We start from the raw sequence: 237,423 nt of genomic DNA, 5'->3' as shown, positions 1-237,423 counted from the left end.
GTATGCCCTATTCCTGAATACTGCGTGCAAATCTGGTCACCTCATCTCAAAAGAGATATATTAGACTTGGGAAAAGTACAGCGATGGGCAACCCAAATGACTAGAAGAACAGGAGTACTTGTGGCACCTTAGAGACTAAAGAGAATAAATAACAAATTTATTTGAGCATAAGCTTTTGTGAGCTCACTTCATCATGAGGAAAATCCACCGTTTATTTCTGTTTCAGAGTAGCAGCCGTGTTAGTCTGTATTTGCAAAAAGAATAGGAGTACTTGTGGCACCTTAGAGACTAACCAATTTATTTGAGCATGAGCTTTTGTGAGCTACAGCTCACTTCATCGGCTGCATTCAGTGGAAAATACAGTGGGGAGATCTATATACACAGAGAACATGAAACAATGGGTGTTACCGTACACACTGTAACCAGAGTGATCACTTAAGGTGAGCTATTACCATCAGGAGAGCGGGGGGAGGATGGGGGGGGGACCTTTTGTAGTGATAATCAAAGTGGGCCATTTCCAGCAGTTGACAAGAACGTCTGAGGAACTGTGGGGGTAGGGGTGGGGGGAATAAACATTGGGAAATAGTTTTACTTTGTGTAATGACCCATCCACTCCCAGTCTTTATTCAAGCCTAAGTTAATTGTATCCAGTTTGCAAATTAATTCCAATTCAGCAGTCTCTCGTTGGAGTCTGTTTTTGAAGTTTTTTTGTTGAAGAATTGCAACTTTTAGGTCTCTAAACGAGTGACCAGAGAGATTGAAGTGTTCTCCGACTGGTTTCTGAATGTTATAATTCTTGACATCTGATTTGTGTCCATTTATTCTTTTACGTAGAGACTGTCCAGTTTGACCAATGTACATGGCAGAGGGCATTGCTGGCACATGATGGCATATATCACATTGGTAGATGTGCAGGTGAATGAGCCTCTGATAGTGTGGCTGATGTGATTAGGCCCTATGATGGTGTCCCCTGAATAGATATGTGGGCACAGTTGGCAACGGGCTTTGTTGCAAGGATAGGTTCCTGGGTTAGTGGTTCTGTTGTGTGGTGTGTGGTTGTTGGTGAGTATTTGCTTCAGGTTGGGGGGCTGTCTGTAAGCAAGGACTGGTCTGGCTCCCAAGATCTGTGAGAGTGATGGGTCATCTTCAGGATAGGTTGTAGATCCTTGATGATGCGTTGGAGAGGTTTTAGTTGGGGGCTGAAGGTGATGGCTAGTGGCGTTCTGTTATTTTCTTTGTTGGGCCTGTCCTGTAGTAGGTGACTTCTGGGTACTCTTCTGGCTCTGTCAATCTGTTTCTTCACTTCAGCAGGTGGGTACTGTAGTTGTAAGAATGCTTGACAGAGATCTTGTAGGTGTTTGTCTCTGTCTGAGGGGTTGGAGTAAATGCGGTTGTATCGTAGAGCTTGGCTGTAGACGGTGGCTCGTGTGGTGTGGTCTGGATGAAAGCTGGAGGCATGCAGGTAGGAATAGCGGTCAGTAGGTTTCCGGTATAGGGTGGTGTTTATGTGACCATTGCTTATTAGCACTGTAGTGTCCAGGAAGTGGATCTCTTGTGTGGACGAGTCCAGGCTGAGGTTGATGGTGGGATGGAAATTGTTGAAATCATGGTGGAATTCCTCCAGGGCTTCGTTTCCATGGGTCCAGATGATGAAGATGTCATCAATGTAGCGCAAGTAGAGTAGGGGCGTTAGGGGACGAGAGCTGAGGAAGTGTTGTTCTAAGTCAGCCATAAAAACGTTGGCATACTGTGGGGCCATGCGGGTACCCATGGCAATGCCGCTGGTTTGAAGGTATACATTGTCCCCAAATGTGAAATAGTTATGGGTGAGGACAAAGTCACAAAGTTCAGCCACCAATTGACTAGGGGTATGGAACTGCTTCTGTATGAGGAGGGGTTAAAAAGACTGGGGCAGCTGGCTCAGGCTCACAGGGCTGTTGGGATATAAAATTGCAGTGTAGACGTTCAAGTCCAGGGGCGTGGAAGGTCTCAAAGCCCAGGCGCCAGCCCCAGCCCAAACATCTACACTGCTACTCTTAGCCCCCAGCCTGAGCTCTGCAAGCCCCGGTCAGCTGACCGGCTCTGAGATTCAGTGCCGTGGATTTTTTTACCACAGTGAAGACACACCCTGCATAAGGCCAGAATTATCTTTAGCAGAACGGGGCCTGTTGTGCCATCCAGTTATACTGGTCCATCTTGTGTAACACTCACTGACCGAATACACAGCAAGCAGAAGTCCGACATACATACTATCACCCTTCTCTCCTACGTTAGAAAATCTTTTCTTACTTTGGCAGTGCTGCCAGGATATAATTATGAACCTAATAGAAAATGACACAGTATTAATCCAAAGTTAGTTCACTTACATGTACTTATGACTGAGTTTAATGATTTTTTTCTTTGGCAGAATGACAAGAATCAAAGCCCTCTGATAGAAGTGGATGGGAACAGATTGAGAAGGATGCCTTATTTCCTGTGTTCTGTTGTATATCTATGAGGGTTTTGCCCCTGCCTGTCTCGATCTGAGAATACAAAGGGCTCTCCTGGGCTAGCTTAGTGCATCACACTTCTGGGAATTGTCCGAACAGCAGGTGAGGGAAATTTATAATTTCAGAGACATAAGCAGGCTGACAGCAAGCCCTTACATATACAATCTCGTCACATTTTCCCACATAGCAGCAGCAGCCTTATATTCTCAGTGGAAATTGATTTATCTGAGCTAAAAGAAAACAAGAAAGAACAGAAGTAAAGTCTCCAGGAGAAAGGACAGTATATGTGTCTCCTGAGGCCCCGGGCAGTCTGCACCAAACTGAACACAATGGCACCCTCAAAGATATTTAGGCCCCTAACTCCCACTATGCCTGCCCGTCTTTGGTAGACCTCAGATTTAAAGATGCAGCACACAGAAAGCTAAAGGTACATGGGGCAGTTACATTGCTCAAATACACCATGATTATTACGTATCTGTCATGTGAGCAAAGATACTTCCAAAGCAAGACTATTTGTTATTTCAAATAGGTGAGAAGATATTAAAAAAAGAGATCTAATATATCAGGAGTGCTCTAGCTACGGTCTCTCTCTCCAGGTGTCTTCTTGCATATAGCGATTCTGCAGCAAAATCCATCTTCTCTTTTAGTTAGGGCTCATCTCCACAGGGGAGCTGACTGGCAGAACTGCAGGGGTATAACTGTATGGCTCTAGCTATGCCGGTATAAGAGGAGTAATTAAACTGGAATAAAAACCATTTTTATTCTGGAATAGTCTCCCCGTGGGCAGATATACTGGCAAAGACATAGCCGTCTAATTATACTGCTGCAGTTCTGCTGGTCAGTTTCCCCAGGCAGACTAGCCCTCAGAGCGGCAATTAACATCATTCCTTTGCCATGGGTATAACAGTTTGGTCAGGTCTACAGAAGCAAAGCTAAAATATGTTCTATCACGTGGTTAGGACACAGCTGTGTTCCCGGCCGCTTAGACAAGGACTTGGTGACATGCTTTGTGGCACTGGAGAATGAGGGGAAACAGCCCAAGGGAGGAAATTTGGAGTGCATTGTGAATAAAGCGAGGGAAACCTGTTCTTTCTGAAATTCAGCCCAAGGACGTTTCACCAGCTGTATATATGCATAGGGTGACCAGATGTCCTGCAGGTGTCCCGACTTTTTCTTTAAAACGGGCAAATTGTCCCCTATTTTCTGTCCCCACCCTCATCAGTAGTGGCAGGTCCTGCTGCTGGCCAGGTCCCTGCTCTCCAGCCGCTCACTGCCAGCGGTGAGGGAGCGGGGATCCAGTGGCCGACAATGGGGGTGGGTGTGCAAGGCTAGTGGCAGGCCGAAGATGCTGCGTGCCAGGCCGGCCGCTCCCCAGGCCGGTCCATCAGCACAGCCTCTGCGGTGTTCCAGCTCTTGGTCAGCGGGGGCCTGCCTCCCATCCCATTTCCAGCCTGCGCTGACTGCGTACTGACTGCAGAGGCGGGTGTGTGTGGGCAGGCGCCAGGCGGCGGCCCCGTTACGTGTCGTCGCTGACTTATGAGGAGAGGCTGAGGGACCTGGGATTGTTTAGGCTGCGGAAGAGAAGAATGAGGGGGGATTTGATAGCTGCTTTCAACTACCTGAGAGGTGGTTCCAGAGAGGATGGTTCTAGACTGTTCTCAGTGGTAGAAGAGGACAGGACAAGGAGTAATGGTCTCAAGTTGCAGTGGGGGAGGTCTAGGTTGGATATTAGGAAAAACTTTTACACTAGGAGGGTGATGAAGCATGGGATGGGTTCCCTAGGGAGGGGGTGGGATCTCTTTCCTTAGAGGTTTTTAAGGCCTGGCTTGACAAAGCCCTGGCTGGGGTGATTTAGTTGGGGTTGGTCCTGCTTTGAGCAGGAGTTGGACTAGATGACCTCTGGAGGACTCTTCCAACCCTGATATTTTATGATTCTGTTACCCATCCATCGGCCCTTTACGTGCTTCCCCTCTCGCTGTCCTCTCCCTTCTGTGCCCCTTCATGCCCCCAGCCCCGCTGCTCCTCCATATCTGCCCCCCTCCCCCCCATCCAGTGGGGTGCATCCCGCTCCCAGCACTGTGTGGAGAAGCAGCCCCTGGTCAGAGCACTCAGCTCACCAACAGCCTGGCCAGGAGGCTCCTTCCTTACCCCAGTGCCTCTGGCTGGGCTGGTGCCTTGGGAAAGCCCAAGACCCTCTGAGCCGGGGTGCTGGCCAGGAGGAGCCGAGCCCTGCATATGCCAAAGCCCTGTACAGCATTGGCATGGGGAAGCCTCTCTGCCCCTCAGCTAAGCTAAGCTCTGGAGTGGTGGGGGGAGGGGGAGAAGCGATTTCCAGCCTGTTTGTGCCCCGATCCAGCAGGCTTCACAACAGACCCCCAGCAGGGGCTTAGCACCCTCTTCCCCAGTCCCCCTGCCCCTGCCCTGGGTCCTGCCCCAGCAAGCGAGGGGCTGCTCCATCCCCTAGGCACCCTCCCCTGCTGAGCCACTTCTCTGGCTGCGTTCACTGAAGCCCCTGCAGTCGGGTTCCCTGGGCCGTGGTACACAATGCGTCCTTAGGGCTTAACCCCTTCCTGCCCGCGCTGTAGCCCGGGGCACAGGAGGCAGCTCGGTTATGTTGGTGGCCGGCAGCAGCCTGGAAGTGTTAGCAGATCCTGTCCTTTTCCCTCCTGCACAGCGCCAAAAGGCTTCTGCTGGCCACATTCTGGTGTGAACCCTGGCAGTGATCCTGCATGCTCCCTCCCATGTGTTGCCTCGGGGAGATGCAGCCCCAGGTACCAGGAGAGGCGGGTCCGTCCTGGGGGCCCAGCCAGGTATGGAGGGCAGAGAGCGCCAGGCAAGGAGGGTCGGGTCGGTCACTCAGTCACCCTCCAGTGTGAGAAAGGGGTACGGGAGTGTGTATGTAACCTCGTCCCCTGTGTGTCACCCCCTCCCTGTGTGAACCCTAAAACCTTAAAAAGAACAGGAGGACTTGTGGCACCTTAGAGACTAACAAATTTATTAGAGCATAAGCTTTCGTGAGCTACAGCTGCTCATGAAAGCTTATGCTCTAATAAATTTGTTAGTCTCTAAGGTGCCACAAGTCCTCCTGTTCTTTTTACGGATACAGACTAACACAGCTGCTACTCTGAACCCTAAAACCTTAAAGGTAAGAAGGTAAATAAAAAGAATCCAACTGCACAGTATTTCTTTATAACAGGGGCTCAGTCACCTTGATGTTAATTTGAATGTTTGGACTGCATAGGTCTGATTGATTGCCACTGAATTCACTTGAATACGAGCAATTTTACCAGGTGTCCTGTACTCAGCATAGGGAAATATGGTCACCCTATATATGCAGGAGGGACTTAGCTCCACCTTCCTCTCCAACAATTGGCAGACCCTTGCCTGTGGGTGGGGCTTGTTCTATAAATTGAGGGTCTTCCATTTTGGCTTTGAAATTTCCTTCAGAAGCAAAGGCAGTTCGTTCTGGGTGCAGGGCAGCAGCTCCGTCTGGGGGCTGTGTTTGTTCTGTGCGCAGTGCCCAGCACAGGGAGGTCCTGGTCTGTGACTGGGGCTTGTAAGTGCTTTGCTAATAGGAATCACAACACATGAAAGGGAAGAGGAGACCAAGGAACAGACTGGGCCACGGAGCTGGGACAGGCATGTGCCCCCTCGGTGCAGCCTGCCCGCTCTTTAGTCAGAAAGGGGGACAGAGGGGGAGGCTCAATAAACCCCAGAGGAATAGCAGAGGCCCCAGGGCAGCAGGCGGCAGCGTGGCTGTGGATTTGAGGGGACAGGATCCCATCTCAGAGAGATGGGGAGGGAGGGTGTGTTACAGAGAACAGCCTGGACCAGAGAGTTTGGCTCTGACATTAAACTGCTCCCATGTTTGCGATGTCTTGGTGCTGGGGCTTTGATGCAGGTCCAGCTGCTGTGGGGAAAAGACAATGGGGGCAGGTGGTGAAATCCCATGTTGATCTATGGCTCAGGTGACACGTTTATAAACTGTATGAATGTGCCCCTCTTGTGACTGGTGTAATCCAAGCTGGTGCCAGCGTGTGTGTTGTCCCCTTTTCCTGGCTGGTTGCCTACAGGATAACAGCCTACTGCTGCCGCCTGCTGATGGGGCTACTTGTTTAACTCAAGTGACAGAAATGTGTGCTGCAGTGTTGAAGGCCTCAGGTTGAAACCCAGCTGAGCGCCCATGGGTTGGGTCGATTGCATGGGCAGGGAAATGGAGACTACTCCTAGCTTGGATATTGATTCCCTGTGTGTCTTTGGGAAAGTCAGTTAACAGTTCTGTGCCTCAGTTTCCCCCTCTGTCAAGGAATGAAGATTCCTTGTCCTGTCCCTGGGATGTTGTGGGTCCCGTCATGTCTGGGCACTGGAAAGCAGAGAGAGATGAACGTGCAAAGCTGTATGTGCTGACTTCCCACTGAAATAGCATCTTCCCCTATTAAACACACAACACCGGACAGTGCAGGCAGGGAGCCAGGAGGTGAGACCTCACCCAGCCTTCCCTTCCCTAGCTTCTGTGACATGGGTAATGCCAAGACCTGGCTCTCGCAGAGAACTTTTCACCGGGAGATCTCGAAGCACGTCCCAAGCTCTCAGGCGTTTATCCTCCCCCGCCCCCTGAGGCAGGGCAGTGCCAGGAGCCCCCTCCTGTGGGTGGGGAATTGCCCAGCAGGCCTGAGAGGTGCAACTTCAAAGCTATTTTTCGGGGGCGGGTGCAAACCCCTAGCCTGGCTCCTGCCGGTCACGCAGGGAACCTGGGGCAGGGCAGGGAATGGGACCCCGCTGGCCCAAGGCCAGGGACCCAGGAGTCCGGGAAAGGCGCCCCTCCCTGCCGCAGCTAAGCAGTGGAGCGGCTGCCTGGCAGGGCGTGGAAGGCGGCGCGGCGCCCGCCCGCTGGGGGCCGGCTGGAGCGATGGGGCGCAGGAGAGGAGCGCACGGCCGGCCACGGAGCGCGGCGCGGGCAGCTCCTGAATAATTGACCGGCTGCTCCCAGCGCCCCCGCCGCGCTCCTCGGCGCCGGCCAGGGGAGGAGAGGCGGGCGTGCAGGCTGCGCTCCGGCGGCGCGGGGGCTCGCCCAGGGCGCACCATGGCGCTGCTCGTGCGCCTCAAGGCGGTGACCGAGCTGCGGGGCAAGGGGGACCGGCTCGCCAAGGCGGCGTTCAGAGGTAGGGGGGAGCCGCTGGGGAGGAAAAGTTCTCCGCGGGGCTGGGGGCTGCTGGGGGCAGGGGAGAGGCTGGGGCCGCTGGGCTCGGGGTCCCGTGTGGCCCGGGGCTGAGCTGGGCTCTGTGGCCGGGGCTAGTGGTCCCCCCCCCATGAGGACGCTGCAGATTCAGCCCCCTTTGGCTGCCTTCTCGTGCCCCCCCGTCCAACAGCCCCAGGGTATTTCCACAGCGAGAGCCAGAGTCACCTGCCCCATGGGCTCCGGGCATTGGGCCATCTGCCCTGCCTGTGGATCACCCCGCACAGCTTGGCGCGTGGTCGTGGTGGCCCGGTGGCCAGCGGCCCCGGCTGGGAGCGGGCCCCCCCCCCAGTCTCGTCCCAGCTCTTCCAGCTTCTGTGTCCCCCATCTGCGAAATGGGGACCGCCACCAGCTCCGAGACAGGTGGTGGAGAGACCCACCTTCGGGGTCTGTGCTCAGAGGAGGGTGCGGAGTCACCCAGGGGGCCTGGCATGTGAGCTCCATGTGCCCTCCATTCACGCCACAGCAAAGGGGGTGCGCGAGCCAGTAAAGTTTGGAACCTGCTGGTGTGGCCCTATGGACCACTGCCATCTTCCTAGGGCAGGGGTCAGATCTAATGCTCAGGCCACAGCAGCTCCCTTGCCCTGGAGGGGCTAACACAATGCCAAAGACGGGCAGAGTGTCGGATCCTGACCCACGACTGTGCCTCGCTTGACTTCTGTCCTTATTGTCACATCAGGTCGCCTTCCAGTCTGTAACCCCGAGTCTCTCGCTAGTTTCTCGAAGGGGGTTGTGCACCGATTAATGGTGTGAGGTGTTTCGATAGCACCTTCCAACCCCAGGGACCCCTCGGCATCGTACCCACAGTGGGGCACCCAGCCGCTGAAGCGTAACCCCCTTTGGGGTAGGAGAGCAGCCACCGCACAGAGAGCAGGTTTGCCAGAGAAACCCAGGACAAACTCCTGTTCTGGCAAAATAGGCCGTGGAACCGGGATGACAAAAAGGCAGCAAACCGCGTGGAAATGGGTGGAAGTGCCGGACTTTGGAAAGGGCCAGCGCTGAGTCAGGTCGGCCAGGATTTGACCCAGTCGCTTCATGGAGTCTTAAGGTTTTAAACCAGGTAGTCTGATCACGGCACAGCCCCTCCCCACCCCACACAAAAGTTAATGGCTCAGGGTTATGAAATTGGCTGAATGTGTTGTGGATCCTCGATCCTGCCGGGAATCTGACTTTATCCAGGGCTGCTGCTTTTATTCCCACAACAGTGCTTTCTCCTGGCCTCATTCATAGTCGCTCTTTCGCCCGCTAGGAATTCTATCCTCCGGAAGGAGATGCACAAAACCCTTCATGGGGAGCGCTGAATTCGTCTAGGGGAGCATATTACCAGCAGCACTGGACTGGCACCCCGCTCTGGGCCCAGAGGACGGCTCACGTAGTAGCCGGCAGCCTTGTGGAGGCAAGGGGAAGGGGATTCTAACTGTAACGATGGATAACGGCGTAAGCGAGGAGCACTACTCCGCTCCGTTGTAACTCCAGCAGGGAACAGCGCAAAGAAATATCGAGTGCTGCCTTCTGCACAGCGGCGGTGTGGTGGCTAGATTACAGGACTGGGGGTCGGGAATCCTGGGGTTTTCTGTCCCAGTGCAGCTCGAGCAGTGCAGCTATAGTGTAGACGGGGCACCGGCGTTTTCAGCACCATGTCGTTTAACCAGGCCCGCGACAGCAGTTCCAGGCCCCAGGGCAGAACAGTCAGTGGGGCCCCCACTCACGCACAAGCCGCGCTCGCACGGACGCGGTCTGCCTGCCGTTTGGGCGGTGCCGTACCTGCACTGGCTGGTGCCCAGCAAGCTGCCAGCTGCGCTTCTGGGCGCGCTTTTCCAGCACGGCCAGGGCTTCCATGTGCCCGCCCGGTAGGGTGCCAACTGGCTAATCGCGCAAACCCAAAGACCCTTGCCCAGCTTACTGCCCTGCCCCTTCCCTGCGGCCACAGCCCTGTCCCGCCCCTTCTCTGAGGCCCCGCCCTCTGTTCACTCCACCCCCCGCCCCCCGTTGCTTGCTCTCCCCCACCCTCACTCACTTTCACCAGGCTGGGGCAGGGGGTTGGGGTGCGTGAGGGAGTGAGGGGTGCAGGCTCTGGGAGGGAGTTTGGGTGTGGGAGGGGGTCGAGCTCTGGGAGGGAGTTTGGGTGTGGGGGGGGTTGGGCTCTGGGAGGGAGTTTGGGTGCAGGAGGGGGTGAGGGGTGCAGGCTCTGGAGGAGGGAGTTTGGGTGTGGGAGGGGGCTCGGGCTCTGGGAGGGAGTTTGGGTGTGGGAAGATGAGAGGGGTGCAGGCTCTGGGGGGGGAGTTTGGGTGCGGGAGGAGGTGAGGGGTCGGGCTCTGGGAGTGGGTTTGGGTGCGGGAGGCAGTGCGGGCTCTAGGCTGGGTCAGGGGGGTGGGGTGCAGGAGGTGGTCAGGGTTCGGCGCTTTCCTTGGGCGGCTCCCGAAAGCTCACCCTCCCCAGCTCTGCCACTGCCCCTCAGTCTTGACCCACATGCCCCCATTATCCCAGCCCTGGGCGCAGCCCCCCAGCTCTGCCTGTACCCCTGAATCCTGATCCACAGCCCCCTGCTATCCCAGGCCTGCCCTCCATGGCTCTGCCAATGGCCCTTGATTCTGATCTGCAGTCCCCCTGCTCATCCTATCCTGCTCAATCCCTTACTCCCAGCTCTGCCGACTATCCTCTTCCAGGGTGTCTCTGTGTCTGCTGGATTCATCCCAGCAGTGCAGTCTCTCTGGTGTCACTCACTCAGCTGCGTGCCGATAGACAGGAGCTCCAGCCGGGTATCACGGAGCGAGCTTTGTGGTTGTACTTCCATTCAGACCTGGCTGTGAAGTGCCAGGACCCCAGGGGTTTCCGTGCAGGACTGGGTGTGATTTTGGCATGCAGTGTTGTCAGCAGTCAGAGGCCCATTGTTTATTGGGGGCCAGGCGCTGGTGCGAACATAACAGGGGTCACCAGCGTATAGCAGGGCTCCTCCTTCCGCCTGGCCAAAGAATGCAAAATCCTCGTGACTGAACGTCTCCGTGCGGTGCTCTTGGGCTGCGTCTACACTCCACGCGAGGGGTGCGATTCCCCCGCTCGCACGCACATACTCGCAGTCGCTGTCGTGGAGCTAGGTGAGTGTAAAGGCAGCGTAGCTGCGGTCGCCCGGCGATTGGCCGCGGAGCCATGGCTTAGCCATGCTGAGCACAAACCCGCCCGACACCGGTGGGTACGTGATCGACACGGCTAAGCCATGCCACCGCCGCTGCCATGGCTACACCCCTATTCACATTGGCACTCGCTCAGTGAGAGGGCATGCCAGCCTGTGCACACGGGTAGGGGAATCCCACCCCGCGCTCGTAGTGTAGATGTAGCCTGGGAGTATCAGTGACTGCCAGAGCCAGGGGTGACCAGATCCAGACAGGACTGAATCATGAGTCAGGCCCCCTGAGCCTGGTTTAGTTCATGCCATTTTTAAAAATAATCAATAGGGGAGTTCTTCCGCTTTGCCTTCTGAGCTTCTAGGTCACGGACAGGTCACGTTTTGAAACTTCACCTCTTTTTTTTAACTGAACGCTGAGATTCTCGCTTCATCGGGGGCCTCCAGGAGCCTGGGGCTTTAAGAAAAACGCCAGGGATCGCGAGACTTGCAATAAAATCGCGAGGCTGGCAACGCTGCACAGACCCCTGCCAGCGCACTACACGGATGCAATAACTTCCATTCGGTGCTTAGCTCCATTGTGAATCCCCAGGAGTGAATCCCCCTGAGTGGTGAGAACAGCAGCCCCTTTGCTCGTCTCTCCAGCGAAGGGCTCAAAGCTCTTTACAAGCTCTAATGGCCAGACCACCACCTCATATTAAGAAGGGTCCTCTGGGACGTCGCCATGGGACACCTTATGCACGGCCCGCTTGGCATGCACTCTCACAAGCTAAGGGGATGGAGGCTGTACAAGTGCCTAGATAGATCAACACAAAGTAACTACACAGGCCACCAGGTCCCCCTTGTACCCTTTGTGCAGAGGAATACAGCGCCCCCAGATTGCGGGAGTCCCAATCCTCCAGTAGATGTCACCAGAAACGCCACAAATGGAATTTCCTTCCTGAATTACTGCTGCACGGAACAGGGACCAAAGTTATTGCTGTTCTTCACACCAAGCTGCTTCAGAAATGACCTTTGGACCCATGGAGCGCTCCATCTGACTAATCTGTCTTCCGCCCTAGCTAGGGATTTGTTCATCACAGTGGTGTCCGGACACCTACGGTAGGTGTCAGCAGTCCTTAGTAATCTTCAGGAACACAGAAGTACTCCTATTAGATCAAACCCATGGCCACACACGTGGCCAAAATGGCTCATGTTTTGCACAGAGGCAGCCCTGGGGACTGATCTTGGGACCTTGGCCTCAAGAAGACAATGCCAAGGTTTTTAACCTAAATAAGTGGGCTGGTTTTCTGAGAGGCTGAGTGAGCACCGGCAGCTGTCTGGTGATTGTGGAACCTCAGTGCCTCTGAAAGTTCATTTCTTTACATACCCAGCTTGGACAATCTTGGCCAAAGCCTCTGTCCCTTGCACTCATCTCTGCCAATTGTGCTAATCCTGAGTCTTGTGACCCCTTGAGTCAGTAGAGGGCAACGTGATTATGCAACAGCAGGCTGGTGGGTAGTGCTGGTCAAAAAACATCCAAGCCGGTGAGCATTTTTCCAGAGATAATTTTGATTTTTTTGTTGAAAAACTGAAAGAAAAAAAATTCTCTTTCATAATGAAACCTTGGAAATTGCAGAGGAAAGTGGACACTTTCCACAGAAACTTTCATTTGGTTCACAACCCAATTTTCCATCAAAGACAAGGTTAGACGGACAACTTTCTACCAGGTCTCGTATTTCCCGCCCCCCCAGAAAAGTTAAAAAGAAAGCGTGCTCTTTTGTTCACAGTTTTCGGCATCTTTCCATTTTTCAATCAGGTGAAAATTTTCAATTAGGTTTTAATTGAAATTTTTCATGCTTCTCCCCCCGCCTGCCGCCCTCCAGGGAAAGAGCGAGGAGCAGAAAAAGAGGAAACAAACATTGGTTTAGGCACCAGTAGAGGAGGACAGCGCCACACCGAGCAGGCATGGCTTACATACGTCCCCCAGCTGAGGAAGCACATCCCGAGCTTCAGAGACTTCCCGGTTGATCTCCCAGATGAGCTGCCACTTGTAACACTGACTGACCCCGGTCGGTGGCCGGTGGGATTGAACCTGGGACCTCTGAGGTTTAACACATGAACCTCCACTCCATAAGCTAAAAGACACCTCTCCATTAGCCCAGGCTGTAGCAGGCTCATCGATTTCTAGCTGATCTAGGTGCCATAAGAGGAGGACTGAGCACAGCCAGCAGGCATTGTGCCTTCCTCTGAAGTAGCTGGTGCTGGCCGCTGGGAAACGCAGACTGCATTGAAGTCACCCAGCGACACAGCACTTCTGGGCAGCTGCAATCGGCTGGTACCTCGCACTCTACGAGTGGCTTTCTTCTTCTTCAGGGGTTGATGATAAAGGCACGTGCATTGGCTCCTGCAATGCAGGGAGCCCTCCCTTTTCCATCCCATAGAGCCCCCCCGGTGGTCGCTTATTTTTATTCCAGAGACGCTAACCAAGATCAGCTCCCCCTTCCCTTGGGTGACTCTCTCCTACCCTCCCCACCTACTGGTCTACTGGCATTTATATCTCCCTACACTGTCAGGCTGGTGTAACGAGGCTGGTTCTGGTGGGACCCATCTGAGAGTGCCAATTCAGGACAAATTGCTTTAAGCAGGGCAGTTACAGCCCAAGGCTGGGGTTTTTCCACCTCTAAGGCAAACCAAACCAGCCAAACAGAGCAGACTTTTGTCTCACCCCACTGGCTAGCCACAAGTCACACAAGCAATTCCCTTAGACACTCCAGTTTCCCAGTATTCCCAACAGTGCCACTCATGGGGACAAATGGTTATGAAAAGCAATACCCCAGTAAAAGAGAAAAGGTTCTCTCAATCCCAAAGGACCAAGCCCCAGACCCAGGTCAATAAACAAATCAGATCTTACCCACAAATCACGCTGTTGACAATCCTTTAGAATCTAAAATCTAAAGGTTTATTCATAAAAGGAAAAGATAGAGATGAGAGCTAGAGTTGGTTGAATGGAATCAATGACACATAGCAATGGCAGAGTGCTTGGTTCAGGCCTGTAGCAGGGATGGAATAAGCTGCAGGTTCAGATCAAGTCTCTGGAGAACATCCCCAGCTGGGAGGGGTCATTCAGTCCTTGGTTCAAAGCTTCAGGGTAGCCAAGTCCCTCCAGAGGTCGGAAGCAGGATTGAAGACCAGATGGAGGAGCTGCAGTAGCTTTTTATAGTCTCTTGCCATGTGGCGTCTATTTCTGTGTCCCAGGGACAAGCTGCCCCTCACATGGCCTGGAAACACCTCAGAGTTTGGTCCCTAGGCAGGTCCCTGCACACCTGGCTGAGTCCCCAGGCGTGTCTGCCTTCTCTCAGTGGGTCAGTTGTGTCGCTGATGGTCCTTAATGGGCTAGGCTGATCTATACGGTCCCAGATTATGTCAATAACGTCACAGCTAGTTCAGACAGGCAAGCCATCAAGCCAGGAACCTGGCTGGAAGTTGAAGCTAGACAATGTCAGGCTAAAATAAGCCATCCACTTGTGACCGGGAGGGTAATTAACCGTCGGAACAAGTTCCCAAGGCTCGTGGTGGATTCTCCATTGCTGGCCAATGTTTCAATCAAGATTGGATGGTTTTCCTAGAAGAGATGCTCTAGGAATTATTTGGGGGAAGGTCTGTGGCCGGTGTTATCCTGGAGGTCAGACTAGGTGATCACAAGGGTCCTGTCTGGCCTTGGGATCTATGAATCTTGTGCCTTTGGCTCCATGCATGTCAATGGGGCTATTGAGAAATGACCAGGCAGCCTGACCCCCCAAGGCAATTCAAGGGGTTCACTCTGCAGATCAGGCAGAACCCCCAACCACAGCATGGTCCAGGCCTCCCAGCGTGAGGCAGGTGGTCTTTGTTCACTCTGTTCTGGGGGAGCACTGGGGCACAGCAGTTCAAGGCTGCTGAGAAATATGGAGAGAGCCTCTGGTGGCTGAAATCTGCATTTCCCAGGTCGAGCGTAACCCCGTCTCTGTGGAGCACCGATGGCTTTCGTGGCGTCTCCCCATTCATCGGCTCGGAGGGGACCAATATTTAGTTATTGCTGTTTGCAGTAGGTGATGAATAGCCCTTCCCCCCCCATTCCCACTCCCCGGCAGGACTAATGTGAGCATCAAAGCAGCTCGGGAAGGAAAGGAACAGACCTAGTAGGACCTCTCTAGCAATTTTATTCTGTCCCCCTCCCATTGTCATTTCAACTGCAGGGTCATTCTTCATTCCTCACCTATTAATGTGCTGTGACCGGTGCTGGGTCCTACCCCAGAGGTGGCTGCATTAGCCCATTCTGGATGGGCTTTTCAGGATGAGAGAGAAGGGTGTTATTCAGTGTCAATAGCTTTATTGGCATGGTCTGGAACACAGCATAGGAACAAGGAAGTGCCAGACTGGGTCAGACCCAGGGTCCATCTAGCTCCATGTCCTGTCTCTGACAGTGGCCAGCGCCAGATGTGTCAGAGGAATAAGAAAGAATCCCACAGTCAGAAGTTATGAAAGAACCTGTCGGGGTGGGGGGGGGGTCTTGGTTAGAGGTCAGTTTATTCCCTAAGCAGGAAGGTTTATGGCCTTTCCTAACTCTTGATTATGTTTCAGTATTTCCTAGAATATCACTGGACATGCTCATTATCCATCTTTTATTGAGTCCTGGTTAGCTGTTGGCCTCTGTGTTGTCTAGTGGCAATGAGTTCCACCGGCTAATTGTGCATTGTGTGAAAAAAATATTTTCTCCCACCAGCTTTGAATTTGCCACCCTGGTATTTCAGCAGATGTCCCCTTGTTCTTCTGTTATGTGACACAAGCATGGCCCAAATCGATACACCAGCACGTCAGGGCTGAATTTTGCCCTCGGTTGTTCATTTCAGCATCTGGCTCTGATGGGGGTGCATGAGGAGAGTTTATCATTGATATCTATCTGTCAAGGTGCTTATCTGGCCACCATTACTATGGTACCCAAGCACCCCACAATCTTTAATGTATCAATCCTCACACCACCCTTGCCAGGGTCCCCATGTGACTGATGAGAAACCACGGCACAAAAACTAAGTGACTTGCCCAGGGGAGTCTGTGGTAAGGCAGGGAATTGAACGTGGATATCCCAAGTCTCTGGCTGGTGCCCTGACCCCGGCCCAGCCTTCCTCTGGAGGCAGAAGCTGTTCACCGAACGTATTTATTCCTGGCCTTTCATTTCTCCTTCACTAAGAGGAAACTTGAGAGAGCCTCTCTCTCTCGGCTGCCTCTCAGACTGGCCTGCTGCTGCTTTGCTTCTCCCTAAGACAGGTCTATTTTTAGCACCTTCTCTCCCCCAGATGCCTCTCCTCCGCCTGAGTGGTGCAGGCACCCACACAGGCTGTCCTAACGGGTGCGTTAGGAGCTAGCTGTGGTTCGGACGGCCTCACTGGTGCCTCCCTACTTCCCCCTCCTCAGCTGTTCCCTGGCCGCTTTAAATGAGTTCTCAGCCAGGGTGGAGAAAGGGAGCATTTCTCGCTGCTGGAGAGCTCAGGAATACCACATCAATAGACCCTCAAACCTAGAAACCCAGAGGGATATCCCTATTTGTATCACCCCAGCACCTAGCGGCCACAGCTGTGCTCAGTACCTTGTGCTAGGCGCTGTACAGACACCGAGTGAGAGACAGTCCCTGCCCCAGAGAGCTTTTCCAGTTTAAATAGACAAGACAGCCACAGGACAGGAGGGGAAACAGGCACTGAGAGGGGAAGTGACTTGCCAAGGGGCATAAAGTGGGTCAGAGGGGATTAGAATCAGATCCCCCACCCTACCCATAGGGCCACTCCTCTTATGAGTGTGCATTCATCCTGGCTCCAGATGCTAAATGATCCCCCGTCTAGGGATGTCTAGGCACGCAACAGAGGGGTGAATTTCACTCAGAACCGATCAACGCCCAAAAGGTCTCTCCCATCTCTAATTTTTATGCTCCTCCAAGCTGCTTTTCAGTGGACAATTCTTCCTCCACATCCCTCTCATGGGGTGGCTGGCCCCAGGAGCCAGGAACTGCCATGATGCACCACCTCTCCCCACTCTGAGACAAGACCATGGTACCTCATGGGAGATGTAGTCCGACCAGAGAGCCCTGCCTCTAGGGGAGAATGGGAGTGTGAGGAATCTGAATTACAACTCCCATGAGGCACCACAGCATTTCCAAGTAGAAATATTGCGGGTTTTGCCTGATATTTTTCAGTATTTGAATTTTTGTCAAAAAAACAAAATTTTCCATGGCTGGAGGGGGACCCATTTTTTGACCAGTTCTAGCTTCCTGCCTTTGTTGCTCCAAGTCTCTGGGTAATTCCCTTCCTTTACAGCTTCATAGAATCATAGATTAGGCTTGGAAGAGACCTCAGGAGGTCATCTAGTCCAACCCCCTGCTCAAAGCAGGACCAACTCCAACTAAATCATACTTTCCTTGAAAATATGTACCGGCTGTCTGGGCTCTTGCATTCCTCCACCTTCCCCTCCTGAGTTACCCTCCAGGAGAACGGGACTGAAATCAACAAGATGAAATTGATTAAAAACAATTTCAAAGTACTTCACTTAGGAAGGAAAAATCAAATGCACAACTACAAAATGGGGAATAACAGTTGTACTGCTGAAAAGGATCCCGATGGGATAGTGGATCACAAATTGAATATGAGCCAACAACGTGGTGCAGTTCGAAAAAGGCTAATATCCTTCTGGATCTATTGATAGGAGTGTCGTATTTAAGACATGGGAGGTAATTGTCCTGCTCTTCTCTCAGCTGGAGTCTTGTGTCCAATTCTGGGCACCACACTTGAGTAAAGATGTGGACAAATTGAAGAGAGATCAACAAAAACTGATCAAAGATTTAGAAAACCAGACCTGTGAGGAAAGGTTAAAGAAAACTGGGCGTGGTAAACTGAGGGGTGACCTGATAATAGTCTTCAAATCTGTTCAGGGCTGCTCTAAAGAGGTTTGTGATCAGTTGTTCTCCATGCCCACGGAAGGTAGGAGAAGAAGTAATGGGCTTAGTCTTCAGCAAGAGAGATTTAGGTTAGATATTAGGAAAAACTCTCTAGCTCTGAGGGGAGTTAAACTGGAACAGGCTTCCAAGGGAGGTTGTGGAATTCCCGTCATGGGAGGTTTTTGAGAACAGGCTGGACAAACAACTGTCAGGGATGGTCCAGGTTTACTTGGTCCTGCCTCCGCGCAGGGGGCTGGACTCGATGACTTCTTGAGGTCCCTTCCAGCCCTGCGTTGCTGTGACTCTGTATCCCTCTGTGCTGTTAAGAAGTTTGTGCCACTGTTGTCAAATTTATTGATGGAGACAATAACCAGGAATGTGTCACTTTCTTGCTGCCTTGGCTAATTCCTCAAAAACTCAGTAAACTGCTCGCAGCCTTGCAATGTATCTCTCTTTCAAACTGCAGGCCCCGTGGGGTGGGGACCTGGCCTGTTGTCCTGTTGTGTAAAACACTTACAGTGCTAGAGAAATGATAACTGGTAGGAAACACTCAGATGGAAAACACCAGCGCTGAAAATTCAGCAAGAGGCACTCTTCTCTCTGAGTTGGTACTGAGCCAATGCCTCAGGGCGGCGCTAGGGGGCGCTGTTCTCACTGGAGCTACTGCCTTCGACGAGCGGTGAACACAATTGTCCCATGTTTTCCTTATGCTCCTCCCATCTGATTGTATCCGCCTGTTGTCAGTCTCAGACTTTGACTGTACGCTCTTCGGGGCAGGGACCATTTTTGTTGCTGTAACTTTACACCACACCTTGCGCAACGGGGCTCTGATCCATTGCTCAGGCTCCTAGACTTTCTTGCAAGACTACTAACAACGAGCCGTCAAGATCCCGCCACCCGTGGCCATTAGAGATCCCAGGGCACTTTCCTGGGACCAGGCCTGTGTTATTCACAGCGTCTCGAAATAATTCCATTCATGCCCTTTGTAGTTTCAGTACCCATCACGTTCTGTCCCGAACGATGTGCGTACCATTGCTGTGAGCTGTTTGCAGGCTACCCGGTTCTGCTCCAGAAGTGGCTGCATTTCAGTGGTGGCGAAGCAGTGATCCCTGAACGCAGCTCACAGCCGGTTGTAATTTTGCTTTAGGTTCAGCACGAAAAGTGCTATGCAAATGCCAGTCATTATTATTACTTCTCTCTCATTGTTACAGCCAGCTGAGTGTCGCAGGTGTGGGTTGTTTTGTTTAGCTTCTCTTGCTGGCAGCTGGCATTTGCCCACTCCCATCTCCCCAGCAATGCTGCCCGTGGGTGTGCAGCAGAGCTTTGTGTGGTGGTGTGCTCCTTCAGCTGTAGGATTCTATGACTGCAAGAAAGAAGTTAAGTCAGAAATCAGGCCAGCAGGTGGCAGGTTTCAATGTGCATTTGAGCAGGAGGATTGCGCTGAATTGCTGCTTGACTTTAGTTCAAGTAAGGGATAAAAAGTCACAAATCTGTAGAATCCTCCACAAAGGAGCCAGGACAGAGGGAATTGTTTAGGCATAAAGGGATAAAATAAGCAAAAGGCAAGTATAGAGTGAATATTCTTCCATCCAGGGATCTCTGCACGCTCCCAAGCATTCATTTGTCCTCACAAACTCCCTGCCAGGCAGATCTGTACTGTCTGTACAGATCACAGTGTCTGTTTTACGCATGGGGAAACTGAGTCACGGAGACAATGTGCCATGCCTCCGGTCACCCAGCAAATCAGGGGCAGACACTAGTGACAGTAGTCAGTTTGTCCCGAGTTCTATCCATGAGCTGGGATCTCACCCTGCCACATCTGGGAGCATCCCTTCGCTGTGATGTCTGTCAGGCGGTCCAGCAGTCTCTCTACTATAGGTGTGGTGGCAGTCCCATTATTTAACACTTTCAAATCTAGCCTGAGGACACATTGTAGGGGCCAGCCCTGACCTGGGGACCGGCAGGGTCTCTTCCCTTAATGGGTCTGGGTTTCTGGAGAGGTTTTTAGATACTGGGGCAGGTTGTTCTCAGTCTCATCCTTGGTGTTGCTGGGACATTCCGGAGAGCCCGCATACGTGCAACACATCTGGGGACTTGTTCCAATAGTCTCCCTGTCCTGCGGATGCAGTTACTGAGGGAAAGCCGAGAGCCCCAGCCCTTGCAGCCAGGAACGTGGGTGCGGGCCCTTGTGCCCCGTGTATGACACAGTGGAAAACAGTGGGGTGGCTAAGGATGGGTCTGAGAGTGCGAGCGACCATGCAAATGCCCGGGTTCAGTCTCCGAACAGACCTGGCCTGAACTGGAAGTTCTCAGAAGCCTGAGCAGACTTGGGCTGAGCTGGGCGGTGGTTCTTGGCGGCGTTACCGTTGTGTGGCTCCCAGGATGTGAGCGAGACAAGGTGCGTGAGGTGATATCTTATATTGGACCAACTTCTGCTGGTGGAAGGGACATGCTGTCGAGCCGCACAGAGCTCTTCCTCAGGTCTGGGGAAAGTAACCTGAGTGTCACAGCTAAGTACAAGGTGGGACGGACTGTTAAGCATAAGGAGTTAACACATGTTGTAAGAAACCATACCAAATGAAGTGGGCAATTAACACTTGTGCAGTCATGGCACAAGGGAAGGTTAGTAGGATTGTTGTAATAAGTCATAAAACCAGAATCTCTACCTAGGCTTGGTCTACACTACAGACTTGTACACACTACAGCCTTGCTTCCTATTACACTGACCTAACAACTCCACCTCCACCGGGGGCATAGAGCTTACGTTGCCATAGTCAGGGTGATGCAGTAGTTTGTGGAGACACTGTGATCCTTACATCAGTGGTCCGCTGTCATTCTTCTCAATTTCACGGCTTGGCTGGAGCCATGAAATTGACAAGAAATCCAGCTCCCAGAACCCGAGCTGGGCTGCTTCTGGATCTCCACTCTAACCGGGCTGCCACCAAGGCTCCTGACTTGGGCTGCCAGCTGGACTCCGGGACGCCAGGCATATGGCAGCCGACTGGACTCCGGGTGCGGATCTCCCCACCGGAAGAGAGAAGCTCCGGACGGCTTCCCCGCCACTCCTGGCTGGGAGCCAGGAGGCATGGAGTCCCAGGGGACAGCTGGGCTCCTGGTGAGGAGCTGCATGGAGTTGAGAGCCCTGGCTGTCAGCCCCCCACACTGCCCCTCTTCTGTCATGTTTCTGGTGAGGACACGCGCCACCGACAAAAGGAGGGCAGTGTGGACATCAGCCACCTCGGCAATGACTGCAATGGCTGTAAGTTGACCTAGCCTAGGTCGATTTAAGATTGCAGCGCACACGTCCTTAGTCCGGGATTTTTGGTGTCTAGCAGAGTTACAGATTTGAGCTCCCAGGTTTGTCTTTTGAAGGCATTGTGCAGGTTTCCTTTGAGGACGAGGACTGAGAGGCTGGGTATAGGATGGGCACTTTGTGAAACGTGTTCACCTCCAGGTGATAAGGTGGTCTTGTCTTTTATCATTTTTCTGGGTGAGTTTATTGGAGAGCCTAGCGATTGTCTGGTTTCACCCACATAGTTGTTGGGGCATTTAGTGCAGTGGATGAGGTACCCCACATGTTGGACTGTAACGGTTCCCACTTAGGGAGCATGGCCTAGTGGTCACGGCTGCAACTCCCGACTGCCAAGGGGATTGTGGGGAGGGGAGCCTGGGCCCTCCCACCGCACCGGGATCCAACCCAGGGCCCTTTGGGCTACCCGTAGTCTGGCAACCAAGGCTGTCCTCCCTGGGCCTCCTCCTCTCGTCCATCCCCCTTGGGTTCAGCTTAGTCCAAGGCCTTCACCTGGTGTGGAAGCCCAAACCACAAGAGGGGGTAACAAAGTCCAAGGTCCAGAGGATACTTCCCTCTCTGGTTGTCTCCGGGGTGGGTCCCCCCTTCCCTCAGGAAGGGCCCCTTTGGGCATCTGTGTCAGAGTCTTGGGTTTCCCTCTGCTCTGCTGGGGCAGCGGGCTGCAGGTCTCCTCACCTCCAGCTCTGCCCCTGTCAGGGTTCCCTCCCCACGCTGAACTCTGGGGTACAGATGTGGGGACCCGCAGGAAAGACCCCCTAAGCTTATTTCTACCAGCTTAGGTTAGAAACTTCCCCAAGGCACAAATTCCTTTCCTTGTCCTTGGTTGGGTACTGCTGCCACCACCAAGTGAGTTAGACAAAGATTCAGGGAAAGGACTACTTGGAATCATGGAATCATAGAATATCAGGGTTGGAAGGGACCTCAGGAGGTCATCTAGTCCAACCCCCTGCTCAAAGCAGGACCAAGCCCCAACTAAATCATCCCAGCCAGGACTTTATGAAGCCGGGCCTTAAAAACTTCTAAGGAAGGAGATTCCACCACCTCCCTAGGTAACCCATTCCAGTGTTTCACCACCCTCCTAGTGAAAAAGTTTTTCCTAATATCCAACCTAAACCTCCCCCACTGCAACTTGAGACCATTACTCCTTGTTCTGTCATCTGCCACCACTGAGAACAGTCTAGATCCATCCTCTTTGGAACTCCCTTCAGGTAGTTGAAAGCAGCTATCAAATCCCCCCTCATTCTTCTCTTCTGCAGACTAAATAATCCCAGTTCGCTCAGCCTCTCCTCATAAGTCATGTGTTCCAGTCCCCTAATCATTTTTGTTGCCCTCAACTGGACGCTTTCCAATTTTTCAACATCCTTCTTGTAGTGTGGGGCCCAAAACTGGACACAGTACTCCAGGTGAGGCCTCACCAATGCTGAATAGAGGGGGACGATCACGTCCCTCGATCTGCTGGCAATGCCCCTATGTATACATCCCAAAATGCCATTGGCCTTCTTGGCAACGAGGGCACACTGTTGACTCATATCCAGCTTCTCGTCCACTGTCACCCCTAGGTCCTTTTCTGCAGAACTGCTGCCGAGCCATTCGGTCCCTAGTCTGTAGCGGTGCATGGGATTCTTCTGTCCTAAGTGCAGGACTCTGCACTTGTCCTTGTTGAACCTCGTCAGATTTCTTTTGGAGTTCCTCTTCCTGAAAATATCCCCCCAAGCTCCTTCACCCCCTTTCCTGGGTAGTCTTGAGAGTAATATACCAACCAAATAGGTAAACCAGATTCTTAAAAAACAGAACTTTATTATAGAGAAAAAAAGTAAAAGAAGCACCTCTGTAAAATCAGGATGGAAGGTAACTTTACAGGGTAATCAGATTCAAAACACAGAGGATTCCCCTCTAGGCAAAACTTTAAAGTTACAAAAAACAGGGAGAAACCTCCCTCATAGCACAGGGAAAATTCACAAGCTAAAAACAAAAGATAATCTAACGTGCCTTGCCTTATTACTTACTTTTTTTGCAATATGGAGACTCATTTTAGGATGGTTTATAGGAGAAGGAGTTTTCTGACCTGATGCTTCTCTGCTTCCCCAGAGAACACACAAACAAAGAGCACAACCAAAGCCTCCCCCCTCCCCGATTTGAAAGTATCTTCTTTCCCCATTGGTTCTTTTGGTCAGGTGCCAACCAGGTTATTTGTGCTTCTTAACCCCTTAACAGGTAAGGAGGAATTCTAGGCTACCCTTAGCTGTATGGTTATGACAGCCCCCAAATGAGCTCGTTCCCTGCCTTTTAATTGCCCCAGCAAATGGAGCATTTGCTGCAGGTGGGGTGGGGCAGGGCTGGATGAGCCCAAAAGAATCCCTTAACCCCTTGTTGCCTAGGATGAGGTTTGTACACCCCATCACAAGGACCCATGGATCTTGAAAGGTGTGTTGTGCTGGGTGTTGATCATTGTAGCGATGGAGATGTGTCTGCTGGTTTTGCATCTGTTGTTCTGGCAGGATCTGGTGCTGCTTTGAGTTGGTGTGCCCTGGTCTATGGGGAGCTTGTTTCTGATGATGAGCGTGGAGAGGTTGGGGGTTGTCTGAAGGCCAGAAGAGCCCCCCACCCACCCACCCACTCACATCAGGAATAGGCTCCTGTGTGCCGGGTGCTGTCCAAGCACAGTGGTAGATGTGGTGACTGCCCAGAAGAGCATGAATACGGAAAGCCTAGGGGTCGAACCCCCACTGGCGATCGGTGGTGTCTGTACACACAGCCGCTTTACACTCCTGGAGGACAGGCGGCTGTTTAGTTAGAAAAGATGCTATTTATTACGTTTCCCTGGAGTTTAAAACGATGTCACAGGGGAAACGATTCATGAAACAAAGACTTAAACGAAAGTCTCAAGTTTTGTGCAAGCCGAAAGCACTGCAGAGTTTCCCTTAGAAAGAGAACCCAGAAATCCAGAGTCTCAGTCCCCGGCCATAATTGCCTCATTTTGTAAACTCATATCAGCGTTCAGTCAGAAAGGGGAAGGTAATGAGGGCAGAATATCACATGCTGGAACCTGGATCCTTGTCATAACAGCTCACTATTTCGTACAATAAATATTAATAAATATGTGGGGCTGGCACATTTTAACTCTCCGTGCCCCAAAGTTACCCCCACAAAGCTCTGAGCATGTTATTGCAGATGCTCAGATGTCCTGGGAATTTTGGACCCTGGAGAAATACATACATGGTTCTGCCCTGCTGGAAACATGTCAGTATTTAATAACCCAGAAGCATTATTGCCTTTGAGACAGAGAGGGTTCGTCTGGATTCAGTGCCTTAAAATTAGCATTTTAATCACTTCTCTTTCTGCAGCATTGCACAGTGGATATTAAATAACAATATTGGTTCGGCAAAGTCAGAAAGATTATTGAAACCAGAGCAGCCGAAAGCACAATGCGAACCCTTTGATCCAATGGTGGATTGATTTATGTATTTCACGCCGGCAGTAAAGGAAAAAACCATTTCAAAAGATTCCCCTTGCCCATCCCGAGGGGTTATCCGGCACATTGGTCTGCATCCTCCCAGCCGGCGATTTGCTTTCAGACCTGTCGTAATCTCCACTGACAGAGAGAAGCTAAACCTCTCAAATTCTCTGTGTTTATTTTGAATGAGTGAATGAAATTCACGAGACCTGATCAAACAACTGGAAGACAAGCAGCAGGAGCAGCTTCCGGGAGGTGGTGGGAGGGAAGCGCCTTCTCGGTTGTTTAAAGGCATGCTTTCTGCGGACATTAGGACGTGGAATTTTACATCATCATTCCCTGGACCTGTTTGGATCGTTGGTTTACTGAGCAGTAAAGCAGGAAGAGTGAGATGGGGGGCCATAGGCGAGAGCAGTGTTTCAGCGTTTAATTGTAAGAGCTGCACAAACCATTATTCCCTGGGATGGCCTAAACTCACCCAGTTTCAAGGTTTGTTATAAACTCAGAGTGGGTTGGTCAAATGATTCCCTAAGGTTCATGAGCACCGCAAGAAGAGATTGACCCCAAGCCAAGCCCCTGGGGCTGAATGCCCCTGAGCCAGGAGGTAGGAAATCCAAACCCAAACTCTCCCGAAGTTTTAGATGTCCAGATTAGACCCCCAGTGCAGTAAATAGGAGCGATAAAAATTCAGCTGCAAACTCTCTGGTTTGAATCTCGATCCAGAGTCTGGGTCTGTCGCAGGGGTGTTGAAACACTTTTTCCGGGTGGGGCTGAGAGCCATTGAACCAAACTGTAAACCCTGGTTATGATGGACACCACTTCCAGCCAAGGGGTGCGGAAGCACCCAGCACCTCTTGTTCCAGCACCCCCGGTCTGTCATCCCTCATGGTAAAGAAGAGGTGGGACTTATACAGATGGTACATATACAGCCCGCCTGCTCGCTCAGCGTACACGTACCCCCGGACAGAGGGCGTGCGCGCACACCGCCCGCTCGCTCAGCGTACGCGTCCCCCCGGACAGAGGGCGTACGCGCACACCGCCCGCTCGCTCAGCGTACGCGTACCCCCGGACAGAGGGCGTGCGCGCACACCGCCCGCTCGCTCAGCGTACACATAACCCCCGGACAGAGGGCGTACGCGCACACCGCCCGCTCGCTCAGCGTACGCGTACCCCCCGGACAGAGGGCGTGCGCGCACACCGCCCGCTCGCTCAGCGTACGCGTACCCCCCGGACAGAGGGCGTGCGCGCACACCGCCCGCTCGCTCAGCGTACGCGTACCCCCGGACAGAGGGCGTGCACGCACACCGCCCGCTCGCTCAGCGTACACGTACCCCCGGACAGAGGGCGTGCGCGCACACCGCCCGCTCGCTCAGCGTACGCGTACCCCCGGACAGAGGGCGTGCGCGCACACCGCCCGCTCGCTCAGCGTACACATAACCCCCGGACAGAGGGCGTGCGCGCACACCGCCCGCTCGCTCAGCGTACGCGTACCCCCGGACAGAGGGCGTGCGCGCACACCGCCCGCTCGCTCAGCGTACGCGTACCCCCGGACAGAGGGCGTGCGCGCACACCGCCTGCTCGCTCAGCGTACGCGTACCCCCGGACAGAGGGCGTGCGCGCACACCGCCCGCTCGCTCAGCGTACGCGTACCCCCGGCTGGTAGATACACTGGAGGGGAGGGATAGGATACAGAAGGACCTAGACAAATTGGAGGATTGGGCCAAAAGAAATCTGATGAGGTTCAATAAGGATAAGTGCAGGGTCCTGCACTTAGGACGGAAGAACCCAATGCACAGCTACAGACTAGGGACCGAATGGCTAGGCAGCAGTTCTGCGGAAAAGGACCTAGGGGTGACAGTGGACGAGAAGCTGGATATGAGTCAGCAGTGTGCCCTTGTTGCCAAGAAGGCCAATGGCATTTCGGGATGTATAAGTAGGGGCATAGCGAGCAGATCGAGGGACGTGATCGTTCCCCTCTATTCGACATTGGTGAGGCCTCATCTGGAGTACTGTGTCCAGTTTTGGGCCCCACACTTCAAGAAGGATGTGGATAAATTGGAGAGAGTCCAGCGAAGGGCAACAAAAATGATTAGGGGTCTGGAACACATGAGTTATGAGGAGAGGCTGAGGGAGCTGGGATTGTTTAGCCTGCAGAAGAGAAGAATGAGGGGGGATTTGATAGCTGTTTTCAACTACCTAAAAGGGGGTTCCAAAGAGGATGGCTCTAGACTGTTCTCAATGGTATCAGATGACAGAACGAGGAGTAATGGTCTCAAGCTGCAGTGGGGGAGGTTTAGGTTGGATATTACGCTGAGCGAGCGGGCGGTGTGCGCGTACGCCCTCTGTCCGGGGGTACGCGTACGCTGAGCGAGCGGGCGGTGTGCGCGTACCGCCCGCTCGCTCAGCGTACGCGTACCCCCCGGACGGAGGGCGTGCGCGCACACCGCCCGCTCGCTCAGCGTATGCGTACCCCCGGACAGAGGGCGTACGCGCACACCGCCCGCTCGCTCAGCGTACGCGTCCCCCCAGACAGAGGGCGTACGCGCACACCGCCCGCTCGCTCAGCGTACGCGTACCCCCGGACAGAGGGCGTACACACACCGCCTGCTCGCTCAGCGTACACATAACCCCCGGACAGAGGGCGTACGCGCACACCGCCCGCTCGCTCAGCGTACGCGTACCCCCGGACAGAGGGCGTACGCGCACACCGCCCGCTCGCTCAGCGTACGCGTAACCCCCGGACAGAGGGCGTACGCGCACACCGCCCGCTCGCTCAGCGTACACATAACCCCCGGACAGAGGGCGTACGCGCACACCGCCCGCTCGCTCAGCGTACGCGTACCCCCGGACAGAGGGCGTACGCGCACACCGCCCGCTCGCTCAGCGTACACATAACCCCCGGACAGAGGGCGTACGCGCGCACCGCCTGCTCGCTCAGGGTAGAACATGCACTCGTGTTCATGCCTGCACATGTTCCACCCTCTCACGGTCAGAGGCCACGCGCACCACTGCAGACTCGCACCTGTCGCATCCATACGTTCTCTCCTGCTCTCAGACACAGGTCCCTTCGCACTCCCGCAGCACAGTGCTGTTAACAGGTCCTCTTGGGTTCAGGACAGCTCCTTCCGTTCCCCCCAGACACCCTCTCCTCCCGCTAACAGTGTCCCTCTCACAGTCCCCTCGGGCTTTGAAGTAACGAAGCTCTTTTCCTCTCTGCTTTGCGCAGGTCTCTCCTTCTACACCCGAGTACTTGAAAACTGCAAGGATGAGGCCAGGTTTGACGAGGTAAGAGACGAGCCCGTCTTCAGGCCAATTGACTTCTCACCGTTCGGTTTGCAGGGATGGGTTGGGGTCTTTTTTTAAATAATTCTCTTCCTGTTCAAACGTTAACACCCTCTGAAATGTATTTCCCCCCTTACTATAATGCATTCAGAACAAATATTAAGCCATAAAGCTGTAACCATGGTATCAAGTTCATAGTTGTGTACAGATACAGAGCACTTTCGCTGACTCACCCTCACGTCAAGTCCCTGGGTAGAGATGCAGAGCTCTCTTTGCTGACCTACTCTGACGGCAGACCAGGTGGATCCTATCAGCTCCATCCCAAGAGTGTAAGTGGGCTTGATTTGTCTATCTGAGGCACAGATGATTAGGATGGAGCTCTGCAGAGAAAACAAATCTAGTTACAGTTGATAAGCTTAAATTGATGTATGTCTTTTGGTTGTGGCCAGTTGTTTCTCTGGCCCAAGGGTTCTCCCCTAGCGGGTGTCATAGGTGGCCTACAGTTCAACATGCTCAGAGGTTTCTGAGATAGTGGCTGCAATGCATTCGGTGTACTGATGACTCCCAGACCTTTCTTATATTTACCCAGCGTTATAGCCATGTCGGTCCCAGGACCCTCGAGAAAGAAGGCGGGTGAGGTAATATCTGTTATTGGACCAGCTTCTCTTGGTGAAAGAGACAAGCTTTCGAGCCTATACAAGAAGAGCTCTGGGGAGCTCAAAAGCTTGTCTCTTTCACCCTCAGAAGTCGGTCCAATAAGACACACCCGCCATTCCAGTGGAAATGGATCCCAAAGAGGTTTTCATGTTTCGGTCTGATCAGTGTTGGTGCATCTGGGGAATGATTCTTTAAAGAAAAAATCCCCACTGTTTGCACTGAAATGGCATGAAAACTATTGCTATCGGTACTGGATTTTGCAAACCTTTCTGGACATGCAGCTTGCCATTCCTAGACTTTAATTGCATAAAAGGGAAAAAATTCCAAGTTTAAGATTTTCAGAGCAAATGCCTCAGGCCCCAGCTTGCTGCTCTCCATCACAACAGGGCCTGTTTTCACATGCTCACACAACCCCACGCAACATTATAAGGCAGTGTTTATTTCTTTTGGCCTGAAAGTCCAGATTTATTGACCTCAGACTCTCAGCGCGGCACTTGGAAAGGATGTGAAAGAGCAATTGGATTTCAGAGGGTTTGTGGTTTTGAAATGTAGCTTTCTCTTAAATGCTCGTGACAGAAATATTCGGAGTACAATGACATAAGATCACAGATAAGCATGGACTAAAGATAGCACCAGTATGTCGCACTGAAAAAGAAAATGTGTATTAAAAAGAGAGTGGGTGTTTCCTTTGATTTCTACTGTATCTTTTACAGAAGATAAACTGTACAAGTGGGTTGGGAGCGACACCTTGAAACTCTTTATCCTTTTAAAGCATTTCAGTTCATCTGTGACGGTCGGGTTTTATTTCAGAGACGGTCACAATCCAAGTGACAGTAACTGCTCTTCGGGGACTTAGAGTGTTGCTTCACTGAGTCTGTACCTTTCACTGCAGCTCTGCTGGAGAAGTGAAATGTTTATTGTTGTTTAAGGATGTGCGTTTCCATAGTACCTGCGAACCCGAGTCATGGACCAGGGCCCCACTGTGGTAGGTGCTGTACAAACCCCGAACAAAGAGCTGGTCCCTGCTCTAAGAAGCTTACAACCGAAGTATATGACAAGAGACAACAGATGAAGACAGACAGACGGGGGGATGACCAGGAAACAAAGTGACTCTATGGGTGGTAGTGATCTCAGGACACCAGCTGCTTCACGGTTGTGTAGTTTTGTCCAGGCAGCAAGGCAAAGGAGAGTTGGAAGGAGGAGGATGTAGGTTGGTGGATGGCTATGGGGAGCGCCTCCCAGCGTGAGGGGCAGGCAGCAGGGGAGAGACAGCACCTGGAAATGTAACGAGTGGGTGCTGGGCGTTGATAGTGAAGGAGAGAGGACGGGAAGGGTGGGTTAGACAGAGAAGGGCCTTCAAAGAGAAGCCCAGCAGCTTGATGCGCTCGGGAAGGGGGAGCCATCGGAGGGGTGCGAAGGGAGGGCTGCAATGTAGGCTCTTCCCTTGAAATGCCCCTGCCGGAGAAGGAGGATGCTCTGGGGCTTAACACTCTCTGGACTAGGACGTGAGAGCTAATCCTGGCTCTGATCCACACACGTTAAGGCAAGTCCCTCAGGTATGTCTACGCTGCAAGAAAAACCCCCGCGGCACCAAGTCCCAGACTCTGTGTGGGGAGGATCCCAGAGGCCGGGCTCCAGCATGAGCTTGACCATCCACACTGCAATTTTTAGCCCTGCGGCCCAAGCCCCAGGAGCCCAAGTCAGCGGACCTGGGCCAGTCACGGGTATTTCGCTGCAGTGTAGACGTGCCTCGGTCTCGCAGAGCCTCAGTTTCCCTGTGTAAAATGGGGATAACAGGACTTCCCTCCTGCTCAGGCCTGGGGTGAGGCTAAACCCATCCATTGAGGTTTCAGCTGCCCTGGTGCTATAGTGGGGAGCAGCACAGAAAAGCCTCTCAGTGATCATCGGGGTGCAGAGCTGGCCGTGACCCCATGGTTCAGGCTGTATTATCCATTTCCCTGGGTTCATACTTAGCACTTACCGTGTGCTTTACAAAGACGGGTAGGTATGGCTCGGGCTTTCCAAAGGATCTGCTCTAGCCCAACCGGACGCTCTGGCCTTTACGCAGGACTCAGCGGGGAAGATTCTCCAGCCGGTCTGCTCCCGGAGGTCAGCCTAGATGCTCCGCAGAGTCCCCTCTGGCCTTGAAATCGGTATCTGAAAAAGGAGGCCAGTCACTTGTTCAAGCCCATCCCATCAGCAAGTGGCCCTCTGGGCTGTGGCAGGTTGGCGCTGCCCGCTCTGAAGGCTGCGTGGTGCTCTCTTCATGGCTGCTGTTACCCACACTAGCTGGATTCAAAGGAGAACCCGTGAGTGTTTGCTGGACACCCTGTAACTTAGTGTCAGGCTGAACGGAGAGTCAGTGCTACTGACCCACCCTGACAACCAGACCAGCTGGTCTCATTAGCACCAGGCAGGAAGAAGCAAGATGGAGCTAGGAGGTGCCTCAGACAGGTACTGTAATCATCCCACTCAGAAGGGAGCTAGGAGGCGAAGGGTTATGTTTATAGGTATGGCACAATCCTGTCTTAGGGCTTTGGTACTTGATGGATAGAGGGAAATCCCAGGGAGGGAGGAGGTGGAGGGGTGAGTTTAGACAACATGCATTGTGCATGGGCCGTGTTGGGTTGAGTGGGGAACCCCAATCACAGCCCCCTTGCGGGGGCCGCAGAGAAGGAATTGCAACCAGCGACCCATGTCACTTAGCACCTACTTACTCCTTTCACTTAACGGTTCTCAAGCTGTGGACCCAGGGTTGCGGGGGACCAAATCCTGGTGGTGTCCTCTTCCCTTGGAGCGAGAGGCTCACCCAAGAGCCCGCCCATCCCATCCACCCTTCTTGTGATCCCAAAATGGTACATGCTAAGCCTAGTGGGTTGCCATGGCAACTGGCATGTGATGCTTAGGTAAAAGGCAGAAGAAAATATTTCAGACCTGCCTAGAGAGAATCTCTCACATGAAGTGGGCTGCAGAAGGGAATGAAATAATCCAGGGTCCCTGAGCACGGAAGATTGAGCCTACCACATGCCCGTGCGGTGAGCTAATCCCCACATTTCAGATTGAGGTGCAGAGCATGGTTAAGTGATTTGCCCAAGGTCACGCAGGGAGTCAGTGGCAGGACTGGGACAAGAACTGAGTAGTTACTAGGTAACAACCCCTGCTTGTAATCGTCAGGCAACACTCCCTCTTTGGTCAGGTGGATCTGTGGTAGCCACCCTCTCCCTTTCCAAGTCTAGGGGAGATGCTCAGAGGGCAGCCCCTTCACAGGCAGGGGCTGGCTGGTTTAACAAAATGAAGTCACTACGGTAGAAGGGGATGAAGTCCAAAAATACCACTCTTAAAGCAGAATCATTGTGGGGAAGCCATTCGGATTAATGGGATGCAAATTTCCGTGGATCTGAAATGAGGCCATTTATTACAATGCTGATAATGTGCATTAATGGAGCAGCCCTCATCCCCAAATGTTCTGCAAATGAAATACAGGGATCCTTTCCCCCACCACAGAGATGCTGCCCCCTCTGAGGTGGGACAGGGCAGCTGTCCAACAGTGCACAACAGTACTTATTAGTTTCATATAGGGCCATAGGTGTGCATGGCGCTGTACAGACCCACCCCGAGTGCCAAACCTCAGCTCTGAGACTCTTCTGATCTCAAATAGATTATAAGACAGCAAAGGATAGAAATAGGCAAGAGTCAGGAATGGGCTGTGGAAGGCCAAGGACCCTAAAGGAGAAAGATGGCGAGAAAAGCTTATTGTCATGTATGGTGTAATATCCCTCCACAATGTGTGTCATGGCCCCATCTAGCAGTTAGTCCATATAGGGGATAATGGCCTACTACTGTTATCAGCTAATGGACTTAACCCTTTGGTTCCAGTTCTGATGGTGCTGGAATTCAAATCCTCTGACGATCTGTGCCAGGCCAGGGGTGGGGGGATGTTACATACACATCTAGTTATTTCCTTTGATTGTAATAGTGTGGGCAGAAGGTGTCTGGAGGGGAGGCTGGGGGGAAGGTACCGACGGGAAGCTAGCGGAAAGAAGTGAGTTTGGAGGAGGAATCCCACTGCATAGCGGTTTAGGCCAGGAAGAGAAGAACAACACCGTTCCCAATAGAAATGACAGGACGAGAGTTCGGAGGTAAATTGCAATGTCCCAAAATGGAATTTAGCCGGGGCGCTAGCGTGTAACCCCTCAGCTCCTGGATACAGACTCATGGGATCCTGAATGACGACATGACTTTAGGACGGTCTTGGACTCAGCCCATCAAAGATGCCTCCCACATCACAGCGCCCCCTAGCAGCACCCTTGGGCATTGGCTCACTGACTCAGAAGGAGGAGCGCCATCTAGTGTCTAACACCGCTTACAGCAGCACCACGGGTGCTCCTGGGAGGTCGCCCATCCAAGTGCCGACCAGGCTGGCGGAGGTCACGCTCCAAGGTGAGAAGATTGTGGAGCCCCTCGCTCAGGAGAAGCGGAGAATGGTACAAAAAGGGTGTCACTCGGAGAGTGTCTACACACACAGTTTGCATCCATTTAACCTAAATTGGTGCGGACCCCTGTGTGGACGCTCTCATATTGGTGTCAGACTGGTTGTATCTGCTTAGCTTGTGCCTGTGAATTTGTCAATTTTAAATCGGTTTAACGTTGCACCAGTGTAACTCAATCACACCTGTAATTAAACTGGAGTGATTCTGCATGCGGACCGGGCCTTGGACTTGTGCTTGGCTCCTCTGCTAGGATGATGATGGGAGCAATAGAAATCCATACGGGGACACAGAAGACGCTTGAGGCAGGGCGTTCCTGAAGGAAAGAGACACTTGCAGGAGGAAGCGTAGCTGGGAACTGGCGGGGGGACCGTGTGAATAGCACAGCTGTGGCTTAGCTCTGCCCTGCCTTCCGTCTCCAAGTGAGCTCTCTCCTTGAGCCCTTCCTCTCCCTCGTTATTTATTCAGATCCGTCCATCATGGACTGCCGATGGAGGAGGAGAAAGAGCAGGGCTTGGGGGACTTTCACGCATGCACATAAAGAGCCTGAGCCACGTAATCCGCCAGCTCCACACACACACTCATCCTCCAGCTACGGCGTGTGGGTGATGCTCTAGGGACTTGGCATATGCAGGATCGGGGGCAGAGGGATTTCAAGCAGTCCGGGGGCATGGATACATCCTCTGGAGCTGCTCACTGGGGGACAAGCGCTGTGTCGTTTGGTAGCTGAGTAGGATCAGCTGCAGGGACGGGAGGACTTCTCTAGGGCTCAAGGAGGCATCAGGGAGTTCGGATCTCCTGTCTGGAGCAGAGTCCTACCCCACCATGACTGGAAACCTTCCCGTGTCGGCGGTGTGTGTGTCCCCCGTGTCGCTGGCCTCCCTTCCCTAGATCTGGTCCAGAATGCCAGGCTGGGGACAATCAGAGTCCCCAGCGCGTCCCCGCAGGGTGAGAGGAGGCAGGAGGGTAGTGGTGGAAGAGAGGGCGGGAGGGTCCAAGAGCTGGGAGGTGAGTAGGTCTCTAGGGAGCTGAATCATCAGCAGGACTTGGCTGCCGTGCCCTGTGGGGAGAGGGAGCGGGAGGAACTGAGGTACAGGGTGGCCCCCCCCACTGGCTTACGGTTAAATAGTTTGCTGGGAGGGAGCGATTACCTGGGGAGACTGAGAAACAGGTGGTAAATGGCTGCACCAGGCCTAGTGGCATGGGGCATTTGCTGGTCCACAGAGCCCCCGGAATGACTCTTCCCCAGCAGGCTCTCACAGAAGGGCTGGGAGCAGGGCTGGGGTTTCAGACCCACTGGATGGGCTCTCCCCACCTGCCTGGTTTTGGGTGTTATTAGCCACTGCAGTGGCGCCCGGTCTCTGACAAGGACAGCATGGCCCGGAGCCGCTGACCTCTGACCGTGTGACAGGCTTCGGTGCCCAGCGGCGCCGGGTCCCGCTGCTAGTCCTCTTTGAGCACTGGCCACGGAGCACAGTGTGGCCAGCCGCCACCCTGCTCTGACCTGGCCGGCCCCAGCAGCCCGAGGGTGCTGCAGTACAGAGGATGGACGTGCTTGTGGAAGAGTCTGTCTGTCCGTCTGTGTGCATGGGAGCTGGGGTCTCACGTCAGCAGGTTCAGGGGGTTTCTCTGGCCTTCTGGCGCCCCTGTGCACAGGGGTGAATTTCACCCTTCCAACCTCGGTTAGGTGCAAGGACCAGATCTGAAGTAACCTGTCTTCCTACAGGTCGGGGATCGAAAATCTCTGGCTCTACAGCATCCGGTTGCCCCTCTGCTCTGTTACCCCAGTGGTTTACTCCAGCCTAGCTTTTAACGTCTCTCCCGTTCTGGGAGAACGATCCCACAGCCTGGCAGCTCCCATCCCGAGGAAGTTGTCCCTGGTGTTCATCCATGTGCTCATGATGGCCCTGAGGCCGGAAAGTGCTGTGTATGCTGGCCCCAATCCAGCACAGCACGTGTCGCATGTGCTTAGCCTTTAAGCACATGCTAGGCCCAGTGGCTTCTTAAGCTAAGCGGGTATTGAAGGGCTTTTCTGGACCAGGGCTGGGCTGCAAGGTTGTCCCAACAGCCCGGGCTCTAACCCCTTGGATCACACAAACCTCCCCGCTCCACGATGTTCACACCTTCCAGGTTACCCTCTCTCCCCCTGTCCCTGCTGGAGCTGTCATTCAGCCCAGCTAGATGAATCATAGAATCATAGAATATCAGGGTTGGAAGGGACCTCAGGAGGTCATCTAGTCCAACCCCCTGCTCAAAAGCAGGATCCATACCCAATTAAATCATCCCAGCCAGGGCTTTATCAAGCCTGACCTTAAAAACTTCTAAGGAAGGAGATTCCACCACCTCCCTAGGCAACGCATTCCAGTGTTTCACCACCCTCCTAGTGAAAAAGTTTTTCCTAATATCCAACCTAAACCTCCCCCACTGCAACTTGAGACCATGAATTCAGCAGCTCATCAGTTGATCCCTCCAGCCCCATGATCACTGGTACACAGCGACAGCTCTGTGGTCCAGATAGACCTGCAGAGATCCCAGGGCTCTCTGATTGCCCAGCCGGTACTAGGCATAAATAGCCACCCAGAATGGTTTGCGTTGGGTTGGGTCTGCCTCCTTTCTAGGTTAGCCTGGGAAGCCCTGCTTTGAAAGAACCCACAAAGCTCTGTCCAGCCATGGAAAAGCCAGGAGATGGCACCATGGGAGAGGATAAAAATTCCCCCCTTCGAGTCATCGAGCCAGACTGCTCCTCCTTCTGGTGAGGTAACCGTACACCAGCCCAGATGAGGAATTTTATAAAGAGCAGCTACATCAGGGCTCTCCTGAATAGGCCACTCCTGCAAGAACCATCAGTGTTGAGAGACGCGTGGGACCAGGAGTCAGGAACGCCTGGGGTCTGACATCGGCTCACTCTGCCTCTACCCCGAATTCGGAAAAGTTGCTCTGTGCCTTTTCCCCATCTGTCAAACAGGGATAATCATACTTAACTGTAGAGCTGATCAAAAATCAGACTTTCTGTCCCACTGGAAATTCCAATATTTCCATGTTTGGTTTTGTCCCAAATTGTTCTTTGCACGGAATGAAAAATTTTGATTCAATGTTTTGGCTCAGTTCAGGGTTAAACTGTGTCTGCCTGAACCATCACAAAGCCTCCTGGGAGCTGTAGTTCAGGTATCTCCTGCCCTCTTTCTTCCCATGAGCTGGACTATATCTCCCATGATGCACTATAGCCTCCCTGATGCATCATGGGAGATGTAGTCCAGTCAGGAAGCCCAGGCCCTCAGTGTGAATAGGGGAAGGAGATGCCTGAACTAAAACTCCCATAAGGCACCGTGGCAGCTCAGCCACAGATTAAGGTTGAACAGACCCAACACAAAACAAAACAGTTGATTTCAGTTTTCCCCAACAGAAAAATTTCAGTAAAATTGTCATTTTTTTGCAGAAAATTTCAGCGTTGGGAGAGTCACAAACCATTTTGACAGAGAATTCTCAGCTTTACTTTATTGCGGGCTACTGGACTGAGTAGGGATTCTGAAGCCAGTTGGTAAAGCACGTAACCCTTTCTGTGCCTTGACTTCCACCACTGCAGAAATGGGGTTGATGGTCCCTCCTCATCTTTACAAATCGCTTTGTGACCTGCAGAGGAAAAGTGCTGTACAAAGTGTTTGTTATTATTCCTACCGCACGCTGGGAGGATTATTTTAACGCCAAGCACTTTGAGACTGCAAAGCACTGAAGCACTGCTTACATTCCATCTGTCTATTGTAGGTAAAATTTCATGGCCACCATTACCTTAGTTTCTGAGCACTTCACACTCTTTCATTTAATTCTTGATTTAGTCCTAAGTGGAGCACAGGATCTGGTCCAAGAGGTGAATATAGCTGGACCGCTTGGTAATAGTGACCATAATATAATTAAATTTAATATCCCTGTGGCAGGAAAAACACCACAGCGGCCCAGCGCTGAAGCATTTAATTTCAGAAAGGGAAACTACACAAAAATGAGGTTAGTTAAATAGAAATTAAAGGGAACAGCGCCAAAAGTGAAATCTCTGCAAGCTGCGTGGAAACTTTTTAAAGACACCATAATAGAGGCTCAACTTCAATGTATGCCCCAATTTAAAAAACATCGTAAGAGAACCGAAAAAGAGCCACCCTGGCTAAACAACAAAGTAAAAGAAGCAGTGAGAGGCAAAAAGGCATCCTTTAAAAAGTGGAAGTTAAAAGAGGATGGCTCTAGACTGTTCTCAATGGTAGCAGATGACAGAACGAGGAGTAATGGTCTCAAGTTGCAGTGGGGGAGGTTTAGACTTATCACACTGGGCTGTGTATGTACTGGCGAATGAATGTCATTCTGAGCTGGCTAATGTCATAGGCAGTCATTATCCTGCTTTGTATGTCACATCAAACAATGGGTAGAGGAGAAAATGCTCTCCTGACCTGTCTACACGTCTCATTAGCGCTGCAAGGCTTGGCAGGGATTTGGAGGGGGAAGCTATTCCTGGCACATAGAAAATGAATCCGTACTGCCAGGGAAGCCAAAGGAAACTTGCTATTGGCAATAGTGAATGAAGAGCAGTTGGGTCTAGCAGCCTGAGCCAGCTCACACCCTTGCAGCCTGCAGTGCAGGGGAGGAGAACGTTATGTAAGGGTTGTAGCACAGAAGGTCTATGTAACATCTCAGATACCCTGCCAGGGACCACTGACAAGGAGCACACACGAAGCATGATTTCCTGTTCCAGGCAGCGCCTTCCCTTCCTGATGCTCACCACTGTACTCTCCCCCAGTACAAAACCAATCTGTCCTCAAGCTCTTGTGTTCTGCCAGGCCCGGGGCTCGCCGTTCCCGTGCACTGTCCTGGGGGCCCTCTGATTTCATCCCATCTGGCTCCCGCAACGTATGTAGCTCCGCCTCTGTAAGCATCGCTGCAATACCCTCTCCCACGCCAAAGAGGACTGTTACAGGGGGCGCTCAGTACTTGGAAGGAAAATCTCTGGGCATGCTGTTTGTGCACCAGCTGGTCCTCTCCCCGCTGTATAAGCCTGGGACTGATTCTCCAGCCTGGTGCTGGAGGGGTGAGGCACGTTTAATGACAAGGCCGTTCCTTGGCACTGGCCTGTCCCCGGGGCCGGTCAGTACGGCGAGAACACTGTCACCCGGGATGACAAACCGGCTTTCCCGTCAGCCGCCTGCGTGGAAGGGGAGAGTGTTAATGGCTGGCGTCCCTTCTGCCTTTGGTCGCGGCTGGAGAAGGGCCCAGCGCCCAGTTCAGCAACCAGGCTGTGTGCTCAGCCGACCTCCGCTGGGCAGCTCTCCCGTCATGCTCAGCGCCGGATGGGGGCGAGCTGGGGCACTGCAGCGAGGAAGGGCAGCTGGGTGGGAAGGCGTTGGGTTCAGGAACTAAGAGAGACTGGGCGTTTATAGAGGAGATGCATATGCCAAGAGAGGAGAGGGAGGCTGGGATGTTGGATCAGGTACTTGGGAAACATGCTGCTTGCTTGTGTAACCCACACACTTCCTGGATGTGGCACTTCCAGCTAGTGGCATGAAGACCACTTAGAGAGAGAGAGATTGAGTCTGCTACAGCCTTAGCTAAGGCCATGTGGCTTTTAGCTCATGCACTAGAGGCTCATGCATTTAGCTCCAGAGGTCCCAGGTTTGATCCTGCCTGCTGACGACCGGGGTCTGTCAGCGTTACACTTGCTTGGTCTCGTGAGTAGCATTTAAGTGTAACCCTCACTATAAGAGGGAAAGATAGATGCTGGCTAGCGCCAAGTCCAGGCCAGGCAGTCACGGCTGCCGCGTTCCACACGTGGCTCTGCCGATGGCCTCAGTCCTGACTTAAAACTTCTGGGAAATGAACTGCAAGGGCCAAGTGCAGCAAAAACCCCAAGGTCGTGGCTGAGATGGCAGATCCACTCACTGAACGAGCCAAGCCTTCGAGTCCCTCTCTGACTTCTAGGATTCTCTGAACATTCAAGGCATGACTTTGGGTGGGGGCAAACCAGCCTCTTGTTTCAGCGTATCTGGCACTATCTGCCTTCTTTTCAAACCTCCATATGCAGCGCTGATTATTTATGAACCAGACACCCAAAAAATGAAATAGCAAGGACCCTGCATAGAACAAAGCTGGAAAGTTCTTTGCCATCCAGCACCCGTAGCTTAGTCTCTTCCCCCTAGAGCGTCAGCATTTGCATCCTGCGTCTCACGTAAAGTCCGGTGCATTAAGATGAGAGAATGATGCTCAGCATTTCAGCTCAGAGCCCAGGATGATTAACAAGTAAAGATAATTGCATTCAGTCTGCAAGACACTAAAGGGTCCGGATGCCCCCCTTGAACGAGGACAGCTAATCAGGAATTAATTTGTCCTGCTACTTCTTAAAATCCCCCTCAAATTCACTCCCAGCCTGTACTTCGGTTGCTCTGAAGTTTTATATTTTGTTGTTGCTATTCATTTCTTAATAAATTATGCAAAACCTGTGTCTCTTTGAAGCTCAGGAAAGATAAGCCTCTGGGTCTTCCTGTGTGTAAACAGGGCTGCTTTGGTCTATCCAATGCGACTGGCAGAGGGGAAGACTGCTGTGGTTAAAGCCCTAGATTTAGACTCTGGAGCTCTGGGTCACCTTGGGCTATCTCTGTGCCTCAGTTTCCCCTTGGTAAAATTGGGATAATAAGCCTTTCCTCCCACCCTTTGACTGTCTTGTCTAGTCAGATTAGCTCTGTGTGGCATGTCTCTTGTATGTACAGTGCCTAGCATGTCTGGGCCTGTAACGTAAATAATAACAGAAGAGCACCCATCGATATAACAGCAGTTTACAACTTGAGAAGACCTCGTGGGTCATTCAGTCCACTCCGTAGCCTGGGCAGGAAGAGTCACTGCAGTAGCATTATCTGCCACACCTCTCGATCAGAAGAGAACATTCTTCAGGGTTAGGGTGTGTTTAGACTCACTTGGATCTAAAATTCTCTGTAGGAAGGGATGCTTGAGAGGTTTGCGTTCAGGCAGAGAGTCCTTCGATTAAAGGGGCCGTAGGAATGCAGCGTGATTAGACAGCTTTGCTTTCGTGTAGCACCTTTTCTTTGCAGTCCATCTGTCTCTCTCCTGAAAGCATTTCACAAACTTTAAGTGAGTCCCACAATCCGCCTGGTACAGATGGGTACACTGAGTGCAGGGAAGTGAAGTAACATGCCCAAGGGGGCACAGCAAGTCAGGGAAAGAAATGGGAAAGGGGAACCTGACTGTTCTCTTGTGGCCTCTGCTCTGATGTTTGCATAGGCCTGGGACGGGACATAATGCTTTTCAAATGTATGGAGAGGTGAAAGCCTTTCCCTGAGGAGCTTAATCTGCAAAGAGACAAGACTTTCTGGAGAGCCAGGCAGAGCTTGGCTGCCAAGCCAGGAGACGGAGGAGTTTGCACCCATCCATTGGGTCTCTTCAGAGGCTGCAGTGAGCAGTGGATAAAGAGGCTTTGGCAAATATGGCCGTCCAACACTAAGGGCTAGTTAGGACTACATGCTCACCTCAGGGAATAGGAACCTTTCCTCCCCACACACGCCTGTCTCTGTGTGGGTTAATCAGATCTTGGGTCCAGGCACCTGTGAGAGCTGTGTGCCAGCTGGGATAGGTGGGCGGGGACAGGAGGAGCCTTGGCTCCGCCCCCTCGTTTGCTAGTCACTGCAGGGATCTGGAGTACATGCTGGTGAAAGCCAGCGGCACTACCCTGTATGGCACAAAGGGGGCAGCAGAGGGGAAATTATGTCTCCCTAAGCCCCAGTTCCTGCTCTGGGATGCTCCTGGGGTGGAGAAGCCGTGGACTGTCCCATACTGTGGGCTGTGTCCTAGAACTGCAGCCTAACTCTAAACGTCTAGGATTGCATAGCATTTGTGAACACTAATTCCAACTAGCAGGAAATCTGCTCAGAGCAGGAGGCCATGACCTCGCGTTCCGTGTTGCTTAATCGGCTGATGGAAAAACGGAAGTCAAACGGGATGCAGGCCATCACTGGCTGGGGACCCTCCTCCTGGTTGCTGGGGAAACTGAGGCTGCCTAGGGCAGTACGGAATGGTGCAATGCTTGGCTACCTATCATGTGAAGAGCTGTGGTGCATTGAAATCTGTAAAAATTACACACTGTCACTTTAAATCCTAAGAGTTTCTGGTCCTACTTGCAGGCTAGGGGGCTCTGTAGGGAAAGGTGCAATCATAGAATCGTAGAATATCAGGGTTGGAAGGGACCTCAGGAGGTCATCTTTCCATGTGTAAAGTGTGGCCAGCTGGAGTCCTCATCTCACCCCAAAGCCTCGCCAGGTGGGAGAGGGTCCGATTCCCCCTGTCCTGTTCTGGGGTTTGACTTTAGAAATCAGAGAGTGACGGGGCTAGAACCCCGACCTCAGCCAGGCGCTATGGAATCACTGTGGGGAGCTCATGTGGCGTGAGGATTAATGAGGCAATAGATGAGGGTCAGACAAAGGGCACATTAGGGTTAAAAATAGGGTCAATCAGAGCTGGGGAGGGGGCAACATGGGAATAGCAGAGACAGGGACACTGCAGGTCAAGATTGAGGGCATCAAAACAGAGCTTCAGGGGGAGCCCAGCACTGGGGGAAAAGGGCTGGGGGCTGCGGGTCAGGATTGAGGGGCACTGGTGTTACCCGGGGTTCTTCCAACCCAAAGCTCTTGGTAATGTTTATTCTGTGCGAGGTGGGGTCAGGAAATAAATCGGGGAGACACGGCCATCCTGGCACAAACAGGACAACCCAAGAGGGCTTTCACTTAAAGCTAAACTTTGCTTAGTCTCGAGCACTTACACACACGTCCGCAACAGGTTAGTAAAACAGCCCCAGCCCTTGATAATTACCGAAGCTGAGTGTGGCTCTCGAGTGGCACAGGGGCAGGCACTGCCAGTGGGGAACACAAGATGCATCCAGAGGGAGAGTCCAGGCCTGAAGAGTCCCGCAACCTCAAACTTTCCCCCCTTATTTATACATTAGTAATAGAATGACGTGTCCCTTAAAGCAAACTTGTTAAGTAAGCAGTTTCAATGGTCAAGTGAGAGGTTCCTTCTGATTATCGATTAACCAGGGGTGGGTTTTTTCAGAGTTTGCAGCCTTGAGGCCCCAATAGACATTCCTGGGGCACATCCTGCTCTTCTAAGATGCATGTATCAGCCACTTCAACACGATTCTTATCAGGAAGGACAGGGGTCAAGCTGCCCTCTCTGTTGCACCCAAAAAAAACCCCTCCCCTCCTGCCTTGGTTAAGCTAAGCCTGCTGACTTGGCTAATTTACAGCCTGCTGACTTGGCTGCTTTTAGCAATAAGCCATAGTGGTTTCAGGCACTTTACCGGTTTGCCAAAGTCTCCCCATCCATTGACAGAGCGGTGTGCCGGAAGTCCGGAACAAGGGGGCCAGTGGAGCAGGATGAGGGGAGGGGAGGTTACTCACTGCCCGCGGGCCCCCATGCCTGGCTATTCCCAGTCTCATCACCCCCTTCATTTCCACCAGCCCCCCAGAATGTCTAGGAAGGGAAAGAAAGGAATGAAGCTGCCTGCTGGGAACCTCCCCTCCAGGCGTTTTTGCTTTGATTCATTTTGTGCAATTGACTAACTAATGAGAATACAAACAATTTCTGCTGATGGAGAGCTAATAAACCAGACAGTCACCTTTAATGGGGCTCCCACAGAGCGTCCTCGTCTGGCATTTCAGATGGATGAAGGGACGGGCTCCTGCAGAGCCAAGGTTTGTGCAGATCTGGGGCTGTGCTATCACTGAGATGCTGATTAGCAACTTCCTTGCTACAGATGAAATTAAATGTGATGAGATTGAAGTGGTGGGGGTGGAATCATTTGCTTTCCCCTCCTCTGCTGGGATGAGTATTTCGTCTTCCTTCGCTCTAACTATACCGAGAGCAGGCCTGGCCACCGTGGCATTTCAGACACCGTGGGGCTGCACCGCATCTGTTTTCTTCGTGTACAATCTGCATTTGGGCTGGAATGAGACAGGTGTGGCAGATAACGGGATGGCTTTGCCATCCGGCCTATCTGACCCAGCTTCGGTTTCTCACCCTGCCGGGCAGAATCCTACAGCTGGACGGTTAAAACACGGCCCCAGAAACACTTGAACTCCCTGTGAATTGTCTTCAGAGCAGGGAGAGCAACACATACTTATTATGTATTATTTGGATTGAGGTAGCATCTAGGAGCCCCAGGCAAGGGCCAGGACCCCACTGTGCCAGGCACTGTACAAATACAGAAGAAAACTCCAGGGTCTGCCCCAAAGAGCTAACAGTCTAAGTATAAGACAAGAGACAATAGCAGGACACACAGTGGATACAAGTTTTTACCTCCTAGGAATGTAGTTGCTAGATTAGATCAGACCTGGGGCCCATCTGGCCAAGTTTCCTGGCTCTGGCTGGCCAGCACCAGAGGGCTGTTCAGCTTGGAAAAGAGACAACTAAGGGGGGCTATGATAGACATCTATACTATCGTGAATGGTCTGGGAAACATGACTAGAGAAGTGTTATTTACCCTTTCCCACAATAGAGAAACCAGGGGTCACCTGATTAAACTAACAGGCAGCAGGTTTAGTGCAAACACTCAGTCGTCCTTTTTCACTCAACTCCCAGGCAACCTGTGGAACTCATTGCCAGCGGATGTTGTGAAGGCCAAAGATATAACTGGGTTCAAAAAAGAACTGGATAATTTTACGGAGGGTAGATTCATCGATGGCTATTAGCCAAAGCGGTCAGGGATGTAACCCCAGGCTTGAGGCAACCCTAAATCTCTCACTGCCAGAAGCCGGGAGTGGAAGGTGCATGGATCACCCCTAACTGCTGTTTTGTACACCCCTCCTGAAGCTCTGGTATGGGCCATGGCCAGAGTTACTGCAGGCCCAATCCTGCCTGAGTCTGAACCTCCTCAGCTCTCCCTGGCTTTGCCTGGTGGTGCAGAAACTCAGCGCCCTGCAGGGGCCCGTCGCTCCTCACCCCTCGCCCTTGTACGAGGAAGCAGCGTTTCCTGCGGGTGCCGACTCTCTCTCCTGTGCTCCCCGCCCCGAACCCTGGGGCATACTGTGCTGGCCCTGCTGAGCGGCCAGGACTGGTGGCCATTAGCTGCCTGAGCAGATCCAAGCAGCCTGGTTCTGTTCACGCATCCACAGCTTCCTTTGGGCCCCCTGCTCCCTCGGCCTCCTGGTTGCCAGGCAACCCTGACGGTCCTTTATGGAGGCTTGTGGGGAGCTGGGGAGCTGCTGGTTGTTACACGGCTGCTGGAAAATGCACGTGCTGCTAGCACCAAGGGGACCAAAACTCAGCGCCGCCCCCTGTGCCCATAAACTGCCCCAGGGCAAGGACAGAGGGGAATGCTCGAGCTTATCGCGATCCTAGCCAAAGCTAGGGAGCTGGCACGGGCAGAGAAGTCTAACCTAGGCCATGTCTTCACGGCAGGGTTAACGCCTCTCAGGCGAGCCAAGCTCACGTGAGAGGGGCTGCGGTGCGAAATCACACTGGGCCTTGCCCGTGTGATGGTGTTAGCCAACTCCAGTGAAAAGCACCCACCATGCTTGGGCTCAGGGGTTTTGGGTGTGGACGGGGTTCAACGCCAGCCTGGCCCCTAACTCAGCTTTGCGGTGAAGGCAGGCCTAGCGTGTTTGGAGCTGGAAGGCTCTGGGCTTGCTGTATGCAATGCAGCTGCTGACGATGTCTGTGAGCCTGCAGTGCCCACAGCTCATTATGCGGCCGGTTGGGTGGAGAGAGGGGAGTGTATGCCCGGGATCAGGGAGACTTTCCAGTGCAGGAAGGTTGCATGGCTCAATACTAAGGCCCGACCAAATTCGCCGTCCATTTTGGTAAATTTCACAGTCATAGGGTTTTAAAAATGGTTAATTTCATGATTTCTGATATTTAAATCTGAAAAGTCATGGTGTTGTAACTGTAGGGGTCCTGGCCCAAAAGGAGGTTGTGCGGGGGAGGGGGAACGGGTTTGCAAGTTTATCAGAGGGGAGTCATGGAGTTGCCACCCTCACTTCGGGGCTGCTGCTGGCGGGGCGCTGCCTTCAGAGCTGGGTGGCCAGAGAGCGGAGGCTGCTGCCAGCAGCAGAGCAGAAGCGAGGGTGGCATGGTCTGGTATTGCCACTCTTATTTCTGCGCTGCTAGCGGGATGTTGCCTTCAGAGCTGGGGGCCCGGCCAACAGCCACTGCTCTCCGGCCGCCCAGCTCTGAAGGCAAACGTAAGGGTGGACTAACATGCCCCGCCTACAATAACCTTGTGACCGCCCTGAAGCCCCCTTTTGGGTCAGGAGCCCCAGTTTGAGAAACGCTGGTCTCCCCCGTGAAATCTGTATAGCACAGGGTAAAAGCACACAAATGACCAGATGTCACGGGGGACACCGGATTTCATGGTCCGTGAATTTGATAGGGCCCTACTCAATGCCAAGGGCTTGTCTACATGGGGAAATTGACTGGCAGAGCTATACCAGAATAAGCATTTCCTCTCGAGTGACTCCAGAATAAAAGTGATTTGATTCCAGACTGGAGTGTCCACACTCTCACACAGGGACTATTCTGGCATAGCCTTACTGGAATGGGGGTCCCTTCCCAGCCTTTGGGAATTGTTAAAGCTACAGAAGGTTACAGAGACTTTCTCTTTGTAAAAACCTTTCCATGTGGCTTAGGCACGGTAACGAGCACTAAGGCAATTAAACAACAGAGCAAAACTGCTCCCACCTGCACCTTCTTCTAATCGCTGTTGGGTTCTTTCTGCCATCAAAGAGGAAGCTGCTGCAGTGACCTTCCGCTTCACCCAAGCTCTGCATCCGAATTCACCCTCAGTTTGAACTATTTCCCAAAGCCTGCAAAGGGAGATGAATGCCTTGATGCCAAGGAGGGCTGCTAAGGAAAACAGCCAATTACACTTTCTAACCACCCCATTGTTACCTGCTGCTGCTGAGAGGTTTAACACTCCCCAGCTCTCCGTGAAAGGTGTTAAAGGGCCAAAGGGCCAAGGGAGCTTCTGGAGGGGTGCCAGGAACATTTGCACAAGCACCAGGTTTGCTGGTGGGTCTGTTGTGCAGATAAGTAGTTTGCACATTTTGTCGGGGCAGGGCAGAGGGTCTCTGTTCCTTTAAAAAGGGGTGAAAGTGAAATTGATCACCTTGGATGTGAGTGCAGGGCAGCTTGTGAGTTCAGCTGTAGGGAAGGCAGTGTGGGCATGGGGCTGGGGGGGGCAGACCCAGCTGGATATGAGGGCACGGATCCCCTGTGGGTGAAATTCACCCTTGGGTGGAGCGCCAGCACGTGGCCTAGTTGTGACTGTTGGAATAAGTCCCACTTCAGCCCACGGGGCCATGTGCTGGGGTGAATTTCACCTTGGGGACAAGTTGCTTCTCCTTCCGTAAAATGGGAGTAATAGTCAAAGGTAATAGTCAAAGGCTGTGCTGATTCATTGGTATTTCCAAGGCTCTCTGGTGATGCCAAGTGCCAGGCATTAGCTAACAGGCCTCCCGGACTCGATATGTGTGTGCATCAGTCCGAAGGGGCCTTGTTCTGCCCCACTGGCATTTTAAACCATTAACTTTAAAAAAGGGGGAGAAAATCAATAAAGCATGGAAGAAATCACTTCTGTGAGAGCCTCACCAATCGGAATGAGACAGTTTGGGAGAAAAATGGAGCCTGGTGTTTTAGTAGCTTTGCCAGGCGTGGGAGCCCAATTACCCACCTCCTCCAGAAGTTCTCCAACCTGTTTGCTGTGCAGGCTCTTCCCAGAGCAGACAAGGTACCAGACAAAAGGCTTTTGCTCCCTCTCTCTTCATTGCTTTTGGGGAGTTTTGTGCTGGGCGGAGGTCCCAGATCGACAGCCTTGGGAGACGCAGCTCTCTGTTGGTTCACAGAGAGTTGCATCCGAGAGTGCTGAAGGAATTGGCGGCTGTGATTGCAGAGCCATTGGCCATTATCTTTGAAAACTCGTGGCGAACCGGGGAAGTCCCGGATGACTGGAAAAAGGCTAATGTAGTGCCAATCTTTAAAAAAGGGAAGAAGGAGGATCCTGGGAACTACAGGCCAGTCAGCCTCACCTCAGTCCCTGGAAAAATCATGGAGCAGGTCCTCAAAGAATCAATCCTGAAGCACTTGCATGAGAGGAAGGTGATCAGGAACAGCCAGCATGGATTCACCAAGGGAAGGTCATGCCTGACTAATCTAATCGCCTTTTATGATGAGATTACTGGTTCTGTGGATGAAGGGAAAGCAGTGGATGTATTGTTTCTTGACTTTAGCAAAGCTTTTGACACGGTCTCCCACAGTATTCTTGTCAGCAAGTTAAGGAAGTATGGGCTGGATGAATGGACTATAAGGTGGGTAGAAAGCTGGCTAGATTGTCAGGCTCAACGGGTAGTGATCAATGGCTCCATGTCTAGTTGGCAGCCGGTATCAAGTGGAGTGCCCCAAGGGTCGGTCCTGGGGCCGGTTTTGTTCAATATCTTCATAAATGATCTGGAGGATGGTGTGGATTGCACTCTCAGCAAATTTGCGGATGATACTAAACTGGGAGGAGTGGTAGATACGCTGGAGGGGAGGGATAGGATACAGAAGGACCTAGACAAATTGGAGGATTGGGCCAAAAGAAATCTGATGAGGTTCAATAAGGATAAGTGCAGGGTCCTGCACTTAGGACGGAAGAACCCCATGCACAGCTACAGACTAGGGACCGAATGGCTAGGCAGCAGTTCTGCGGAAAAGGACCTAGGGGTGACAGTGGACGAGAAGCTGGATATGAGTCAGCAGTGTGCCCTTGTTGCCAAGAAGGCCAATGGCATTTTGGGATGTATAAGTAGGGGCATAGCGAGCAGATCGAGGGACGTGATCGTTCCCCTCTATTCGCCATTGGTGAGGCCTCATCTGGAGTACTGTGTCCAGTTTTGGGCCCCACACTACAAGAAGGATGTGGATAAATTGGAGAGAGTCCAGCGAAGGGCAACAAAAATGATTAGGGGTCTAGAACACATGAGTTATGAGGAGAGGCTGAGGGAGCTGGGATTGTTTAGCCTGCAGAAGAGAAGAATGAGGGGGGATTTGATAGCTGCTTTCAACTACCTGAAAGGGGGTTCCAAAGAGGATGGCTCTAGACTGTTCTCAATGGTAGCAGATGACAGAACGAGGAGTAATGGTCTCAAGTTGCAGTGGGGGAGGTTTAGATTGGATATTAGGAAAAACTTTTTCACTAAGAGGGTGGTGAAACACTGGAATGCGTTACCTAGGGAGGTGGTAGAATCTCCTTCCTTAGAGGTTTTTAAGGTCAGGCTTGACAAAGCCCTGGCTGGGATGATTTAACTGGGAATTGGTCCTGCTTCGAGCAGGGGGTTGGACTAGATGACCTTCTGGGGTCCCTTCCAACCCTGATATTCTATGATTCTATGATTCTACAGGAGATGGGCATGGATTGACAGTGGCGTTTGAGTTCAGTGTAGGGCTAAAGAATAATAGTGGCTGGTAGCAACAGTAGGCTAGAGGATCAAACGTTATCCCCTAGAGGATCAAACGTTAAAGGGGGATGCAGGACACATCCTATGTTGCATGCACACACAAACACCCTGCTCTCTGCCAGCATCCCTCACTCCTACTCCTAGGAAATCCATGTGATGGGTTTTCCTGGGGTGCATCTGGAACTGGTATACTGCTGAGCCCTCTGGCTTAGAAACCTGGGCACTCTCTCACACTGTGATATTGTGACAAGCTGCAAACCTCTCCAGATACTGCACACACACAGCCATCCACAGGCAGGGACATGCCCAGCTGAGTTACATGAATGCTTCTCCTAGCCAATCATGAACCAACAATAGAGAGACTCCAGCCAGTTCCCCCCAGCTCCCCAGCCTAGGACCCCAGAGCTGTACTGTCTTGCCCTGGTCAGAGGCCTGACCAGTGTAAGTTTATTACCCAGTCCACCCCTCCCTCAATGTGGATTTTGTACACCCCTCTCCCTCAGCTTTTGTACACTGAGCAGAGGTTCCCCCGGCACTTCAAGCAAAACACACTGTTTTAGGCAAAATATAAGACAGGTTTATTAACTAAAGAAAGATAGATTTTAAGGGATTATAGGTGGAAGGCATAATGGATAGAGATGGTTACCAAAGAAAATAAAAATAAGTGCACAATCTAAGTTCTATAAACTAAACAGGATTTGAAGCAAGCAATGTCTCACCCTGATAGATTGTACAAGTAGGTTATAGATCTTCAGTACACAGGCTGGAACTTTCCTCCAGCCTGGGACCACTTCCTCAGTTCAAGATCTTTGCCCTCCAGACAGGTTTCCAGGTGTTGAGTTGTGAGGGGAGTGAGGCTAAATAATGGTGCCATTTCTCTTTTATGGTTTCTTCCAGCTTGCTGGAAAGAGCCTTTGCTATGATGTGAGTTAAGCAGTCTCCCTTGTCTACGTGCCCCCTCTGAGAAGTCTCCATTGTATACAGATCCTGGGATAGCCTTGGGAGGGTGGATTCCCTTTAATGGGCCATCAGCATGTCTGGCTGCCCCATGGTTGTACCTGAAAGGCTGGTTGTGGGTGTTCCCAACCTCACAACATGTCTCAGTAACACACACAGAGCAAAACTTCATAACTTCCCATCCAGTGACAGCACACACAATCCAACAGGATAGTAATGTTCAGCAGATCAAGACCTTTAAAATGCTTCCTCACAAGGCATCCTTTGTACAAAACCTGTCATACTGACATGACAGTGGTGAATATGGCAGTTCCAGGGTGTTGCTTTGATGCACAGGGTGCCACAACCCGTCTAGCAACAGAGGGAAGTTCAGGCTCCTTGGCCCGTGCAGCTGTTGACCTCTCTGCTGGGACTGCTGACAGAGAGGCCCATTAGTTCTATGTGTACAGTGGAACTGGACCAAGCTCCACTAAACTCATGTCAAATAAGTGACTAATCACCTGCCGGACATGGACAGGTTGCTCTCACTAACAGTGTGGCCCAGTGGGTGGAGGGCATTGGACTGGAAGTCCAGACACCTGGGTTCTATTCTCAGCTATGTCACAGAATCATAGAAGATCAGGGTTGGAAGGGACCTCAGGAGGTCATCTAGTCCCACCCCCTGCTCAGCTGACCTGCTGTGAGACCGTGTCCAAGCATGTCTCAGTTGCCCATTGGTAAAATGGAATCATGACATTTCCTGTCAGGTGTAAAACTCTAGAAGTTGTACCAATGAGATCTGGATAAAGCTATATGCAGGCTTGCTTCTAGGGGCTGGTGAGTGGGCTGGTTGCCCTCGGTTCCTTCTTGTGGGGGGCACCATACCAGTGTTCCGCTTGGATTTTCCCTTATTCCACTCTGAATCGCCATCCAGTTTTACTCTGCTGTTTGGCTTGCTTGTTTTTTGCTCTGCTGATTGGCTGGTCCTTTTTCTTTGCTCCACTTTGATTGGTCAGCCATGGTTTTGTTCCACTCTAATTGGGCAGCCTTTCTTCTATTTCCACCACTGATTAGCTTGTTGAGGATGACGCCAAAAGTATTTTCCACCTGTAAGAGCTAGTATAGCTAGGATCACTGTGATGTGGGCCAGCTCTGAACCACCTGACCCTGCAGGCCAAAGGGTTTTGTGTCCCCAGTCCTGATCCTTTAACCCAACCAGTCCCCTCTGCTTTTTCCTTGGCAAAGCTAGATGGAAGCAATTTGTCAATTTGTATTTGGTAAAAATCCTCTCTGGCTGCCAGGCACCACAGAGCAGTCTGGATACAGTCAGAAGCACAGTGTGGTTAGCCTGGCATTAAAGACACACTGGCTCACCAGGTGACAGTGAAGCATGATCTAGCAAAGGGGATGTCTTATTAAACTGTGCTAATGGAACAGTTCTGTCCTGGGGGACAGATTGTGACTGATGTGAATCTATTGCAATTAAAATATAATTTCCTATGAGATCATAAAAGCATGGAACTGTTTTGATTACGAGATTTCATTATTTTATGAAATATGTCTTATTTGTATAGTGCCAGAGGTGGGGATGGTTCGTTGCAGACTTCAGAGGGCAATGCACCTGCTCCAAAGAGAGCCAGGGTAGAGAGAGAGAATGGACTTGTCTTCACTCACCCGCTAAATCGGCACCACTGCAATCGATGTGGCAGCATCAATTTAGTGCATCTGGTGAAGACATGCTATGTCGACAGGAGCACACTCTCTCGTCAATGTAATTAATCCACCTCAAAGAGAAATGGAAGCTATGACGGCAGGAGAGCGTTTCCTGCTGAAATAGCACGGTGTAGACACCGGGGTAAGGCAGTGTAAGTTACGTCGCCCAAAGGAGCGATTTTTTCACACCCCCAGAGCAACGTAACTTACATTGATGTAAGCAGTAGTGTAGACCTGGCCAATGCAATAGGTAAAGCCATGGGCACATAGGAACTGCCAGACGAGACCAGAGTCGCAGTCCATCTAGTCCAGTACCCTGTCTCCTGGCCAGCACAAGGTTTAATCTCCTTTCCAAATGTTTTGTTATCACTAATGGTAACAAATCTGAATATTCTTGTTAGCCACTGTGACAAAGTTCCTTCTCTACCTTGGTGGGTCTTGTGCTTATTGGCAGATTTGCTCGCCTTGGAGCTTCACAGCAGCCCTCAGCTTGGCCATTTTTCTGAACCCACAGTCCAGGTCGACTCCTCCTGTGTCTGACCACGAGTTGGGAGGTTTGGGGGGAACCCGGGCCCGCCCTCTACTCCGGGTTCCAGCCCAGGGCCCTGTGGGATGCAGCTGTCTAGAGTGCCTCCTGGAACAGCTGGGCAACAGCTACAACTCCCTGGGCTACTTCCCCATGGCCTCCTCCCAACACCTTCCTTATCCTCACCATAGGACCTTCCTCCTGGTGTCTGATAATGCTTGTACTCCTCAGTCCTCCAACAGTCCGCGTTCTCACTCTCAGCTCCTCGCGCCTCTTGCTCCCAGCTCCTCACATGCACACCACAGACTGAAGTGAGCTCCTTTTTAAAACCCAGGTGCCCTGATTAGCCTGCCTTAATTGATTCTAGCAGCTTCTTGATTGGCTGCAGATGTTCTAATCAGCCTGTCTTAATTGTCTCCAGAAGGTTGCTGATTGTTCTGGAACCTTCCCTGTTACCTTACCCAGGGAAAAGGGAACTGCTTAGCCTGGGGCTAATATATCTGCCTTCTATTACTCTCCTATAGCCATCTGGGCCGACCCTGTCACACCACATAAACCTCCAATCACTCTTTGAATCTTGCTAAGTTCTTGGCCTCAACGACTTTCGGTGGCAGTGAGTTCCACCATCTAAATATCAACTTTTAAAGTTTATTTCTCTGTGCAGTCTCTTTTTCCTGACTTGCGTCCGTGGTGGCAGAACACGAATGTTTCCCCAAAAGCTTTAATGCTCATCTCCCCATAGAAATAGAAGGGACATTGCTGGTGAGGTCTCTTTTCAGAATTTTTAAAAATAATTGTCGCTTCCTGATTATAACCACCTCTTGGAAGCTTGGAAAATGGAATGTTTCTTTATCATGTGGACAAGCAAACAGGTTTGTTATTGTAGGGTTGGTCATGAGGGTTGGGCATTGTATGCTGGTATATTAGCGTTGGGTTGCTCAGGACTGAATGATTTTGGAAGGAAAAAACCTTCCACATTGCAACTTTTGTTTTGAAAAAAAGAAATGAAGCGAATGACACATCCCTTGCAAATTGGTCTAAGGGGCTTATGCAGCTCCAACTCTGGCCTTTCAGACCTCGGCAGTGTCCATTTGCATCAGTGTGAATTACAAAGCCTGTGGCTTCTATCCCTCTGACTAGCTCTTACATCCTCGCTGGAGCAGGTTTTCCTGCTTGTGCAGAACAGGCATGAGTTCCAGCAGCAGCCTGTCAGCCTGTCTCCTAATGATCGGCTTCTCCGTCCTGTGATTTCCCCTGCAGCGATGTCTTAATGCCAGCAGCCACTCATTCGGCTTTGCTAAGGTCAGACGTGCTCTTTCCTCCTGGCCCCTGCCTTCAGCAATGTTAGGGGGCTTATTCCTTCACCCACTTCCTTCCCTGGTCCTTCTCGCATGAACAGAGAGCAACAATACCCGAAGTTCAAAGGTGCAAACAATTCGATGTTTATTGGGGTGAACTTCCAGCAAGCATGATTCCAGTTTCCTTCCTTAGTATCCTCCTTCCCAGCTCTGACACACAGAGCCTTACACCTGTGTCCCTGTTCCCGATTCCTGCCCTTAGCAAAACATGATTCCAATTTCCCCACCCCCATTTCCTGTTCCCATCTCCCCCCTTAGCAAAACATGATTCCCATTTCCCCACCCCCATTCCCTGTTCCCATTTCCCCCTTTAGCAAAACATGATTCCAATTTCCCCACCCCCATTCCCTGTTCCCATCTCCCCCACCCACACACCCACACACACACCCATTCCCTCAGTTCCTGATTGACTGCAGACTATATAGTTAAACTTGAGTTCAGCTTAGCTATACCTTAACCAATCATTTTCCTGAAATTTAACTAACCAATCCTAACATATTGTAACATGATTATTTAACCAAGTATATCCCACCACCTTAATTAGTTTACACCCAGCAAAATTAATTATACAGCAGACAGAAACAATCACAGAACCAGACAGAGATTATACAGACAAACAATAGCAAAGTGGGAACTATAATGACAAAATAATACAGAAGTGAGGATTTCACATCCCAGTTCTTGATAAGTGAGTTCTTGCCAGACAGGATGCTATCAAACTAAGTTTCCTTTTACATCTTCTAGGCACTTCCCTTTCTCTGGAGGCGATAGGCATTATCAGGACAGGATTGTATCCTAACAGCCCAATAGCACCTTCTTTCAATGTGACTAGTTTGGAATGTGAGGATGTGACCATTTGCTTCCCAGCTTATGGCTGCCTCTGCTGCTTAGCCAAAGGCCTTAATCTAAGAACAGGACCTCAGACTGTCACAGTAAGAGAAGGCCCTTTCAAAATTGCTGTCTGCCAGCGTTTCTTTCTTTTATACCTCTATAACTAGCTAAGTGATAAGAATACACCTAAATTCTTAGAGTACAGGCCTTTACCGACTGGCCTGAATATCTATATCCTAACAAGGAATATTTCATATCTAACCATACAGCTGTGATCGCTAGGCCCTTCACCTGCAGCCATTTCACACCGGGTTGTGATCTTCTCCGGATAGGGCCTGTTCAAAGTTTGGATGGGAGGGAAGCCTTTAGGAACACACATCCTTGCTTCTGATTCAATAGGGGGTGCTCTTCCTTCTGAGTCAATACTAAACCAAAGCCCCAGATGAGTGCTGTGCTTCTGCCTTTTTTCACATGAGACTTAAATCCGAGGTCCTGGCCAATGTTGATAATTAAAAGTTCCCTGATACTTTTTGCAAGGTTGGGGCATTATTTCTTACATCCTGCTGAAATGCCAATTCTCTGCCTCCCTAAATCCCCTTCTGTCATACCATTCTTTGTTTCTTCCCCTAAACTGTCCTATAGTGTTGCTGTGAGGTATTAAACAGCTGCTGTGTTCTTCCCCAGAAGTGGTCGCATTTGAAAGGCGGGGTTAGTGATCTCAGTAAATGTTTGCTGAGCACTTCGAATCTTTGGATGAAATGCACTACATAAATGCCAGCCAGTATTATCCTAGGCTCCTTCGCTTCAGAGTCACTGTACTACCGGGCACATTGCTGTTGGCTCTTAGCCCTTTAAGAGGCATGTCGGGCAGTGGATAGAACATAAGTTTGGGGACTACTGAATTCTAATTCCAGCTGTGCCACTGACTTGCAATGTCAATGTAGGCAAATCTGTGCACCGCAGTTTACCCAACTGATTTAAAGGCTAGGAGCTATTTTCCTACCCTCCAGGCGTTTTGTGAGGCTGAATAGACCAAGGATGGAGGTCTCTCAGGGCTACCCATAGCTCAGACAATGTGAGCCCCAAACTCTTGCCCTGTTACCTCACTTCCTGCAGACTCAGCAGCTGCGTTAAGAAAATCAAACCCTTTTTGCAAAGAGAAGCGGTTCTGAGAGTGCAGCTCAAGTCCCTTGGTGCCGTGCAACAGAACTAGCAATGAGGAGAGTAACATAAATTTGCAATGAGATTATGCAAGACATTTCAGAGCCCAAGGCACTTGCTTTCAGCACATTTAAAGCTGTTGGCTTTTCGTAGGAAAATACAAATATAGCTGATCTACACAGACACTTTCTTATGGCTGTTTCTGTTCATCCTTCTGAATGTTTGTTATGTTCCCTCAGCATTTCCCCCCTGTTAGACTGTAAGCTTCTTGGAGCCGGGTCTGTATTTTCCTCTGTTTGCCACAATGGGGCCCCGATCCTGACTGCAGCCCCTTGGCTTGCATGCAATGCACCTACCAGTAATATGTCTTGGGTTTAGAAACAGCCTCGCAGTTTTGCTCTTGCCTGTAGGAAGAGGAGCTTCCTTTGGAGTAGCTGAAAACTGAGCAGCGGTTTCCATACTCAGACCTTCTTCGGCTTGTTTTAAGGGCAGGAATGAAAGAAACACACATTTGCCATTTACAAGTGAATCTACCCTGGCTGCTTGTAGTTTCAGGACCAAGGACAGCTATTTCAGGGTGTCTCCAGAGATGTGAAAAGGACACCATCACGTTCTGAGATGACATGGCTAAAGTTCTGATGGTAGAGCGCTCTTCAATCTGGCAGACAAAGGCAGACCTGGATCCAGTGGCTGGAAGCTGAAACCAGACAAATTCAAAGAAGAAATAAGCCCCATGTTTTTAACATTGAGAGTAATTAACCATCGGTCAATTCACCTAGGGATTTGCTAGATTCTCCATCTCTTGAAGTCTTTCAATCAATTTTGGGTGTCTCTTTCTAAAGGATATACTCTAGCTCAACCATAAGATATGGGCTTGATTCAGAAACCACTGGGTGAAATCCTCAGGCCTGGGTTCTACATGAGGTCAGACCCGCTGATCATAAGGGCCCAGTCTGGCTCTAAAAAAATCGGTGATTTTAAACCATAATTCTCTGAAATGTTTCCCTTACTGTTGTTGTGATGACTGTAACTGAAAGAAAATGAATGTCCCTCTGGTTTGTTCAGTTTCTTTACTTTCTGCATTTGATGACACAGTATAAATCATCAGCTGCATTTATTATTCTCACGGTAGCACTCACAGAGTGCTAGGCACGTTCCAGATGAGGCATTTGCCGCTCCAAAGAGCACCTCGTCAAAGGACAAACAGACAAGTAAACAGCGCTTGGGGGAAGGGGAACAAACAAATAGAGAACTGTTTACAGGTTGACCCAATTCACTGTAGACAGCATGGGAGATGTGATCCTTTAAGTAGCACTTAAATGTGGCCAGGGTGGGGCCCTACCGATGAGTTCAGAGTGGACTGACCATGCATAGAGAAGCCATGCAGAAGAAAGCTTGACAGCAACAGTGGGAGATGCTGGCAAATGGGCAGGTGACGGTTTCAAAGTTGGCAGAGCACAGGTGACAAGATCAAGCAGGGAGGGGCACAGCATTGAAGGTGATGACAAGGAGTGTAAATTTGATGGGATTCCTAGACTCATAGTCCAGAAGGAACCATTGTGATCATCTAGTCTGAGCTCCTGTCTAACACAGGCCGGAGAACTTCCCCCAAATAACTCCCAGAGCAGAGCTTATTGTCTGTGATGGAAAATCCACCATGACCCTGGGTAAACTGTTCCAATGGTTAATTACCCTCACTCTTAAAACTTGATGACTTATTTCCTGTCTGAATTTGTTTAGCTTCAACTTCCAGCCACTGGGTCATGTCACACTATCCTCTACTAGATTGAATAGCCCATTGTTAAATATTTGTTCCCCTTATAGACTGTGATCAAGTCACCCCTTAACTTTCTCTCTGCTAAGCTAAATAGATTAAGTTCTTTGAGTCTATCACCACAAGGCAGGTTTTCTAATCTTGTAATCATTCTCGTGGCTCTTCGCTGACCCCTCTCCAATTTATCAACATCTTGCTTGAATTGTGAGCACCAGCACTGGACAAAGGGTTCCAGCAATGGTCGCACCAGTGCCAAATACAGAGGTCAAATAACCTCTCTGCTCCTACTCGAGTTTCCCCTATTTATACGTCCCAGGATCACATTAACTCTTTCAGCCACAGCATCACACTGGGAGCTTGTGTTCAGTTGATTATCCACCAGGACCCCCAAATCTTTTTCAGTTCCTGCTTTCCAGGGTAGAGTCCCCCAGCCTGTAAGTATGGTCTACATTCTTTGTTCCTAGAAGAGTACATTTAGCCACATTAAAATGCATAGTTTGCTTGCCCAGTTTACCAAGCGATCCAGCTCGTTCTCTATCAGCGTCCGGTCCTCTTCATTATTCACCACTCCCCAGTCTTTGTGTCATCTGCCAACTTCATCAGTGAAGATTGTGTTTTCTTCCAGGTCCCTGATAAAACCGTTAAATAGCATAGGGCCGAGAACTGATTCCTGTGAGTCCCAAATGGAAACACATCAGCTTCATGATGACTTCCCATTTACAGTTACATTTTGAGACCTATCAGCTAGCCAGTTTTTAATCCAGTTAATGTGCGTCATGTTCATTGGGTATCATTCTACTGTGTTAATCAAAATGTCATGTGGTCTCAAGTCAAGCGCCTTACAGAAGTCTTAATATATTCTGTCAGCCCTACGGCCTTTGTCAACCAAAGTTGTAATCTCATAAAAAATCAAGTTAGTTTGACAGGATCTGTCTTCCATAAACCCATGTCTAGTTGCATTAATTACATTAGCTTTCTTTCGTTCTTTATTCATCAAGTCCCATATTAGCTGCTCCATTATCTTGCCTGGGGTTGATGTCAGGGTCACACACCTGGTTCATCCTATTTACCCTTTTTAAAAAGTGGCACAACATTAGCTTTTTTCTAGCCTCCTAGAACTTCCCCAGTACTCCAAGACTTATTGAAATCAACATTAACAGTCCAGCAAACTTCTCAGCTAGCTCTCTTAAAACTCTTGGAATCAAGTCATCTGGACCTGCTGATTTAAAAACCTCTAACTTTAATAACTCCTGTTTAGCATCCTCCAGAAATACTAGTGGAATGAAAAGAGTGTTATCACCATATGATGAGGCTGTATCATCTGTTTTTTCCTCAGATACAAAACAGAAGTATTTATTGAACACTTCTGCCTTTTCTGCATTATTATTGATAATTCTACCATTTCCATCTGGGACCAGTACCATTGTCAGGATTCTTTTTGTTCCTAGTATATTTGAGAAACTACTTATTGTCCTTAACTCTGTTGGCCATAGATTTCGCTTTGTGTCCCTTTGCATCCCTTATCAATTTTCTACAATTCTTAACTTCTGATTTATATTCATTACTATCAACTTCCCCTTTCTTCCCTTTGTTATATATTACTTTTAAATATTTTTATATCTGCCTTTACTTCCCCTCTAAACCAAGCCAGTTTTTTAACCGGCACACCCTTCTTCCTCAGTTGTGGGATTGTGGCTTTTTGGACATCTAAGAAGGAGTTCTTACATGATTCCCAATTATTCATACTTTTCAGATTAAATTCTGCCTCTCGGCTCTTTTGGCTCATAATTTTTTTCAGCTTTGTGAAATTAAAGCAGCAAGTGTATCTATTACTGCCCTGGACTTTATTCTGCTTCCACATTATCAATGTGATCAAGTCATGACCACTGGGACCTAAGCTACCACTAATTTTAGTTCTGTAATCAGGTCCTCTCTCTCTGGTAAAAGAAAGCCTCATAAAGAATTTCCCATGTTGGCTACAACATTTTTTGAGTAAGGAAAGCGACATCTGAAGTGTTCAGAAATTCCAAGGATGCTCTTTTATACTGGCAGCATGAGACCTCCAGCATGTGTCTTCCAAACTGAAGTCCCCCATGATCCCACAGCCTTTCTACCTACCATTTTAAATAGGTGTCCAAGGGGCCTGTCATCCGGTTCCATCATTTGCTTTGGTGGTGTGTAACAGACACCAATGAATATCCCATCTTGTGCTTTATCTGTTAGGACAGTGATCCTTAAGCATTCAGGATCATTTTTGTGTGAGTTATCAGTGACTCGGAAACAGGTAACACTATTTCTGACATAGAGTGCCCCTCCGCCATCCCTTTTGCCCACCCGACCCTTCCTGGATAGGTTAGAACCATTGATTCTGGCATTCCAATCTTGCGACTCATCCCACCAGGTTTCAGTAATACCAGTTAGATCAAACGTATGCTCATAGATGAGCGATTCCCTAACACACAGGGACCCGACGGAGGGATTCCAATAGAAGAGTAATGCCATGACATTGATGGGGGAGGAAGCTCACTGAAACAGCTGCACTTGGTGTGGACTGGAGCGGAGGCCATGTGTCTCTGGGAGGCGAGAGAGGGCAGGACGGAAAGCCTCCCCTGTGTAAGTTAGTTACAGTCTGATGCTGAGCCCATGGGCATCTCCCATCGATTTCTGTGAGCTTTGGTCACTGTGTTTCCTGTGTGGTTTGTGTGGGTCTTTCACACAGCACCTGAGTGAGGTGAGCAAAGCGCTTCTCAAAGCAGGAACATGCAAGTCAACCCCACAAAAGCTGGCAGGGGAAGAGGAAGGACCTGAAACCGTTTTAACTCTTTCTTTCAATTGTTTCAATTTCAAGCTGACACAGTCTCTGCAAGGCCAGCATCTTCCAACTTCAGTGCCTATAGCAAGGCAGTTAAATCCAGAGCCGAAACAAAACAAAGGCGCAGCTTGTCGGTTTCAAAGTAGTGGAGGTTTTAAAGATGTATCTCTTTGCCTGTGCTCCGCACAACACTTCAGATGATTCAACATTAAATCTTAAAAATATAAACGTCCTTCTCACCATTGGTTCTGTTTCTGTACCTTTGGGGAGGGGGGGGACAGTGAGAGACGGGCTTGTCAGTTTCTCTTTACGAGGTAGAGAAATTGAGGCACAAAGAGGGTAAATGATTTGCCGCTGGTAGGTCACTGGCAGGTTCCCAGATTCCTGTTCTCACCACCAGATCACACTGCCGACCCTTGCACCCCTCTTCCCCCAGTTTTGTGTAAATTCCTCTAGTCATTAAGTAGCAGCAGCTGGCTGTGGTGATCCTGCTGCATTTGGGGGTTCTGCTTCACACCCCAAGTTTTCCCAGGCAGTCCAGGAACTGTGAGCATGCAGCAGAGATCCAAGTCCACGCAGGGACTGCCATAAAATCCAACACGGGTTGTAGAATCCCAGCTCTCTACCCAGGTACTCATATGGCTCTCAGCAGCCTGGTATCTGTACACACAGATGAGCTTCCTGGATAAAGCTGCCTGCATATTCTCTTCCCATTTTGCTGAAGTCTGTAGTGGGGTTTACAGATCCTTTTTTTTTGACCTGAGGAGATGAATGACTCAAGAAAACGGCAGTGGAAAATGAGAAAAGTCACCAGTGCAAATAAGATCTAATCTGCATTTTGATTTAGTCTCTCTTCAGCCAATTAAAGGAAATGCTTTGACTTGCTCTCCCATATGGCAGAGACAGCATGCGAACTTTTCCATCTCTTTCTCGGTGCAGAAATAGAGAAGGAAACCTCTGTAGCACACGTGTTGTAGTCTCCTCGTATAGTCTGCCGGGGGCTATTGCTGTGCTTCCTTGACAGGAAACCTGGCTGGGCACCGTAACCGATCTTGTCATTGTTTTCCTCAAATAATCCAAAACCCCCAAATTGATCAATTTCAGCCAATTCCCCCTTCTCCCCAGTCATCAGCCAAAATGTTTCAGTATTCAGATTTCAACTACAAATGTGGACAGACTGACTTCTTGTTGGTTTACACTGCAATTTTCAGGGGGGTGGGGGGGAATTCCAGTCACCTCTATTTGTAACATTGTCACGGTGCTCTCAGAAATCAGACGCATCCAAAAACCCCTCCATCAGCGATCCTTCCCTGCAGCTATGGGCTCAGCTCAAGCATCCTTGAACCTGGGGGACACCAGGGTCCAGAGGTTGGGTACATCTGTAATTTCCCTCGTGAGACACAGTGGCACCTTGCAAGCCTGCAAGTTGTAAGGTGCTAAACTTGGTCCTTCGCCTGTGTGGCTCAGCTGGAAGAACTCTGCTTTGGCTGTAGATGTATTCTGGTTAGTCTGTGCTTTCAGCTTTTTGCTGGGTCTCAGAACCTCTTGTTTCTGTTTGAGCTTTAGTGCAAATAAGGAGCCGCTAATGTCCGTGTTGTGGTTTGTTCTCTTTCTCAGGCAGGGGTGGGCCAATGGCATGGTCTAGCATTTGCCAAGGATAAGGAGAGTGGTGCAGATGGCCAAGTTAAGGCTTCATTAGAGCGACAGGAGGCCCAAAGCAGCAGGGAAGGAGGAGAGGAGTCAAGCAGAACCCAGCCGGCTTGTCCCCAGAATGCAGGCTGGTTATGGAAGGAAGGTTCTTGCTCTCAGCGTGAGAAACACTGGGAGGTTCTGGGCCTGGAAAAGCAGCAAATGGTCAGGCTCTGTAAAAGTAACAGTGAAACCTGGCACTTGCATAGAGCCTTTCCTAGGGAAGAAGTTGGCAAATGATTTCTACAAGAAGGAATCGTTTCAGCTAGCTATGAAATGCAGCTGTCTCTGGGGTGGAATGCAGCAGCAATGTCCGGCTACAGTGCAGAACAGGAAGGGAAGTCCCATATCGAGCTGACACTGCAGGTAGGGAGTGGGACAGAAGAACTCAGACTGGGTTTTAGCAATAGGACACTACCAGGCGCTTGTGGAAAGTGTTATGGGGACACCAGTGACCACAACTCTGCACTTTAAATCCCATTGGAAAGGCAGCAGCATAGCGCCTCCTGGGACTGTGAGAGGGAATTGGGTCAGTACTGGCCACCGACTGAGTTACCATTTTTTACTGCCCTGTTTGGTTTGCCTTGGAGATCTGCTTCCCAGTCATGGCACAGGCCCGAGCTGTGAAGAGATGGCAGGTTTGCAGGCCAAGGTTGCGTGATTTTAGCATAACCGAACATACAGTAAGCAATGGGAGCTTGGGACTGCTAGTCACATCCCTTTGCTTCAGGTTGGGGGGCTGGCTGTTTATTTGGTTCCAGCTAATTACAGACTGGTCAGGTCTCATCCTGGGATAAACTAAATAGATTGAGCTTCTCTGAGCCTCTCATTAGAACTCATAATTTCCAGACCTCACACCATTCTTGTAGCTCTTTCTGAACACTTTCCAATTTTTCAACATCACCAGAACGGGACCCAGTCTCCCGTATTGGTCTCACTACAAACACTGTATACAGAGATAATAACATCTCTTTACTCCGACTTGATATGTCCCTGTTTATACTCCCCCAGCTCACGTGTGCACCCTTCCCTGTAGCACAGCACTGGAAGTTCATGTTCAATTGAAGCAAGAAGGAGTCCGGTGGCACCTTAAAGACGAACAGATTTATTTGAGCATAAGCTTTCGTGGGTAAAAAAGCCCACTTCTTCAGATGCATGGAATGAAAATTACAGATACAGGCATAAATATACTGGCACATGAAGAGAAGGGAGTTACCTTTCAAGTGGAGAACCAGTGCTAACAAGGCAATTCAGTCAGGGTGGATGTGGTCCACTCCCAATAGCTGATGAGGAGGTGTCCATACCAAGAGAGGCAAAATTGCTTTTGTAGGGAGCCAGCCACTCCCAGTCCCTATTCAAGCCCAAATTAATGGTGTTAAGTCTGCAAATGAATTGTAGCTCTGCAGTTTCTCTTTGAAGTCGGTTTTTGAAGTTTTTGTGTTGAAGGATGGCTACTTTTAAATCTGTTATTGAATGGCCAGGGAGATGGAAGTGCTCTCCTACTGGCTTTTGTATGTTACCATTCCTGATGTCTGATTTGTGTCCATTTATCCTTTTACATAGAGACTGTCAGGTTTGGCCAATGTACATGGCAGAGGGGCATTGCTGGCACATGATGGCGTATATCACATTGGTGGATGTGCAGGTGAATGAGCCCCCAATGGTGTGGCTGATGTGGTTGGGTCCTATGATGGTGTCGCTAGACTAGATATGGGGACAGAGTAGGCTACGGGGTTTGCTACAGGGATTGGTTCCTGGGTTCATGTTTCTGTGGTGTGGGGCGTAGTTGCTGGTGAGTATTTGTTTCAGGTTAAGGGGCTGTCTGTAAGCAAGGACTGGCCTGCCTCCCAAGGTCTGTGAGTGTGAGGGATTGTTTTCCAAAATACGTTGTAGATCGTGGATGATCTGCTAGAGAGCTTTTAGCTGGGGGCTGTATGTGAGAGGGTGGAGATGGATGGCAGGAGAGAGATCACTTGATCATTACCTGTTAGGTTCACTCCCTCTGGGGCACCTGGCATTGGCCACTGTTGGTAGACAGGATACTGGGCTGGATATACCTTTGGTCTGAACCAGTATGGCCGTTCTTATGTTCTTATGTGATGGCCAGTGGTGTTCTGTTATTTTCCTTGTTGGGCCCGTCCTGTAGTAGGTGATTTCTGGATACCTGTCTCGCTCTGTCGATCTGTTTCCTCACTTCCCCAGGTGGGTATTGTAGTTTTAAGAATGCTTGATAAATATCTTGTAGGTGTTTGTCTCTGTCTGAGGGATTGGAGCAAATGTGGTTGTATCTTAGGGCTTGGCTGTAGACAGTGGATTGCGTGATGTGTCCTGGATGGAAGCTGGAGGCATGTAGGTAGGTATAGCGGTCAGTAGGTTTCCGGTATAGGGTGGTGTTTATGTGACCGTCACTTATTTGCAGTGTAGTGTCCAGGAAGTGGATCTCTTGTGTGGACTGGTCCAGAGTGAGGTTGATGGTGGGTTGGAAATTGCTGAAATCCAGGTGGAATTCCTCCAGGGCCTCCTTCCCATGGGTCCATATGATGAGGTTTCAAAGCTGTATTCAGTCAGTGTTCACTGGTAAACTTTTGAAAGAACAACCCTAATGTTTTGTTCAAAGTTACGAACATTTCAGAGTTTCCCGAGGTGTTCGTAACTCTGAGGTTCTTCTGCAATACAAAGCAGCTGGAGCAGGGCCAACAATCTAGTGACTCTCCTGTGTGTGTGTTTGTCTGTGTGTCTGTGTCTGTGTCTATAAAATATTCAAGCCCATAGGGGTATCATTTCCAAATTCAGCCAAACTCTTTATGATGGGGATACATTCCCAGGCAGTGAAAAAGAATTACCTAGAAATACAAATCCTGTACAAATTAAATGCTCTTTCACTGCACCAGTTCCTCTCACTTAGCTGGAATCACAACCCAATTTTTTCCTTTCCTCCATTTGGCAATAACAGCTCCGCAGGAAATTTTACAAAACTTGCTGTGTGTATTAGAGTGAGTGTCGGTTAGGGGAAATAGACCCATCAGGCCATTTCTGCTTTGGCTGTGTCTCCAGGAGCTTCCAAACACTGGATAATGTCTTGATAACCCCCCACCCCCGCCTTTCACCCCTTTGAACATAATTATCTTTGTGTTGCTCCAGTAAAGCCGGAGATCTGCAGGGATTTTTCAGCAGCTCGGGATATTGCCTTCGCACTCAGCATTGTTCTGACTCGCTCGCTCCGGCTGCCTTCCTCTGATGCATTGTTTGCAGTTCAGTAATAAGGTTTCCTCAGCTCCCAGTGGGCATGAGAGGGTAATGTCTTGGACAATCGGATAACGTTTTTTACTTCCTTGTGTGAACTGTCCCAGCAGGCTGATTGCTTGGCTTGCAAAAAAACAATAAAAATAGAATTTGTTTGCCCGAAGCTGGGAACGGATGACAGGGGATGGATCACTTGGTGATTCCCCATTCTGGTCATTCCCTCTGGGGCACCTGGCACTGGCCACCGTCGGACAGGACGTTGGGCTAGATGGACCCTTGGTCTGACCCACTATGGCCGTTCTTATGTTCTTGTGCTAGTCCGAGCACCGACAATGAAACCTTATCAGCGCTAGGCCTGTGTTTTCACTGCGGCTCCTGTTGAAAGAGCCCCTCATTCGCGTCCTCATGGGGACTGCAAGTGGATACCCCTTTTGGCCTGTCTGTCTTGGGTCACTCTCCCCCATTAAACTTTCTTGGAAATGCAGTGACATTATCTAGGAGAAAATAAAGCCATTTTCTTTGCCAGGAACAGGTAAAGACGACCTAGGGGCTGCCAGAGAGGGTGTGTGGCCCAATGGGCAGGATGTCTGGTCTGGTGTCCTAGAGACCTGGGTTCAGTGCCTCACTTTGCCACTTACTTGCCATGTGACTTTGGCTGTAAGAACATAGGAGCTGCTATAGTGGGTCAGACCAAAGGTCCATCTGGCCCAGTGTCCTGTCTTCTGACAATGACCAGTAGCACAGCTTCTGGGGGAGTGTAAAGAACAGGGAAATTTTGGAAGGATACACCTCTGCCTTCCCCTCCCAGCAATTGGTAGTCAGAGGTGTAGGGTGATCTCAAGCAGGGGATTGCATCCCTGCCCATTCTGGCAAATAGCCATTGGAGAACCTGTGCTCCATGATCTTATCTAATTCTTTTTTGAACCCGGTTATACTTTTGGCCTTCACAGCTTCCCCTGGCAATGAGTTCCACAGGTTGACCGTGCGTTGTGTGAAGAAATAATGCCTTTTGTTTGCTGTAAATCTCCCACCTATTAATTTCATTGGGTGACCCCTGGTTTTTGTGCTGTAGGAAACAGCACAGAACGCTTCTCTCCTCACTTTCGCCACATCACTCATGCTTTTATGGACAATTCCATTATCGCCCCTTAGTCGTCTCTTTTCTAAGCTGAACAACCCTCATCTTTTTAGTCTCTCCTCATCGGAAAGCTGTTCCATACCCTTGATCATTAATGTTGCCCTTCTCTGAACCTTTCCAGTTCCCCTATACTCTTTTTGAGACGGGGCGACCACATCTGCACGCAGTATTTAAGCTGTGGGCACCCCATGGATTTATATAGTGGCAATGTGATATTTTCTGTCTTATTGTTTATCCCTTTCCTAATGGTTCCTCACATTTCCAGGTCATTTCCTGCCTCTGTCTCCACTCACCCTTTGTCTGCCCTTAGTTGTTCAGGGCAGAAACTTTCTATGTACTATGCCAGGCACTGATCTCAGCTGCAGCCTTTGGGAGCGACTGTAACATGGATAATACAATAAAGTAAGTTTTGCTGATTTCCACCAGCTGAGGATCTGATTCCTGTGGGTGCAAAAACCCACCAACGTAACCTCTCCCCTGGAACAAACCCCAGCAGAACCCTAACTTTCTCCTTCCGTTGTTTTCCCGCAGACCTTCCGATGGCCAATCGCCAGCAATATCGATGGCAACGAGATGCTGGAGATCCAGGTGTTCAACTACAGCAAAGTCTTCACCAACAGGTGAGAGCGAGTCCTCCTCTTCCCCTGTGGTGGGGCCAGTCCCATGCCGTGTGGAATAGGCCACCCCCCCCCGGTAGCTGGTGTCATGGTTTTGTTTGGAGGCTGGAGAGATGGGAGGAGGTTACTAGATCTTCCAAGGGGACAAGCAAGCCAAGCCCACCGGAATCTTTACTACCTGAATTTGAAACATGCTGAGTCTATGGGCTGGAAATCAGAGCTAAAATTTGCAGTCATTATACCCACTACGGGGGGAAGGGGAGAGGAAGATCTGCACTCCTACAGGCCACATACTGCTTATACTGAGAGGCAGCTAATAACCATACAAAATAGGGGGGCAGTTTACAATGGTGGTTCTCTACCTGCGTTGGGCTGAAACCCACAGAAGGGCTGTAAAATCACCTTTTGACCCACCCACTTCCCTGAAGTGGGACTTACGTGTTGCCATTCCCATGCCCATGGGAGGAATTCACCCTCGATTACCCTCTGCCCAGCTAATGGGGATCAGACACTGCAGGGATAGGCACTGGCATAAGAAGCAGAATAAAATGGCAATGTTAGACTGAGCCCCCGTTTTACTATCGCTAAGCGTGGGAGGCAGTTGACTGGGCTCCGCCAGCCCAACTTTGGAAACTGTTTTCTAACCTGGATCCCGTTGGTCTGAATCCATCGCTCGTGGGTCCCAGCCTCAGGCATGATCAACGCCCTTCCCCTTCTGGTAGGCTCCGTTACTGGCTTCCAGCCCTTTGCACCCTCGTATCCGATCACTCCCCCTGGTCTCCTTTTCTCCAGCCTGCACAAATTAAATTCCTTTAATCTTTCCTCCTCACTCATCTCTGCTAATCCTTTAACTGGCCTTCCAGTTCTCTGCCTTTGCCAGTTATTGGTGTCCCAGTGATGAAATGCAGGGCCGTCCTCCCGAATGTGGACGTATCTTTAGCACATGGGGAGAGGGGATATTGCCTTTTGGCTCATGCACCAGCAAAGGCCATACTGAATCTGGCCCCTAGCAGTAATTAGCAGCACATACTTTGTGGCATTTAACAACACTGGTCATACTCCCACCTGGTGTGAGCCATCTAGTTCAGCATAAGAGCAAAGGCTTGCTATCTAGCAGGCTTCCAGTGATTGCTTTTCATCTGTAACTGTCCAAGCACAGACTAGGTGTAATGACTCCACCTGGTTGATAAATTGTATTGTCAATTGCTTTGGTTTGTTACGAAATATACTCAAGAGACCAAACAACCAATGGCAGGCACGGCGGTGTCCAATAGAAATTCGATGCTAACCACACTTGTGGTTCTGAATTTTTCTTATTAGCCACATTATAAAAAAGCCACATTAAGCCACATTATAAAAAAGCCACATGCATTAGCCACAATTCAATCGCCTATTAGCCACATGTGGCTAGCGGCGAAGGTATTGGACACCGCTGTGCTATACCGTACCGGTCTCCTGTGCAGTGACGTCGCGTTCACCTTACGCAGACGGGGTGCTCCCAGAGGTACACCTCTAAAGCCATCCTTGTATACCCTCCGTGTTTACCGTGATGCACCCTTAGCTTTGTGCTGGGTACATGCATTCCATATGCTAAGAGGCAGGAAGACACCTCCCTGTGCCTATGTCAGGCTTGTGAGGGTAACTCACTTTCTGTTGCTACAAGGAAACAATCATAGATCCTGCTACTAAAAATTTTCCAATCTCTTAAGTCAAATCTTACTGCAACTATTGCTAGGTATTATGGGATGCTTAGCATAAATGAACAGGATTATAACAAAGGTACAGGCTAATCTGGGCTATATAACTGCTATATTAATACTTAATATTTATGTTTAATGCTTTATATATATTGTTGATTTATATATGCTGGCTAGCATATGTTATATATATACAAAACATATGCTAGCCAGCATATATAAGTCAACAACCTGCCCCGACAGGATATCCACACTGGAGCTAAAAGAGTAATTCCATTAGCCAGTAGCAGCTCTAGGCTGTGATCCTGCAGTGGCCTGGGAACAGGCACACAGCCAGCGTGTTACACAGGTGTGAGCGCATGGTGCGATATTTGGGTTCGGAGCCGGGAGGGAGCTGCTGTTTGGATGATCACTGGGGGTACGTGGATTTGGCCTGCACTAAATGTGTCGGAGGAAAGAGCTAAAGAGATGGGCAGCAGCTCAGCTCCCAGCCCAAACTATACACCAGAAATCAGCACCTGACCCCCAAGCATGAACAAGCCCATGCTGGATGCCTCACCTGTTAGGCAGTGGCCTGTCCAGAGAAGGCCCACGCATGCTTCGCACAGCTCTGCACCACTACTCAGACATCAGCTTTGTTTAAGCATGCAGCCATTCCTGAGTTATACATGAGTCTCCGGTGGGGAAAGCAAAGCCTAGAACAAGGTCATCTACAGATATAGGCACCACAAGCTATCAGTGGGTATCGAACCCAAGACTTTTAGCATAACAAATGCTGCCCTCACTGTGTGAGCTAACAGAGAGCTCTGTTAGATGTGGGAAAGCAACAGGTTGTTGCAGTCCCTGGGGACAGCCACTCACTGGAGACATCTGAACTCATGGGTAGAGCACTGGAGTGGGAGTGAAGAGCCATTGACCTGCTGGGTGACCTTGGGTTCGCCGCCTCCGTCCATGCCTTTGCTTCCGCTCGTGCCCTTTCTCTTGTCTATTTGGGCTGGAAGCTCTTTGCGGCAGGCAGTGGCTGTCACTTCATGTTTGTGCAGCACCCAGCACAGTGGGGCCCGGATCTCAGCCGAGGTTCCTAGGAGCTACTCTCACACAGGCAGGAGTTACAGAAACTAAAGGCCTAAAAGCCAGTGTGTTGCGCAGGGTCTCGCCCCCAGTCTGGGTCTTCGGAGCCACCAGCTGGGAGTGTTGACGCTTGTTTCAAGTGACGATACAGACAGAAAAGGAGTACTTGTGGCACCTTAGAGACTAACCAGTTTATTTGAGCATGAGCTTTCGTGAGCTACAGCTCACTTCATCGGATGCATACCGTGGAAACTGCAGCAGACTTTATATACACACAGAGACCATGAAACAATACCTCCTCCCACCCCACTGTCCTGCTGGTAATAGCTTATCTAAAGTGATCATCAAGTTGGGCCATTTCCAGCACAAATCCAGGTTTTCTCACCCTCCGCCCCCCCCCCACACACACACACAAATTCACTCTCCTGCTGGTAATAGCTCATCCAAAGTGACCACTCTCCCTACAATGTGCATGGTAATCAAGGTGGGCCATGTCCAGCACAAATCCAGGCTTTCTCACCTCCCCCCTCCCCTTTTTTTTTTTCCAGGGACACACACACAAACTCACTCTCCTGCTGGCAATAGCTCATCCAAACTGACCACTCTCCAAGTTTAAATCCAAGTTAAACCAGAACGTCTGGGGGGGGGGGGGTAGGAAAAAACAAGGGGAAATAGGCTACCTTGCATAATGACTTAGCCACTCCCAGTCTCTATTCAAGCCTAAATTAATTGTATCAAATTTGCAAATGAATTCCAATTCAGCCGTCTCTCGCTGGAGTCTGGATTTGAAGTTTTTCTGTTGTAATATCGCAACTTTCATGTCTGTAATCGCGTGACCAAAGAGATTGAAGTGTTCTCCGACTGGTTTATGAATGTTGTAATTCTTGACATCTGATTTGTGTCCATTTATTCTTTTACGTAGAGACTGTCCAGTTTGACCAATGTAAATGGCAGAGGGGCATTGCTGGCACATGATGGCATATATCACATTGGTGGATGTGCAGGTGAACGAGCCTCTGATAGTGTGGCTGATGTGATTAGGCCCTGTGGTGGTGTCCCCTGAATAGATATGTGGGCACAGTTGGCAACGGGCTTTGTTGCAAGGATAAGATACAGACAGATGGTTCCCAGGGCAGGGATGCTGAATATGAATCGCTTTAAAATATCAAACTGGACCTCACTGTGTCTCAGGTTCATTGAGAGTTTTGGACAATCACACGAGAGTTTGAATTGAGCAGAGGCAGTGCTATCCCAGCGGGGGCCCTAAGCAGGAATATTTTGGGTCCCCCTACACAACACATACTAATAATTAATAGTGGGGGCCCTGGAGCTCCTCGAGGCCCTAAGCAATTATGCTGAGCACCGGATCTGTTCAACTGAGCATATTTATTCAGTCACTGTCCTGAGGGCAGAGCCCACCTCACTCTGGGAGCGACTGAAGATGTCCCAGACAGCTCCAACCCCTGTGTGTTGTGGGGCGGGAGGGAGTCACTTGCAAGGCTGATGCAGAGAGGAAGGATGGTACTATGGTAATAAAGGCCAGGTAAGTACCTTAGCCAGAGACATGCTGCCTTTACGACAAGTCTCATTTTCTAGCCGCCTCGAGTACAGTCCCCTCTGAGACCACAGGTACATCCTGGAATGGCCCCCTGATATCGCCACAGCTGCATTGCTAACTTCAGGGCACTGCCTCATTCAAAGCCTCTCTGTGCCTTGATTTCCCCCTCTGTAAAATAGGGGTGATAATACGGGATCTACAGCTCATGAGGATGCTGTGAGAATTAATGACCGTAAAATGCTGTGAGATTCTGCAATGAAAGGGGCCATAAATGGACAAAGTATTGCAATGGACTGACTGTTTGCAATGAACCACAGATATTGGCGTGACCACTTCTGGCACCAGAATTGCCCCCGTACCAAGCAGTAGCCTGTTTCCAGGACTTTGCAGGTCAGCTTTCCCGTTGGAGGAGAAGTCATTTGACATGGAGCCTGGGAATAATCTAAGTGTGATTTGCTTTATTTGCACACATGAACCAATCCTAGAACAGAGGCAATTCCCTTTCCTCCGCATCTCAGCCCACACACCCGTTCTCAGGCAACTGCTCTGTGTCAAAAATTGCCTCCAAGTATGGAGAAAAAAGACTGCCTATCACTGCTTCCTGCAAAGACTCATTGCACAGCTAACAATGCAGCATTTCTTCAAAGACTCAACATTTGCTCGCACGCTAAGGAAAAGAGCTTGTAAGTCTCTGTGAATGTCTATACAAGCCGCTGGAAATGGGGACGAGGAGCCAGCTGAGAGGCCTCTACCACAGGTAGAGGATTTGCTGCTCCATAGGGAAGGAAACAGGATCCACTCCCAGAGCCTGGAGCCAGGAGCTAGAGCTCCAGCACTGACTACCACTTTTCAGCCAGATAGTCTCGTTATTTCACGCTCATTGCTGCTTAGAGACCTGTGAACCAAGCTCGTCCCCTTTCTCCAGAAAAAAGCAAATTGCCAGCTGCACCAGTTGGCTAAAGCATGGTCCTGGATTGACTGCGTTCAGAATAAACAGGGCAAGATCCTCAGAAGGTACAAATTCGTGTAGCTATTTGGACTCCAGCGTAACTTCCCCCATTTACAGCAGCTTTCCTCAGCCTCAGACTCCTCCTGAGGTCACCGTGGGTTTGGCAAAGGACTGTGCAAAAGCCGTTGGCAATGGGCACCCATGAGAAGTTCTGTTGGTCTTACGAAACCCTGGAACTATGCTCAGAGAGTGTGAGGCCAGCAGGGACCTTTGGATCATCTGGTCTGAACTCCTGTGTGCATCACAGGCCTTTAAACTTCACCCAGTTCCCCCGGCATTGAGCCAGTACCTTGTGTTTGGCTAAAGCATCTTCCAGAAAGGTAGCCAGTCTGGACTGGAAGACAACATCAAGAGATGGAGAATCCACCACTCCCCATGGCAGTTTGTTCCAGGGCTTAATCACCCACAAGGTTAAACGTCTGCCTCAGGCCTGCTCTGCCCTTAAAACATAGCTTGACATAGCTACTGTGTACAGGGATGGGAAAAAATTCACACGGGTGAGTGCTGTAGCTCTGTGGACCTAACCGCTAGTGTAGATGCGGCTAGGGTTGACAGACGAATGCTTCCATGGACATAGAATCACAGAATCATAGAAGATCAGGCTTGGAAGAGACCTCTGGAGGTCACATAGTCCAATCCCCTGCTCAGAGCAGGACCAAACCCAACTAAATCATCCCAGCCAGGGCTTTGTCAAGCCTGGGCCTAAAAACCTCTAAGAATGAAGATTCCACCACCTCCCTAGGTAACGCATTCCAGTGCTTCACCATCCTCCTAGTGAAATAGTGTTTCCTAATAGCCAACCTAGACCTCCCCCACTGCAACTTGAGACCATTGTTTTGTCTTCTGTCATCTGCCACCACTGAGAACAGCTCCATCCTCCATGTCCACCTTGGCTCAGGGAGGTGGAGTTCCAACAGTGAAGGAAAGACCTCTTCCATTGCTGTAGTGTGTGTCTACATCTGGAGACTACCGCAGCACAGCTATGGCCCTGTATGCATAGCTATGGGGCTGTAAGAGTGCTCCAGAGTATAGACAAGCCCTTATTTCTAGTCTGAATTTGTCTGGCTTCAGCTTCCAGCCGTTGGTTCTTATTCTATGTTGTTACCTTTATCAACCAAACTTGCAATCGAAGAATGAAATCAGGCTTGTTTGACGGGACTTTTTTTCCCCCCATAAAACCACATCAACTGGCATGAATTATATTCCTCTCCTTTAATACTTTGTTAATCAAATCCCCTATGAACTTTACCATTATTTTCCCTGGGATGGAGCACTCCTGTAGCTCACACGGTAGAGCTCTGTGTTTTGGTATTGATTGTTGCATGGTCCGGCTGCCTTGCTGGTATATCTGTGGGGGGTCCTTAAACAGCCAGGACTTCCCAGCCCAAGGCTGCTGTGCTGGGTGGGGCGAACATACTGACCACGTAACACTGCCGGCCCCCGCACAGGTGTGTTACTATTTGGTTTTTACCCCCATGTTACAGCTGGGGAACTGAGACACGCAGAGATAAAGGGACTTGCCCTGGACTCACACCAGGAGTGTGTGGCAGAGCCAGGAACTGACCCCAGGCCTCCTGAGTCTTAGCCCAATGTCTTAACAGCAGAGCAAGCTTCTATCCCACAAGTGAGCTTTAGCGAAAAGGCCGAAGGGGTTAAATCCTACAGTGGCGGGGGAACGAGGCAATGCAGGGCACAGAGCTTTCTCTCCGTGGTGGGGAAAGCAATCGTTGTTTCTCCTGAATAATTCACAGGTGTTGGTAAGGGATATCTATTGGACTTGTAGATAAAGGCATGACACCCGACGCTGGCTCATGTGAATTATTGAAAGGGCCGCGGCTGAGATGCTGGTGCATGGCTCATTGTGGGGCTTTTGTTCCATCCCAGGGTAGCAATTGCCACACAGCTAATTAGTTTGGAAAACGATCCTTTCCCTGGGCTGGGCATGGGGCCCAGGTGGATTATACCAGCCACTTGTCTGACGGCTCACTGGGAGGGCAGGGAATTGCACCAGGTGGCCTGTCTCTTCAAGAGCCAATGGCAGGACACGCAGTGTCTTCCTGGAGAACCATTTTTAAGGCCCCCCAAAATGTTATGCCAAGCCAGTCAGAGGAAGGATGGGTTGGCAGCACATTGTACATCTGTCCATACAACTGAACAAAGAGCAGGCTAAGGGGTGACTTGATCATAGCCTAGAAGGAGCCACACTGGGAACAGAAATATGACAGCAGAGGCCTCTTCAGTGTAGCAGACAAAGATCTAACATGATTCAATGGCCAGACATTTGAAGCTAGACAGATTCAGACTGGAAACAAGGAGTAAATGTTTAGTAGTGAGGGTGGTTAACCATTGGAACAACTGGCCTCAGGATGGGCAGGATTCTCCATCACTGTCAATTTTAAAATCAAGTTTGGATGTTTTTCTAAATGATTGGCTCTAGTCAGGAGCGGTGGAAGCAGCCTAAAGGTGGCGGGGGGGTCCCACAGGCCCTTCCCCCACACCGTCCCTTCTCCCTGAGCCTCCACCCTGTGCCACACATTCCCCCCAAACTCCCCACTCTTGGGCCACCCCTTCCCCCGAGTCCCTGTCCTGATCTGTTAAAGAGGCTACAAGTTGTGCTGGTTGGAGAAACTCTGATGGAACCATTTTCCCTCCGAATCTGTGGTTCCATCGAAATCAAAATGCTTTGTGAAATCAGGCCGATTTCTGTGGCCAGAATTTTATGCAGGAAAAGAAATGGGCGACCTTTGGTAAGTCACTCCATTGCTCTGTGCCTCAGTTTCCCCATTTATAAAATGGGGCTAATGATACTCGGCCACCTTTGTGCGGTGCAGTGGGATCTAGGAACGGGGAGGGCTCTATCAGAGCTTATTTCCCCCGCTCCACTGTTGGAAGCTGCAGTCCCACCTGCCCCCCTGGCTCCAAGCTGCACTGTGAACATGTCAGCACTGGGAACCAGGTGCAGGGGCGGGCGCAAAGAGCATTCCACCTCCATGCAACTGAGACAGGGCAGGAGACAATAGCTTGGGAAATGAAATGAAAAGTCATCTCTCTGCCAGCTGTGATCCTGGCAGCTCTCCCCGGCTTGCCCAGCCTCAGGCCTGGTCCACGCTTGGATGGGAGACCTCGAAGGAAAACCCAGGATGGGGTGGTTGGGATTCAATGGGGGCCGCTTGTCCCCTTGAGTGAGTGCTTGGGCCAGGGCTCTAGGAGGCGCTGTGCCACTGAAGATGCTTTAATAAAACAGAGGCTCTGACCCCTTGTGGTCGTTAAAGAACCCAGAGCACTTCCTGAGGAACAGAAATGTTTTCTCCGTCCTCTGACCCAATTCTAGCTTGGGTAATTCCAATCTGCCTGCCTAAAATTTCCCAGTGCAGTTCCATTGGGATATAGCATTGCATGGGATAAGTCTTCAATAGGGCTGCCATGCACTGTTTAAACTAGCTCCCATATTCTGCCCCCAGAGGTGGTTGCATTTCAGTGGTGGGAGACAGTATGGCTTGTTGGATAGAGTGCAGCACTGGGGCTCCAGAGACCTTGGGTCTGTTCCTAGCTCTGCCACTGGTCTGCTGGATGACCTTGGGCAAATTACTGCACCTCACTGTACCTCAGTTTTCCCACCTGTGAAATGGGGATCTTAGTACTGATTTCCTTTGAGATCTATTGATGAAAGGAGCTGTGTTTCATTTCAATGGAACAAACTGTCTAGGGAAGTCAGGGAAGTTTGTTGGAGGTTTTCAAAAAGAGGCTGGATAGCCATCTGTGTTGGATGGTTTAAACACAACAAATCCTGCATCTATGGCATGGGGTTAGACTAGATGACCCTTCTAACCCAATGGTTCTATGACTAATTTTTTATTATAGCGTGTGCATGACCCAAACAGCATCTAAAATCTTCCCTTCCTTTGCTAGACTCTTCTGTCGCTCCTCACCTTAAACCTAAGCTTTCTTAACCTGTTGGAAAATATCAGCAGAATCAGGGCATGGGGTGGAAAGTATCTGGTTAGGGTGTTGTCAGGGCTTCATTTGTAATGAAAGAAGTGCTGGGGCTCAAGCAATTTTTTTCATAACGGATGCGGCAAGCCTGGAGGTGCCGGGGCTGTGAACTGCCAAGCCCGGAGGTGCCGGGGCTGTGAACTGCCAAGCCCAGAGGTGCTGGGGCTGTGAACTGACAATCCCGGAGAAGCCGGGGGCTGTGAACTACCAAGCCCAGAGGTGCCGGGGCTGTGAAATGACAAGCCCGGACGAGCCGGGGCTGTGAACTGCCAAGCCCGGAGGTGCCGGGGCTGTGAACTGACAAGCCCAGAGGTGCCGGGGCTGTGAACTGACAAGCCCAGAGGTGCCGGGGCTGTGAACTGCCAAGCCCGGAGGTGCCGGGGCTGTGAACTGACAAGCCCGGAGGTGCCGGGGCTGTGAACTGACAAGCCCGGAGGAGCCGGGGCTGTGAACTGCCAAGCCCGGAGGTGCCGGGGCTGTGAACTGCCAAGCCCGGAGGTGCCGGGGCTGTGAACTGACAAGCCCGGAGGAGCTGGGGCTGTGAACTGACAAGCCCAGAGGTGCCGGGGCTGTGAACTGCCAAGCCCGGAGGTGCCGGGGCTGTGAACTGACAAGCCCGGAGGTGCCGGGGCTGTGAACTGCCAAGCCTAGAGGTGCCGGGGCTCAGCCCTGGCAAGCCCTCGCCCAAATTAAGCCCTGGGTGTTGTGCAGTAATTTGGCTGAATTGAGCGAGCAGCGAGTAAGATGAAACTGGATTCTTTTGGTGCGTTTGCTCGGTCTGTGTAAGATAGTGCATTTCATTTTGCCCCTCTGGTGTCATGTGGCACAGATGCTGACTCCGTGGGTGCTCCATCAGCTCCTCTCCCTCCCCTCCAGTGGTTTCCACCTGCCGGCAGGCCCCACCAATCAGCACCCCCTGCTACCCCCCAGCGCCTCCCGCCCGCCGTGATCAGCTGTTCCATGGCATGCAGGTGGTACTGGCGGGGAAGGGGAAGGAGCGAGGGTGGGGTGCTCGGGGGAAGGGGCGGAATGGGGCAGGAAGAGGGAGGAAAGGGGTGGGACCTTGGGGGAAGGAGGAGTGGGGCTGGGGTCTGGGGCGGAGTCGGGGGGAACACCCCCCCGCACATTAGAAAGTTGGCACCTCTGTCGTGTGGGGTTTGCTCCCTGCTGCGCTGCTCCCTTTGGTCCCGTTAGCCCTGCCGAGTGACTCTGGGGAGGTGGCCATGCTAGATCTGCTCCCCGCAATGTCTCTGGAGTCTCCTCAGCACCACTGAAGGACGGTTTAGTCTGCGGAAGAGAAGAATGAGGGGGGATTTGATAGCTGCTTTCAACTACCTGAAAGGGGGTTCCAAAGAGGATGGAGCTCGGCTGTTCTCAGTGGTAGCTGATGACAGAACGAGGAGTAATGGTCTCAGGTTGCAGTGGGGGAGGTTTAGGTTGGATGTTTGGAAAGACTATTTCATGAGGAGGGTGGTGAAGCATTGGAATGGGTTCCCTAGGGAGGTGGTGGAACCTCCCTCCTTAGAAGTTTTTAAGATCCGGCTTGACAAAGCCCTGGCTGGGATGATTTAGTTGGGGGTTGGTCCTGCTCTGAGCAGGGGGTTGGACTAGATGACCTCCTGGGGTCCCTTCCAACCCTGATCTTCTATGATTCTATGGGGGTGGTTCTATGTGGGTGACGCTTAGTAATTTGGTTCTGCAGAGGCCTGTGCCTTTCTTCCACCTCCTTCCCTGTGGGTTGTCTCCTCTTGAGTCTGGGGTTTGGACACACGTTAAGCTGCAGAGCAAAACACGAGCTTAGTCTTCTGAGGGTTTTAACAGTCCGGGCTAGTTTCGGACGTTGGGTTTGGTGAGCCGGATGGCGCTGGGGGCCAGTGATATACAGGAGGTCAGACTGAGTGATCCGGTATTCTAGGTTACAAAAACTCAGCCACAACATGCAGGTGACTCACTGACACCATGCAGAGCAGTGAAATCCGGGCAATTTCCTTCCCAAGCTGAGAGCGGCTCTGGGATCACTCAAACCTCCCTGAAACTTGGTCTCCATGTGGAGTTTGCCAGGAAAGCTGAAAGCTGCTGCTTTTCATGTGGTGGTTGGATCTCATCGTGCAATAAACCCCAGAGTTTATTGTAGGCACAAGATTTTCCATCTGCAGCTCCACAGAATCAGCGAGGCTGAGGGAGACACAGCTGGATTCTAATCTGCCTCCTGCATCAGCCACCAAGCTGCGACTTGTTATGATTGCAGGCCATGGAGGGCTCGATTCCCCCACTCCAGATGCAAGAGAGGTGAGGGACAAAGCCGGCTGTAGATGCAACTGATCTGAAATGTTACTGTACCATCGCCCTCCCTGTGGGATCGATTTCACATGGATCCCTCACTTTGCCCAGCGCAATTCTACAAGCTTGCGTTGAACATGGCGTTTGCATCAACGGCAGGAAGAGAAACGCATCAGTCAGTAATGTGCAGTGACAACCTGCCACCGCTGATTGTCATGCTCTCCCTCGCTCAGATCCCCATAAACGAGGCGCAGACATCTCCTTGCTGCCAGCCCCAGTGAAAATCAATCCAGTCAGAAATTAGCCGTTTACTCTTACACAGATCCACCCTGGGGAAATCCTGGCTGGGGGGCCTGGAACTAGGTTGATACATGACAGCTTGTCAGAGAGAGAGAGAGAGAGAGAGAGCACGTCCATTTCAGTGCAATTAGTTTTAACTGCTGAACTGAACTGGGTCTTGTTATGCATGAGAAATTTTGACCGCTCAGTGCTGTATTTGGACGGGGTGAACAGAAAGAGGCAGGAGCGGATTTACCATGAAACTAACCATGCGGTGGCACAGGGCCCCCAACGACAGGGGGTCCCCAAAATGCAGGACAAATATCTGACTACCGGCCCCTGAGTCCCGGCCGGTGGCGCAGCAGGGTTCAGGCAGGCAGGCTGCCTGCATGCCGTGGCCGCTGGCCCCACGCTGCTCCCGGAAGCAGCTGGCTGCTGGCATGTCTCTGCGCGCCCCTGGCAGGGGGGGAGGCGGCTCCGCATGCAGGCAGTGCACGGAGACCTGCAGCCCCCCACCCCCAAGGGCCGCACAGAGACGTGCCAGCAGCAGGGCTAAGGCGGCTCCCTGCCCACTCTGCCTCCCTCCCTCCGTGCCACGCCGCTCCCCGAAGTGGCCGGCTTGTCCCTGCGGCCCCAGGGCTGGGGGGTGTCTCTGCGTCCTGCCCCTGCCCTGAGCACCAACTCCGCAGCTCCCATTGGCCAAGAACTGCTGCTAATGGGAGCTGCGGGGGCAGTGTCTGCAGGCAGCAGCGCACGGAGACCCCCTGCCTCCCGCCCCCCACCTAGGAGCCACTGCTGGAGTCGGGGAGGCGGGTGCCGATGCCGCCCCCCTGCCCCCTTCCCACACCCCAACCCCCTGCCCCAGCCCAGAGCCCGCACCCAGCACCCAACTTCCTCCCAGAGCCTGCACCCCTCACCCCTCCTCCCACACCCCAACCCCCTGCCCCAGCCCAGAGCCCGCACCCAGCACCCAAACTTCCTCCCGGAGCCTTCACCCCTCACCCCTCCTCCCACACCCCAACCCCCTGCCCCAGCCCAGAGCCCGCACCCAGCACCCAACTTCCTCCCGGAGCCCAACCCCTGCACTCCCTTCTGTACCCCAACCCTCTGCCCCAATCAAGGTCCCTCACTTTATTTTCATTTACTTCCCATTACTTATAATATAGGAGGAGGATGAAAAAAAAAGAATGACAAATGGGGGGGAGATAAGAGAGAATGTTCTTTTTCGTGGCTGGGTCCTTGGGGGGCCCCCTAAAATGAAGCTGTGCACAGGACCAGGGGGCCCCACTAACTGTCAATCCACCCCTGGAAAGAGGGCGTGTTCGGGGTGCAATCTAACTGGGAGCCATGGAAGTTAAATGCAGAACAGGACAATACAGGTGAACTGCCAGAAACAGTTCCTGATGGTGAGACGTGTTGGACGACATGGAAAACTTCACGTAGAATGAGAATCCGTTTGCCTGTGTAGGACGAGGCGCAGTTGAGATTGACACAGACGCAGTCGAAGGCTCAAGCCAACAGGAAACAGCATCCCATGAGAAGGGGTGAGAGCCCCATGGGTTAAACCTGAGCTGGGCGAAACACTAGGCCATGCTGTACTGGCCAGGGCTGGGAGGAACAGCCAGTGGGCTGGAAGATCTAATAGGCTTTTGGTATCTCTAAGTCCTATGTTTACGGTTGCCGTTTCCTTATAATTACGTTTCACTCTGCATGGTTGAGGCACTCTGAGCTGGTAAATAAATAAATATTCATTTAAACTCTATTAACTGAACCCTAGGGCCGGCTGGTTACTTAGAGAGATTCTTATACCTGTCTCTGTATCTGGGAACAACCCAGGAATCATGGGCCATTCAGGCCCCATTAAAGCAACTTCTCCTGACCAGTCCCTTGAGCATTAGGTCTACAAATACAGCTTTACAGCTTGATAGAGAGCCCAATCAGTGATAACCACCCTTGGGACCATTGATCAATGTACTGTAGGTGGATGTGACACAGAGGATAACAGTCTGCTACTGCTGCCAGTGAATGGAATTACCCCTTGAACTCCAGTGGTAGAGAGTGGTGCTGTGGTTCTGAACGTCCCAGCCCAGGGCGTTCAGAGCTTTATCATCCTGTTACCACCTGCTTTAGCAAAAGAGGAATTTGTTGGTGCTAAACTCTTGCTACCCCAGTCTGTTAGCCAGCCAAACAAACTCCTGTGGACTCTGCCAGTCCAAAGTTAGCCTTGCAGGTTAACCCTTGGCATATTTCAGTTCCCGAGCTCTCCAGAAACGTCTCCTTGTGGCATCCAGCCCCTGTCACTGGATGCCCTCAGAAATACCTAGTCTAGTGTTTCCAAAGAGACCGATCACACGCCAGCCTGGCTCAGCTGGGAATTCACACCTCACTTCAATAAAGAACTTTATTAATAACGACCAGAGCTTTAAGTGATACTAAGCAGAGATAACAGAAACTGAAAATGGAGACTTGTTCATCAACTGTGCCTGGTTACATGGTTTTATACACATTTTTAGCATAAACAGACAACTGTTTAATTAACACCCATACAGCCATAATACAAGGATTGTGATGACCTGTACGACATAAGTTTTCATTTGATATTTTATACGGCATTCTTTATAGATATCACGACAGCGATGTGGTAGGTGCATCGAGTTTGTCAGGCCTGTTACAATGGTAGCAAACCAGTGGCAGGGAGGGGATCTTAGGGGTGCACCCCTTAACTTCAAGTGGTAGAGAGCTGTGCTGTGGTTCCCAAGGCCCTGGGTTCAGACCCTGTCGATGACTCATACGAGATGCAGAGAGTCGAACTCCAGTGTGGTGAGATCTGTGTGGCTTTGAGTTCCCCATTGTGTTGTCCTGAATGCTTCCCCAGCCCTTCCCATTTGAGGATCTCAGAATGCCTCACTATAACTACGCCTCACTTGCGGCTCTGTGACGTGCATTATCTTCCTCATTTTATACTTGGGGGAAACTAAGGCACAGAAAGGCAAAGTGACCTTCCCAAGGGCACACAATGAGTCAGTAGCAGAGGTTTGAATTCCAGGCTCCCGCCTGACTCCCAGGCCTGTGCTCTCACCTCTAGCCCAGGAATTTAATTAAAGTGTCTGCTACAAGTCCCCTTCCTGCACTTTTAATTCTGAGTTAATATTAAGTCTGTCCCCAGAGAAAGGGCTGTCTTGGCAGCCCTGCCCTGTCCTTGCTCGAGGATACATGTGACTTATTTGCAGGGATCTGTGACAAAGAGGCAGGGGGTAAGGAGTAAAATGGGATCCCCCAGCGCCCCTGCTCAGCTCAGACTCGGCCCTACTGGGCATAGACAGGGGCCTGAGGAGACCTCCACTGACCCTACAAAGCAATGGTGTGTTTTCTATGTGCCGTGGTGAGGCTGAAATGCTAAATTAACCCCCAGCAGGCCGGGAACTGGCATTGTCTCACGCACGCCTGGGAGGCGCTAAATACTGCAGTGATGCACGTGGTGTACAAACCCATATAGAATAGCAGGGCTCCCGCGCCCGCAGCGTCTGGCCTGGAGGGGTCTAATGCCCAGTCTGCAGCTCGGACAGCAGCATGGACGCTGTCCGCTCAGCAGCGGCATGAGAACGCGCCACGTGCACCGTTCCAGTCCTGACCTCTCTCCCAGCCAGCAATGAACTCCCTCTTCTTGCACAAAGCCGAGTACAGAAACCTGGCTCGTCTGTCCCATAAGGGCACGTTCCCCCCGACCAGCTTCGTCAGGCCATCCTGGCTGCCCTCCTGCAAGCTCCCAGAAGGCCGAGCGCCTGGCTGTCCGCTAGGTGTGCTGGTTTTGTTTTAATCCGTGAATGGGGATCACTGTCTTTGTTAGCGACGCTGCTTCTTGGTGGAGGAATTCTCTGCCAAGGGCTTGCGACATCTGAGTGTCCCAGCCTAACTCCCCGTAGATCTACTTAACCCTGCTTCACAGGGCAGTGGGGTGACCACCCCTCCTGAATGGGGTGGGGCAGTCCCGAAATATGGCGTTCAAGTCCCAGTCCCGGGCTGAATGACTCTGGGAACATTTGTCCTGGATTCCCTGAGGCGCTGCTCCATGCCTGCCCGAGGCTCAAGGGCTCCACCAGCCTCTTCCTGGTGGGGGGCTCAGGTGGGCCTTAGCCCCTCACCACAAGGCCCTGCCTCCAAACTCCTTCTCTTACCCCTGCTGCCGGGCCATTGTAAGGGCTGCCCAGAGAGCCTGGGCCACTGTGAGGAGCCCCAGACCCTCCACCTACTCTGGGCGGCGTGTCCCGGACCGGGGCGGGACACAGGCCAGGGGCTGCTCTTGGGCAGGTGGTGGGTCCAGGGCTCCCCACAGCGGCTCAGGGTCCCTGGGCAGTTCTTATCACAGCCTGGCTCGGGGGGGTGGGGGCTACTGCATGTGTCCTGCTTTTGCCTTTTAGAAAGGTGGTAACCCTCGTGGGGGGGAACGGGGGGGACTGGATGACCTTTACCTGAGCACTACGACCTGCTTGACTCACTAGCTCATTTTAAACCAGTTCAGTTGCTCGGAGCATTTTCAAGGGGCAGGTTTTATTACTGTTCATTTCATGAACTGTGGCGGAGGGGTAAACCCAAAGCTCGCCAACACATGGCTGTGAAATGCCGAGCACGGGCATCGGGAAAGGGAGGCTAATCATAACAGGCCGTGTGTTAACCAAAGAGAAGGCAGCAGCGAACAATGAATCGTGGAGTCAGGGTCTCTCATGGAGGAGGATGTAAACACAATAATCTTTGCTTACGAAGAGCCGGGTTTAAGTCAACGAGAAAAGGAAACAGCGTTGATTTGCTGGAATCGGTGTATTGGATGTACAGTGAATGACCACTGATGAGAATACCCCTTGCTTAAAAATGGCCTGCAAAAGGGGAAAGCATGTATTTGTGCCTTTTCTTTTGCTTCCTTATGGTGTACAAAGGCAGCATGGACTTTTGCTGACAGGGAAGTGTTCTCTCTGCCAGGGGGGTTTTTTACATTAGAAATTCCAGGTCTGTCTAAGCTACGAAACTCTGTGACAACTGGAGGACCTCTCAGTCGATGACATCACGAGAGCCAAGATGGTGAAAGCCGAGCAATGAAGAAGATTTTTAGTTGGCCTTATTACACCCCCCCCAGCCGTTGTTGTTGTTTTAAAAACACGCATTTAATTGTGTTGACCAGTGACCATGTTGGAGAAAGGAGCTCTTTGAAGGGTCAGCAGCCCTTTGTTTCAGATTTGAGAGCTCAGAATACACAGCGGGGTCGCCCTGAAAACCCAGATTTTACATTCTATGTTTGGGTTTCTAAAGTGTTAAAAAAGAGAGAGAGAAAAGACTTTCATTCTCCTTTATACAAAAAGCACAAGCCCAGTTACCGCCTCTAGATATACTTGCAAAATGAAAAATTATGAAACCTTCAACCTGAAAATGCTTGAGTGATTGAAGTGCTTTGAAACGCAGAGAGCCAAACAGATCAGCGTGCTTATGGACATACACATTTATGTATTGCCAGCTGATTTTTAAAATGGGTGTTGCCCAGGCTCCTGCTGAGATGGTTACAATTTTGTTCACCATCTTGAGATTTTCTTGGGAAAGTCCCTTTTTCCCCTGACCTGGGGCGTCCTGTCCCCTGCATCTTGCAGGCTCTGTGCGAAAAAAGCTCAAGAGATTTCAAAAATCAAGGTTTCCATGTTTCATTTGGGTTTTGCAAATAAGTCCTCGCAGAAGATGGTGTCTTTCTGGATCCCCAGCTTCTGGAGTCATGGAAGTGCAGAAGAATCTCTGCTTTCATTAAATAGAAAAGGTAAATCTCTTGCTCTTGTGGTTGTGCAAAAACAGCCTAGACTCAAAAACCAGAAGGCAAATAAAAAAAGCCCAAAGTGGTTTTTTTTGTTTTATTTTTTAGTGTCATGATTGGGGGAGGGGGGGGGGGCTGACCTGATTTTTTGGATGCTGGGGGGGTTTCAGTACTTAGATCTACATGAAGCACTATCTCAAGTGCTCCATTTCCTCCTGACCCTCAGTCAGTCTGTCTATGACCTGGAGCTTGAATCAGAATGAAACCGTAAATTTTCCCCCCTAGAGCAAGCATAACTGTCAGAGCCTTTTAATTAAAGCTGACTGAGCTGTTTCCCTCAGTAATTATCCCCTTTGCAGCACAGCCACCTTAGTTCCCACATCTGTGCTTCGTTTGCAAAATGCATTACATTATTATTCTGAAACGGCTGGAATAAAGTGTGTGGTAAAATGTATGGGATGAGGCCACTCTGCCAAACAACCTCAGGAGATGAGAAGTTGCTGCAGTGACTTCATTGTTTTAGCAAACCCTTGCAGGAATTCACATTCCGAATAAATGGGGCCGCTCCTGTGCTGACGTTCGTGGACCCTGAGGTCAGAAGGAAGCGCGCTGATCATCTACTAGTCTGACTTCCTGTATAATGTAGGACTTCCCCCAATTAAATCCTGCTTGATTAGAGACTCCTGGCAGGGGTAGCACAGGGGAGTGTCGTTGACTTCAGTGGAGCTGGGCTGCTTTATGTCGGCCCAAGAGTGTGTAGCTGATCCGAAGTCAAGCAGTGTCTTGGATATATTGGGAAGGAATGGCACTACGAGGGATGATTCGTTTTTCATTCATCACAGAGCTTCTTAGAAAGCTTTAAATGTCTTATTAAAAAACCTCAAGTCTTTCTCATTATTGGGGCCAGGAAAGAAGTTTCCCCTGGGGACAGATTATCCTGTTAATGCCCGCTGCGGTTTCGTGTACCTTCCTCTGGAGCACCTTCTGCTGGCTGCTTTTGGAGACGGGATGCCGGGGAAGATGGGCCTGTGGTCTGTTGCAGCCTGCCAGCTCCTATGTTTCTATGGTATTAAGGGTCCCCCAGCCCCCTTGTTGTGTGGCGGATGAGGGTGGTTTGTCTCTCCTAGCTTTCCCTGTCTCGTTGACATCCCCACTCAGTGTGGCTGCAGGAATCGCATTCGACCATCTCACCCCAGCGTGGCCCCAGCCTTGGCTCTGCAGGCACAACCGCATATCCCGTTCCCGCCCTCCCAGAGTGAGCTCCACGGAAACGGGTCAGTGGCGAAGGGACGCTTTTGGAGATGAGCCGCCCCGGCATGTGATGGGCTGGGCCGAGAAGCGCCCTGCGTACACCCAGCTCCCTGAGCAGCAGCTCTTGCTGATGGTGGCCGTGGCTTGCCACTCCACCATTGCTTCAGTTTCCCCAGATTGTTGGTTGGCTTAGGTCTCGAGCAGATCCTTCCCCTTTGGGGGTAAATGAAAGGCCAGTATCCCTTCACAGGGCTCTTCCTCCCCCCACTTCTCCTGAGAGCCCAGACTCTTCCCCGTGCCTGGTAAAGAAAGCCCAAATCAATAGGACCTGCCCTGGGCTTTGGTCCCAGACTCTTTCATCAGGTTTACAATAAATTCCCACCTGGGGCCCACTTACAAGTTAGGTTGATACCGGTAATAGTGTTGCTGTAATAGACTTAGACTTCTGTAAGGCGTTTGACTGGGTACCGGATGACGTTTTGATTAAGAAACCAGAACAGCACAAAATTAACATAGGACACATTAAATGGATTAAAAGCTGGCTAAGTGATAGGCCTCAATTATCATTGTAAACAAGGAATCTTCATCGAGAGGGCTTTTTTCTAGTGTGTCCTGCAGGGATCGGTTCTTGGCCCTAAGCTACTTCATGTTTTTATCAATGATGTGAATGAAAATAAAATCATTGCTGATAACATCTGAATATCCCCCAAAGACTGGGCGAGTGATAAATAATGAAGAGGGCAGGTCACTGATACAGAGTGATCTGGATCATTTGGTAAGCTGCGGGGCAAGCAAACAATATGCATTTTAGTATGGCTAACTGTAAATGTATACATCTAGGACCCAAGAATGTAAGCCATACTTACATGATGGAGGACTTTATCCAGAGAAGCAGTGACTCTGAAAGAGATTTGGGGGTCTTGGTGGATAATCAGCTGAACGCGAGCTCCCAATGTGACATGGTGGCCAACAAGGCTTGGATCCTTGGATGTATAAACAGGAATCTGAAGGAGGATGACCTCTGTATCTGGCCCTGGTGCGACCACTGCTGGAATCCTGTGTCCAATGCTGGTGCCCACAGTTCAAGAAGGATGTTGATAAATTGCAGAGGTTTCAGAGAAGAACCACGATGAGGATTAAAGGATTAGAAAGCCTGTCTTGTAGCGATAGACTCAAGGAGTTCAATTTATTTCTGTTGTCAAAGAGAAGGTTTCGGGGTGACTTGATCACAGTTTAGAAGTGCCTGCAGGGGGAACAGAAATTTCATAACAGAGGGCTCTTCAATCTAGCAGACAATGGAATAACAAGGTCCAATGAAGCTGCTCGGGCTTAGACTGGATGGTGCACATTTTAGATGGTGACAATAATTAATCACTGGAACAATTTGCCAAGGGTTGTGGTGGATTCTCTGTCGCTGGCGATTTTTAAATTGAGATTGGATGATTTTCTAAAACGTCTGCTGTAGTTCAAACGGACATTTTTGGCTGGCATTAGGCAAGAGGTCAGACCAGATGATCACAATGGTGCAGTTTGGTTTTATAATCTATTAATCTCCCCACCCAGCATGCCTTGCAGTTGTAGTCCGTAACTCCCAGCCGTCCCCCGTGCATTGCACGTCCCAGAAGCCCTTACTACCAGAACGCAGTAGTGCTGGAGTTTAGGGCTGAATACATCCACTTACAACAATGAATGGTTATGCTCTCACCCACAACCAGCGCTGGGATGTTCATGGGAGCCAGAAAGGCCAATGAGAGGCAGGCTAACAAGGCTGTGTTCAGCTCGTGAGCTTGGAGGCGGCTGAAGCTGAGGTCCAAGGTGCAATCCCTACTGGTTTGGGGGGATTCACAGCTGAATCGGGACTGAGGTTTGGGGTACATGAATCAGTCAAGATTCACTTTTGGGTGTTCAAGGATGAATGAAGTCTGGGGTTCAGGGCTCAAGGCTGGAGCAGGACTAGGTTTGAGTTCTGAGCTGACACTGACATGAACTCGAAAGCCGTACTTGCAAGACTTCTGCTGAATCAGAACTGGCAAACTGCCCTTTCTGGGTTTGGTTCTGACTCTCCAAGAGGTTCAGAACCAGGGTTCTGGCTTCAGACCTTCACTAAAGCTAACACAATCAACCAGAGCGTGCAAACCAAACCTTGGGAACAGGATGGAGCATCCGGCCTTTACCATCCTGGTTCTTCTGGGCTTAAAACCTGAACTCTTCACCCACCTCGTGTTGGGTGTTTGGGAGTGAAGTGACGGGGGGATGAGGTGTGCTGTGCTAGCAGTCATTTACCAGGACTTTATAATAAGTCATTGTGCTGTAAAGAGAATGGATTCCTGTCCGAGAAGCTCCCAGGCTGCCAGGGCATGTGCAGAATGTGGTGATCGTAGCAGGTATCAACTGTAGGACAGCTGGGCTTCGGGGGGGGGGAGGGGGGCAAGTGGATGCAGGTTAATGGGGAGGTTGTTCGTGGTCTCACCTATGCTAGCTCAGTGCAGCTCTCTGCCCCCTTTGGGGGCTAGTCCATGGCTAGAGATTTCAGCTAAAGGAGATAGGTTCTCTAGAGACGTGCGCTTTTTGGATCCAGAGGTCCTGAGTTCAATACCTGCCCCTGCTGACTCAGCCAGGGGAGTCATGTTAGGCTAGTATAGGGATGGACTGAAAGAAGGTAAGTCCCGTGTGGGTGACGGTGACCAGGACAAGAGCATGGCTGGAGCACCAGGCGTGTGAGAGGTGATCATCTTGCACGCTGATTCACAAACACATTGGAAGATAAGGTCCCAGTCCGGAGAGAGGCAGGCCCCTGGTGTCTGGCAAGAGGCACATGTTGCTCCCCTGAAGGGGGCAGAGGTTCCGGGAGAAGGTCGCTAATAAGGGGAGAAGAATCTGCAGCCCTGGGAGGAAGCTGGCAGCAAGAACGTGTTTGACACAGCAGACGTCCGGAGTGACCCAGAAACAGTCTTTGCCTTTCTGTCAGCAGAAGAGACAGGCAAGGAGAGGGGCGTTGGATGAATTATGAAACACTTGGAAGTAACGTCTTGTGTAGATGGCTGCTGAATATTTCATCCTCTCCTGTCTGGCCAGGGGAGGAGGGTGGGAGAGGGCTGATCACAAGCCAAACACCAAGGCAGTACTTTCTCAATAATTCACACGCTAACGGACAAAGCCAGGCCTGGGCCTTGGGGATATAGAGGAGGAGGATTCAGAGGAGAGGGGTTACAGGAACTGGCTTAGAAGGGAAAACGTATCGGACCTGAGTGTGTCTAGCTTGGCTTAATGTCTCTAGGGGGGACAGAGTGTTTGAATGGCCCAAGAAGGGAGAGAAATTGTTTACAGCGGGTTAATGGGATGTAATCGGCCACCATCCGAACTCGGCAGGACAGCACCATCTCCAATAGCCCAGCTTTTCTTCCCACCGCGGCAAGAACTTGCTGATGGACGTTTTTATTCCCTCGGCTTTGTGACCCCAGATTTGTCGGATCCAAAGCAGACCGGCATGCCGAGGTAGCTCTGTCTTGTCTCCGAAGGGAAAGGGGGCAGGCTAGAAATGGACACCGGCTTGCTACGGTTTTATATTAGCCATTGCTGGGAGCAGCATTGTGCCTGTTCTACCAGAAGCTCAAACGCTGCTGGAATGCCCAGGAGGGAAACGTATCGTGTAACGCTTGCAGGGCCAGCACAGACGTCACACTTGCCGTTTTGCTCCCAGTGAAAGCAGGGCTAGAACTCAGACCCTCCTGCTCTTAAACCACAGGCCCCTGTCCCTTGAGCTACAGGAAAATCTCTGTTAGCTGTAGTGGTAGAGAGCTGAGCAGGCCTGATTCCCTCCAGAACAGGACAGTGGTGGAAATGCTCATACACTCACCGTCTCTCTCATCCCCTACTAGGATCCCAGCAGGAACACTGGTGAATTCACCTTTTGCTCTCAAAGAGGCTTGAGACGAAAATATTCTGGAATCCTGGCCGAGGCGAACTCTGGTTCCCCACTTCACTGGGAGTCAGGCTGGATGTTACCTGATAGACAACTGCCTAGACTAGACTCCCCAGCACAGGAAGAGCCAGAAACACGTTCCTTGGGCACCGGTGGGGCATTCAGATTAAAGATCCCCCTGGCCCAGTAGTCTGCACACCCCAAAACAGTGCACACTTACCCCTGAGCTCACCCAAAACCAGCTGGCCCTTCGACTCGTTGTCACACAGCTGCCCCACCAAAGCAGTCTGCACGGATGGTCCTTCCCCCAAGTACCTGTGCCAGGGGGAGGCAGCAAAGCTAACGCGGACCCTTGGGGACCAGGGCATGCCTGTGCATCTAAGGCAGCTAAGACGATGGACTAGATTCATCCCTGGTGTAACTCCATTGAAGATGCTCGTGGGGATGGGCTCCCCCTCTGAATCTCCCAGCCTGTGTCAAGTGGGTGCTGGCCAGTGGGAGCTGCCGTGGCCTATCCTGCGAGACAGAGTGGATCTAGTGCAGTAAAGACTTCCCTGATCAACACCAGACCCCTCCAGTGGATCCAGCGGTGGGCGCAAGCCAGCCTGAGCACCCTTCTTTAGCTGGCCCCAGCGAGGAGACAGGCGGCTGGGGTGAATTAGCTGCAGCTTCCTCATGCCATGGCCCTTTCCTTGCATTGCTCCAGCCTGGAGGTAACAAGGCCATGAGCCGCCCTAGCCGCGCCTGCAGCCGAGAGCAACGGGTGCAATTTGGCTCATGGAAGGTGGCGTGTTGGAGATGAGTAGGGTTGCTACCTTTCTAATGGCTGGTAACTGGACCTCCGAGGCCCTGCCCCCTTCTATGCCTCTTCCCCCAGGCCCCGTCCCTGTTCCGCCTCTTCCCCCAGACTCCGCGCCTGCTCCCCTTCTTCCCCCAAGCCCCGTCCCTGTTCTGCCTCTTCCCCCAACCACTGTCCCCGCTCCACCTCTTCCCCCAGGCCCCACCCCCTGCTCTGCCCCTTCCCCAGACCCCACCCCCTGCTCCGCCTCTTCCCCCAGGCCCCACCCCCTGCTCCGCCTCTTCCCCTGGCCCCACCCCCTGTTCTGCCCCTTCCCCAGACCCCAACCTCTGCTCTGCCTCTTCCCCCAGGCCCCACCCTCTGCTCTGCCTCTTCCCCTGGCCCCATCCCCTGCTCCGCCTCTTCCCCGAGGCCCCACCCTCTGCTCTGCCTCTTCCCCCAGGCCCTGCCCCTGCTCCGCCTCTTCCCCCAGCCCCACCCCCTGCTTTGCCTCTTCCCCCCAAGGCCCTGATTGGGTGTCTCTTGTATCAGAGGCACTGTCCCAAAGTAGCTCTAATGGTTAGACCTGGTTATCTGGGGTTTCAGCTCTGCTGATTTACAACAAAGACCCTCAATTGAATCTTAATGAGGTCTGTTATTACACAGTGGAGACAGAAAGGGTCAAATGGTGTCAGATAGATGCCCACACAGCCAAGTACAAATACCCTCTCTCAACACCACTGGCCTTTGGCACCCATGTCCCTGGCCTAGCAAGTGCAGTTTTGTTGAGGGTGAGTCCCTCAATCAGGGTAAGCCAAGCACACTTCTGCTGCCCCTGGCTCACACTACAAGGATACACAACTCTTTATTATCCCTGCCCCAATAACAAAGTGACTTGTGATCCAACACCAGCCAAAAGCAATCATTTGTGCAAAGCAGCCCCATCATGCTGTGCACCTAGGCAGAGTGGGCGGGTCTATGCAAACAAGGTCAGCTCATGAAGTCTTCTCCCCCAGCTCATCACCAGACGTCAGGGGAGAGCTCGCGCAGACCCTGCTTAACTGACAAGTGGTGAGGCACTTGCGATTCTGCAGCTGGAGTTTGCAGTTGAGCACAACTGCACCCTGGGCAAAATACACCCTTGTAACAACCAGTGGTGTCTGCGCTCAGTGGATTGAGCCTTCCTCCGTTGTCGTACGTTCCCCAACGGGATCCCTTGGGCCCACTCTGCTCTAGGAGCTTTCCCGGGCGGCTGTAGATGATGTTCGTGGTGGACTTGAGGAACACGTGGGGTAGCAGGGCATGCTCAATAGGTCAATGATAATAGCTCTACTGCAGTAGTTAATTATTATACTGAAAGTGCCGACAGAAGTCGTTCTGAACGGGGAAAAGGGACGTATGAGGCATTTGGCGTCTCCCAGACAGGGCTGGCAGCAGGACTGGTGGGCATGCGGTGGGGGGCATGAAAATTTGGCCTGATAGAGACTAGTGGGCTAAATTTATTCCTGGTGTAACTCCCTCGAAGGGGCATGGGATTAGAGTGGGGATGAAACTGGCTCGAGAGAGGTGCCCTCACAAGTACCTGCCCCTCCAGGAGGCGAGTATCATTATCATAGAATCATAGAATATCAGGGTTGGAAGGGATCTCAGGAGGTCATCTAGTCCCACCCCCTGCTCAAAGCAGGACCAATCCCCAATTAAATCATCCCAGCCAGGGTTTTGTCAAGCCTGACCTTAAAAACTTCTAAGGAAGGAGATTCTATCACCTCCCTAGGTAACCCATTCCAGTGTTTCACCACCCTCCTAGTGAAAAGTTTTTGCTAATATCCAACCTAAATCTCCCCCACTGCAACTTGAGACCATTACTCCTTGTTCTGTCCTCTTCTACCACTGAGAACAGACTAGAGCCATCCTCTTTGGAACCCGCTTTCAGGTAGTTGAAAGCAGCTATCAAATCCCCCCTCATTCTTCTCTTCTGCAGACTAAACAATCCCAGTTCCCTCAGCCTCTCCTCATAAGTCACGTGTTCCAGTCCCCTAATCATTTTGTTGCCCTCCGCTGGACTCTTTCCAATTTTTCCACATCCTTCTTGTAGTGTGGGGCCCAAAACTGGACACAGTACTCCAGATGAGGCCTCACCAGTGTCGAATAGAGGGGAACGATCACGTCCCTCGATCTGCTCACTATGCCCCTACTTATACATCCCAAAATGCCATTGGCCTTCTTGGCAACAAGGGCATCCTGTTGACTCATATCCAGCTTCTCGTCCACTGTAACCCCTAGGTCCTTTTCTGCAGAACTGCTGCCAAGCCAGTCGGTCCCTAGTCTGTAGCTGTGCATTGGGTTCTTCCGTCCTAAGTTCAGGACTCTGCACTTGTTCTTGTTGAACCTCATCAGATTTCTTTTGGCCCAATCCTCCAGTTTGTCTAGGGCCCTCTGTATCCTATCCCTACCCTCCAGCGTATCTACCTCTCCTCCCAGTTTAGTGTCATCTGCAAATTTGCTGAGAGTGCAATCCACACCATCCTCCAGATCATTTATGAAGATATTGAACAAAACCGGCCCCAGGACCGACCCTTGGGGCACTCCACTTGATACCGGCTGCCAACTAGACATGGAGCTATTGATCTCTACCCGTTGAGCCCGACAATCTAGCCAGCTTTCTATCCACCTTATCATCCATTCATCCAGCCCATACTTCTTTAACTTGCTGGCAAGAATACTGGGGGAGACCGTGTCAAAAGCTTTGCTAAAGTCAAGGAACAACATGTCCACTGATTTCCCTTCATCCACAGAACCTCTCATCATAGAAGGCAATTAGATTAGTCAGGCATGACTTGCCTTTGGTGAATCCATGCTGACTCTTCCTGATCACTTTCCTCTCCTCTAAGTGCTTCAGAATTGATTCCTTGAGGACCTGCTCCATGATTTTTCCGGGGACTGAGGTGAGGCTGACTGGCCTGTAGTTCCCAGGATCCTCCTTCTTCCCTTTTTTAAAGATGGGCACTACATTAGCCTTTTTCCAGTCGTCCGGGGCTTCCCCCGATCGCCATGAGTTTTCAAAGATAATGGCCAATAGCTCTGCAATCACATCCGCCAACTCCTTTAGCACTCTCGGATGCAACACATCCGGCCCCATGGACTTGTGCATGTCCAGCTTTTCTAAATAGTCCCGAACCACTTCTTTCTCCACAGAGTGCTGGTCACCTCCTCCCCATGCTGTGCAGCCCAGTGCAGTAGTCTGGGAGCTGACCTTGTTCGTGAAGACAGAGGCAAAAAAAGCATTGAGTACATTAGCTTTATCCACATCCTCTGTCACTAGGTTGCCTCCCTCATTCAGTAAGGGGCCCACACTTTCCTTGGCTTTCTTCTTGTTGCCAACATACCTGAAGAAACCCTTCTTGTTACTCTTAACATCTCTTGCTAGCTGCAGCTCCAGGTGTGATTTGGCCCTCCTGATTTCACTCCTGCATGCCCGAGCAATATTTTTATACTCATCCCTGGTCATTTGTCCAATCTTCCACTTCTTGTAAGCTTCTTTTTTGTATTTAAGATCAGCAAGGATTTCACTGTTAAGCCAAGCTGGTCACCTGCCATATTTACTATTCTTTCTACACATCGGGATGGTTTGCCCCTGTAATATCAATAAGGATTCTTTAAAATACAGCCAGCTCTCCTGGACTCCTTTCCCCCTCATGTTATTCTCCCAGGGATCTTGCCCATCAGTTCCCTGAGGGAGTCAAAGTCTGCTTTTCTGAAGTCCAGAGTCCGTATTCTGCTGCTCTCCTTTCTTCCTTGTGTCAGGATCCTGAACTTGACCATCTCATGGTCACTGCCTCCCAGGTTCCCATCCACTTTTGCTTCCCCTACTAATTCTTCCCGGTGCGTGAGCAGCAGGTCATGAAGAGCTCTGCCCCTCATTGGTTCCTCCAGCACTTGCACCAGGAAATTGTCCCCTACATTTTCCAAAAACTTCCTGGATTGTCTGTGCACCGCTGTATTGCTCTCCCAGCAGATATCAGGGTGATTGAAGTCTCCCATGAGAACCAGGGAGTGCAATCTAGTAACTTCTGCAAGTTGCCGGAAGAAAGCCTCGTCCACCTCATCCCCCTTCCCATTATTCCCATTTCATATATGGAGTAACCAAGACACAGAGGCTAAGAGCCGCTCCTGCAGCTGGATCATAGAATCATAGAATCATAGAATATAAGGGTTGGAAGGGACCCCAGATGGTCATCTAGTCCAACCCCCTGCTCGAAGCAGGACCAATTCCCAGTTAAATCATCCCAGCCAGGGCTTTGTCAAGCCTGACCTTAAAAACCTCTAAGGAAGGAGATTCTACCACCTCCCTAGGTAACGCATTCCAGTGTTTCACCACCCTCTTAGTGAAAAAGTTTTTCCTAATATCCAATCTAAACCTCCCCCACTGCAGCTTGAGACCATTACTCCTCGTTCTGTCATCTGCTACCATTGAGAACAGTCTAGAGCCATCCTCTTTGGAACCCCCTTTCAGGTAGTTGAAAGCAGCTATCAAATCCCCCCTCATTCTTCTCTTCTGCAGGCTAAACAATCCCAGCTCCCTCAGCCTCTCCTCATAACTCATGTGTTCCAGACCCCTAATCATTTTTGTTGCCCTTCGCTGGACTCTCTCCAATTTATCCACATCCTTCTTGAAGTGTGGGGCCCAAAACTGGACACAGTACTCCAGATGAGGCCTCACCAATGTCGAATAGAGGGGAACGATCACGTCCCTCGATCTGCTCGCTATGCCCCTACTTATACATCCCAAAATGCCATTGGCCTTCTTGGCAACAAGGGCACACTGCTGACTCATATCCAGCTTCTCGTCCACTGTCACCCCTAGGTCCTTTTCCGCAGAACTGCTGCCTAGCCATTCGGTCCCTAGTCTGTAGCTGTGCATTGGGTTCTTCCGTCCTAAGTGCAGGACCCTGCACTTATCCTTATTGAACCTCATCAGATTTCTTTTGGCCCAATCCTCCAATTTGTCTAGGTCCTTCTGTATCCTATCCCTCCCCTCCAGCGTATCTACCACTCCTCCCAGTTTAGTATCATCCGCAAATTTGCTGAGAGTGCAATCCACACCATCCTCCAGATCATTTATGAAGATATTGAACAAAACCGGCCCCAGGACCGACCCTTGGGGCACTCCACTTGATACCGGCTGCCAACTAGACATGGAGCCATTGATCACTACCCGTTGAGCCCGACAATCTAGCCAGCTTTCTACCCACCTTGTAGTGCATTCATCCAGCCCATACTTCCTTAACTTGCTGACAAGAATACTGTGGGAGACCGTGTCAAAAGCTTTGCTAAAGTCAAGATCTGAAGTACAGACTCTCCAGCCTGTGCTGGGGTCCCTTTGGGGTTCGTTCACACACAGGGATCCGTGCTAGTGAAGCCGATGGAGCAGCCAGCCAGCAGCACAGACTCATTGAACTAGCCATTCACCTCTACGACTTTCGGCTTATGCGCTGGGCATCCTGCCCGCTGCGGCAGGTGAGTGTCTGAGTGTCCGGACTCTGCCCGGCAGCAGCTGCAGGAGCAGGCTAAGCAGGCAGCCTGGGCACCGTTCTCTCGAGCGCTTCGCAGAAGCTGAGATGGGCTGCCGCACCGTGACCCTGGGGCATGCCCTGCCAAAGTACCCAGTGACCCGGGCCTGACACATGCTGCTCCCAGGCCCGACACAGCCGGCGGTGCTCTGTGTGGAGTCATGCGTTGCCACTAACAGGTTGTTCTCAGTTCACTTGATCACTTGTTATCAGATCACTTGAGGATTCCCTGTTCTGGTCATTCCCTCTGGGGCACCTGGCATTGGCCACTGTCGGAAGGCAGGATACTGGGCTAGATGGACCTTTGGTCTGACACAGCATGGTCGTTCTTATGTTATATTCAGTTGCGAGCACTGCAAATACCAATTCTGCTTTGCCCTCCCACAGCTAGAACTCAGTGGCATTACAGCAGGGGTGAATCTGGCCTGAAGGTTTTACTAGCCTCTGGTGTAGTAAGTAAGGGCCAGCTTTTTAAAGATGTTTAGGTACCTAAAACCGTTTGTTTCAATGGGAGTTTGGCACCTGAATGCCTTGAAAAATCTGGGCCCCTAGCTCCAGGTCTTCAAGTATTTTAGATCCATGCAGCAGGCCAGATAAGTTCAGATTCTCTCTGCTTCTCCTCCCGCCCCATCAGTGTATTCCGGTGGTGGGGAGGATCCCATGGGCCTGTGTTTCCGAGTTCAGATCCAGGCCAGCTTGTTGGCTCTGTGCGGAGTTTGTGCTGCTGCGTTCCAGGGTTTTGGTCTGGCGTGTTCTGTGGGCTGCTGGAGCGCAGGGCACATACCTGTGCCTGGCGGGATGGTTAACGTCGCTACAGGTCATCAGCAGAGGTATCTGATTCCCTGCACTGTTCACCTGACCCCATGCACCAGAGGGACAAGAGTCAGGACTCTTGGCTTCTCTTCCCAGCTTTGTTACTATCTCCATGTGTCACACCAGGCAAGTGACTTGACCTTACTCTGTGCCTCAGTTTCCCCACTTGTCAGTGGGGTTAATATTACTTACCCAAGATTTGTGAAACTGATGTTTGTTAAAGAACTTTACATTCCTGTCACGGAGTGTGGGGGAGTCCAGGCCCTGCACCCCTCTTCCAGGGATTCACTGAGACTCTCAGCCAGCCAGTAAAACAGAAGGTTTATTGGACAACAGGAACACAGTCCAAAACAGAGCTTGTGGGCACACCCAGGACCCCTCAGTCAAGTCCTTCTGGGGGAGCAGGGAGCTTAGACCCCAGCCGCCCCCCCGCCCCCCCCGCAGGCTCTCTCCTGCAGCCTGTCTTCACATTCCTGGGCAGATGTGTTACCTCCCCCTCCTGGCTCAGGTGACAGGCTCTCAGGTCTCCCATCCCCAGGGCCCATTCCCAGGTCAACACTCCCCCCTCCCTGCTGCGTCACATCGTCACAATTCCTCAGATGAAATGTGCTGCATTATTGTAATGCGCAGGCATAATGTTTATGTGCTACCACTGCCATCTAAAGGAAGGAATCAGAACTATGTGTGTCATAGGCACTATAGTGCTAACAGCGAATGGAGACTCTCTTCATTTGAGTGGCAGGGGATTGGGTTTCTGGGGTAGGCACATCTGAGTTCTGTCCTCACTGCTGCCATGAAGGTCCCAGTGTCTGTGGAGTGCAGCCCAGTGACATCCATGAAGTCCTAGGTGCGTGTGAATTTATTCCAAGATTGTGTTTTTACTCCCTTAGGGCCGTCACATGCTGGAATTTTAAACCAATAAATGCATTGCATTGAGGAAACCTTTTCAAGCTTTTAGCAAGGCTCTAGGATTACACAGAGTATTACCAATTCTTTGACCATTGGGGGAAATATAGGCTCTGCCTCAGTCTTTCTCATGATACTTGAAAGTACACTTGAAAGAAGATCCAGGTCTCTGTTTGAGGTGGCCATACATTATTCATTGCATACACAGCGGAATGAAATACACACGCAATTCATGTTTAATGGGCTACATGGCATCTTAAATGAATACACAACAGCTGAACGCTGGTATCTCTGAGCTCGCTCAACATGGAATCTCAGGGGTGAGGCGGCAAAGGGTCCCTCGCACGTGACACTAATAGACCTCTCCGACAGAGGAAGAGTCTCCCACCAAATGGGCAGCGTTGCTCCATTGGACAGGTGGGCTTGCCTTCTTCTAAAGCATCAGCAGAAGGCATGTCACCAGGCTGGAGGGATGGATCATCTGGGGCATCTCTTAGGTTCTGAGACAAGGGCTCAGGGAGGATCTCCCCGTTGCTATGGCTGGATGGTGCTGGCCAAACAAGCACATTTTGCCAGGTGGTTTGGTCAAATCAACTCTACCATCTTTGTTGCTCATGAACAGTTCAATTAGTGGCCCGGTGATTGGTCACATGGTATTATTTCTGTTCCCTGATTGGATAACCGAAACTTTAAAAAAATGTGAGACTAGCCAATAACGCATAAAGGCTTCTCCTGCTCCGACCTGGCTACGTGAGTGTGTTCACACAGGACCACAGCGACTGGTGCGAAGAGCAGCCAGTCTCCAAACCCTTAGGCAAACTATGGTGTTTCCAGGGATGTGAATGCAGAGGGAATAGCAAAGGGGTTGGAAGAGGTAGGCTGAAGGTCCCACATGAGCCTGGATCTGAAGTCACTGAGGTCTGGTTTACTCAACACTACAGGGCAGCTTATGTCCACCTAACTCTGCACGTGTCTACACTTAAATTTGGCTCCCGCTGATGTAACTGCCCCACTACGCCGACTTAAAAACTCCACCTCCCTGAGCAGTGTAGAGTCACGGGCGATGTAGTTAGATCGACACAATGTCAGTGCAGACACTGGCCTCCAGGAGCCATCCCACAATGGCCCCCGCTGACAGTACAGCAAGAGCTCCTGGGGAGGACACATACGGCCGATACAAGGAGCAAAGAGGAGATGCACAGGAGCGATGTAATTACTGGGGCGGCTGCATGGAGGGGTGTCGTGTAGACATGGCCTGAGGGGCAAGTGATTGATGATCTAAGAGTTGTTCAGAAGCAGTGTCTCATTGCAGAGCAGAGCTGGGCTGGTGACAGGAAGGACGAAGGGCCCGCTGGCTTGGGAGTTGGGTGACTCAGGCTCCATTCCCTGCTTTGCTGCACATTCCCTGAGTGACCTTAGCCAAGACATGCAGGGTCTGCCTACGCTGCGAAAAAACCCCGTGACAGTGAGTCGGAGAGCCCGGGTCTACGGTCCTGCACTACGGTGCTAAGCCAGCTGTGTCGATGGGCCTGCTCAGGCTGTGAAACCCAGCGAGGAGGGTGGAGCTCAGGGCTCGAGCTCCAGCCCACGTGGGAACGCCTATATTGCTGGTTTTGTAGACCCCGACTCACTGCTGCAGGGTATTCTTCTTTTTTTGCAGTGTCGACGTAACCATAGTCTCTCTCTGCCTCAGTTTCCCATATGCACAGTGGGGTAACAGCCCCACTGTGCCTCACAAGGGTGCTGTGAGGATACATACAGTGAAGACTGTCAGGTGCTCAGATACTATGATGCAGGGCACCGGCTAAATTCATTAGCTAGCCAGCGTGGGGACCAATCTGAAGCCCAGTGAGCCCAGTGAGTTGGGGGAGGTCCCGGACTACAGGAAAAAGGCTAATGTCGTGCCCATCTTTAAAAAAGGGAAGAAGGAGGATCCTGGAAACTACAGGCCAGTCAGCCTCACCTCAGTCCCCGGAAAAATCATGGAGCAGATCCTCAAGGAATCAATTCTGAAGCACTTAGAGGAGAGGAAAGTGATCAGGAACAGTCAGCATGGATTCACCAAGGGCAAGTCATAGAATCATAGAATCATAGAATCATAGAATCATGCCTGACTAATCTAATTGCCTTCTATGATGAGATAATTGGCTCTGTGGATGAGGGGAAAGTGGTGGACGTGTTGTTCCTTGACTTTAGCAAAGCTTTTGACACGGTCTCCCCCAGTATTCTTGTCAGCAAGTTAAAGAAGTATGGGCTGGATGAATGGACAATAAGGTGGATAGAAAGCTGGCTAGATTGTCGGGCTCAACGGGTAGAGATCAATGGCTCCATGTCTAGTTGGCAGCTGGTATCTAGTGGAGTGCCCCAAGGGTCGGTCCTGGGGCCGGTTTTGTTCAATATCTTCATAAATGATCTGGAGGATGGTGTGGATTGCACCCTCAGCAAGTTTGCAGATGACACTAAACTGGGAGGAGAGGTAGATACGCTGGAGGGTAGGGATAGGATACAGAGGGACCTAGACAAATTAGAGGATTGGGCCAAAAGAAATCTGATGAGGTTCAACAAGGACAAGTGCAGAGTCCTGCACTTAGGATGAAAGAATCTCATACACTGCTACAGACTAGGGACCGAATGGCTCGGCAGCAGTTCTACAGAAAAGGACCTAGGGGTTACAGTGGACGAGAAGCTGGATATGAGTCAATAGGGTGCCCTTGTTGCCAAGAAGGCCAATGGCATTTTGGGATGTATACGTAGGGGCATTGCCAGCAGATCGAGGGACGTGATCATTCCCCTCTATTCGACATTGGTGAGGCCTCATCTGGAGTACTGTGTCCAGTTTGGGGCCCCACACTACAAGAAGGATGTGGAAAAATTGGAAAGCATCCAGCGGAGGGCAACAAAAATGATTAGGAGACTGGAACACATGACTTATGAGGAAAGGCTGAGGGAACTGGGATTGTTTAGTCTGCAGAAGAGAAGAATGAGGGGGGATTTGATAGCTGCTTTTAACTACCTGAAAGGGGGCTCCAGAGAGGATGGATCTAGACTGTTCTCAGTGGTAGCAGATGACAGAACAAGGAGTAATGGTCTCAAGTTGCAGTGGGGGAGATTTAGGTTGGATATTAGGAAAAACTTTTTCACTAGGAAGGTGGTGAAACACTGGAATGGGTTACCTAGGGAGGTGGTGGAATCTTCTTCCTGAGAAGTTTTTAAGGTCCAACTTGACAAAGCCCTGGCTGGGATGATTTAATTAATTAATTGATTAGTCCTGCTCTGGGCAGGGGGTTGGACTAGATGACCTCCTGGGGTCCCTTCCAACCCGGGTATTCTATGATTCTATGATTCTCCTTCCTCTGTGAAACAGTGGTTAGATAGATCACTGCCCTGAGACTGAACAATGCCCTGAGGCTTACAAGGAAGAAGGAAGAGACTGTAATTAATGGCAGTGTTCTCACTGGCCCCAGCGAGCTGAGCACTGTGAAATTATTTCTGACAAGCCCTCCAGATACATTGTCTGTAGCTCTGGGATAGCAGGAGGATCTTTATCAGCACTGCAGATCCGACGGTAAGGGAGAGCGTAGCACATGCTTTGTGCCAGGCCTTCTGCTGGGTTATAAGCAGCTCGGTGTTTAATAGGTGGCCTCGTTTGCAGCATTGCTCGTTTCGTGTGGCCTGGTGAGGTGCACAGATCGTTCTGGTGCCACGCCAAAAATGCAAAGCAAGAAACAGCAGCCTCAAACGGAGCAGCATCAAATAAACTGAACCGATGCTGAGATACAGGGAACAGGGAGGGGGAGGGCACCATGGCCGGTCCACTTCTAAAAGTGGGAGCGCTAGGCCTTCCCACATTTTACCGGATGTGAGGGCAAGCGACAGGGGGAGGGGGTAGAGAGGAGCAAGCAAGGGGCAGGGTCCTGGGGGGAAGAGGTGGCATGGGAGCAGGGCCTAGGGGGAAGGGGTAGTGTGGGGGTGGGGGCTTAGGGAGAAAGGGGGTCGGGGCCACAGTTTGGGCACCAGTGCCCCACCACCACCACTTTTAGGGACCTTCTGCCACTCCTGCTGAGACAGCCCAGGGGCATTGACGCTGAGCGTTGTATTCATTTCCCCGTGTCATCTGACAGACATGGCCGCTGGTTAATTTACTTGCTAATGATGCTGGAGTTCCAGGCTGCCACGCTAGCAAACTGCAGAGCCGAGGGGCCTCGCTGGAGGATGAGGGGCCAGTTTGCCACAGCATCTGGCCGCCGGGGTGTAATTCTGCAGTGCTGGCTCAGTAGGGTGACCAGACAGCAAGTGTGAAAAATTGGGACGGGGGTGGGGGGGATAATAGGAGCTTATATAAGAAAAAGCCCCCAAAATCGGGACTGTCTCTATAAAATTGGGATATCTGGTCACCCTATGGCTCAGGCTCCATGGCCACTGACTCCAGGGGGCGCGTTGACTGTACAAGCCCGTCCACACGCTGCAGCGACCCCCTGTGCTGCCAACCGCGGAGGAAAGGATGAGCGAGATGACGCACCTGGGAGGTGGGCTGAGAGCTGTGGTCCTCAGGCCTCCGCTACAGCTTAAGCTCCCTTCGCTAGCAGGAGTCGGAGCTGTTCTGTGGGCTCAGCCACTAGATGGTGCTCAGATACTCCACGCCAGTACGTTTCCTGCGGGCCTATAGGAATTAGAGATGGAAAACGGCCCCAGCTGGTCCCATCCCTCCCCAGCCCAGGTGACCAATCCAGGGCTGATTATTCCTGGCAGTTCCCTAACTCGTTGGACCCTGTGCTAGCCAGTTTATGTTCTGCCTCCAAGCTCCTGCCTTCCTGGGTAATTTCAGGGAGGTTTCCAGCACCCTGTGCCTTCTGCTTGTGTCTGTAATGGGGTATCCCAGCCATGAGCACCAGGCTGGGGACAGCACCTGCTGCGGGGATCATCCTGGACTGTCCATGGATCTTGCACCTTTTGAAAGTCTCCCCCAGAGCTAGGCAAATATATACCAAGGTGGCAATGGAAATGAAGCCTCTGATTATAAAGACGCCCTCCCCCAGCTCCAATGGCAGCTGGGCAGGGGAGTTCCCTTCCCTTTGATGGCCGCGTTGGGCTGGCGGGGATTCACCGCCTCTCTAGGGCCCAGGAATTCGCCCAGCCTGCGACTCCTCACCCCCTCTCCCGTTTGTTTCCTAGACTCATCGGCACATTCCGGATGGTCCTGCAGAAGGTGGTGGAGGAAGGCCAGCTGGAGGTGACGGACACTTTAATAGACGACAATAACTCCGCCATTCGGGTAGGTGACAGACAACAGTGGCCGCTTTCTGTCCTCCTGCAATGTGCGCGTGTGGCACCGCTGCCCCCTGCTGGGGGGAATGACAGAGCTGCATGAGTGCACGTGAGACTGTCGCCCTCTAGTGTCCACCTATGCCCCGGAATCTCCAAATCTTGGCAGCCTTTCCCCGTCAGATTTTACTGATTTCTCATGACGGCTCATCCAGGGTCAAGAGGTATGAAACTATGGATGTGTGTCTACACTCTGAGATGGCAGTGGAATTCCCATCTTGAGGAGACACACCTGTGCTAGTTTCAGAGCAGCAGCCGTGTTAGTCTGTATTTGCAAAAAGAAAAGGAGGACTTGTGGCACCTTAGAGACTAACCAATTTATTTGAGCATGAGCTTTTGTGAGCTACAGCTCACTTCATCGGATGCATTCAGAGGAAAATACAGCTCTCATCCCCTAATGCCCCTGCTCTACTTGCGCTATATTGATGACATCTTCATCATCTGGACCCATGGAAAAGAAGCCCTGGAGGAATTCGACCATGACTTCAACAATTTCCATCCCACCATCAATCTCAGCCTGGACTAGTCCACACAAGAGATCCACTTCCTGGACATTACAGTGCTAGTAAGCAATGGTCACATAAACAACACCCTATACCGGAAACCTACTGACCACTATTCCTACCTACATGCCTCCAGCTTTCATCCAGATCACACCACACGATCCATTGTCTACAGCCAAGCTCTATGATACAGCCGAATTTGCTCCAACCCCTCAGACAGAGACAAACACCTACAAGATCTCTATCAAGCATTCTTACAACTACAATACCCACCTGCGGAAGTGAAGAAACAAATTGACAGAGGCAGAAGAGTACCCAGAAGTCACCTACTACAGGACAGGCCCAACAAAGAAACTAACAGAACACCACTAACCATCACCTTCAGCCCCCAACTAAAACCTCTCCAGCACATCATCAGGGATCTACAACCTATCCTGAAGGACGACCCATCACTCTCACAGATCTTGGGAGCCAGGCCAGTCCTTGCTTACAGACAGCCCCCAACCTGAAGCAAATACTCACCAGCAACCACACACCACACAACAGAACCACTAACCCAGGACCCTATCCTTGCAACAAAGCCCGTTGCCAACTGTACCCACATATCTATTCAGGGGACACCATCATAGGGCCTAATCACATCAGCCACACTATCGTTCACCTGTGCATCTACCAGTGTGATATATGCCATCATGTGCCAGCAATGCCCCTCTGCCATGTACATTGGCCAAACCGGACAGTCTCTACGTAAAAGAATAAATGGACACAAATCTGACATCAGGAATCATAACATTCAGAAACCAGTTGGAGAACACTTCAATCTCTTTGATCACTCGATTACAGACCTAAAAGTGGCAATTCTTCAACAAAAAAACTTCAAAAACAGACTCCAACGAGAGACTGCGGAATTGGAATTAATTTGCAAACTGGATACAATTAACTTAGGCTTGAATAAAGACTGGAAGTGGATGGATCATTACACAAAGTAAAACTATTTCCCCATGTTTATTTCCCTCACCCCACCCCCCACTGTTCCTCAGACATTCTTGTCAACTGCTGGAAATGGCCCACCTTGATTATCACTACAAAAGGTCCCCCCCCATCCCCCCCCTCCCCCGCTCTCCTGCTGGTAATAGCTCACCTTAAGCGATCATTCTCGTTCCAGTGTGTATGGTAACACCCATTGTTTCATGTTCTCTGTGTATATAAATCTCCCCACTGTATTTTCCACTGAATGCATCGGATGAAGTGGGCTGTAGCCCATGAAAGCTCATGCTCCAATAAATTGGTTAGTCTCTAAGGTGCCACAAGTCCTCCTGTTCTTGTTACCTGTGCTGGTGCTGATCATGCTAGCAAGCTGAAAACTGAGTGGAATTACACCCCAGCTCGAAGTGCAGACATACCCCATTTCTGGGGTACTTTCAGATGATGCATAAAACCTGGTCCCGTGGCTTTATCAGAGCCCTGAGCTCTACGCTGCTCCAGGGAATGGCAGACTAGGTCTGCAGGGAGCTAACGTGGCCTGTCCAATGCACATTGGCACATCGTGCTCCCCAGAAACAAGCAGAGCAGAGCAGAGCGCACCATTGCTGGCAGACTAGAAGCCTGGGAACAAGGACTTGGAGACCCTACTCGGTCCCAGCTCTACAGTCGACTGTGTGCCCTTGGCAATGATGAAATTTCCCGCTGTTCCATACCATGTAGGTATGAAAACTATGTTTTAATGACTTAGGGCCTGATCCAAAGCCCACTGAAGTCAGTGGGGGAAACTCCGACTGCCTTCGGGTCAGCCCTTGTGTTTTTAACCCGGCATCATTAAAATATATTTGTCAAACTGAATCAACCAACAGCTGTTCCCTGCTGGGCTGCATGAGACGCTTTGAAGTTAAGCGGCTTCTGCATAGGTGGCAAGTGAGTCTTCCATTTGGGGAGGCTTACACACAGCTCCCTAGAAGTGGGGGGGCCACTAGTGCCTGGACTATGGCCCCGCCCCGACTCTGCCTCTTCCCCCCTAGACTCCTCCCACTCCTCTCCCACTCCTTTTCCTCTGAGGCCCACCTCACCCCTCTGCCACTCACTCCTCTCCGCCTCTTCCCCCAAGGCCCGGCCGCCCGCCCACTCCTCTGTGTCGTGGGAGGGGGGCTTAGGGGGAAGAGGCGGGGCAAGGGCGGGGCCTTGGGGGAGAAGGCAGAGAGGGGGCAGGGTCTCAGGCCAGAGTGTGGACAGGGTCATGGTCTGGGCACCAGTGGCCCCCCACTTCTAGGGAGCTTCGCTTCCGGCGCTCCAAAGGCGGCAGGCCGACACGCCTCCAAAGGGAGGTGACCCATGCTACATCCGCGGCATTTGCCCACCTGCATGGCCAGCCTTTTGGGGGGAGGCTTAGCCTCCCCAGGCCTCTTATACAGACCGCCCATCATCTTCTGAATTATTTCTATGCAAAAAGGCTGACATTTTGAAAAACAGGGATCCATAATTTCCTGATAAATTTAAAAACCATAGGGGGAAAATGCTTCCAGTGTGCCAGCTGCTCGCAAACGTGAGGACTAGAAGACTAGGAAGCTGATTTCACCTCTGTGTGCGGCAAGGGTGAGAGCGATGCTGGAATCCTGCATCCCGCTCGGGTGTCCAGTCCTTAAACTGGCGGTTGAAAAATGGGAGAGGGGACAGGAAGGAGCCAAAGGAATGAGTCGAGGACTGGAGAAGACACCTTGCAGTGAGAGACTTAAAGAACTCAATCTATTTAATTTACCAAAAAGGAGATGGAGAGGTGACTTGAGCATGGGGTGTAAATAGATTGGGAAGCATTCGATTTTTATTAGTAAATGTCAATACACTTCACTTTAACCGTACCCGCATCCACCCAGGGGAAAAGACTTCCACCCAGGATACTTGACATTGACAGGTAGGCAACGTAAGAAAATGCTGCTTGAGGACTTCTTAGTTTGATCTGAGGATATTTACTTCGTATGTTTTGACCTGTGATGTTTACCCATTTATGTTTTAAAGGTTGTAAAGTTTTCACTTTTTGAATCGCAGTGTCTCCTGTCATTAAGTGATTCTTGTCTGATCTCCCACATCGCCTGCCCCCGCCCCCAATTTCCTGCAACTGTGAAAACTTAAATTGATAAAAATAGAGAAAAAATACTTTAAAACCCACGATTCTGCACAGCTGTGAAAATTTAAATCACTAAAAACTATTTTAATGCTTAAAAATAAACATCGATATTATCCATGGAAATTGTTAAAAAAAAATTGAATTCTGCCAAGCCTGTATATAAGGAGCTTCCTGGAGAAGAAATACTAGGTACTAAAGGATGCTTCAGTCTGGTGCAGAAAGACGAACAAAAAACCAACGGCTGGAAGCTAAAGCCAGAGAAATTCCACACATTTTCAATGGGGAGGGTTATTAGCTATTGGAACAAACTACCAAGGGAAGTGGGGGATGTCTTCAGATCCAGATTGGAGGCCTCTATGGAAGAAGTGTTAGCCACACACAAGTCACTGGGCTCAGGACAGGGTACCTGGGTGAAACTCTGTAACTTGTGAGGACCTACTGGTCCCTTCTGGCTGTAAACTCTATGAATCTGTAACTAGAGGACTCAGTGCAGGACTGGAGACCAAGAGGAGAAGTGACCTAACTCTGGCTTCGCTACAGACTGACTGTTTGACCAGGGCAAGTCACATCTGGTCTCAAGGCCTCAGCTTCCCCATCTGCAAAATAATACTTCCCTGCCTCCCAGGGACGTTGTGGGGATTAATGAGCCAGCATTTGAGCCGTTCTTAGAAAAACATATAAAGCCCCATTGCCAATACCAAACTATCTTTTCCTGGGAATTTGGCACAAATGTTTGGCAGACAGAATGATAGAGTGAAAAGCATCTAGATCCCCCGTAGGTCCCTCAGTAAGTCCTTGGAGTCGCATCCTGTGTGTTTGCGCGTGAGGGAGAGAAACACATTTGTTATATATCTAATGTTCATATTCCTGGGTTCATACCGCTTGCTTTGGGATAACTGTAACATCCCTGGAATATATTGTCCCTTAATTGCTGACGCCCTCCGACGGAACTCTGGTGTTCCGGTCCTGTTAATCTGGGCTGCGCAGGAGTGGTTGCGTTGGTGGGGGTATATGATCTACGCAGAATTTTAGACTTGCCTTTTCCCATGCAGTATCCATGGCAACTTCTTAGGACAGAAAGGACAATTTAGCCATGTAAATTCCTTCTAACCCCCCTCTGCTGCAGCTCCAGTGACTGTGTTAAATAGGGGGAGAGGATGGGTTCTCTAAACCAGTGGTTCTCAGCCTTTTCAGACTACAATAGCCCTTTCAGACGTGTGAAGCCCGAGTCCTGGTGCCTCGGGCTGAAGCATGTAACTTAGCATTGCAGGATTCCCTGTGGCGTGGGGCCAGGGCCAGCTCTAGCTTTTTGGCTGCCCCAAGCGGTGAAGGAAAAAAAACAAAAAACCAAGCCTGGTTGAGCTGCCGCCAAAGTGCCGCTGAAGAGGAAGAGAGGGACGGCAGGGCCTGCCGTCGAATTGCCGCTGAAGACCCAGACATGCCGCCCCAGTGACGGACGGAGTGCCACCCCTTTCTATTGGCCACCCCAGGCACCTGCTTCCTTTGCTGGTGCCTGGAGCCGGCCCTGCATGGGGCCGCAGGCAACTGCCCTGCTTGCTACCCACTAATGCCAGCCCTGCACTTGCGACCTCCCTAAACCCATCCCACGACCCCCCTGGGGTGAGAAACACTGATCTAGATGAGTTGAAGTACCACCTGGAAGACCTCTGCGTAGCACCAAGGTACACATGCCCCTGATTGAGAGCTGCTGCTCTAAGCACACATCCCATGGCGCTCTGCAGGGGATAAGGCAGTGAGGATGCAAGCCCTGTGAACAACTCCAGACTGAGTAGCTCCTCTCAGACCTGGCCACGTAATCACCAGAGCTAGAAAGAGGCTTTCTCCAGGCTTTGAAAGATGCTATTTCCTTTGTCAGTCATAGAAATGTGTCACCTGCAATTTTAGACCATTCGCATATGGGGACCAGAGGGAATCGGATGCAGACCTGTTACAGTAGCATAGTCAGAGCAAGCGGGCTGGGAGCCAGGAGACCTGTTCTCTGCCACTGACTCTCTGGGTGACCTTGGGCAAGTCACGTCCCATCTTTGTGCCTCACTTTCCCCGTCTATAAAATGGGATAATGATCAGTGGTGAATGATTTTTTTTAAATGGCTTTTCGAGCAACATGAACTGTTCATGGTGGTCAAATTTTTCCAGCTCTTCACTGAGAAAACAAATCAGTAAAAAATTGTGAGAGTTCTTTTTTGGGGGGGGTTTTACAAAAACGGGAACGTTTTACTGGAACCAATTTTTATTTTTTTATCTGAAAGCATTTTTGGAAAACTAATTTGTTCCCAGGTTTTAGTTCAAATTTTTTTCATAGAAAAACAAACCAAAAAAAGGGGCAGGGATTTTTTTTAATTGGAAAATTTTCTAAATTTCCTTCAGAACATAATTAGCGGTTTTGGACTAGCTCTAATAATGACACTCAGCCGTCTCCCTGAGGAGCTGTGAGCAGATCCCTGAAAAATATAGACAAAACATTTCTTTCAGCTTTTTGGCTACATTTTTCAAGTTTTCGTTTTTATGACAAAACCCCTACGGTCTGATCATAAATGGGGTATTTCCCACAGAAAGTTCCATTTAGATAACAAAATCTATTTTCCTACAAAACTATCATTTTTGGCCAAAATCTTTTCACCGTAGCAATGGGAATTAAGTGAGTGTTTGTGAAATGCTCTGAGGTCTGTTGGTGAGAAGCAAAGTCCTCATCTTTGCATCCTGGTGACTTCTGCATCACTTGATCACTTGCAGTCTCTAAATCATAACTGACTATGCAGCAGCTCAAACAGAAATCAGGGGTGTGATGCATAGAAGCATAGAAGATCAGGGTTGGAAGGGACCTCAGGAGGTCATCTAGTCCAGTCCCCTGCTCAAAGCAGGACCAATCCCCAATTAAATCATTCCAGCCAGGGCTTTGTCAAGCCGGGCCTTAAAAATCTCTAAGGAAGGCGATTCCACCATCTCCCTAGGTAATCCATTCCAGTGCTTCACAACCCTCCTAGTGAAAATGTTTTTCCTAATATCCAACCTAAACCTCCCCCACTGCAACTTGAGACCATTACTCCTTGTTCTGTCATCCGCTACCACTGAGAACAGTCTAGATCCATCCTCTCTGGAACCCCCGACTTTTCAACTTTTCAGGTAGTTGAAAGCAGCTATCAAATCCCCCCTCATTCTTCTCTTCTGCAGACTAAACAGTCCCAGTTCCCTCAGCCTCTCCTCATAAGTCATGTGTTCCAGTCCCCTAATCATTTTTGTTGCCCTCTGCTGGATGTTTTCCAATTTTTCCACATCCTTCTTGTCGTGTGGGGCCCAAAACTGGACACAGTACTCCAGATGAGGCCTCACCAATGTCGAATAGAGGGGAATGATCACGTCCCGCGATCTGCCAGCATTGCCCCTACTTATACAGCCCAAAATGCTCTTAGCCTTCTTGGCAATAAGGGCACACTTGCAGTGACAAAGTGTGACAAAATGACAAAAATGCAGTGACAAAGAAAGGCCAATGTGAGGCCTTTGAGCCTCTCCCCCTGTGGCAGGGAGCCTCTCCCCCTATCCTCCAAGAACTTCAAAAGGCACATTCTCCTTCACGTTACTTTTGGTCCTGCTTTGAGCAGGGGGTGGGACTAGATGACCTCCTGAGGTCCCTTCCAACCCTGCGATTCTCCGATTCTATCATTCTAAACCTGGGGGTACTCAGGGAGGTGATTGGTGAGACCACTACTGGAATAACACATCACATTTTGGTGTCCACATTTTAAACTGGCCATTGAAAAACTCGAAAGGGTACAGAAAAGAGCCACAGAAATAACTGAACGGCTGGAGAAAATGACTTACGATGAGAGACTTAAGGAGCTCAATCTGTTCAGCTTTTCCAAATAAGATTGAGAGGTGACTTGATTACAGTGTAAACGCACCTTCCAGGGGAGAAATACCAGGTACTAAAGGACTCTTTAATCTAGCAGAGTGAGGCAGAGCAAGAACCAATGGCTGGATGCTGAAGCCAGGCAAATTCAAATGAAGAATAAGGCACCAATTTTTACCAGTGTGGGTGATTAACCATCAGAGCAAACGGCCAAGGGAAATGGTGGATTCTCCAATTTTTTGAATCCAGACTGGCTGCCAGTCTGGAAGAAGCTTTAGCCCTCCGTGTTTCAGGAGCCAAATTAGAGATCAGCGTTACCCAAATGAGCCCCCGGTGTGTGAATTCGTGGCTTCATTTACTAGAGCGGCGGGTATCCAAGGCCAGGGGAGGCTAAGCCTCCCCTAACCCAGGCTGTGGTCCCCCCCACGCTCCACCCCGAGGCCCCGTCCTCACTCCCCCTCTCCCCTGAAGCTAGCAGGGGCTCAGCTCCAGCCAGCAGTCTGGAGCTCGGGGCTGGGACAGGGAGGGACGGCGTGCAGGCCAGCCGGTGGCCTGGGGCAGCTTGGGCTGGCCCGGGGGTCAGGCAGCTTGGGGGTCAGGCCAGCTGGGCAGCCGGAGTGGTTTGGGCGGCTGCGGGCAGGTATGGGGCGCTGGCAGGTGGGGGGCACGGCCTCGGACAGAAGGGGCGGGCCCGGGGGCTAGCCTCCCCAAAGGTGGGGTTCACACGCCGTCCATATATTAATAACCTAGTGCAAGTTAACTTAATTGGTTAATAACCTAATGAAAGCATCCTGATTGGTTAATAGCTTAGATCGCTTAATAATTCAATCACACCGTGTTTTAATATCTTGTGCTGCAAAGAGCTGCCGGAGACACATTAAAGAGCCCCTTGCGGCTAGCACGCCTCGGTCTGCGTATCACTGATTTAGCCAAATGCCCTGTGGAGGGCTCAAGGCAGGCGTCACGTTACACGGGAGGTCAAGTGAGATGATCTAATAGCCTCTTCTGGCCTCAGTATTTAGGAATAAATCTTCCCTGCATGCTGGCCTCACTCGCTGAGCGTGTGTTTGGTTTGTGTTCCAGACCAGCATCTCCATAGAGATCAGGTACCAGGCCATGGATGGCACCGTGGGCACCTGGAATGACGGGGAATTTCTGGAGAGTCCTAACTACCGGTCGGAGGGCGAAGGCCCGTTGGAGACAGAAAGCCTGCTCCCCGGGCACCGGCAGGGCGCGGCCGTGTCTCCTGGCAAATCCAACCCCAGCCTGAAACCAGCAGAGAGGAACTTCAGGAGGTAACATTCCACCCGCGGCACCAACTCGATTCCCAGGCACTGCCCGGTGCGGGCAGACTTCTTGGCATGAGCGTGCATTGGCAATGAGCCCTCCTCCATATGCCTATGGAGGGGGGCCCTGTTTGTCCTTGTTCATAGCGCCACCGTCTTCACGTCACGCTGCAGCGAAGGGAGATAGGTGTACGAGCTAGCGCAGATGCGTCTCACCTCCGCTGGATTTGCATTTCCAGCTGTGTCTCCGCCCTGTTCATTTTAAACAGGTCGATACGCAGGTGGGCGCGGGGCGGGACACGGCTGCGGCTGCTTCTCCTCTGCCTTGAAACTCAGGCCAAAAAAAAAAAAAAAAAAAAGGCTGCAAAACACAGGAGAAAATTAGCCGGACAGACTCACTCTGCCTCCCTGGTGGCCGCGCCGCGCTTTCGGAAGCCAAGCACCGCCCCTGAGACTAAGGCCCCGCCCCTTGGAATAAGACACGTTGTCCAGTCTGCTTCAGTGCCAGATTTTGCCCATTGAGAGATGGCTCCTGCAAGAGACATGGGTTACAGGCTAATTCCGGGGGGCGGGGGGAACGCAACATTTGTCAACAGATACTGCACTTCTAACACACCGTAACCGCAGGGCTAAGTAGAAGGGAAACTTGTGGTGATATTAGCTGCCACCAGGTGGTAACTGTTGGCAAATGCAGAGGTCTTAAGGCAACCTAGGGATATAACCCCGGTGCTGGGTGCGGTTTCAGGCCGGGAGGAGAAGCAGCGATCAGCAGCTTGCTCGAGGGTGTGATGTTTACACTGCCTGCTCTCTGGGTTTCCAGGTGAGGACCGCAGCGCTGGTGTAAATGTCACGGGGGGTGAGGGCTGTCCCATGCAGACACATGCGCACAGGAGGAGTTCAGTGGCCATTAGGAGAGCAGCTCCGACCGTTCACTCAGAATTGGTTAGGCATGAATTGGAAATGTCGGTTATTGCTGGGCCCAAGTAGCCAGTGATTTCCTAGAGACCAGTCAGCCCAGTTCCTGGGCCCTGGGGTGGAGCTGAGTGTTAAAGCAAACCGGTTACTGAGGTTTGTAATGTGCCCGGGAGGAGTGGGAAATGCAAATATAATTAAATACAGATGTGGGGAGGATTAGGTGGCTGGCTGTTGGTTAGGCCTCTTCATATTGGATGGGATTGTAATACTTGGCATTTTTATAGCGCCTTGAATCCCAAAGGATCCCACAGCATTTCACAGAGTACGGCACCACTGATATGCAGCCACCTCTGGGGTGGGATCTGGCAGCTGGGTTATAATGCCACTGACATGCAGCCACCTCTGAGGTAGGATCTGGCAGCTGGGTTACAGCATCACTGACATGCAGCCACCTCTGGGGTGGGATCTGGCAGCTGGGTTACAGTGCCACTGACATGCAGCCACCTCTGGAGTGCAATCTGGATTACAGTGCTGTGGATGTGCAGCTACCTCTGGGTGGGATCTGGCAGCTGGGTTATAGCACCACTGACATGCAGCTGTGTCTGGGTTGGGAGTGGCAGCTCAGCTGACAAGTGCACAGCAAAACAGATGCTCATCTATCACAGTGAGCTGATGGACATGGTGTAAGCACCTAGCTAGACAGATCAAATTGGGATATTTTGGTCCAGGGTGTAGGGCAAGCTCTTGCACCTTTTATCGTGCACCCTGAGCAGATGGAGCCTTGGTTTTCTGATGAGATCGTAACCCCTTCCCCCGATGACCTGGGCTTTTGGAACAGAAGGATCCAAGTTCTACCCCTGGTAGATACTGTGATGTTCCAGGTAGCGGTTGTATGTGACGTAGCGGTAACCATGCAGTTTTCCTGGCCTGTCCCCTCTCATGGATCCTCCACAGGATTTGAACTCAGAACCTGCTATACTACAGCACGGGCCTCTACCACAGAGCTAAAGGAGTAACTCCTCTAATGCACATCAGCAGTCAGCCGCTATCCGCTATGAGGCCGTATCACCGGCGAGGGACCCAACACGCTTTATGAGCATGTTACGCTTATAGAGCCGTGGATTTACTTCTTGCTCCTTAGTCTCCCTGAACCGTTCTGCATCAGTGTCAGAAGTTCTTCCTCCTGATGCATGGCCTGTGCTCAGAACAGCTTATCGCTTAGCTGGCCAGCCAGGAAGGAGGAGATGCGTAGGCAGAAGTGCAGTCTGCTTTGGAACGGATTTTGCTCTGTACCCAATCAAATCCCCATGAAGAGTTCGTTTGCTGTTTTGTTTTGCTCTAATTTGACTCCTGCCGACTCCACACCCCTGGGACAGCGGCTCATACAGGCCATTACAAAGCACTCAGCACTGTTCACCCCAGTAACTAGATGTCCCAGCCACTTTGGATAGGAGCCAGGCCTATGCACATGGGCGTGAAGATGAAATGACAGTCGAATGTGGGGCTCGTGGTGGGGCACAGGCATGGACACCCAAGTTTGCATGTGTGCGGAGGGACGGGAGGTGGGGAGCACTGCCTGGGTTCACGCATGCATGAACAGGTAGGGGGTGCTCACAAGGGAAGGTTAAAGAGAAGAGACAGAAATAATCCCAGCTAGAAGAAAAGGAGTACTTGTGGCACCTTAGAGACTAACCAATTTATTTGAGCATGAGCTTTCGTGAGCTACAGCTCACTTCATCAGATGTTTACCGTGGAAACTGCAGCAGACTTTATATACACACAGAGAATATGAAACAATACCTCCTCCCACCCCACTGTCCTGCTGGTAATAGCTTATCTAAAGTGATCAACAGGTGGGCCATTTCCAGCACAAATCCAGGTTTTCTCACCCTCCACCCCCCACACAAATTCACTCTCCTGCTGGTGCTAGCCCATCCAAAGTGACAACTCTTTGCATAATCAAGTCGGGCTATTTCCTGCATAGATCAAGGTTTTCTCACATCCCCCCCACCCCCATACACACACAAACTCACTCTCCTGCTGGTAATAGCTCATCTAAACTGACCACTCTCCAAGTTTAAATCCAAGTTAAACCAGAACAGCTGGGGGGGGGGGGGTAGGAAAAAACAAGAGGAAACAGGCTACCTTGCATAATGACTTAGCCACTCCCAGTCTCTATTTAAGCCTAAATTAATAGTATCCAATTTGCAAATGAATTCCAATTCAGCAGTTTCTCGCTGGAGTCTGGATTTGAAGTTTTTTTGTTTTAAGATAGCGACCTTCATGTCTGTGATTGCGTGACCAGAGAGATTGAAGTGTTCTCCGACTGGTTTATGAATGTTATAATTCTTGACATCTGATTTGTGTCCATTTATTCTTTTACGTAGAGACTGTCCAGTTTGACCAATGTACATGGCAGAGGGGCATTGCTGGCACATGATGGCATATATCACATTGGTGGATGTGCAGGTGAACGAGCCTCTGATAGTGTGGCTGATGTTATTAGGCCCTGTGATGGTGTCCCCTGAATAGATATGTGGGCACAATTGGCAACGGGCTTTGTTGCAAGGATAAGTTCCTGGGTTAGTGGTTCTGTTGTGTGGTATGTGGTTGTTGGTGAGTATTTGCTTCAGGTTGCGGGGCTGTCTGTAGGCAAGGACTGGCCTGTCTCCCAAGACTTGTGAGAGTGTTGGGTCATCCTTTAGGATAGGTTGTAGATCCTTAATAATGCGTTGGAGGGGTTTTAGTTGGGGGCTGAAGGTGACGGTCACCTTCAGCCCCCAACTAAAACCCCTCCAACGCATTATTAAGGATCTACAACCTATCCTAAAGGATGACCCAACACTCTCACAAGTCTTGGGAGACAGGCCAGTCCTTGCCTACAGACAGCCCCGCAACCTGAAGCAAATACTCACCAACAACCACATACCACACAACAGAACCACTAACCCAGGAACTTATCCTTGCAACAAAGCCCGTTGCCAATTGTGCCCACATATCTATTCAGGGGACACCATCACAGGGCCTAATAACATCAGCCACACTATCAGAGGCTCGTTCACCTGCACATCCACCAATGTGATATATGCCATCATGTGCCAGCAATGCCCCTCTGCCATGTACATTGGTCAAACTGGACAGTCTCTACGTAAAAGAATAAATGGACACAAATCAGATGTCAAGAATTATAACATTCATAAACCAGTCGGAGAACACTTCAATCTCTCTGGTCACGCAATCACAGACATGAAGGTCGCTATCTTAAAACAAAAAAACTTCAAATCCAGACTCCAGCGAGAAACTGCTGAATTGGAATTCATTTGCAAATTGGATACTATTAATTTAGGCTTAAATAGAGACTGGGAGTGGCTAAGTCATTATGCAAGGTAGCCTGTTTCCTCTTGTTTTTTCCTACCCCCCCCCCCCCCAGCTGTTCTGGTTTAACTTGGATTTAAACTTGGAGAGTGGTCAGTTTAGATGAGCTATTACCAGCAGGAGAGTGAGTTTGTGTGTGTATGGGGGTGGGGGGGATGTGAGAAAACCTTGATCTATGCAGGAAATAGCCCGACTTGATTATGCAAAGAGTTGTCACTTTGGATGGGCTAGCACCAGCAGGAGAGTGAATTTGTGTGGGGGGTGGAGGGTGAGAAAACCTGGATTTGTGCTGGAAATGGCCCACCTGTTGATCACTTTAGATAAGCTATTACCAGCAGGACAGTGGGGTGGGAGGAGGTATTGTTTCATATTCTCTGTGTGTATATAAAGTCTGCTGCAGTTTCCACGGTAAACATCTGATGAAGTGAGCTGTAGCTCACGAAAGCTCATGCTCAAATAAATTGGTTAGTCTCTAAGGTGCCACAAGTACTCCTTTTCTTTTTGCGAATACAGACTAACACGGCTGTTCCTCTGAATCCCAGCTAGGTAACCCTGCGTTGGAAGCTGGCAGCAAGACCTAGTGCTGGGTGAATAACAGATTTTTCAGTTTGTTGGCATTTCCGAACAATGGAGTGGTGGAGGGAGAATTGTTTCAGGTAGAACAGAAAGGGAAATGTTTCGAAATTTTCAACAAATTGAAAAGTAAAATAAAAATCACTTTGGGTTGAACGAAAGGCTGCATTGGGACTAGGAGCATTTCTTCACATCTGCCATTTTTTTAAAATGAAAAATGAAATGAAATGCCAAAGCCAAAAGTCATTTTGAATGGAAAAATTGACAAGTTTCTGGTTTTTTCGGGACTTTTTTAGGGTTTTTCCAGCTGAAACAGCTCAGCGACATAAACACAAATTGACAAAATGTCTCAAGGTCCCCGAGTTTTGATCCAAACGTTTCACCTGGCTCTGGGGGGGAGGGGGCGGAGCCAAGCCATCCCCAAAGGGAGCCCTGCAGAACCATGCCCAGCTCCTAGCAATGAACCCAGCTGGGCTGGCGGTGATGCCAGAAGCAGGAAGGATGGGAGCTGATTTCCCAGTGACTTAGCGGAGTGAGCAAGGCTGATATGGAGAGAGAAACGGCCTGCCTGGCTTTGGAAACCAGCTGTGGAAATCGCTGATGGAGAATAAAAATGCAAGGCGAGCTAGAAAGAGAAACTAGGGGCCTGCGCCCTTTACGGCCACTTTATGGGGATAAAAGAGAACACAGAGTTCCTCATTCCCATGACCTGAACCCACCCGCACACAACGGGCACTAAAGGGAACCCTCAGGCTGTCAGTCTCAGCAGAGGCTGGGGCCGAATGGGCCATGGAGAGTGAATTCTCAAGGCAGAGAAAGCTGATGCTGCATCCATGTACAGGGAGGGCTCCTGTTCTCATTCACACCACCAGAAACCTGGAGCGGCTCCACCGACTTCCACTGAGTCGTGCTGAATGTCCAGCAGCGTGGCTGAGACCAGGATCTGCTCCATCCAGCCAGGGAGGAAACGACCCCTGAGTCCCAGTCGCCCGCTGGAGCCAGATGCAGCCAAGCGCCGGGTCCAGGCTCTCTGGAATAACGCCTGGGCGCGGATTGCACCCATGTCACACACCAGCCGAAGGCAAGTTACGCTCAGCCAGAGGGCTCTTCGCAGCCAGAGGGGCTAGGGCCTGATTCTGATCCCACTTGGGCTGGGTGAACGCCTCGGCCTTCAGGTTTACGCTGGCGCATCAGAGCAGGAGCAGGCCCAGGGTGTTTGTCTGAGCTGTCTATTTAGGGAGGTGCTGATCAGTGACTCCCATGTTAAGGTGGACCGGAGAGCTGACCGGACCTGAATAGATTGAAAATAGCTTGGAGGATGGGGGCTTGGGTCACCACTGCGGTACTCCTACCTCACCCCGTGGCAGCTCCAGGGAAACTGTCAAAAAATGGGGTCACCCAGTGTGGACCCAGCCCTGTTCAGGACTGGAGGGAAACAGCTCTCAGACGTCCAAGCTAGGATCTGCTGTCTTGCCTCTCCTCCCATGAGGGCAGGAGGGGGCCTATTCCCTGCTCTATCATATGATGGTTCCTAAGGGCCCTCACTGAATGTGGCATTGTGCAGGGTATAGCCAGAGCGACACAGTACCCGTCCCAGGCGAGACAGATGATAGGCTAGCTTTGCAGTGGCCAATCACGTGCCTTAGAAATAGATCCGGTTTGTAGGATTTAGAGCCGTGTTCTTTTTTGCACAGGCATTTGAAAACCTTTTTTGCCGCAAAGGGCCGGTCGGGCGCCTGCCATGTAGCTCACAGACCCACCCACACTCTCTGTACTTAGGCTGCCTGGTTTTTCTCTCGAGATTTGTCTCCTACGTGACCACTTAAGGAGGAAATTGTCCTTTCCTCCTAGCAGAATGCTGCGGGAGGGTGCTCCCAGAGGCTCCGAAATGCTCTGGCAAGCAGCTAATTTACTCGGAGAATTGGCCTGTGTCCTGTGGATTTCCAGCCTAATTGAAACCATAGATCAGTTTCCCAGCTCAATACACAGTACATTTTTTGTACAGGGAAGATGCTAACGGATTTCAAAGGGAGCAAGCACCGCTGTTTGTCAAGTGTGCACATTGTGTAACACTAGCTGGGGGTTTAGTAGCCTGGATTTTTGATTTATAATCTCTACAAAAGCAGGTTCAAATCCTGGAACAATCAACACCCATTTCCATCCTTCTGGCATAGGTACGCGCAGAGCCATGTAGCTTACAATAGTTCAGCTGTTCAGAGGAGAGCTTCTAAATCAGTGTCCGATTTGCTCCATCTGGACTGTGAAGATACCAGAGAAGGAGCCATGTCCAGGGTCAAAATTTCCCTTCTTTCCTCAGTGTTGTGTATTTTTGCTGGGTGACATTTGGCTCCACCCCAGAGCTGGCTGCATTTTGGGGGCACTGAGTGCACTTGCTCAGGGTGACAGACACTGTGTGCAGTCGATTGGAGTCAGACACAAAGTTAACAGCCCAGCTAGTGCCTGAGTCGTGGCTGTGGGACTCGGAGGCTAAACTGCACTCTGGTACCCAGTGTTAGCACCATTAGGATGCAGGGCTGCTGACCTGTAGCTGTGTACTGCTATGCAGTCTGCCCTAAAACATCTTTGAGCAGGGGGTTGGACTAGATGACCTCCTGAGGTCCCTTCCAACCCTGATAGTCTATGATCAGTGCCCCCTAGCAGAGGGGGAGTCAATCCCTGCTCGGACAGTTCCTAAGTCTCGTACAAAGGCCCCATAAAGTTTGTCTTCAGTTACCCCCATTCAGAGATCACTAAAATGCCCTGCAGTGACCAACCTGCTGTGTGGGCCTTAATGCTCAGAGGGGCAGATGCCTGGGACCCTTCAGGATCAGGCCCCTGCTCTGTGTATGAAACAGGAGTATTTTAGCACCTTCCTGTTTTTTCATGATCACAGCTAATGCAGGAGGTGGGCTGGGCTTTCCCTGGTTTTGTTAAGGGGCGAAGCAATAATGGCAAGTTAGCAAACTACCAACTGTAAGGTGTTCCTGCGGCACTTTCCCCAAGACGGGAGGTGTTAGGCCTGCTGTCCTGAGCAAATTGAATGTGGGTAATTCTATCCTGTCTCCCTTAAATAGCTCTGGCTCTGCAGCATTGCTGCATGCTCACTGCTAACCAGCTGCCACGTGCCACCCCAGAAGTGTCTGCATTTCAATGCTGGTCCCTGTACGCAGAGTCTGAAAAGTCTTTGGGGTCACAGGATGCCACTGCAGCTGCCTGCGTGAATGGGTGAAATCCTAGCGCCTTTGAAATCAGCAGCAAAACTCCCACTGACTTCAGTGGGGCCAGGGTTTCACCCAACGCACTCCCTCGTGGCTGAGCATTGTAATGAGATTTGGGAATTGCGCCCAAGCAAGCAATATCCAGCAGCCGTCCACGCTGAGGGTTTGCAGGCTGTCCCTGCCATGTCCTGGTCCACCTGCTCCCCGGCAACCCAGCGGCTGCATTATTACCAATGTCTCCATCCCCGTCACCCCGTGGGCCTGCTGCCTTCGCTGGCGGAGCTGAGGATTGAACGCAGGAGGCTGACGTGCACCACGTTGCTGCTCCCAGGTCTGAAGAGGACGACATGTATTATCACAGCGAGGACGAACTCCTGGGCGAGGCAGACACCCTGAGCCAGGGCTCCCTCAACATGAGGTATCGGGCCAGGCCGGGCCTGGGCCGTCAGGTTGCAGTGTGCTGTGCCGTGCATGGTGTGTCCTGTCACAAAGGCCGGGGCTTTCCCCGCTCGCCTGCCCCCCACGTCCAACACCAGTTGCAGCCGCAGCCTTGATGGAGCCGCTCTATTCTAACAGGAGTTCAGAGCACGGGGCGGGGGGGTCTCCGGGGCTGTAGATCCGTCCACCCTTCTAACACCGGTCCCAGTGCAACCAGACCAGGGCTGACCAAAGGCTCTTCTCAGCTGATGGCTGTGGGGTGGCCTGTGGGAAAGAGCTGGAGGGCTCAGCCGGGCTATTGAGGGGGAGGCCCACTCTCCAGTCACCACCATCAGTGCCCTCAACAAAGCGGCTCAGGGCTGAATGAGTCGCAAGCCTGAACTCCCCGTCTGACGTGGGCAGTCCCGCTGGCTCAGTGGTGGAGCACAGTGGCAAGACAGCATGGGGGGAAGCCTGCCCCCCACGCTGCACCTGGCCTGTGGGTAGAAGGCTGCACTCTTCATGGTATATTCCCTTCGGGGGGACGTACAGGAGAGAGGTTTCCTGGTGTGCTATAGTTCAGATTCTAGCAGCACTCCCAGGTGCAATCCAGTTCGTCTATAGGACCCATCTGTCATAGGATCGCCTCCTCTTTCCCATCCATAGGATGTTTTAAGCTCCATATTTACTCCGTGCTACCATAGCTACATTTGCTGTCTATCTAGGGCAGCGGTTCTGAACCTTTCCAAACTACTGTGCCCCTTTCAGGAGTCAGATTTGTCTTGCGGACCCCCAAGTTTCACCTCACTTCAAAACAACTTTCTTACAAAATCAGACATAAAAACACAAAAGTGTCCCAGCCCACTGCTACTGACAAATGGCTGACTTTCTCATTTTCCCCATATAATTATAAAATACATCGATTGGAATATAAATATTGTACTTACATGTCAGTGTATAGCATATAGAGCAGTATAAACAAGTCAGTGTCTGTATGAAATGTTAGTTTGTACTGACTTGGCTAGTGCTTTTTATGTAGCGTGTTGTAACACTAGGCAAATATCTCGATGAGCTGATGTACCCCTGGAAGACCTCTGCATACACCAGGTTGAGAACCACTGATCTAAGGTACTTATTGGGCCCCATTAACCTCATATCTGGATGCCTCACAATCTTTAGTGTATGTATCCTCACAGCAGCCCTGTGAGACAGGGCAGGGCTGTTATCCCCATGCTACAGATGAGGAAATGAGGCACAGAGAGGTTAAGTGACTTGCCCAAGGCCACCTAGGGTGACTGGCAAAAGCAAGAGCTTGCACCCTGGTGTCCCAAATATGAGGTGAGAGCCCTAATTCCTTCTTGCACTTCAGGGGTGGCTTATGGTCCTAGATTTAATTTTCATATCTATACTGGAGTAAATCAGGAGTCACTTCACTGAAGTCACAACAGGTTTAGCCCAGTGTAAATGAGAACAGACTCAGGCCCCTGATGTATTACACAGAGTGGGTCAAAATTTTCCCTCCAAACTTTTTTTTTTTTTTGGACAGAAAATTAACTACTTTTTTTCAAGAAATGCCCCTTTTTTATTACTTGTTAACCCCTTTTTTCCTGGAGCAGGCACCAAAAGAGAGAGAGGTGGTGCTAAGGACTCCTGCCCCGGTAGGGCTGCTGTTTTCCTTGATGGGGCTGTTGGCTGGGGGATAAGCCGGAATCCCACAGGGGATGCCCCGAGCCTTTCTGATTCTCTGAGGCTAGCTGGTACTTTCCATCAGAGCATCCTCTGCCCAGGTGGGCTCAGCAGAGCAAATTTGCTTTGATGCCCCCCTCTCTGGCCTCTCAAACGTGGTTTAAAGTGACATCAGCTCATATCTCCAGATCCTTCCATGTCCTAGCAGGTTTATTAGCTGCAGCTCCCAGTCATGGACCTGATCCAAAGCCCACTAAGTGAGTGGGGAAAATCACTCTTGACTCTGTGGCTTTGGCTCAAGCCTTTAGTTTTGCCTGCAAACATCATTCAAAAGCCACTTACCACTTGTCCCAGATCACTGGGAAGATGTGACATTCGTCAGCTGATTTTTCTGTCCCATGGGGGGGGGAAAATAAACAGACCCCGAAAGGAAAAGAATTTATAAATCGCTCCACGTGTCCCCCAAGTTCTTGTCCAGTCAAGGGCCGTCCTATCTCCTAGGGTCACTTTCCCAGTGCGCATGTTCCGCCCTGTTAGCTGCATGGATCAAGTCAGAACTGATTCGCGCCTGCTCCATGCATGGTCTGGGCTCACGCACTGCTGTCAATTGGCTGGAGTCGGTCCCATATGGGAACATCCAGAGTAAGCCGTCCGTCAGGGAAGGGGAAGACAAGTCGTTTATAGGCAGGGCTCTGCCGCTCACTTGGGGATGTGTCGGGATCAGTTTGCACCCTGGGCGAACCATAAGGGAGGCCTGGCCCCAGTCGGACATTCCAGATAGACGGGTCCAGCAATGAAGCTTGGTGACAGCCCGTTAACTGGATGTCAGCCGAGAAGGCAAGCTGAGACGCAGATTCTGGGGAGAGGGAGGATGGGCGGCAGTTAGGGTGCTAACCTACAGCTTACACCCCGGGGGTTCGAGGCCCTGTCCTGCCAGACTCCCTTTGTAAGTCTCTGTGCCCCAGTTTCCCAGCTGTACAATGGGGATCATAGCACTGCCCTGTGTCACGGGGGGGCTGTGGGGATGAATACATTAAAGACTGTGAGATGCTCAGGTACTGTGATAAGCACCTTAGACAGGAAGCCCAGTACAATGGCTTATGCTAAGGGTACATATCTAGCTCCATCAGCAGATCTTGCGGCAGAAATTAAGTGGTTTGTTTCCGAGTGGCTTGTTCCTTCCCTCTCTCCTGGCTGGGCAGGGAGCATGGGGGCTCAGCACTTTGACTAGCTCTGTCCAGTGTAAATGTGCGTGTAGTTCAGTAGACCGGCAGACATCCCTCTCGGAATTGGTTAGAGATATCTGTTGGCTCCTACGGGCGGCTCTCTCTGTACGGAAGGTAGCAGTAGTAAGCTGTTATCCTGTAGTGGGCCAGCCCATACAGGGGGACATGATAAATGCACACCCTTTGCCAGCATGTTACCTGGAGACCAGTCTTTGGCTGAAGCATCACGCCAGCTAAAAGCAAGCCAAGTGCACACCTTGGCAGGACGAATACAGCCCCACGAAGGAGAGATACGAGCCTGCATGGCGGCCTGTCTATCCCTTTGCAAAGCAGTGCCAGAAGGTGCTGCATAATTGTTCACCAAATCCCTCCCTGCCGGGAAAGGGCCTCTTCGCCATCAGTACCTTGAGCTCTGACATAGAATCATAGAAGATTAGGGTTGGAAGAGACCTCAGGAGGTCATGTAGTCCCACCCCTTGCTCAAAGCAGGACCAACCCCAACTAAATCATCCCAGCCAGGGCTTTGTCAAGCCGGGCCTTAAAAACCTCTAAGGATGGAGATTCCACCCCCTCCCTAGGGAACCCAGTCCAGTGCTTCACCACTCTCCTAGTGAAATAGTGTTTCCTCATTTCCAGCCTAAACTTCCCCCACTGCAACTTGAGACCATTGATCCTTGTTCTGTCATCTGCCACCACTGAGAACAGTCTAAATCCATCCTCTTTGGAACCCCCTTTCAGGTAGTTGAAAGCAGCTATCAAATCCCCCCTCCTTCTTCTCTTCCGCAGCCTAAACAATCCCAGTTCCCTCAGCCGCTCCTCATAACTCATGTGCCCCAGACCCTGATCATTTTCGTTGCCCTTCGCTGGATTCTCCGCAGTTTGTCCACATCCTTTCTGTAGTGGGGGGCCCAAAACTGGACGCAATACCCCAGATGTGGCCTCACCAGTGCCAAATAGAGGGGAATAATCACTTCCCTCCATCTGCTGACAACGCTCCTACTAATGCAGCCCAAAATGCCATTAGGCTTCTTGGCAACAAGGGCACACTGCTGACTCATATCCAGCTTCTCGTCCACTGTAATCCCCAGGTCCTTTTCTGCAGACATCTGCGCTCCATGAGGACAAGCCGGGATTCATACCAAGGCTGTGCAGGAGTCTCTCACCCCTCCCAGCCCCATCACTATCTCCTACCCCTGGTCCTGGGAGTCAGAATTAAATAATCCATCAAGGAAATAGACAGAAGGGGCTGCAGGCATCTCCAACGCTCGGAAGTTGGTTCTCCATCCCTAATGACTCAGAGACAAATGGCATATTGAAAAACAAGGCTCCAGGCAATAAGCCTGAACGAGCCAATTCATTTCAGAGACACTGCTGTCTCAGTGCAAAACCGTGCTGCATTTAGTTCTCAATACACAGAAGCCCGGGGTTGTCATTACAGCTTGTGGCAGTGAGTTCCACAGGCTCGGACCAGCCCCTGTGGAAGTTCCTGTCTCCTGCCCTCGGAAGCCTCCCCCTAGTGGTTGGTTCCCTTCAGTGTCCCAGGGAAGGGAGCTGTTGTAGAAGGTCCTGGTGGTGGAGGGAAAGGCATCTCCTGGGTAGCACAAGCCGAGCCTGTGAAGGGCTTCGGATGTTAGAGCAGAGACCTGCCGGGCCCAAGGGCTGCTGCCTTCTATTCTGTTCTGTGTTGGCTTCTACACCACACCCATGACCACAGTATCCGAGTGCAGGGATGGTGGAGCCTTCCCAAAAGCCTTCCCACCCCCTCCATGGTCCTGCCCCTTCCACCTGAGGCACCCACCTCCGGCCCAGCTGAAGCTGGAGTGGGCCAGGAGCCATGGATCCCCCACCTGCCTGGGGTGGGGGAGCCAAGAGCAGCCCCCGGCCTGTGTCCCCACCCAGCAGGCCCCACGCCCAGGGCAGGAGGGTTCATGGCTCCCCACAGCTGCCCGTGCAGCTCTTACCCTGACCCAGCTCTGGCCAGGGGACGGGGCCTTGGAGCCACAGCCCAGCCATGCTAAGAGCCACGCGGGCAGCTGTGAGGAGCTGCAGACCCTCCACCACCATGGGTGGGGGGCTCAGGGAGCAGGGACATGGGTCAGGGGCTGCTCTCGGCCCCCTCCCACCCAGGCAGATGGAGGGTCCGTGGAGCCGGTGGTGCTTCAGCTGCCGGCCTGGTCGAGGGGGGCAGGAGGGGCCATGGTGAAAAGTGGACAGGACAGGACTCTTGTCAGGTAATGACAAAAAAAACGGAGAGAGAGAGAACACAGCCACCCTGCGTGTGACTCCAAGGACGGCACATTTGCTAGGGGTTGTTCCCACACTGCCGGGGCCCCAGAGACAGAGGGGTGACCCGGATGACTTACTATAGCACTCGTCAGTGTGGTGACCTGCCTCCACCTGGTGGCTCTTGGACCACTTGTCTCCAAAGCACTGGTGCATTTTACCTGAAACTCCTTTGGCCAAGCTAGTGCCGGCCGCGCTGGCGTCTGCGTCTAGCCGGGGGGGCGGGGGAATAAGGGGTCTCTTTCTTCCTGCCCTCAAGCTGCCCAGGGCAGTCCATCCCTGAGTATTATGGCTTAGCTCTCCAGCCAGGGCAACCACCCCACCAGGGGCAGATGGACCTAGAAGAGCGACCCTGCGCTGGCTGTCAGACCCTTCTGTCACTAGAGCAAAGAGACCACCGTGGAGGCCCTGGGGCCTGGATTCTGTTCCCAGCTCTGCCACTGGCCTGTTGTGTCCCCTTGGGCAAATCACCGCCGTGCCCCATGCCTCAGTTTCCCCATCTGTCGCATTACGCTCGGTGTGCAGAGAAGTGTGAGCTCTAGCAGTGAAAAGTGCCAAGCATTGGTATTAAACCTGTTATTGCTTTTGACAAATAGGGAGGAACTGGTTCATGATTCTAAGGAATGGAAGGTGGGAGAACAGCACAATAAAGACAATGGGTTTCAAGCAGCCAGACTTTAGCAAACTCAGGAAGTTGGTAGGTAAGATCCCATGGGAAGCAACTCTAAGGAGAAAAACAATAGAAGACAGCTGTCAGTTTTTCAGAGAGACATTATTAGGGGCGCAAGAGCAAACTATCCCACTACGTAGGAAAGGCAGGAAGTCTGGCAAGAGACCACCCTGGCTTAACCAGGAGATCTTCAATGATCTAAAACTCAAAAAAGTGTGCTACAAAAAGTGGAATCTCGGTCAAATTACAAAGGATGAATATAAACAAACAACACAAGTACGTAGGGACAAAATTAGAAAGGCCAAGGCACAAAACAAGATCATACTAGCTAGAGACAAAAAGGATCACAAGAAAACATTCTACAAATACAGTCGAAGCAAGAGGAAGACCAAGACAGGGTAGGCCCATTACTCAATGAGGGGGAAAAAACAATAACAGAAAATGTGGAAATGGCAGAGCTGCTTAATGACCACTTTGTTTCAGTTTTCACCAAGAAAGTTGGTGGTGATTGGATGTCTAACATAGTGAATACCAGTGAAAATGACATAGGATCAGAGGCTAAAATAGGAAAAGAACAAGTTAAAAATTACTTAGATAAGATAGATGTCTTCAAGTCACCAGGGCCTGATGAAATGCATCCTAGAATACTCAAGGAGCTGACTGAGGAGATATCTGAGCCATTAGCGATTATCTTTGAAAAGTCATGGAAGATGGGAGAGATTCCAGAAGACTAGAAAAGGGCAAATAGAGTGCCCATCTATAAAAAGGAAAATAAGGACAACCCCGGGAATTACAGACCAGTCAGCTTAACTTCTGTACCCAGAAAGATAATGGAGCAAATAATTAAGCAATCAATTTGCAAACATCTTGAAGATAATAAGATGGTAAGTAACAGTCAGCATGGATTTGTTAAGAACAAATCATGTCAAACCAATCTGATAGTTTTCTTTGACAGGGTAACAAGCCTTGTGGATAGGGGGCAAGCGGTAGATGTGGTATATCTTGACTTTAGTAAAGCTTTTGATGCTGTCTCGCATGACCTTCTCATAAACAAACTAGGGAAATGCAGCCTAGATGCAGCTACTGTAAGGCGGATGCAAAACTGGTTTGAAAACCGTTCCCAGAGAGTAGTTATCAGTGGTCCACAGTCATACTGGAAGGGCATAATGAGTGGGGTCCTGCAGGGGGATCAGTTCTAGGTCTAGTTCTGTTCAATATAATTCATCAATGGTTTAGATAATGGACTAGAGAATGCATTTATTAAGTTTGCAGATGATACCAAGCTGGGAGGAGTTGCAAGTACTTTGGAGGATAGGATTAAAATTCAAAATGATCTGGACAAACTGGAGAAATTGTCTGAAGCAAATAGGATGAAATTCAATAAGGACAAATGCAAAGTGCTCCTTCCTCAGTGGAGTAATCAGTTGCACACATACTGAATGGGAAATGACTGCCTAGGAAGGAGTACTGTGGAACGGGATCAGGTGTCAAAGTGGATCACAAGCTAAATATGAGTCATCGGTGTAACGCCGTTGAAAAAAAGTGAACATCATTCTGGGATGTATTAGCAGGAGTGTTGTAAGCAAGACACAAGTAGTAATTTGTCCCAGAAACACTTACTCGCGTACTTTACTAAGCTCCTGGGGAGACTCACTGGAGTCAATGGGACTGGCTCACGTGGTACAAGTTAAGCCGGTGCATGAACGTTTTTGGTTTGCAAACTCTGGTAGCGTCTTTATTTGATTTGCAGTGTTTTCCTTTGCTTTGGGAGGGGCTGAGCGCACTTTCAGATGCCTGAAAAATAATGACGAATATTCCTGAGGATCAGGGCCCCACAACGGCGTTCTCAGCCGGGTGGGCCCGAGCCGGATTTACCCGGGTGTAACCGGGAGCAGACTCACCGGCAGCGCCCCCTGCTGGTCATCTCCAGGAATTAGCTCACCAGCCTCCAGAGCGCCCTTTTCAGGCCGGTGTCTCACCTTGCTGCTGGCTCCCGTGTCCCTTCCAGGACCGCAGTGCCCCTTTCACTGGGTGTTGGCCCCTGGGCAGGGAACCCCCCCCATCCCTACCTTGCCTCAGTCATAGGCTCCTGCCAGTCACCAGCTAGCCCATGCGCCCTGGGGCAGACTGCAGTATGAGCCACTCATCACAGGCAAGGTTGAGTTTGGACTTGCTGCCTCTGCCTACCTGTGGCTGCCCCTGCAACCCCCATACCTAATAGGCCTTCCCAGGCCTGCAGCCTGGGTCTCTCCTAGGCCAGAGCTTCCTTGGCCTTTCCCCAGCCCTGCTCCAATCTAGGTGTCCTGCTCGGCACCTTGCAGCCAGGCCCTTCTCCCTTTACAGGCAGAGGGACAGTGCTCTTCTGCTCCTGGCTTCTATAAGGTCTGTTTGGGGCGTGGCCCCCAGCTGCGGCTGCTCTACCAATCAGCCCAGCTCTTCCCCTGCCCCAGCCCTCTCCCAGGGCTGTCTTAAACCCCTCTGGGCCCGAGCGGGTGTCCACCCCGCTACACAGGGATTCTCTCTTTCTTGGGCTCACAGCCCCTGTCCAGATGTCATCGCCATTTGGCATATGTTTTCTCCAGAATGCACCGCAGGGCTGGGTGCAAAGCTCTGGGAAGAAGCAGAAAGTTTTTTGGGGGGAGCCAATATGCATGGAGTTCTTTCCCTATCTCTGTGTGTTATGTTCATGGTCCTTTCCCAGTCAAATGCGTGTCCCCCTTTAACAATGCTTATAAAAGAGAGAGACCCTCTGTGACTAACTCTTTTCCATTGTATTTTTGATACATCTGTAACGCCCCAGCCTGGGAGAAGATGCCGAAGAGGAGAATTCTGGGTAAATAGCTGTGTAACCTCCTAGACTGTCTAACGTGTAGGCCCAGCTCCCTTGAGCAGTGTCCCAGCCATGCTGAGAGTGACGGCATCAAAGCCTCTCTCTCTCTCGGGCTCCTTATTTAAGACAGAGCCAGAATGTCAGAGCAGCGAGTGGGCTGCCGGCGAGCACAAAATAAGAGACCAAAAAGCATAACCTGATAGCTGTTTGCCTTTAAAAATTCATGGGGGGCACGGAGCTCTGTAACCGACTGCAATCTGGTCGGAGTGAATTATTGATGCTTCCCTTTCTTTGGCTTTGCTGATGCAGCCAAGTTGTGCCCGGCTGCTTGGTGAGCTCGGTCCGTTGCTAATGAGCTCAGTGGGCCGGTTGCTTCCGAGCCAGGGACCCGAGTGTGAACCCTTTAAGCCAACGCACAGGAAGGAGGCTGAATGATACGGGTTGCTGAGCCCCGGCCACAGATTCTTGCAGCGATTTGGGACCATTTAATGAGTCCCCTGGGTGTGTCTGTCAATATTTATATCTGGATTTAGAGCCCCTGGATTCATTCGTTCATTTATAGGCTTGAGCGACACCTTCTGAGATAAACAGGACCTGGTTTCTCAATGCAGCCTCTTTCTCTGGGGGCACAGGTTTGCATTCATAATTTCAGGCACACCTGGGGAGCATCTCCATTTCATTCCCTGGCGTGCCTACACACCAGCTCTCTGGACTAGCACCTCCTTGTGCTCAGTTGCAAAGGCAAACATTGTCAGCCAAATGAATTGCTCACAGTCTAGGCATCCAGCAGGCCACCAGGTGCAGGCAGAGACTGTAGAAGAACAGGAACAGAGAGGATGTTTGATATGAATGAACCACGATGCAATCCAATGTTCTGAGTGTTGCAGTCTGGTCTTGGGAGGAGAGGAGTTGCAGATGGGAAGGACTGAACTGGGGCATACAGTCCACCCCCATCCAGGCCAGGGCATAACTGTTCCCCGCAATCTCTTCTGCAGGGATTGGTCTCAAATGATTTGAGCAAGAATCCTGTTCAGCCATGGCTGGGAGGTTTCACGGCATATGGAATCACTGTCCATCTTACACAGGAGGCATTTATTAAAGAAACAGCTACAAACTATTGACACAAATAGGCCAACTTATACACAGCTTAAGTCCCAGCTTTGTCTGTGTTGTTAACCACAAACCACACTCTGTCTATAACTCTGTAGAGCACACAGAGCTATCTAGTGGCTGGGTAATATAATTACAAGTAAACGTATCATTACAAGGCACAACATTATAGATTGTCTTGCTAAGAGCAGATCTGATCTGGCAAGGGCAGATCCGATTGGATCAGGCCCAGTGATGTGTCCTAGGGATAATGGTTTTCTTGCTGTTGGTGGGATGCTTTTAAATCTGACAATGTGATGTTATTTCTCTCCCCCACCCCCCTTTCTGCACCTAACTCAGCAAAATGTCTGAAATGAGGAATAAACTCAATGACGGATACAAGTCAGTAGCAAGGTACCACTATCCTGGGTCTGGAGGGAGGCTGTGTGCAGTATTGGAGGAGGGTTTTCTCTCTGACCCCACCCATCTTCTTATGCCTGTGTTGTTCTGGGTTGCTCCCACACACCACCTGTTCCACACCCCCATGATCCTGTGAACCCGTATGACTCTGCATAGAAATACACTCAGGGTCTCAGTAAATCTGATTACCACCTGGCTTATCTGCTCGGCAGCCCCTGTGCAACGAGCTGGTATCCACTTCCCCTGTGTATCTGGTCTCAGAGCCACCACCTTAGTCCCCCTGCAGAGGCCCCAGGACTGAATGGAACTAGAGATTGGACTATCCCAGGGCAGTACTCTACATGTCCATGTGAATCCAGTGCCTTATTCAGCAGCAGGAAAATCACAGACGCTGAACTCCAAGGGGTGGCTGGGGGGACGGTACAGAGGCACAAACCCTCTTTTTAGAGAATTTCTGTTCCGTGGGAAATTCCGACATCTCAAAACATTTTTTCATTTTGAATCGAACAAGTAGATACTACAAAATTTCCCGTGAAATGAAAATTTGGAACCATTTTGATTTGGAACCATTGAAATGTTTTGGTCTGTCTTCGTTGTTTTGATTTATTTTGTTTCATCTCTTATATTCTATAGCATTAAATAGATTATAGATATAATTAACACAACAAATCCTGTCTCTTGGCAGGGGTTAGACCAGATGACCTTTGCGGTCCCTTCTAACCCTATGGTTCTAGGATTTTACTGATATATAAATATTTTAATACAATAGAAACATCTAACCAAAATTAATTGAAACAATGAAGCCGACAGTAAACATTTGTACTTTATCAAAACGAAATGTTTTGACGTCAGTGAAACGGAACGAGAAGGGCGAAATGATTCATTTCAACTCTTTGCTGTCCAAAATTCCTTTGAAATTGACACGTTGCTGGGAAAGATTTTGCATTCAGGAAAACTGAATTTCACAACGGAAAACACTTCCCACCAGTGACATCTCTTTCCTTTGCGCGTGCAGCAGGGAGGGAGAGCTCCCCTGTACGCCGGAGGGCAGAGAGGAGATTTTCTCCCTGGGTGTCTGTGGACCCGAGCTCCTCAGAACCTACCCATCTGGGTCCCAGCAGATGTACCCGCACCCCTCGCTCAGCACTCCCTGCGTTGGGCGTGCCGAGCGGTGCTGACGGGCTCCTGAGGGCTTTGCAGACTTGCACCTCCAGGCCCTGCAGTGCAGGGGCTGGGGGTTACACAGGAGAGGGAGGGGAGAGGCCTGCACTTGGCAAGCCATCGGGGGTGACAGGCTGAGATATGGGGGCCAATGCGGCACCAGTGAGCTGGGAGGAGGTTCCCCCAGACAGTGATGGAGTCTCAGGCTAATGGGAGCTCTGGGCAGGCGTCTGGCTCCCCAACAGGGGGCTCTGAGCTGCTCTCAGTACATCCCACCCCGAGCAGGGAGCCATCCTGTTGGAGTTCATTGCAGCCCCCGGGCCTCTTCCCCTCTCCTTGTGGGTGCTCGAGGGCGGATGGCGCAGGGGAAGGATGCGGAGGGCTGGGGTTGGCCTTGCTCTTCCCTGGCACTCACACCGTCGATGGTGTTTCTCCTGACCAGCGACGCGCACAGGGACCCCAGGTATCGGGCACGAGGCCTCCCTCGCCGCGGCACGTGCATGGCGGGTGGTGTGTGTGCTGGGCTGTCGGCCTCGGCGTGGCACGTGGCATGGCGTGACTTTGGAAAAGCCTGCACGGAGCACTGCTTCCCCTCCCGCCATGCGACCAAAGGGGGAGGGGCTTCCTTCCACTCCTTCCCTTCCCCCCGCCTCAGCGGGGACGGGGCTTCCAGTTGCTCCTCTCCCCCAGTCTCTTGAATGGGGGCAGGGCTTCCTTCCACTCATTCCCTTTTCCCCACTTGCCCTGGGGGTGTGGGGCTTCCATGCATACCCACCTATCTGTCTGTCTGCCTGCCTGCCTGCCTGCCTGCCTGCCTGCCTGCCTGCCACACCCCTCCCCACTGTATCTGGGCCCTGCCGTCTCTCTGCCTTGCTCTCTGTCCCGGTGCCCTGGCCTGCTTCGTGGATGGCAGCATGCCATTGCAGTGAGGTTTTGCTGTGGTTTGCTGTGGTTTGCTTGGCTCATGAGCTCGGGGGGCGTGTGCGGGGCGAGCTCTGTGTCCTTGCCGCCGAGCGGCTTGTGTCTGAATCGACTGATCTTTGTGATTTCAGAGCTAAGGGGAGAGAGAAAAGGCACCTCATTATGCCATTCAGGTACCCTGACCCTACCCGCCCCCATCACCCTGCTAGCGGGGGTCGGTGCTCCCTCCCCAGCCTCAGCTGTTAGCCCTCAGTAGCCGGGCTGCCGCTGGTCTCTCTTCCCCACGTTTCTGTTTGGCTTGAAACCCTTTTCCTTCTGGATAAGAAGGGCCAGAGTACGTGGTCTTTGTGAGGCCAGAATCTGTGGTCCTGAGTGGGCCCCAGTGAGCCCATCTTCTGGGGCTGGATCCAGGCTCACAGTTGGCACGTGGAGGATAACAGATCAGACCCAAGCCCCCTGGGTTCTCTTGTGCCTTGCTCCTGGTTCGACGGTGTGGGACAGCCCCAGGCGTGGAATCGACACTGGGCACCGCCAAGGACCACAGGTGCTGGCCCCGCACAGAGAACGTTGGCCGACGGCAGGGAAGAATTGAGCGGGGCAGTCAGACCCTGCCCCGGGTTCCGATGTCACCCATGCAATCACGGAGCTCCAGCCTGCCCTCTCAGCAAGCCACCACGCTGGGTCACTGCCAGCCTCCCGCCCAGCTGAGCGTGCTCTATAAGCCACAGTATCTAGCACATACAGCAGCAGGGGAGAGGGCGCGGCCTGGCACAGTGGGGGTCTGAGTCTGGTAAAGGGGTGCAATGGCCTGGAAAGGTTGAATACAACTGTTGTAGCCTACTGCTTCACGCCTCCGCAGGACAGCCCCTCTCCTGGCTTCCCTGCAGGGTTTCTCCCCTAGCTCTTCAGAAGTAAAAGCGTGTAACGCTACCACTTGAGCTAAAGGAGAAACTCCATTCGCTGGCAGCAGCCGTAGGTTGTTATCCACTAGAGGAACTGGCCGCTAGAGGGGGACAAGGCACACTTAAATTCGCTCATGTTCACCCATGTGCATGTGTGCGGGCAGGTACACACACACCTGGATGGAGAGAAATGAATCAGACTTAATATGTGGGGTTTTAACTGGCTCCTTCCTATCTACGGGACTAGGGCTGCTGATCTGTGACCACAACAAAACTATGAACATTTAACCCTTTGAGTATTAAAAGCAAATGCGACTGATTACCTTTCACCTTGTAAGGCCCAGAATGCAAGCCCTTTTAGCGTGGGTGTGTATATATATGGCATATATGCATATGTCTGAGTTGCCATCTTTTGGCATGTGTATGTATATATGTTAGTTTTTGTGTTCTCTTTTCTGTCTGGTTATTGGCTGATGAGTACATGTATAAATATATATATACACACGCACAGATGCAAAGCTGCTAGTGAGCCATTTATTATAGATGCTTATTTCATGCCTGAGGCTACTTTGGTTTCTTCCTCAGCACCAGTACGAGCTGCTGCTTCTTTCAGTGCGGTTTTCGTAGTTTAAGGGCCCGATCCATAGCCCACGGAAGTCACGGGAAAGACTCTCATGAGCTTTGGCTCCAGTCTAAACTCCCCTGGTGGTGTCTTAATTTAACTTAATGAAAATACATAGGGTCAAATTCCCGGCTGGTGTGAGTGGGGGAGGCCCTGCTGGTGTCAATGGGCAGGTAGGGGAATCTCTCCCGTTGTCCGTCCTTCCACCGGGGTTCAAGTACAAAGAGCCTAATGTTGGTTGGAGGCAGCGGGAGGGAACAGTAGTTCTGCTAGGCAGCGAGGGTGCAGGGAGGAGGCCAGGTAGCCCAGAGGGGTGTGAAACGCCCCCTTGTGGAGTAGGTGAGTCAAATCTGGACATTCTGCAAAGTGGAAAAGGGAGAAGAAAGTGATTTCCCTAGAGAGAGATTCCCTGTGTGAGAAAATGCACTGTGCCGTCAGGTGGCGTGAGACCCTCCCAACAGTCTGTGCTCAGTAACTCCACGCCCAGTGGGCTCTAGACAAGCCTGGGCTGCAAGGATAGCAGAATTTAGCATCTGCTGCTCCAGAATGCAGGCCTCTGAGGGGCAATCTGCATCAGCTATTCATAGTACCGGGTCTTAGATCATCCCTGTGGGCCTCCATCCACTCGAGGGAGACATAGCCGCCAAAAGCGCTTGAGCATGTCTGATTGCCGCCAGCAGAGGGCAGCAGTGTGCATGCACAAGTGCAGCGGACACGGGACAGATTGCAGGGAGTCGGGGGGCGAGCGAAGATTTTCGCTCTTCCACCCTCGCCCTGTCGACCTGGGTCTTCCTGGTGCCCGAATTCCCAGGAGTCCAGGGAAGCCAGGCTGTCAGAGTCCTGCGTTCCGCTTCGCGGGAATGGAGTGAGACTGCGGGCGGGTCCCACGAGGGGCAAGTGGACGAGCACAAGATGTTCTAGTCTTCCTTTCTCTGGGACGTGCCGTGATCCACACGGCTGCAGCGAGCCCAAAGGATTCTGGGAGGTATTTTAAAATATCTAAACACACGGGATGGGGGTGGGGGAAGCACTTTCTGTTGTTTGTTGTTTCTTCTGGGGTTTTTTGTGTGTTTTGGAAATGTTTTTGACATGTATTGTTTTTGTTATTGTATTACCACGGCGCCTAGGGGTTGCAGTCACAGATCAGGACCCCATTGTGCGAGGTGTAAAAACACAGAAAAACCAGTCCCTATCTGAAGGAGCATACAATCTAAGTGTAGGACCAGAGGCAGAGATACAGACAGGGAGTGCAAGGACACAAGGAGAGCCGGTCTGTGTGACAGGCAGCGGTCTCAGCACATCAGTATTGCCAACCCCACACATTCCAAAATCATGAGACAGGCCCCCCAAATCATGAGATTTACTTAAAAATCCAACAATATTTGGATTTTGGTAACTGTGTCTTCGGGGGCGGGGGCTGTCACGTTTTCCTGCATTTCTTCACAATCAGGAGGGCTAGAAACTTTTTTTTTTAAATGAAAGTTGGTTCTCAGAGATTCACGTGACTCCAGGAGCTGAAGCTTTAAGACAAAACCCCAAACAGCAGGAGGCTGTTTGTGAGAGTTGCCAACCCTGCTAGTGTGGAGGTTTTGGTAGGGGAGTTTTAAGGAGGACAGTCAGGTGGCTTTGCAGATGTTTACAGGGAGCTTCTGCCATGTATAGCAGGGGGCATGTGTGAGTACGTGAAGGTGCATTTCATTCCCTTCCTTCACTCTGCCTGGACTCAAGACGTGGCGTGAGACGCTGTCACCCGAACAAGAAATGCCCCCAGGCCCTCCCAGCGGGGTCACTGGGCAGCAATAGCTCAGCCGACTTCAATGGGGCTGATTTTATGAGTCTCCTCTGCATGCTTCACTCCTCCTGACGGAGAGCTCAGCTGGATGGAGACCAGCTCCTGTCAGCATACGCTTGGTGAGACACAAAGCGTGAGATTCCCCCTGTGCTGGGGGCCAGTGCAAGACTTTGTACCAGCCCCTCTGCACAGGGTAAAATCTCGCCCCAAGGGAACCCAGACTAGGCTAGGCTGCTTCGAGCCAGGAATGGGCCGGTGTGTATTAGGCCCATGTGCTGTTCTCAGGGTCCCCGGGGAAGGTCATTATCTAGGAGCTCAGTGAATTCATCTGCCCCACTCCTCCTCACCAACTGCCCCCCCTTCCAGCTGCTGGGAGCAGAGCAGCAAACTCCAATTAACAGTCAGCGAGGTCCCTTAGCACTATGTGTTCATTTCTCTCTCCACCCACTCCCTTGCTCTTCTGCCTTCCGCAGCTGAATGGAGCCAGAGCTCGAGGCTGAGAAGAGCAGGGGGTGACAGGAAATTTCCCCAAAGCACCAGGGCACATCAGAGCACGTCTGCTGTCCCACGCGGCTGTGGGGCAAGCCAGGGGCAGAGCAGCGCAGGGGTGGGAGCAGACAGGGATTAGGAGGGGAAAGGAAGGGAAAAGAGGAGGGGCAGGAGAAAGGAGGCACGATCAGACTAAAGGAATGTAGATGCACCAGAGAAAAGGGAATGAGAGAGGAAAGACGACAGGGAAAGGAAGCAGCACTGTGGGCAGAGAGTAGAGACAATGTGCTGAGATTCAGAGCACTGAGTCAGGGCCCGGATACCATGGTGATGGGCATGTTCAGGAGCAGGACTTTCTGATGAAAACCAGGGCACCAGAGTGCCCACCAATTCCTCACTCCTGCCGTCTCTGATCTGCCCCGGGGAAACCCAGAGGGTTCTGGGAATGGGGGCGTGGATCCGGAAGAAGAGCCTGAATTCTTTCACATGTCCATGGCATCCCAAATTCCAGCCTCACTTTGAGGGACTCTGATCCGTTGTGCAAGGGCCCCAGGGTGTATTAAATGGGGTGAGGAAGGTGATGCTGCCTGGGGTGGGGAGAACACACACACGTGCGTGCACACACACACCGCACACACCCACACATTATCCATTCATCTGCAAATCACCTCCATCTGCACTGAGCTTCACTGTTCTGTCACGCGGTCCCCGCATCACCCGTATTGGAAGACGCTCAGTGGATGCTCATTCAGAGATCTAAGGGGGGGTTAGACTTAGAGAGACAGGTCCAGGTCATAAAGATGACCTCTGAACCCAAACTTCCTCCATGTATCGGGGTGTTTGGTCCCCGAATTTTGGGTAGAAAGGGGCAACGTTGGAGCCTGGACCCCAGTGACATCAGCGTCCAGGGGCATTTGGGGATGGGGCTCTAAGTGATGGCCAGCGCCACGTAGTGACCTGCCGAGTTAGAAGGGACTGGGAAAGCGGCTAGGCAGGGGGCCTCATGTACGTTTTATCGACTGGCTGATGCTGGCGATCAATCTGTAAATGGCACCCACTGGTTTGTTTCCCTTTTGTTCCTTCGCTGCCCGGCCGCTCGCTTCAGCAAAGGCAAAGAGAAGACAAAAAGGGGCAAAGATGGCGAGCACAAGTAGGTGCCCTCTCTCTGCATGCTCGCGCTATCTCCCGGGCATGGCTGGCGGGCTGAGCCGACCCCGGGGCGCTCCTCCTCTCCAACTGTCTCAGCCTCCAGCCGCCAGACCCAGGGCACAGAGAAAACCAGCTCTCGCTCAAAGGGCTGTGGCTGGGAAGCTGGACGGTTTTCTAAAAGACACGCTCTAGTTCAGACAGGAATTAAATTAGGGAAGTCCCAGGCCCTGCATCATCCAGGACAGATGAGATGAGCATCATGGCCTTGTCTCCTATGAATCTATGGCCCCTCTCTTGGCAGTAAGAAAAGGAGTACTTGTGGCACCTTAGAGACTAACCAATTTATTTGAGCATAAGCTTTCATGAGCTACAGCTCACTTCATCGGATGCAGTGTGAGCAGAGGGCTCCAGGTTGGAGTGGGCCTGGTGAGCGATCTCCCCATCTCCTCTCCCTTCGGCATCCCGGCCCTGGCAGGGTGGAAGCATGTTGGCAGAGCTCAGTGTGGGTGCTGGGCTGGGGGTCTTTGGTCTTCAGGGCTGTCAGCTGAGCACTGATTTAAGAAAGAGCCCAGGATGGGGGCTTTTTTCCCACGGAGACCCTGCTAAGGCCAACAGTGGGATTTGAGCCTGGGATCTTCAGTGCTAAAAGCATGAACCTCTACTTATGGAGCTAAATGAGTAGCTCCATTTGCTGGCAGCGGTAGTAGACTTTTATCCTCTTACAAGGACCAGCCGATAGAAAGGGACAAAGAACTCACTTGCTCTGATGTGTGATATGAAATGGCACTAAGATGTTTCAAAGTCATATTCTGTTTCCCTGTCGTGATACAATTTCTCCCCCAGCTCTCTCCCAAGACAGTCAATCTAAGCAAACTTGTTCTCCCTCATTTGTAACATCCACATTTCTCAGCTTTCCTGTTCCATCCTGTTCAGAGTTGCCTTTTGCTGTGAGGACTTGCAGTGGGGGAGGTTTAGGTTGGATATTTGGAAAAACTTTTTCACTAGGAGGGTGGTGAAGCACTGGAATGGGTTACCTAGGGAGGTGGTGGGATTTCTATCCTTAGAGGATTTTAAGGCCTGGCTTGCCAAAGCCCTGGCTGGGATGATTTTGTTGGGGATTGGTCCTGCTTTGAGCAGGGGGTTGGACCAGATGACCTCCTGAGGTCCCTTCCAACCCTGATATGCTATGATTCTATGATTCTATGCCCAAGGTGAATGAGGTAATAGGTTATGGTAGCATTCATAGGTCCTAGCCCACCCCCTGGCCTCTCACCTTCTGACTGAGTGAAATTGACTCCATGCGAAGGCCAGCTCACAGTCCCACTGGATTTACTTGGTGCTGACTCTCTACGCTGGAGAGAATTTCAATCCACTATGAAAGAAGGAATAGGAACAATACTGGAGACATGGGGTCTGGTTCCCATGGCCCTGCACCTTGTGCTGTCGTCTTCCCCAGTGCCAGGTTGGTATCTGACCCTGACCCTGGTACAAATGAGTGGAGGATTCTGATTTGGCAGCCTCGGGGCTGCTCTAATTTACACCTGGCTGTCCCTTGCCCCAAGGGGCCAGGCCATTATCTGTGGACGACTGCCAGGGTATGTAGACATTCGGACCACCACCCCTGCCCTCAGCCAAGCACTCTGTGCCAGGAGGAGGTGGCATAGAAGCAGTTATGGCGTTTCTGCGACCATGCAAAGATTTGCATGCATAGGGGAAATCCTCGGGGGGGGGGGGGCGAACCCACTGGCTTTGCTAGGTGCGGGGAGTTCGACGGGGGTACGGGGGCCAGCCCCTGATTTTCGGCTGACATCCTGTCTCTTTAAGGCATGATCGTGGACAAGGAGATGAAATGTGCCAATGTCCCCTCCCCCCTCAAAGAAGTGATGGTTAAAAAGTGAGAGCCAGCTGTGAATAATTCAATGGCAGCCTGTAACCAGATCCAGGCCTCAGGGCTGGGACACAGGCTGTGGGGAGAGGCGGCCAGCGCCCCCTGCACGGACGCACGCCCCCAGGCCCCCCCTCTGGGAGAGACAGGGAGGGGAACCGGGAGGCTGGGTCTCAAAGTGACCCAGAAAAACCCCAGGCCGGAGCCCTTTGCAAAGGGCCGGTGCCACCTGCAACGACTGCCAGACCAGGGCCTGGCATCTCAGGTTCTCGGGCCTTCATCCAATATTCATGCAGGGACGGTGTCAGCTCTCCACCGCCGCCCGCCCAGCCAGCTCCCTTCCACTCCCCGCTTTGTCTGGGGGTGAGGGGGCTTAACCTTTCTTTAATACGGCAAAGAGCCAGAGGCAGGTGGGAGCGGAGAACAGGCGGGAGATCCCCTCCTCGTCCGCCCCCAGATCAACCCCAGCGCGGCCAGAGGCTTTGCTGCTGGTTTCGTAGCCCCCGCTCCCGCTCTGAGGTGGGCTCTGGCAGGGATGGCTGCTGGGCGGCACGGGTAAAGCCGCCGGCACGCGCCCTAGCAGCCGGGTAGGCGCTCTCCTGTCTCTGCCCATCTCTCGGGGAAAGCCGGACTGTGGACTGTCAGCTGGTGAAGGTAGAACCTGGCCGTGCATGGAAATGAGGGGTCCAGGGAAGGGGGGAGGTATTTGCCATCTCTCACTTTACCTTGACCTGAAAGGGTGACAGGTGGGACTTGGAGCCATGGGAGGGTTGGGGGCGGGCAGGGGGAGCTAGCTAGAGCGTTCTGTCATTGGCAGCCCTGAGGATGTGTCGGCCCTGAATGCTTCTCTCTCTCTCTCATTCGCTCTTTCTTTTTTCTCTGGAAAGCAGGAATTTTTCTCACTCTTCCCAGTTGTCATGTGGCCGGCAGTTTGCTGCATCCTCGCTCCCAGGAGCATGCGGCCTTTAAGAAAAAAGACCGAAAGAAGGGAAAATTGCCTCATTCGTTACTGGGAATGGAAGGAGCGGGGAAGGGATGCACATGTGTGGCAGGTCCTAACCCTGAGCTCTTATCTTCATGGGGGAAGCCTCCTGTTCCTATAAACCCTACTCCGTGTCGGTCAGCCAGGGCTGGGAACCCTCCTCCAGCATGGGCTAGAGGATCCGGCAGGGACCTTAAGGCAAGACACATATTTTGGAGCCCTCGTTTGCACTCTGTCGTAGGGGAGCTGGCCCCTTTAAATGAAGCTGATCTGGCTCCCCTGTGCCAGCACAGGGGTGTCCTCTGCTGACCTGATTGAGAAGGTGGGTGAAAGAGGCAGAGAGCTGGGCTTGGGGATGAGGTCCATGGAGAGAGTTGCAAAGGTCCCCCGGGGAATGCTGAGGGCGGTGGTGGGGCGATCATGACTGCCTCCTAGTGAAAATATCAGACAATACAGGGGGCTGTTCGTAGTCCTCCCTTGAAATATTTAGCAAAGCGCTGGAGCACATAAGAACAGCCAGACTGGGTCAGACCAAAAGTCCATCTAGCCCAGTATCCGGTCTTCCGACAGTGGCCAGTGCCAGGTGCCACAGAGGGAATGAACAGAACAGGGAATCATCAAGTGATCCATCCCCTGTCACCCATTCCCAGCTTCTGGCAAACAGAGGCTAGGGACACCAGCCCTTCCCATCCTGGCTAATAGCCATTGATGGACCTATCCTCCACGAACGCATCTAGTTCTTTTTTGAACCCTGTTATAGTCTTGGCCTTCACACCATCCTCTGGCAAGGAGTTCCACAGGTTGACTGTGTGAAGAAATACTTCCTTTTGTTTGTTCTAAACCTGCTGCCTATTAATTTCATTTGGTGACCCCTAGTTCTTGTAAAAAGAAAAGGAGTACTTGTGGCACCTTAGAGACTAACACACCAGTCATGATTTTATAGACCTCTATCATATCCCCCTTAGTTGTCTCTTTTCCAAGCTGAAAAGTCCCAGTCTTATTAATCTCTCCTCACAGGGCAGCTGTTCCATACCCCTGATCATTTCTGTTGCCCTTTTCTGAACCTTCTGCAACTCCAATATCTCTTTTTTGTGATGTGACGACCCCATCTGTATGCAGTATTCAAGATGTGGGTGTCCCATGGATTTATAGAGAGGCAATATATTGTCTGTCTTATTATCTCTCCCTTTCTTAATGATTCCCATGTGCAAACCTTCAGCCACACACTTCCACCCATCCCGATTCAGCAAAGAGCATGCGAACATGCTTAACAGGAAGTCAGTGCTGAACTGGTTTGCTGAGACGGATTAGACCTGTGCTGAAGGGCTATGCTGAATGGGAGCTGTGATTCCCATTCATGCCATTGGAATGAGTTCTTTCTTTGCCGTGCATAGAGGAGTTTTAGGAGCATTGTTTTCTTCTCTGATTCCACCCTACAGTGCTGCAACGCCCCCCTACCGCCCGCACGCACACACCCTCTGCCTTCTTTTTTGTTCCCAAATTAAAACACACCTTAATATTTAATAACATGGCTTCAGTGGCTGTTCATTATGTGCTAATCAGCTGCCAGTAAGCGGCTGTCTTGTACCACCCCTGGGCCGGAGATGGATTTGGGGTTTGGAGCGACTAATTAAAAAGAACGACATTTAATTACATCGGGAGGAATAATTACAGTCCTGCCCAAATGCTCAGAATCTGCTGAAGTTCTCCAGCTGCCAAGTGGAAGCGGGATGTTGGAGAGAATGATGTTCTTAAAGCAAAAGCTCTTTGCAAGCTGAATAATAGAAGATTGTTGTTAAGCAGAGATCAGTACAGATTTATAAACTGCTTTTCAGTTCTGCTCTTTTCTCAGTCACCTCCAGACAAACTCACACGCAGTGGAGTAACAGCAAGGAGAAATCTGCCCGTTGATTTTAACGCTTCTTACATCACTTTAGTCCCACTTAAACGCTGCATGTATGTGGGTCATGGGTCTTGTGCCTTGCCCTACAGCACGGGGTGAGTTTCACTCATCGTGAATGTACAAATTATCCAATTTTTTCCCCGATCGTCATTGCTGTGGATGTATGTGAAACCCTCAAGCATATTCCTACTCAGAGATTAGCAAACAAACTTCATCCATTGGGTTGGTCACAAGTAGTTCACTCTGAAGCTGTAGCTGTTTGCTCTTCGGTATTTGTGGCATAGGATTGGCCATCTGTACCGTGTGGCCTTGTTTCTGCTTCTTGGTGCCTGGAGAATAGCGAAGAATACTCCTTCTGGTCCCGATGTCCAGCTGAATCATTCTTGAAGTGAAAAAGTCATGAAACTTTCCAGATTCAGTAATATTTTCACCAAGATAACTGGTGCTCGTCCACGACCAACAGCAGATAAAATGATTCCATAAGTAACAGTGAACCCCCAGCTACAGCTGGCTGAATAAGGGATTTTTCTGGATCGCTGGCAATTCTGAAAAATTGAAACAAAAGAATGGTTTGGGGCAGAAGAGATGTGAAACATTTTCAATATTTTGGGCAAATCAAAGAAAAAATGCTTTGGATCAAGCTAAATGTTTCGTTTCAATTTTGAGCCTTTTTCAAGTTTTCTAATTTTTTTAAACTACATGAAATTTCTAAACCAAAAGTTGTTTCCAAGTGAAAAATCCAGACATTTCATTTTGAAAATGTTGAAATGAAACATTTTGATTTTTTTAAAATTGGGGCGGGGGGTCGGTGCTTTGAAATGAACAATTTGGTGAAATCAACAGGAATTTGCGAAACCTTTTAGTCAAATCAGAATTTTTCACCTAAAAACCTTTGGTTGAAGAATTTCACCTAGCTCTCCCCCAACTCAAATAACAGTGAAACCAAAGAGCAAAAATACTTGCAGTCAGTTGTTATATTACTTGACAAGCTCTGCATATTTATTATGCCGTCCGATGAAATGAACCCAGTCTGCCGTGCTAGAGTTGTCAGTGTATTAAAGAACTATATTTTATTAAGCCTGCAAACCAAGTTCTGTTCAGCTTGGGAGCCAGTATATTAAATTATTGTCATGTCAGACTAGCATACTGTACTGAACCAGCCAGAAACACCGCAAAATGTTTGCCATGAATATCCATTTAAACTCACGTTGGCTGTGTTTTGGACCCACTTTGTGCCTAGCTTTGCCTTGGTTGTATGTTGTCGTTTTAAATCAGATCTGCAACTGTTAGCAGCAAATATCTCTGACGGCTGGAGATGGGACACTACACAGGGAGGGCTCTGAGTTACTACAGAGAATTCTTTCCTAGGTCTGGCTGGTGGGTCTTGCTCACATGCTCAGAGTCTAACTGATTGTCATATTTGGGGTTGGGAAGGAATTTTCTTCCAGGTCAGATTGTCAGAGACTCTGGAGGAGGGAGAGCGCGTTTGCTTTCCTTTGCAGCACAGGGCATGGGTTACTTGCAGGTTTAAACTAGAGTAAATGGTGGATTCTCTGTAACTTGAAGTCTTTAAACCATGATTTGAGGACTTCAGTGACTCAGCCAGAGGTTAGGGGTCTATTACAGGAGTGAGTGGGTGAGGTTCTGTGGCCTGTGAGGTGCAGGAGGTCAGACTTGTTGATCATGATGGTCCCTTCTGGCTTTAAAGTCTATGAGTCTAAGGTAGCCAGAATACCCCCCCATCCCCATTTTTAATGCCATTATAAATCAGCAAGTGTTGAAAAAATATTCTAGCAAGCGTTTTTACTGGCAGGAATGTCAGTGGGTGTCATAAATATAAAGGGAAGGGTAACCACCTTTCTGTATACAGTGCTATAAAATCCCTCCTGGCCAGAGGCAAAGTCCTTTTATCTGTAAAGAGTTAAGAAGCTAGGATAACCTCGCTGGCACCTGACCAAAATGACCAATGAGGGGGCAAGATACTTTCAAATCTGGAGGGGGGGGGGGGGAAGGCTTTTACTGTCTTTGCCGGAAACAGATCAAGGATGCAAGCCCTCCAACTCCTGTAAAGTTAGTAAGTAATCTAGCTAGAAAATGCGTTAGGTTTTCTTTGTTTTGGCTTGTGAAGTTCGCTGTGCTGGAGGAAATGTGTATTCCTGTTTTTGTGTCTTTTTGTAACTTAAGGTTTTGCCTAGAGGGATTCTCTGTGTTTTGAATCTGACTGCCTGTGAGATTATCTTCCATTCTGATCTTACAGAGTTGTTCTCTTATCTTTTTTTGTACTTCTAATAAAGTTCTGTTTTTTAAGAATCTGATTGGGGTTTTTGGGTCTTAAAAATCCAAGGCTGGTTTGTGCTCATCTTGTTTATTCTCAAGCCTCCCCAGGAAAGGGGGGTGTAAGGGCTTGAGGGGATATTTTTGGGGAAATAGGAACTCCAAGTGGTCCTTTCCCTGTTCTTTGTCTAAATCACTTGGTGGTGGCAGCATGCTGTTCAAGGACAAGGTGAAATTTGTGCCTTGGGGATTTTAACCTAAGCTAGTAAAAATAAATTTAGGGGATTGTTCGTGCAGGTCCCCACATCTGAACCCTAGAGTCCAGAGTGGGGAGGGAACCCTGACAGTGGGGCTGATGAGTTTTCAGTGAATATTAACAGCAAGTGCCTAGGGAGGTGGTGGAATCTCCTTCCTTAGAAGTTTTTAAGGTCAGGCTTGACAAAGCCCTGGCTGGGATGATTTAATTGGGGATTGGTCCTGCTTTTGAGCAGGGGGTTGGACTAGATGACCTCCTGAGGTCCCTTCCAACCCTGATATTCTATGATTCTATGATTCTATGAAGTGAATTTTGAACCCATAAGTGAGAATATGTATGCCAGGAACCTGAGACACTTTCATCCAATCAGGCAACATAAAAAAATACCATGTGATCTGTGTAGTTAATCCAAAGTAATCAACGCACTCTGGCTTTCAGGGGCCAGCTCCTCAGCGGCTATAAATTGCTGCAGCTCCAGTGCAGTGAACGGCACTCTAGGACAACTCGCGCCAGTTAAGGAGCCAGCCCCGGAGGCTGAATATTTGCAATGAGCGGCTGGCAAACACGGTGCAGGCCAAGTCTTATGGTTCAAAATGATTCAGGGTGAAAATTCCCCCCCTCCCCGTGCAGAGACCAAGCACAACCAATGCGGGATGTCCGTGGTGCCTGGGGCTTGTGCTGGCCCCTCTGCGTTGGGAAATCCACCCCCTGCTGACCTGTGGCCGGTAGGCAGCTTATGGAAAAAAAGTCACATGGCTGCAAGCGCACATGGCTCGTCACCATTATCAATCTGGGGTGTCTTGGCCCCATTTCAGCCTGGTGTTTTAGCCCCAGTTTGGGGGTATTCTGGTTCTAGTCTGGGATAGGCTGATTGGTATTTAACACTCAGAGTGGAATATTTTAGCTGATATTTTCACCCTAGTTTGGGGTATGGTTACTGCGTGAGAGAGGCAGAGTGGCCTAGTAGATAGAGCACTGGACTGGGACTTGGGAGAGCTGGGTTCTCTTCCCTCCTCTTCTGCTGGGTGACTATGGGTAAATCACATCACTGCTCTGTGCCTCCATTTCCCCAGCTGTGAAATGGGGCTGATGATACTGGCCTCCTCTGTAAAACACTCTGAGATCTACAGATGAAAATCTAGGTCGCATCTGAGTCCCAGAGTAGCGTGTCCTAGTTTGGGGTAGGTTAACCCCCAGAGCGCTGAAATGCCCAGACAAAAATATCTGCAATTCCTGTATTTAGTGAGTTCTGCCTTTCCCTCCCCCCCGCCCCCACTTCTTGCAGAGCTGGGAAAGGAGTCTTTTCAGCCATGAAGCTGGGCAAGATACGGCCCCCAAAGGAAGACCCTCACCGAAAGCAAGGTACGTGCAGCTGTGCAGAGCTGGGCCCCAGCTGGGTGAGACCATGCTGAAATCTGGCTGACCAGGCAGCTGCTGGCTGAGTTAGCAATGACCTGCAAGTACCCCATCAACTTGTGCTGCTCCATTGCTTCTTTATGTTGCATGTTACAGACCGACGGGGGGGCAGGGGGAGAGAGAGGGTGAATGCGTAAAAATGGTTTTCATCTTTTTTCTTTCAACTGTTCAATTTTTCATCAAAATCAAACTGAACCCTCGTTTTTCAAGGGTTTTTCCTCTTCCCCCTGGAAAAGACGGGGTGAGTGAAACAGATTTTTTTTTCATTTTCTTTCAATTCAAATCAAACCGATTTTTTTCCGTTTAGATGAAAAAAATTCAAATTTTGGGGGAGGGAAAAATCTTGTTTCTTTTCAAATATTTTCCATGGAAAATCCTTACTATTTGCCAGCCAGCCCGAATGATTGATAGGCGGACAGATCTGTCGGCATAGTTAGGATTTTTTTCCCCATGAGTGCAGACGTCAATGGAAATAGAGCCACGGGAAAAGGATTGGTAGGAGAAATGAGACATAAAAGGTGTTACAAGGAGGGGGATGAAAATTGTTCTCCTTAGCCTCTGAGGAGAGGACAAGAAGCAATGGGCTTAAATTACAGCAAAGGCGGTTTAGGTTGGACATTAGGAAAAAATTCCCAACTGCCAGGGTGGGTAATCAGTGGAACAAATTACCTAGAGAGGTTGTGGAAGCTCCATCATTGAAGCTTTTTAAGAGCAGGTTAGACAAACATCTGCCGGGGTGCTCTAGTTATTATTTTGTCCTGCCCTGAGTGCCGGGGACTGGACTAAACGACCTCTCAAGGTCCTTTCCAGTCCTGTACTTCTCTGATTAGAGTTTTGGAGAAGGAAAGAGCTATAGAAACACGATATGGATACACCCCTCGGCACCTGCCCTGCGTCGCTGTTCAGAACACACAGGAAGTTAAGACAACGGGGCAAGTCAAGTGTTTATCTCTGGGCAGGATGCACGGGTGAGGGCAGGCTGTGCCTGGAGGGCATTCTCTTCCTGGCTGTTGTCGCACCTGGGCTGCAGGGGCTGGGTACCGTGTGCAGCATCAGTGCAGGGTCTGATGGAGGAATATCCTGTCCCCATCCATCCATTTCTCCCCCACTGCTGTGGCTCTGTGTTACCAGCTGCAGATGCCTCTCTGCTTACGTAACCTCAGCAGCTCAAGAGGGCTGTAGTGGGCTCACCTGGCTAAGGTGTCATTACCATGTCACCTTGGTGCTGGCAGCTGAGAGGCCAGGAGACATGCGTGTTGCATCCTGTGATTACAAGGCCGCTTGCCTTGCATCGCACTAATATCGAAATACACTGTGCGGTACTTACCGCGTCACTAGTGGGTCGAGCATGCGCAGGTGAGCCAAGAGGGTGCTGTCACACGATAGGTTAGTGCTCTGTAATGCAGCCTCCTTTGCAACGAAACATGGGCGGGAAGAGAAGCATCGGACTGGCCAGTGTGAATAAGCGGAGCAATGGTCCATCCAGCACAGAGTCCCACCTTCTTCCCAGCATACCAAACCGATCACTGGTCCCTCTGGTTGGAGTCCCGCCCCATGCTGTCCCAGAGCTGATCCATCTTATCCAGTATCCCAGCCTGGAGCAGACTGAGCACCCATCTAGCTTGGCTAAGTGACGGTTCAGCGGAGACATGACAATGGGTTTCTGAAAGCTCTAATCCCTGGGAGGGAGGGGAATAGTTTAACATGGTGCTGGAGGACGTAACTAGGGATCATGATGTGGAATTGGGAAAAGGAAACTCAAGATAAATATCACAACAGTCTTCATCACAGAGAGATGGGTTAGGCTGTGGAGTAGGCTCCCAGGAGAAATGGTAGAAGGAAACCCCTTTGCAGGAAACATTTCAAACTAGACCAGATAAGACATGTGCTGTAGGGAACAAGCCTAGGGAAAATGGACTAGATGTTCAAAAGGAAGAAAGGAGAGTAGCAAAATACAGACCCTGCACTTCAGAAAAGCAGACTTAGACTCCCTTAGGAAACAGATTGGCAGGATCCCCTGGAAGGCTAATATGAGGGGGAAAGGAGTTCAGGAGAGCTGGCTGTATTTTAAAGAAGCCTTACTGAGGGTGCAGGAACAAACCATCCCGATGCACAGAAAGTAGGACCAGCTTGGCTTAACAGAGAAATCTTCGGTGAGATTAAACACAAAAAGGAAACTTACAAGAAGTGGAAACATGGACAGACGACTAGGGAGGAGTATAAAAATATTGCTCGAGCATGCAGGGGTGTACTCAGGAAGGCCAAAGCACAACTGGAGTTGCAGCTAGCAAGGGATGTGAAGAGTAACAAGAAGGATTTCTTCAGGTATGTTGGCAACAAGAAGAAGGTCAGGGAAAGTGTGGGACCCTTGCTGAATGGGGGAGGCAACCTAGTGACAGAGGATGTGGAAAAGGCTGAAGTACTCAATGCTTTTTTTGCCTCGGTCTTCACAGACAAGGTCAGCTCCCAGACTGCTGCACTGGGCAGCACAGCATGGGGAAGGGATGACCAGCCCTCTGTGGAGAAAGAAGTGGTTCAGGACTATTTAGAAAAGCTGGACAAGTCCATGGGTCCAGATCTAATGCATCCGAGAGTGCTGAGGGAGTTGACTGATGTGATTGCAGAGCCATTGGCCATTATCTTTGAAAACTCATGGCGAACGGGAGAGGTCCTGGATGATTGGGAAAAGTCAAATATAGTGCCCATGTTTTAAAAAGGGAAGAAGGAGAATCTGGGGAACTACAGACTGGTCAACCTCACCTCAGTCCCTGGAAAAATCATGGAGCAGGTCCTCAAGGAATCCATTTTGAAGCACTTGGAGGAAAGGAAGGTGATCAGGAACAGTCACCATGGATTCACCAAGGGCAAGTTATGCCTGACCAACCTGATTGCCTTCTAGGATGAGATAACTGGCTCTGTGGATAGGGAAAGCAGTGGACGTGATATATCTTGACTTTAGCAAAGCTTTTGATACGGTCTCCAGCAGTATTCTTGCCAGCAAGTTAAAGAAATATGGATTGGATGAATGGACTATAAGGTGGATAGAAAGCTGGCTAGATTGTCAGGCTCAATGGGTAGTGATCAACATCTCGATGTCTAGTTGGCAGCCGGTATCAAGCGGAGTGCCCCAGGGGTCACTTCTGGGGCCGGTTTTGTTCAACATCTTCATTAATGATCTGGATGATGGGATGGACTGCACCCTCAGCAAGTTCACAGATGACAGTAACTGGGAGGAGAGGTAGATACGCTGGAGGGTAGGGATAGGGTCCAGAGAGACTAGACAAATTGGAGGATTGGGCCAAAAGAAATCTAATGATGATCAACAAGTACAAGTGCAGAGTCCTGCACTTAGGACAGAAGAATCCCATGCACTGCTACAGGCTAGGGACCGACTGGCTAAGCAGCAGTTCTGCAGAAAAAGACCTGGGGATTACAGTGGACAAGAAGCTGGATAGGAGTCAGCAGTGTGCCCTTGTTGGCAAGAAGGCTAACAGCATATTGGGGTGCATTAGTACGAGCATTGCTAGCAGATCGAGGGAAGTGATTATTCCTCACCACTGGTGAGGTCTACACCTAGAGAACTGCATCCAGTTTTGCCCTCCCCCCCGCTACAGAAAGGATGTGGACAAATTGGAGAGAGTCCAGCGGAGGGCAATGAAAATGATTAGGGGGCTGGGGCCCATGACTTATGAGGAGAGGCTGAGGGAACTGGGCTTATTTAGTCTTCAGAAGAGAAGAGTGAGGGGGGATTTGATAGCAGCCTTCAACTACCTGAAGGGGGGTTCCAAAGAAGATGGAGCTTGGCTGTTCTCAGTGGTGGCAGATGACAGAACAAGAAGCAATGGTCTCAAGTTGCAGTGGGAGAGGTCTAGGTTGGAAATTAGGGAAAACTATTTCACTAGGAGGGTGGTGAAGCACTGGAATGGGTTACCTCGGGAGGTGGTAGAATCTCCATCCTTAAAGGTTTTTAAGGCCCATCTTGACAAAGCCCTGGCTGGGATGATTTAGTTGGTGTTGGATCTGCTTTGAGCAGGGGGTTGGACTGGATGACCTCCTGAGGTCTCTTTCAACCTTAATCTTCTATGATTCTATGATTCCCCCATGTCCAATATCTATGATCTAGTCTGGTATTTCACTTTCTGCCACATCCAAACAGAGGAACAGTCCATCTGGTTCAGCATCTCACCTTATATATATAGGAATCGCCTGTATCCCTCTTTATGCCACATCTGGGCCACATCTGCAGTCCATGAAGTCTGGTATGTTTTCTCTAGCTGTGGCCAATGCCAGGTGCTTTAGGGCAGAGCATGGGACCCGCCCACACCCATCATCCATCTAGCTGAGTAACACTGAACCATAGGGGGAAATTCTTCTTGACCCACCAAGTCCTGAATTATGAGATTTGCTAGCTTTCTAACTCTTCTCCTGGCCAGTGTAACTTCAGGTATTATGCTAATTTCAATGTCTCTGATCCTTTGTGTTTTTTAATCCTCCTAAGATATATGCCTCCATAACATCCTACAGCTGTAAATTTCACAGGTTAATTATATGCAGCATGAAAGCCTGCTTCCGCTCCCTTGGTTTGAAAACTCTTGCCTGTAATTTGATGCGGGGACCCTTGCCTTTGTATTCTGGGGTTGGATGACTCAGAGTCACTAACTGGCCTTCGCTGAGCCGTTGGGTATTTAACGCGCTATTATATAGGGGAGACACGGGCACGAGGGAAAGTCATTCTTTGGTCTGTGTTTGTGTGCGTCCATCAGATGAACCTGCCATTCTGGAGGCAGGAGACCTGGACCGGAAAGCCATGCGGCTCGGAGGAGGCCTCGACCTAGACACCATTTCTCTGGCTTCGGTCACAGCCGTTACCACCGATGTGTCGAATAAGAGGTGAGGGAGGAAATTTGAGCCAATACGAGACAGGAAGTGACATCACCTGGCCCACAGTCCAGATGCACACTCCGCCTGCGTTCGGGGGGGGGGGGTGAGCCAGGGTTGTTACCGCAATGGCTCTTTAAAGACCTGCCTGAGATCTTGCCACCTGCAAAAGGCAAAACTCAGGAGAGGTTTCCTATCGCTTAGATCCAGAGAGAGAGAGGCGGGAAGAGGCTCAATAGCTTTGCAAATATTTTGTCAAGGTCTCCACATTTGCAGCAGCCAGAATACGCTGCTCATCTCTTTGTTTTATGAACATTGATTTTTCTCCTCCCCTTCCAAGGTCAAAGCCTGACATTAAAATGGAGCCCAGTGCTGGCCGGCCAATGGATTACCAAGTAAGTGGGGCTGCTGTGACCCCTTGCCTATCCTCCACATGCTCCTGGGGCTAGAGGCTGGCGGGGGGGGGGAGCAGAATGCCCTGCTGGGGAGATTAAAAGAGGGAGGGGGAGGAAGAGACTCCCTGCAAACATTTGGGGGAACCTCCAAACTCAGCCGTCTGCCTCACTGCTCTCAGGCCGGTTGGGAAGTTTATTGTAACGGGCTCGAAAACGGTGCAGGCCAGCGGCTAAGGCAAGGCTGAGGATGTGCAGGCCAGACATTTTCCAGAAGGGAAGAGAAGACTCATTCGGGCAGCCTGGGAGAGGGGCCTTTGCTTAGGGCGAAGGGCAATGGTCCAGCCCTGCCTGGTGAGCCGAGCTGCGTGCCCCGCCCCACCCCAACCAAGCGGCTAGCAGGCAGGCTGCGGGGTGGGCGGCAAAGGACAGAAACGGGCGATGCCCAGGGTTCCATGTATTTACAGCGTGTATCTTCATTTCTATTTGTCCCGACCCGCTGGGAGACGCCCTGAGCTGAAAGGCCAGGACATAACTTACCAACAGGGGCACACAGCTAGGGTCTGACATGGAGACCTCTGAAGCAGGCGGCTGTCTGTTACAGATAGCTCCAAGGAGATGCCTTTAGGGCTAGGGAACATTAAATTAAAGCTTGGGTGGGCGGCCATGGAAACTTTATTTAGTTCTTCCTGATCAGAAAGAGTCACCAAGCCACATCTTATGACCTGCTGCTGGGCTAAAGACCAGAGCTTGTCACTGTGGCTATTTCTCGAGGTGATGTATTGACCGTAGCAAGCACAGGATTGGGACCATCAAGAATTCATCCTTGGGACCATCAGCCTCCAGAATCCCAGGCCTCTAGCATCCACTGAATTAAAGGAGCAGACCTGTGCCAGAAAAGGGCTGACGTCTACATGAGCCCATGTTTCCATCTTCCCCATGTTTCGGGAAGAGGGCGGCAATGCCCGGCTAGCCATGTATGGACTGCAGCACTTCACCTACCCACCCAAAGGTCTGGTCATTCTGAATGACCCTTCTGAAACAGCCTGGGGAGGGTAGCTCATGCCAGGGAGTCCTGGGGAAGTCTGGCTGTTGACTGCTCTCACTCCGCATGCCCGCAACCATTCCTGTTTTGAGCAGATGTTGTAATTATTGATTGGCTGGATTGTATTCATGGCCCTTTGCAAATACCAGGCAGCTGCCTAGAGAGCCCTAAAACATCTAGATCACAGCTGGTCAGGAGAAAGGGACACGAGTGACTTGCTCGGCCAGAGGTGGACTTGTTGAACATTCCACCAAATGGGAGCATGTCCCAGGAATGCATCGCCAGTGGATGGCCAGTCCCACGCGGGAACAACAGCCCAAATGAAATTAGGCAAATACAATGGAGATATAAACTGAAGAGCTTTGAGTATAAACTAAACCGGATTGTGAGGCTAATGGGGAGCCAGTATAGCTCAGTCATTAATGGCGTAATGGAAGTGTCATGGGGTACAGGAGAAATGCAGCCTGCTGGTAAATTCTGAACCAGTCACAAGCAAGAGATGGAAAGAGCGGGCAGGCCAGCTGGGAGATCATTGTGGTCCTGCAAGGGCAAGGGAGACGTGGCGTAGTCTGTAATGGAGAAGATCACGAGTGTAGAGACATGGCTTAGTCTGGAATGGAGAAGATCACGAGGGTGTGGAGACATGACTTAGTCTGGAATGGAGAAGATCATGAGAGTGTGGAGACATGACTTCGTCTAGAATGGCTCAGTTCTGAGGTGTAGAAGAACTGGCAATGACAAAACACAGTCGGGGACACATGGGGCTTGTTTGCTAACCCTCGGTAGATCCATTTTCCATAACAAACTGGCTTTTGCTGAACGCCTAAAAATTTTAGGAAATCAATTACATTTGAGAACCACAGTCTGAAACGAAGTACTTGTGGCACCTTAGAGACTAACAAATTTATTTGAGCATAAGCTTTCGTGAGCTACAGCTCACTTCATCTGTCTGATACGGTGCTTCTGAAAGATGCAGGTAACAGTCAGAATATGACAGATAGGACGGGGGTGGGGAGGAGAAATTGTTAATCAGGGAGGCTGCTAATTAGGTGGGGCGCAGAGGTGGTCTCAGTCCAGTTCTTGCTGGGTGGGTGGCCATTTCATACAGACCCAGCCACCATTGTTGTCAGCTGGGAGTCTCAGGGCTTGTCTACGCACAGATGTTATATCAGTTTCACTAACGGTATGAACTGACATAGGTCAGCTGGTGCAACTATGTGGGGACCCCAAAACCAGTGTGACCCAGGTGTGAACCAGTGGAGAGTGTCCACATGCAAAGCTGCACTGGCCGAACTAAATCGGTTTAACTTCACTCCATTAGTGAAATGAGAGCAACTTCATGACCCAAGCCTCAGAGGACAGGCTCTGGCCTAAATAAGCTCACATCCACTCCAGGCCAGGGCGTGAGGACATCAGCAGCATTGAGGTAGGGAAGCTGACCCTGCCTGGGGTCTCGGGCTGTCGCTCTGGCACCTCCCCACCAGCACTGATCTCACGTCAGCAGACGAATGCAGGCCACCGGATACCGCGGAGAAGCGATGAACCCGGTTCTCACAAGGGTGGGTGTCCCTATCTCCCCTCCCCAGGTGAGCATCACAGTCATCGAGGCCCGGCAGCTGGTGGGGCTGAACATGGACCCCGTGGTGTGCGTGGAGGTGGGGGAAGAGAAGAAACACACATCCATGAAGGAGTCAACCAACTGCCCCTACTACAATGAGGTGAGCTGGCCTCTCCCCAGACCTGGCTCTGACACACACCTGTAGACAGATGTAGAGACTAGACTGAGCTGGGTGTTTGACTTCTCGGGTCAGGGTTAGCGGAAGATAAAGGTCGGATCTAGCCATTGATAGTCACAGGACGCCTCAGAGTATTACACTGGGCTTGGAGAACTGCTGCCTTGCTGACTAGCGTGCCAAATACTTGGGATTAAAAGCCCCTCCGGTACTGCTCCACGGGCCCGGTGGGACTAGCTGCCTGGGGCAGGAGAGACCGTGGGACCTGCCCCACGTTCCCGCAGAACGCTGGCTCTTCGAAGCACACCAACACTACAGCAAGTGGCTTGCTTGGCTGTGGTCTTTCCATGTGAATGAGGCAGCGCCTGACCCAGGGTCCGTCCGCTTTGAACATACGTGTCCTTGTGTTCGGGATGGTCTGTGAGTGCCCGGGACATGGGCAGTCACGCCAGTGGTTGGAGCAGGAGTCGATAGCCAGGAATCAGAGCCTAGGCTCAGGATCCTATCAAGGGCAGTCAGGACCAAAGGTCAGAGCAGGGTCAAACCTGAGGAGTAGCGCAGGAGTTTGCGGTCAGGTTCCAGGCCAGGGTCGACACCAAGGGTCAGAGTTCAAGTCAGGTTTCAGGGTCTGGGTCAGGAGGCAAAGTTCAAATGAAGCCTGAAGCCAGTTCAGGAGTAGGACAGGTCCTGGCATATACAGGAGATCCACACTGTTGCATGGACACATCTTGGACCGCCCCTTGGGTTTATATAGGGCAGGGAGCCAATCAGGAGCCAGGAGGCTGCTGCCTATCACAACCGTTGAGGCAGGACTTCCTGTGGTCTGTGTCCACTGTGAGTCATGGGCAGTGGAGCGCGAGCTAATTGCAGCTGCCTCTGGGTGATGGCCTGGAGCTGGCGCTTGCCTGGTGGCTCTGCAGCCTGGGTTCTAGATCCCTGGGGGCCTTACGGCCAGCGCCAGAACTGGAGCAAGGAAAGGGTGGAAACAAGCAGGCCGAAGCGCTATCGAAGCCAGGGGCAAATGCTTTGAGCAGCCGGTCTGTTGACTCTTCCACCCCATCAGGCAGCCTTGTGCAGGCCACCTGTGCTCGTTAGGTCACCCTGAGACTGGTTCTGCTTCCTGACAGGGTCAGGGGGATGGAATTCAGAACCAGATCCGAGCTGCCCCGACGGCACCTGTGCGGCTAGGATGAGCGAAAACCCAGGGAAAGCAGCCAATGCCTCTGAGTGCTTTTACGAGAGAAAGCGTCTGTTCGCTTGATCTATGTTGAATTTACTGACCCTTGTCCCATTGACCCAGTTTTCATAGCGGATCATATTTTCCATTCATTTGACCACAAACGCTGTCATTTTCTAAGGTGATTTGGATCTTCCTTCTCCCCCCCACCCCACCTCCTCAGCAACTTCCGTTGCCCGGAGCCAGTCCCATGCGATGGTTGTCTCTGGTAACGAGGGCTGGTCGTTGGTAGCCATTTTGACGTTCCCTCCGAAAGGCACGCCCCTTTGTTCCCCCTCCCTTACAGCTTCCCTTTCCTTTGCAGTACTTCGTCTTTGATTTCCACGTGCCCCCGGACGTCATGTTCGATAAAGTCATCAGACTGTCGGTAAGCGTGCTTGAGCGGGTGCGCGCGTGTGTGCGGCCCCTTCGCTGCCCTTTCAGAGTATGGGTGGAAAGAGCCCGTTTCACCTGCCGGTGGCGTTTGCGGGTGAAAAGTGAGGGAAGGAGCTGGGGGATGCCGCTGTCAGCCACTGTGCAAGCTTCCCTGAGCAAGAGCTTTGCCGGTGCCCCTCTCTCCTGGCCCACAGCCCCCTCTGCTAGTCCAGGGCCCTCCGTTATTCCAGACCTGGGTACGCCCACGCAGGGCTCGCTTGTAGACTAGAGCACATGCTGTAATTCCAGTCTCAGCACCTCGCTCCCAGCCCATTCACCTGAGCCCCATCCTGCTCTTCCAGTCTGGTCACATGCCGCTCTGCTAACGCATCTCCATGCTGATTCCCAGCTTCCTCCTGCCATTCAGGTCCTCGGCAGAGATGCCGGGTTTTGCCGTGTGTGGGCCCATGCTCAAGGGAGACTAAGAGAACCCTCTCCCATGCACCCATCTCGTTCATGACATTTCCAGATCTGGGAGGCTGAATCCGCACTCTGGGACCTGCTGCCCCACTCCCCGCATGGCTGGGCTTGGGGGCGGTGCAGTAGCTCAGTGCGTACTGACTTGCTTGTGCCTTTGTTGATCGAAAGGTCATCCACTCTAAGAACCTCTTGCGCAGTGGGACCTTGGTGGGCTCCTTCAAAATGGATGTTGGGACCATTTACACGCAGCCTGGTACGTAGCAGTGGCTTGGGCGGGGGTGGTTCATGCCTGGGGAAAAGTCTGTGCTCAAACCCCACTTTGTTAACAGAAGGGTTGGCCTCTCTGTGGGTCAGTTGAAATGGAGAGAAGGGGGTGGAGGCTTAAGGTTTTATCAGCGCTTGCTTGGGATGGCTGCCATGCTCACAAGTGATGTGCCGACAAAACCTTCGGGCCATTTCCATCCCACGATGTGTTTGGTTTATGCCACGTCAGTGACCGAAGAAGCTGATTGATAGGCCTGTCAAGGAAATGTCTGCCCGTCTGCATTCTCCCTTCAGTGTGTTTGCACACATGCAACAAGAAATGTTACTATTGGGACTTATTTGGCCCGTCTCTCCAGCTGGCAAGGCAGGGTGGTGTTGCTTCTTGGGGCTATATACCATGTCTCTGATATCCTGGGACTGCCATGGCTATAACAGCACTGCATACAGGGCTTAGCGATGTTTATTGTGAAAACAAGCATAAGTTTATTTAACAAAGAACAGAGATTCAAATAATCGCAAGTAGGTAGAAGTATTGGAAACAATTGGTTTCAGAGTAACAGCCGTGTTAGTCTGTATTCGCAAAAAGAAAAGGAGTACTTGTGGCACCTTAGAGACTAACCAATTTATTTGAGCATAAGCTTTCGTGAGCTACAGCTCACTTCATCGGATGCATCGGATGAAGTGAGCTGTAGCTCACGAAAGCTTATGCTCAAATAAATTGGTTAGTCTCTAAGGTGCCACAAGTACTCCTTTTCTTTTTTTGGAAACAATTGGTTACATCTAAACCAAAATCATAATACACCTTCTAGAATCTAGACTTAACTAACAAGACACCGTCTTCTCTATAATACTTAGTCCTGCCTTGAATGCAGGGGACTGGACTAGATGACCTCTCAAGGTCCCTTCCAGTTCTATGATTCTATGATTCTCTAAGGACGTTTAGCTCACTCAAAATCTTTCTCCCGCTGTTTTTCTGCCAGGTTGGCTGTGATCCCTTTTTACGCTCTCAGCTTATCTCCTAGGGGAAGGAAGCCATGTGTCCCCTTGTATTCTCCTGATATACCTGACTAATTCTGTAATTCTCCTGTTGTGTCTTCCTTCCTGTAAGCTTTGAGATCTCTTGTCTCTGCTGTCTTGATAAGCTGATGGCTCTGTATGAAAGAGTCTTGTCGTAAGATACAGCATACACAACGGTCAGCCAAGGAGGGAGAAGTGTCTCCTAACCCTGCCTGAACAGAACCTGTTTGTCACCTTCAGCTGACCTGCCTTAACTCACCTACCTTAAGAACATAGTTTTCAGTACAGATACTTAACCGATTAAATAGGATCTTTACGTACGTTCCCTGATGACTAGCGTAGCTCTGGCTGTTGGTGGAGACCTCACATTCCACCTTTTGGCCCATTATTATGTAGACATCAGATCCAGGGGATCCCTATAAACCCCTACGCACCCCTTATGCCTTCTGCCAGTTGGCATCAAGTGGTCCCTGGATCCCAGGGCTTATCTAGACCCATGGTTCACAGTGGGCTTGCCTTGGAAGGAGATAAGTCATAGCTAACACATTTAAGAAACCTCTAAAAGGGTCTAAAATTACTTTTTTTTTCTATACAGAATAATGGTGCAATTTTTAAGTGCAAAATGTCACAATATGCCAAAGGTTGTATCCCATTGGAAAAGGCTCCACACTTATAGGGACTTTAAGGCCATGGCCCTTTCACACTGCTCTGGCACTGCGGCCCTTTACAAGATAGTGGACCACCACCCTACCTCTTGTCCAGGACTGAATCTCACCATCCGGCACCATTGCCGATGCGAAACTGGGGAGAAATGTCACATTTTCGGTGGGGTAAGAGGGAAACCTGTTTGTGGCAGATTGATTTTTTTTTAAAAACTGACAGCCGCTTTGGCATGTTAGTGGTTGTCCTGGCTGAGCTGAATTGGTAGGCAGAGTGCAGGTGAAACAATCAAAAGGGTGTGAAAAATGCAGTTGATAAGGTCACTCTGCAGTTTATCTGTGGGTTTCGCCTCCACTGAGAAGCTATGGGCACTACACAAAACCCTGACATAGTTTTCAAAATATATAGGCATTTGGGGTGGGCCCAGGAGAGCTTCAGATAACAGGCAGCTAGTATTTTACAGGCTAGATCACTGGGATTTTCCCCTTTGAGAAAGATTTTGAGCATAAAAAGCATGGAGTGCCATCTGTATTCCTCTCACTCATGGGAGCTGAGACATGCACTCCCACATGGAGGTCGCAGAAAAGGGTCAGACAGTTTCCTACTCCATAAATAACCCCTGAACTTTCTTTTGGTGACTGACTTTCCCTGCCTCCTGGCTTCCAGAGCATCAGTTCTACCACAAATGGGCCATCCTGTCCGATCCCGAGGACATCACGGCCGGCTTGAAAGGGTACCTGAAGTGTGACATCGCTGTGGTGGGGAAAGGGGACAACATAAAGACACCGCACAAAGCCAACGAGACAGACGAGGATGACATCGAGGGGTGAGGCAGCATGGAACTGGGTTCACCACTCTGGAATTAGCCACCTCCAAACATTAGCCGTCTCTCACAGCTCAGGGACCATCCTTGTGCCACAGATCCATGTGGGGTAGATTGATGGGTTTCAGTGATTTGTAACAGGTCTTCAACGGCCAGGTCTCCAGTCCAGCCCAGGGCGGTCATGACTGACAGCCAAGTTGGCGTCTGTTGGCAAAACACTTTTGAGCGGTCTCGGCATAGTGCCTGCATTGTTAAACCACTGCTTCAGCAGGCCACATTGTTGGCAGCCTCAGCAAAGATGCCAAGGACTGTATGGGCCAGGGAGGCTGTCTTCTCCTCTAGAAAAGGGGGTTGATCTAGCTTCTGCCAGGTGGAGCCAGCAGCAACTACAGCTGGGTTCAATATCTAGGGGTTCCTTTTCTACAATACAGCACAGAACCGGCTTGAGCCCCCACCCAGTGACCTGGGAAATTTACACACCACCCCTGGGCATCTGAGAGGCAATTCTTCCCCACTTGCAAGCACAGAGTCTGAGTGTAGAAAAGAAACTTTGAATGAAAGGAGAGAAGTCACCCGACATTAATTAGGGAAAATGCCACAAGTGGGATTCATAAACATAAAACCGTGAGCAGGACGCGCGCCCCCCACCCCCCCGCAGAGTGCGTGGGGCCGGGCCTTCCATCCCATATTCTTGAGTTCTACAGCCAATAGTTCCTTTACTGTGCCCCCTCACCACAGCCCACTCACAGTGGTTGTCCTTGGCCAGTGAGCACCCGGGGCTCAGAGGTGCATATGGGTGAGAGCCTGGCCACCTCCCCAGCTGCTCATTCACTGTCCGACTGTCAGTCACCTTCTGCTGCCACCTGCTGTGATCTCTGCACATCCCGTCTCTTAGTGATTATCAGCTCTGTGCAGAAACACTGCCCCATTGCCAGCAACGCCCACTTCCATTTGAGCACTTTAACATAACAAAAGGCTCCCAAGGAAGCCTGTTTAGCTTTATTTTTTAACAGTGGGTAGAAACAGCTTAAACCAGCCCAAGGACGTTTAGGGGAGGGAATCCCCACATCCTCTCTGAAACACCTGTCCCCACCCCTCTTACTTTCACAGGGGTCTGGCATTCGAGCCCCTGGCTTAGTAAGTTCCTTTCAGCTGAGGGTGACCCCTCAGTCGGGATAAGCTCAGCACAGTTCTGCTCCCCTTTAGTCATACAAGGAAGATAACAACGTTTCACTATCCCTGCACTCAGTACTAAAGGGATTTGTAACCCAACACCAGCCAAAGCTGATCACTTGGAGCTACGCAGCTTCTGTCTGCTGGATACGCAGGCAGAGTAGGTGTGTTCATGTAAATACAGTTTGCTCCTAAAGTCTCTCTCCCTCCAGAACTAGCTATCAGGGGAGAGTTCATTCAGACCGTGCTTAAACTCATTGTCAGGGCACTGCAGGGAAGCTGTCCTGCCATTCCCCTGCTGGCCTGGGTCTGTGGGGGACACAGGGGTGGGAAGCCTGCAGAGGTGTTGATGCAGAGCACTGAAAATCCCTACAAAATACTCAGGAGAAAAGTCCATGAGGTTCAAAACTTAGTTCACCCCCACAGTGATAGACCAATGAAGTGGCTCAAGGTGTCTGGGGCCTTTAAAGCCAAACCTCAGGTCCCTGTCTGGTTACCTAGCATCCCCCTGGTTATACAGCATCCCCGGCAACCAGGCTAGAAGGGATGTCCCACGCCATTTGCTGCAACCGCCCCAGGCTTTATTCTGGCCCCATCTGACATCTCTGAGATTGCAGGTGGGTGACTGAGGGTGCAGTCTGGCCCATTTTTAGCCAGAAGGTTGTGCTGTCCACTGATGTAGCGAGGAAGTTACCCCCATCTCGCCCCAGACAACATAGTGCGGTCATGGGGCCAGAGCCGCATTCTGGCACTTTTGCCACACAGAGGATTCCATTGGCATCCTCCGCTCAGCATGATGGTTGCACTACATGGAAGACGCCATTTGGTTGAGCAAAATGGCGTCCTCTGCATGGTGCGTGGGAGGTCGCACTGGTGGGGGCGTTCCCACACTGGCGGGGGCGGTCCCACAGGGCAGGGGCGTTCCGCTCATTGCCCATTCAGGACAACACCTATTTAAGCGACTTATCCCTGGACAGATCTCAGGGTGGAAATAAATAGCAAGACCAGAGACCATATGGATGAGAACCTGTTCATGAGATCCAGCCCAATGGTCACATGCATTGCAAGGCCAGATCCATGGGGAGTCCTCCGTAAAACGGCCAGTCTCCATGCTGAATCGGGAGAGTTGGCAGAGATGTAGCAATGAAGCCAACTTGGCTCCAGACATGGTCACTCATCTATGTTCTTCTTCAGTGCCGAAGGGAGACGCAGAGCGTGAAGGGGAAGCTGTGCCCACTTCTGAAAGTCTCGCCTCCCCAGAGTCGGTCCCTCAGCCACGGTGCGACTAGCCAACTCCTCCCCTTGGGCCCAGTGACCCCCTCCAGCCCTGTCTGTCTGTGTCCACGTTGCAGGAACCTGCTTCTTCCAGATGGCATCCCGCCAGAGCGGCAGTGGGCCCGTTTCTACATCAAGATCTACCGCGCGGAGGGGCTGCCCCGCATGAACACCAGCCTCATGGCCAACGTGAAGAAGGCACTCATCGGAGAGAACAAGGATCTGGTGGACCCCTACGTCCAGGTGCTGTTTGCAGGGCAGAAGGTAAGCAGGTTATTTGCTGAGCCGTGGCACTGGGAGATGCCCTGGGAAAGGCAATCACTGGGCAAAGCTTTCCTGTTTGCCACATTCCTCTGTTGTGTCCAAACAACGTGAACAATTTTGTTCAGCACTTTGCGATAGCCACCAGTCGCGGGAAGGTCCCATTGCATATGCTGGGAGGAGAGAATCGCTGGCTCAGTGCATGGTCCGTTGGTTACCACCAGCAGGGGCAACAGGTGAAGACAGCCTGGTGGTCATTAGCCTAGGCCACTCCACGATCCTGCTCCCGCTCTTCCCATCTGGCAGGGGAAAACGTCAGTGCAGAAGAGCAGCTATGAGCCCCTCTGGAACGAGCAGATCATCTTCACGGAGATGTTCCCCCCTCTGTGCAAGCGGCTCAAGGTCCAGATCCGGGACTCGGACAAGGTCAACGACATGGCCATCGGCACCCACTTCATTGACCTGCGCAAGATCTCCAATGAAGGGGACAAAGGTAAAGCCCAGGGGCTGATCCTCCACCCTGCTGGAAAAGGCCGACATGACGGCATAGGCACCACTTACCTCCCCCTTCAGCCTAGAGATTAGTGAGCCTGGGTGCCCGGCCTGAGAGGCTTCGCTTCAGAAAGTGCTGCGCACCCATCTTCTGCAAATCAGGCCCTTGTAAGACATCTCCAGCTGGGCCCCGAAGCCCACTAGTCACTTCCACAAGCTCTGCCACAGGCAGGTGCAAATCTGATACACTCCCACTTGTTGTTGTTATTTGTATTACCGTAGCACCTGTGAACCCCAGTCAGTGCTAGGCACTGTACAAACACAGAACAAAAAGTCCATCCTGCCCCAAAGAACTCCCAGCTACGTGTAAGACGAGAGATGGCAGACAGAGACAGACAGATGGGGGAGCCCAAGGAAACAGTGAGGTGATATTGGTCAGCGTGATGATAGGCAGCGGTATTTGTGCACCGGCAGCCTGTGCTCACACACACACGTCTGGGTACCCGTGAAGGCACGCACCGGTGCAATTGTGCACATTCACACAGTCCTCCATGCCCACGCCACTCAGGTGAGGCCACGTCCTGGTGTTTGCACTGCCCTCACCCCGTTCACCAGGCATGTTCTCTCTGCTGCAGGCTTCCTGCCCACCTTCGGCCCAGCCTGGGTGAACATGTATGGCTCCACCCGGAACTACACCCTGATGGACGAGCACCAGGACCTGAACGAGGGCCTGGGCGAGGGCGTCTCCTTCCGCGCCCGGCTGCTCCTCAGCCTCGCCGTGGAGATCCTGGACACCAGCAACCCGGAGATCACCAGCTCCACAGAGGTGCAAGTGGAGCAGGCCACGCCGGTCGCAGACGTGAGTCAACCCCGCCATTTCCCTAGCCAGCTCCCGTGCCACGTCTTGCGAGTTGACGGTCAGGTTGCTTCACCCCTCCGAGGCCTGTTCATCCCTTGTCTCTCAGTGCAGCGAGCATGGGGCAGGGGCAGTCTGCCCCTGTTGGGACGGCCACCAACAGGGAAAGTTAGTCCCAGCCAGGGCGCGGTTTCTGGAATCTGGAGACATCTGTTCTGTTAGAAACAGGTCACCAGAGACCCTTGTTTCGCGATGGCGACCAAATAGCCTTCATGTGATGACAGCTGTCTGTCTGCCCTGCCCCCACCACCACCTCTTGGCGGGGATTGAACCGGGACTAAGCGGTGAAAGGCTCCGTACCCCAAGGTGGATGACATTTTTCGACAAAAACTTTTTTTTCGGCCAAAAAAAAAATGTAGATTTGGTGACCCCAAAACGTTGTGCCATTTTGTGTTGATTTTGCTGAATGGTTCACTGAGGGAGAAAAAAGCTAAGAACAAATTCTGAAAAATGGCGTCCTTTTGTTTCAGCCGTTTTGAAATGAAACATTTCCATTTTTCAGCTCAGAACGCCTTTTGGGGTCAAAGTTTCCTTTATTTCTTTTTTGTAAATCAAAAACCTTGAAAAATGTTCCAAATCAAAACCAAACTGGTTTGTGGGACCTGAAGCGTTTGGGATTTTTACCTTTCCAGTCCTGAAAAGTTTCCAAAAATGTTCATTTTTGGTGCGACCCAAAATGATTTTTTTTTTAAATTGCAAACTAACGGAGAAGCCTGTTACTCATCCAGCTCTGTTCTTATCTCACAACAAGTCCCAGCACGGCCCCAAAGTCCTAAGAGAGACTAAGCTACCCTCTGTCAACCAGAGGGGTGCTCCACAGATCAAGATTAAGGTACCTTAGTAGTGCAGCGTGGGTTGCTACTGCTCATGCTGGGAATAAACACAGGCCCTCAGTCTGTAGGCCTGTGAATCTGGCATCTTTTATTGGCAATAAAGTCCACTGGAAACCAACAAAGCTGCCTCCCCAGAACTGATAGCTACTGTGGGTACCAAAACACATTGCCAGTCTGCAGGCTTCCCAACTGCTAAGTAGAGGGACCTTGTAGTCCCATCAGCCAGTTCAGCCAGTCTCTACCGCCCCCCTACTCTCATGTTAACAGCCTGTACTTTCTCCGGCAGAACTGCACTGGCAAAATGGAAGAGTTCTTTCTCTTTGGAGCCTTCCTGGAAGCGACCATGATTGACAGGAAGATCGGGGACAAACCCATCAACTTTGAGGTCACAATAGGTTGGTATTTTTGTAAAAATGGGTTTACGCTCAAGCTGTGATGGCTCCTGGCTTTAGCTCTGGAGAACCTGGTGCAATCCATCCTGGTGTTAAATAAATACCAAGGAGGGAGAGAAGATGTTCAGGGGTCCGGGATATGAGCCCCGGTCAGTGTTCACGGTGGTTGAAACTCCCTGACCTCCCTAGGATCCCCTGGGAGGGGGAGGGGGGAATTCCTTCGCCACCCTAAATCAGTGGCGACTGACGGAGCCGGGGGCGAGGGTAAGGGTTTTCGTTCGCCGCCCTCTTCCCAAGGCAACTACGGGAACCGGATCGACGGCACGGCCAAGCTCAGCCTGAAGAAGAAGAAGGAGGGCGGGGACGGCAAGCAGGAGGACTCTGAGCTGCTCCAGCGCTCGAGCGAGGACGAAGCCGATGACGACGGGGAGCTGGCCTCTGTCTCCTCGACTCAGCCAGTGAAGCCCCTGATCACGGACAGGCAAGTGTGCCAGGCTGGTCAATGGGACGGGGTGTTGCTGAAGGTTGGGGGGGAAGATAAAAGAGGGGGGGGGACCCTTGTGGTGTGTAATTAGATCGAACAGAATTTGGGGTCTCCTGCCTTTCAGGCAGTTGGGAAGCAGAGCGAGTGGGCTCTTCCCGCCCTGCTGGCTTCATTAGGGTACAATACAATGCAGTATAGGGTGAGTTTGGTGCTTCAAACTGAGAAGAGGATACTGCCTTCCAAGCCATCAGCAGGGTTACAGGACAACAGGTTAGGCCCTCCAGGCAGAGAAACTGCTGGAGCTCCGAGCAGCTTTGAAGGGTCCCTTCTGATCTGTGCTCCAGCCCACAGCTGAGGCAGGCCAGCTGCGGGTGTTTGACTGCAGTGTAGACAAGCCCAGAGAGGCTAATTGACTGGTCCAGGGAATCTCCGCTGGAGCAGAGAACTGAACCCAAATCTCCTGAGAACCAAGCTAGCACTCTAACCACTGGGCAGTCCTTCCTCCCTTAGTCTAGGTCTTCTCTGCCTTGTCTATTCTCTGTCCACACTCGCACCTCGAGAGCATGAGAAGAGGTGAAGTTTTTGACTCTGACAGTACTTAACCACTGGAACAATTTGCCAAAGGTTGGGTGGATTCTCTGTCACTGGCAAATTCTCAATGAAGATTGGACAATTTTCTGAAAGATCTGCTGTAGTTTAAACAGGAATTACTGTGGGGCAGCTCTCTGGCCGGTGCTATGTCGGAGGTCAGACCAGATGATCACAATGGTCCAGTTTTGGTGCTCACAATTCAAGAAGGATGTTGATAAACTAGAGAGGGATCAGAGAAGAGCCACGTGAATATTTAAAGGAATAGAAAACCTGCCTTACAGTGATAGGTTGAGCTACCTGAGTCTAGTTAGCTTAGCAGTGAGAAAGTTAGGGGGTGACTTGATCCCACACTATGAGTATCTACATGGGGAACAAATATTTAATCATGGGCTCTTCAGTCTAGCAGAGAAAGGTCTAACAGGATCCAATGGCTGGAAGTTGAAGCTAGACAAATTCAGATGGGAAGGCATAGATGCGTGATGGTGACGCTAATTATCAATTTACCAAGGATCGTGCTGGATTCTCCGTCACTGACAAGTTTTTAATTAAGATCAGATGTTTCTCTAAAAGCTCTGCTCTAGGAATTATTCTGGGGCCGGTCTCTGGCCTGAGTCATACAGGAAATCAGACCAGATGATCACAATGGTCCCTTCTGGCCTTGGGATCTATGGACCTATGAATGGGGCTATTTGCAAGCGAGCAACCAACAATTTCCTTCTGCTCAGGGCAACTGTCTGATCCTGGGGCCCGGCCCAAAGCCCCCTGAAGTTTATGGGAGTCTTTCCGTTGACATCAGTGCGTTTGGAAGAGGCGCTTAGTGTGACCTCCGCTCCATCTGCCGTGCACTCCTTGGTGGGCTCCATGAAGCCTGTGCGGGATGAGCGCCCTCACGCTGTCTGGATGCCGGCAGTGCCCTCCCAGGTGCGCTCACGCTCTGGTGTATCCTTCCTCCCTTCCCTGCAGGAACTACTTCCACTTGCCTTACTTCGAGAAGAAGCCCTGCATCTACATCAAGAGCTGGTGGCAGGACCAAAGACGGAGGCTCTACAATGCCAACATCATGGACAAGATCGCGGACAAGCTGGTCAGTCCGAGGACGGGGTAGGGCTCCTAGGGGACTAGGAGCCCGGGGGGCAGCGGACAGCACACCTAGTTCCCCTGCATTGACACCTGTGTCCGCACTGCTCATGGTACATGAACGGTCCCATCGCAGGGACCACGCTGGTGAACCCAGCCACATAGGGAGCCAAAGCCTGGGACCCTGGTGTCCAGAGGGATATGGGGGGCAGCCCCAGTTACAGCTCGAAGCTGAGGGAGAGCAGAAAGCTCCAGAGACTGGCCTCATTAGCTTAGTGGTGAGGGATCCCCAAGGAGACATCTCAGAAGCCCCACCCAAGGAGGCATGAAGTCGCTGGGGAAAGCCCCAGAGAAGGCCCAGAACTGGTCTCCTCTGACTGTGTGAGCTAACAACACCGAGCCGGCCCCAGCCCTTGCCAGCTACACCTGGCCGGCTGGCCGACTGAGCAGGGCACCCCGACTCCCCAGCCCCGGCCCGGAAGAGAGAGGGGAAGGGGCTTCTCGCTCCCAACGTGGCTCTCCCAGGGGAGCTGCGGTTCCGTCCTGCCCCCAAGGACGCGTGGCCTCCTTCTCTCCTTGCCGTTCCAGGAGGAGGGGCTCAACGACGTGCAGGAGATGATGAAGACGGAGAAGCCGCACCCTGAGCGCCGGCTCCGAGGGGTCCTGGAGGAGCTGAGCAGCGGATGCTTGTGAGTTGGAAGGGGGAAGGGGAAGAGGCAGAGGCCCAGCCAGAAACACGGCGGAAAGTCTCAAGGACTCAGTCACCAGGGCCCTGTGAGAGTTACAGCCTCGTATGTGGAGGGCAGCTCCTGCCATGCCACCCCCAGCAGCATGAGCCAATAAGCCAGTTGCCCATTAGCTGTATTGCAGGGAGTCTGGTGGGTGGCTAGGTGATCTACCTGCTGCAGAGATCCTTGGCAGGGAACGGGGATCCTGCTGGAGGCATCCTGGTCTGTCCCTACTGGGTGAAATTCACCCTGTGCATTGCCATCCCTCCATCCCTCTCACGCCCACCCCACGCCTTCAGCCGCTGTCTTTCCTCTCCTGAGCCCCATGTGACTGCCGATGTCGTGTCTCTCTCCCCCGCCAGCCGCTTTGTGACCCTCGCCAACAAAGACCAGAGCCTCTCCACCCGGACCAGACTGGACCGAGAGCGGCTCAAATCCTGCATGCGGGAGCTGGTGAGAGCATCTGGCGGGTGGGGCAGGGTGAAAGGTCAGCGAGGGGTGGGGGGGCTCTGGGCGCTGCCAATGGGATATGGAGCCCAGCGCCCAAGGGGGAAAGCTGTAACTGTGGGTGGTGTTCAATGAGATGGGACTGGCAGCTCAGCGACCCACTGCTGCTTCTGGCTCTCCTGGCCCTTGCTCGGCAGCCTCCAGGACAGTATGGAGTATGGGAACTGCGCTTCCCCGGTGAACAGGCGAGAGACTTGCCCTGTCACTTTCCAGGCTGCCCCTCATCACTGCATAGAGGTCTCCAGGACTGCCAACCCAGCCCCTTTCACTAGGGCGACCTTCTCTGTACCTTGGCTTAGCTCCTCCCTGCATCTGACAGGTGTTAATGAATTCACTGTCTGTGAAGTCGGCATCACCATCCCCGTATTATAGATGGGGAAACTGAGGCACCGTCCTTCCACCCCCTCCTCACTGCATGCAGACCTGCCCTGTCTTTTTCCCTTCTCTCTGGTCCCTTTACCACTCATTCACTTTATGCCCTTGGCACCTGACGCTGTACCCGCAGGAGAACATGGGCCAGCAAGCCAAGATCCTGCGGTCGCAGGTGAAGAAGAACACGATGAGGGACAAGCTGAAGCTGGTGCAGAACTTCCTGCAGAAGCTCCGCTTCCTGGCGGATGAGGTGAGCAGGAACCACCTCTCCGCACTGACCCTGGGCGTGAGCCTGGCTGGCCCCTGGGGGAGGGAAACAAGCAGCCTCTGTGGATGGCTGTTGCTTTGTGCATCGATCCTAGGCCGAGGGCAAGGGAAACCGGCATACTGAGGCTTTATAAGCCTGTATGGGGCAAAGGTGCCCCACAGCCCAGGATGCTCCAGGTGGATTCTGCTTCTCCTCAAAGGTGTCCATGTTCTGCTCTCAGTTAAGTTCATTAAGTCCAAAGCAGATTGCAAAGAGTTACAAAAGGATCTCATTAAACTGAGTGACTGGGCAAGAAAATAGCAGATGAAATTCAATGTTGATAAATGCAAAGTAATGCACATTGGAAAACATAATCCCAACTCTACATATTAAATGATGGGGTCTAAATTAGCTGTTACCGCTCAAGAAAGATCTTGGAGTCATTGTGGATACTTCTCTGAAAACATCCACTCAGTGTGCAGCGCAGCCAAAAAAGTGAACAGAATGTTGGGAATCATTAGGAAAGGGACAGATAATAAGACAGAAAATATCATGTTGCCTCTATATAAATCCATGGGACACCCACAGCTTGAATACTGCCTGCAGATGTGGTCACCCCACTTCAAAAAAGAGATATTGGAATTGGAAAAGGTTCAGAAAAGGGCAACTAAAATGATTAGGGGTATGGAACAGCTTCTGTATGAGGAGAGTTTAGTAAGACTGGGACTTTTCATCTTGGAAAAGAGACGACTAAGGGAGGATATGATAGAGGTCTATAAAATCGTGAGAAAGTAGATAAGTGATATTTATTCCTTCTCATAACAAAAGAACTAGGGGTCACCAAATGAAATGAATAGGCAGCAGGTTTAAAACAAGTAAAAGGCAGTATTTCTTCACACAACACACAGTCTACCTGTGAAGCTGTTTGCCAGAGGATGCTGTGAAGGCCAAGACTATAACAGGGTTCCAAAGAGAACTAGATAAGTTCATGGAGGATAGGTCCAATCAATGGCTATCAGCCAGGATGGGCAGGGCTGGTGTCCCTAGCCTCTGTTTGCCAGGAGCTGGGAATGGGCGATAGGGGATGGATCACTGGATGATTCCCTGTTCTGTTCATTCCTTCTGGGGCACCTGGCACTGGCCACTGTTGGGAGACAGGACACTGGGCTGGATGGACCTTTGGTCTGACCCGGTATGGCCGTTCTCATGTTCTTATGATACCCATGCTGGTGTCTGGGCCTCGTTGACTTTCCTACAGTACACAAGTGCATTGGTTGATTTGAATGGGCAGGTAGCAACGGCTGGGTCTTCTGCAGGGATTGAACCTGGAACCTCTGCAGGTAAATGCATGAGCCGCTAGCACCTGAGCTATTAGCCTCCAGGAAGCTCTTCATATGTACCAGCTGCTAGAGGGGGACAAAGAGTCATACAGTGTTAACGTGGGTTACACGCAGCCAATTCTGCCCTGTGATAGGCTTGGCCCGAAGGGGGAGAATTGGTGGGGAGGCTTGCGGCTGAATGGGGGCTGGGAGCTGTTGAACAGAATGGAGCTCAGGAGAGGACTCAGAGAGTGCAGGGAGTGGTGCTGTGAAAACGGGGATGACATTAATAACTCTCATTAATCACCAGCCTGGAAGAGGGCTGAAGGTCTGTCTGTAAACCGGCCAGCGGAGGCAGCCTGGTCCCTGCTCCTGACAGCATGAGACTCCACCCAGGAGAGGGGCTGTAGCAGCCCTATGTAGGAGAGCTCACCAGGAATTTTCCATTCAAATATTTTCCAATGGAAAATGCAGCTTCCACCAAACCAACATTTTCCCTGGGAAAATTCCCATTATGCAGAATTGTTTCACGGCGGGGTCAAAACATTTCGGTTTGTTGGTGCCTCATGGGAGTTCTAATTTTGGTGCCTCGTGTTCCCATTCTCCTCTATGGACCAGGCTCCCTGGGTGGAGTATATTTCCCATGATGCACCACAGTGCCCCCTCTGGTTGAGGTGCCAGAGTTCCGTGGCTGCAGTGTATCATGGGAAATGTAGTCTGGCCAGGGAGCTCAGCCGACAGAGAAGAATGTGACTGAATTACATCTGGTGCCCACAATTCAGGAAGGATGTGGATAAAATGGACAAGTTTTAAATCAAGATTGGATGTTTTCCTAAAAGATCTGTTCTGGGGATTACTATGGGGCAGGTCTCTGGCCTGTGTCATACGGGAGGTCAGTCTCACTGATCACAATGGTCTGTTCTGGCCTTGATTTTTCTGAATCTATGAACTCCCCTGAGGCCCTGGGCAGCTCGGGCAGTTCATTATCAAACCAAGCCAATAAAAACAGTACGTTTGGACATTTCCGAATTAAAATGTCAATTTGGGGCAAAAACAAAGGATGGAATATTGGAACGTCCCACGAGATGGAAACTCTGATTTCCTCCCAGATTTACTATACACACAGTCTGCTGCTGGGGGCACAGCCAGAGAGTTAAAGCTCCTTGAGGCCTCACCGTGGCGTGAGATCTGTGTGCTGCCCCTGTAACGATGCTGGTTCTGGCGGGACCCCACGGAGAGTGCCAATTCAGGACAAATTGCTTGAAGCAGGGCAGTTACAGCCCAAGGCTGGGGTTTCTGTGCACACCAAGGCAAACCAAACCGGCCAAACAGAGAAGACTTGGTCTCACCCCACTGGCTAACCACAAGTCACACAAGCAATTCCCTTGGACACTCCAGTTTCCCAGTATCCCCACCAGTGCCCCTCGTTATGGGGACGAATGGGTATGAAAACCAATACCCCAGTAAAAGAGAAAAGGTTCTCTCGATCCCAAAGGACCAAGCCCCAGACCCAGATCAATAAATAAATCAGATCTTACCCACAAATCACGCTGTTGCCAATCCTTTAGAATCTAAAATCTAAAGGTTTATTCATAAAAGGAAAAGATACAGATGAGAGCTAGAATTTGTTAAATGGAATCAATTACATACAGTAATGGCAAAGTTCTTGGTTCAGGCTTGTAGCAGGGATGGAATAAACGGCAGGTTCAGATCAAGTCTCTGGAGAACATCCCCAGCTGGGATGGGTCATTCAGTCCTTTGTGTAGAGCTTCCGTTTGTAGCAAAGTCCCTCCAGAGGTCGGAAGCAGGATTGAAGACCAGATGGAGGAGCTGCAGCAGCTTTCTATAGTCTCTTGCCATGTGGCCTCTCTTTCTTTGTCCCAAGGACAAGCTGCCCCTCACATGGCCTGGAAACACCTCAGCGTTCGGTCCCTAGGCAGGTCCCTGCACACCTGGCTGAGTCCCCAGGCGTGTCTGCCTTCTCTCAATGGGTCAGCTGTACAGCTGATGGTCCTTAATGGGCCTTCCAGCAGGCTAGGCAGAGCTGACACCAACTTGTCTGGGGTGTCACCCAGAAGCAGAGCACAAGTTTGAACTACAGACAGTCTAGAGCCAATACTTATAACTTTAAATACAAAAATGATACATGCCCAGAGACAGCATAATCATAACCAGCAAACCATAACCTCATCTTAGACACCTTATTTGACCCCCTTTATACAAGATTTGATGCCACTATAGGGCCTTGGTTGCAACAATGATCTATACGTCCCAGATTATGTCAATAACATCACAGCACCCCTCTGCTAATGACCCTGAGGGCCAGTCAGGCCTCCTGAAATTAATTCAGGGCAGTCCCACGGCCTGGATGCTCTGTACGAGGCCAGACTGGTCCCGTCTGGCCTGGGAATCTATGAATCCACCCGGGGAGGCTTAAAACCGTCCCTAAGGAAGGGAGTGGGGGACCCTACAGTGAGTGAGCCCAGGGAGACACTAGACAAGTCCATCCCCTGGGGCCTCAGTCAGTGTCAGGAATGAGGGGAGAGCAGGTGGGAGAAGGGCACCTGGCTACGCCCGCCGTGTTGAGCGGGGCCTTGTTGGGGTTCGCAGCCACAGCACAGCATCCCCGACATCTTCATCTGGATGATGAGCAACGGCAAGCGCATCGCCTACGCCCGCATCCCCTCCAAGGACATCCTGTACTCCATCGTGGACGAGGAGACCGGCAAGGACTGTGCCAAAGTGAAGACCGTCTTCCTGAGGGTAACCAGCCTGTGCTTGGATGGAGCCACCACGGCCCATGCAAGACGGGGGGATGGAGAGAGAGACAGGAGGAAGAGGGGCGGGTGAAAAGAGGCAGGGGAGGTGCATAGAGGCTGGGGGAAGGGCAGGAAGGAGCCGAGTGTCAGGTACTGGGGGCTGTTGTAGGTGCGGTACCAGAACCTGAGCTGTAAGCGTGGGAGGCCTCCTGCTAGGTTACACGCAACAGGGGTAGGTGGGGAAGACAATGAAAAATGCCAGGTGGCTCTGAGCCCACAGGGCAGGAGGTGGCTGCTGGTTGGACAGCGCGGTGGGTCTGACCCCATAGGGCAGGAGGTGGAGAGTGGGTTGGACAGCGCGGTGGGTCTGACCCCATAGGGCAGGAGGTGGAGGGTGGGTTGGACAGCGCGGTGGGTCTGACCCCATAGGGCAGGAGGTGGAGGGTGGGTTGGACAGCGCGGTGGGTCTGACCCCATAGGGCAGGAGGTGGAGGGTGGGTTGAATGGCGCGGTGGGTCTGACCCCATAGGGCAGGAGGTGGAGGGTGGGTTGAATGGCGCGGTGGGTCTGACCCCATAGGGCAGGAGGTGGAGGGTGGGTTGGATGGTGCAGTGGTTCTGACCTCATAGGGCAGGAGGTGCAGGGTGGGTTGGATGGTGCAGTGGGTCTGACCCCATAGGGCAGGAGGTGGAGAGTGGGCTGAATGGCATGGTGGGCCTGACCCCGTAGGGCAGGAGATGGGTCTGGTCTGGTGTGCCCTATGCCCCAGCTGAAGCTCTCTTCCTGTGCCCAGCTGCCCGGGAAGAGGGGCTTCGGGCCGGCCGGCTGGACGGTGCAGGCCAAGATGGAGATCTACCTGTGGCTGGGCCTCAACAAGCAATGCAAGGACTTCCTGAGTGGCCTGCCCTGCGGCTTTGAGGAGAAGAAAGCCAGCAAGGGCCTCGGCCTCCAGGCCTTCCCACCCATCAGCCTCCTCTACACGAGTAAGAGCTGCCCGCTCTCCCTCTGCTCCCTCGGGTGCTGCTCCTGGGGGCCCGTGCTGGGCGAGGGCTGGCGGCTGCTGCCGGCTGGGCTAGACCCTGGAGTCACTCCCAGGGCCACGCGGGGATTGATGGCAGCCTGGTGTGGGGAGCCGTGCTGCCCCACAGGAAGCCTGCGGGGAGACTGTCCTTCTGGTCCCCTTCCTGCCCCACGTGGCCCGTCCCTACTGAGCCCATCAGCCACGGGTCAGGAGAGGCCACAGCGCAGGAAATCTGTGCAGTGGAAATCTGCAAGGCAGCCCCAGCGTGCTGCGCGTCCCGCATGCACCACTCCATCCGGAGCAGCCCCAGCCCAGAGACGGAAACCGCCCAGGTCCCGGGCAAGTTTGGAGCCACGTTGTGCATCTCTCCCCGGTGTCCATGCTAATCCCTGCCCCGAATGCCCCGGAGTGTCCTGCTCTGAGCTCCGCGGCTCAGGACATCTCTGGTGCTGCCTGCTACGGGAGTCTCACCCCTTCCTTTCCTCCCAGAGAAGCAGGTGTTCCAGCTCCGAGCCCACATGTACCAGGCCCGGAGCTTGTTCGCCGCAGACAGCAGCGGCCTCTCCGACCCCTTTGCCCGGGTTTTCTTCATCACCCAGGGCCAGTGCACTGAGGTAAGAGACAGGTCCCTAAACCGGGGATGGGGAGGTGGGCGGGTTTGCATCTGAACTCGCTGGGCTGAATTTCTGGGCCGCCAGACTGCAGCAACCCTGGTGGAAGCGGGAGGGGTAATGAAAACACCGCACATCAAGTGCTGCCCGGACGTATAACACGCTGGCAAAGAGCGAGAGGTGCCCCTCTGGGCCTGGCCCACGGCGGGATAATAGTTTACTTAGTGCTGCTAGCTGATGGAGATTCCCTTTTAGCTCAAGCCAGGGAGGGCTGCACTGGGGCTGTAAAGATCAGGGGTTTGAACCCTGCTGGGTGCTGTTGGACATGCACCAAATGACTGATCCTGACAACTCCCCTGGGGGTACCTGTCGTGATCCCCACTTTACATGGAGAGAAACTGATACACGAGCAGACTAAGTGACCTGCCTGAGGTCAGACAGAGAGTCAGTGTCGGAGCTCTGGGGAGCTCCCAGCACTGTGCTTCAGCCACTAGACCTCACTTCTCCTTCACTTGGGGCCTTCACCATGTGGCCAAGGCTCACCCTACACAGGCAAAGCTCTGCCAGCTGGGACGAGATTGCCTCCAGGCTTCCCAGCTCCGGGACCCGCCTTCTCGCCACAATAATTTTAAAGCAGCCATCTTGTATATCCAATGGGTTGGTGTGGGAAGTACCAGGAGAGTCCGTCTGCCCCTCTCCTCCCTCTAACTACAGCCCCGGTGCTATTTCCCCTTCCTGCTCCTCCAGGTGCTCAACGAGACGCTGTGCCCGACCTGGGACCAGCTGCTGGTCTTCGACAACGTGGAGCTCTACGGAGAGGCCCACGAGATGCGGGACGACCCCCCCATTATCGTCATTGAGATCTACGACCAGGACACGGTGGTGAGGGAGTGCCCCGGCCCGGCCCGCTGGGAGCACAGTGCCGGGGACTGGGGTGGAGGATTAGTCACGGGCACACACCGTGTTGGTGTTGGCTGTGGAGAGCCACTTCTCCCCCGGCACCCTCCCTAACTACCCCCGGGCACCACCTCCCACGCAGAAGGAAGAAGCTGCAGAACACCAGGGCTGGGGCAATTATACAGCCGGTGCTGCTTGTTACAGGCTGCTTCAGTGGCACGGAGAGGCTGAAATTTCCTGCTGATGTGAGAGAGAGCCAGCGACTGTGAGGCCGAAGGCAGGGAGACGGTAGTCAGGCCTTTACCGCTGCACAGCACCTCAATCCCGACCCACAGCCCCCCTGCTGTCTGCTCCTGGCCCCCAGCTCTGCCAATGCCCCTCAATACCGACCCACAGCCTCCGGCTATCCACTCCTGTCCCCCAGCTCTGCCAATGCCCCTCCCTCCTGACCTCAAGCCCCCTGCTATCAACCCCTGTCCCCCAGCTTTGCCGAGGCCCCTCAGTCCCTACCTGCAGCCCCCTGGCTGTTCCAGCACAGGGCTTCCCACACATAGGGGCCAGGGGTCACGATATAATAAGGAGGTGCCAGCCATGAAGTGACCCTGGCATCCACAGACCCCTGGAGAACCGGGCAGAATCTCTTGATTCAGAGAGTCCTGCAATCTCTTCCTCTCGATCCACTTGCCGATCAGCTTTCCGCCCAAACCTGCCCGCCCAGGCTGGGGGGAGCGATGGGGCTGGGCTGGGGGGTGGGAAGTAGCCTCCTGGAACATGCCCAAGCTCTCTCCCTGCCTTTCCAGGGCAAGGCGGACTTCATGGGCCGCACCTTTGCCAAGCCGGTGGTGAAGATGTCGGACGAGGACTACGGCCCCCCGCGCTTCCCGCCCCAGCTGGAGTACTACCAGATCTACCGGGGCAACTCCACGGCCGGGGACCTGCTGGCCGCCTTCGAGCTGCTCCAGGTAAGAGCCCAGCCCATGGAGCGAGGTAGCAGATAATTCCACCCTGGGCGAGCCCCCTCCCCACGGCACTGGGAGCTGCGCCGGCAATGTGGGGTGCTGGATGTGGCTCGTGTATCACCACGGGTGTGAGCTGGAGACGCTCCCAGGAGAGACGGGTGAGCACAGCCCCTACCAGCTCAGCCTGCAGGCTCTCCCGGTGGAGGTGCAGCAGTGGGTCTAGGCTAAGTCCTCGCTCAGCAAGTCCCCGCTTCCCGCTGGCTGGGGTGAGGCCTGTGCTGATGAATGGGCCAGCAGGGGGCAGCATGTTGGGGTGGGGTCTGCTCCTGGCATTTCACCCAGTCACCCCTGGACGGACCCCAATGACTTGCGCTTGGCTAGCGTGCCTCCCGGACAGGCAGCCAGCCTGGACTGGGAGACGCCCAGGGAAGGCGAATCCACCCCTTCCCTTGGGTGTTTCTTCCAGTGGTTAATCACCCGCGCTGGTAAAGACGCCCGGTGCTAACACTGCCCGCTGGCCTGCCTCTTGCCAACTCTAGTACACCGGTGCTATCGCGGCAGGTGCCAACGGGCAAGTCTCCTGCAGATCAAACAGTAGAGTTGCCTCTTTCAGCCATGAGGGTCCCAGGTTTGAGAGCCAGCCGGGGGCCAATCGCCTCTGTTTGGGGGTGCAGCCCTGAGAGTGCATGCCACGCACAGAGGAGCATGTCTCGTAGCACCATGCCGGGGAGCTGCCTGGCGGGGTTTTAGCTGCATGTCTGTGAGGACGGGGTGTCTTGGAGCTGAACCTCATCTCCTCAGTGCTCCTCACTTGGGATGGCTTCAGTCATCTGGGCATGGAGCAATGCACGCTGAGGAGCGAATGCAGGAATGTAAAACCCTCCTGTCCCGACCGGGCACGGGGGAACTGGCGAAGGAGGCGCTGGCTGGACGCTTGTGCGGCGTTTCGATGGAGCGGCTCCTAATCGGTGTTGTGTCTCTTCCAGATCGGCCCGGCTGGCAAGTCGGACCTGCCTCCGATCGATGGGCCGACAGACACGGAGCAGGGTCCCATCCTGCCGGTGCCCTTGGGGATCCGACCTGTGCTGAGTAAATACAGAGTGGAGGTAAGAACCCCGGGGATGCTGCTCATCCACAGTCCCGGCTGCTTCCTGGGTCGCTGGCTTTTGGTGGTTGGGTTCACAATGGTGTCAATAAGCAGCACAAATGGCTACGTCCGAATTGCATGGCAGAGGCAATGTGGGGCTGTTTCAGCTGGGGCTGGGGGTGCTTAGGAGAGCCCATTATAATGTTTGGGGCGTGGTCCAGACTCAGCGCTGGGTACCCTGGCATGGCTGGAGAGCAGGGAAGCTTGCTCCACTGCTGGATGTCAGAAGGGGAGGCTCTCAGCCAGGGCCAGGCAGCCCGGGGGCTGTGATTCCCCAGCCGATATCACACCACGGCCATTTACCATGGGCACTCCGGCCCCTTGCGCCAGCTCCCAGTGCCACCTCCGGATGTCAGACACAGGCCGTGGGCGGCTCTCCGCTCCTCACCTCGGCACCTTCCCTTCGGCCCAGATCCTGTTCTGGGGCCTGCGGGACCTGAAGCGGGTGAACCTGGCCCAGGTGGACCGGCCCCGCGTGGACATCGAGTGCGCTGGCAAGGGCGTCCAGTCGGCCCTGATCCAGAACTACAAGAAAAACCCCAACTTCAGCACCCTGGTCAAGTGGTTTGAAGTGGTGAGTCCAGCCTGCTTCGGGGGAGGGGGGATAGCTGAGCCCTGCCTGGCCGGGGAGAGGCCATTCCGACCCCTCCTGGGCAGGGCTAGGGTTGGGAGCCCAGGGGGGTCCAGCAGGAGCAGCTGGTCTGGGTGGGGGAGCTAGTGGCCTTTGCGCTAGCCTGGGATCCAGCTCCTTCCTGAGTTCTTATCCTGACTTGGGCAGCGACTCCCTGGGTGGCCATGGGCAAGTCACTGACCCTCTTTGCCTCAGTTTCCCCACTGGGCCGATAAGGGCTGCGGGGCTCTGTTTGGCAGTGTTGACGCAGCGCCATGTCACGAAGGCACCAACTGGCACTTTGCCTCTATTAACATAGGCCGGTTAGTAGGGCCCCATCCCCTACTCGCGTGATTTGGGGCCCTGCGCTCTCCCCCACTGGAAAGCAATCCCCTTCTCCCCTGCCAAGAGAGGGGCCCAAACCCAGGGGTCCTTTGAGAGCTGCCCTTCCCCTGCTGGCAGTGAGTCCTGCTTGGCTGGGGAAGGAAACTGAATTAGCATTCACCCTCTGATGGGATCCTGGTCTGAGCCAGGAAGGAGGCTTATCCCCTCCCCGAAAATAACCCCTGACCCCCTGCAACGGGGACCGTTCCCTTCCAGGATCTCCCAGAGAACGAGCTGCTCCACCCACCCCTGAACATCCGGGTGGTGGACTGCCGGGCCTTTGGCCGGTACACGCTGGTGGGCTCCCACGCCGTCAGCTCCCTGCGGAGGTTCATCCACCGGCCCCCGGACAAGAAATCCCAGCACTGGAACACTGCAGGTACCAGTCGAGGGGCGGACGCCCTGGGCTGCGTGTGAGCCCCAGCCGGCTACCGAGCCGGGCAGGGATGGGCAGAGAGTGATAGACAGGACGACAAGTTGGATATGAGTCAACAGTGTGCCCTTGTTGCCAAGAAGGCCAATGGCATTTTGGGCTGTATAAGTAGGGGCATTGCCAGCAGATCGAGGGACGTGATCGTTCCCCTCTATTCGACATTTGTGAGGTCTCATCTGGAGTACTGTGTCCAGTTTTGGGCCCCACACTACAAGAAGGATGTGGAAAAATTGGAAAGAGTCCAGCGGAGGGCAACAAACATGGTTAGGGGTCTGGAACACATGAGTTATGAGGAGAGGCTGAGGGAGCTGGGATTGTTTAGCCTGCAGAAGAGAAGAATGAGGGGGGATTTGATAGCTGCTTTCAACTACCTGAAAGGGGGTTCCAAAGAGGATGGCTCTAGACTGTTCTCAGTGGTAGCAGATGACAGAACAAGGAGTTGCAGTGGGGGAGATTTAGGTTGGATATTAGGAAAATCTTTTTCACTAGGAGGGTGGTGAAACACTGGAATGCGTTACCTAGGGAGGTGGTGGAATCTCCTTCCCTAGAAGTTTTTAAGGTCAGGCTTGACAAAGCCCTGGCTGGGATGATTTAGTCGGGGATCGGTCCTGCTTTGAGCAGGGGGTTGGACTAGATGACCTTCTGAGGTCCCTTCCAACCCTGATATTCTATGATTCTATGATGCGGTGTTTCCTGCTCCTTAAAGCGTCTAACTGAGCAGAGGGCAGGCCGAGAGCCCGGCAGGGCTCCCGGGTGGGAGCATCGGGTCAGAGCAAGGGACAGGGGGTCGGATGGGTGGGAGATTCACGGGCTTGTTCAGCGGGACGATATCTACCAAAGGCGTCAGTATCCCTGTGGAACCCACCCAGGCCCCGATCACACAGCCCAGCTCTGGACCGGTGCAGGCCCAGTTCCCTACAGCCGCAGCATCTCCACTCGGCGCCGGGGCAGGGGCCGCGTAGGAAAGCTCCGTGCGTGCCGATGGCACCACGGGAGGAAGAAATAACCCCAGGGATTAGAGGGGCAAAGGCGACCTCTTGCACAGCCACGCAGGCTCCTCCTTAGCGAGGCCACAGTGGCCTCAGCCGAGAGGCCAAGGGGACTGAACTCCTCTCTCGCTTCCTAGCCCCCCTGGGTTGGGATGGGGCAGCATCAGCAGCGGACGATGCCTCCGTCCACACGGCACCTGTGCTGTGGATAGGTAGAAGCTGCCCGTCCCCCAGGCCGTCCCCCCAGCTCCGTGCTCCAGCATGAAATTCTCACTCATCCACGTGTGTCCTAGCTGGTATTGCTGGTGTGAATGCCATCCATGTGGCCCGTCCCCTGACAGCGACTCCGGCTGAGTTGGGTTTTCCTTTGAGGGCAGGTGTTTCCTTTTCTCTGATTCTTGTTTCCGGGACAGTTCCCATTTCTTGTCTCTCTTCCCCATCACCCGCCTCCCTCGCATTCCTGCTTTCTGATCTCTTCGGGTCTCCTCTACACTGGCTCTTCTCTGCCTCTCTCTCTCTCTCTCTCTGTCCTCTGTCCAGCTAAACTGCTCAACGGCTATTTGGCCCTGGCAAACAGAGGCCCGTACTATCGCCTCCCAGGTGAAATTGTCATCAGCATGGAGCCGGAGGTGCCCATCAAGAAGATGGAGACCATGGTGAAGTTGGAGGCTGTGAGTATCCGAGCGGCCAAGCTCGTTCCATGAGCGGTGTGTTTCTTTGCAATGCTACAGACCGCCAGGGGGTGCTCCACCCAAAGCAGGGGCCACCCATCTGGTGGGACGTGCCACCAAACTGATGCCCTGAGTGAAAGGCGCAGGCTGGCCCCCACGCTGGCCTGGGTGGATGCACACAGTGCTACCTGCAGAGAGAGCCCCCGTTCGGGACTGAGAGCACATAGATATTGGAATTCTGCTTCAAAGAGTAACAGGCCGGCACGCTCAGCGCAACATGCGTACAAACCAGGCTACCCCACACCAGTGTGCATGAGCAACCCTACAATAACAAACCGGCATGCACAGTCCAGCCCGTATACAAACCAGGGTACCCCTCTCCAGCAACCCTACAATAACAAACCAGCATGCACAGTCCAGCCCGTATACAAACCAGGGTACCCCTCTCCAGCAACCCTACAATAACAAACCGGCATGCACAGTCCAGCCCGTATACAAACCAGGGTACCCCTCACCAGCAACCCTACAATAACAAACCGGCATGCACAGTCCAGCCCGTATACAAACCAGGGTACCCCTCACCAGCAACCCTACAATAACAAACCGGCATGCACAGTCCAGCCCGTATACAAACCAGGGTACCCCTCACCAGCAACCCTACAATAACAAACCGGCATGCACAGTCCAGCCCGTATACAAACCAGGGTACCCCTCACCAGCAACCCTACAATAACAAACCGGCATGCACAGTCCAGCCCGTATACAAACCAGGGTACCCCTCACCAGCAACCCTACAATAACAAACCGGCATGCACAGTCCAGCCCGTATACAAACCAGGGTACCCCTCACCAGCAACCCTACAATAATAATCTGGCATGCACAGTCCAGCCCATATACAAACCAGGGTACCCCTCACCAGCAACCCTACAATAATAACCCGGCATGCACAGTCCAGCCCATATACAAACCAGGGTACCCTCACCAGCAACCCTACAATAATAACCTGGCATGCACAGTCTAGCACGTATACAAACCAGGGTACCCCTCACCAGCAACCCTACAATAACAAACCGGCATGCGCAGCTGAAGAAGGGGAAAATGCCTGTATGTGCTCTGTGGATCCAGGCATTTCTCCTGAGCCCATCACCCTGCTATCTAGCACTGTGATATTTAACTGGCAGAGCAGGAGAAGAAGCGTCTCCCAACGGATCATCTTCCAAACTTTCCCTCGAGGTGTCCATGCCTTTTCAGTTTTATTAATTGCAGTTGTTAATTTCAGAACATCAGACGCCTTGTTCGTTTCTTTGGGGGGGGGGGTGTCGTGCGTCTCTGTTCCCACCCCATTGTGGGTGGGTGTCATGCATGTGTGGGCAAAGCACAGAGGTGCGTCCTGGCTCGTTGCTGACGGTATGTTCTCCCCTGTTCCCTCTCGTTCCGGGCGGCAGAACTCCGACGCGGTGGTGAAGGTTGACATGGTAAGTGCTGGGCTTTGCCTTGCCCCTGCCCTCTGCTTGCCTTTGAGCAAGCCACCCTCGGCTTTGCTTGGCCTGCTGCAGAGCCCTCACCGCTGGTGTTGTTATGGGGCTGGCGGGGAAGCTGAGTCAGCTGGCACACACGCAGCATGGGCCTGACCCACAGCCCATTGACGTCAAGGGAGGCCTTCCTGTCTATTCACTGGGCACTGGACCCCACTCCTGTGCACGTCTGTGATGAGCAGCGTCAGTGACAGCTGGAGCCGTGGGGCTAGACCAGTGGTTCTCAACCAGAGGTCCGGGGCCCCCGAGCAGATTTCAGGGGGTCCGCCAAGCAGGACCAGCATTAGACTTGCTTGAGGCGCAGGGCAGAAAGCCGAAGCCCCACCGCATGGGGCTGAAGCCTGAGGCCCTGAGCCCCTCCACCTGGGGTAGCTTTGTGGTGGCCCCTGTGGCATGGGGCCCCAGGCAACTGCCCTGCTTGTGACCCCCTAACGCCGGCCCTGGATTTTATAGGCAGAAAACCAGTTGTTGTGGCCCACGGGGACCATGGGTTTTTTATAGCCTGTCGGGGGGCCTCAGAAAGAAAATGGTTGAGAACCCGTGGGGTAGATGGTGCGGTGAGCCCAGAGCCAGCATGATCCCAATGGATGGGAGCCCCAAGTGGGGTTCTTACGGCCACCAAACCCGCACCCCCCCGCCAGCTCCCAGAGAAGAGCAGACCCTCAGCAGGCTCCGTGACATCAATGGAGCAATCTGGAGTGACGCCGGCTGAGACTCTGGCCCCAGGAGTGCTGCGGGTGGGGTTTGGCCCTTGGCGGGCTGCCTGGGAACAGGGGGCTGGCAATGGATGCTGTTCAGAGCAGCGAGGAGCCCCAACCCAAACCTCCACTCCCAACACCTCAGACTTTGCCAGTGGGTTCGAGCTCAGGGTTTGACCTCTGCAGCTTTGGGCTCCGCTTTTCCCAGCTGGGCTCTGAGCGGTAGCTAAAATGTCCCAAGACTGGGCCGGCCCTGTGGTCTCCAAGTACAGCACCAAATCTGCCGCTGACTCCCTGTGTGACTGGATGAGTCACTTCACTGCTTTGTGCCTCAGTTTCCCCTACCTGAGCTAACAGTACACAGGATGGGTTGGGAGGGATCTATTTCCCCATCTTGGCTGCAGGGCTCTTTCAGCCTCTCCCCTCTTCTCTCTCACTCTTTCTCTCCCTCTGTTGTGCTCCTCGCGCCCCGGCAGTCGGAAGAGGAGAAGGAGAAGAAGAAGAAGAAGAAGAAAGGAGGGGGAGAGGAGATAGAGGAAGAGGAGCCGGACGAAAGCATGCTGGATTGGTGGTCCAAGTACTTTGCTTCCATTGAGACTATGAAGGAGGTAGGAGCGGGGCAGGGAGGGAGGGGGCAGGGGGTCCAGCCCATGGGAGAATTCACACTGCCAGGCACGGCTGAGTGGCTATTCCATCTCCTCAGGTTAACATTCTAGGGCCAGATTCCCCGACAGGCTCCAGTAGCTTGGCTGCTATGTGACACCAGAGCGGTGCCAAGGTCCCGGCAAATCTGGTCCCTAAGCACAAAGGTTGGGCATTTCTGGAGCAGCTCCCAGCAGAGGATATGGACATGCACATTATCCCTGCAGAAGCATCGAAGCTGATAATGAGATACTGAGCCTTTTATCTCTAGGTCGCTGATTCTTATCCGCTCTGAGCCCACTCCCCGTTGCGGCATACAGGGGCCTTCAAAGTAAAGGCTCTCCCAGCCAGTAAATGCCTCCAGCATCATGAGCCACCCCAGCATCCAGAACATAACTTAGAGCAGCCTCAAGTCAGCTCTAACTTACACAGGGCTCTGGCCAACTGTCTGGCTGGGCCCAAAGGTCTATGGGATGCTAAGGTGGCTTAAAGCTTCCTTTACTCCTTCGCACACGAGGCAACTCACTTCTCACAACGCCCTCTCCGTTCTCTTCCTGCCTTGTGGGCGTGAGAGAGGAGTTTGCAGCTGGTGTCTCATTTGGGAACAGAAGTAAAACTGAGCTTCTGACCGCTTGTTGTTAGGAAAGATCCATGGGACTTTTTGGTCTGTTTTGTTTACTGCAGTAATGGATGTTAACTATTATTATTTAGTATTTCTATTATTGTACTACCAAGGAGTCTCAGTTATAGACTTTGCCTCCATTGTGCTTGGCGCTGTACAAACCCAGAGAGTCCCTGCCACAAAGAGCTAGACCCCCAGATTTTTGAAAATCTGAATATTTTGCAAGTTCATGTCAAATTTGCTAAATTGCTTTAGTCAGGAAAAAACAAAAATACCCCCCCCCCGCAAAAAAAAAATTTTAAATCAAAATATTTTGTTCTGACACGTTCTGAGATTTTTTGATTCAAAATGACTTTTCATTGTGAAATATACGTGTTTTATTTAAAAAAATTAAAAAGCTGAAAGCTTAAAAATGAAACAAACTGTTTTGTTTGATCCAAAATAATAATTTAAAAAAATTTTTGGTTCATTAAAAAAAAAATTTAAAATTTTTCAGAATGGCCAGCGAATTGAAAAATCAGTTTTATTCACCCAGATCTAGCATCATCCCTAAAGTCTTGGACAAATTCCAGCTTATATTTTGCCTGCATAAACCTCCGCATACAATGTTAGCTGATCTTCACTTCCTGTCCTAAACGGTGACTGTGTGTTGTTATACAGTCGCTGTGCTTCACCCCAGAGCTGGCTGCATTTCAGGGCTGCTATGTTTCTGTGTTTTCTAGCAGGCTCCGGGCTGAAAGGTATTTGTGGAAATAGAATGTATCGTTCCTGTACCTGCCCTTCTCTGCATCTCACTGCCCGTTTTGTCTCTCTCCAGCAACTCCGGCAGCAGGAAGCGGCTGCAGCAGAAGCTGAGGAGAAGGAGGAACTGGAGATTGCAGAGGGTAAATTTTTGAAAGCCAGCTACCAGAGCAACGCAGAGATCGATAAAACCGGGCTCAGTGCTAAGATCTCTCTCCGGGTTCGGAAAGTTCAGACCAAAATCAGAGCCTCTGCTAAATTCTGTACCTCTGGCTCCAAGCTTGCAGTTTGGGGTCTCACCACGTATTTCAGTGAGACCAAACCTGACACATGTCATCTTGCGATGATGGATCACGGCGCAGATGTCTGTCAGACCCAGCCTGCCTGGCTTAGATGTGACATGGCAGGGAGACAATGCGGTCTAGTGGTTAGCGTCTAGTCCTGAGTCATTGCCTTGCTGTGTGGCCTTGGGAGAGCCACTTAGTCTCTCTGCCCATCCCTTCCTCCCGGGGGTCCTCTGGCTGGTGTGCGGGAAGCGCTCGGAGATCTTTGGCTCTATAGAAGTGGAAAGTATTATTCTTAACAATAAGCCAGCGTGCCAGGCTTTCCCAGCCTGTCCAGCCCCCACCCCCAGGACAGCCATACCGGAAGCAGGATGGCCAGTTTCTCAAATGTATTATATCCCCTTGGGCCGCACCCTACTCCGTTACGCTGGTGTGACGTCATTCCCTTCAGGGAGGCTGTGGGCAACTCACAGGGTAGCGTAGCTTAGGGACTAGCATACAGCAGTGCCTGCCCTGCCAGGCTGCCCCGAGACATGGGCGTGCACGTCTTTAGTGCATGCCACCTGTGGATCTCCAAGCACGTCACACCCCCGAAGGTGTCTGCCCTAACAGTGCACAAATGGGTAAACTGAGGCATGGGGCAATTAAATGACTTTCCCAAGATCACACGGTGAGTCTGTGGATGATGCCAGGAACAGAACCAGGAGCCCTTACGCCCAACCCTGTGCTTTTCCCACTAGGCATTGCTGATCACATCAGTTGCACCCCAGCCGTCCCCCTCCCCATAGCATTAAGAACCAGCTGGGTGGATCTGGCCCCTCCAGGAGTCGAGCCCTATGGGATCTCACTCACAACTCGGGTGAAGAGCCCAGGGTGGTTGTGATCCCTGCAATTGCTGCTCTAGCCGACTGGTCACACCTATTTGCTAGGTTATTTAATAATATGAAGGTTCTGAGGTTAAGTAACCTGCTGCGAAAGGCAGGCCCCGTCCATGTGTCACCGGAGGATTAATTCAGACTAGCAGGAAGAACTAATGCAGCCCACGCTGGCTACGAATGTCCGTGGCCGTGTCCAACTGGCCAAGGACGGTCCGGGCTGTGCAGCAAACAGTCGGTACGTCGGGAATCCATCAGGCTGAGGAGGGGGCTCCGGGAATGGGGTGTAGGGACTCTCACCTCTGAGTTCTGGGCCCCGGTCAGTTCCCCTTGGATGACTGATGTTTGGGTGACTGGGTGTCTCTTAGCAGTCCCCTTATAGGGTCTGATCCACTCTCCCTTACTCACGGAACTAATCCCCGCTGGCTTCAGCAGGGCCGCTCATGTGGGTAGGGCTCCAGGGCAGGCCCATAGATGGTACCGCTTAGCTCCCCGCTGGGTGGCTCATCACGCTGCGGGCAGGGTGGCTGGTGAGGAGGAAGCTTGCTGTGCTGCTCCCATCTCTACCTGTTCCCTGGGGAGGAAGCCTGCAGTCATGGGGCCATCGGCTCTGCACCTCTCACCGTGTGGGGCCAGACCCTCAGCTGCTGGGAGTCAGTATAGCTCCGCTGGCCCCGGTGGGCTGATTTTCACCAGCTGTGGATCTGGCCCGTTGCCATCAGCGGCGATACACTGTTTGCACCTGCTGGGGATGTGGCCTGTTGCATCCAGTGCGATTCAGCTACCATGTGGTCTCTGCCCTTGGCCAACATCTGGGTGAGCGAGGGCCTGGGTGTACCTGGGTGCTGGTCATTGGTGTACTGGGGTGCGTGGAATCAGCAGCCAGTCAGGAGGAGGGGCCTGGTCTCAGCTCAGTCCCTGGGCTCTGCACCATGAGAAGCACCAGGTTGCTCCCTGCAGAACCCCCGGGGCTCAGCCCTGGCTCCCAGTCTCTTCACCCCAATCGCGAGGTCACTCTGGCTGCTCTTGGCATGGTGTCTCTGGCCTCCCTCCCCTGTCTTTGCCAGCCATTCCCAAGTGGAGCCTGGCCACGGTCAGCTTCCGCCCCGCATGCTCTACCCTCCCTCTTTCATACTGCGCATTTGTCTGTCCCAGTCTGTCTGTTCTCATCTGCACGGCAAAGAAGCCATGAAAGTTGGCAAGACGGAGACAGCAAAGGAAAAGGAAACCGCCAAAGACTTTGGGCTGGGGCTGGGGGAACCTTAGATCTGGGGAAAGAGTGTCCACAGGTCCCTTTTGAACAAACCTCTGTTGGCTGCCTGGGTAACATACTTGTTCAGTGTGTGTCGTGGCTGCTCTTCATAGAGGGTAACAGCCTACTACTGCTGCCACCTAATGGGATTGCTCCTTTAGCTCCAGTGGTCAAGCTCTGTGCTGTAGGCTGAAGATCTAGGCTTCAGACCTGCTGACAACCCATGCTGGGGTTTGTTCCCCATGCTGCAAGGCATCATGGGTGCTGGGCATGGAGACTTACTCTGCTCAAGGGCAGTGGGATGGCAAGACCTATTGCGGTAAATAAGGTGCCCTCAATATTTTTCTTTCAACTGAGACTTAAAACTCCATTCTCCTCTCATTTGTTCCAGTGTAGCAATGGTGACTTCCAGGGAGTTGCCCCTGGATCTCACCCATGTGAGAAGGGAATCCAGCCCTTAGTGAGAGCTCCTGAGACCAAAAGGACATTTAACCACTGGTCCGTCAGCAAGTGGGACGTTATGTCCCCGGGCGAGGTTGTGCCGACTGACTTGCTGGGGTGGGGGTTGCCCATGTGAACCATAAGCTTTAGGTTTAGCCGTTGGCTGTCAGCTTTCATGCCCGCCATGGTTGAGTGTCCTGTGTTCATCCCACCCCCACTCCCATCTCCACCTCCCCCCCCCCCCCGTCTCTCCCCTTGGACTCAGAAATCAAACTTGATGACTCTCCTGTGAAAGGCTCCAAGGGCCAGGCAAAGACCAAGGAGAAGGTCAAGGCGCCCAAAGAGGACAAGAAGAAGAAGCAGCAACAGCCACCTGAGGCTCCTGAGAAGAAGAACAAACAGAAGATTGACGAGCTGAAGGTGAGTGCCAGCCGCTCAGGTGAGTGCCAGATCCCAGCCAGGGGAGGGGCTGGTGGCCCATGGGCTCAGCCATTTGTCCTGAAAGTGCTACACCTGGTAAGGCGCAAAGTAATGCACACTGGGAAAAATAATCCCAACTCTACAGACACAATGATGGGTTCTAAATTAGCTGTTACCACCTGAGAAAGGGATCTTGGAGTCACCATCGATCGTTCCATGAAAACTTCTGCTCAATACTCAGCAGCGGTCAGAAAGGTTAACAGAAGGTTAGGAACTGTTAGGAAAGGGATAGAAAAAGAAAAGACAGACACTCTATAAACCCACGGTGCTCCCAGACCTTGAATACTGAGTGCCGTTCTAGTCGCCCCATCTCAAAAAGGATATAGCAGAACTGGAAAGGTTCGGAGAAGGGCCACAAAGATGATCAAGGGTACGGAATGGCTTTCTGACGAGGAGAGACGAAAAAGATTGAGGTCCGTTCCGCTTAGAAAAGTGACGACTAAGAGGGCATGTGATCGAGGGTATGAAATTGTGAGGGATGTGGCAAAGGTGACGAGAGAAGTGTGGTTTATGCTTTCCCACAATACAAAAACCAAGGATCACCCGACGAAATTAATGGGCAGGAGGTTTAAGCAAAGCAGACGAAGTTACTTTTTCCCCAAAAACACACAACTGACCTGTGGAACTCATTGTCATGGGATGTTGTGAAGGCCAAAAGTATAACTGGGCACAAGAAAGAACTAGATAAGCTCATGGAGGACAGGTCCATCGATGGCTATTAGCCAAGATGGTCAGGGACGCAACCCCAAGCTTGGGGCAACCCTAAACCTCTGACTGAAGCTGGAAGTACAAGACAGGGGTGGATCACTCCATAAATGGTGTTCTGTACACTCCCCATGGAGCTCTGGTACGGGCCACTGTTGGAGAGAGGACACCTGGCTAGATGGACCATGGTCTGACCCAGTCTGGCCATTCTTATGTTCTTAGGACTGGAAGGGGCTCAGATAATGTGGGGAGGAGGAGATAAGAACCCAAATAGAATAGAGCCCTGTGGTCATTGCCATTGGCGTTTCTCTCGTTATTTGTGCGGTCATGGGGAACCAAGGTTAGTTTCAACACAGGCTGTTTCTCGGGGCTCTGCCATGCCTAGCAGTGAGATGTGCTACACTGCGGCACAGTCTCCCAAGGGAATGGAGACAAACTCCATCACTTGCTCCAGTTACAAAGGGACTGGATAAAGCCCCGGGAAAGGTCCTGCAGGAAGCAGACCTGCATTGGCTACGGGAGGAGCTGGGCTGTAATCTGGCTTTTCCTTCTCTGCTTTCTGCGGCCACGTCTGGCCTTGCAGTTCCCTGGGAAGCTCGGGAGTGGCTCAGTGAGTCATCCCACACGTTGTTGCTGTTGGTTGGGAATTACTAGCATTAGGTGCCCAATCCCCAACGGCATTTAATGGGACATGGGAGCCCACTGCCCTAGGGCGCTCTGGGCTCCCGTCCGGGTTGCGGCTGTTGGCACGGGGAATGTGCGCCACACGACTTTCCGCACCACCTTCCTAGGTCTACAACAAAGAACTGGAAATGGAGTTTGACAGCTTCGAAGACTGGCTGCACACATTCAGCCTATTCCGGGGAAAGATCGGGGACAATGACGAAACCACGACGGAGGAAGAGCGGATAGTGGGCAGGTTCAAGGTGAGTCTGGCCCAGCCGGGTTACCCTCCTGCAGGCAGGGAAATGGATCGGATACAATAGAAATCAATTCACAGGGACCCCAACTGAACCCGGCTACGGTGCCTTCAACCCTGCTCCCTTGGCATGTTAGCCCGTTAGACCGAGTAAGCTCTTCTGGGCTGAGGCAGATCAGTACACAGATGGGAGACCTCCAGCGGATGTATCAGCAGGACTATTCTGGGCTCAGAGCTGCTTCTGGAGAGTGCAGGGGTGGAAACACGCAGCCTGCCCTGCCCACCTTGGGGTAACCCTCCCTTGGTCACAACCTGCCTCAGTCAGTCCGTGATGTGTCTCTTTAATTCCTGCAGTATCCACATGAGCTGGTGGCCACATAAAGCCAGTGCCCAGACCCAGAGTGTATCCCTCAGCAAATCCTTCCCTTCCCCAGGCTTCCCAGATTATGGGCCAGTCTTGTGAGTCCTCCATTGGTCTGTTCTCGACTCAGACAGGTAGCCCTGTTGACACCAATGGGGCTATTAGCTTGTGCAAGACTCACTCGAGCGAGGAAAGGTTTAGGAGATTGGCCACCCACAAAGGTATTTCACACGGGTATTGAATCACAGCCCGTTACAAGCAGGGTTGGTTGGGAAACGGGTTTTCTGTCCTGCCAAAAGTGGTAAGATTTGTTGGGGAGGGGGAGAGGAACTCATCCCCAGTTGGGAGGAAACAACAAATTTTTATTGCAAACCAAAGTTCTGACAAAAAGTGTGTGTCTGGCCAATGGAAATGTTTTGATCTGATGTGTTCAAAATGTTTCATTTTGATATTGGCCCTTTTACATTTTTTTTTTCAAATCAAACTCAATTTTGATACAAGAACATCAAAACTTTTTGTTCTGCAAATATTCAAACGAGACATTTCTGATGGAAAACGATTTCCACAAACGTTTTCCAACCAATTCCAGTGGCAATTTTCATAATTACTGCCATGAACTTCCATCAGAAGAAACTGGCCGGCAGTTGCCCACCCTGTCTCATATTGTAAGTTCAGGAACATGGAAAGCAGCAGATCCTGTGGTGTCTCCTGGATTCTCTGGCCCATCAGTAGATGTTCTCCTCTCCTTCCATTGCTTTAGGTTTCATGGAGTTCTCAATTGGCGCTTTCACCTGCAGATGCTGAGACTCGGCTTACACTTAAAAGTTATGTCGACATAGCTACCTTGTTCAAGGGTGTGAAAAAACCACACCCTGACCTACATTGCTATGCCAACCTAACCCCCAGAATAAACGCAGCTAGGTCAACGGAAGAGACAGCCTTAGACAGTTCAGCCATCCTGCAGACTTCATTCACTTGGATTTCGTTTTCCTCATTCCGATTCCATAAAACAGGGATACTTGCAAGTTCGGTGAAGCTTCAAAATTTGACCTACCTTGTCACCGTCATAGCTAGAGGCAGGCTATTGGCCGGATTTTCAGTGGTTCAGTGTATCGGCCATTCCCGCGACCCTCACCCCCGGCCAATCAGACTGTGGACTGTTTTCACAGGACTCACCATCCTTGATGCTATTTTCTCATTTGTTCTCTGAACCCACCTCAGCTTAACTCAGCGGTGTGACGTCTGGCGCTGAGGGCGCCGTGGCTCTGGGTTCACCCTGGGATAAGGGCGATCAGAATGTGGCCCGGAGGGGTGCTTGGTCCTCAGGCTGAATCCCACTTGGGATGTGTTTTTCCTTGTACCAGGGTTCCATGTGTGTTTACAAAGTGCCGCTTCCCGATGACATCACCAAGGAGGCAGGATACGACCCCAACTTCGGCATGTTCCAGGGGATTCCAAACAATGACCCCATCAATGTGCTGGTCCGCGTGTACATCGTGAGGGTGAGTGTAACCTGCCGGACAGCGTGGGCTGCATGGTCCAGTCCATGGATGTGTTAAAATCAATGGTTTTAACCTATTCAAGGAGGAGCGAGTGGGCAAGAGAGGAGGAGGAGGGACGCTCCGTGTCAAAAATGGTATTCCCTGTTTCCAAGTCACTGCCAGCATGTATGAAGATGATATTGAACGCTTAAGGATCAATCTTAACCTATTTATCATTGTGGGGTACATATGCAGCCCACAAAGTGTTAACTGGGCCGCAGGTTGAGACCCACAGTGCCCCCCACAAACGCCTTTGTTCAGCACCCTCTGCCCAGAGACGACCCCCCACAGAGTGGAACCAGGAGTGGAGAGCGGGGTGTGGGGCGTGGGGCAGGGACCACACGGCAGGGCAGCCAGGAGGCCGGGGCCCGTGGCCTTTGGCACGCAGCTGAGCTAGGCCGCAGCTGTGTGGTAATGGGGCTGCATGCAGCCCTCAGGCCGCGGATTGAGAACCGCTGCTCTAAAGTGTAGGTAAAAAAGCTGTGTGGTTGTGTGGTCCCAGGGCACTTCGATTTCAGTGACACATGCTGGAAGTGTCATGCTGCCAGTGCTAAAACAATCCTTGGAATTTCGTAATAGCCTAGATGACAGTTTCCTAACTCAAAAAGCGTTTTCACCAACATGGGGGAATTCTGTATTAGACCTTATCCTAACAGATAAAGAGGCACTGGCCATAGAACTGAAAATTAATGGAAGGGTAGGTACAAGTGATCATTCTTGATCATAGTTTTAATGTGCAAATAGAATAAAGTCCAAACCAGGGATATATATGCTTGATGCTTTGAAAGGACCAGTTTCACAACACTGAAAAAAAGCATGAGCCAAATCAGTGGGGAGGAAGAATTTAATCAGAAAAATGTGAATGTTAATTGGGAATTGTTTAAGAACACTTTACTAGATACCCAAAAAGCTGTAATTCCACAGTCAATGAAGAAGTCTGTACTAGTTAAAAAACCAACCTAGTTACAGGTTAAGTGAAGACAGCTATAACAAATGGAAAAAATGGGAAGTTGATAGTAATGAATATAAATTGTAACTCTAGATAATTGATAAGGGAAGCAAAGGGACACAAAGAGAAATCTATGGCCAGCAGAGTTAAGAAGAACAACAAGGAGTTTTTAAAGTATATTAGGAACAAAAAGAATTCCAACAATGGTACAGGTCCATTACTAGATTTAAAAGGAAGAATTATCACTACTAATGCAGAAAAGGCATACGTTTTCCATAAATATTTCTGTTCTGTATTTGGGAAAAAAACAGATGGTGTAGTTATATCATATAATACTCTTTCCATTCCACTAGTATCTCTGGAGGATGTTAAAGAGCAGCTACTAAAGTTAGACATTTTTAAACTGCAGGTCTAAATAACTTAACTCCAAGAGTTTTAAAAGAGTTGGCTGAGGAATGCGTTGGGCCATTTGAGTTGATTTTCAATAAGTCTTGGAGCACTGGGGAAGTTCCAGAAGATTTGAAGAAAGCTAATGTACCAATATTTTAAAAGGGTAAATGGGATGACCTACGTAGTTATAGGCCAGTCAGCCTGACATTGATCCCAGGCAAGATAATGGAACAGCTGGATCTGGGACTTGATTAATAAAGAACTAAAGGAGGATAATGTAATTAATGCCAATCACCATGGTTTTATGGAATATAGATCACAGAATCATAGAAGACTAGGGTTGGAAGAGACCTCAGGAGTCCCACGGTTGTGGGGCCCCTCACCACCACCTGCCTGTAAACATGAGGCAGCCTTGTCTGTGAATCAGCTCCCTGAATCCACCAGCCGCTGGCAACACAAGCCCTGCTCTCCAGGCCTCTGCAGCTCTCACTGTCTCTGTGCACATGCCAACCCCTGGCCTGCTCTGAGAGTCCCCTGTCAAGTCCAGCACCCTCTCCACTGACCACTCACAGAATTAGCAGGGCTGCCATCCCCAAAGGAACAGGACAGGACAGCTTGAAAGATTCAGCTCAGCCAGCACGCTGCTGAACACCACCTCTCTGAGATATATTGATAGTGATACAAGAATAAATTTATTACCAAAGACTAGAGATTTGGGAGACGGTGAGGGAGGATATTGGAAACAAAGAGTTACATAGCAAACAAAAGCACAACACACTTTCTAGAGACTAAACTACCAGCTTAACCTCCTGTCTAAAGAAGTTTCTCTAACCCAAAGTCCCCTGCAGCCAAGGTTGGCTGAGATCCGTTTTTAATGAATGTAAACACACTGTCTGTTTCCTTCCTAGGTGCAGGATGAGGGTGGGGGTCTTCTTTGCCTCCTCAGTGTACCCCCAAATTTCATTGTCTTTCCTCACAGACAGGATAACCACCTGTGACATGTTTTGCCTGTATGCTGCTTTCCCTGTTGACCTCACATCTCTTCGTTAAAATTTGACTTTGTATGTAAAATGAGCATCCGTTGTGTTAGATTATGCTACTTCATTTACATCCCAACAAAGAAATACACATTTCTTAGTTCGTGTCTTATGCAAAACCTGTTCTTCGTCTTTGCTGGTGACTAATACCTTGATGCAGACTTTAAAACATATTTCCAGTATATATTCAAATTCCTTACATAGTATCTCTGTATACATCTGTAAATGATGACGAGGACAGGTCTGTTCTGCTCTGGATCGCTTGGTAAGAGGGGCACAAACAAACAATGTGTTTTAATACAGCTAAATGTAAATGTATCCATCTAGAAACAAAGAATGAGGCCGTACTTACAGGATGAAAGCAGTGACTTGGAAAAAGATTTGGGGAGGGGGGATCAAATTAGCTGAAGCTGAGCTCCCAGTGTGACACAGGGGCCAGAAGAGCTAATGTGATCCTGGGATGTATAAACAGGGAATCTCAAGTAGGATTAAAGAGGTTCTTTTACCTCTGTATGTGGCCCTGGTGTGACCGCTGCTGGATCCTGTGTCCGGGTCTGTGCCCAAAGTTCAAGAAGGATGTTGATAGATTAGAGAGGGTTCAGAGAAGAGCCATGAGAATGATTAAAGGATTAGAAACCTGCCCTACAGTGATAGACTCAAAGAGCTTAATCCCCGGGGAACAAATATCTGACAATGGGCTCTTCAGTCTAGCAGAGAAAGGTCTAACACTATTCCAGGGCTGGAAGTTGAAGCTAAACAAATTCAGACTGGAAATAAGATGTACATTTTTAACACAGTGGATAATTAACCATTGGAACAATTTCCCAAGGGCCGTGGTGGATTTGCCATCACTGAACATTTTAAAATCAAGACTGGCTGTTTTGCGTAAAGTTCTGCTCTAGTTCAAACAGGAATTGTTTGGGGGAAGGTCTGTGCTATTCAGGAGGTCAGACTAGATGATCACTTCGGTCCCTTCTGCCCTTGGGATCTACAAATCGACGAGAGCGTGGTCGTATTGTGAGGGGAAAGAGCCAGAGGAGAGCAAGAGGTTATGAAGAAGAGGAGGGTGGGGATGAGGCTGGGCGTGAGGGAGCTCAGGAGATGAGCTGGGATGGGCTCACAGGGGCAAGTGGAGGTGTTATAGGAGGAGAGTGGATGAGAAACTTCTGCACCTATGCTGGGAGGAGGCTGCGAGAGTTGTAGGAGAACCCTGGAATCAACCAATGAAATGAATAGGCAGCAGATTTAAACCAAACAGAAGGAAGTATTTCTTCACACAGCACACAGTCGGCCTGTGGAACTCATTGCCAAGGGATGTTGTGAAGGCCAAAAGTATCACTGGGTTCAAAAAAGATGGTTTAGTCACAACAAATCCTGCCTCTTGGTGGGGGGATAGACTAGGTGACCCTTGCGGTCCCTTCTAACCCTATGCCCTATGATTCTAAGAATTAGATCAGTTCCCGGAGGACCGGTCCAATGGATATTAGCCAAGATGGTCGGGGATGCAACCCCATGCTCTGGGTGTCCCTAGCCTCTGACGACCAGAGGGAGAATACAGGGCTAGATGGACCATTGGGCTGACCCAGTTACGTTCTTCCGAGGGGCGGAGGGAAGTGAAGTTGCAGTTTATCAGTTTTCTCTTGGAGGCAATGGAGGGAGGGGAGGTTTGAATAGCAAGAGACTTGCAGCCACGCTGCAGAAAGCGAACGCGTGGCTGGTGTGGGCCACGTGTGGCCAGGGAAACCCCCAGGGGACACGGTGTGTCTCATGTCTTCCTCACAGGCCACCGACCTGCACCCAGCCGACATCAACGGGAAAGCGGATCCCTATATCACCATCAAGCTGGGCAAGACAGACATCAAAGACAAGGAGAACTACATCTCCAAGCAGCTGAACCCCATCTTTGGGAAGTAAGGCGCTGCGGTGTTACTGTAACGACTAGTGGCCACAGCTGAGACCGCCGGGCGACGGCTAGTTCAGCCACATAGTGGGAGCCTGAAGAAGGCAAGCAGGGTCAGGAAGAGAGCCCAGGGCTCCTGAGCGCTAGCCCAGGGCTCTAGGCACTGGCCCATCCCCCACAGAGCAGCAGGACAAAGGCAGGCTCCCTGTCTCCATTTTGTCCACGCCGGGTTTACAATAGTGCCAGTGACACCGGGCCCACACTCAGAAGGGGCACCAGTGCCCGGACTGTGTCCCCGCCCCCACTCAGCCTCTCCGCCCCCTCTCCACCTGCCCCCCCCCCCCGGCTCGCTCCTCTCCTCCCCGCCTCGCCCCCCTGCTCACTCCTCTCTCTGCTCACTGATTGCTCCTCTCCGCCCCCCTCCGTGCCTTGCCCCCTGCTCACTCCACTCCACCCTTCCCCCGAACCCACTGCTCACTCCTCTCTGCCCCCTCCCCAAGCGAGTGGTGGGTGGGGCCTTGGGGGGAAGAGGCTGAGCAGGGGTGGGGGCAGGGCAGAATGGGGGCGGGGCCTCAGGGCAGAATGTGGGTGGAGCCGGGGCGGGGCCTCAGGGCAGAATGTGGGCGGAGCTGGGGCCTCGGGGTGGAGTGCAGGCACAGTGGGGGCAGGGCCTCAGGGCAGAATGTGGGCGGAGCTGGGGCGGGGCCTCGGGGTGGAGTGCAGGCACAGTGGGGGCGGGGCCTCAGGGCAGAATGTGGGCGGAGAAGGGGTGGGGCCTCGGGGTGGAGTGCAGGCACAGTGGGGGCGGGGCCTCAAGGCAGAATGTGGGCGGAGCTGGGGCGGGGCCTCGGGGTGGAGTGCAGGGCAGAGCCTTGGGGCAGAGCCGGCTGCGAGGCAAGCCAGGGCTTTTGGCAAGGGGGGGGCCTGCACCGAGGCCCAGGGGTAAATGCTCTTTCGTTCTCTCTCTCCCCGTTCCCCAGGTCGTTCGACATTGAGGCCACCTTCCCCATGGAGTCCATGCTGACGGTGGCCGTGTACGACTGGGACCTGGTGGGTTCTGACGACCTGATCGGGGAGACCAAGATCGACCTGGAGAATCGGTATTACAGCAAGCACCGGGCCACCTGCGGCATCTCACAGACCTACTCCACGTATGGAAACTCCTCCCGCCTCGGGCCCTGCCACCCCACTGCCCCGACTGCGTGGGAATGAAACTGTCCCCAGGCAGACAGCCAGCCCCGGGCCTATACCCACCCCCACAGCCCAGCAGGGCAGGTGGAAACACACTGTGTGCTACTTACCCCCTGGCCCTGGCTGCTCCTGTATGGGGCACCCCACATGGAATAGCAGGAATGCAGGGCAGGACTCAGGGGCATCAGCAGAGGGTGCATAGGCACCCAAAGAGGGGACACGTAAGGCCAGGACTGAGGGGCATTGGCAGAGCTTGGTGGGGAAGCCCAGGACTGGGGCAGCAGGGGGCTGTGGGTCGGGACTGGGGGGCACCGGCAGAGCTGTGTATGAGAAGCCCAGGGCAGGGACCACAAGGGGCTACAGTTCAGGATTGAGGGGTGTTGGCAGATCCATACATGGGGAGCTCAGGGCTGGGAGAGCGGGGGACATTGGTCTACACTGTCCCTTCCCATATGATTCCTGGCTTCAGCTGGTGTGATTCTGCCTTCCTCCCATCCCCGGAGGAGCGGGACAGGCCCCTTCTCCCTGGGCAAGTTGGAAGGGGTTGGATCCACAGCGGCTCTCCCTGACCCCAGCCCTTTGTTCACAGCCACGGCTACAACATGTGGCGGGACCCCGGGAAGCCCACGCAGATCCTCTCCAAGCTGTGCAAAGAGGGCAAGGTGGACGGGCCCCACTACGGACCTCCAGGGCGGGTGAAAGTCGCCAACCGGGTCTTCACCGGCCCCAGGGAGATGGAGGATGAAAACGGTAATGGGACCGGGGCGCGGCACTCCCCCAGCTGGGTTGGAGGGGTGGGTCGGACGGCTGCATCGTCCTGGCAGGGACCTGCACACGCCTCCACTGCTATGAGCACACACGCACCCCAGGTCAGGCGAGGAGCGTGCCAGAAAATCGAGCGCCTGCTTTGCAATGGGGAGATGGAGGGTGGGGGTCGGCCTGGGCTGGGAGTACTGGGAGGGGGCTGGCGACGCCCAAGAGGTGAGACAGCCCATGCTCCATGCCCCTACCCGTCGGGGGGTGGGCATTCTCCTGCCTCAGGCTGGCCGTGGACAGCGTGGCCCGGCTGCTTTACCTTGGCCCAGCCGGCCCGGCTCAGAGCTGGCTTTGCGCACGCAGGTCAGAAGAAGCAGACGGACGAGCACCTGGCCCTGGCAGTCCTGCGCCACTGGGAGGAGATCCCCCGGGTGGGCTGCAAGCTCGTCCCGGAGCACGTGGAGACGCGGCCACTGCTGAATCCCGACAAGCCCGGCATCGAGCAGGTACCGCCCGCTCTCCTGGCATCGGGGGTCACCGGCTCGGCACCGGGGGGGGGGGGCGGGACAGAGAGGTGAAAGCAGCAGCATGTCTGGCCCTCGGGGAACGCCAGCCCTGCGGAGCCTCATGGGTTCCCATGTGCAAGGCAGATCCAAGGCCAAGCGAACGAGCCCCATCCCGTCCCCACAGCTGGAGAATCCTGCATGGGGAGCCCCTTCCCCCGAAACATCACCCCGGGGGGAGCAATAACAGCAATGATCTCTGCCTGTCTGATTAGCTCCCCGCTCTTTCCATACCTCCCCAAGGCCCCTTTCCTTTGTGTTCCCCAAGCCCACCACTGTAGGGCTCTGGCTGCCTTCCTCATCCCCGGACCCTGTTCTCTACCCTCGTGCGCTTGTTTCCCCTCCATCTCCACCCTACATCCCCGTCCTGTGGCCACGCCCCTCCCTCCCCATGTCCCCGCGGTACCTCGTCTATTGCCTCTCATCTGCTCCACGGGTAGGAGACACTCTGTGGGGGGATGGAGCTGCAGCTGAGCCCCCAAGCTGGCAAAGTTCTCTGCAAACACGGCCTGTCACGGCCTTGTCTCCATGCGACTGTCACCTTCAGGCTGGTGACTGCCAGGCGGGAGGGGAAGGAACCCCGTAAAGGGAGGGGAGGAGACAGCAGAGGGAGGTAACTGGGTCTTCCCCACATTGCAGGGCCGGCTGGAGATGTGGGTGGACATGTTCCCCATGGATATGCCGGCACCTGGCCCTGCCATCGATATCTCTCCCAGGAAGCCAAAGAGGTAACGAACCTGGGGGTAGCCTGGGACCAGCCCAGGCCCCACGTCGGTCACCCCTCATGCTGCTGCTAATGGGAGGGCTGCAGGGCCCGCCTTGGGGCTCCTAACCAGCTCCTCGTTTGGGCTGAGAGCTATAGGAAACCCTCAGCTGGATGGACCTGTCTTTCTTTCCCTCCCCTGCCCCGCAAGGAGCGATCCCTCCAGCCCATGCTCCTGGTCCCTGGATTTGGGAGGTGGCTGGGAGTTGGGGTGTGATGTCCTCCATCTCCTGCTCCCACCGTCTGCTCACAGAGAGGTGGTGCGTGGGGCCCCAGCCGGGCACCGAGGCAGAGTTAGCACCTGCAGGGCCTTGAGCTTCCACAGCCAGAGAGATAAGGGCCTGATCCGAAGCCCAGTGAAATCAATGAGGCTCCTTCTCCTGGCCCTGTGCTGGGTCTACCAAGGGAGCAGGAGAGCTAAGGACCAGGGCGTGATCCAGCTGCGGGAGGGGGGACAGAGCGGCTGGGCAGGGAGGGCGATGGAGGAACTGGTGATCAGCAGCACCCTGTGAACCAGCGCTGGGCCCTTTTCACCGTGGCAGGGGCAGGGAAGGCGTTCAACAGCTTCCAGCGCCAAAGCGCCTTCTGCCTGCCCGCCGCCGGGAAAGCTGAGCCGGGGCCCTGCCGTCTGTTCCCGATCGCGACTTGTGGCCAGGGCCAGACCTGAGTGATGTGAAACACCCAGCAAAGCCCCCACCCTCTTTGTGCACGCGTGTGGGTGTGAATGTGCCCGGCCTGCACGTGAGACAGAGACTGCGGATCGAGCCAGACCAGCGTTTTAACAACCCCGCGAGCCCCCGTCCATCAGCAACGAGGCTGCAGCCCCGGGGGCGTTGCAGCCCCGGGTGTGATGTGTATTATCATCAGCTGGTGTGGGTCAGCATCCCTGGCTGGGAACCATTGCAAGGAGCCACCCCAGGTCACACCTGCTGGAGCCCTAAACTGTATTAATTATTATGTTACTCAGCAGCATGCTAGGGGCTTTGGATGGGCCCCTGCCTGAATGAGCCTACAGGAGTGGGGGCTCCCTAGGTATGAAACCCACAGCCCATGGGCTCTGGCTCCTCCCAGCTCCCCAGACCCCAGCTGGGCCAGGTGGCAGGGCTCTGCTGGAACATCTGGGCTGCTGGTTTGAGCATGGAGGGGAAATTCAGCTCCCATTGGGCCCTGGTGCAACCCCAGGGACTTCAGCTGAATCATGTGGAGGTGAATTTTGTGGGCCCAGGTGCCAGCAGCTGATGCAGCAACAGGCTGCCCTGCTCCAGCCCCAGAGCTGGGAGCAAGCTGCCCAAGCCCAGGAGTGGGCTGCCTGCCCAGGTCCCCCGGCCGGCGATCGGCAGGACGTCAGACTAGCTGATCCTAATGGTTCCTTCTGGTCTGAAACAGCCGGGAGGCCCAGGACTGGGCTGCCACGAAACTCACGGCTGAGCCCTGCTCTTGGGCCTGCACCGTGGCTCCCCCCAGGAGAGGGGTCTTGTCCCGGGGAGCCGATCCCAGCGCCCCACCAGGTCTGTGCCGTTCTGCCCCGGATTTCCCCGCCGGCCTCGTCTCACCTCCTTGTCTCCCTTCCTCCCTGCCAGATATGAGCTTAGAGTGATAGTGTGGAACACAGATGAGGTAATCCTGGAGGACGATGATTTCTTCACTGGGGAGAAATCCAGTGACATTTTTGTCAGGGGGTAGGTACAGCGCGGCGAGCCGGCTCCTCCGTGCGCGTGAGCATCTCGCGGAGCTGCCGCCCCGCTCCGGGATCCCGCTGGCGCTTGGTCTGGGGGGCTGCGGGGGTGAATAACAGACATTCTGCTTCTTTGTTTTGCCTCTGTCTGTCCCCCCCCCCCTTTGCCATGTCTGCTCCGCGCCTGGTGTGGTCTGTCCCTGTGTCCCGCCCTGCCGGCCGCCTAGCTATGAGCTGCGGGCGGTGATCTGGAACACCGACAAGGTGCTGCTGGAGGATGATGCTTTCATGGCAGGAGAGAAGATGTCTGACATCTATGTCCGGGGGTAACGGCCAACACCTTGCCACCCGCCCCCCTCCCCTGCGGGCTGTGCAGAGGGACACAATGTGTCCCGAGTGTCCCAGGTGTTCATCGCTGCCCCTCGGGAGACCCCACCCAAACCCACAGCCTGAGGATCTGCGGGGGCTCAGCCAGGTCTGGCCCCTGGCTCCTCCCAAGCCCACTCAGCTTGAGCTCCAGCACCGAATTAACTCCAGTTCCAGACTCCGCTGGGTTCCTTGTCGTGACCCGTCCCAGCAGCCGGGGGTGAATTCTGCTTCCAGGGCCTGTTCGTGCGACTCCCCACGCTGGCCTGGTGCCAGCACGGAACCCGGACGACTCTGGTGCCCGGCTAGTGTCTGTGGCAACACCGCGTTCATTCCCCTTCTGGGGCCCGATGAGGCACCGTTAGTTGCCGGTGGGATGCCTGACGATTTCGGTGGCCGGTTAGTTCTGCATCTGGCGCCCAGTTAGAGCAGCTGCCATTACACGGTGAGCAGCTGCTGAGAGCTGCTCTCGCTGGTCTCGGCCACTCCGTGGGCACTCCCTGCGCTCAGTGTGGGCACTCCCTGCTCCCTGGTAATTTTTAAGTCAAGGTTGGATGTTTTTCTAAAGGAGATGCTGCAGGTAGGCTTCTCGGGACGTGCCCTGGCCTGTGTTATCCAGGCGGTCAGATGAGAGTATCACAGTGGTCCCTTGGGCTCTATGAATCTGCAAACCCGCCCTGCCCACAGCCACCTGGTGCCCCTCTGTGCCAAACGGGCAGTCCCCTGAAGCAAGAGTTGCTAACGATAACCTGCGGCTCCTCAGAGAGTCCCTGCAGGCAGAGTGACATCGTCCCATACCCCAGGGGGTCTCCTCTCCGTGGGGGCAGAGGTGCACAGACACAGTGTGTGGGGACAGCGTAGCCGATGGTTGCACCAGTGTCCCCCAGGGCCGGGCTGTCGGCAGGTCCCAGCTCGCTGCTGAGTCTGTTTGTTGGCCGTGCTGCTGGAGAAACAGAGACACACTCACGCACGCATGGACGTGTCCTTCTCTGCCCTGGCTGCAAGCCACGTAGGCGCCCCCCCCTTCTCTAGGAATGCTGCACAGCCCCGCACATCTGCCCACCAGGAGACAATCACTGGTCCCCAGCTTACATGTTCCCTTCCTCAATCCCATTCCCCCTCCTCCTCGTCAGGTCCCCTTGGACCACCCGGGTTCTCCTGGGCTTGTGGACCCTGCTGGCCCTTCCAGAGAGTCATTGGGTCCCTGCCCTTAGTGCTCACCTGCTGAGCTCCATGCCATCTGCCCCCTTTGTCGGGTCCTCCAGCCCATTGCTGCGGTCGTTGCTCCCCCGTTTTGTCTCCCTGGGCCGCGGGCCGCAGCCAAGGTGCTGTCTCAGCAGTTCCTTGGCACGGGGTGTGTGCGTGTGTCTGTTGTCCCGTTGCTCCCCGTGACCAGCCCCATCCCCTTGCCCAACGGTCTGGTCCCTGCAGGTGGCTGAAGGGCCAGCAAGAGGACAAGCAGGACACGGACGTGCATTACCACTCACTCACCGGCGAGGGCAACTTCAACTGGCGCTACGTCTTCCCCTTCGACTACCTGATGGCGGAGGAGAAGATTGTCATCTCCAAGAAGGAGTCCATGTTCTCCTGGGATGAGACTGAGTACAAGATCCCGGCCCGCCTCACCCTGCAAGTCTGGGACGCCGACCACTTCTCGGCTGACGACTTCCTCGGTGTGCAGTGAAGGGGGTCCGGCCCCACGTTGGGGGGGAGGGGTGACGCGCTGCCAGGCCTGGGCACGAGGCTGTGGTGGGGCAGGGAGAGCCACCCAGCCGTGCAGCGCCAGGCCGCCGTCTGGGGATCCACTCTGCGCTGTCCACGGCCGGGCAGGCGAGGCTGGCGGGAGAGGATAGAGAGAAGGGGGGAAGCCCCAGGCGAGAACCTGGTGGGTCAGGGAGGGAGAAGAAGCCACCAAAGGAGATGCTGATCTATCAGGGCAGGGGAGACCCCCCAGGAGCTCAGAGGAGATGGAGAGCAGGGGATGAGGTCCAAGGGACCAGCTGGCTCAAGCTCCCCTGGCACGTCCCATGAGGCTCTGGGTGTTGGCCCTGGAGCTGCAGCCGCCCCCCCGCCCCAGCGCCATGCACCCAACGGCAGTGCCGGCGGGCTGGGAAGGCTGCTGATCTTTCTCCCCGGCAGGGGCCATCGAGCTGGACCTGAACCGCTTCCCGCGTGGCGCCAAGACGGCCAAGCAGTGCAGCATGGACATGGTGACGAACGAGGGCGACCTGCCCCTGGTCTCCATCTTCAAGCAGAAGAGGGTGAAGGGCTGGTGGCCCTTCGTGGCCAGGAATGAGAACGACGAGCTGGAGCTCACGGTGAGGATGCCGGGCAGCGGGTCACTGCTGAATGCAGCACCGCAGTGTGGGCCTGGCATCACTCACGACGAGGAAGGGCACTGGCAGGGCTGGGGGCGGGGAGCCCGGGACCAGGCCAGCGGGGGGGGGCTGCGGGTCGGGACTGGGGGGCGCCGGCGGAGCCGGGGGCGGGGAGCCCAGGACCAGGCCAGCGGGGGGGGCTGCGGGTCGGGACTGAGGGGCGCCGGCGGAGCCGGGGGCGGGGAGCCCGGGACCAGGCCAGCGGGGGGGGGCTGCGGGTCGGGACTGAGGGGTGCCGGCGGAGCCGGGGGCGGGGAGCCCGGGACCAGGCCAGCGGGGGGGGCTGCGGGTCGGGACTGGGGGGCGCCGGCGGAGCCGGGGGCGGGGAGCCCGGGACCAGGCCAGCGGGGGGGGCTGCGGGTCGGGACTGGGGGGCGCCGGCGGAGCCGGGGGCGGGGAGCCCGGGACCAGGCCAGCGGGGGGGGCTGCGGGTCGGGACTGGGGGGCGCCGGCGGAGCCGGGGACGGGGAGCCCAGGACCAGGCCAGCGGGGGGGGGGCTGCGGGTCGGGACTGGGGGGCGCCGGCGGAGCCGGGGGCGGGGAGCCCGGGACCAGGCCAGCGGGGGACTGCAGGGCAGAAGCGCCGGGTGACTCTTTCCCGTCGGAGGTTGGGCTCTCCGGGGCTGGAGAAGTTTGGCTCCGTCTTTGAACTGTGCGGCTCTCGGGGCTGGGCGCTCTGCCCAGCCGGGTGTCAGGTGCAGGCGGAGCAGCTGCTCAGACGCTGCCGGTCCCAGCTGTAGCCAGGAGGCGCAGAGCCAGGGGGAGCTGAGAGAGATCTGACCGAGCCAAAGGGAGCCCGAGCCCCACGGCCTGGCCCTGGGCTCGCCCCTGGCTCTGTTCTCTGGCCCTGGGAGCGGTGAGCCCGTTTCTCAGCGTGGGGGGGTTACGGTCACCCCCACCAGCTCAGATGATGGGCCCTGGGGGCGGCTCTGCTGGGCGGATTCTGCACCTTTCCAGCTGTAGGCCCCAGGACGCCAGCCCAGGCTGTGGGATGGTCCCCAGCCCCGGGGGAGTTCTCAGCCAGGGCCGTCCAGAGACTCTGTGCTTCCCCCAGGGCAAGGTGGAGGCCGAACTGCACCTGCTGACAGCGGAGGAGGCCGAGAAATCCCCCGCGGGGCTGGCCCGCAACGAGCCCGACCCGCTGGAGAAACCCAAGTAAGTGACGAGGGTCCTGGTGGGGGGGTAGGGTGAGGCTGAGGATGTGGGGCGGGCTGTGGGGATGAAGGCTGGGTGGAGAGGGGGGTTAGGTGCGTGGATCGGACGCTACAGGGCATGGAGGTGGTGGGGACACCCCATGATACAGGCTGTTTTCCCCCCATACACGTCCAGTTCTCTGTGTCTGTCTGTCAACCTTTCTTTCCTGCCTTTCTTCACCTCCTCCCCATCACTCCGGCCGCCCCCCTGCACCCCCCCAGCCGCCCCGACACCAGCTTCATCTGGTTCCTGAACCCCCTGAAGTCCATCCGTTACTTCATCTGGCACACGTACCGCTGGCTCCTCCTGAAACTCCTCCTCCTCCTCCTCGCGCTCCTCCTGGTCGGCCTCTTCCTCTACTCCATGCCGGGCTACCTGGTCAAGAAGCTTCTGGGGGCCTGAGGGCACCATCCCCTTTGTTCATGGTACTTCCTGCCCCGAACACCCGGGGCATGTTTGCTGGCTGAGAACGCTGGAGGGGCCCGTGAGGCGCCGGGTGCGTGGGAGGGGACTAAGGTGGGGCATAGTCGGGCTGCCAGGGGCCCTGGCCAGTCCCAGGAGGGGCAGGGAACATGCGACTCGTTGGAGACCGGCCAGCAGGAGGCCAGCTGGGTCTCCCGGGGCGGATGAGCAGCTGGGCTAAGGCACGGCGGGTGCAGTGGGGAATTGGGAACCACTTTCGAGCCGCTGAGCCGTGGGGCATAGCCGAGGGAGGCGGGAACTGGCAGGGGGCGGCAGGCAGAGGCGCAAAGACCTGGCGGTGGCGTGGGCAGAAGGCCCTTCCCCTACCCAGGGGCCTGGCTGGGTCCAACGCTGCTAACCCGGGCCGTGCGTCTCTTCCTCCCCGTCCCGTCCCCTGCCTCCTGCTGCCGCTGCCCGTTGGCCAGCCGCCCCGACACCTCCTTCATCTGGTTCCTCAACCCGCTCAAGTCCGTCAAGTACCTGATCTGCACCCGCTACAAGTGGCTCATCATTAAGATCATGCTGGCGCTGCTGCTCCTCATCATGGTGGGACTTTTCCTCTACTCCATGCCCGGCTACATGGTCAAGAAGCTGCTGGGGGCCTGAGGCCGCCCGGGCCCGGGGCCAGGCATCCGCTCGCCATGCACAGAGGCCCGGCTGGGGCGGCACCGGGACTGGGCCGGGGGGACGCCCGCGGCTCCGCCTTGCTTGCGTGTTCGCCTGCGCGGCTCCCTCTGGGGTCTGTCTCGCCTGAGGCCGGGGGCAGGAAGAGTTGGGCCTGGGGCACCGGGCTCCCTTCGCGCTTTCCCTGGGCGAAGCGTCGGCAAAGACAGGGCGGCCGAGCTGGCGCTTGGCTTCCACCCCCCACAGCGAAGAGCCTCTTAGCCCTGCCCCGGCTCTGGCTCCCAGAGCCCCAGGAGGCCAGTCGCACCCTCCCACGATCACGGCTGGCCTGGCAAGGAGGGGGGGACGTGCGGCTCTGGTTTGTTCCACACCCTCCTTCCTGCTCGGCCGCAGCCACCCCTGGGGTGCCGGTGCCAGGGAGAACGGGGCCGTTGAACACCGAGCGGTCACAGCCTGAGGAGGGGAGCCGTGGGACTCTCCAGAAAAGCAGCCCCCTCTGCTCCAGAGGGGCAGAGCCCCTCACCTGCCCAGGCGGGCTCTGAGGCTGCCCATGGTCAAGGCCCTGGCCGTCCTGCCCCCCCGTGGGGGTGACATTCACCCCGGAGGCTGTGGAGAAAGCAGCAGCAGAGCCGAGGAAACGTGCCCAGGTCGTGAGGAGCGGCCAGCTCTCCAGGCTGCCTGCCCTCGCCATGGGGGGTGGGTTGGACCCAGCCTGGGCCCGTTTTCCAGCCCCCCACCCTCAGCCGCTCCATTTGGGCCGGTGCATGGCTTGCGTGGGAACCCCGTCGGTGCTGGCTGGAGGGCCACCCAGCCGGTCCTTGTTCTAGCGTGGCTGCCCAGTAACCACAGCGGGACCTGTCGCCGCAGGGGATCCTGGGAGGGGCCCTGCTGGCCCCAAGCCCTGCTAACGCTTGGCCTGATGTGTTACTGCTATTCCCCCCGCCCTTCCCCCCGGCCCCCTCAGCCCTTCCCACCTGGGCACGAGAACGCGTGCATCTGGTGTTCACTGATTTCTGGTCCTGGGGCTGAGCCAGCTCGCTGCTGGGATGAGAGCAGCCGGCCCAGGGGCCATTTCAAGGTTGGGGGGGAGCCTCTTTCGTTTGTTTTTATGATGTTTGTGTTTTATCTGTCAATAAAAAAGAGGAAAGAAAATCGAAACACCCCAGTTGTGGGCCTGGTGCTGGAGCTGGGGGCATCCCAGGGCCCATGCCTAAGGCGCCGGCTGCCCTTTGGAGCGCGGCTTAGCTGCTCACTGCATAGGCTTGGTGGTGGACGGGTGGCCCCCAAATTCCAGCAACACAACTGCACCGTGCACCGGAGGGGGGCAGCATGACCTAGTGGTCAGGACAGGCCTGGGAGACAGGATCCTACTTCATGCTCCCTCCCCATGCCCAGATTGGTTGCCTCAATGGACCGGCAAGGGGAAGGGGGAAACCGGACCCCCTGCACAATGTGCTGGTGGGGCTCACTCCCCCCCTTCCTTTCAGCACAGCAGCTCCCTGGTTACCTGGCGGGGGTGGGGGTCAGTGAGCAGCGCATGACCCAGCCCTGAACCCTGGCCCCTGCAGCAGGCACGGGGCCCTGGCCCTGCCAATGAATGGGAACCGTTCGGGAGCAGGGCACTGGGCAGGCCCTGCCGCAGCTGGTCTTGGGGGCTGGAGCTGGCTCAGCACCGGGCCCGGCTGCGTCTCCACCGCCTACTGCGGCAGGCTAGGGCCTGGGCGCCACTAACTCGGCCGGGTGCCGTAGCGCCATCGTGCAGGGGTGGGGGGAAGACGCCAGCCCTGACTGATGTTTATGCCAAGCTAACCCCGGTGGAGCCAGCCCTAGGGTGAGAGACGCAGGCTTCCACCCGGGAAGTGGGTTACCTGTGGGGACCGGCTCCTGCCTCCTGTCAGCCTAGGTAGCGTCTACACTGAAGTGCTGCTGTAGCATGTCAAGTGACTCCAAGGTGCCCCCGCCCCAGTGCCCGGATCTCCGAGAGCCAGACGGCTGTTTAGGCAGGAAGTCACAAGTCATGGGGCTCACGCAGTTAATGACCCAACTAGGCCCATGTGCCTGGTCCCCAGGCTGCGGCCTGCATGTAACCCCCCCCCCCCCCACACACACACACACTTTGTACCAGTGTCCTGCAGCATGGGGGTGGGGGTGATCTGATTGACACCGTTAGCCCAGGGTGCCCCCTGGCACGGACACAGCTTAATACATAAAGCACAGGTATAGCACAGGCCCCCGTTCCCTGCAGGCCCAGCTATACCAGCCAGCTGGAACGACCTACGTCCTCCCCGGGGAGGCAGCGGGGGGGGGGGGGGTACCAGTCTAATTTGAGCAGGGCCCGTTAACCAGCACAGCGCATGGGGGTAGCCCTGGCCTGGTGGCTCAGCAAAGCAGGCAGGCCCATGCTTTGGGAAGAGGCGCGTCCAGCAGGTCTTTGTTTAAAGGGCAGGGGGAGTTTAGCTCTCAGACCCAGCCAGGGCCTGGCGCTAGAACTGGCTCTGCTGCTGCCCTTGCGCGTGAGCTTGGACATGTCACAAACGCTCAGTGCCTCAGTTTCCCCAGCTGATCATGCTCTCGCACGCCCAGTAGGAGCTAAGCACAGGAGCACCCACCCACACTGCCCTGGTCACTGGTGTGCATGGTGCCCTTTCAGCTCTTGTGAGGGAGGGGCCCCCGCAGGACTGAGCCGTGTCAGTTAGTGAAGCAGGGACGTGCTCTCCCCAGCCATGCAATGCACGCGCGTCATGTCCTGCCTGCAGAGCCATGCCCGGGCAGCGTGTGTGGCTCCAGGTTGCGGTTGTTACTTCATGCGGGGGGCTGAGGGGTGTTGTCCGCACACTGTTCCTACATGACCTTTAGAGTCCGCTGCACGGCCCCCCACCCAGCCTAACGGTCTCTAATAACACCTCCCAGCCCCACTGAGGGAGACCAGGGCTGACCCCAGGGCTGGGCGGGACGGGGGGAGGCTTATAGTAACTGCTGCATGGGGGGCAGGCCTGATTGAAAGAGGCAGAGAAGGGTGGGTGATGGGCTGGGTGCTTGGAGGGCTAAGGCTGGGCAGGGTTTTGGGGAGCCAGACGTAATCAGCCTTATCTTCCCTGTGTGAGTACCCCGGCAGCCACTGACCACCCCACCATAAAACAGATGGGAGACGGCGGGGAGGGAAATGGGCCAACCCAGGTCACACAGCGTCAAGGTAGCAGAGACAGGGAGAGGCACCTTGCTGCCAGCCTGAGCCCTGCTGCTCCGTGACAGAGGGCAGCCAGCCCTGGCATCATCCCAGAGGGCAGCATCTCTCCTCAGCAATCACACACCTGCAGCCCGGTTGTTTTAAAGGGGGGTTTATTCCAGCCGCTGCCATCCAGCAAATGCCCCGGATCCAGCACCGCAGGCTCATGGGGAGGGGCGTAAGGCAGGGACCTCATGCTGGCTGCCGGCACTCCTGGCCTCCTGACCGTCACGGCGTCATCAGCTCTACCACGTGGGTGGGTGGAATCAGTAGCTCCTGGTTCACCTGCGCCGGGACAAGCCGAGGCCACAGTGAGGGTGACGGTGCTCTCGGGGGCACACCACACCCACTGGCTTGGAAGAGGCCCCAGGGCCCTCACTCTGGGCGGGGACGAGGTGCCACTACGCTCTGCCCGCTGGCGTTACACTCCGGTTCCGAGCCGCGATGGGGAGAAGAGCTACGCTGTTCCCTGGCCGGGTCCAGGCTGACCCTAGTACTGCCGCTCAGCGGGGCTCAGGGACAGTGAGTGTCCCCTGCCCATTCCCACCTTTCCTCTCTGGGTACAGCAAGTGCTGTGTCTGGGAAGGCGCCGGATTCCCAGCCCTGAATACTCATGTCCTGGAACAATATGGGACGTACTGCATGTCCCCCCCGGCCCCCCAACCTGCTGTCAGCTGGGAGATGGGGTGTGTGTGTGGGGGGGGGGGGGAGGGACACATGCACACCGGGGACCTAGGACCCTTTGCCCATTTCAGTCCAAACGCTGCAGGGTTGGTTTCTCTCTCCTCCTGCTCTGCTCATCTGTCCCAATGGCATCCTCTCTCTGCACGCACACCATCACTTCACCCCCCTGAAGAGGTCTCTACTGGGTCCACCCCACTACCCAACCCTCTGCTGGCCTTCAGAGCCCCTCCTGGCCCTATGCCCATCCCCCTGGCATCTCTCCACCCCTCCACTTGCCCACCCTGACTGGCAGAGGATGCATGGGTAGGCCCTGGCTGCAGCCCCAAGGACCAACCTGTTCCACCTCCCACAGCTCAGAAATCACCTCTTCTGCTTGCCTGCAGCCTGTGAGGTGTCAGCCGGGCCGGTTACACCCTGCATCACCTCCCCTCATCCTTGCTCACTGCCACAGGGCCATGGGGGCAGCTGCCATGCAGGGCGTCTGGCAGCCTTAGCAATAAACATTCACGTAGCTCTCTGACGGCCAGCGAGTGCAGCTGCCCAGAGGCCCTGGGCCCAGCGAGGTACCAGCTCCCACTCACCTTGGAGGTGAGGTACTGATGCAGCAGCATGTGCAGCTCCGTGTTCTGCTGCTGGAGCCCATCAAGATCGGTGAGCAGCTTCGACCGCTGGCTCAGAACGTAGCTTCACAAAGAGGAAGGGAAATGGGTCAAAGCTCCCGACGGCAAAGCCTCCTCCCCGTGGGTCTGGGGGCTGGGCTTTTAACAGGCCCTTTGTATTTCACACATATAGCTGTGGTCCCGCTTTTCTCAAGAGCAGAGGATGAGCGATGCCCCAGTCTGGCTAAATTGATTTTGTTGCCCACAAATGGCCCCTGGCATTTCAGTTAGATCCTGTGTTCCTCCCAGCTCGCCTTCCGCAGGCGCACAGGAGCGACTGAGTGCACCCTGGAGAACGCCACTGACAAAGCACGGTCCCGCCTGACTGCAGGGGGCCCAGGGGCTGGGAAGCTCAGCTGGGGGGAGCGTTCGGTGTGCTCGAGCGGCTGATGCTGTGAATGTCACTGGTGGAAAACCTCCATTGAAGGAGGCAGCGGTGAAGAGTCATGCTCAGGTCACTTACAGGGCACTCAAGGATGGGCAGGAGCCAAACATGAACCAACCAGATACAAGAAACTGATCTTCTACTATCCCACCACCAGGGGTCACCCGACCTCCAGCCACGGCCCAGCAAGGGGTGTCTCAGGCCAGGAACCAGCGCTTCCCCACTGGGAGCTGGACTCCCCTGGAGTTCATTAATGGCCAGGTAACCCTTTGTACAGGCACTGTCTGCAGGTTCCCCCAGGCTGAGCCCTCAGGGCATGTGAAGACAAGCCCCCCACGTGTGCACTGGCAGCTGGGGGCAAGCGACCCAGAGGAATGTCCCAGCAAGCCGCTGGGCTCTGTCGCACGTCTAATGGCAAGCCCCGTCAGCACTGCCAGGCCTGGTGCGTTCACACCCAAGGGTGGGATGGCTGGGGGCCCCTGGCTGGGGCACTTACTGGTATTTCTCCAATGCCGCCTCCAGCGCGTCCCAAACCTTCAGCTTTGACTCTGGGATGACGTGAGCCAGAGCCTCCCAATACTCAGAGTCCTTGGAGTTGTCCCGTTCCTCCATCACCTTCTTCACCTGCGGCCGCTTGTCCCTAAGGGACAGAGAGAGGAGCCCTGGGCTCACGGCACTGCTCGGCCCACCCTTCCGGTCACCCAGCCAGGTCTGAAAGGAGGGGCCATGGTTTGGGGCACCGCTGGCATTAGCCTCACAGCTCCCTGCTGCCAGCAACTGGTTCCTCTCCACCACAACTGTTCATCCACGTCTGCCTCCCCCTCCCTGCCCCACCATCTTCACCCCACCCAATCCAACCTGCTCCCCACTGCACAGCTGTCCCAGGCAGAATGAACCCCACTCACTGTGGGGAACCTGCCCTGCCCCACCTCATCAACGTTGCCTACAGAAACCAGTTGTGCCCGGGGGAGACGGCGGGGACCTTTCCACTGCTGGGCAGATCAGCCCAGCCTCCGTAGCCCAGCACACCCGCCCAGTGCATTCGCAGCCAATCCCCAGCCCAGATGCGCCTCCCGCTCTCCCCAGCCTCACTCCCGCGGTTCCCGTGCCTTGCCCCTCCTCCAGCTCACACGCTCGGATCACGGGGCTACTCCTGCAGCCCGTTCTCTCGTACTCTTCGTATTCGCAACCAGCCTACGAGGCCCAGCCCCCACCCCATTCCCAGCTAACGAGCTCTGCTCACCTCGACTTCTGGAAGTCCCGGACAAATGCTTTGAGGGCCTTGAGAACGTCATCGTGATGGAAGAGCAAAGAGGACAGTGACGTTGCCGAGCTCTGATGGGCCGTGCCTTCCTCCTTCGGGGCAGCGGATCCCCCGTCGTCCTTCGCTGCATCCACAGCGAATTCTTCAGGGCCCTCCTCCACTGCCCACTCCTTACTCTGCACGGCAGCCACACGCACCGGGAGTGAACTCCAGCCACACAGGGCTCCAACTACAGCTAACCCCGGTAATGCTCCTCCCAGCCCACAGCACCTCTACCCTAACCTACAAACCCGGGAGGCTTCCAGCCATCCGGAGCCCTGGTTTAGTGTCTATGACTGACATCTGTATTCACTGGGCACAAAGCACAGGGGCCTGGGGGCCAAATTCAGCACTGGTGGAAACTCAGACTTCACCCATTTCAATGGTGTCATGGCTGCAGCCTCTGGACCACGCTGGTTCTCTTGGTAAGAGCAACACCAATTCCCTCCCCCCCCCCACGGGGCTTTACAAGCCCCATCTCCTCCCGGGCTGCTGGGAATAATCCCGCGATGCCCACGTTCATCATACCGGGCTGGAGACGACCTGCTGGGCTTTGAACTTCAAGAAGAAATCCACCAGCGTATACACGTCGTCTTCATTGTCAATTTCGAGGGCCTGGAGAAAGGCAGAGAAACAGCAGATCGGGTGGCAGCTGGGACTCCGAGATGTTGCTCTGGTCCCTTCCCGCTTCCTTTAGAGGAGCGGCCCATGGGCCTGAGCTAAATTCACAGCCCTTCCCTTCCCAATGCGAAGGGGGCTGGTGCGGGACCAGCAGGAGAGCTCAGCTGGGGCAAGTGAAAGACCAGGTTCAGGTCAAGCTCTTGGTCTTTCTCAGTGGGATGTCAGACGCTGGGAGCCCTGCAGCAGTACATGCTTCCCCAGGGAAAGAGGGTAAGTCACACGGCTCCAAACCCATCCCTCTTCCCAAAGAAGGGGAGAGGAGCCCAGCTCTCTTTGGGCAAAAGGGTGGTGGCCACAAAGGACCTCAAGAGGGTAGGCCCTGGTGGGAAGGGGATGTGAGACGTGGAGTCTTAGTGGCAGCAGCAGGGATATCTGCAGGGAGGATGGAGGGCTCTATTGGGAATGACACAGGACAGGGTGGGAGCCGGAAGGCCCAGGAGTGTGTTGGGGTTGGGGGATCAGTGGGAGCGAGTGCCAGGGGAGTGGGAGCTGATGGCACTAGGGGTGGCAAAGGGAGGAACTGGCTTCAGCCACATCCCATCTCTCTTACTCCTTCTGCCTTGCAATCCCCCTTGGGAAGGGAGCCTCCCCCCCCCCACCTTCCCCAGCTAAACTCCCGGAACAGAGCACACGAGATCACCCCTCTGAGTCCTACGGGAAGTCGCATGTGCATGGACCATGCCCCTCCTCCCTTCCCCCCCTTGCAGGTGACAAGCTTCTAAAGGCAGCGTCTCAGCAGGTCCGCCCTTGTGGACCTGCATCATCCACCAGCAGCTCTCAGCCCGCGGGCACTGGGGCTGGTTCTGGGGTGTGTTCCTGCAGTGCCCCTAACCTATGTGCTTTGTGCAAGACGCCCCACTAACCTCAAAGATTGCATCCAGCCTCATCAGGGAGCGCTCGTGCCTCTCCAGGGGCTGCAGGAGTCCCAGCAGCTTGCTCTCTATCAGGAAGCCCTTGGAAGGAAATCACAAGACGCTGAGTTCGCAGGAGCGAGTGTTTCAATTCACACTAGGATCCCAGAGCTGCTAACTCATCCAACAGGCAGAACCAGCCACAGCACAGTTACTCTGTGCTAACCTCCACGCTCAAATAACGGGGACTCAAGTGATCTGGAGGGATGGGACCATTTCTCATCTGGGTCTAGAATGTAGCACAGCTCCCAGCTCAGAACCTCCTGCCCTGGGCATACTAAGAGAGGTTTTTAAATAACTTTTGCAATGGTGATTTGAATCCCACTGCACACACCCTAACCTGCTGCAGACTGGGGTGTGGAAAAGCCCAATCTCACGGTGGGTTAGAGTTCACACAACAGCAGGACAAGTGTGGGGCACTGGGCCTGGTTACCTCAGAAATCACGTCCCCCGTGCACTTGGAAATCACTTTCTAGTGTGTCTGATGGCCGTCAGCTGGGACAGGATGCCAAACTGAATTACACTGTTCAGCCAGTAGGTGGCACCAGGTATAACCCTCTCCACCCGAGCTGGTGACAGCCACAGCGGGCAGTGAATTAACACACACGTAGGGGAAAACCTCCCGTGTATCCCTCTGGGGAGGAAGCTCTAAGCAGGCCACGTCTGGCACGTGACAGCTGTGACACCCCGTTCAGCAGCTGTTTGATGTGGAAGGTGTCACCGACTCAGAGGTAGGCGGACCCCTGGCTTTGCAGCTTCGTGCCACCAGTAACGAACGGCCCGAGCCGTCTCCAGCAGGGCTCGCGCGGAGTTGCTGTTGACAACTGGCAGAGCTGAGGGCGTCGGGCTGCAGGGCTGCGTTTACCCTGGCAGAGGGTCTCATGGGGCTCGTGCCATGGCGCGACAGCTGTCTGACCCTGCCGATCCATAGGACGCTCCCTGGAAGGACGTTTTTAGATCCCTACAAGCTCTTGCGAATGCAGCTTAGCCAATTGCTATTTCGGTGTATCCCATATTGCGCCAGCCCCATTCTACCCCCTCCCCAGAAGTGTGGCAGGCAGGTGGCACCAAACACATACCAGCATCTCCTCTCACACACACATTCTGCAGCAAGAGATGCTGCACGGGCAGGTGGCAGTTCAGACCCGGAAAGCCCCGCAAGGGGCTAAGAGACATTGGCAACACAACAGCACTCACACTCCTGTCTGTTCCCCACGTGAACGCCCGGCTGAATGGGTCTCAGTCGCCCTGAAGGGTGACCCCTCCACTGAGACAGCTGGATGATTAGGAGCATTAAAGTAGCACCAAGAGGGTCAGGGACTCACTGTGCCAGGTGCTGCTGTAGAAAGCACGGGGACCTGGCCCTGGCTCAGATGATGTTTGAACCCATTGGAAGCCAGAGTGCGGGGTCAGGAAAAGAAGACAATCCTCAGATCCAAGGAGCTGTTCTGCGAAGGAGCGGCCCGGCTAAGGGCCAACATCCTCTGCAGCACAGAGCCCTCTGCGGTCGGAGCTGGCCAGGACGGCCCAACTCACCGACTCGTCGCACAGGAGCTCCAGGATGTGTTTGACAGACTTCACCAAGACGTGCCGGGGAGGTTTAACTTCCTCTCCAGCCTCCGCCACCTCTTGTCTTCCTTCCTCCGCAGCCTCCTCCTCCTCCTCTTCCTGCTGGCTGCTTTCTGAAGCACAAGGGGAGAGGGAAGACCCATCGCCTGCTGCTCTCCTCACCTGGCACAGGTAACCACCCCCAGGGAATCAGCACAGGAATCTGGTCAGAGGGCTGTGAAAGGGGAGATGCTTGGAGGCCACCTCGTGTGGTTACCACTTCAGCAGCTGATGCAAACCTTGGCAAGCAGCGGGTGCATCTGATGTTGCACTGGCCTCTAGGAGCTGGAGACAATGAGGAGCAGGTGGGTATGGGGTGGTTGGGAGCAGAGGAGTTTCCATTTTAAAACTGGATTTGCAGAGAACGTGCAGGTTTGGCTCTGACATCACCCCAGCCTCGGCCAGCGGGCAGAGGTGCATGTCATTAGAAAGAGATCTGGTCTGGCGGTCCCAGGGGTTTTACAATGACAACAGGTCCCTTTGCTTTCCCGCCACACCCCGGAGAGGCAAAGCAGAGCAGGGCACTGAGATTTGGGAGCTAGGGGGTTTATCCCCACATAGTAAGGACTCACTGAGCCCTCCTGGAAAGTGGCTGAACCCCTTTGGGCCTCAGCCTCCTCCTCCTCCGAGATGGGGTGCAGGGAGGCATCAGCAGTGAGAGCATGGGAAGGGCTTTGAGATCCTCGGGGAATTACAGCCGCCATGAGTCCCACCTGTTAATGCCATCACCTCCTGGGCCAGCTTGCTGGCAGATTTGATTGCCTTGCGGTGCACGATGGGGCCCACGTTGTCCAGGAACCAGTAGTCAGGCTCCACCCAGGGGAGCCCCAGCTGCTGGGTGTGAATGACGCGATCAGCCTCGAGAGCTTTCCACATCAGCCCTTTGGCTTCCTCCTCGTTCATCAGCCAGATCTCCAGGAACTTCTGGGCATCAACAACGGCAAAGTGTCTGCCGAGAGGGGGAAGGCCCCTGCCTGTGAGTCAGGCTTGTGCCATGCCGCATTCCATGCTCTGGAGCAATGGGGTGCTCTGTGGGTCAGAAGCCCCCGACAGTGCTCAGTCACAGGCTTCGGAGAGTAACCTCTCTCCCCACAGCTGCCTGGTGAGGGCCTCAATGGGGCCTGCAGCTGCCTTTAACTTTAAGACAGTGGAGCAGATCCCAGAGACTACTGGCCCCCCAGCAATGCTCCACTTTGAGCCAAGCAGCCAGAGGAGGGTGGCTGCTATCTGCTCTCTTTGGACTAACTGATGAGGCCCTGGGGGTCCCGCCAAGCTGCCCTCCAGTGCCCAAGTGAATTCGTCCTGCTCAAAGAGAGGCTGTGTCTCTGGGACACACCATACCTCATCGTTCTCTGCAGGTCCTTGTACTGCTCCACTATGCGCTTGTAATCGGCCGTCAGGTTCTGGTTCTCCTCCTGGAATTGCTTTATCTGTTTGGCCAGTTTTATTCTCAAGTTATTGAGCACATCATGCAGCCTGAGGAGGAGAGCAGGCTGTTAACAACAATAAATTACTTCTGAGGGCATTCTGTGCCAAAAAATTAAAAATTCTGTGCCAAAAAAATTAAAATTCTGTGCACAATATTTTAAAATCCTGCAAAATTCTGCAAATTTTGTTTGTCAAATAAATGTGGGGGCTCCAGCATGACTCTGGGGAGCACAGGCCACAGGCTGCACAGAGGTGGGAGATCACTGTGCAGCTCCCCCCCACACCCTGGAATACAGACTCAGCAGTGAGGCTGCACCCAACTGTGACACAGCGCAAGGACCGGGTCTGCCCAGAAACACCCCAGAGCCCTGCCCCTCTGTGCCAGGTGTGGGCAGGCAGGCTCAGCAAGGCAAGATCCAAGCCTGGAGGGGCCTAGCATAGGGGGATCCAGGTGTGGGTTGAGAGGGTTCTCTGTGGGGCAATCTTGGCGTGAGCATCTTAGTGGGGGATCCAGGTGCAGGGCGGGATCTGGATGCACAGGGGCTCATTGGCGGGTTTTGGGTGCAACGGTAATGAGACTCAGCAGGGGGGTCCAGGTGAAGATGGGTGGGGCTCAGCAGGGGGGGTCTGGGTATGGGGGAAGATAGAGCTTGGCAGGGGGGTCTGGGTGTGGAGGGGCTCAGTGGAGGTCTAGATACTGAGGGAGTGGGGCTCAATGGGGTGGCGATCCAGGTGCATCTGGTTGGGGCTCGGTGGGGTGGGGATCCAGGTGTGGCTGGCTCATCGGGGTGTTCCAGGTGCAGGGGGAGTGGGGCTCATCAGGTGGGGCTTCTGAGTGCAGGGGGGTGAGGCTCAGTGGGAGGGTCTGGGTATGAAGGGGTCTGGATGCACGAGAGTTGGGCGGATGGGGTAGCAGCTCCCTGTACAGGGATCCCTCCCACTGCAGCTGAGGAGTGATGAGTGCAGGAAATGTGGGGGGAGGGGAGTTTGCAGAGTTTCCTGCAGCCGGGGGAGAAATCTGGGGGTGGGTCTGACCCAGCCCCGGATGCCGTGCAGGGGAAGAGGAAGTCCCGTCCTCCCCAGCCCAGTCAGGACTAGCAGCTGAGTCCGGCGCAGGGTAGGAGCCACCAGCCGGGTCTTCCCCATTCCCACCCTCTGCCCCAAGTGATTTACCTCTCTGCCGGCTACCCTGGCACCCGAAACATACTGCTTGGGAAGGTTGCATGACCGCTCTTGTGGCTTCCCTTTGCTTCCCTGTCAGAAAGTCATTTTTCTGTGGGGAAGCAAAGAAATCTGCAGGGGACATAAATTATGTACCTGTGCAGAATTTCCCCAGGAGTAAATAAATCCATACACACATCCAGAGCCGGACATACAAGGGCAAGCATGTCCTAGCACCTGAACGTGGGCCACTCCTCACCCCCGTCCCAGCCCAGTGGCTGCAGCACCCCTGGAGTGGGAAGGACTCTGTTCACAGAGCCCCTGTGCAAAGCTGGATTATATTCAGCCTTTGTGGGGGAAGGGAGAGGGCTGTGGCCTGCAGTGAGAACATGGACAGTGACCCAGAGAGTGCTGAGTATGGCTGCAGGCGTTGCCCCAACCCCACACGAACTGGGTTGATCTTTTACCGGTTGAGTTTCCTTTTCTGCTGGGATTTTATGATGGTGTTTTCCTCATCCCGTTTCTTTAGCACCTGGAAGTTGTATTCCAGCTTCTCCTGGTTCAGCTGGTAAATGGCTTTCATTTGCTGCAGCTGCTGCTCCAGGATCTGTGATTCCAAACAAAATAAAAAGCCATGCTCTGTTGTATCCAAAGGAAGGTTTGCAAGTACAGAGCCCCTCCCTGCCATCCCACGGCTGGCCCTGGGGCTCTCAAAAGAGGGGGCCTAGAACGGACTCCCCAGGCTCTAGCAGACAGTGCAGAAGTCTTACAGTGAAGCTCCTCTAAAGGACGAGCCCTGTACGAAGCCCTCCTTGATAGAAAGGGGCTACAAACATTCACTGTACTGACATGCTATAGAACCCCTAATTTAGCCTGTCACCCACCGACTCAGTGCCATGGAGAAAGAGTGCATCACCTTCCTCACCCCCATGCCAACCCCTCAGGCAGCAGCATGGACAGGCGTGCCCCAGGCCCTGTAGGTCCTGTTCCATCAGCTGGCAAGGAGAGTCACAGGCTCCAAACTCCCTGCCAGCAGCCCCCAGCCAAGCGATGTCAGCGCGAGTGTTAAGGGGCCCTCAGCTGTCATGGCAGCACACGGGAAGAGGCAGCATCTACTGTCTGAGCTAAAGCCGCACAACCCAGGTGCAGGTGTGAGAATCTCTCTGCCTCCCTCCTGTTGGACACATTGTTATTCAAGCACTTGAAGACATATCGGTAGGAAGAGGGTTATTTTACATCTCAGTCACAAGGTCTGCAATATGAACGGTGGTTACTTAGCAAGACAGAAATTGCTGTGCCGGGCAGACCAGGGATCCAGCTAGTTCAGTCTCTCGGCTGAGTGGCCAGTACCAGTGGCTTCACAGGAAGCCACAATCACGGATAATTCTGGAATAATCTATCCAGAGGGAAGTGCCTTCCTGAGCCTAGTTAGATAAAAGGCAACATGCACGAAGGTTTCTATCCTTGTAACAAGCAGGCAGTGTTTGCCTGAAACCCCCACCCTATTAGCAGGTGCTGATCGCAAGTAAGCACTGCTAACTCACTAATACATGTGGCTCATTACTCCATCTGGATATAAGAGAGCTGGAAGTGACTGTCTGAGAGGATCTAGGGGGCAGGTTGAGCAATCATGAGGGAGGAATCCTAGGAGTAGCCCAGCTTGGGGGGACGAGGGGGGGACGGTTGCTACTGTTAACTTTTGTACCCTGAAGCCAAGCCCCAGAAAGGCTGAGAGTGTTTGATTCTGCTGCCCTTCTCTCCCCTCTCAGTACAAGCTGTGCGGTTTGCGGAAATGTAGCCATTTAGCTTAGACCTCCTAAAAAGCCATTTAGCTTAGACCTTCCCCTTGACAGCCACAGAGCTGTCGCTGTGTTCTCCTTGTCACTCTATGCACTCAGTGGGGTCCTGTGTCTCTGTTCCCCCGGAGCCCTGCTCTCCACACCTGTACATCGTTCTCCAGCTGGATTTTGATGGTAGTGTATTCCTCGGCATCCTTCACCTGCAGCTGATTCAGCTGCTTCTCGTACTCCTCCACGGTCTGCATGCGGGTGATCAAGTTCTCTAGCTGAGGGCAGAAGGAGACCAGAGGAGAGTCAAACGACCGCAGAGAATCGCCACGGTTCTGATTGGCTGCTCAGCCTTCCTGATCCCAGCTGCCCTGGCAAGTCGAAAGCAAGGAGGGATATGGATCATTCCCAGGCAGCAGCCTAGTGGGGACAATGTTCCTTGGGCTATCAACGAACCAGGCAGGAGTGTCACTCCCTGTGCCCAACTCCGGACAGTCTTTACTTCAGACACCAACACTAGGTCTTTCCCTTACACACCGTGCATGTGGGGTGTAATGTGGGTGTGACTGGAATAGGCAGTACAGGGCCAGCCACCTGCTCTAGTCCCTGAATGCCTGCTCACCCGGTATGTGCTGTTAGCCAGGCTAATTGGATACCCATTCCATCCCTTTCCTTTCAGGCCTCTGAAGTGACGCCGGCTGTTCCTGCTCCACTGTGATTCTTTACCAGGCACATCACAGCCACCAAGAAGCCCCAGTGCAGCAAAGAGTTCGGGTACAAAACCGGGACCAGAGCTCAGCTGGTGTGAATTTGCACAGCTCCGCTGAAGTCTGTGGGAGCTCAGCAGATCTACACCAGCTGAGGATGTGGCCTAACAGTCAATCAAACAAAAAACGAGTGGAAAAAAGACCAACCATATATGGGATCCCCCTTCTGTTCATTCATTTTTAGTCTGCCCATCACCGAGGTATCTCGCTGCCTCTGCACAGACTCCAAGCTCCAAGGTGGCTCTCCCAACTTCCTGGCCTCCATAGCAAGAGCAAAGCAACCAGCCCTGGCTGAAGGGGCAGAAGTGACTGGGGGCAGGGCAGAAGGAAGTGGGAATCCTGTGTGTACTAGCACAACGTAGCCAGTACTCCTCCTCACACTGAGGTATATTTCATCCTACCTCAGCGTTGGGGGCTGGACTAGATGCCCTCTTGATCTCCCTTCTAGCCCTACCTTTCGGAGATTATAGAATCACAGAGTCATAGCAACGTAGGGCTGGAAAGGACCTCGAGAGGTCGTCTAGTCCAGCCCCCTGTGCTGAGGCAGGACCAAGTGAACCTAGACCATCCCCCACAGGGGTTTGTCCAACCTGTTCTTACAAACCTCCAGTCACGGGGATTCCACAACCTCCCTGGGAAGCCTATTTCAGAGCTTAGCTACGCAGAGAGTTAGAGTGTTTTCCTAAAAACTAACATGAATCTCCTTCTGCAGATAAAGCCCGTCACTTCTTGTCCTTCCTTCAGTGGCCATGGAGAACAATCGATCCCCATCCTCTTTATAACAGCCCTGAACAGATCTGAGGACTTATCAAGTCCCCCCAGTCCCCCCCCCCCCCCCCAGTCTTCTTTTCTTAAGACTAAACAGGCCCACTTTTATTAACCTTTCCCTACAGGGCAGGTTTTCGAAACCTTTGATCAGTTTTGTCTCTCTCCTCTGGACTCTCCAGTTTGCCCACATCTTTCCTAACGTATGGCGCCCAGTGGACACAGTGCTCCAGCTGAGGTCTCACCAGCCCTGAGCAGAGCAGGACAATTGCCTCCCGTGTCTTTTTCAAGGTACAGAGCAATACGGACAAGGAGCGCAGGGCAGCCTGATCCTGCATTGCTGGGCTGCTGAGTTACGCCTGCCCTGTAGCAATGTCAAGAGCGAGCACAGGGACTGAGACGTGCTACTGTTCAGTGCCTAGGAGCAGCTGCTGGCCCAGGAGCCTTCCTTCGCAGATCACAATTCCCCCTGGGGCCCTTACCTCCTGTGCGTTGTGGTCCTGCATGGCTTGCTCCCATTTCTTCTTATTGCTGCTCAGCAGCTCTCGCCGTTCCAGCTCGAAAGCTTTCTGACAAGGAGACAGTGCAGTGAGCGGGTTGCCGTGCACAGCGCAAGGCCCACTCCCTGCTTGCTGCCAGCTCTGCCATGCTGGACGAGCCTTGTTTACCAGGCCAAGCTCTGGGAGCAATGGCAAGAGGCTTCTGTGACAGAAGCCAGCTCCAGATCGCCGCCAGGTGCCACCCAGACACAGCATCCTCTCCCTGTGCCCGAGGTCACACCAGGGATCAGTGGCAGGGCTGGAAAGAGAACCAGTCCTCGGGACTCTAAGTGCGCTGCTCTAACCATGAGACAACGTGCACTTCCTATTGCCCCGACAGCAACACAGACCCAGCAGTTGCCAGGTATAAAGGCTGGCGTTACTGGGTCTGGGGTTAAGCGGGCTGTTGGCTCTCTCAGTTTGTAGGAAGATGGCTTTGAACAGTTTAGCATGGGTGCAAGGATGAAATCTAGTTCACACAACAAGCCACTACATTAAACTGAAAGAAATGCTCTAGCTCAACCAAAACTTATGGGCCATTGGGTGAAATTCTCTGGCCTGCATTCTACAGGAGGTTGGACTAGATAATCAGAATGGTCCCTTCTGGCCTTAAACATCTGGGAATGAACAGCCATCAACAGAAGCGACTTTCAGTCTCTACTGACCTGGACCGCACTGGATCCCCAGTAACTTAGAGAGGAAAAGACCCCATAATCACATAACCTGGACCCGCAGTGCTCAGTTCATCTCCATTTTTATTTCTACCTGGCAAAGTGAGAGCTCTGGTCCACATAAACATCTGACTGCAGCCCACAACCCAGCGCTGCTGAAATGCCAGTGTAATGAGCAAAAGACCCCTTTGCCGGAGATAATTCCATTAAGGAGAACTCCCTGGTGGATTTATTGTGGGAATAATTCACTGCTTGCTCCCATCCTGCTATGAAGCCATTTGCTACCTCAATCTGCGTGAGTTCCCGACGGTAAGTTTTCATTAGGTTTCTGATCTGCTCCTCCATTCTCTCCACCAGCAGGTTAATGTCGTCTGACTGCTTCTTGAGATCCTTCACATAATGGTCATCTTTGCTTTTCAGCTCCTGCAGGAGAAGAGCAGACACTGAACTGATAAATGCTGCTCTACACAGGTCCATCACAAGCCAGAGAACCTAATAATCAATACCCTGCATCTGCCCCTTCAGACGTTATGGAAGGTGACTAGGGAAGAGAACTGAGGAACAGAAGAGTGGTTAGGAGAGAGAAGAGATGATGGGAAGATCTACTACACTTGCTAGCAAGGAGGAGGAAGCCCCAATGCTTGAGCTATTTAACCCTTGTCCGGACTAAAGGGGGCAGGACTAGAAAGCCCCAAGAGTAAACTATAGGAACAATCATGCATTGGCAGGGAGATTACTCCTGGGGGAATTCTGTGCCAAAAACAACAATTCTGCAACAAAAAAATTAAAATTCTGCACGCAATCTTTTTAAGTTCTGCAAAATTTTACATATTTTATTTGTCAAAATAACACAATATAATCAAACCAGTTTCAATTATTTTTGGTCAGTTATTCCAAAGTACTTGTCAGTAAGTACGTCCATAACAATAACAAAAAAGACTCAGTAAATGTTTTTTGACAAATAGATTCCTTACTAGGCATATAAATACAGAGCTCTGAATAATAATTCATTTAAGCTACAATCCAGAACCATATTTCCCACACCCCTCAGCAGCAGCACAAAGGCTTGGGGGAGTCAGGGGTAACGGAGGAGCTGAGGGAGAGGGAAGTAAATTGCTCGGAAGGAGCCTGGGTGTGAACTTGGAGGGTTGTTGCATATGGGTGGGAAAAGTATGGAACAGGATTTTTTGGGTCCTGGTCTGTTACTGCCAGGACATGAGTGAATGCTGAGTCTGTATATGGGTTTGTTATTGTAGGGTAGCACAGTGCCCTGGAAAAACAGCCAGCCAGTTCTGGGTCACTTACTCTCAGACAGTGTCCCTCTAATATTAACATTCTCCAACAAGACCCTTTGTGCCCCACAGCTGTGTACACACACACACACACACACACTCTGGCAATCTACCTGCTGCAGTTCACTGATGAGCTTGTTCTTCTCTTCGATGAGCAGAGCACACTGTTGCTGCTGCTGGTTGAGCACGTCCCACAGGTCCTGCGGGATGGTTTTCTCTTTGGCTGAGCCCCATTTTGAGGTGATCTCTTCAAACTTGTCCTGATTAGTCTTGGATTCATTCTCCAGTTTCTCGAGCCTGCAGAGAGCAGCCAGCACAAGGCAGATAACAGAACTGGGGCTGGTGGAGGGTTTGGCAGCTGCCCTTGGCCCATCCACACTGAGATTTCCAGCCATGTTAGTGTCTTCATGGACAACCAGCTTTAGGGACTAAATCCGTTTTAAACCAAAGGGTAGACAAGATCTTAGTGGGGCAACAAGGTTTTCTGTAGCCCTAATGATAGGCTCCATCTTCCGATCTGAAAAGACTCCATGCACTAAGAGAGATGACTCCGCAGCCAGTACGTAGAGGACACTACAAACATGGCTGCAGGACTGGTCTCTGTATCAGAGCCCTGGGAATACACTGGATTCAAAGGGAGCACATTACACAAGCAAAAATTGATCAGAACAAACTGGCTGTGGAAACGCTCGTCTGGCAAGCTGGGTCTATCAGGAGGCCAGCATCGCAGACACCCCGCACCATTACCACTGCTGACAGTGGGCTTGGCCCAGGAAGCCTAGCTCCAGCAGCAGTCACCGATCCAGTAAGGTTAGCATTAGCAGAAGGTGCTGGATCTGCAGCACTAGGGACCCAAGACCTCCATTCATCCAGGGAGCAGGTACAGTACACACAGCAGCAGCACGTGCTTCCCTCACACACATGCCCTGCCAGTGGGCCATCACCAGGGACTGAGGGGGCTTGCTTTTCCTAATGAGACTTCCAGCAAGGCTGCCAGCCGAGAGATGGACACAGGTCACCTAAGAACTAGCCCAGAACAAAACCATTGCACTCAGTCCCCTCCAAAAGTGACCCACAAGTGAAAGGCTCACAATTTCATAGCAGTCCCCTTGCTCTCTGGTCCCACTATGTTCCTGTGGAGTGCCATGAAAATAACTGGGGGCTCTTAAGAGGCACGGGTCCATTCAGCAACGCTGGACTTGTTTGCTCATGACAACTGCTAAGTCCAACAGCAGGGAGATGGGGCTGAACACCCAGGCTTCTCTACTGCAATCCCAAAGAGGAGAGGCCAGTGCTGGCTGCTCTAAACCAGGGGTGGTGGCTAAATGAGAACCTGCAGGCCACAGGGTTCTCACAAGGAATCACCATCATCTTCTGTGCCCGAGTGCGGGCTGGGGAAGCTATACACACCAGCATGCAATGCTCCATCCAGATCCAATCAGGCAGGCCGCATTGCATGCAGGGACCTGCAGCTTCTCCACGCCACCTCTGCATATTACAGAAGAGGGTGGCTGCAATTTGCTCGTTTATGTAAATTAAGCGCAGTTCTCGCCTGCCAGTGAGTTGCCAAAGCAGCCCCCAGTTGATCGGCATGTGGGCGGCCCAAGCTGGTGCTTTCAGGGGATGCTTAGGGCCTAGCACGGGAGCAAAGATCTTCCTGCGAGTGACACAGCAGAGCTGTAGGATCTCTTACCTCTGTCGCTTCAGTTCGTCTTCCTCAGCCCTCCTCTGGGTTTCCCTTGCATCTGCAGCCACCTGGATATTTGTCACTAGCTGTGTGCCGTCATTCAGCAGCTTAGCTAGCCTCTGTGAATGCAGCAAAATGACAGAGCAAAATGATAGGCAAAGGAGCCCAAACTCGTTACGCTGGAGGACTACTTGGCTAGCATTTTTCAAGCCAGGGTGTCTAAAGTCTGGCTCCTACATTCATATTTAGGTACCTAAATACAAGTAGTCTGTGCACCTGCTGCTTCCACTGAAGAAAAAAAAAAGATTCACGTCCCCTGGTGACTGTGGGTCTTTGAGATGACTCCCAGCATGGACCCACATGCCCCACCGTCCTTCCTCTCTAGATCAGAGCCTTACAACAGATTCTCACTATACAGGAAAGAACCAGATGTGTCCGAGGCCTGCGTGTCACCCGCAGGGCAGCTCTACGCAGGCCATCATCTCGAAGAATCATTGTGACCACCAGGAGGACCCTTCCTTCACAGTGCGTCCTAGCTTCGCTGCGCCCTTAGTGCGATGAGAGGGCACCACACAACACGTGCTGTACCTGGAAGCTCAGTATACTGTGTGTTGGCCAGGCTTTAGCTGCAGAGCTGAAAATAGGAGGCTGTTTTCAGGAGCTCCTAAAGGTGAAGAGGTAGAAGCAGCTGGGTGCTTAAGACGAAACAATTCTCATGAGCTTATGGTTGTAGATCTCCCTGACATATGGACATGTTTTTCAAACATTACATTAGTCCCCAACTGAGCAGCCTGTGTGATCAGGCTATGTCAAAACACACAGATCCATTGGTTTACTCTGGGCTGTGACATCAAAGGCTACCTGAATAGGACTCCAGAGCCAAATATGTGATTCAGACGCCCTAATCGACTTGCCTATGTTGATCTATATCGCCATAGCTTAGTTCTAACCTGTCTGCTTTCTTCTATCTGCTTGTGGCTCCTGCTCAGTTCTTCTGCCTCAGCCTTCTTCGCATCTGGATCTTCTCCAAGGGCCTCCCTGTGTGGGCACATGGGGAAGAGAAACTCTTTAGTAACATGCCATCTTCTATAGCTTAAAGATCTCCATGGAGCCATAACACCTGGTTCTGTGATCCTGTAAGATCCCACAAGGGTGAGTCAGCGCAGTGCTCGGATGGAAGAGGGACCCAGATGCTCTCAGACTCTGACGGGAGATAGCTGGGTCCCCCCATCATGACATGGGAGGTTAGCAAGGACGACAGGGTTACTGCCATGGTGGAACACATCAGTGCCCGGTCAGGAGGCTCCTGCCTAGTGAGCTCCAGTGGACTGTTCCGTGTTTGGGTCCAGATCTCATTTGCAGGACGGTTGGCAGTGATTTCAGAGGAGCACCGGCTCATCTGACCCCATGCAGAGAAGAAGGCTGGTCTTCGATTGGATCCGTCCCCATATTCTAAGGCTGTTGCTCCCACAGCCCGTGTCACGTGGACGCGAGCAATAATTTGGCTAGCGGATGACAAGAGCCCCGGGAGGGGGAAGAATCCGTCCCTGGGTTCCCAGGGATAGGCCGGCTCCACCACCCACGACCCACAGTTGGGTACCCAGGCTGCCCCCTTCCCGCTCCTACTGACTTTCAGACAAGAAAAATTTGGGGGATGGTTCGCGGTTCCGCCTGAGCCCGGTTTGGGGGGGTGGTTCGGCGTTTAGGGGGGCAGTTCGGGGTTCGGCCGGGTTCAGGAGGGGCGGTTCGCGGGGGGCTGGTTCGGAGTTGGGGGGCAGTTCGGGGTTCGGCCGGGTTCAGGAGGAGCGGTTCGCGGGGGGCTGGTTCGGAGTTGGGGGGCAGTTCGGGGTTCGGCCCGGTTCAGGAGGGGCGGTTCGCGGGGGGCTGGTTCGGAGTTGGGGGGCAGTTCGGGGTTCTGCCGGGTTCAGGAGGGGCGGTTCGCGGGGGGCTGGTTCGGAGTTGGGGGGCAGTTCGGGGTTCAGCCGGGTTCAGGAGGGGCGGTTCGCGGGGGGCTGGTTCGGAGTTGGGGGGCAGTTCGGGGTTCGGCCGGGTTCAGGAGGGGCGGTTCGCGGGGGGCTGGTTCGGAGTTGGGGGGCAGTTCGGGGTTCGGCCGGGTTCAGGAGGGGCGGTTCGCGGGGGGCTGGTTCGGAGTTGGGGGGCAGTTCGGGGTTCGGCCGGGTTCAGGAGGGGCGGTTCGCGGGGGGCTGGTTCGGCGTTTAGGGGGGCAGTTCGGGGTTCGGCCGGGTTCAGGAGGGGCGGTTCGCGGGGGGCTGGTTCGGAGTTGGGGGGCAGTTCGGGGTTCGGCCGGGTTCAGGAGGAGCGGTTCGCGGGGGGCTGGTTCGGAGTTGGGGGGCAGTTCGGGGTTCGGCCCGGTTCAGGAGGGGCGGTTCGCGGGGGGCTGGTTCGGAGTTGGGGGGCAGTTCGGGGTTCTGCCGGGTTCAGGAGGGGCGGTTCGCGGGGGGCTGGTTCGGAGTTGGGGGGCAGTTCGGGGTTCAGCCCGGTGGGGGGGGGCTGGTTCGGGGTTCGTTCGGGGAGGCGGTTCGGAGGGGGCTGGTTCAGAGTTTGGGGGGCGGGGCTGGTTCGGGGTTCGGCCAGGTTTGGGGGGCTGGTTTGGGGGGGCGGGGCCGGTTCGGGGGGCGGGGCCGGTTCGGGTTTCGGCCCGGTTCGGGGGACCCAGCCCCCCGCTCTCACCGGCGCTTGGCCTCCACCCGGGCCGCGATGCGGAGGCGCCGGGCCGCGATCCGCTCCTCCTGCTCTTCCGAGTTCAGCGACGGGAGCCGCGCCCGCGGCTGCCCCGGCCCCTCGGGCTCCCCCTCGGCCAGCGCCGCCCGGCTCATGGCGACCTTGGGCCAGGCCGCAGCGTCGCTAAGCAACGCGGCGCGCGGCCTCGGGGGCGGAGCGCGAGCTCGGGAGTGTGCGCTCGAGCCCCGCCCCCTGCACTCCCGCGCGCACGCGCGCGCCCGGCCCCCGCCCCAGCCCCGCCCCCTGCACACCCCCGCGCGCGCCCGGCCCCGCCCCCTGCACACCCTCGCGCGCTGCCCCCAGCCTCCCTGCAGCTGCCTGGATCCCGGTTCCGTGGCCTGCCCCACGCACCCTGCAAATCCCCCTCGGCCTCGCTGCAGCTCCAGGGGCCTGGCTGGTTGCACCTCCCCAGCCCCCGCTGCAGCTCCTGGCCCTTCCCTCTACCCCTGCTCTGGACACCCAGCCTCCCTGCACCTGCCCTCGGGGTCCGGGGTCCATGCCAGGCTACCTGCCCAGCCCCAGGCTCCTTGCACCTCCCCAGCCCCCGCTGCAGCTCCCGGCCCTTCCCTCTACCCCTGCTCTGGACACCCAGCCTCCCTGCACCTGCCCTCGGGGTCCGGGGTCCATGCCAGGCTACCTGCCCAGCCCCAGGCTCCTTGCACCTCCCCAGCCCCCGCTGCAGCTCCCGGCCCTTCCCTCTACCCCTGCTCTGGACACCCAGCCTCCCTGCACCTGCCCTCGGGGTCCGGGGTCCATGCCAGGCTACCTGCCCAGCCCCAGGCTCCTTGCACCTCCCCAGCCCCCGCTGCAGCTCCCGGCCCTTCCCTCTACCCCTGCTCTGGACACCCAGCCTCCCTGCACCTGCCCTCGGGGTCCGGGGTCCATGCCAGGCTACCTGCCCAGCCCCAGGCTCCTTGCACCTCCCCAGCAGCTCCCGGCCCTTCCCTCTACCCCTGCTCTGGACACCCAGCCTCCCTGCACCTGCCCTCGGGGTCCGGGGTCCATGCCAGGCTACCTGCCCAGCCCCAGGCTCCTTACACCTCCCCAGCCCCCGCTGCAGCTCCCGGCCCTTCCCTCTACCCCTGCTTTGGCCTAGGGGTCCAGGGTCCACGTCGCTGCCCTACCCAGCGCCCACCCAGCCTCTCTCTCCCACCTACTTTGAGCTTGATCATTTTTTCTGGTCTCCATAGAATCACAGAATATCAGGGTTGGAAGGGACCTCAGGAGGTCATCTAGTCCAAACCCCTGCTCAAAAGTAGGACCCATACCCAATTAAATCATCCCAGCCAGAGCTTTGTCAAGCCTGATCTTAAAAACTTCTAAGGAAGGAGATTCCACCACCTCCCTAGGCAACGCATTCCAGTGTTTCACCACCCTCCTAGTGAAAAAGTTTTTCCTAATATCCAACCTAAACCTCCCCCACTGCAACTTGAGACCATTACTCCTTGTCCTGTCCTCTTCCACCACTGAGAATAGTCTAGAGCCATCCTCTCTGGAACCACCTCTCAGGTAGTTGAAAGCAGCTATCAAATCCCCCCTCATTCTTCTCTTCTGCAGACTAAACAATCCCAGCTCCCTCAGCCTCTCCTCATAAGTCATGTGTTCCAGACCCCTAATCATTTTTGTTGCCCTTCGCTGGACTCTCTCCAATTTATCCACATCCTTCTTGAAGTGTGGGGCCCAAAACTGGACACAGTACTCCAGATGAGGCCTCACCAATGTCGAATAGAGGGGGACGATCACGTCCCTCGATCTGCTCGCTATGCCCCTACTTATACATCCCAAAATGCCATTGGCCTTCTTGGCAACAAGGGCACACTGCTGACTCATATCCAGCTTCTCGTCCACTGTCACCCCTAGGTCCTTTTCCGCAGAACTGCTGCCTAGCCATTCGGTCCCTAGTCTGTAGCTGTGCATTGGGTTCTTCCGTCCTAAGTGCAGGACCCTGCACTTATCCTTATTGAACCTCATCAGATTTCTTTTGGCCCAATCCTCCAATTTGTCTAGGTCCCTCTCTATCCTATCCTACCCTCCAGCGTATCTACCACTCCTCCCAGTTTAGTATCATCCGCAAATTTTCTGAGAGTGCAATCCACACCATCCTCCAGATCATTTATGAAGATATTGAACAAAACCAGCCCCAGGACCGACCCCTGGGGCACTCCACTTGACACTGGCTGCCAACTAGACATGGAGCCATTGATCACTACCCGTTGAGCCCGACAATCTAGCCAGCTTTCTACCCACCTTATAGTGCATTCATCCAGCCCATACTTCCTTAACTTGCTGACAAGAATACTGTGGGAGACCGTGTCAAAAGCTTTGCTGAAGTCAAGATACAATACATCCACTGCTTTCCCTTCATCCACAGAACCAGTAATCTCATCATAGAAGGCGATTAGATTAGTCAGGCATGACCTTCCCTTGGTGAATCCATGCTGACTGTTCCTGATCACTTTCCTCTCATGTAAGTGCTTCAGGATTGATTCTTTGAGGACCTGCTCCATGATTTTTCCGGGGACTGAAGTGAGGCTTACTGGCCTGTAGTTCCCAGGATCCTCCTTCTTCCCTTTTTTAAAGATTGGCACTACATTAGCCTTTTTCCAGTCATCCGGGCCTTCCCCCGTTCGCCACGAGTTTTCAAAGATAATGGCCAATGGCTCTGCAATCACAGCCGCCAGTTCCTTTAGCACTCTCGGATGCAACTCATCCGGCCCCATGGACTTGTGCACGTCCAGTTTTTCTAAATAGTCCCTAACCACCTCTTTCTCCAAGAGGGCTGGCCATCTATTCCCCATGTTGTGATGCCCAGCACAGCAGTCTGGGAGCTGACCTTGTTCGTGAAGACAGAGGCAAAAAAAGCATTGAGTATATTAGCTTTTTCCACATCCTCCGTCACTAGGTTGCCTCCCTCATTCATTAAGGGGCCCACACTTTCCTTGGCTTTCTTCTTGTTGCCAACATACCTGAAGAAAGCCTTCTTGTTACTCTTAACATCTCTCGCTAGCTGCAGCTCCAGGTGCGATTTGGCCCTCCTAATTTCATTCCTACATGCCTGAGCAATATTTTTATACTGTTCCCTGGTCATATGTCCAACCTTCCACTTCTTGTAAGCTTCTTTTTTATGCTTAAGATCTGCTAGGATTTCACCATTAAGCCAAGCTGGTCGCCTGCCATACTTACTATTCTTTCGACACATCGGGATGGTTTGTCTCTGTAACCTCAACAGGGATTCCTTGAAATACAGCCAGCTCTCCTGGACTCCTTTCCCCTTCATGTTAGTCCCCCAGGGGATCCTACCCATCCGTTCCCTGAGGGAGTCGAAGTCTGCTTTCCTGAAGTCCAGGGTCCTTATCCTGCTGCTTACCTTTCTTCCCTGTGTCAGGATCCTGAACTCAACCAACTCATGGTCACTGCCTCCCAGATTCCCATCCACTTTTGCTTCCCCTACTAATTCTTCCCGGTTTGTGAGCAGCAGGTCAAGAAAAGCTCCCCCGCAGTTGGCTCCTTTAGCACTTGCAGCAGGAAATTGTCCCCTATGCTTTCCAAAAACTTCCTGGATTGTCTATGCACCGCTGTACTGCTCTCGCAGCAGATATCAGGTATATTAAAGTCACCCATAAGAACCAGGGCATGCGATCTAGTAGCTTCCGCGAGCTGCCAGAAGAAAGCCTCATCCACCTCATCCCCCTGGTCCAGTGGTCTATAGCAGACTCCCACTACTACATCACTCCTGTTGCTCACACTTCTAAACTTAATCCAGAGACACTCAGGTTTTTCTGCAGTCTCTACTGGGACCGCCTGCTCACGTCAAGTCTATCCAGAAGCCCGGTAGTGTGTCCTTACACTGGCCCCAAGACGGTTTGTAGTGAGGTTCCGGCTGTATTCAGAGGCCCCACGCAAGGGTCAGGTCTGTTCTCTCCAGCAGGCTCCAGCCCCTTCCTTCTGGCCTCCCCAGAACCTGACTTGGGCCAGTGGCCCAACCAACTCCCAGTTAATTCCAGCCCTCACCCCTGATTCTTTCCTCCCCACCCACAGTCCCTGCTCCCTCCTCCCCCCATCAGCCAGCTCGTTCCTCACTCTTCCCCCAGCAGCCCTCCTCCCTCCCATCTGACATCTCCCTGCTCCTCAACGCACCCCTTCTCTCGACTTCACCTGCAACATCCCACTCTTTCTTCAGGATCCCAACTCTCTACGGCAGTGGTCTCCAAAGTTTTTGGATCGTGCACCCCCATGATACTGCTGAAGAAAGGAGAGGGGAAGACTTACCGCAGGCGTGCCGCTGAAGGAAGAAGGAGGGAAGACCTGCTGCAGGCCCGCAGAGCTGCCACCGAAGAAGCAAAATGGCGGAGTGCCGTCCGTGCACCCCCTGGGATCCTCTGGCGCACCCCACTTTGGAGACCACTGCTCTAAGGCACCATGTCCCAGCCATGGCCAGCGTGCATGCGTGTGCAAAATGAAGCGGAGCAGAGAGAGCTGCGTGGCTCCTGCTCCCTTTTCACTTCCTGCCCCTACAAACTGGCTGGGGTCCATGGCAAAGGGCGCTTGGCCTCCAGCCAGGCTGCGATGCAGAGGCTCCAGGCCGTGATCCGCTCCTCAGAGTTCCTGGACAGGCCCTTCTGCAGCCCTTCCGTCTGCGAGTCCAGCAGGAGGGGGAGTCACGGATTCCAAAGCGCCAGGGAACGCATCCATGCCGCCCTTAGTAACGCTGCACCCTGGTGAGCTGGCACTCAGGTTCCTCTCTGCCCCGCTCGCCACAACCGGCGCTCACCAGCGTACGGGGGAACCGAGAGCACGTGAGCGTAGAACAGCAGCCGGCTGGACAGCACCTGAGTGCTGCAGCCCAAGCCTTCCATGGCACAGCCAATGCGCCAGGGAGTCTGTGGCGCGCCTTAGTGGAGTCAGCAAGGCAGCGGCTCACTCTAAACCGAATCGTGCATGCCCAAGGCATGTACTCGGGAACCCTCTGCTGCGCCCCACTCCTGTCTGGTGGTGGCGGCACCATAAGCCCCAGTTGCCTGGCCCTGCGACACAACTGCAAACTTCCCCTACCCCAACAACTCATACGAAAAGCCATACGGGGTCAAAGGTCCATCTAGCCCAGGGTCCGGTCTTCCCACAGCGGCCAGTGCCAGGTGCCCCAGAGCGAATGAACAGAACAGAGAATCATCCAGTGATCCATCTCCTGTTCCCCATTCCCAGCTCCTGCCAAACAGAGGCTAGGGACACCATCCCTGCCCAGCCTGGCTAATAGCCACTGATGGACCTATCCTCCATGAACTTATCTAGTTCTTTTTTGAACCCTGCTATAGTCTTGGCCTTCACAACATCCTCTGGCAAGGAGTTCCACAGGTTGACTTAACATTGTGTGAAAAAATACTTTCCTTTGCTTGTTTTAAACCTGCTGCCTATTTATTTCATTTGGTGACCCCTAGTTAATGTGTTATGAACAGGAGTAAACAACACTTCTCTATCTACTTTCTCTATACCAGTCATGATTTTATAGACCTCTATCATATCCCCCTTTAGTCTCTTTTCAAAATTGAGAAGTCCCAGTCTTATTAATCTCTCCTCATACGGCAGCTGTTCCATACCCCTAATCATTTTTGTTGCCCTTTCTGTACCTTTTCCAATTCCAATGTATCTTTTTTGAGATGGGGCGACCACATCAGCATACAGTATTCAAGATGTGGGCATCCCATGGATTTATATAGAGGCAACATAGTATTTTCTGTCTTATTATCTCTCCCTTTCTTAATGATGCCCAACATTCTGTTCGCTTTTTGACGGCCGCTGCACATTGAGTGGATGTTTTCAGAGAACTGTCCACAATGACTCCAAGATCTCTTTCTTGAGTGGTAACAGCTAATTTAGACCCCATCATTTTATATATATATATAGCTGGGATTATGTTTTCCAATGTGCATTCCGCATTTATCAACATTGAATTTCATCTGCCATTTTTCAGAGTAGCAGCCGTGTTAGTCTGTATCCACAAAAAGAAAAGGAGGACTTGTGGCACCTTAAAGACTAACAAATTTATTTGAGCATAAGCTTTCGTGAGCTACAGCTCACTTCATCAGATGCCATTTTATCCTTTTGTAGCTCTTCACAGTCTGCCTGGGACTTAACTATATGAGTAGTTTTGTATCATCTGCAAATTTTGCCACCTTGCTGTTTACCCCTTTTTCCAGATCATTTATGAATATGTTGAATAGGACTGGGCCCAGCACAGACCCCTGGGGGACACCACTATTTACCTCTCTCCATTCTGAGAAATGACCATTTATTCCTACCCTTTGTTTCCTATCTTTTAACCAAAAAGAAAAGGAGGACTTGTGGCACCTTAGAGACTAACCAATTTATTTGAGCATAAGCTTTCGTGAGCTACAGCTCACTTCATCGGATGCATACTGTGGGAAGTGTAGAAGATCTTATTATATACACACAAAGCATGAAAAAATACTTCCTCCCACTCCACTCTCCTGCTGGTAATAGCTTATCTAAAGTGATCACTCTCCTTACAATGTGTATGATAATCAAGGTGGGCCATTTCCAGCACAAATCCAGGGTTTAACAAGATGATCGGGGGGGGGGGGGGGGGTAGGAAAAAACAAGGGGAAATAAGCTACCTTGCATAATGACTAAGCCACTCCCAGTCTCTATTCAAGCCTAAGTTAATTGTATCCAGACCAGGTTGGCTTCACCAGCCTGCCAAGGCAGCAGTGGCAGGTGGCTGCCTCATTGAACCGGAATATTTTCAGAAGCCCCTCACCCACTGCCACCCTCAGATCCTCCAGGCACAGCACAGAGGAGTCCACAAGCCAATAAGAAATAAAAGAAATAACCCTAATCGCATCTTCCTAGAAATTCCCTGATTTACTTACATATCTGGGGTTTCAGATAAGCAATTGCTAGGTATGATTTCATGATTTTTCATACCTGGTTTAGCTTCTTACAGCATTGCTGCTCTGTCTCCTCTCTCCGGAGAACAACAACAGACAGACAAAGGGAAAGTTTTTTCCCAATTTTAAGAAGTTCTAGCCCTCCTATTGGTTCTTTTGGTCAGGTGCCCAGTCCCTTCCTTTTACCTGTGGACTTGTTACCCCTTTATAGGTAAAGCAAGTAGAGAATAGCTACTAACAGGGATTTGATAGCTAACTGGCTGGCTGGGTGTCCATAAAAGGGAGCTACCCCTCCTTCCCTTCATTTATCACAGCCGGATTAACTTTTTGTGGGCCCAGCTCCAAATATATTTGCGGGCCCCCCTGGGGAACAGGCGTAGAAGACGGGAGATCGACACGGGAGTTGTCTTTGACACAGCACACAGCTGCACAGATTTTATTTACAAGTTTAAGTTGCAGGTGGAGGTAGCTGCCGTTAGGGTACCAGCAATGGCAGCCCCAAGGCAAACACATACACAGAAGTGCACATCAAATAAATTCTAAAAGAAAAAAATACAAAATGAAACACAGAGGGTACAAAGAGCGAACAAAAGCCAAAGCTGGGCAAACCACGAGCTATGTGCTGCTCCCACTAAGAGGGAACCGTCAGACTAGCTCATCCTTCATGTTTCTCGCATGAACTACCAGGGCTTGAATTTAATTATTGGATGAAATTAAGGCCAATTTAAAAAACTGTTTCAAACATTTCAACAATAAAAATACAAAAAACTTGTAATACATTTTATTTACAGCATTATTCATTATTCATACTAGTCGTGCTAGTCCTTCCTTCCCTCCAGGCAGAGAGGCACAGAGACTAGGATCAGGACCAGCTGTGCCCCCAAAAGACTGGGCCAACCCTCCAAATCAGGCCACACCTGTGTCCCCCCCCAGACCAAACTGGACCAGACCCACGTCCCTCCCCAGGCCAAAATGGACCAGACCCACGTCCTTCCCCAGACTGAATCCCCAAACTGGACCAGCATCCCTCTGCAGACCAAAGCCCCCAAACTGGACCAAACCCCCCTTCCAGCCCAAACTGGATCAGACCCCTCTCTGAACTGGCCCCTCTCAACCTGAACCTCCCCACCGCCTACCAGAACAGGGCTCCTCCTGGACCTCTATTCCTGAACCAGACCCCTCCCCCCGAATCTGCAGCCAGACCACTCTCGGGCCCCTCACCCCAGAGCCAACCCCTGCTGTCCATCTGCTCCTGTTCTCCAAACCGAACTGGGCCAGGTCACACCTGGCTGCAGTTTGACAGGTGCAGCTCCCCACTGGGCCTGAACCACAGGTGGGCCGGGGTGCTCAAGCCTTCCCCAGGGGTACTGGTGGGAGGAAGGGGCAGGGAGCACTGGGTCTCCCCCATGGGTGGGCGCCGGTGGGGGAGATGGGGCAGGGAGCACTGGGTCTCCCACATGGGTGGGCGCCGGTGGGGGAGATGGGGCAGGGAGCACTGGGTCTCCCCCATGGGTGGGCGCCGGTGGGGGGGATGGGGCAAGGGGCGCTGGGTCTCCCCCATGGGTGGGCGCCGGTGGGGGGGATGGGGCAAGGGGCGCTGGGTCTCCCCCATGGGTGGGCGCCGGTGGGGGGGATGGGGCAAGGGGCGCTGGGTCTCCCCCATGGGTGGGTGCCGGTGGGGGGGATGGGGCAAGGGGCGCTGGGTCTCCCCCATGGGTGGGCGCCGGTGGGGGGGATGGGGCAGGAGTGAAAGTCCTGGCTGGGGGCGCCCCCCCGCGCTGATCGCTCTCCCACCGCCTCTCCCCCTGTAGATGCCAGCCCCGTGCCCAGCCCCGGCTCCCCCGGACCCGAGGCGGGCGGCGGGGAGGGAGCGCTGGGTGCCCGGGCTGAGGGGGCAGGCCAGGGGGGAGCCCTGGGCTGGCCTGCCGAGAGGAGCGGGGAAGGGAGGGAGGGAGGGGACGGGGTGAAGAGGAACCAGCACCCCGGCTCGGCTGCAGCACCAGCGCCTGGCCAGGCCAGGGCCCCTTTCGAGCATGAGCCCGGCACCATGGTGCCCCTGGCACCATGATAAACCGAGTACCGCACCCGGCAAAGTGTGGGGCGATGCTGGGAGCACCCAGCTCAGGGGTGGGCAAACTTTTTGGCCCGAGGGCCACATTGGGGTTGCAAAACTGTATGGAGAGCCGGGTAGGGAAGGCTGTGCCCCCCAAACAGCCTGGCCCCTGCCCCCTACCCACCCCCTCCCACTTCCCAACTCCCCCCCCCCCCCCCCCCCCGGCTCCCTGTCCCCTGACTGCCCCGACCAGTATCTACACCCCCGCCCACCGACAGGCCCCCGCGGGACTCCCACGCCTATCCAACCCTGACTGCCCCCCAGGACTCCCTGCCCCTTATCCAACCTCCCCACTCTCCGCCCCCTTACCATGCTGCTCAGAGCACCAGGACTGGCAACCGCGCCCCACGGCCAGAGCCAGCCACCGCCATGCTGTCCCGCCGCCCAGAACGCTGGCAGCACGGCGAGCTGAGGCGGCGAGGGACGGGGGAGAGCGGGGGGGGGGGGGGGGCGAGCCTCCCCAGCTGGGAGCTCAAGGGCCGGGCAGGACGGTTCCACGGGCCAGATGTGGCTCGCAGGCCGTAGTTTGCTCACCTCTGACCTAGACTGTAAAAGAGCCCAAAGGATGTCTGTCAGCCAGCCAACCTAAAAGCTGCACCATGGCTAATGGCAAGGCCCGCCAGCCTGGAGAACAGGGTACAGCAGGGACTGTGCCCACATGTGCCATGGCAAAAGCATAATCTGCTTTTCCTCTTCTGCTTTACAAACAAACCATCAGTCATTACATCCACCCCTTGGAGTGATGTCACTGTTATTCCTACTGTACAGACAAGGAAACTGAGGCACAGAGCGGCAAAAATGGCTTTCCCAGGGACACACAGAGCCAGTGACAGAGCTGAGATCAGATCGCAGGCATTCCCGGCTCCCAGTCCTGTGCTCAGATTGCCAGACTATAACTCTCCCAAACACGCCGTGCAGGGGACAGAGTAGTCTGCGCTGGTGGCAGAGGATCCCAAAGTAGTAGCAAGTGTTTCGGATTTTAACATTTTTCCATGATATGGTGGTAGGTTTAAATGCTTAAATCCC

The 237,423-nt window shown here is 52.8% G+C and overlaps 2 protein-coding genes and 1 long non-coding RNA gene across 9 annotated transcripts; 1 reads left to right on the top strand and 2 right to left on the bottom strand.

Moving 5' to 3' along the window:
* Window positions 1–7,354: 7,354 nt before the first annotated feature.
* OTOF (otoferlin) lies at window positions 7,355–206,241 on the top strand. 7 transcript variants are annotated; one of them, XM_048846045.2, is made up of 47 exons: window positions 7,355–7,651; window positions 27,780–27,838; window positions 66,159–66,247; window positions 102,332–102,431; window positions 111,051–111,262; window positions 145,577–145,653; window positions 150,471–150,597; window positions 150,926–150,980; window positions 153,609–153,740; window positions 155,297–155,359; window positions 155,995–156,079; window positions 158,434–158,593; window positions 161,116–161,302; window positions 161,606–161,792; window positions 162,427–162,650; window positions 163,827–163,935; window positions 164,230–164,413; window positions 165,971–166,091; window positions 166,673–166,773; window positions 167,175–167,265; window positions 167,825–167,941; window positions 171,868–172,020; window positions 172,810–172,999; window positions 173,527–173,651; window positions 174,396–174,530; window positions 175,346–175,507; window positions 176,491–176,610; window positions 177,064–177,225; window positions 177,862–178,024; window positions 179,668–179,738; window positions 181,185–181,214; window positions 182,449–182,580; window positions 184,054–184,120; window positions 187,125–187,249; window positions 188,806–188,940; window positions 190,659–190,796; window positions 194,994–195,121; window positions 196,092–196,262; window positions 196,892–197,052; window positions 197,422–197,564; window positions 198,261–198,349; window positions 199,965–200,063; window positions 201,857–202,098; window positions 202,565–202,743; window positions 203,858–203,958; window positions 204,219–204,422; window positions 204,885–205,011. In XM_048846045.2, exons 1-46 carry the CDS (start codon window positions 7,573–7,575, stop codon window positions 204,397–204,399), a joined length of 5,961 nt encoding a protein of 1,986 aa, XP_048702002.2. In that variant the 5' UTR covers window positions 7,355–7,572; the 3' UTR covers window positions 204,400–204,422; window positions 204,885–205,011. The 7 variants fall into 7 exon arrangements, with proteins under 7 accessions (XP_048702002.2, XP_048702003.2, XP_048702001.2 ...); XM_048846044.2 differs by having other exon boundaries at window positions 7,356–7,651; window positions 179,608–179,738; window positions 196,092–196,211; XM_048846043.2 differs by lacking the exon at window positions 199,965–200,063 and adding an exon at window positions 200,287–200,385 and having other exon boundaries at window positions 7,356–7,651; window positions 179,608–179,738.
* LOC142071493 (uncharacterized) lies at window positions 27,778–31,347 on the bottom strand. Its single transcript, XR_012667519.1, has 3 exons — window positions 31,210–31,347; window positions 30,474–30,649; window positions 27,778–28,215 (listed from the first exon to the last, which is right to left on the bottom strand). It is a non-coding gene; the product is annotated as an uncharacterized LOC142071493 (long non-coding RNA).
* A 2,164-nt stretch (window positions 206,242–208,405) lies between the features above and the next one.
* On the bottom strand, window positions 208,406–227,527 carry DRC1 (dynein regulatory complex subunit 1). Its single transcript, XM_048846066.2, has 17 exons — window positions 227,329–227,527; window positions 225,588–225,675; window positions 224,644–224,756; window positions 223,064–223,247; window positions 221,944–222,081; window positions 220,931–221,017; window positions 219,072–219,194; window positions 217,597–217,736; window positions 215,882–216,016; window positions 215,254–215,489; window positions 214,469–214,614; window positions 212,885–212,974; window positions 211,869–211,955; window positions 211,281–211,477; window positions 210,534–210,677; window positions 209,575–209,677; window positions 208,406–208,594 (listed from the first exon to the last, which is right to left on the bottom strand). Exons 1-17 carry the CDS (start codon window positions 227,472–227,474, stop codon window positions 208,538–208,540), a joined length of 2,214 nt encoding a protein of 737 aa, XP_048702023.2. The 5' UTR covers window positions 227,475–227,527; the 3' UTR covers window positions 208,406–208,537.
* Between the last annotated feature and the right edge of the window lie 9,896 nt (window positions 227,528–237,423).

Source organism: Caretta caretta, chromosome 3 (assembly GCF_965140235.1).
Source record: "Caretta caretta isolate rCarCar2 chromosome 3, rCarCar1.hap1, whole genome shotgun sequence".
In the NCBI taxonomy this organism is placed as follows: domain Eukaryota; kingdom Metazoa; phylum Chordata; order Testudines; family Cheloniidae; genus Caretta; species Caretta caretta.
The sequence above is the reverse complement of the archived record's forward strand: the minus strand, read 5'-3'. Positions and strand labels throughout refer to the sequence as shown.

Excerpts from the sequence above, each read along its gene's own strand:
- OTOF (XM_048846042.2), top strand. The coding sequence starts at position 7,573 with ATGGCGCTGCTCGTGCGCCTCAAGGCGGTGACCGAGCTGCGGGGCAAG. Across the intron at positions 166,774-167,174 it reads GAGCTGAGCAGCGGATGCTT|CCGCTTTGTGACCCTCGCCA; the intron begins GTGAGTTGGAAG and ends CTCCCCCGCCAG. Across the intron at positions 182,581-184,053 it reads CCATTGAGACTATGAAGGAG|CAACTCCGGCAGCAGGAAGC; the intron begins GTAGGAGCGGGG and ends GTCTCTCTCCAG.
- DRC1 (XM_048846066.2), bottom strand. The coding sequence starts at position 227,474 with ATGAGCCGGGCGGCGCTGGCCGAGGGGGAGCCCGAGGGGCCGGGGCAG. Across the intron at positions 216,017-217,596 it reads CAGAAAAGGAAACTCAACCG|GCTGCATGATGTGCTCAATA; the intron begins GTAAAAGATCAA and ends TCTCCTCCTCAG. Across the intron at positions 214,615-215,253 it reads GGAGGTGATGGCATTAACAG|AAAGCAGCCAGCAGGAAGAG; the intron begins GTGGGACTCATG and ends CTTGTGCTTCAG.